General features: G+C 41.5%; 1 protein-coding gene across 4 annotated transcripts; it reads right to left on the bottom strand.

Moving 5' to 3' along the window:
• Positions 1-95,897: 95,897 nt before the first annotated feature.
• Positions 95,898-245,595, bottom strand: LOC109646353 (ephrin type-B receptor 1-B). Of its 4 annotated transcripts, none has more exons than XM_069511283.1 (18): positions 245,339-245,595; positions 200,084-200,148; positions 185,542-186,223; positions 159,642-159,797; positions 152,490-152,825; positions 138,381-138,505; positions 131,006-131,059; positions 130,461-130,623; positions 127,942-128,050; positions 126,966-127,030; positions 121,090-121,278; positions 119,761-120,008; positions 118,570-118,785; positions 105,908-106,057; positions 102,756-102,949; positions 100,884-101,039; positions 98,622-100,100; positions 95,898-96,351 (listed from the first exon to the last, which is right to left on the bottom strand). In XM_069511283.1, exons 1-17 carry the CDS (start codon positions 245,412-245,414, stop codon positions 99,992-99,994), a joined length of 3,093 nt encoding a protein of 1,030 aa, XP_069367384.1. In that variant the 5' UTR covers positions 245,415-245,595; the 3' UTR covers positions 95,898-96,351; positions 98,622-99,991. The 4 variants fall into 4 exon arrangements, with proteins under 4 accessions (XP_069367384.1, XP_069367386.1, XP_069367385.1 ...); XM_069511285.1 differs by having other exon boundaries at positions 121,090-121,212; XM_069511284.1 differs by lacking the exon at positions 131,006-131,059.
• Positions 245,596-262,585: the final 16,990 nt, after the last annotated feature.

The following is a 262,585-nucleotide window of genomic DNA, read 5'->3' as shown; positions in this document are numbered from 1 at the left end:
AAGTGTTATTACTTGATGTCACAGCAAATCTTTAAAAATACATTGGAACATAATTTTATCTAATTAACACATCGAAATTGAACTGGGTATGTATGAACTACATGTGTGAACTCCACAATGTGCTCGTCTACAGAAGGAATACATGCACAACCTCATCGGTTTGATTATACTGTGCATAAACTGGGTGTGAACAGGATCCTGGTGTTGCTACCCTTAAAGCAACTGAAGTTTTACTTTGTCACGTTTCTCTCTCTCTCTCTCTCTCTCTCTCCAAAAGGATTTTCATCAATAAACCCAAAGGCACAGAATTTTCAGAGGACAAATGGTGGCAACACCCAAACACGGCTCAGTCATATTCGACAAACCTCCTCTACAGTCAGGCTCTACAGGCTGGGAGGCTTACTGATAGGAGGACAGGAGGAGGATTGGGGCTGATAAGATGAGTCCAGCATGCACTGCCATAATCACCTGCTCTGCATATCTAAGAGAGCTCATTCCCAGGGGCTTAGTCTTCTGCTGAAGCCACGTTCTGTGTGTATGAGACTAATTTGCAGTCATAATAACTGCCACGGTCCCTTTTTTGTGTCCCACAGACTAGTAATTGAAGTGGAGTCAGTGCTCTGAATGCACTGTGAATTTGTGTAGTTCAGAATAGCTTAGCCTTAAACCCTGGCATCTTCAAACCAGCCATAACCTCTTTGTACAGCACAAAAGGTTCTTTAATTGTCTGATTTATCTGTCTGGCTTGTGCGCTGGAATCCACAGATTCTGTAAATAACCTGAAAATAAAAGCTGAGTCACTGAAGTTGCAAATTAAAAGGCTATCAATGCCAATCATCTTCCAGCAGTGAAAATAAGCCCCCATCATCTGCTGCCTTTTGTCTGCTGTCTGATATTTAAGTTATTTTGAATGATGAGGACATTTTTATCTCATAAACTAAATGTTGCCATAGATAAAAGTCAATACTTCCTGGAGAAAGACATGTCTGACTTTCATGGACATCTCTTTTGCCCTTTACTGAAACGTCAGGGACTGTCAGACCGGTTGTTGATTGATTTCATCTTCTTTTTTTTTTTTTTATCCAGTTTCAATTTTCAGATTCAGAAAAATTGAACTTTCTTTTTACTGCACATTTTAAAGAGGATCCCTGACACAAAGACAGATAATATCAGGCAAAATATTTTCTCAATCTCTGTGGCCACTTTATCACTAAACAGTATGAACATCAACACATTGGGTTTATCAGTGCTTGTCATCATTGGAAAAGACATTGACCAAGCACTATCTGTGCCACACAGAATGCTCCCATCATTTATGCACCAGCCTTCCTGCAGTACATTGTGTCATGATGTTGAATTGGTTCAATTGAATCCATCTGCTGTAACCATTGTTTGAGAACCAGGTAGGGGGCGCTCCATGGACAGCTGAATAGAGTTGTGACATAGGACTGGAGTGCAGCCTGCAATTTTCCCCCCTACAATGCTATAGCATGGTAGTGTGAGCCCTTTGTGGAAAAGCATTATGACGAGGACAATACAGCCTTGTAAAAAAGCCAAGAGGAATGACTGACAGGCACATTAGCACCTGGAGCCAGAGAAAATCTGCTCTTCACTATAAAAAGTAGTTTAGCTTGAGCCATTTTTGCAGATATATTGTGCAGACAGAATCATATTACAAAAGCAATGTTGTCCTTTGGGTCACTGAAACCTTAATATTAAAATTGTTTCCCCATGAACGTGTTTGTGCAAAGAAAAACATGATTGTACATGCAGATCAACACTATTATCAAACAGCGTTGATGATAGAACTTGGCCAAACTGGAGATGGTGAGGTTTTTTTGATTTTTAGTCCTGAAATGTGTTTAGTATCCATCTGCAGTATATTTAAATTACTATTTTGAACAGGAGGCTCTCCTCATAAGAATATTATTGTTTGTTCAAGCGCCTGGTGTGACCTGTTTGTGTTTACCTTATCATGATCTTTAAAAGCCATGTGAATAATGAGCCAGAAACAAAGGTGAGAACACATTTACATCATTACAGAAACAAAAAACCTCACAGACAAGTGGACCGATGTGTGAAAAATGATCCTGATCTTTACCTAAACTTGGTATATCACAAGTGTAGAATGTGATGAGGCAGAAGACAGAAGCCACCCTCCAGTACAAAAATAATGAATGTTCTGGATCATGTGAACAACAATCTCTTGCGGCCAGTTAGAGGCTGCCCTAGAGGGTTGAAGCCAAGTCTGCAATGTCTCCTCTCGTCGTCACCACCACAATATCAACTTTCTTTCTCCCTCTACTAAAATTGGATCTCCGTGTTTCTGGCCTCGACTCGGCACAAGATTGCGTACAGCTTGTCAGACACTAGGGGTGTTGTTCGTCTATTTAGACACGGTCGTAATATTTCCCTAATCATGTGATCATATTGCTCATTACTAATGCAATGCAAGTTGGATTTAGCATCGGGACAGTGTTGGCACAGGTGCTGATGTTTTGATTTTACCAGAACGGGTCATAATGACAAATATTGTTTCCGCTAGCTCACATAGAATCAAACCAGTTTAAGTTGCTATACATTAACTGATCTGCAAAACCAGAAACCGACCCATCAATATAATAAGTATTGTGAATGAATTGTCAGTATAGGTTTTTGTACCGACAATATTGATTTTTGCAGTACCCTGATTAATGTGTGAACCCATTGTCCACACATTTATGTCAGCCTCTGGACAAACTGTAAAAACTATGGCAGTGCCTCTACTTTTTAACTAGAGTTATCAAAGGGTCAAAGTAAAACTGGATTTCTGAATCTTTGGCTTTACTTTCTGACCATATATCTGCAAACTTTGTATTTAGCTCAGGGCTCTCAGAGTTGCCTGTGTAGCTGTGGTCACTCAAATCAAGATCTTTTCCTGACCTTAATAAACACATTTTATTTTGCTGTAACCTAAACAAAACTCAGCCATAACAATGTTTCAACTTTGTTGAGCACTGACAAACTTTATTGTTCTGGAAATGAAGGGATAAACTTGTTTTTGGGAGAACCTGGACTAAGTCGAGTTTGATCTAAGTGCTACATCAAGACGGTGGCAATGAATTACACATAAACCAAATCAAACACCATATTTTGACACAGTATGAAATGCTCAGGGCAATTATTTGATGCGCTTTGTTTTAACTGACTGCATTGTATTTCTTGTAGTTTTTACTCTGATGTCATCACACCAAAGAGAACTATTGTACGCCTATTATGCAATATGTGCAGTTTTTGAGGGTCTTTGATGTGATCACAGCATTTGGCACCGACACTAACGACCTGAGTATTATTGATATTGGAGTATTCAACTTTCTGAACACTCAATATTCCGCCAAAAAACATCACAGTCAATGCTGCATGAATACCTGTGTGTGTGTGTGTGTGTGTGTGTGTGTGTGTGTGTGTGTGTGTGTTTACCCAACTATATTGGGCTGTGTGCGTCTGTTTTCTTGCTCCTCTAAATACGTGTTTATACGTCCAAGAAATGTTTACTTCAGCCAGCGATATCCTCCAGAAGCTCGGTAATCTGAGCAGCACAAATACATAATGTAATGATGATAAGATTAGTTTGTAGCACTGTGTTTGCTGACTGGCTAAAGACAAGGAAAGGCGAGCATCTATACTGAGTAATGAAGTCCTACTATCAGCATCACAAGCACAGATACATTTTCTGCAGGGGGCTTTGTATATATATTACAAATTAAAGTGGAGACAACATCAAAAGTCGACCTTCTAGTGGATTATGATCTCTCTGTGACACTGGTACTAAACATCATTATTATGCCATGAGGGTTAAAGGTTTTATTGGTAATGCTGTGAGATTTATTTTGTGGAAATGCTTTATGCGGGGGATTCCATATGAATACAATAAAAGTTTATAAGCGGAACACTTAAACTGTCGTTATGCCTGGGATTCATTTAAACATGCAAATACACTTAAAGCACAAAGTGAATATTTCCAACAAGGTTGTAATTTGATGCGTTTTGTTTCCAACTAGTAAAATACATAATTCTGTTGTGTGTTAAGTTTTAATCTTTTGAATCACAAAACAAGTACCGCTCACACATGGTCAGTCTGTATTAAACTTTGAATGTAATCTCTTTATTAATCCATTTTTTCATTACCATTCTGCTTTGGTAAATGGAACAGCTCATCTCGATTTGTCTTCTTTGTTATTGTCACAGCGCTGCAGAAAATTGATATTTTAAATTCAAAAGCCTGTGCATCGTAACAGATGGCCCTTACCTGTTATTGATTATGCTTCAAGCAGGTTTGACATGGGCTCTTTGGAGAATTCTGCAATAGAATTAGAAACCAGGAGGAAGGGGATCAGTGTTTTAACAATGTGGTTGAGGTCTGCCATAACTGCTGCCTCCGACTGATAGAGGAGGCAAAGAGTGTTTCTGCAGTCAGAACAGGAGTCCTCAGATGTACAAGCAGTACAACAGTATTATTGCAAGTTTGGATGTATTCCCTCAGGACTTCTAATTATCGTCAGTATGTTCTTTGGGGATATTTTATGCAAGAGTGATTTAATATCGAATACGAATAAATAATAAATAACATAACCTCTAAAATGCAACTGCAAAGCACCGATTTTTCAGTTATTCTCCTTTAAGCTTGCACACAACACTATGCAGATTTTTATCACGTTTTGCAAACGCTGTGTGTCTAAGTCATTTCACAAACTGAAATGTAATTGCACACAGCAGCAAACACCGCAATCCTTCACACCTAAAACTCACAGGGTGTCTGTGTACACACACACACGCGCACACATAAGGGATGGTCACCTGCCCGCACTGGAAAAACAATGCTGTGATATTGGCATTCATAGAGGAGAAAGAAGCCAGAGGTCAGGTAGAGGACACACAAGAGCAGCCAGAGACACAGAAAGGAAATGAATTGTTAAAGTGCAAACAAGAGCAGTGAAATATTGTATGTGTTAATAATTGATGTTATGAATGAGCTTTCATGATCCCTTTTGAGCATTAATTTGAAATTAACAAACAACTTACACAAATATTTCATGAGAAAGTACTGCAGCACCAAAGCAGAACATATGATTGCCATATCATGGCAGGCGTTGTTAGCGGAGAGCAAACACTGTAATGTCGGGCTGCTTGTATTAGCATAATACAAACGCATAATAGAATACATCGATGCAAAAATAGTTCAATAGTTCAAAATCTCTACAACTATTCTCAGCTGTTTAAAGCTTTTTTTATTTAAATATATAGTTTTTAAGACTAACACTCTAGCAATCATGTTCTTTTCTATTCACATATAATGAATGCATTTCTGCAACTATCCATTAAATAATGCAATAGAGGAAGCATATTGCATTGTATCATTTAAAATAACTATATTCCAAATTACATTTCATTAAAACTATTTATACTAGAAAAACAACATTTTCAGATTATGTGTCGGTGCCTTCATCCGTCGATGCAAAGATATGAAATAATGCAGATTATATTAGTGAAACATGCACAGACTTCCAGATGAGTTTTCACATTTCCTGTTTGGTGACCCGAGGACTCAGCTGACATTTCACGGCTCAATGGGATTATTCAGTTGACTAAAATCTGCTGCTGAGGTATTAAAGGTGGCCTCCACCACACTGACCTTGCAGTGTTTGAACAACAATGAAACATTAACAGAAAAAATTCACTGTATAATCATATCACCGAACCCCTTTTTAAACAACACATTTTTACAATACATAAAATATTTCGGTTGTTCACTTCTGTAGGTTGTTTGCAGTTGAGCTTTAAAAGGTACAGTAAAATATAACATCACAAAGTCTTCTCTTTGTCAGGAGTTAACATATTTTACACACTGCACTTATGAATACTGAGCAGATAATGACCATTGACCACATATTTCACATAAAAAAAAATCCAAGTTCTATATATTTAGTTCCTTATAATACATTTTATGGTTAAACTGTAAAATATTATCTGTGTCATAAGGGTTTGAAAATGGCATCTTAGGAATTCTTTCCATTTAAAAAGAATAAATAAAGATTAATTGGCAAATGTATCAGAAATTATTATAGTCCCTAAAAAAAATCGATACCAGTCACACTCTAATACATGTAATATATTATATCTTCTTCCTGCAGGTGAAACTAAAGAACCTTTCGTGGTCTCTGTGACCGAGTCACTTTGTTGTTGATGCGGCTCAAGCATTGTTTACATCCTTAGAACTACAACATAGTGAGTTTGAAAAAAGACAGATTGAGCAGCACAAAACATTCAAAGTTGACATTCACATTGAGCAAAAAGTGACTAGTTTAATTGAATGAAAATGTAAAAATAATCAACAGGATTTCTCATATGCCACCATAGAGAGCAGTAAACTGAATCAGTTGTCTTCTTTTTTTCTTTCTTTCCCTTAGACGGTAACATTAGGCAGAATTACTAGAGATACGTGGCAGTGTTTTGAAGAGCTCTTATTATTCATTAAAAATATATTCTGTCTGCTTGTTCTGATAAGCTGCTTGCTCTTTCAGTTCTTTGCATACACAAACGTCCCCGATTTAGCAAACCATTCAGTTGACGCTGCTCTAAACATTCCTGTCTGCCCAGAATCAATGTCCTCCTCCATGAAAACAACAACTTAACAGCTGAGGTTGGCCTTGGATCGCCTGTCTCTTGCAGCTATTCCATTAAAATGCCTTTCATTTTGAATTTTAATGCCACAAAACCATTACCATTCAGTAATTTCAGCCTCGTCTCTCTGCAGCGAAAGCTTTCATGTGCTTTAACTTACTGACAGAAAGGCAAAAGTTTCGAAATCCAGTGTTTAGAGCTTCTCCAACAATCGAGCTTGTTAGCGGCAGAGCGTGAGGTTTAAATTGGCGTCTCGGAGGTGACAGGTGTGTGGTCCTGCATTGCTTGTATTTGTATTCATCTCACTTTATTCAAGAGGAGGTGTGCAGAGAGGGGAGCAGAGGGATAAAGACAGTCTAATCAATTAGGCTTTCAAGGTCCTTGCTCTGGTTCCCCCCGTCCTAATCAGATACAGATCTAATTCACTGCCAACACACCCCCCCCTCCACACACACACACACACACACACACACCGGGAGACCACCCTAATGAAGAGTGAGCTGCAGCCATGTCGAACCACCATAAAGCCAGTGGAGAGGTCCGCGTTTGTTTTTCCAAATTTCAGCTCTCGAACATCCTGCGCACAAAGATCCAACGTAGGAGATGCTCAGGTGCCACCTCCCCGTCTTCCTCGGTGGTGATGAAGTGTGTTGTTTTGGCAGCGATGTAAACCTGGACCCAATCCTCTCATGTAATGGTCTGACAGCTGTGACCTTCGTGGGAACCTGTCCAGTGGCGGAGCAGGTGGAAAGAAGCTGCACCGCTCGTATCAGCTCTCAGACAGACGGACAGCTCTTCAGGGAATGGGATAGAGATGAGATGAAATGTTCGGAGCGGAGGAGGGAGCCGCGCGGAGGCACTGCAATTTGTCTGGGTCTGAGTCAGGGTCGTGCAGGGTTAAGGGCAGAGTGTTTACTAACAGCACATGATGAGCATGCGCTGCTACCGGAGCGTTAAGTCACAGGGCAGCGTGAAAATAACCCAATGCTGAAAAACCTCTTCTGGCTCCTTTAGTTGAAGCACAAACTTTCTACTTTTTTCTACGTTTTTTCTTTGTACTGAGTCACTCACTGACTCTTATTAAAAAGCATCACATATGTCAGTCAACATCTGCTGATCAATCCATTACTTTAGCACATGAAAATCATTAAATTCACAATTTATAGCTGTGCAGAATTTGAGAGTAGCCTTGTTTTCCACTCATGCATGACCCTTCATTAGTTTTCCATAGTCCCCCGAAACGAAACCTGACTAGATGTCTGCAGCGCAAAGCAGAGGTGTGTTCTGGGGCCTGCAGCACCGTTCCTTTTACCATACTGTGAATGTAATTAAATCCAAGAGCTGCCAGTATTTACTGGCGAGGGGAGGCAGCGTCTCTCTGCTCCTCAAACAGCCCTCCATCTGTCTGATTGGATTTTGGTCCCGGGCAGTACCAGACATGACATGGGCACCGACGGAGACATCGTAGACTGCAGGTCCCCACCCCCACCCCCCCCACCCCAACACATGCTGTTTTTAATACAATACGACCTAGCCAGGGGGATTCAGCAGCAATTAAAAAAAGACTTTGTTTATGTATATAAATTGGATAAGTTACAATACCTCCAGGTTAGTAAGCACAATTAGTGTTTTCACTGTGATGACTTTTATCTTGACAGTGAAGTGCAGCTTTGACGGATAGCAGATGTATAGTGGACCATAAAAAGCTTAGTGTCAGTAAATGTGTGTATCTTTGTCCCTATCAATACTCTGCTTAGTGGGTTTAATGACTTAATGGTACAAAGATCCAATAGAAAAATTGCTGATGACATTTTCATTGATTCCCTTGACAATTTAATGCAAATTGGAAGGGTTATCTTGATAGAGGGAGGGCTGCATGTGTGTGAGGGGCAGTGATGTGGTGGAGTTACATGAGCTTGAGTCTGAGTCAAGTCTCAAGTCCCAGTTTCGGAAACCAAATCACCAAAGAAGATTTTTAGTCGTACCTGTGTCTGAGTCATCAAGTATGTCAATCCACATAGAGGCTGATACAGTGATAATATATCAGACCTCATCACTCTGTTTAATTACAGAACAAGAGAGGTCACTGTCTCCAACTTCTGAGCCTTAATGGTGTCACTGCTCGAGTCCAAGTCGAATCATCAATTTGAGTTTGATTCCCAGACCTCAACTCTAGTACAACAGCTTAACACTCACTGGGTGAGTTAATTTACTCACCGGGAGTTATTTAGTAAATTATTATTAGGGAGAATCATTTGCAACTTCTTAATTTACTGTCTTCACCAGTCTTTATCTAGACGTCAGCTGTAAATGAGTCCAGAAGTGTTTCTGATTGGTACAAAGTGACACTAAGAAGAAGAACTTTTTTCAAAAATGCAAAAAGTGTTTTCTTGTGGTTGGTTGAGTATAGGGCCGCAGCTCAATAAACAATAATATTATTGTTGTAGCACTTTTCAATAAAAATAATAATACAAATTAAAAAAGCTTTTTCATAAAGATGTGTCTTAAGAAAAGAGATAGAACAGGTAATCAATTCTTCTGTATTCTAATCTCTTGGCAGATTGTTCCAAAGTGTAGGGGCCTTCACGGTCCAGACTCTGTCTCCTGGTTTTCAGCAGAGACTTTGGAATGGCTGGCAACACTTTACCAGAGGATCTCACACTGCGTCCTGGCTCGTAGGGAAATACAAGGTCTGAAGCCTGCCAGGGAGAGGATGCTAAAACAGGGCTGATAGTGTTACATTGTGTGGATTGTGTTAGAAGCCGAGCGGCAGCATTCTGGACTGACTGTAGACGGTGGATTGATTTCTGAGTAAGGCCAGAATAAAGGGAGAGGAAATAAGGGCGGGAATGATTTTTCCAGGTCTGTATGTGAGATAAAAGACTTAAGATTGACTAAATGTTTCTTAAATGATAAAAACACGGTTGCACAACCTTCTTAATGTGGGTCCTCTAGCTGAGGACTTGATAAATGGTTCAACAAGGTTTGCCGTGATTTCATCCGCCCCGTCACTTGTGCGGGGCTTGCATTATGCTGGTCTGACGTCATCATCATCATTACGTGTTAATCATCTGTCCACACATACAAAGTGACTCCCTGTCAATCAGCCGACTGAACTCATTGTGAATGTTTTATTTTTTTCTGTTGATCTCATGTTAATTTCACCTCCTGCCCTGCACAGCATGAATTCCTTCTCTGCCCAATCTTGTGATAAATCAAGTGCAGCAGATAGTTCTATACATTTTCATTTCCCTTTTGACATATTTGTGCTTCTCTGAACAGGAATGCCTTTGAAATATTTATTGCATTTACCTCCATCTCACCTATACCTAAGCTATTTCATTATTTATTGCCTTAAAGGGGCCACAAACCATGTAAATGTTTCATTCTGATTTTGCCCTGCCACTTTACTCCTTCCCTCTGCCTGCTTTTTAACAATATGAAGATTTATCTACAAACAATATATATATCAAACGCAAAAATACAAATCGAGGTTTTGTTTTTCTTGCTAGAAGAATCAGAATTTGTTGTGTTTACATCCAAACAGTCATCGCTTTGCCAAGACATGAGCTTGATATTTGATGTATGTCTTTGATAGCATCATGTGGGATTACTGCTCTTTGCTGTATTTCAAAGGCACGGAAAAGCAGCGCCATTGTTCCATTTCCAGCTGATTAGACCCTGTTACCTCTTGTTCCTTGGACAGCTGTTATTTAGAGAGGACAAAGACCATCGAGGACGGCGTGTCCTGGTCATTAGCTCAGCATGGAAGCATTGGTCTTATTACTCTCCGGTTTCATCTGCAGCCCGAACAAGGGACTATGAGGAAGAAAACTGTGGAGAGGAAAAGGCAGAAGAGGCTGAAATGGACAGTTACCCCATGATTATGACAGTTAGGGCTTATTGTGTGTGGGAAAAGGTAGTGATTGAGGTGGGGGCAAGTCCTTGGAAGTCAGAGCCTGAGTGAGTGAGCGAAAACAATGACGGTTATGATGAGGGCTCCTCTGCTGAGCCAGGGGGGCCAGAGATGGAGCTGCATGGGGAGAGGGAAGAGGAGCCTCCTGTGGAGACTGATCAAATATGGGGTTCGGTGTAGTGATGCGGTGCACAGAAGGGACAGATAAAGACATAGCCCTTAAAGTCACAGGGGAAAAGGAGAGAAAGGAAAGAAAATGAACTTGTTAGGTATGTGTGTGGTGGACAGCGAAAGAAGCAAGTTGGGCTTAAAATGTAACCCTTCTATTTCCTCCTTTTTCCATTCCCTATATCCTCCTGTTCTTCCCCCCTTATATACACAGTCTCAATAATACAGAATTTTTTTTCCCTTTTTTCTTCCATTTTCTCTCTGTGCAGAGTCAGTCCTGGTAAAATCATTTTTTCCCCCAAGCAATTCACTGAGGTTGCCCCAGAGCGAATCTCAGAACATGGCCATTTAGCTGTTCTTTCAGAAGAATCCCTTTTCCTTCACACACATGCCAACAAACATCATTTTAATTCAGTGTAGAGTACACAATGTTCTTGACAGTTGGTTTATTAAAAGGTTGTATACGATTACTGCAGTCACAGCAGATCACAGAGCCTCAGCAGACCTCGGCCTCGCAGTTATTATTTATGATGTATGTTCTTGACTGTCATTTTCTGACTGTAATAACATAGCAGAATGTCATTTAAAGACTACATGATGGTTCAACCTTTAGAAGGCACGTCCTCAAGCCAACTTGCCATATGACTTACTTTCTTTTTCATTTTTTTAAACCCGTCTTTTGTTCATTTTGCCCTCTTGGGCCCATCTACCATACTTATTTTATTCTCTTATTCTCGTTCCCGATTTCTGCTGCCCGCAGCCGTTTCCTCACTCTTCTCTCACTCCATCTCCTCCCCGCGCCGACTCTTCACCAGCTCCCAGTACAGCCGAACGTCGGCATTCATCACATCATCCAGGAACAACTCAACAGCCACACTAACATGTTGTGTTAGAGAGTGAGATGCAGCCTCTATGTAATTTCCCCACTGCTGTAAATTGAAAAAAAAGAAAAGAAAGGGAGGCAGTGTGGAACTCCTCCGACAAGCTCCAATAAAAGATATCAAATCAGCATTTTCCGAATACACTTCCACGAGGTAATCACATACTTCTTGAACTTTCCTTTGCAGCCAGAAAAAATCTGATATCAAAGTTCCCCCTGTATGACAGAGTTAAATATAAGCTCAGGAGGGGAGTCAATGGAAATATTACATTAGAAGACTAATAATACATTATTGCTTTGGATTAAATATGTATCTCCCTTTATGTGATATCTCACTTTTATCTCTCTGTGGTGCTCGATCACCTCAGCACTGCAACATCTTGTGCTGTTTCTCATATGCAAGACAGCCACATGTATAAAGTGTGTGTGCGTGCGTGTGCGTGTGTGTGTGTGTGTGTGTGTGTGTGCTGGGACATGAACTGTGAAAATTCTCCACAATTAAATTTTCACAAAAACATTTTTTAAAACATAAAACTTTTTTCCCTCACTCAATAAAAGTACAAACATGTTTTGTAGTTAACTAAATGTTCTGTAGCTCTAGGCAGCGATCCAAACATATGACAATATTAACATGGAATCAGTTTATTATAAGCAAGAAGTAAATACTATTTAAATGTGTTTTGGATTGTGTTTTAATAACATCACAACGCTGATCATATTATTAATTGGATTCCCTTCACACTTTGTTTACTTGATTTAAAAAAAACAACAACATCCAAATCCCATATAAACTTCATCAGGTTTAACTTCATGTGTTCACTTTGTTTTGTTGTTGTGCTCAACAGATTCAAGTTGAAAGAAGCATCTGTCGTACAATCTTCTGTCTTGTTTTAACAGGATTTTATTCAGATTGGATGGTTTTGCCAAAATTAGATAATTGAAGCAATAGTTGGACACGTTTGGAAAAGTGTTTATTTGCTTTCTTGCTGAGAGTTAGATGAGAGGATCAATACCGCTCTCTTGTCTATACAGTAAATACAGCAGCAATCTGTTTGCTTAGCTCAGCATGAAAATGTTGTGTTAACTTTGGGTTTAACGTCTGTCACAAACCCAAATGAAAGGTATCAGAGGAACTAAACTTATTGTCATTTACACAATATGATGATGAATGATTTATTCATCTAAATAGCTTTGGATTGTGTATCATATTGGCTTCAAAAGTTAAAGAACTACTACATTATATAGTAGGCCATCTTCTGTCTTCACAGTGACAGCATGATGACATCATTCTTACCATGTCATCATTCATTATTTATCAGTATATATGTTTAAAGTCGTGCCTATGGTCCTATAGAATGCTGAGATACCTCAAAAAATGCATTGACATTATTTTCTGACTCCTGCTTGGTGAAAAACACAGACACACTCACTACTGCTTCTGGCTATGCCAGTGTGCATCGTTATAAATGGAAGTTATATTGACCAGAGTTGAGCTTTTATAGTTTCTAGAATGAAACAACATCTGTGATTTGAGAATTTCTATCATAAAAGCAAAGTAGAATTAAATTCTGAATTTTTACGGACACATAAAAGTATTAGGGCCTGAGGCCTGATGAGTGTGGCTCACAAAACGAGGGGAAAAGTTTGTGTCGTAGAAGAGTCAAGCAGGCATTAAATATTACATCAGCATGGACAATTTTATCTGTCGTCTTTCATCCAGCTGTTAAATCTGTTCTGCGTGCATGAGCGCGGGTCACAGAACAATAGCATGTGTCCGTGTAATATTTCTTTGAATAACCACATCAAAAGCACAGACTGAAATAAATGAACATGAAACCCATGTCACAGGTTGCATCATCAAAGTTGCTTTGCATCATGTGAGGGGTGAATTATCTCAGTTTAACCGTACCTCTCACTTAATTACCACAGATTTATCGCTTAATATGATAATATGACTTAATAAGCATTAAAGAGAAGTTGTCCACATAAATGTAGCATATGTCTTCTGGCAGCTACATGAATATGTGATAGGAAAAGGTTAGTAGCACCATGCAGGCAGCTCCTTTGATAATAAAACACAAAAAAATATGAAATAGAAACTGAAATGACCCCAGACCCTGTGTTTTCTTTAAGATTAAACTTGTTATATACATATAACACATCTTATTATATCCTCAGGGAGCCTCTTACCAACAGGTCTCAGGTCTTACTTCATTGAGTAATAAACAGTGAGTGTGACATGTATGCATATCAGACCTCATTAGGAAATCTGCTGGCTTTGTTTTTTTTTTACCCTTATTAAACATATCTAATAAGCATGGATGAAATGCCGCAGGCACTTCCTCAGGCTTTTCCCAGAGCAAATGCAAGCCTTGAATGTTTTGAAGCTTTGAGTCGTTCTTAGAAAAACACTAACCCCAGTACAATTTATTATATGGCTGCATTCATTATAAAAGCACTTAAACCAGCCATTAATCTTAAACATATACTCGAGTGTTTAACCATTTTTTAGTGGAGTGGAGCTGTATTGCGTTGTCAGGTTCCAGGTGCGCCTGTCTTTGTGGTCTCGTAAAATGAGAACAACTCCAATGCATTCTTAAGAATTCTTTTATTCCTTGTGTAATGAGCCGATACCCGGCGGGAAGCTGTTGTCTCCTGCTGTGTCTTGTTCTGTTCTGATAGTTTCCCTTTCAAACTCACCTCATCCGCCCCCTGCAAGCCGACAGGGCCAGGTTACTACTGTGCTTCAGAGTGTGCCCCCACACTAACTCTAATCTTTACACGTGACAAGCAAAGATCCCCTTTCAAAAGAGAAAACAAGGGTAGAGTATGATCATAGAATGTGAAATATGTCTGAAAATGGGCTCATGTTATGCTGATATAGCTCCCTCCTGAGGCGTTCAATTGACAACCCTCAGCAGGTGACCACCGATGAATCTTTCCACTGCACTGACATTCAGCCAACAGTGTGATAGAGGGAATCCTCAGATGGATATCGCTGCGCTGGAGCGACAATTGGAAAAGAGAAAGGCAGTGAACACTAACAAGGTATCCACCCAGGGTTCTTCTGAAGTGAACCACTGTGTCACACGTAAAAGAAATAAATCTTTTCTCTGAGTGATATCCTGCATATGTTGATAGCTGTGTGCATAACAGCTGAACCATCAAGGTTCAGAGCTCAGACTGTATTTAAAGATAGATAACGCGTCTCCACACCCTCCTAAAATGAAGCCAAAATATCCTGGATACAAACACTGCCATCTTACCTTGATAACGTCACTTGGAGCCAGAGTCTGTTCAGTATGAATCAGCGGATGGAGCTGCGGTGTGTACCTTCACTGGACTAATCGTGAGTCAGCCCTCAGCTGTCAATCATGATGTTTCACCCCATTGTTCATTATCTTTTCAGGTTGTCCATACGTCCGCCCGTTTTATCTCGCAGTTCCCCCGTGCCTCCCTCGCGTTTCTTCCCCTTTTTTTTCAGATTCATTATTTAATGACGCTGGCTTAGAGCCCAAAAGGGGAGGTGTTTAAAGATGTGATTCGGCCAGCCCAGTGTCGATTAAGAAACAAAACCAATGGGCAGATTTACCTGTTTTATAAGCCAACAAAAAAGACGACTGCGTCAGCCCACCGGGAAAGGGCCAGGTATGCCAGATGGCCAATCCAGCCCTGAATATGATATATTAGAACTGCCTGTAGGGAATTTCATTACATCTGGTACAATTGACTTGGACTCACTGATTAACTGATTAGATTTCAGTGGTCAAAGGTCAAGGTCATGGAGGCCTCTTGAATGTTATATTTCGAGACTACTTGAGGGAATTCCTTCAACTTTTGATCAAAATTCACTTGGACTCAAAGATAAAGTGATTATGTTTCAGTGGTCGAATGTCACAGTAACCTTTATATGAATCTGTCGTAAAGGTATGTAGAAATATGTACTCGACGGAAGCAGCCGCGGTGCAGTAATTCTAGTTATAGCATCAAATGACTAATTAAAACCAAACTTACCAGAAAAATTAACACTTGAACATAAAAATGAAAGAAACCATCTTTGAGAAAAAAATTACTTAACACATTCTTTGCTTTTTTTATTTTGGGCCATGTCCGATCCACTGATACGGGAAAGGCAGCATTTATGATCAATACTGCAGCCAGCCACCAGGGGTGCAATCGATACGCTTTTACTTCACTTTTTCATCATCATTGCATTCGTCTGTGGTTCATATGGAAACATTTTCTATTATTGTTGCCAGAAACAAGAAGGATGTAGAAAACACTGCTTTAACGGACAGAGTAATTACTTTAGTCTCTGTCCTAAATTTGAAAATAACACAATATTAACAGAAACAAATGAAAGTAGTCCAATAAAGACCAACTTTGGAAACCTGAGGCATGTTACTGAGGAGTCAATTTCATCTGGTGCTCTGGTGATGAATTGGTTAACAAACCTGAACTGATCCGGTCCCTAGTAAAGAACACAGCATTTTTCCCCCATGCTGGTGTTTAGATAGCGGCTGTAGTGGGAGTGATTAACAAAGGTGTATTAGTCTAATGAGTCCTCCTGCTAAACCTCATGAGAGAAATTAAGGCTGCCTGCTCTGAGGTATCCTCCAAGTTCATCTTCTTGTAGGTGGTGGGAGAGTTTATCGATTGTCTCCTGCTGGGTCTGTCAAGTCTCAGGAAGCCCAGCCGAGGAATAAGAGCGCAGCTCCAGTCCTCCTCAACACACGTACAAAGAAACAAGAAACAAAGGAACTGTGTTGTGCTTTGAGGAGACCAAACAGATTCATTCCAAGGGCAATTTGTCTTTTAATTACCTTGAAATACCACATTGACACAGGCACGGAATATTTATAGGATGAAACTAGGATGAACTACACTCAAACAAATAGCATTTATAAGCCAATTTAAATGTTATTGAGACTGTTGCTTTAAAACACATTCACATTTGATGCAGTTTTGTCCTTCTGTTGTATACATGTACACACAATGTGTATATAGTTTTATGGCCCTTCTGTGATTCATTGCATGGGGGATATCACTGTGCCGTTCTCTATAGTACATTTTCAAGAATGAAAAAATTAAAAAAATGATTTTGTTGAATTTTTATTTATACATGCATTTAGCATTTGCTAGACATATTTGCAGTGTTTTGTCTGAAACCAATGAGGTTGTGGAAAATCTAATCAGCTAGAAAAACTTTAAAACAAAATATGGGCCAAAACAAAGAAGAACCAAGCTAATATGTCACCTAATTGTTCATTAATTATATCATAAATCACCGTGACAATGACAGCTAGTCCCAATTACAAATGTCACGGTTGGCCTGGCCCTCCATCAAGCTTGATTGTCTCTGGAAACTACAGCGTATAGAAATCACCTTGTTTACTTAATCCCATAGCAAAAGGTCATAAGAAGAATATACATCCCAGTGCACAGTTTTATAGGTAAGATGAAAGAAATATATATATATAGTTCAAACGTAATTCTTAAAATATCAGTACTAATTAAGAGTGCAGAAGCTGAATTAAACCAACAAAGACAAACAAGAACCACAATTAGACAGCATGAAAGCTGTTGTTTGAATTTATTCTAATCAGAATAAAATACTGGAGTCACTGCTGTACATAGGTACCACATTCATACATCATCTTCCAAAAGAAATAATGGTTGAATAATTATCAGGTGTATTAAAGGCAAGGTTTGGTATTTTAGCTTTACTGCTTGTCTGCAGTTTATTTTTGATTACAGGGATTACAACTTTTCAATAAAGTGGTAATGTTTGCAAGTTATAATTTATCATTTTTAAACAGTATGGTAACAATAAGTAAAACTTATAATCTAAATTGCAAACATGCATGTGAATGAATGATACAATTATAATTTGAGGCACAAAAGGTTTTCTGTAGTTGTAACTGGGGCTCAGTGAAAACAACACTCGCCACCTTTTTAGCATTTTCGATCAAAACATGCGGATCAGGCTGCTTTTGGCTCATTTGAATGAACTTTAACATAATCAGAATATTGTTGAAACAATTTATTCTTAACTTTATTCTTGACTTAAACACACAGATCCTTTCTTTCATAATGCATGCACTGTTTTAAAGCAGATGAGATTCAGGTGTTATGGTGCCACAGGGCAGCGGGTTGTCCTCTCAACCTGTTGGCCCCTGAACCCTCCAGGGAATCACCCATAAGGACTTGGCCCTGCTGCAACTCCTCATCTGTGGTTTTATTATATTTTTTTTCCCTTTTTCCTTCTGCCCTGTACATTTGTATTCTGGTTGTGTCCAAATGCCGGCAGTGACAGCTATTTAGCATTATAGTTGAAAGCTTTTTAAAGGGCCTCTTCAAAGGAGCATGGGCTGGGTAACAGGGAATATAACAAATAGCAGATGGTGTTGAAACTCTATGTTCACAGCAGGGGGTGATGCAAATGCTCATTAATGCAGATAACAAGTAATTTGATGGCAGAACACATACTTTCTGCATCGTGTTATTCTGTGCACTGTGAACTGCACAAGACAGGATTCATATGAGTGTGTGATGGAAATAAGTCAATCATTATGGATGTAGAGGAGGGAGGTCTCCTAACCTGAAAGGTTATTATCTGTTGTGTTCTCCAAAGAGATAAAACAAGGATGGATTGTGAATAACTATCAGAGTGTAAACACACAAATCAATTTATTAGCAGGAGTAATTGATGGGGCTTCTGCACTTGACCAGTATCTCATGCTAATTTCCGTAGCTACTGTTGTGCCTTACATAGTCAGTCATGCAGCAAATCCCAGAAGGATTTAAATACTCAGGTGTAAATTGTTGAATATTAACACTGGACCGTGGCACCACGTTCAAACTCAATCAAAGCATAAAGGTGCAGTGTGTAGAATTTAGTGACATCTAGAGGTGAAGTTTTCACGTTGCAGCTGGATACTCCTCATCTCACCCTCCCCTTCCCAACATGAAAGAGAACCTGTGGTGAACTGCAATTATCATGAAATCTCAAAAGGTTTTAGTTTGTCCAGTATTAGACGACAGTAAGAAACATGGCGGCCTCCACAGAGAGGACCCCCCCCTCCATGTAAATATAAAGTTTTAGATATAAACAGCCCATTCTATGGTAAAGAAAACAACAATTCATATAATTTAGATGAAACACTCCAGTGAAAACATCACTAGATTATTTTATATTCAATTTCTGCCAAAAATCACTTTCACCTGAATCTTACACATTGAACCTTTAATGCAGTGCAAGATGTAGCTGCTTACAGATTCAGTATATTACAGACCACTCAGGAGAAGTAGCCTCTAATGAATAATGTCTTTCCATCTAACAGGAAAATACCAATCATCTCTGGGTCTTAAAAGTGTGAACAGTTTGATTTGGTGGCCAACAATTGAATGAAAGATGAGAGGTGCATTTATTAGTTTTAGAAAAACTGAGGATTTGAGAGTAAACTTCTTCGGGATTGTTTGTGGGGAGCAATTTATCCGATGTCCATATTGAGGTCAGTTTTAACACTCCTACTGCCTCACCCTGCTCCTCTGATATCCAATCAATAAATAATCTGCGAGTGGATCTGCTCGACCAATTCCCATCTATCACTCACTGATCTCCCTTTGTATCATCCCATGAATTTATAGGCCACTGACTGCATGCTTAACTAGACAGGCGCAGTGAAATTTCCTCACACGTCCCTGTGTGCTCTCGTTGACATGGCATGTGTTTCGTATCCATATCGTACATAGATATGATTTTAACCTGATCACATATTCACTTGTTATTAATATGCGTGGCTCTGATAAAAATCGAATTGCTGCAGCTCATGTCACATCCTCCTGTCATTCATGCAGGTCCACCAAAACAACACACGACAAAAAAACCGATTGAAGTAGAAGAACAGAAGAACGTTTTCATGCGGGAGGCTGCATTGTTTGCTTTTCAAACTATCTTCATACACAGGGATCCTGAATAACATGAGGACTATAGAGAGGATTCCTTTGTATGTTTACTGGCTAATGGCTGCTAACTGAGCTGCTGCTGGATAGTAGGGTGGGATTATTATTTCTGCCGGGCTTTCAGACTTATTACCTTGTTTGGTTCAGACCTTGAGACCTGTAGGTTTAGTCTGAACAAAATCAACGGGTGAAATGGTAAAAGATGAAAGATGCCTCGGACCAAGGTTAGTACCAATTCATGAATTTCAAAACAAATTATGATTTGCAATGTGAAAATACTTTTTTGGATAGTTGGAGACTTTCAGACCAATTGCAAATATTTGAGAGAAAAAAATTCCAAAAGCGGCTCGCTGAATACTCTTCACCCTAATGTTTGAACGATGAGGATGTTCATTTTGCTTTGAGTAATACCATAATAAAATTACAGGGGCAACGATATTAAAGAAATTATTTTTTTAATTTTCTCCACTCAAATTTTCTATCCACCTAAAAAAGTTTGTCAATACGAACACCAAATTGACACGTAAACGTCAGCCACTCTGTGTTCACTGTCTATGTGCTGCTTCATAGTTTTGGCACAAAAACAAACACACACACACAGCGAACTTTTCCTCATTGTCTTTGGAATCTCTCCTTGTTCTGCATCACCCACTTGACCTTATCTCTGTTTTTGCCAAATGGACAAAGCAACAGCACACTCATGCATCCTGTCACCAAGTGCCACATGTAATTGGAGCGTTAGACTCATCGCCTGAGTTGATCTTATGTGGTTTACTGTGTTCTTTGCTTGTTTGTCTCTCTCACTTTGGTATAACTTTTTTGATTTTTTTCTTAGTTATCTCTTGCTCTCCCTCTTCTCTTTTTAAAGCAATTCACCCTGTCCTCTCTTATTGTGCTTACTCCCTTGTCTAATCCCTCTCTTTCTCTTTCTCTCTCTGATCTGCTCTCTACACAGATCCCTGTCACTAGGCAGTGGGAGCTACAGACACAGGCAGGATTCAGAGGTCATTTTACAAGTGTAGCTGCTAATTAACCAAAATGGAATGAATCATTTCAAAGGGAGATGGTGTGGACACACAGTCCAGCTGCTCATTTCATCTTGTTGTGTTTTTTTCCCTCTTGCCCAGTGTTGCTTCTCTTTCAAAAGTACTCCAAAAACACTTGATCGCTTCTATTTCCATGGAAAGAGACACCTCTCCCTGCCTGGATTAGCATGTTCCAACGAGTGAACGCCACTTGGACAAATCCATTCAATTTTCTCGTTCTAGAGATGACATTTAATTTCACATGTACAGCTTTATTCACTATGCTCATAGACTTTAATGTGATGGAGTCAATGCTGCCAACTCCCCACATGTCGAGTAGCACTGAGAGCAAGTATGGATCCCTATACTACCGCTTGTGTGTTAATAAATCCACCCATTGTGTCAGAGCACAGCTCTAATTACAGTCTTTACCATCACTTTGTTTTCCAAATGACATGTTGTTATGAGGAACATACGTTATATTAAAACGAGAATACATAAAGAGAGAAAGTCTATTTATTCAGAAGCGGTGCTGTACTTACAGCTACTCATTTTACTGCTGTACCTTTCAAAAGAAAATATTAGTTCTTACAGGGCTGCTTTGATATCAATTACATGTATATTATGAGCTTTTAGGATTTGATGTACTGTTAGGGTTTGAAGTATGCGTCCATCCCATTGAGGACCTGAGGCCCCTCATTTCCTCTCAGTTGGTTGTTGTAATTTGTTCAAAGTTTACATGCTGCATACTTTTAAACATAATAATGTTTATCTAGACTGCCACAACATTTGTACATAATGGTATTTCCTTCAATTTATTCAGTAGCTCTCTGTGTGTAAATTTGTTATTTTAAATTGTTTTACCTTGATGTTTTTTTTCATTGCATTTCATATTTTTGTACCTCTTTGTTTTTATCTTTATATTTCTGACCAACTTGGCATCTTACTGGATTTCAGCTTCATTGTCGGGGACAATTGCACACTCTCTTTAATCTTGAATCTCTTGAGCAACTGAGGTGTGAACAGCTCATCTCTTTCCAACTGGTCAGTGTTACGCTAATTTAGCATTTAGTTGTGTATCAGCACTCTGGCCCTTTTGTCATCCCGGAAAGTGACAGAAATTGCTGGACATAGCAGCCGATACTCCAGCGTCGGAAATGTATGAGTGGAGTTTGGTCTCTGAAGCTATCGGACCACACCTCAAGTATTTCGGGTAGTGTATAGTCCTACTGGCAGCTTCAGGGTCGTGGACTTGGGTGTGACTCCAGTTCACCAGTCTATCACACAGCCAACAATTTTATATAGAAACACAAACTCAGAGATTAGAATCAACAAACTGTGTTGAAATATAGGAAGATCAAACAGGTTAAGACAGACACGTAAATTACTACTATACTTTCTCAAGTTCAATAGATTAAAAGTATTTTCGCTATATAAGGTAATGAAATTTCCTTCCTATAGCTAAAACTCTTACTTTTGACCAGTAGGGCCTTTGTTATACAGACACAAACTACAATATTCAACTGAAATCCTAATCAATAATTCAAGCATGCAAGCAGCTATCCTCAGAATTGCAAGTGTGTGTGTGTGTGTGTGTGTGTGTGTGTGTGTGTGTGTGTGTGTGTGTAGAAGAATAGAAATAGTGAAAGCAGAGGTATCTGGTTGCAGGTGATGATATTACAGTCTAGATTGATGTCGTAGTTCTGCCTCTGCAAAGGAATCAATGACACGGCTGCTGGTACGAATCAAGCTCACAGCTGTCAGGAGAGGGAAGCGCAGCTCGGCGTAGACTTGAGACGGGTGGACGGATTGTTCTCAACAAAATTAAAAAACAGCAGGATGGTCGGTATATTGGAAATGTTTATTTATGTGTGTGGGAGAGGGTAGAGAAAAAGAAAAAGGCACAGAGAGGAAAGCTTTTATGAGTTTCTGGGAGATGTGGGGGAGGAATGGGGAACGGTTGCAACACAACAAATCCCAAAGACATTTTAAATTTGTTCGCCATTCATTTTAGTGAAACACTGGGGAGAAACGTTTCAATTTCACATCATCTGACAAAAATAAAACCGGTCAGCCAGCTGGTTGGAGTATGGCTCTTGTTTGATTTCCTCCTCCCATCATTTTCACTCTACATGATCCAGTACACTGGATTTCATCAACACCGATTCTTCACACTCAGACAGAAATCAGTATGAAATATACATTTCAAATAACCGATGACTGTAGATTTGAGGCTGAGCTAACTCCCCTCACACACCTGCTCATGCCTTCACCCGACCAGTGGCCTCAAAATGGGCGGAGGTCAAGGTTAGCGGCATCAGGGAATAAAACAAAGAACGTGTCTGTTGTTATTCCGAGGAATCTGTCTCTATTTGCCCCTGCGATAGGCCACATTTCATTAGCCCCATCAGCAAGGTAATTCAAAGGAAAATATGAAGGATGAATCACAGTGCGTGAGAAGCCTGGTAATATGAGCACAATGCTGACATGTCTAGCCTTGCTAGAGGGGGGGCTAATGAAGAAAATGAGACATTGTCAAGTTTAGATCTTTTGCATCACACTGTGAAATATTCAGACTAAACTTTTAAAAGGCATCGTTAAGCTAAGGCACTGTTGCCACCAAAAATAATTAGACCTTGATATTTCAATCACATAACGCTAAACAAGCTGATGGTCAGAGCTGTGACTGCAGTGGAGGTCTGAATGTGAGCGCGTTCCTGTGAAACTTGTTGGTAGTGTATTAGCTCAGCCAAGGTATTAGTCACCATTCAGTGATATTTGATAGTAAACCTCCTCACATCTAAGATATTAGTTTGGCTTTAAAGAAACCAATCCACCGTTACACGTATCAGTGTTGGCTCTAGAATTAAAATAGTCATGATTGCTCTTGTGCAAACGTCACCTCATACATTGATCTAAGCAGCTGCAGAGATAATGTTGATGGGTGCAAACATATAGTTAAAAGTCATTATAAAAGCTTGAACTAGGGTTTTAAAATACTGTGATGGTGCTGCTTAATTTTAGCTGTGATTCACCAACATGATGGATAGCATGTGTTCTTCTCCCAGGTTTGATCAAATTGGATACACATACTAGAATAAGACAGGGGGAATCACTGGTTCATGACTGCAAAATAATGTGCCAAATGTCTCTGTGGTTCCTATGTCACAGAGGAGGGGGCTCCACCAGGCAGATGCTGCAGGAGAAGCTGCTAAATCATCAAATTATTACAAATGTAGATAAAATGTGAAAACAATGGGGGCCGTGATGAAAGGCAGGTGGAGTCAATTAGTGGGAATAAGGCTTTTTTTTCTAGGCTCAATTAAAGGATACTTAAAGTGGAATTAGACAAGTTTTTGTTTTAACTTATCATAATGAAGTAAATGTTGATTGCACACTGTAATGGTTTTTAGAATAATGGCAGCATCGACATTCAGATTCCTGGAAGCCTCAGTTTCACAATACAATTCTGTCCGCCACCTGTGACAATATTTCCCAGAATAAATTAAGGCTCCATTTAGGGGACAACTGACAACTGACTGCCAATATGAAACCAAAACAGACAGAGGATAACACTCTTTCTGGCCCCAGTGGCTATTGGTAATTTTCCCTGGGTGGAACAACAGGTGTAACTGTGGACCTCAGGTAAACTTTTACTCGATGGATAGAGATGCACAACCTGTTGAGATGGCTGGTAAAGACTTTATGGATATTTCTGATCATTCACTGGCCTGCTGATAAGGCAGCCATTTGAGATTTGTTCCTGCTGTCACTTGTGGAGAGAGCCCCCGCACTTGAGGGGTACAAAATTGTTATGCAGTGATATTCAGTGGGTATTGCTTCCACTAGCTTGGCAAATAACAGAACCTTCCTACTCAATACAATTAGGTTGTTATAATAACATTGAAAATGGGAGCAGCACCATAAGAACAGTCTTTTGCTCCCTGTTATTTAATCAAATGACTGCGTCTATCTGTAGACATTTTTTAAAGGAATAAAAAGAGGAGAGCTGTACTCTAGGTCTGAGTGTAAAAATTAAATTTCTGCAAACAGTGATCAGATAAATCCTAGGGAAAGTCACACAGGAAGGGTAGACATGGGAGTGATATCCGCTGAAGGTAACTATCACTTTATGCTGACGAAGACCAAAAAGCTTTGGGATGAGCAAGAGATGAGCAGACATGCAGCATAATGTGCAATTCTGTGGGGAGGAAGACTAATCATTGCTTCAACTTGTGGTCTAGCACCATCTCAATTGCAGTGCATTATATTAAATGATAGAAGCGTTAAGTTTGAGTGAAGGACACTCAACTTTCTGGTGGTACTTATATGATATTATATTGCTTTTGTGGATCAGGGGAGGGGCGTGTTCGGACATTAGCATTCTACTGGTCTGATGCACAATACTATCATGAAGATTAAATATTTTTATCTGAGAATAAATAATAATGATTAATGTTAATACATAATGTTGGATTACAATTTCTTATTTAATGACCTATTTTAAATGTTTGTGTTAGCCCAATGCTACTGCAATAATGATAATAATAATCATAGTTATTTTTAGAAAATACAAAGCATTCAAATACTGATTTTGATGCAGATTATAATGACAATGTCAAAAGCTTCAAAGCCCTTCTACAAAGGTTTAATAATCTTTGTCAAATGAAGGAGCTTTAAATTAAATTCATTTGTGAAAAAAATGTAACTGTGTCTGATCCACAGCTGGTTGCACAATTCCCCATCAAGGGAGATATTGACATCAGGCAGCATATAAAAAACTCCATGTTTATAACCTTTGCAATTAGGCATGATTTGTGATTGCTTTAAGTTCCTAAACTCAAGCAAGTAGTGACAGAATGATGCTTTCCTCAGTCAAATGCTAATCCTCAACTCAGAGGGTATGGAAGCACAGCGTAGAAATGCAATCTGGTAATAGAAAATGAAGTCTTTGATATCGATCCCCATGGGCAGCATCAGCTTGGATTCTGCAATGAGGTTGTGCGAATCCAAACAGAAGGCTCCTACTGCAGGGTCAGAGCTACACAGGGAAAACGACACATGCGGAATACATTTGAAAAACACTGTGCTTTGATATTCAGATCAGCCAGTGCTCGGTTGGGAAGAGTCTTCGTATTATCATCCAAGGGAGACCAACTATAGAAATGCATGTTGACATCAGAGCTGCATATACTAACAGCTCTGATGTCATGTATTGATGGTGTAGTTACATGTCTTTCCAATGACACGTATGAAGAAAGTATTTGTAAAATAAAAGTAAAACAAAGCAGGTTTCAAAAATGTCTCATTATATGCAGCCATTGCGAGTGTGGCACCTTTTTGGCAACATTTCCACAATAAAGGGATTAATGAGCTTGGATCACAAAGAAAAGAAAAGGAAAAACATAATGATATCTTTTCCGTGCCCTGAATGAGGAACCTTACTTGGCAATCAATTGATTAAACCAGATAAAACACTTTGGATTCAACCTTTAATTATATTACTTCCTGTCCCATCTCAAGATTTAATCATTGTACAAAATTAATTTCTCTAAAGAAGCAGGAATATTGTAACCTAAGGTTATATGGGTTCAGCCCTCTGTCTCATTACCGGATAAAACACCAGTGGTTTTAATTATTAATAATTAACCTTATGAAATTTGATTTATGCAATTGTTCCTCTTTCTTTTCCTTCATCTTTCTCATTAACATATCTCTTCTTTCTATTATATTTGTTGCCTTCGTTTATCCTATAGTATTTAAGTTACTCATTACACCTTATCAAGAGCAGTTAATCTAATCATCGAATACAAGTTTTGGAAACGATACATACTGTCCAACACAGCTACATAATCTGATCTGTGTGGTGTCCTCCTCAGTGATGTCAGCTCATATCAGCTCACATCAGTCATATCAGTTCCCTCCTCTCATGTTCCCAGTCTAATTTCTATTTTCCAACCCAACTGCCCTCCACTTGAAAAGCTGATGTCGAAGATGTTCTTTCGTCTTCTTAGAATCTCATTAGAATCCCCTTTAGCCATCGCGATCCCGCGGCCGCCATCAGTGATGAGTCCGTGTCATCTGCCATACCAGCAAAGACGAGGATTTCACGGACAGCTCCTTTTATATATACACATCTGAACGTGCACTTAGGGGCATGCACGGCACAGGACAGAACACATGCTCATAAATCAAACGGTGAATTCACTTGACTGAATACTTTTCTGCATTCAAGTGTTCACTTCCATGCATGTACATGCACACACACGTATGTACACACTCTGAGGATTGTCTCTCCCCACACGCGGACTATCGAGTGTGCCGAATTTTTTAAGCAAAGTGATCAGGCCTCCAGGGCTCATCAGATGGCTTAGTGCCTCTTCATACACCCTCAGCTGCTGTGGCCGGCCCGGGTTTGTGATTGCCTTGACAGCTCCATTAAAAAAGAGAAGGTGATTACATTCTGCTCCATTCCCATAGCATGCATGACTAACCAGGCTCAGCAGTCGGTGGGAGGAACCCACTCGAGCTTCGTTCCATTGAGTTTATGTCACTTTCAATACAAAGCTCTCATGTTAGGATGGCTCTACCTCTCACCACTGTCCTATGAAGTGAGGCCGTTAACCAATGGATTCATGTTTACATGCACAGAGAGGAACCGGGTCAGTTGGAGAAACTAAACAAAACAATTCAATGCAGTGAAATGCTCATAGTCAGTATCTGACCATCACAATAATTTAGTTTAACTTATTAATGTACATCGCTTTTAATGCATTGTAGCAATGATTGCTCTTAGTTATTTTAAACAACAGTGCTAGAACGAACCAGACTTATAGTTTGCTAGGGCTGGGCAATTAACCCAAAATGCATCAGTGCCAATTATTACTTTACAAGTTTGTGTGTGTGTGTGTGTGTGTGTGTGTGTGTGCTCTATTGATGATCAGTTGATGAGGATGTTCACTTTTTTTCATCAACATCAACAAGTCTTCCCCTGCAGAACCTTCTACATGTTTATGTGGCGGCATTATAAGCTGACATTCACAACCATTCACTCATAAGGTCAATTCAGACTTTTTCAATTAACTTAACAATCTGCATATCTTTGTACTGCGGGAGGATGCCGGAGTACACAGAGAATACCCATGCAAACCAGAATTGGAACCAGGGACATATGAAAATTGTGCCATCCATATAACATATTTATTCCTCTTTATTTATTTTTTTATTATTAGATGATTAGATTGCATCTTCTAAACAATAAAAATTCTATATAGTTTGCATTCAAGTCCACAGTGGAGGAAGCTGTTGAGTAAGTAAAATGTAAGAGTGTATGTATGTGAGAAAGAGAACTGGGAGCACTTGCTGTGATAATATGAAAAGCAGGGCAACAGAAGTTATATAAACAGAAATATTCAACAAATTCTTTACTCTAATTATAACTGCCAACATAATCAGCTACAACATCCAGTTCAGCACAGCTGGTAGAAACACAAGAACTTGGAAATGTGTTTGAACTGTATAAAGAACACACAAATCTTGAGACTTTTTTTTAGTTTCTTTTAAGTTTCTTTTTGCTTTTTACTTTTAATCTCATTTAGATTTAAGTTTATTTGTCTTAGTGACTGATATAGGTGCCCCCTTGTCAGGAAATATCTTAGAAACAGTCTTGTCATACCTTAGAAGAATTTAGAAACAGAGCTTGTTCTGGGCTTCAGTCTCTAACCCTGACTGAATTCAGGTTTCTCATTAACGTGTATATGAAATTAGGTTATTGGCTGAAACTCTCTCTCTCTCTCATGAGTACCCAGTTATTTCATAGGACAGGTTGGAAAATGCAAATGTACATAAAAGTAAAAGTCAATAAGTGAATATGAACATGCTGTGTGGTAAATGTGAAATCAACTGCGAAATAAAACCAATTTTATTTACAGACTCACTTTGAGTGGGGAGCGCTGGCTCCATTGGTGGACTTGCTGAGAACACTGTACACAAGGGGAATTATTAATATAACATCAAAATTGATCCAACATTCCGAGTTCAACTCTGCTATATTTGAGGCAAATTGGTTCGGAGGGCTATTTATTCTAATCTGAGTCGTTAATGCGCAGTGTCAACATCAGGATTAAACCCAAACCAGACAGATGGAAATCTCCTTAGCCCCCCCGAAATGCAAAGCGTGCAGTCTAAACACTGTCACTCTATGGCATCTACATTTAGATATAATGTCTTTGAAGCTGAATGTGGAATGGTGCTGTTAATTTGCTTGTCGGAGTCTATCAGGGATCTTTTCCTTGTAAACATCAGAGACGTTTAATAATACACTTTCCATTGACTATTCACTTCCATTACAGACAGGACGTTTCTGACCTTCTTGTTTTCCCATCTTTCTCTCCTATCTGGAACAATAGGATGCATGAATGTGCATGAAGAGCTGACGGGGGTGTTTGTGTCGCACCTTTCTCTGGTGCTTGGAAGGGAATAGATGCAGAATCTTTGTGCACAGCGACAGAGCGGTGCACGTGGCGGGGTGGGCAGTCACAAACCATTATGCAGGACATCAAAAACAGTTCAAAGCAGCTAAGTGTGGTTGTCTTTCCATCACCAAGGTCAGAAATACTTAATATTCAGAGAGTGCGGCAAAGAACAAAGTGGCTGCATATACATTAAATAAGTGGTGTGTGGAGGGGGATAGGGACATGATATACTGAACAGAAGAAACTGTGGAAGTTAAAAATAAAAAACTTCTTTGCAAAGGATGATGTTATGATATGCAAAGCTGTTGACTGCAGTTTAGAGCCATTAGAAACAGTGAGATCCATAAAAAATCTACTTACAGTTAACATCTTGTATGCACCAAGAGCTTGTAGGTAAAATAGTCAACAATATCTGTAGTATGTTATCTTTCTTATTTTTATTCTGTTCCAATGTATTTTGTAAAGCACCTTCTGACCTGGTCTAGAAACCTGCTACGTATATCACACCTGAATCATTCGTCTCCTCACGGTTTCTGTATATTCACCAACATATTTTGAAATATTTGTGAGCTCTCTTTCTCACCACATGTTAGCGCTACCACTGCCATATGAGTATGTGGTGTATGGGACGTCTCTGTTTGTGGCTCTTGTAGTTTTTGAGATTTTCATCCATCATTTTCCACCATATTTTGTCATGTTTATTTCTCTCTCCTCAAAAAAAACAATAAAATACACACACACCAAAAAAAACGAATAGAAGAAAAGAATAATGAATTAATAATGCTGCGATTGCTTGCTTTGTATCTTCACGAAGTCAATCAATGACAATGCTTTTAATTAGTCATTGATTCATTTAGTGATCAAATAATCACATTTGAGATCTGGCTTTTCGAACTCGATTAATATTTTTATACACGTAAAATTTGAATCAGATGAAAGTGACAACTCGTAAAAAAGCCAAAGTGAAATGGTGCATTTTTTAATAACACAACTTTAAGATAATAGAGATACCCATTACCCAGTAAAGGGAAATGATAAATGGACTGTAATCCATTATAATATAAATATGGGTTTTTGGTGCACTTTTGACTTGCCCTTACATCGTCCATAGAATAACTCCGTCTATAACTCAAACCTTTTGGAGGCAATTACACGGCTGCTCTAATCTCATCAGTCAGGGAGACGGTCAGAAAGACAGCTGCTGGAGTGTTTAATTCTTATCTTGTGTGCTCGCTCCCTTTTCCTCCTCTGTCTCTCTCTCTCTCTCATCCCCTCTCCTCCATCTTCCTCAGGTTGGGTGGCTGGCACGTTTAGAGACAGCAAGTTCTTGGCTCCATTCCACACTGGCTCTCCCTCTTATAGCAGACTTCTTGTTCTGACATTAGTCCGTCCTTCTGTTTTTGCTCTCCACTTCGCACAAACACCATTGGTTGGTCAATTCAAGTCTTCAGCTCCGTGACTGCAACAGGACAAGCAGCAAAACAAGTGAGTTCGATGCAAATCCACATCATAAAATCAATACTTGCTCATCTCCATATTGAAAGCTCTGACTGCTGTTGTACAGCATTTGTCCTCTATCTCTGTTCCCCACTGAACCAAACAATGAAACCTCTTAATATCACCAGAACATCCGAACAAACAGGAAACTATGCACTTGCTGCAATTTGCAAGTGTTGCCCAAAACCGTTGCTCCTCAAATACAAACAAAGCTACAATCCACTTTCAGCTTCACCTTTGTGTACCGAACAAGGTTTATTTCCGTGGCTGTTTTCTCTGTCCGAATGACAGTTCCTTGGCAGTGCACTGTCCGGCCTCTGTGTCTGTCAGCCATGTTTATTTTGGGTGACAGATGCAATCTTCTGCAGTATCAGCTGACAGGTCAATCTATATCTCATTAGTCTTTCCCAACAATATCTTCTTGGCTGGGATTCACACGGTATGGTGATACATTCCGTCAGAGTGATATCATGTGAGGTAATAGAGCTTCCCTCGACTACAATATAGCTGCAAAAATAGCAAATCTATTTTTTAGCCTCGAATTCAATTCACTTATATATATTTAAATCGATTTCACAATCTTATAAATTTACTCGTCATTTTCATCTCATCCTTTACCCCAACAATCCCTCCTGCCCCACACCCCTCTTCTGCTATTATTCGCTCTTTTCCACAGAAGCGCTACGGCAGGCTTTGCTCGTTTGATTTACTTTCTATTAGGGGATTAAAAATCAATTATGCAGGAAGCCATGCGTAGGCGTGATTATAGCTGCACATGACGGCGCCATTCATCACAGGACCACTCATCTCTGCAGCCGTTAGTTACACAACACACACCAGGAGAACCTCCTTTTACTGTGAACTCTGCCCTCATCTTTTGCACATTACAAATGCTCCACCATATATACAAAGATGAATGATTCGGCCACTTCTGTAGTATAAAGTCCTTTGTGCAGCATGGCAACAAAAACAAGGAACCCCAAAAAACACTATGTATTATAATATCCACTGTACAATTCACCAAACAGACTAATTTATGATGAGTATTCATGAACATCCATTTCAGATGAATGAAGCCAACTATGACAATTACAGACTAATTTACTGCGAATAGAGAAACACAATAACTCATTTGACAAGGCAAATATAAAAATATAAAAAGCCCTCAATAATAATTTTTGATTGATTGATCAGTGATTGTGACCACAGAATAGATGCAAATAAATAAATCATACACCCTTCTATCAAAGGTCTGACCTAACTTTGGAGGACAGACAGATGGGACTTAACTTCACTCCATGGTAGACAACACCCTCTCGTCCTTCTCCTTCTATCATGCACTGACAGCTGCCCAGCATCTTCTGCCTCGTCTCTAGGTGCAACACAGGCACAGAACTTTTTTAGCCATTATCAAACTTCTTCTTGTTCAAATGGATCTTGCCCCAGTGACTTGAGTGAGAACCAGCAATAAGCCTCTATGTCCTCCTCTGTGTTTTCTACAGTATTCTATACGGGCTGACATATTTGCTGGGCTGGATGTATCTCAGGATATCCCATGTAAATAATGTAATGGATATCAAATTTTAACCAAAAGAGTATATATTATTTTATTCGTCTCCTATCTTTATTTTTTTGTCAAATGCATATGCACATGCTTTGCCTATAGGCTTAAATTGAGCTTAATGTGTATTTGTATTGCGTAATTTATTCATGTTTGTGTTTGCATAATGCAGCAGCTAGTAATACTACTACTTATGCTGCTGCACCTACATAATCTACAACTGTACAGCCCCTTTTAATGTTCTACTAAATTATGAACATAATACATGCCATGGGACAAATGACCATAGCAAATATTTTAAACCAGAACATCAAGACTTTCAGGGTATTTTGTTCAGTTTTCTTAATGTATGCCCACCCAACATGTTGTACTTAAATACAGATACAAATTAACATTATTTAAGTCGGTGGCACTCAAGTCAAGAAGTCGATATGGAGAAAAAAACCCTGCTCTTTTCGGGAGCTCTGGAGATTCTGCAGGGGGGAGTAAACCCAACCTTGATAAATACATGAAATTCCAGCTACAGCAACAATAACAGTGAATTTAAAATGAGCGTGTTAAGTGGTAGAGAAGGGAAAGTGACAGGTCAAAATGGCTGCATGGTGCACCAGCATTGTTGTCTGGACGTCACCGTCCAGCTGGTTGTCAAACAGCTGATGAACGAGCCACTGATCGTGAAGCATGAAAGAAGCAGCAGATGCCAGTTAATTCAAGTGTGGTTTAGACTGTTACAGACAATATTTGCAATATTAAATTATGTGAAATTACCCACAAACAAACCTTTAAAACTTCAGTTTTGCGTCGTTGAATATTTGCAGAAGATGCGTCGAGTCACTGGCCAAGATTTTCACATCAACAACAATCGTACCTACAGTCACATTGTCTTCAGTTTCTCATGTGAGGCACGTGCACAAACACATGCACACCTGCAATCACCAACCTTTTCATGCCTGCCAGAGTCCAGACTTCTGGAGAATAGCACGTCTGTTTACTCTGAAAGGTTCAAAGATAATTTACCTGGATTAGAGAAGCCATCTGTGCCTGCCATCCCAGATTGCTTTGGGGGTGTCTCAATAAATACTGAGCAGGCTGCGTGGCAGGCAGCAGTGGGAAGGTGGTGAGAGGTTTGCTCTAAAGCAGGACTTAATGCCCCTTTTTACATCAGTTACCAGTTGGCATGGTGGTGACTCTCCATGACCTCTCTTCATCACTGTTCTCCTAAAACTAGGTCTGTGTTTGGCCCTCAGCACAAAGCAAATGGCAGAAGACGTAGTGCATACAAATACGCCTGGGTTGTGTATTGAAAGATTTTTTTTTGTTTTCTTCCATTCAAAGCCAAACATGGAGCTAAGTCAAAGTTGTGGAGCATTTATTTGCTTTCCATTGTTTTGGTTTCTCTCCAGCACATTGAATTTCAAATGAAACAATAACTCGGAGGTTAAAGTGCTGACTTACAGCTTTGACTCAGGTCGAGGTTGTTCACATCCATATTATTTGAACAGCGGGGGAGCTATGTGGGGGGGAAAAAAAAGGCTACAATCTCTGCACAGTTCATCGAATATCAATGTAAACACTGTCAAATTACAGCTAAAGGTCAGCACTTTAACATCAGAGGTTCTTTTTTTATTCCGAACCCACTGTGGAGGATTCACAACCCAAACAACAGCAAAATGTGTCAACACACTGATTTTTTGCTCTGATTATTATTTGTTCTTTGATTCTAATCAAGTGTGGGACAAAATCTTTACCTATATGGACAGGATTGTCAAAACTGATGTAATGAGGCTGCCATGCAGACCGAAGCCCGTAGAGCCAACTGTATAGGCTTCATTGATGCGTCAAGATTGCTTTAACCTGTTGTTAGTTCCACTTAGAGCCAGTCAGCAAACACAGTAAATCTACCACTTAACATTCTTATCTAGAGATGTGAAGGTGATAGCTGGACTCTTTTGTAGACAATATAATGCTACATTACAAACTTTAATGTAAAACTTTTATGCAATGGCTGATTTGAAGTAAGCAGTAGATGCAGCTAGTGGGAAAGTAAAGAACAAAAAAAACAACGAAGAAGAGGAAGCTTCAAACCTGCCTAAGGTGAAGGTATTGATTTTTAAAAAGGCTGCATCTAGTGGTGTCTTGAAACATGCTGAGATGCAGAAACACCTCCCATCCCTTTCTCTGAGACTCACAACCCCCAGCACATTTCCCTCTTGTAGCCAACCCCCCATACACCCTCCTACCAACACCCACACACACACATGTTTCATAGAGACCTATTCAGATGCCAAGTTAGTTGCACAGTCATTAGATTCTGTGAGGGAGTATGAAGAAGTTATCACTAAATTATGTGAGAAGGCTGCACATGCCCGGGGATACACCCAAGGCTGGCGCAGATAGAGGTCCCACTGAAACGTCAAGTGTAATATAAGTGGTCAAACTACATTACACTGTCAATGCAATTCAGGAGTGGATGCTCACCCATATTCGGTTTTGTCTCTTTCGATCGTCTTTTCTGAAAGTGAACCGGGAGACTAGAGGTGGCAACTGAGTAAAAACATTCAGGAAATAAATGGTTGCTGCTGTCATCACTATGATTGGAGGGAGGAAGTCTGGACCTTGAGCGGCCGTATCAGGATTATTTCCTGACTGCTGCAAACAAGAAAATAAAACAGCCATTTTGAGATGTGAAAAATTTATAGAGTGAATATGAAGATGCAGGACGTAACAGCTCCGCAAAAGTGAAGTCAAAGCATCTGAACTGCCCCCTGTGGGCTGGCTACTGCATAGTTCATAAACCCTGCCTCCTCCATATAAGTGGATGGGACACGACTAAAAGGTCAAAGTACACATTATTACGTTTTTAGAATGTTTTCTTATAGATGGTTTCTGTCATTTTTTGTATGACGCTGATGTATTTCAAATGCTGTGTGTTAAAGTTTGGTTTAATTAGCTATTTAATGCCATTGAAACAGGGTGAAATTGGTCAAGCATTTTTATTTGATACCATGGCTCATCCATACCTTAATTGCTGCTATGCATATAGCTCCAAATTACAGTTCCTCTTTGGCACAAGATTGCAGCGTTCACTTCTAGGATATTTTACGTTAATGTTTTGATAGTGGGAGCAAGTTAAGATGTGTAAATCATCTTTATGTGGAAAAATTACAATCTTAAAAGCAAGTACATACCATACGTATGTGTCACACTTGGACACACTGCCTACACAAAAGTTATGACACAGCACATGTGGTGAGGTTGTAAAGAAAGCAGCTCATGCATCTGTGCCACTGATAAACCTGTATTCACATGGAGGGAGCCAGGAGATCTGTATTTTGCTGATGCTGCGTATATCCAAAGATGCACACTTCCCTCAGTGTTACAAAAGCGGTGCATGTACTCAAACTTTTTATCTCTATAAACAGATTCTGCAGGTGAATATGTAGAATCTGTAGGCGGAGGGCAACAATTTTGGGCCAGAATCTTCTGGTTTCTAGTTTGACCAATGACATTTGAACAGGCTTTGGTTGGCTGCAGGTAAACAGTAAATGTGGAGAGCAGATGAAGCAGAACACATTGATTGAAATGAATCAGCCATTTTTTTATTTTTAAGAAGTTCGAGATTAGCCAAAATATTGCCTGGACCTAAAATACCTTCAAAAAGTGAAGGTGTTTTTTGTGGAGAATCCTTCGACTTGTGTGACAAAATAAACTAGTTTGATGGCAAAGAGAAGATGGTGTCTTGGCCTGGATATACCCTGTCTGCACCGGAAGCTCCAAATTTCTTCCGCTGTCCCTGAACCAGAAATTGTGTTCAGATGAAAGCCAATGGGCTCCAAGATAGACAGACTCTTAATATGTGACAGATCCCACACACAAACAAAACAGCTTGTGTTGTTCTCTCTCTCTGCATAAAGGCTAAGTGAAATCAATATCGCTGTAATGGGCAACACAAAATAAAAGTTAGACTTCCTCCCTGCTGCCATCAGTAAAGAGAAGAATGCAATGTCATTAGGTTGTGTGAGCACTTAAGAGACTAATATCCTGTTGTGACATTACACTCTGCTGCTACTACAGGATATAATTTTCACTCAGCAGTCCAGAGTCCTGTAGAAAGCCATTATGCTGTGCTAATGTTTCACAAATAGTCGCCTTTTGGTGTGAAACCAAAAAAAAGTTAAGAACGAGAGCGTTGCAGCTGCTCCGCTCGAGTGTGATGATGAAATACACTTTATTCTACATCAAATGCCTTGAAACCTATTTCTTTTTTTTAACAGCAGAGCTGAGCTAGAAGAAAGCTATTGTCAGACCTTTCTGTCAGGGAGGTGCTGAAAGATTTGAATGATTCATGAATCGATTTGCCTTGTGTGAATGTGAGCGCTTATAGGAATGAAGCGTTTCTCTCCAAAGTGAGGCTGGGGGGGGGGGGCTGCTGCTGTTGTACAGCACTTGTCTGATGCTGATTCCATGGCTGGGAGGCTGTAGTTTCACCTCTCACATCGCCACACAGATGCCATTACCTGAAGCATTTAGAGAGGGGGGGAAAGGAGGTCAGGTGCAGTCTGGCTTCACTGAGGACACACATCTTTCTCTCTCTTTCTCTCTGTGTTGCTGTCCCACACACAGATTTCACAGTATCGTCATGGTTGCAGGCTCCTCTGACATGTTTTCATCATCACAACACTCATTGAATCTTCCAATGAGAACCAGAAAACTATGAGCCCTTTTTGGAGTCACATTACTGAACACACAAGCTGAAAACACACCCTTGCACAGGATGTAGTTTCTCAGCCTCTCAGTCTCACTAAACACTTTTCACTTCACTCAGTTCTCTCTCTCTCTGTGTGCCACACACAGATTCTGACAGCTCAGGCAGATAGTGAGAGGGAAGAGAATAGATTACACATTTCCTGAGAAGAGGCAGCCAACATTATTTGTTATAATTCAGCTCTAATTTCAATATTTGCAGACCCTCACAGAGATATATATATGTGCTGTCTGAAACAGCATCCATCTTGACCGAGACCTGGTCGGCCTCAACTGTGCCGGTGTCACATGATCGATGTTTTCCCTGGCCTCCCGACATCTTCTGGGGTCACATGGGCCTCTGTCAAGCTTGGTTAATTTTGCACTCTCAGCTTGGCTGCTATTAGCATATGAATATCCTCATAGCCGTACATATTCTACAGCCATGCAAAGGGATTTCAAAAAGTGGTCCTTTATAGGGGGAATTTGAAAAGACCGGAGAGGACGAGGAGGAGGAAGGAGTGGATGGGGGCTTGGCAGGATGTTTTCACAGCTGTCATGGTGATGAATTGGGCTCCTATGATTAATCTGTATTTAAATGTAACACTACCATCGCCAGTCGGATACACCCAGGCCATTTTCAGTGGGACGCGTCCATCCAACAGCAAAACATGTTGATTATGCTGAACAGCACTGAAAGAAGCGAAGTCAACACTCGCCGCATTATCAGCTCCGTTAGACGAGAGACAGCCCATACGCGAGGAGCTGTCTAAAAAATAGAAATCAGTAATCTTTACGAATTTTTTACTTTCAAAAGCGTCCATCAAGATGTGTGAAGTCTAACTCCGGTGAACCTCGACTTCATAATCCCATCGCTGTATTGATATGGAGAGTGGCTGAATGGGCGGCTATAAAAGTTTCCTCATCCATTGACTCCATGAGGACAAACTCTCCTCCCCTCTCCATTGTGTGTCTACATGCCGGCTTTTAAGAGCCAACATAGCGTTAAAGTGAGAGTTGGGCTCCCACCCCTGCCATTTATTTCCCACACGACCTTGCACAGATGCAAAAGGCGGCTGCGACGAACAGCTGCCCGCTAAGGGCGACGGATTTATGTTGGCCAAATCAAACCTCTAAAACTCAGACAGCTGACCCGGGCGGCAAAGAGAAATAAAAATCACAATGTGCATATTATTGGTCTTCTGAGGCGCTCGTCCTCCCGCGTCCAGCTCACACCGGCTTCAGCTGTCATTAGTGTTCATAATAAAAGCTTTCCCATATGCTTCTGTCCACAGTTGTTATGATTGGGACATAACATGTTATGACTGCACATTTCCAAACAGTGTTACAGGTCAAGTGAGGGACATCCTTGGTAAAGAGTGCTAAAGGGAACGAGATGCCAGTGAGCCAGAGGGCTGTGGTCACAGATGCTGACAGGAATCAAACCTGATCTGATATTAAGTGTGCTTGGCAGGCTGAAGTGACAGAAAGCGTATGCTCACTACGCTTTCTCTCTTTCTTTTCATCAGGTAAGAGAAAAAAAGAACCCCAAAGCAGCTCTTACACAAGGGTGAAGTCTTTAAAGTCATGCCTGCCACAGTGCCACACATTTTACAGGAATACTTTCACATTTGTGAAATGTGCTTATTTTCCTTCATACTAACAGATAGATGAGATGATTGATCCCAGTCTCACATCTGTCATGGAACTTCAGAGCGTCTGGTAATGATCACTTTGGAAAAAAAGACTTAAGAAGGGGCAAACAGTTGGAATGGCTCTGTCCAAAGGTAGGGCAGCATTGAGAAGAAGGTTACCGGTTAGAACCCCAGATCTTTGTTGGTTCTCTCGGAGTCCACAGTCTCTATAAACAGATACTGCATGTGGATATGCAGAATCTGAAGGCAAGGAACAACGCTTTGTTTGCCCGCAGGAAAACAGTCCAAGTGGAGGGCACAAGAGGTGGAGCACATTGATGGAAATGAATCTGCTATTGGTTATTTCATTCAAATGCCCCAGATAGCTTTAGTAGAGATTGGCTAAAATATCATCAAGACCCAAAAAACCTACAAAAACGATTCCTGAGTTTGTGTGGAGAAATATTTGGTTTCTGTGATGAAATAAACTAGTCGGAGTAGTTTCGGCTCAGCTATCTGCTCTATACCAGACGCCCCACAATATTGGCAGTTGCATGTCAGATTTATTTGTTGTCAGGCGATAGCTTAGATTGCTTAATTGGAGATTCTACGTTGACCCTAGGTATATAGTCTGGCAACCATAGGATGTACCCCACCTCTTGCTCAATGTCAACTGGGATTGGCTGCGGTATCGATGAGGGATGTCCAAAGATAACAAACTCACTAATTAATACATTTTATTTTGCTTGTTTAATCCGTACAAACAAACTAGAGCTATGTTTTTATCTTGGCCATGTCAGCAAATATTTTTTTTTTATCTTCAAAGAATATTGTACCAAACATATTCATCCTTTGCCCTCAAGGCAGTATCCTACTAATATCTGCCTGTCCCTTCAACCCCAATAGACAGTATTGTCTCTACTCTGATGCCAAACTAATCCACAGGCTGTTTTAATTGGCATTGTTTATCTTTGCTCTGGATGTTCTTCTAACAATTCCTTATTGCCAACAGCCATGAAAACCATCTGCTCTAGAGAGATCCTGAACTGCTGTGGCATTCTCTTTTATCACCCCAGGGATATTTAAATGTCGAAGAAATCACTGCTGTTTACTGTATTTGTGAAATGAGACGGTCAGAACCAGCTTTGAATTTATGCCCATGAATTTACTGTAAGATTTAATTTAAAGAGCCATGTAAAGGTGCCTGATTGAAGGGTCCGTGGAGATGGTCTTAGTTCCTCTTGGCTGAGCTGATCGGAAAGAGGGAGATAAGAACGCCAGGGCTGACTGTGATTAATGGGTTGGTGTGGCTGCCCGTCAGATGCAAACCAGCAGACACTGTGTAAATTATGCTTAAAATATAAAGCTGTCTGAAAGCACTTTGTGCATTTCCGCTCGGGGCCATGTGTTTTACTGTGTATTCATGACATCAGAACAGAGAGACAGGAAATAATTTGACAAATATATGGAGTTTCTTTTTGTAAAAGCAGGAGTGGATGGGACACATTTTGATAGTAAAGCTACAGAGCTCATATAATGTGTCTCAAAGAAAGAAAAAAAAAAAAGCAATCTGATATAAATTCACATCACCCCACAAATGCCAACATTTTCTGACCTTGCCTTTTATTCCGCATGCTAATTTATACAAATGTAAGCGTTTTCTTTCTCCTTCATGCCGTATAACTGGAGTTTGTTAGCTTTTTCTAGGTGGATGTGGGTCCTGCCTTGAAATACACCCCCTCCCCCTCTATTTGCCCCTTGGGAGTAAAGACTATGTGCAGATATAGAGAAGAGAATGGGGGGGGGGGGGTGTCATAAGAAACAGAAATTAAAACTTTGCAGCGCTTCACTGCCTCTTCACTTAAATTAAAGACATTCATGCATTTTGTAAGGAGAGGGATCATTTTAATGAAAACATCCAGTGTGGCAAATGTCTTAGTAATGTTCTAGTGATACATGATTGGAGATGGGCTGGGTAAAGAAAAAAGACGTAATGTATTTTGAAGGATAAACGGAGAGGGTAAACATAGCCGAGGTAAATAGTTTAAATATGTGGCTCCCTCATCAAAACTAATGCCCTGCTGTGTAAATTTGACAGGCTTTGTTCGTAATTGAGTCGCGCATGAGGATGACAAACTGTGTTTTGCTGTAAGAGGATGGTTCGAGGACAATTCTGTTTCAGGAGAAAATGGAATTTCAATCCAAGTGTACCAACCAAAAGTGAATGAATGAAGAGAATAGGTTAAAATAATCAGACTTAATTTCAGCAAGTAATACTGAATTCAATTATTCTGTCCACTTTCCTCAGTGCGGTAATAAGAAGCATCTGAAATCCCTGCAGAATATGTATTGGCTGTGTTTCTAACACCTAGAGGTTAATGACATGAAGAGCTGTGTGTTGACTGTATTCTTGATGAGTTAATGCTCTTACAATAACCCCTTCAGGCTTATGGTACAGTTCCTGGAATGTCCAATGCAAAACACCATGTGACTCCTATATAATAATGAGCAGAAACAATGGATCAATGAATAGTCACATTTGTTTTCAAGCAGGATATTTCAATTTTTTTCACTTTACACTTCTGATATCATTCCAACTTGCTGCTTTCTCATCTGATGGATTTTTCATCAATGCACAAAAATACCAAACCAGGAAGACCTATTTAGTTCACCCAAAAATAAAGATTTGCTCATTATATACTCACCACTATGGAGAGGTGGGTGAAGTGATTGAGTCCATATAACACTTTTAGAGTTTCAGTGTTAAACAGCGTTGCAGCCAAATCCAATACAATTGAAGTAACTGGGGACCACTTCTTCAAGCGTATAAAAACAAGAGAAAAGAAACATAAAATGCCTCCATACTGCTCCTGTGGTGTCATCCAAGGGTCCGCTAGCCCTGCCATTCAAATTCCACTTGAAATGGTGTCATTTACAACATGTTTTTAACCTAAAAGTGTTTCTGTGAACTATCGCTTTAAGGTGAACAGAATCTATTCTATTAAAAAATCTTGCCTACATATGTATTATTATTATATTCTCTAGTATAGTATAGCATAGAAGTCTGGACTAAAAAGATTCAGGCATTCATTCTTGAAATATTTGCAGCATGGAAGAGCAGAGGCAGCAGATAAGATGCTCCTGCTCTGCCTTTGTGTCAGGCAGTGTCAGGCTGACTATGACACGTTGGACCAGGCAGCAGCAGATGGCAGTGACAGGTCTGCATTGGTCCGAAGCCACAGAGCAAAAAAAAAAAAGAAAGTCAACTAAACACATGGCCATGTGGTTACAGGAGACAGGAACGACTGTGTAGAAAGCTAATGATGGGCAGCTCATGATACTCACTACTGTGAGCAGCAACACATTTCCTGACAGTATGAGCAGTTTGACCAATGCAAACATCAACTCATATATCCCATCAAATGTATGCTACTTATGAAATTACCCTTTTCACTGGAAATTACTAATCTATTTGAAGAAAATAATCATTCTATTGTTGACAAGGAGCCTAAAACAATCCTATAAGTGACTTTCATTGACAGGATTTTAAGATGCCGTCATGGTTAGGAGAATTTTGTAAACATTGGTTTGGGAACATATTGGTTATTTGCAGATGATGTGGTTCTCTTGCCTTCATCAGACCGTGACCCCCAGCATGCACGGGGGTGGTTTGAGGCCGAGTAGGAAGCGGTCAAGATGAGAGTAAGCACTTTCAATTCTGAGGCCATGGCTCTCTGCTGGAAAACGGTGGATTCCTACAGGATGGGCTTTCGTTGTTGCCCCAAGTGAAGGAGATCTAGGGGTCCTGGTCTTATTTAGAAGTGAGTGGGTGGAGGATGGAACGGTAGATGGTGGATTGGTGCAGCATTACTGTTGAAGTGAAGAGAGAGCTGAGCCTGAAGGCAAAGCGTACATTTTTTTCAGTTGATCTACGTTCCAACCCTCAGCTATGGTCATGAGCTTTTTGGGTAGTGATAAAATTACAATTTATTATTGGCCAATAATGGCCAGTAATTTCTTTCTCACCTTGGTTTTCTTGCACCCTGTCCTGAAGTTGTTAGCATGAGTGGGAGGTTGGAACACTAGCATAATACTGTAGAATTTAGCTCAGTAATTGTTTTTTTCTATTTTTTCTGCAGCACATATCAGACATAAATTTAAAAAAAAGTTAATTGCTGTGGATGTCTTGCTTCCAAATATCCAAAACAACATTCAATCAGCATTCTTTACTTGAGATGAGCCAAAATAAGCACCCGCGGGTCCACGCTACCATTAGCATACTGCTTCATAAGGCTGAGGATTATTGCAGGAGGTTCCCAAGAGAAATATCATCTTAACATCTTCACCTTGAGTGGATTTTTCCTGTTCCTGTAGCAACAATTTCAAATATACAGGATTTTACAAAACAGGCAATTTTACATCAAGCGACATTAAAGGATGTGTGTACATATGTTTTTTTTGTGTAGGACAATAACTGAATTTGTTCCAAGCTGTATAGGACTTACACTTTCTCACTGATTGGGGAGCTGTTTTTTATGGTGAATGTTTACTAAATTACCATTAAAAACATTTATTAACTTAGTACTAACAAGGCAATTATTTTTGAAAGATTCTCCTACACTCACTCAAGCCTGAAAATCTTTTGCTGTTCTGATAACAAGACTTGTTTGATCCTGACCGAATGCGTTTGTTAAACAAATGCATTGCATCCGAAAAGCCAAACATGATTAACTTACAGTATATTTATACTGTTCTAGGAGGGATAATGTTCATTTCAACTATTTTCCTGAAATCATACAGTGTAGAAAACTAGGAGGATGCTGCACTTATTATGGAGTTAATGACTATGTTTACGGTCTGGTCAGACACTGCTGTGTAATTTCAATCAGCCAAACTCCCCCCTTACACAAAGCGCAGCTCATTACCACGCACCTCTGTGGGCACCCTGTTTTGTTCCCTTGATTCAAGGGTCTCAGCTCCAATTAATATCTTAGAAGGCTGACATTTCAAACAAGGCTCCATCCTCTCTTGTTTGGAGCACATCGCCTCATTTAATGAAGGTTTGAAAATAGAATTGCTGGTGTGGTAAACTAGAGGTGTTTTCTTTTCCCTTTGTTAAAAATGTTGGCATATTCTGTGTATTCAGGAAGTCTAATGATTATGGTAAAGTAATTTTTTAGAGTCAAGTTATACATAATGAAATTTACAATGTTCTTCGAAAGACCATTCATTGAGCGATATTGTGTGTGTGTGTGTATTTTTTAAGAGATAGAAATATTTTTCTCATTACTGAAATAAAAAAAGTGGACATAGGTTAATAGAAAATATAATAGCTTGTCTTTTGAACCCTGAGATACATTTAAAAATGTAGAGACAAGAAGAGAATATGTGAAAATGAAAAAAATAACAGCCGAGGATCGTTTGAGCCGTCAGTCCACAAAACCTTTCTCTTTCCTGAGGTAAGGTGGATTTCAAGCTTGCTGCCATCTCCTCTCTCTTTCCTCAAGCTGACAACGCCGCTCTAGAGATGTCACGCTGGGTCACGCGTGTGACGTCTTTCTGCCTCCCCCCTCGTGCAAGGCCCAACAGGTCGTTAAGCATTTTCGACAGGGCTCTTGTGTTGCCTTGCAACAGAGCACAAGGGCGCTTAGGGATGTCATCTCCTCAAAGCTAATTGCTGTGCCCTTCTCTTAACGAAACAAGCTCAGGAAATAAATAACAAATGTGCCCCTCGGTATGCTCATTAGCTAACTGCAAATTCGCTGTTCCACAACTTTTCTTCCTCTCGCCATCTCACTCAATCTCACTCAGCTCCCACTCACTACTCCAAACCCACCTACCACATGCACATCCACCATTCTACTTCATTTAACGTCTACTCCATTTTTCTTGTGTCACGTTCTGTCTTTCCCCTCTGCCAGCAGAGATCAACCTAATGAGGACGTTAAAGAGTCTGTCTGTGATCCCTTTGAAGAATTCAGAACCGGTTAAAAACAAAAACAGCTCCATTCCGTAGAAAATGAAAGAACTTGTTATCGTTCTTGGCATTGAAGTCACTGATGTCACTGAAATTTGACATACTCTTTATGCAGAGTTCAGTAATGGGTGGAGATGCCATGAATTGTAAGAGCACAGATGTTTTCTTTTCCCAGAATTGCAATTAATGGGGTTGTTGTTGACAGCCACCTATTAACTGTTTTTCACCTGTCCTTGTAAATAGTATGAACTTTATTAGCATGTATTTCCTCCTTAAGATGGGAAGGGATGGGAAATTCCTGATTCAATTGTTACATGTCTTTATTGACCATGTATCAGACTAATGGAAAAACCCAGCATTAAATTATAATTTCCTTTTTCTCATTTACCACAATTATAATTCAGCCCCTCTCCTGTGTGTAAATGTGACAGGAAACAAAGAAATTACTTTTGTGTTTTGGTCTTGGGCTTTTATTTGTTGAATTTACCTTTTTAAGATGCGTCAGCTCTTTCTCTGAAATACTGATTTCTTGATGAATAATTGCGTTTGGTCAGAACATGCATTCTGGTAAAGTAGATGGAGCTATCCCATCTACTACCTTGTGCTACTGAGAGATTTTCAAATACATTTCCATATGAAAGGGTTAGTTCTGTTCTTATTTGTACTGATCTGTCATTTCTGAAGATAAGCAGGCCACTGTAACATCCCCCAGCAAAGATTTATAAGTTATTGCTGAATGGACATAAATGTGGAATGGAAAACCTCAGGGCACAATCATGCTATGGATTTGAAACAGAACAAACTCTATGATGATGGTGAGTTGCAGATTGGACTTAATATTTTGAGTTGTCAGCAGGAGATGGAAGTCATGTCGTTGTGTTTGTTAAAATATAAATACATAACATTTTAAAAAGCAGCTTGTTGTCCTGGTACTGACTGAATATCCCTCTGAATCACATCCATGGCTATCATTCATCCATCCGTGACTAGATTTTATACCTAAAGGAGAAGTTGAACTGATTGATTTTGAAAATCGGGTATCGGTGGAGTAAAGCCTGGCTTACTGAGCTTACTTTTAAGGCGAGGGGATATGTGGTCACACAGCTCACAGCTAATGTCTGCGTAACCCCACAAATAATCAGATATGTTGTTATCAAAACTTGAGTTTCCAGGCATTTTTATGAAGAAAATGTTTTACTTCCACAACATAAATGCAAGACGTTCACTTCAAATGCAACTGTCCTTGGCTGAGCACAAGCCATTGGTTGCAGGGACATGTTATTTCTCCATTAGAGAGACGTAGCTATCATTAAATCACAGGGCTCATAAGTGTAACCTGATAAAAACAAATACCACAATGTCACCTTTCTCACAGTTATCTCTAACCTGCTTATGGATCTGTCTTGTTGTAAACCACTTCAGATGCATCCTTGTAGCACTGGTAAATTTAGCAAATGAAAATGTCACTGTGCACACACCATCACAAATAGGTTAAAAGAAGATAAGAGAGAATTACTAAAAGCACAAGCAAGTCCCAGCGGAGCTTCTGCTCATGTACAAAGGAGCGTGTCTCTCTTAAACCCAAATCCTGTGGGGGAATGGGATAATGTAAATATGTCACTGCATACCAAAGCACAGAAGCACACATGCCTACCTACAGTGCTCATAGGAGTGCATGCATGCACACACCCAGCTTTCCAATGGGTCTGCGTTTGGCTAAAAAATAACTGGCAGTCAAACATGAATCCCCATTTGTCCCTAATGACTAACTGTTAAAACACAACCTCAGAGTACAATTGAGCAAAGTATTGATTGCTTAAAAGAGAAAATGTCTATAGAATTAATTCTCTTGTTTGGACCTTGTCACTAAAGCCTGAGTAATACCCTATTTAGCCATACAGCATGTAACCTGCAGAGCCCATGACAATGAGCAATGTTCTCCATGATATAGATGTGGATGTTAATTAGTCACATTGCAGAACTTCACGTCAGATGTGGACTGGGATCAATAGAAAACCTGTATCAGCTTAGTGCACGTGGTGCGCCTGAGCAGCTATTTTTTAACATAATGGCTGTGCCTCAGGTAATGGTAGAGAGCCAGAGCTTCTTCCAAATTAATTTTCATTTCTGAGCTCAACTTAAACCTAATCAGGTTTCTCCAGAGTGCCGTGCTTTGCTTTTATAAATTTCCCTCTATACCACATACACACACACACAGTTAGTAACTGCATTTATTTCCCAGCATGCAACCCAAGCTGTAATTCTAGCCCCCCCCCGCCCCCGGGAATAGAGGTGGGGTTGCAAGATGATTTTGGCTGATTGGCCACACCCTGTGTTGCAGAATCACACATCAAACTGGCCCGAAACGACCGTACAAACAGCTCCCGTACAACAACTGATAGGTCAGAATTGGATCATTTGATCCAAATAAAATGTGTTGTTTTAGCACTCATGCATGAGGTGCATGCTCTCAAATGATTTCTGAGAGACATATTCTAGAGTGAACACTCATAGTCCAACAACACAGAAAACTGCAGAAGCCTATAAAACCTTTCATGCATATGTACCGGGTGAGCAGCGTTCACAGAAATCAGAAAGGTGCCATCTTGAAACGCTGTATTCAGTTTCCCTCAATACATCCATAGCTGTTACACACCAAGCCACAGCCAATCACTGGTGCCATTGGGCCGTGTACAGCCAACCATGTGTGTGGTTCTGGCAGTGTGTCCAGCACTGTTCACTTGGCCTTCTGACAGCCGTCCAGCTGATTCAGCATGTTGACTTGTGTTCAGAGGTACAGTATGCTGTTCTGCCCTGGGGGATATTGTCATTCGTTATTTTTCACCCACTAGCAAAAGACTTAGGACTGGGAAAAGCAAATCAAGCCAAACAAAAATTGCTATGCAGTCATTTAGCTGGTCAAGTCACAGTCTGAAACACCAGAAAACCATTGTAAATAAAATGTAATCTTCTTTGAATGAAACATAGGTTAACAATTTTATGTTTTCCCAGTTTTTCCATTAAATCTATCTAATGTAGAGATGTTAAACATTGAGTGTGATCCTGAATATGGGAGGAAGATTGACTCTGGTCTTTGCAGTTGGTGCAAATGACTTTAGTCTGTCAGGATGACACGTCTCAATGTGCAATTTTCTCTAGCATCTTAATCTAGAACACAAATGCTATTTCTCATAGTAAATTGGCATTATTCTGTTAGGGAGGAACTATTACTATTAAATTGAAATATTATATTAAAGGTGTCATGAAAATGTATGAGGTGTAACTTGATGGTGACTGACACATCACATGAGGCTGTAGATAATGATACTGGGGGAACAGCTTTAAGGCAGCTCTCTATTGTCACCTGGCCACCAATGTATTGCACTTTCCTGATAACCTTCAGGTCCTTCTCAGAACTCAATCTTGTACTTATAGAACTACATCCTCTTCGTATAACATCCCTGATTCCGGAGGAGTGTAATGACAGTAGGACCCTCACATTTTGCTCCTAGTGAAGGTGGAAGTCTCGTGGAGAATTGTCTGCTGTCAGACAATATATTTGAGTTTGATAAGAGAGAAGAGGAGGGAAATACAAGGTAATGAAAATAGCTTGTTTCCCTGAAGTGTTTGGCTGCAGTTAGACCTGCTACTGCATCAAATTGACCCAAACAATATTTCTGTGATATTAAGTTGCTCTGGAAAAAATGTTATTTTCAAAAAGTTCATTACACTGACGCAAACTAAGGAAATGCACTTTCTCCGTGTGATAAATTGAAATGGGTCAATTTGTCTTGCATAGACATCACGCCTTTATTGCTAAATCTCGGCAGACCAGTTTCCTTACCAGTAGATACACCCACATGAGAAAAATACGAGACCATGGAAATACCCAATGCCTTTTAATAATTTAAAACTGTGAATTTTCTGCTATTGTTCTTTAAGTGATGTGCAACATTGCCTGGGACTCATTTACAGTCAGGGCTACTGAGACCACTCCATGCATTTTGAAATACTTTTGTTGCCAGGCTCAGTGCATGGAAACGGAGAGTGGGTTGAATTGTCGGGCTGGAGCCACACTAAGAAGAGCCACTGTGCAGTGAAAAACCGCAGACCAATGTCTCCCATTGGAATTGCTTTTCTGTCTACGTTGAGACAGCCACAGTCTGTATCTTGTATCTAAAGGCATCAATGACAACATCTCTACTCTATCTGTGACTGCGTTTGGGCGTTTGACACAAAACTCTGGAGAAATAGCCGAGAGCCCTGATCCCCCAACAATCACTCTGACACTAATGAAATCAATTCTTCAAAGAAATGTGATTAAAGCTTTAAGTTTGAATTCCTCTACAATTCCACGTTGAATTTATTAGAATTAAGAGTTATTGAAGGATGATTGTACTGTAGCTAAAATTGAATGTTTTATTTCCCACACAAGAACACTACACGTCCTTGTATTCCTCTTATAAAAACAAAATTGAAATGGAAGAACTCTTGCCCCTGGGGGAAAAAGTTATTTCAAAAACACTCATATTATTTTTCAGAAACTTAAAACACATGTCCAGCAGGTGGGGGAAAAAATGTGGGTTCATATTGTGACCCTGGCTGTTTTTTAAAAACCAGCGAGGACAATGGCATCCTGTGCCCACCCCGATATTTATGCACATATTCATAAACTCAGGCCACCAGAGCTACCTGTCAAAATCAGGAACCAATCTGCGAGAGTGATTAGTTATGCCTGACTGAGTTTGCTGAACATTCTCCATCTGCATGCTTTAGCAATATATGGAATAAGCGGAGTTGGTAATAAGGCTGGAGACTGACAAGGTTAAGCTGATGCAGATGCAAAATAAACAGCCGGGTATGGATAGAGGTCAAGAAGGTCATGCAGGATGATAAAGTGGGCAAAGATGGAAAAATAAAGCGTAAAATATACCGCGCACATCAACTCTGAGCTGAAGCCCACATATTTTAAGCTCCGTAGGTTTATTTGTTAAAAAGAACTGTGACAGCACTGGACTGTGGCAGCAGCTGTGGTGATGAGACCATATGTTCTCTGCAATCTAAGTGTTTAGAGGATGAGTACATTTACACAACATCAAGTTTGAAAAGGCCAAGCAGATGTACAGCGCTGGGGGCTATGGAGATATTTTAAAAACCAAAGCAACACCTGTTAAACTCTGGGTGTAACGTGGGGGCAGTGATTTGAATAGAGAAGTGCAAGGTTACTTTCTGTGACATTGTCATATTGAGGAAAAAGTAGTACAGATCTGATACAGAACTGCTGAAAATTTGTCACTGGAAATTTTTTGCTGAAAAGTCGCCGTCCATCCATCCATCCATTCATCCATTCATCCATCCATTCATCCATCCATCCATCCATTCATCCATTCTTTCATTCATTCACTATATAAAAAGCTTATCCTTTTAGTGAAAGTAGGGAAGCTGGAGTCATTCCCAACTGACAATGTGCGAAAGGTGGCGTTCAACCTTGACAGGTTACTAGCAAGTTGCCAGACATTGAAATTGCAGTGACTGGTTGGTTGTAAATTTCTGCTCATTTTCTCATTTTGAGTAGATAGTCCCTTGAAATTGATTTGATTTATTCAAACTCACAATCTTATATACATTTTACATTTAAAGTTACATGAAATACATGTATGTAATTTAAATAAGATAAGATAAAAATGTATTGATCCCACACTGGGGAAATTCTTTGTTTCAGCAGCAGACAAGTCAGAATTCGGTAAACTAGAGAAAGTTGTGGATAAAAATATTTTAAAAAGTCAGCAGAATAAAAAAAAAAAAATATTTAACAGAATAACAGAATATGTACATAATATACAACTTTCACTGCAAAATTGTTGTTTAGAAAAAACAATTTTAGTAAAGTGCAGAAGAATGTAAAAGCATAGAATGACAGGCAAAAACAAACATGTGAATAGTATTATACGATATTATACATTTAACATTATGTATGCTGTTGTAGAGTCTGACAGCGGTGGAAATAAAGGACCTGCGGAGGCAGTGGGTGCAACATTCTGCTCCTGAAAGAGCTGCTCAAGATAACATACAGTGATACAGATTTTAACATAAGTTTATCTTAGGAGGAGGATACTGATCATTTACATCTGTTTTGGCCCTTTTTCTTCAAGTCATCAAACTGCAGCTTATTCAAGTTTATGCCACTTTACTCCTCCAATATTAAAGGCCAGTGTATGGCATCCCAGACAAGAAACATCTAAAACATCCATAAATAATTGGAGTTCATCAGCAGCACATACGTTCTGTCATTGAGATTATTATTTAACATCTGTACTTTGCTCAGTGGTTGAACCTTTATAAGTTAATCAAAAAGTATGAAATAAGGTTTAACTTATTTTAATTCTAACCATAAGATTAATGGAAAAACTGGCTGTAGGAGCTTGAACCTTATCATTGGAGTGTGTTATATCAATTCTGCTTCGTGACCTTCTCTCTTTAGCCGCTATTAGCCCTGGTCTTTAAACATTTTTGAAGTTATGAATTTCTTATCTCCTCCAATGCTTCTGCAGCCACATTCATGGAGGGAAAACCAAAGTATTCTTTCTCTCTAAGCTGGAGGAGCAGAAGCGTGAGGGAGCTACCTTCTCCACGGATGTCAGTCAGAATGCTGTCTACAAGAAATGACACATGAGTTGGCCACATACTGTTCCTGCTTGCTGGGATGAAGGCACATGTCTAAAACCCCTCGCACCTTAATGTGATTTGCTTTAGAGTGCAACAAGCTTTTACAGCGCACAGGGAATTATATTAGGATTATGGTGTCCAGGGATGTGGGCTTCTTAGACCCCAGACTGCGAGGAAAACCATGTCAGCTGTCAGTCAGAATAACTGAGGCGAAGATATTGTATACACGGTGTCCAAAGCTGTGACAGTGGCTCAAGTTCTTTTTTTGGTTCAATCCGTCTTAAGAGGGGATTCTTTCACAAAAGCTTCAATGTCTTAAATGCTTTGACTGCCACGTACAGTTTATCAAGGAGTCAAAGGATTACATGCATTTGAAAGTACAAAGACAAGCTTGATGTTTGATAAGCTCTATTTTATTTCAGGATAACACAGGCACTGAAAGTATACCACCCAGAAATGTTAGTCGGTATAAAAAAAACAGGTTTTCTACAAATGCAAATACATCTTGTAAATACGTTCGACTTTATTTACAGTAAGCTCATCAGGACTGCAGCACACACAAGCCTTGGTCTGATGAAACTAATTGGGTTAAAGCAAAATGTAAGTGTATTTTCTCTTGCTGAGTTGACAAAACTGACTGTGCAGCGCTGGAAATGTCAATAATTAAACACTGGCATGGCAAAACCTTATTCGCTCACAGCATGCATCTTCACTCTATTTGATCTTCAAGGCCGCTGCGGTCTGGCATCATCAGTCTTTAATGTGGGTTCAGGATGGATTCCTGGGACTGAATCCCACCCTCTTAAGTCTTTCCGTCTTCCCAGTTTACTGGGGTCGGGCCCGGCAGGAGGCTGAGATCTGCCTTTTACGTATAGCCTCTTACAGTGCCCCCTCACTGAACGTATTTCTCCCACTGTGCAGAGACACCTCAGAGCTTTAACCATATACAAACACACCCATGGACAAGAAGTGGGTTTAGTTATTACCTGTGTGTACACACATACAATATGGTCTCATGCACTCATGACACTTGTGCGCATATATTTCAAACAGGTTCTTATCCTACAAAATAAAACATTGTAATGTTTAATACCAGTTAAGAAGGGGTAGGAAACCTGTTCTCTCTCTATCAATTCATCCGAAGGCAAGATACGGCATCTGATGTCAGATGGTAATGATGACAATGCTTTTTGCAGCTGGCATTCTGGTTTGGGTCAGATTTAAGTGGAACAGAGTCTTTTTTGTTGTTGTGGAAAACAATCTGCTCAAACAAATCCTCACTTTTGGTAAAACCATGAATTGCAAAGAGACCGTAATTCCTCATATGAATTGAAGTCTTCAGAGATTCCACATAAAATGCAAACAATGTGGAAATTAATGTAAACAAAAACATCGGTTGTGCTTGTCCTTGGCCTAATGAAACAAAAATAGAGGATGACAGAAAACAGGGTGTTAATGTGGGGCCTGTGTATCACTGCTTGTGTGTTTGCACCAATAATGTGCAGCTGTTTGGAGCAGAACAAGTGATTTAGCGCAGTAGAGGCAGGCATGTACAACTAGACATGCTTAACCACCTCAACCGTGCCAACTGTGTAATCATGTGGAAAGTCATTCCAAATGTAGCTTCATTCGAAAACTGTGCACAGTAGCAGGTCATTAAATAAAATCAAAACTAATCAATAATTCCACTGCGTCTGACCTAGCCAGCTGTCTCACATGAAGATAATGCTTTTTGCCTTTAAATGATGGCTCATTCTGGGAGGGAGAGTAGGAGAGCAGTGGGATTTGGATGAGAGATGTGCTCCGTGCCTTTTCTTTGTTTCCCTGGTTTGCTTTTTTGAGTCTGTTAATCCCCTGGCAAACACTGATGAGACTGCAACTCCCTGGGAGTGCTAACAGCACATCAATATCACATTCAGTCCAGCTGCATCCACTAAACACACCACACACAACTCGGACACAAACATGTATGCTCTGTATCACTCTCAACACACATACATTACATTTACTGCACCCTTTCTAGACTATGTACCAAGGTTGCAGTGAATGACTCTTGACAAGATGTTTTAGCCAACTATCAACCTGTATCAAGCGCCTTCATTTCTTAAATCCTTGAAAAAATGTAGAGCAATTATATGATTATTTGGACAGGAATTGCATTTTCAATCAGGGTATATTAGAGCAAGGAAACAGCACAGCTTTCCCACGGCTTCAGTCAATGGATTGGGTCTGGTCTCTACTCTTGATAACCTCCCTTGTAAAAGAAAAAAGAAATCATAAAAAAAATGCCACAACAGCAGTGAATTATTTCTTTGATAAAAAAAGAACTACAATAAAATAGTAGACAAACATGTCCTTTGGGGTCTTCCTCTTGGGCTGTATGCCTGTCAGGTCTTGGTCAGGTTTAACAAAAGACACACGTAGCTATTACGTGTCCTCGCTTACAGTCCCCCTTTGAAACTGAAATTGAAAAAAAAAAAAAAAGTTTTGTTAAAAGACCACATAATGCTGTGGAGTTCCACAGGGTTTTGTGATTGAGCCAATACTTTTCACCCAATATATGTTACCATTAGGTGATATAATAATTCGGGCTGGTTCATGTAAGCATTAAACCTTACCTTAGTTATTCTTCTATAGGCCTAGACTGATGTGGGAACTTCCATGATGCATTGAACACCTCTCACTTCTCTAGTTTGTTATTTTCTTCTCTGTCCTCATTCTGCGGGTTTTTTGCAGTTAAAAGAAACCGGTAACTCTCACTGTTGAAAATTGCTTGCTCATTGTTGGAACTGTTCAGTTTTTCTTTGTAATACTGCGAGGACTCGATCTGGCTCTGCAAAGTGCCTTGAGATAATGTATTTAGTGATTTGGCCCTATACAAATAAAATTGAAATTAAATGAATTCTCCGCTCAACCGTGGCTTGACTCCTCACTGTTACTGTCATAAAAGCCTTGCATTATTTATTCATGGCAGACCCAAAATATGAGCTAAAATTGTCCAGAAAAGCATTTTCTAATGGCTGCTCTATCATTCAAGAACAGACTGAACGCTTAGTCTGAAAGGAAGGTGACAAGTGTTTATTCTTTAGCCTCGGTACAAAGAGCATATTTGTTACACTTTGGATTGCATATTCAATGCAGTACCTTTCTGAGGTTCCACTAAGTGCACATCAGGAAGTGTTAACTACAAAAACATGCCATACCGCAACATGACATCCCTCAACACAGTTCAGTTTATGCACTTCAAAGTATTGGTTGTTTTGGTAGATCGTTCAGAGTAAAAGTAAAGACAATGTAGAAAAACATCACCAATTTTATATCAACTTTGATTGATACAGCTTTTACTACGGGTAAAAAATATACAAAGTTAAGAATAATGCATATTATTCTGTGGCATCAGACACTGGGTGCCTCTTAACAATAGTTGCTGTATATGGTTTCTCCATAAAATGTTTAACCTGTCATTTGCCTTCTTAAAATGTGTGTTTGTTACATGACAGGGAGCAAAAGCTGTGAATGCAAAATTGTCTTTTTGTTATTCCACCCTGCCAGGAGGTCAGGAAGAATTAAAAACATACAAAAGTGCAGTGGCAACCTTCCAGAATAACTATCAAATTAATTTCATTGCATACGGTCTGTAAATCTTTTTTTCTCTTTCTGAATGTTTGTAAATTATGGAAACCTCAGTCAAGGTCAGGTCAAGTGGAAATTGATTTATTGTATCTAAAATCTAATCATACCAGTCCCTAACTAATCTGCTTCTGTTTGCATCTGATGCCAAAATGTATGTATGTCTGCATAGTCAGTATATACATACAAAAGAAAAATGGATTTAGTAATCAATTTCTTTTCCATTTTTTAGGCAGACAAACTTCAAACCAGCCCAAAGCAGCAGCAATGAATTATGGCAGTAAGAGTAAAGACCAAATCATCAGTTTTAGCAAATGTAGAGGGATTCAAATTGGGAGGAAGACCTTAAAATGTGTGATATACTTTTCAAGGAGAGACCAGTCACCCTCTGCCAATGATCAGTTATTGTCTTTCCACTGAACATTTAATGGAAATAATAAAATAATGTTTTATACTTCTGATTTATATATTTTATACTTCAATACAACCCAGTTAACTTAATCTAAACTTGTTGGAGTTATTTCTTATGCGTATAATGTCAAGAGACTATTTTCAAAGAATAATGTTATGACTATTGATACATTATTAGTTAGAACTGTAGCCCATCAAGTACAATTTATTATTATAATGATATTAACCCTTTAATTACAATTTGACAGGATCACGGTCAGTGATTTATTGGGAATGATATACTGGACCATAGTAAATATTCCCACCAACTCCCTCTCACCTTCCCACCCCCCATGATAGCAGGCAAGTCTCCAAGGAAACCAATATTCCGATATTATCTTGATTAAGACATTAGTCTGAATAATAATCATGTAAACTACCTTTATTGATAACTTCAACCCCAATAAGGTCATACTCCAAATAAGCACTAATCAAACTAAGAGTGTTATGTAGACATGTATTACTTCTTAATCACGATATTATGTCTTTGAGTTTTTGCAGCATTTTCGTTTTTGCAGAATCAGAGGTATAATATGAAACTGGCAGCTTTTAAGCCAAAAGGTGCCGACATGCTGATTATTCCCAAAGAAGATAAAACGATTCAAATGTATTATTTGGCCATATTCTGCTACTACTAAATAACAAATTGTGCTCAGACAAAATAAACTCCAATCCAATCAATTTGATTACTCTGTGTGGTAGCATATGTTAGAGAAATGATTCTCTGTTCAGTAGTCTACTCCTTATCAACACCTCCCTCTGGTTCACTCTGTGCTTTGTCTCGCTTTTCCACCCTTATTTTCTACGGATAACAATTGAGAGCAGATTGCTTTTTGGTGCTGGCCTAATTGGGATGACATGGCTCATCAACACCTCGGCTGATCTAACCATGTCTCTTTGGCCTGAGTGGGAATAAGACTCTGAACAATTGAGAGAGAAAATCTTTACTAATTCTAGGGACTTATTGCTTGCTAAGAGGGACAGCCAGGTTGTATTGTTTTTCTCTGTCTTTAATGGACCCCCCCTCAAATGCATGAACCTTGTGTTGGATGTTACAATACCTCCCCACCCATTGTAAGAAATCCAAAAACTATATACTCATGTCTGATGTGCAGTAATTTAGTTTATTTGTTGTGCTGCTTATGGTTTCATCCATCTGTCCATTTTCTATAGCACTCATCTATTCCAGGGTCGCGGAGGGTTGAAGTCTATCACCACATGTGTTTAGAGATAGGCAGCTGCAACCTGGCCTCCAAGCTGGATGCTATTCCATTACAGAGATAATTCATATGGACAGAAAAACACATTCACAGCCTCAGGTAATTTGAGTTCACCTACCCTGTGTGTCTTTGTACACTGAAAAGCTCCTGCTGGCTCAGCCTCAGACCCAGGACCTTCTTGCTGTGAGGTGATCATGCTTCTCACTGAACCACTTTGGTTTCTCTTAAGTCCTTTAACATCTTCCTCACACTTTTCTGAGGCCGCTTTGTGTGGTCAAAGCCGATGTGGTGATTTTACTTAACTTGTTGCACCTATTTTAGTTGCCATATTGATTCGTAAGTGTTGTACAAGTGTTGCGCATGAACTTAATGCATTGCACTGCTTTTTGTTTGGTTGCTCCATTTTATTATGTGTGAACATTTTGCACAGCTGCAAGCATCAATAGAGGGCAGCTCCTCTGCTGATACAATTACTCTCAAATAAATACCCCAAATTCCAGTGCATGAAAAATTCATTGACGCTTGACGGTGGTCGGATCCACGGTTCATCCAGTCCACATGTCGAAGAGACCTTGGGCAAGATACTCGACCCTAATTGCCCCTAATGATGTGTCATCAGCATGCCAGAGTGTGTGTCTTACAGAAGCGATCTATGTATAGAACAAGCAATGTATTTTGAGTGGTCTTTGAGACAAGAAAGTGCTTTATAAAAGCAGTCCATTTACTATTCATGGCTGTAATTATGAGACCGTTTTAGCCAGCATCAGACTGACGGGCTGTGTATCAGATAGAACTCCAACTCAGGTTATCAAGATCTCTGTGTGAGTGTTTTGCCTAGAGGGAGGCTGATGATAAAACAGAGATGTGTGGTGGTATCTCAGACAGAGGGTGGTTAGTTGTATATGGCTCCTAGGTACACACACACAGAGTTAATCAATATCTGACCTATTGCTTTGACAGGAAGAGGATGGAAGGTAGAAAGGGAAGAGGGAGAAAGGTAAAGGTGGAGCCGGAGCTAGAGACAAGGAAAGAAGTCCTCTGGGACTGGTTTATAGAGGCACCTCAGCTGTTTTCCAGCTTTACTTCAAACAGAACCCCTGAACACTCTCATCGCGCAGCAGTAAAGGTTATTTGAAACCCAGTGGTACCTGGATGCTGGATCTGTTTTTAGTCTATGGCCCAAAGGCTAGATAAGAAACATTTTTCTCTTTGGTGTTTGGGAAAATAAAGGCATGACCAACACAATGCATATAGAAAACATGATGACAAAGCACACATTTTAAGTTTAAATTTAAGTAACATCTTGGATCTTGGAACGAGAAAAAGTGACACTAGTGGATATCTCATTAGAACAAGAAAAGCTAGAAGAAACTTTGAGACGGCTTTGTGAATAAACAGTCAGAATGCCCAGGTGAATTATTCAGTCCGCTTGTTTTCTTCACCACTTTGATTAAATAGGTTTCCCCATTCCTACTTACTTCTTTGTGTTTGTTTTTCACCTGCTGCTTAGTTTTTCCTCTCCGTAATAGTGAGTGGGTGGTTTTATCATAGAAACAGGACTTGGAGTCGACAGCCACCCTTGCTGTTCTGTGGCGCTGTAGTTAAGACTTGTACACACTGCGGAATGCTGCAGACTTTTCTCCTGTCGCACGAACGCACATGCAGTTCAATTCACACTGCAATTGTCAGTCTGGCATTCCATGTATGTGTTTTTCCTGCTGGTAATTCTACTGCTTGCCAACCACTATAAAAATAAAAGTAGTAGAAGTAGCATGAGCATTGGGGGGAATAAATGGCAACCTGTATCTAGAGTGTGTAGAGTTGTTGCACAGTCCGCACAGCCAGACATGAGCAGATGATTATAGTTTTACATATAGACACTTGGATAAGGAGCTAACTGATAAACAACCTAGTAATATTCAAACTTTACTTCTAAGACACAGGGTTGCAAACAGACAGACAATGCCAGAAGTGTGGCTAAAAACTGAGAAAAATGCACACCACACATTGGCTGACATTCGTTTTGTGGATAAATACCGAAGGAAATTGATCACATTAAGATAAGCCTAAAGAGAAACGAGTTGGTCTGTTTTTAACGGCCCTTCTCCAGTCTATGATTAAATGATTGCATGGTCCTTGACCTTGACTCATTTGTAGACAGCTCAAGTTCTGGGAAATAAATGATCAGACTGAGGAAAACACTATAGTGGAGTCACACCTGGTTCAATAACTAAGTAGAGTGGATAGCACTCAAGAGTGAATGACGCAGCATTGCAGGGCGGTGGAGAGGCTTCTCTCTTCTTTGTATATGCTGCTGTCTCCTACCCAGCTTCAAAGCCTGCTTTGAAGTCCCTAGGTGCAGATCTCTTCGTTCTCAGGGAGATATCTCTACCTCTCTTTACTCCCTTTTGTTAACTAATGCACACCGATGAAAATGGGGTTGAGGCTGAGAGAATGCCAAGGGGAGATCAAAGCATGAGGGGCACAGGAGCTGTACAGTTAACTGCTCTGCCAGTCTTTGACTGAATGGATAATAGGAGGGGGGCTCTCTCATTCTGTTGGCATCTTAGATACAATTTACAAAAACACCACATGTAATTAAAGCAGTGTTGAACCTGCAAAACACGTCATTATGAATCAAAATTAAAGTAGTATATCCATGATTTTACAGGTTCCATGATATTCAGGATTATTTGGGACATATTCAGTTTCTGTGTCTCTTTGAAGATGACACTAGTAGTAGCAGGTCAGATATTTAGGCATTTATATAATCTAGTTTCTGTCAGAATTCGTAAACTTGAGTTGAATTAAATTACACCAATGACCTTTACATGTTTACTTAATATTTAATTAAGTGAATTTGTCACAGAGGTCTTTTTAACGATAGCTACAGTTCTTTTGTTGCTGAAAATCTCAGGACAGTACTCCAGACAGACGCATCACTGTAATTCCAAACTCACAAATGAAAGCAGCAAGATAATGGTGTTACAGCAGAATGTGTGGCAGGCGGTGCCATAATAAATAAATAAAAGAATGAAAGAAAGAAAAAACATGGGTTTGCTTGCACTGACCAGCTGCTTCATCAGACCCTGTAGTGGCTTCAGATCAGTCTATGCTTCAGATACAGTGGTAACTTCTGCCTCAGGCTCTGCACTATTTCACAGTGTAGACAGCAGGATGATTGGCAGGTGTTAGAGGGTGAGCCTGTCCAAAGAACACGGAGGGCAGAACTAATCATGCATGTTGAAGTCTCATGTTGAATAATTGCATATTATGGAAGGTGTTTGAATATGGATGATGTAGCTGTCTCCATACAAACACTACACAGCTATATGGGTTGTTATTCACCTTATTTATATTCATGTTTTCTGTCACTTCTTATTTTTTTTTAGCTCAACTGATTTTTCAATAACGATTATTGGGTTGAATAACGCAGCTGCACCTTTGATTAACCCTTCTCCATCAGAACCTACATTCAACTAATAGATTTTATTATCAGTGGGATGCTAATAAGTTAGCAATTTAGCATCAGGTTTATTAAAGTGTCCCAGTGACGAACGCACACGTTCATATCGGTGAAGCAAATAAAGTTGAGTTTATGCAACAAATAAATAAACAGTTCCAACCTCTTATGAATCCACTGTACACCAGCTCCTGAAGCATCAAAAGAAAATATTGCTCAATTTAAAGGTAATGACTGCTTCCGCTCAACCCGGCACCCGGCGACTGGGCACAGCGCCCGTGCTCTAATAATAATAATGCACTGCTTTATGAAACACCCCTCACACAAATATGTGTGTGAGTGTGTGACTAGCTGAGCACAGAACATTAATAACTTGGGTTCTAACTAAGAGGGTGACTGCCTGTGAAATATAGGCATAAAGTGCAAAGTTTAAGTATAAATCACCATTTCAATCTTCTGTTGGAGTGTGATGGATACATGATAAAAGCCACAGTGAGCTTATAAAGAGGAGGTGGAGGCTGTTTGGGGAGCTAACAGGTCATTTGGGACAGCTAGCATGGACACACTTACTGGAGGAAAAAAAAAAAGATGACCGGCTTGGGCTCTGCAAGATTTTGTAGAAAAAAAGTCAAAGATGCTTAACCACACACCTGGCTGTTTAAAGCCAGGGTTGGTGATCCTAAAAACTCGAGCAAGAGCAGGCTACAATTTAAAATGATGCAACCAACACATTTCATTAGGTCCAGATGAGATTATTGGTCGTGTTTACTACAATCCTGCCACAGCCACAGATACCGACTTTTTTTCTTTTTTTAAATTATTGTAGGCTATCTGAACGTAAAGAGGATTTCAACAAATAAGATAAAAAGTGTTTTTAGAAACATCGTACCAACCTTACCTTTAAGGTTTTGTGAAATTAATGAGATATTAATGAGATATTCGTACATGTAGAAACTGTACTATTATGTAAACTGAATGTTCACATATATTCTTTATTGATTTCATCGTGTCTTGGTATCCAACTAAATTTCAAATGTAAGCTTTTTAAGACAAAGAGCACAGACTTTTCCACAGCAGGATGAAGCATAAGGCACCGTGTGGAGTCACAGCATGGAAATGTATTTTAAGGGAGTTTTTGCAGAGGCAGGAAGAAAAAGCACCATCCACTTGAATGACATATATAAACATTGAAAGCCTGATCTCACATAAGTAGCCTTTTAAAGGTAGACGTCCCTACCAGAAACAAATCATTCTCCTTTTTTTTCTCTCTCCATCCTTTATTCAGCCCTTAAGTATATGATAATGAGTTGCAATCAAGGATACATACTTGTGTTTTGCTCAGTGAGGGTAAGGAGCGAACACCACACACCTACACGCTATAAAAAAATATTTGGTAATTCCAGGTACAGAGGCAGTGTAGTTTACAATGTGTTGACCAGCAGTTAACTGGCTGAAGAGCATTTTATGAAGCTTTAGTGTTTTTGCAAAGTAATCCAGCTGTATGAGCCCCTATAACCACAGGGGGTGCTACTGACTAATTGAAGTGTGTAGCCAGTAGTAAAGAGTGCAACGATAAAAGCCCTAATCTCTGCTATAATCCTCAAATACCTTTGGAAGATACATTGTATGTGGGTGAATATTCAGAGATAAAGCACCGTGGGAATATTTAATAGGGGAGCAAATTCTGATCCCAAGAGATTTGACATGTTTGTCAACGACTGAGTCTTTGGATCTATAAAAAAACGTTTTTAAGATTACCATATTACAAGTCTAAGCTGTTAATTTTGAGGTGATTGGTTAGTTGGTTAGTTCTGGAATCATCCTCCACAATCAATGCCATAACAGCCTCTTCTGAAGGCACACAAGCTTCTTTCAGACATGCACTGAACTCCAGATAATCTCCTGAAATTGTCCGGAGGGGCTGTATGGTAGAAACGCAAATGTCGGAGGCAATTGCTGCAGACAGTCTCGGGAGTTTTCCTGCCATGCTCTGCCGACAAAGACAAAGACCTCGAGATTCGAGAGCTTTTGGTGATAGAGGTCGGTGTCGATGTGCTGTAAACAAAACCACGTTCTCTATGCTGTGCCACCCTAGCTTGAACACTGAGATTTTCTGGTTGTGGACACTTTTCACTGCAGAATCTCCTGCTGCATTGTTCATGTGTGATACACTGGTGAAAGTCCGGACCCCACTGTGTGTACATTTTCCAGAGCTTAGGTCTGAAAACAACTAGCGAGGCTCACATATTTCTTTTCATCCTTGTTTCTCAGAGTCTGGCCTCTCAGACGTCCACCTCATCTCTGCGCTCTCTTTCTGAATCCACCTCCGCTTCCCTTTGATTTCTCATCTTATTATTTCCTCCACTTTCGCCCCTTTTCACACACTCATGAATTTCTCACCGTGCTAAACCCCTCTCTGCCATGCTGCTCTTGATTGTGTATTTGCTGTCTCGCCCCGCATTCTCCATTTTCTCCTTTCTTCATTTGAGCTACGCCATTCATCGTCTGCCTTTACGAATGACGGCTGAGAAAGAGGTAGATGAGACGATGGTGAGGAAGTGTTTTCATATTGAAGGAAGGGTAAGAGAGGTGGGCGTCGTGAACTGGAGATCTAGAGGGCCAGCTGCCAACAGATTAATCCCTCGCTGTGCTTGAGCAGTGGAGCGTTTGGCAAACCAGTCCCCGTACACACTGCAGAGAGATGCGTGTGTGTGTGTCTCTCCGTTTAAACATATGCCCTTGCACGTGCATGTAGATCAGGACGGAGGATGGAGTGCTGAGCTGGGTGGTGGGTTGCACCCTTTCAGATGGATAGAGCCTGAGCAGCAAAAGCAGAAAACTAATCCAGCATAGCAAAACAGAAGAGGCACAGGAAACAAATTGTATTAGCACCACGGCAAAACCTCTCAACATCGTTTAACGCTCCATAGAGCATCCAGACCACAGCCGTCCTTGCTATCCAGCCAATTACTCAAATATCCTACCAGTGTAAATGAGGTCATAAATTGTCCTTTGTGCAACATGTCTATATATGCTTGTTTGTGTGTGTATGTTTGGATTGAATTTTGTAGTCAGGGTGATCTTTCTATGTGAAATAAAACTATACGCACTGATCATCAATCAAAAACCCCTAAAGTGTAGTCTCACGTTAAATGTTTGTACGGTGAAATATAAATGTTTGATGAATCTGAGACCTTCTGACCCCCGCCTCTTGACAGACGCCGCTATTTGTGCTAAGGGCTTTTGTCAAATGTGCAAAATTTGAAAACATATCCATCAAAATATTGGTTGTCCATTCGCCTCACAGCGGTGGGGCATCAAATAAAGCTTGCAAGCTCTTAGAATTTCTTATCAGGTTATTTTCTCAAAGCCCTCGAGCTCAGCATGGGGGTAATCTTGCAAATATAAAGTCTTTGTTGGACTGTCCTAACACTCTGTTTTCCCACTGAGGCGCTCAGAGAGAATAAAGAACAGAATGGATTAAGAGGTGCATTTCGTCGCTGATAATGACAGTAACATTTTAACAGGTGCTGTTACACAGACTCCTATAAGGTGTGATCAAATAAATATTTCCACAGCACTTTGTGGTCATTAATCGTTAAAGTCAGCAAATAGCAATTAGTTAATGTTGATTAATGTTTAATGAGTGTATCAATAAATGATCATCATGCGAGAATACTCCTTGGAGGAAAAAAATAAAATGGAATAGTAGAAATCTCGGAATGGCCAGTTGACTGTGAATGCATTTGTGTGGGTGTGTGTCAATATAAATACACAATTTAATGGATTGTTGACTGTATTTCCTGTAGATAAGAAGAGACAGAGGGGAGCACAGCGGTAAGCACCTGTCACTACAAGAAAGTCCTGGTTTGAATCCTGGTTCACTCTCGGTCTTTCTTTGTGGAATGTGCATGTTCTCCGTGTGTCTGGGTACTCCAGCTTCCTCCCACAGTCCTAAAACATGCAGATTGAGGTTAGGTTGATCGGAGACTAAATTGACCGTGGGTGTGAATGTGAGTAGGAATGGTTGTTTGTGTATGTTGGCTCTGTGATAAGCTGGCAACCTCTCACCCAATGTCTGCTGGGATTGGCTCAAGACCAATAGGAGGGAGTAGAGATCAGCAATAGATGGACTCATTCAGATCTAACAGACACATTGTGCAGGATCCGGTTTTACTGCCGTGTTAAAGTTTGTCCTCTGTAGATGAAACATCATCTTTGATTCTCACAGCCACCTGATTTTCAACACTCTTTCCTTTACTGCTAAGTCAGGGAAATTGGCTCTTGGTGCCTTGTGAATGGTGAAGATGTAGCTCAGACTCGTGTCTAACACAGAGATTGTTCCCATTTCTCTTTTATTGCAAAGCTTGGTATTTACAGCATTTACAATATGATATTTCTAGTCACAAGCAGCCAGGAGCGGTGGAAAATGTACACTCCTATAGGTTTCATTAAATGTTGTCACAAAGCCGCAGTTAAACTGTTAAATTGCAATGACTCATATGGCTGCTTTCCATGCAAGGGCTCAAGCTATTTATCAGAGATTTTTGGTTCTCTAAAAGGATGGTGGATAGATGTGCATATAGCATTGTTTAAAAAAGAGGGAATTTACATATAAATTGGGAAGTGGAGGTAAGCGAGAAGGGTGAAAACAGGCAAGGGGGGGCGGCACTGACAATACAAGGTTGTTGTGCTATGAACAAGGCTGGCATTTGTGATCTCAACGCATGTTTGTAAAAGTGTTTTTTTTTTTTCCTCCGTGGCTCAAACCTCCATAATACAGTGGCTGGGCTTCCCGGAGCCCTTTCACAGTCTCTTTATGCGTCTCTGCGGAGAGGAGGAGAATAAATCACATGGAGACAATAGGTAGCAACAGACATGCTGATATGTCCTCACCTCAAACCCTTGGAGATTAACCAGGTTCCCTTGAAACCAAATCATGAGCCTATAAACAGCCTTTTTTATACACATGTGAATGCAAATAATCTTAGTCTCAAACATGCTGTTATTAGTGTTTGTAGACAGCATTGTTTTATCTATGTATTCCCAACCGTCTCTGTCAGTATTCACCTCGATTCTTATCAGTACACCTACAGCGTTCAAAGAGAAGTTAAGCCAAATGTTAGTTTCTATCTGATTTACTATCTTATTGGCATTTTAATGTGACTCTTCCACTGTGTACACAGCTGAAGGTTTGGGAAATAGACTGAAATGAGAGTAAATGCCACATTGACTGTGTAAATAAATTATTCTGTCACAGGGTTGCCTCTTTTTTATTACTGGGTTGACTCTGCTTTCCAAGCGCTGTCACTGAATATAGCCTCCCTCTGTTTTCAGCTGAGGAATGAAACCACAAACAGAGACATCATTCAAATTTGAACCAGTAATGCACATTAAATGGGTGTGAAGACCCTTTGGGTTGCATAGAGTTTAAACAGTGCACATGCACATAGAAACAGCACCACAGACCTAATCAGCAGTGTTAGATACAGATATTATGTAAGGTTAATTTGTAACACAATATTGTTCCTTTCTTATTAAAAACATGTTACAGTTGTTATGTGGGTGACATAATTAACAGTCACAGTCATACATCTTCAAGTCTTTAGCCTGGTTTACTTATGTGTGTGATCAACACAGAGCCTATGCATGTTGCCTTTGCCAGCAGTTTTCATAGTCTGAGACTCTGAGCCTCCTTCTCAGACAAAGCTTGGAAAAAGGTGCCTCTATGCCTTTTGAGTTAACTTCCTTAGTTTCACTCTATTACCGGGTCCCTGTGATTATGTTTTTCGATCCAATAGTTGAGCATAAATAGATAATTTCAGACAAAAGGTCCAATATTTATTATCTGTGTCTGGGAAATGTGGGGAAACAGTGCAATTCCCCCAAACCTACCTTATGTCTGAAATATCGTTAACCAAATCACACACTTTTAGGTTATTCTACATGATCTCCATTTGAAACTACTACTTCTAAACTAAACAAACAGATTATTGCTTTGTATTCACTGAGCCTCCCTGAAACTTGTTTGCATTGTGAGCATTTAGACTTGTACGCTGGTGTGTCTTTGACATTCTGCACTTAAACCTCCAGTTGGCTGTTGGTTTTCTATTCCACTGTGTGTGTACTTCAAACAACAGCATCTGAAAGTGAGGAGGTCATGTTGGACTTGGAACCTATACATTTCAAACATTCACTTTCTCTCACATTACTGCAACACAGAACAGAGAGAAGATGTTAGAGGAGATGTTGCATATGACTGCTTGTCTGGACACTGGGACATGGGCGAGACATGCTACCAAAGTATTTCTGTCTGCGTTGCTGCAACATGTTGCTCTAGTTTGAGGGCTGGACCCATCAGGCCATGGTGTAGGCTATTATGGCAATAATTCAGCACAGAATTATGAATTGGCCTTCCGATAGAAACGGAGCCCACATACACATTCTAATGATGTTTGTGTTTCAGTTGTCAACCTGAGGCCTTAAAGACTCTGCAGAGAAAAAAAAAACCCAAACAGATTGAACCCTGTTGTCCACTGTAAGAGTCCGTGCCCTTGTTTTCTTGTGTTGGTTTCCTGTGCTGGACACCAGTTCCATTATGGCTGTCATATTAACGTTCACCTTCAGTCGACAAGTTCCAAGTGGCTGATTTCAGTGAACAAATCAGGATGCAATGTTGGGACGTCTGGGCACAACCCTGCCAAAAAGCATCAATGCAGTTTGAGAGCCAAACAAATAAAAGGTGTCTCCTTATTAGTGGCATATTAACAGAATTGATTTTTTTCAGAAATAAAAGGTCAGTATAAATGACTTGTGAGCTGCTAGCTTGGCTATTTGTTAGCCCTCTATCTACAATTTAACAAATTACTGCTCCTGTGCATCTCAGTGGACAGAGCAGATTGGAAAGCAAGGAAGCTTCTTCTAAAATGTCATTCCATAATGTCAAACCATGGATTATATGTCTCAAAAAATACCTGGTGTTCCTTGTATTGCTCTGCTATTGTCTGATAAATTGGTTTCTTTTGATATGAAGATTTGACTGTTTTTGTTGCCTCCTCCTTACAATCTTCCTCCCCGCAGTGGGAAGCTGGCACCCACTCAGCAGTAGGTGCTGGCACACTTATCCTTGCTTCAGCTGTAGTTATTGATATAGTGTGGGGTTGATAGAAAAGGCAGGGCTGTTTTCTTAGGTCAGATGCCAACACAAATGAAAGACACAACTGTCTGTGCTAGTTGTGTCCCCTTTACAGCACTTGGATGAATTTGATTGATGGTGGCAACGCTGTTAAAATATAATTTAAATTGTGCAATGATATCGAAGCAACAGGTTATTGTGCAATTACTGAATTATCTTTTGCATGATGCAAATGATGGGTGTGCAAGAGTGTCAAGCTCCTGTAAGCCATGCGACTGAGCTTATTCTTCATGCCATGCACCCAGCTCCCCTTTCTCTATGGTAAGCAAGTGGTAATGAGTATAGCAGGGGGTGATGGCGAGGGAGTAAATGAGAGAGCTGGTTGTGTACGGGAGTGTTTTGCATGCTTTCACCTTTGATTTACCTATAATTACCATTGGATTTACCTTCAATGACTCAGTCGCTAAGCCAATCTCTTAAATTGGATTTCTGCATAAAGTAGCTTTCCCCGCAGATTGGTGTCCCTCACAGCGGCCTTATTACAATTTTATTCCCCCTCTCCACCTGCCAGGCCACCTCACCCCCCACCACTACCACTGTCGCTGATAGATTAGCATATCAGGCCGATCATAGAGCAAAAGAAAAAAATAAAAAGACAATAAAAAAAACCCGAAAAGTTTCTGGGTTGACAGGTCTCACTTTGACTAATTTAATGTGGTCGCCATGGCAACACAGCATCACCTCCTTCCAACGGTGCCTGGGCCGCAGCTATGGGACTTGGCTGATGATGACTCCATCCCTCACTGAAATGATGGTGATGAGACTGCTGCTCTCTGCCTCAGTACATGAACACAGGCCACAGGAAGGAAGATGGAGGACAGAGAGCTAGGAGGGCTGCAAGGAGGAAGGAGGGGAGGTGGATATCACTCCGCTGGGACAAGCTCCGAGGTGTTGTGCCAAAGCCTGGCAACAGTTCTGCAGAAAACAAGCAATTAATAGGGCAATTATCCATCATGCACCAGAACATTTACATTCACATTTGTGCGCTTTATTATCTCTTACTGCTATGGAGGAAAATAGGGTATTGCAGTTGGTTGGAACTGGGAATAAATTTCATTCTGAGCAGTAATATGTGGTGGCTGAGAATTGGCCTTAAGGGTTCCTCATCCCTCGCCCTGCGTCTGCCACACTTCTGCTGTCAGACATAAAGACTTTTGGTCTCATTTTATATCAGCAATATTTTCACTCTGCACATATGAACCAGTTCTTTTTTTTTGCATATATGCCAAACAATCTGTGTTTTGCCACTAATGCTTTAAAGCAGGCACACTCAGCATGTGTTTGCAGCTACATATGTCCCCTCTCTGTAATTGAAGATGATGAAGAGGCTGACCATGTGTAGGGATATTGCTCACAGGCCACTATATTTTAGTAATTGATTATGTCCTTTGTGGAGCATAACTATCTCTAAGCATTTGACTTAATTGCACCCAGAGAGAATAGAGCTGTTTATGTTGCTGCTCTTAATATTTTGACTGGCAATTATGGTAACAACAATGACAAATCCTTTGCCAGTTGTCTGTAAATGTAACTTACATCACCACAAACAGCCTCAACTTGTCAACATAGTGGAGAATAAACAAATTCATGTGTCCGTAAACCGATTATTTACCCGCTCTGGTAGTTCTCAGAGCTGTCCACAAGCTATTCTGCACAGCAAGCAGGTATGATGTGAGGTAGAGGAGATGTGAAGGAATGTTATGCCACATCTGGATATGCCCTTCCCAGGAGGACCCTTCTCTCCTCCAGCTCTGTAACCTTTGACCCGAGGAGTCTAATTAGCCAGCTCTTATACTTTTATGTAGAAAAGCAGGGGAAATGCAGAGCCACGAATATGCAGATCAGGAATGTACCCTGGGCGGCTTTAACCACAGTCAGGTCTGAGTCAAGGTCTTTCACACAGTCATGAATTGAAGCTCATGTCGTCAGCAATGTTTCAGTGCACTGACTTCTCAAAGTACTGTCGGAGAAACATATTAGGATTTAAGTTATTAGTTTTAGAAAGGTGTTTCTTGTTGCATTTTGTGGACACGGATTATTTTAAACTTACTTCTCAGGGTTGTTATTTCCGTAAGAAAATTGGATATTTACATATACCTTATGCATTTATCTCTGGTATGGCATGGGCATGGTGATGGCAAATGTTTTTGGGAACCAATCACAATTTACAAGAGTCAAAATCTTTAAAAACAACGAAATCAAGGGCTGCATCCTTAAGAAGCTGTATTTGAAGTCCAGTGGCATCACAGTGGTGAGACCAGACTGTGTAGAAAACTCCTTCAAACGTGGCCATGAAATGTGTTTATCCATAATTGAGCAATGAAGGAAGGTCGTCAGTAGAGATTTTCTTAAAAACGTGTATTTAATGTTTTGTTTTTTTTTTTATGACAGATTTCTTTATTGAGAATTAAGATTCAGGTTTAATATTGTCAACATATTGAGAGATTTAGATATATTTTTCTTGTATTATATTATATAACAGATTTAAATAATCACAGTTCTTGAATAACTTTGTCCCTCAAGTCATTATAAAACAACATATCTCTGTTTCTTTGAGACTGAAAACCTTTTCTCAATGTTGAATTCCTATTCTTCAAAAGTTTCCACACATTTTCATTGTTTTTGAATTAATACTTTTTTCCTTTGAGATCATCAGACAGTCGATCATCCTATTGCAAATCATTAATCCCACAGTCAAATGCAGCTTGTTTGCTGAAATACAGTTAAAACATTCGCGTGGGTAACTGTTGTATTTTTTAATCTATTTTTAGTCATTTTTATTTATTATTTTTTAGTTTTATTTATTATTTTTTCGTTTTATTTATTCATTTTAGAGTTAACTGTTGAGCCCCAGTAATCAAGTGGTAACTTAAAATGATTTTTTGCTGCTTTATTAGTAAATATTAGATCTAAATGTGTCCAAGAGTTGTAAATGTTTTCTTTTATATGAAGATATTTTATATCTCGATGTCTATAACAAGTCAAATAACTGTTCACTTTTTAAATCAATACTTCTGATGATGATGATGTCTCCACCACAAAATCTTCACAGTCATCACTTCCTGTCCCACAGGATCCACGTGATTGGACGTTTCAAATGTTTTAGAAAACCAATAGCAATATAGCATATTGTTTACTAGATGAAGTGCAGTCCATTGAGAGGGAGCTAGATACAGATAATCACACGTCACTCCACGCATCATAGATGAATCAACTTTGGACTTGGTTAGCTCTGCAACTTTTATAGCGTATGTTAGTGTAGAGTTGTGTAACTATCGGTATTTGTGTATGGGTTTCAGAAAATTAAGAAACTTAGTGAGTGTTGTAAACTGCAGTAATCAGCCAATATTTGTTCAAAATCCATAACTTCCAAATCCATATTTAGTTGTGCCAGTGTATTTAGATAAACAAACTGAAGCCAGACTCAACAAAAACACCACTACACACAATGTGCCAATCCTGTAGTCCTCATCGAGCTGCTGAGCCTGCCACAGAAATGTAGCCTCCTTGTGTCTGAATGCCTGCATGATTACAGATCTATGTACATATTTATAGATTTGTTGACAGAATTATAGATCTATGTACACATTAATAGATTTGTTGACACAATTATAGATCTATGTACACATTAATATATTTGTTGACACAATTATAGATCTATGTACACATTTATAGATTTGTTGACACAATTATAGATCTATGTACACATTTATAGATTTGTTGACACAATTATAGATCTATGTATTAATTTACAAATGTGTGTACACAATTGCACACATTTGAAAAGGTGTGTAGTCTCATAACAGTCTTATACACATTGACAAACCTGATTATGCACTCACAAATTAATTTACAGTTACACAACTCTTCAATCACATTTGTAAACAGTTTTGTAACAGTTATGGCCCCGTACCAGAGCAACAGGTCCCAGATTGAGTTAGACGTCCCCACAGGAGCAGAGGCATCGTGATCAGGAAACGATGAATCTTTCGATACAGATCTATTTACAGTGTCACAGCTCATCTGTAGCACAGAGCAGATGACTAGATTACCTGAGAGCCCAGCAGGCTGTTGTGGAAACATTTGGCACAAGTATTCACGGGACACTTACCAAGATGATGCCCCAGCTTTTACCCCGTCTGGTCTGGGGTAGTAACCAGAGTGTTAATTGCTCCGGACAAGCAGATGTGCACAGGTAGTATAAACAGTGAATTACAGGAAGAAGCAGACACATACACTGAAAGGGCCTCTGTTACCCACCAACTAAAAATCTCATAAGGTTGTAAATGTGCTTCTAGAGACTATCAAAGCTCCACTAGACTCTTCCCAAAAGAGACACAGGGGAGTCAGACTTGAGCTTTTCAGAGCTGGTTAACGCTGACAGTCCATGCTACACTGAGTGTTGGTCAGTCTGTGTCCCCACAACCAGTTCATAACACACTGTGTAGTTTCCATAATAATGTGAATACAACACTATATCAGGATTTGCAATTTGTTCAGATATAAATCAGTTGTAGGAAGGTTTGCAGTTCCAATCCCAGTTTGGCGAGGGTCCTTCATGTTGGAGTTTCCCCCTGTGTCTGCATAGGTTTCCTTCGAGTACTCTGGCTTCCTCCCAGTCCAAAAACATGCAGATTGGGGTTTGGTTAATTCTCTAAATTGGCCATAGCTGTGGATGTGACTGTGAATGGTTGTTTGTCTCTGTATGTTGGCCCTTTAATACGCTGGCAACCTGTCCAGGATGTAACCCAACTGTCAGCTTGGTTTGGCTCTAGCTTTCCCTGCAACCCTCAAAGTGTAACTGGTATAGATAATGGATGGATGGATGGATGGATATATCAGTTGTGATGCTGGACTATCTTTATATATACTGGACGCCATTTGGTTAATTGCTTTAAACATTTTTCTCATGAGCTTTTAAAAATATTGTTTTTTGTTGTGTGCTCCATTATACACGACATCTAAAAATTCTGATTTGTGAAGCTTTAGCGAAAAATGTGATTGATTGATTGACTTCACAAGAATCCTGTATGGCTGTTAAATGGTTTGTTAACGCTTCATTGTTGTCTTTAGGAATGCTAAAAATATAAGTTTTACACATTTTGCCAATGTTTGGGGGGGAGGGGGGGCGTAAACAGTAAAATGCCCCCCACTGTGATGGTAATATGATCATAATAGAAAATGAAGAGAAAAATGAAACATGAGCACGAGGGGATCTCAGGAGACAGAATATGAAGCAATAATGGCACGGCATTGATTGACATGTCCCTGTTGTTTTTAATCATAATAGTATGCTTTCAAGTTAGGCATGGAAATGACTTCATGATCGTATAATGACAGCTCAATAGCTGTCAGGGTTCTGTGTAGAGGATAACATCTTTATTGTTTTCTAGCATTGTATGCTGACAGAGCCTTGACTTGCGATGAGAAAAACTTTCTGTCTGGGTGTTTGATGTGTAATTAATGGTCATGGTTATTCAAATTCGCTGTGGCTTTTTGTTTCACCCAGCACCTTAATTGTATCTGATACCAAACATATTTTCTCTCTTTTAAACTAGGCACCCTTTAATCTCCATTTTTATGCAATAGCAATTAATTTCAGATGGAATAGATATCACATTGCAGACCATTGGTGCAGGAACAAAACTTTTGTTTTTGTGAACTGACAAATAAAAAAACCCTCACACAGGCTTTTAACAAGTCTTATAAGTCTGGCAGTGTAATCCAAGGGACTGCTCTTTGATCAAGTCCTATTCACACATATCAAAAAGGAGCTCCATATTTAATACAATGCTCCAGGTACACAGGCTGTGAATTTGCATATTACCTTTGCTGACAACCAATTACAGAGAGACACTATTTGTTGTTCCTTTTCATTGCGTGGTCTAGTTTTTTTGAGACTATCAGCCAAAGTGAGACTGCATATTCATTAGTGATGTGTGTAGGTGGACTCAGGCTTATTAAACAAGTAGTACCATTAAAGAGTGTATTGAATGCCCTGACTCTGTTGCCAGTACCTGGAGCCTCCTCAGTCCGTAATTACTGGGAGTGTTTTGATTAGAACACCACAGGGAAATGAAAGACTTCTTTTCTGCATTACACAGAACAGACACCCATATGGATCTTAACCAGATTCAAATAAAATGTGAAGGAGAAAGGAAGCTACCATGCATCTCAAGCAATCATTTATTTTTGAATAACTGCATGGTGCCACATCAGGGGATAGCATTTCTGCTTTCACATCTATATAGCCAAAAAGAAAAAAGATAGCGTACAGCAGCAACAGTGATTGAAGTTTCACAATCAAAGTATCCCAATTACAAACTTATAGTGAACATTTTCGTCTTTGACTCGGTTATTCTTGTGGTTAAAATACGTCCCTCCATTGACTTCTTGACCCCCTTGTTCAGGGTCATTAACCTTGACGCTTCAAGTCCCATCCCAATCGACGGAGGTACATAAGGATAAAATATTGACAATGCTAAGGACTATTGGCTCATTAAGGACCTAGCCTTGCTAATAAGTCTGAAAGAGTTCAATGCAATATTAATGCATAAGGATTTCTCACTGCCACCATTTCCAGAGACCATTCAGCAAGGCCTTCTAATTATTAATGGGCCAAATTACAAGAAAGACTTCATTACATTTCCTAGTAAATGAAGAATTCATGAAAGCTTGCGGAGTGCGGTGCATGCTAATGAAAAACTGTAATAAAGACTCTTTAATATGTGTAGCATCTATTTGTGTGTCATCTGCTCCCACTTCCAGCTTAAGTGTTAGTGTGACTGTTTAAGACTCTGTTTGTTTGTCAGAGTGAAATGTTCAAGCTCAGAAGTTACAATTATTATGGTATTTATTCAAAAGTTAATTGAATTGGACGGGCGGGTTTTGTTTCATTTAAAGATTATGAAGCTGTTTTTGTTGATATGGGAAAATAAATCAACCAGGGAGGAAGTTGTTAAGATTTGTTTATGCTGCCAATTAATCTCAAAAGCAGGAATGTTGATAATTACATGGTAATCACATAACTACATTAATTAAAATGACTTATAGAATTACTCATCAGTTTATGTAAGTACTTTGTTGTTGTAGTTCAGGACAGTAAAACACAATATTATGCATTTAAGGCTACATGTTGTGTGTCTTTGTGTGTCTTTGTGTGTGTGTGTGTGTGTGTCCACCGAAGGGATTTACACTCAAGTGCAACATCCAATCTGTAAATAAAGATGTAGGCCAGTATGACCCCCAATAGTGAAGCAAAGCATCTCAACTGCCCCCCTGTGGCTGGCTTCATTTAACATCATAAACTCTATCACCTCCGTGTTAGTGGATGAGACTGGTACCAATCAAATTTGAATCGATGTGGTACCAGGAATTTGGTATAGGTACCCAACTGTACTTTTTTGGGGGTCATTTGCTCTCTCTGTAATACCAGCAATTGTGATTTCACTTCCTGGGATAAAACATGTATTGAAAAAAAGTTCCATTAAGTGGAGGTATGAACCTGAAAGTTGTTTGCAATCAGCCAGTTATCCAAGAGAAGAAGAAAATCCCAATCAAATGCACTAGTATAAATGCAACTTGATGAGACATGGACCAAACTGAAAAATCATAGCAGGCTACACATCAATGTAGTTTTTCTCAAATATGGTTTCTGTCATTTTAATTGGTTTTTATCACATTGATGTGTGTTCTGGTGCTCATGTTTATTACTTGTGATATCATAGAAACAAGATGATATTTCACAATTGACAGCTGAGACTGATTCACAATTGGTCAAACATAGTTAATGGTGGGATCCGTCGATAGCTACTCTGGCTCCATTATTTGGAGCCAGAGTCTAATCATTTTTGGACGGTGGGAGGAAGCAGAGACGCGTCGTCAGTCTTTATAAAACAGTCAATGAGTAACGGAGGGGTGGTGGATGAGCACTGTTGTGAAAGTGGCTAAAAATCAATGATTGCAGGTTTAATTGCACTTCAGTTGCCAGAATAAACAGTAAATTAGTATAAAGTAAAAGTAATGCTGCCATGTTGCATTGGAGGAAAAAACAATATCCAAGTGGTTTTAGTGATCCCCCCCAATTTTTTTTCTAATATCAATTGGTTACATATCAACAAAGAATTGATTGAACTTAGTTGGATTCTTTGTGATTAATATGAAATGTACCTCACTCAGACTCAAGGAATAAATGAAATGATGCCCGTTTTTCTCTGATGTCTAACCTGTCCAATGTGAATTGCTGGCGCTGCAGCTCAGCCTTTATCAAAGGCTCACAGTCAGACACTCTGAAGGGACCTGTATTGTTTTGTTCTGCTGCAGAACATGTTTGTTAAGCCACCTTAATTAAAAAGCTTGACAGTACTGCACAAACAGAGAGCTCTCCGGATTCAATTTAAAACAAAATTCTCTCTGCACTTAATGGCGACTTGTCAGGGAAATATGGCAGATGTTGACAGGGCGCTACTTATCACGCAAGGAAAATGAAATGCAAGAAATTATGAGCTCAAATGAAGACGACAGAGCAGAGAGAGGGAGCAGTGATCAGGCGTGAGAGTCTTTCCAAACACTCCAAAAATGGAAACATCCGTCCTTCATTATTATCTGGAGTGTGAGTGTGAGCACACTGACCCTCACATATGTGACCGTGTTGGAACAGCACTCTGTTATTTATTTCCTTTTCACTTCCGGCTCCCTCCCCACCCTCCCCCTGTCTCATTCACCTTAACTCATCCTTTTGTCGTGGCTTTGTTCTTGCCCACTACACTCCCACCTTGAATTGTGAGTCTCTCACTCAGGCACAACGTGGCATCAACAGTCTCTTCCTTTCGGCTCCATTTCCACTTCCTTTTTTTCCCCCCAACGTTGATGAATGGTAAGGAAAGAATCTACGGTCTGACAGTTAGACAAGGCCAGGTGATGCCGTAATGACTGAGCCCACATCCTCCACAGCAACACGAGACACTGAAGTTCCTCCGAGAGGCTTCGCCACACATACTGAATAATAAAGGAACGGACTAACACGCACACCCACAAGCTGTAGCCACACATGCGTCTGGTGTAAATGCCGTTACTATTGACTCTCACAATTTCAAAAGGCTTTATGATGACTGAGCAATTCACATGGGCAGTTAACTTCAGCTGCTAAATCACCACTATGAAGCTGTTACCCCACCAGGACACCACATTTTAGTGGCTTCCACAAAAGCTGCTATTAGCCGAGTTGTCCCTCAGAAAAGTGGTTGTTCTGCTGAGGACTGTAACAGCGACAGTGATGACCTCACATGCTGGGGCTGCATGTGCCACAATGTGTGGACCTCAACTAGCTGACCCCCTTAGAGCTTCAGGGGGACAATTAATTTTTTACCAATTGTCAATACTTTTTCTGCTTTGCTTTCCTCTCCGGTCAACATTTGTCGTCCCTAACCTGTGCCTTCACTGTCCTTTACCCAGTTATTTCTGTATTTTCTCTTCAACCTATATTGGGTGTAAGTATACAATTTAAGTTTCCTTTATCCAAAGCAAGAAAAGACTGAACTCTGCCCTAGTTCAAATTTGGGGCATTCTAGAAGTGGGTATTATGGATACACTTACTCAGTATGAGGCCATCATCATTGGGATGCTGCATTATTATAAGGAGGTTATGTTTTCGCCTTGGTTTGTTTGTTTGTTTGTCTCTTAGTTACGCAAATACTTCACTGATTACCACCACACTTGCTGAAAGGATGTGGTTTGGTTCCGAACCCATTACATTTAATTTTAGGATTTGGATCAAGGGGTGGATTGCAAGTGTTTCAAAAATTTTGTTGATTTCTCAGAGATTAATTCATCTTGATGGACAAAAAATCAGACTGATAATAATGAGTGTGCAATCTGGTGCAAATCCAAAGACTAGTGAACTTAAATGTGTTTTCATAAGGGGACTGTTGCGCCTTTGTAGAGCTATGAGCTGTCTGAGTGCTATTGTAGTTATCTGGTAATTAAAACACATCACTTTATATCCCATCTCTGCAAGGTGCTCTTAAGAGGTTTACATGTATTACTTATAACACAATGTTATTCATATCCATGTTTCCATGTGTGCTGACTCTCTATAGTCTGTTTAATGTTAGACGGCAGCCTCTCCACACGCCTTGCAGCTCTTTTCTCTCGTCCAGGAGTTAAGGGCATGATATGGCTTGCTTACTGAACATATGCTGTGTTGATCAGTGTCTTCGTATTTTCACAGTTGTTGATCTGATGTACAAGAGTACTCTGTCTGAAAAGCATGGTGTACATTTTGAGTGTTGTGTCCAGATATTGCAAATAAACTGAGTGCTCAGAGTGGCTCTTTTCTGGTAGTTTTAACCATGTGGAACAAGGACTGTTGCAAAAGGTTTTCTCAGAAAATGATAAATTATAATAAATTAAAATAATAAATTAAAAGCAAATCTGAAAGCACAGAAAGTTTTTCTGTGGTCAAGAATGTTCTTATAAACAACAGGGGAAACCTGTGCATAAACATGTATATATTTGTCTGTAAATGTATATATAATGACTATATAATTCAATTAAATATGCACAGGAAATCTGAGCACCAATGATGAAAAACAGACATCATTATTGCACACAGGCACATTTACATTGCTGCAGGCTGTGTTTCTCTCTGCTTTCCAGTTTTAAAAACAAAAAATGTGATTACAGCTGTTCCAAAATAACTAACGCCAATACACAAAGCTATATACCCCATAAGAGAATTGATGCCAGTTCTGTTCTTCAATAGCGCGTTAGGCACATGTCTGTTTGAGGAAACAGTATAACTATCATAAGTTTGTGTCCCGGAAAATGTTTTCCTTACTTTAATTATGCTGTCACTGTCGAAGAAATGTTGTGTCGCTACAGTAGAAGCAGGTGGTCAAGGCACAAGTGTGCATGTTAAGAGAACACTCCGAGCTGTCAAGACTTGCAATTCCATCCTCCTCTCTGTCCTTTCAGAGAATTACTGAGAGTAATAATGTTAATATAGTCTTCAGCTCTCACTGCTGAATCTCTATGTCCTGTTACAAGGCGAGATTTACATGTCAGTTAATGGGATTATAATGCACAGATCAGGAGAACAGTTTAAAGCTGGTGCTGCGGGCACCGTGTGTACGGCTGGTCAGGATTTACCGGCACAGAATCCCAGAAAAAGATTGTTTCATGTTTTATATGGTACAGTGTCATAAAGGAAATCCAGTCCAAGCTCTATTCCTGGGGCTTTTTGTGCGTTTTCCTTTGCATGTTATGTAATTCTGCTAATGTGAATTGATTCATTTACATATCCTGCTATGTTGTGATGCCAAATATTACACTTTAGTTGGTGATGCAATTATCTCGCAATTAAATCAATTTAACTGGTCAAATAAACCATGAAGGGTCGATTTTGGCACGTTTTGCGTTCAGCCTTGTTTCGTTTGTACACTTGTCAGATGTATTAAAAATAGGTATTTGGTAGCTTGTCATGTTGACGGGCATTGAACCCAGGACTTACCGACAGCGCCTGACAATGGTGCCATTTCAGAGTTTTCAATTATACATTATTTTGCCTCTGTAGTGGAAGCGAGCCTCGTTTGAACGACACATTGAGAACTCCACCTGGCAGCAAAATGAGAAAGCCAACATGATTTGCATTCCGTGGCAGGGCTGTTAACTTGTCATCAGCAACACTTGACAATTGAATGAAAATAAACATCTACAACCTGAACTCTGTGGAGTTAAAATCCAATTTAAGTTTGGAGTCTGAAGGGGTTTTTGAAACATCCATTATTGCCTTGTTCTTGGTTTTCTTTTTTTTTTTCTTTCTCACATCCAGAGTATGATTCACAGTTAATTTATAATTCACTGTCACCCTGCACTGTTACAAACACCATCTCCAGATACTCCTGTCATGGCTGTTAGGTGTTTGACAACATGATGATGCTGAAATCAGTGAGAAGTAGCTGGAGGAGAAACGTGTGTGTGTGTGTGTGTGTGTGTGTGTGTGTGTGTGTATATGTGTGTGTGTGTGTGTGTGTGTGTGTGTGTGTTTGTGTGTGTTTGTGTGTGTGTGTGCGTGTTAAAGGTCAAACTAAATAGGACTGCCACTGTCTCTGGATTTGATGCCATTTTGATTTTCTCAAAGTGCAGAATCTATTTCAGTTCTTGATGATTATGCTTCATCTGATGAATACCAATGTTGTGTAAAGCACGTCTCAGAATGTATCCTGGAAACATTTCTTTAATACTTAAAAAATGAGCGACAGGGCGGCATGGTGGTGCAGTGGATATTGTTTCCTAAGGCAAGAGGGTTGTTGGTTTTTACCGTGTTTACCTGGGCCTCTGTTTGGTCTCCCCACCTGCATTAGTTTTCTCCTCCCACAGTCCAAAGACTTGCCTGTTAGGTTAATTACTCAGTCTAGGTTTGAATCAACGTGTGAGTTTTATTTCAGAGCTGCTCATATAAGCTTTGTTTTATTCTAATCGGGCAGACGCAGAGATGTGTATAAACGATGATGTAGATGCAGAACTGCTTGCTGATTGGGTCCTTTGTGTCATAACATCCACTCCATTATTTGAGCAACCTACAATAATTCCTGTGTCCACAGCCACATGCTTAGCTTCCTGTTTACACCGGCACGCGATACGGAATCCAGATTGCTCATGGTTTTTTTCAAAATTTTGATTGGGCCAGATAAAAAAAAAAACACATTTCCAACCCACAAAATATTAACCAAGTAATATTTTCTTTAGGAAAGCTGAAATTAGTAACACACAATAATGTTTCTCAGCCCAATAATAATTGAGCAAGAATCATAATAGTAATGATTAAAAAAAATAAATCTACACCACTTACAAGGGCATTGTTATTCTGCCTGATAAAAAAATGCAATCCCAAACATCTATGCATGGTTTGTCAGTAGCAGCTGCTTCAACTAAGTACAGACATCAACTTTAATTATCACTTTGAGCACAGACGGGGCAGGAACTCAGAATGTGTTGACAAAATTACCTGCAGTGTATGTGGTGACAAGACATCAGTTTGATATCTAGACAGCTGTTATAGCTAGCGTTAGCTCCCCCAGCAGGGACACACTGACAAAAGTAGCATCCACACATTGTTCAGTGGACGACCTAGGCCTCACACCTCATATCCAGAGACAATGTCAAACAAACCTAAACTGAGAATTCAGATCAGGCTGCAGAAAAAAACTGCAGCGTCATTGTGGGGAGAATTATCAAAAGTTTTCTGAGCCGACATCTGCAGACTACGAAAGGAACAAAGAACATCTGTTGAGTTCTTTTATCAAGACTTTTTGCATATTAATAGTCAGCTTTTGAAGCCATTTCTTAAACGTCACCTGAGGACAGAGTAATGAAAGGGACAGAGCTTTTGATAAGCAGTTTTGTTGTCAACAACACATTGATCTCTGCTCATCATTCAGCAGAGTTGAAAGTTATAAGTTACATTTACTCGTGTTGCTGTAACCAAGTTGTCGAGATTAGTTTTCATCAGTGTTTGTTAGTTAGCAGCATTTCACAAAAACTACTGGATTACCATTTAACCTGGTGGAAGGATATGATGTGGTTCAGGGAAGAGCCAGCTACATTTTCAGATCCAGGACTTTATTGTTTCAGTTTCTTTAACGTTGCGAGAAGGTTTTAGAAAACAAATATTTTCACCTATTTTCTGTCAATAATTAATGGATATTGAGGAACATCTTACATTCAGGAAACTGTGATTGTAATTTGTTGTTTAATTGCTGCTTGACTGAATTTAAGGGGATTTGTTGGGTCTTGGCAAAGGGTGGGCTCAACTGAGTAAAAAAAGTAAAAATCATGATACAGCCCAAAAAAAGGTCATGTAATGAAGACATGATTAATCCTTTGGAAACACAATAAATGAAAAGAGCCAATATCTGATGGTGATTCTGCAGCATCGTGGTCTGTGGTGGCTTCAGGACAGATTTCTCTGCTCATATAGAGTTTTCAGGAGCTCCCTCTTGTGCTCTCAGGTCAGAGTCTGCATATAAATATTTACATTCAATGAACGAGCAAAGGCCTGAGATCCAGAGCAGATTGTAGTGAGGACGTTGTAGTGTGATTCAGGCTGGTGTGTGCAACAAATCACTGTTGTATAAGTCAAATCAAATCACTGTTATTTATATAGCGCATTTAAAAATCAGCAGGAGTCGACAAAGTGCTTTAAACTTTCACTGTAGGGACGAGAGTCTCAACCACGTCTGCACTTCCCAACAATGCAGCGATTTGTCTTTGTTTGTCAGCTGCTGCGGAGTTTATGTTGGTTATACATCTCCGCATTTTTTACTTCTTTATTCCACTGTTAATTCTGTAAGTGGTGGGCTATTTGATTTATGTAGCTTAATATAGCGACCATAGCAATATTACACACCCACAGTGGTGTCCAGGTGTTTCTGTTATTTTATCCACCCCATTTATATCAATGAGGCTTGGTGAAATAATAGAAACACCACACTGTGTAATGCAATACAGCTCAGCAGCACCCTGCATCCTCCAGATGATCATACGGTTGAATCAACAAGTCACAAAAACAATTTTAATAAAAACTGACTGTTATAACCTTCATGACGGAGGATTTATTGCAGAGCTGTTGGATTAGAATGATTTAGTTTTAGTGTGTTGTACCTAATAATGTGGCAACTGGAGTGTATGTTTGTAATTATCATTATTGTATGCACAGGCTAGAATTTATTGGTTGCTTTCAGTGCAGTTCTCATTTGAGTACGGCGTGTAAGTATTGGAATACCAATGCAAGTATCCCTGATGGCATAAAGATGTTATTTGATTTAATAGTTTTCAGATCCAGCCAGATGATATTTTATTAGTCCTGTGAAAATATGCCGTGGATTAGATAATAACCATCTGTAAAACACAGACAACACTGGTAAATAAACATTGATAAAAGTAAGTAATAGATAAGTACATATACAATACAAACACAAGGAAATATTTAATTGAAGTAATTGAAATTGAGCGGACTGGTTTTCCATCAGAGACATCACTTCACTCCTCCCATTCCACCATTAGAAAGGAAGTAAACATTTTAATTCACTTAGTTTTCCACCGAAATGGTTCAGGTTTGGTTTTTGCACTTATTTCTGCACTACGTTTTGCAACCAAGAATAAAGTGGTAGGCATCTGGAAAAAGCTGGTTACCCGTCCTCCATCTTTTTTACAGTCTCTGGTAGTACCGGTTGAAAACAATCATCTGAGCCACCATTTTGCTGCTGTTATATACTTTCACTGCACTGTTGATGATACAACATTTATTCCAATGGTTGTGGTTACACAGGCTCATTTCCAGTCCGCTCAAGAGCCGGAGCTACTTTGGTGGAAACATTATAACTTTCTCCATTTATCTGAGTTCATTTTTTAGAGTCAAGTTTCTTTTAAGTACTTTTACTTGAACACAATTTTCCACAAGCCCCTGCCATCCAAACAGACAGATAGCATGGGGGATGGGAGTGTGTGTAATGGGCACTGGATTTAACAAGAGCATCAGCAGGTTGGATTGGCTGCAGGACTTTGCTTTTGTGTAAAGTTCACTAACTTTTCAGAGCTCCTCACTTTCACAGTCAGGATTTCGGAGTACAGCTCGTTTACTCTGGGGGTGCGACTGATATAGAAGTAAACAACACATTCTTATTCACAAACACACATCTGTAGAGATGCACAGACAGGCCCTGCCCCCCACTGTGTACCTGCGTAGCTCAGATGTTGGCTACAAACATTCTGAGAAGCAGCCTGTGATCTATACATAGAAGTAAGGCAAACGGCAAAGGCTAACTTTGATGGAACAATTTTTTTTTTTATTTCTTGCAGGCATACACACACAAACACACACAGACAAAAAATAAAAACAGCATTGTGTTGAGAAGGTAGAGTCAGATTGAAGATAAATGTCAGACTGACAAATCAGCATTTAGAGTTAGGGGTTATATTTTCCTCCATGTTTATTGTAAAAAAAACAGAACAGACATACAGCTATACTGTATATGCAAAATATACCCCAGGCTTAAAAAAACAAAACAATACAATACCTATGTCTGCATATAAATACATGTATATATTAACAGTGCACATGTGTGTTTCCATTACATGTGTTGGCATCAAGTCAGCTTTGTGTTTCTCACTGTTGACAGCTCCTATCAGTTTGCACATCTGTAACTCGCATGACTTCAAGGGTGAAGGGCTTCACAGCATGTCACTGCCTAAGTCAGTAAGTTCATAGGTCAAAAGTTTATATTTCATTTTCAAACTTAAATTCTACATATTTGTTACTTCTGCCCAGGAGGTTACAATGACACCTGGGTGGGGGATGTAGAATCAGTCAGGTGGTGTTGATCCAGATCTGCACTTTCAACATTTTCATTAATTTCTCTGGGAATATTTTATGGATCTTGATGAGAAAAACCTGGTTTAGGGGACTGTTATTTATAAGTGTGTGCTATTCGGTGCAAATCCAAATAAATATCCAGATCTAGTGAATTTAAATGTGCTTTCATCGTTTGAATAATAAGATAATAAAGCAGCTGACGTGAGAGAAAACATTCTGAAAATCTTTGTGTACAATATGTACAATATGTACTAGTATAACTTTGCACCAATATACTCTACATTTCTGTGCAACACGTGAACATTGGTGTTGGTTTTCTTTAGATTGATTCATTTAATATCAATAGCTTAATGCAATTATCCATCGACTCACTTGATCATATTTTGATGATTATGACTTGATGCACTCTTTATTTAACAATAGTAAGAAACCAGTAGTTAAAACAAAAAACTACAGAATCTTTTCAGTTATTCTAAAGAATCTAATTCAGCAGCAAACATTCCTGCATTATTCTGGGTGCATCCTGTTGAAGAATGTTTTCTGCACAGTCTCTACGCACCTGAATCTTACTGCAGTGTATTACAGGAGTCGCGCACAGATAAAGAAACACTTGAAGAACACACACATACACACCGAGATGATAACACACCTGCTGTTATCATCAGAGTGTGCATGATGGTTACAGGACGAGCACAAACATATTTGCCCATCTCATTCATCTTGTGCAGTCATATCTTTACGGCCGGGCTCCGCAGACACACACATATCTGCCTATCCAGGGAACAGATGCGAGAGATCTGTTGAGCTTTGCTGTGCTATTATCTCTCCTTCTCCATCCTGCTCCCCTCCTGCACATATCCTGGATTTATTCTCTCCTCATGTTTGGAGCTTTTTCTCGGTTATTCCCTCACTTTAAGGTCCCAGTCTGTTATCTACTCGTCATTACTCCACCATTCTCTACATCCATTTTAGACAGGTCATTACATTAACTAAAGTATTCCGTCCTGTCCATCATCTCTCCATTGGTTTTTTGTCTCTTTTGTAATATTCCTTTCATTATTGTTCTGGTTTTATTTCCTATACAGAGGTCTTTTCCCTCCTTTCTTCCCTCCCCTCCTTTCCTCCTATCCTATTGGTCTTATTTTGTTCTAGGAAATCCAGTCAGCCTGGCCCATCTGCATGATTATGCACAGCACCGCCGATTGGTTCCAGAGAAATCTTTCTCGTGGAACATGATGTCCTGAATTGAAATAGCGCCCAGAGTAAAGAAATAACTCACATTTCCTCTCCAATTTTAAAGTTGCAAACTGTATATCCACTCGTTTCAAGTCTGATAAGACTCCCAATTCAGTCCTTAAGTGATTATATTATTATTTTCCCCATATTATGGATCACAGTTGACAACTCCATCTTTTATTTTAAGGCTTTGGGGATCAAATTCCTCATTATATCAGATATGATTTGACAAGGTAATGTGATGTATCTGCTATCAGGTGACAATTTCATTAACTAGTTTCTTTTTTCCTGATACCTGGATTATCACAGTCTATACTCTGGGAAGCTACACACATTTCTTCTTCATATAAAATTGATTGAGCTGCTTTCTGTAATATTTCAAAAATTCTATCTAGTTCATTAATCTTTTATGCTGGTGAAGGTGATAAAGGTGACATAGTCTGAAGTTGAAATGGAATTGAAGAGTTGTGTGAAGATAAGTTTGCAATTCTTTTAGGTTGCTTTAAAACATATCTGTCTCTCCTATGAAAGTTGGGGTTTGTAATTCTGGAAAAGAGAGCAGGGGCAGGGTTCACACAGGTCGGCTAGTGACAGACGCTGGTACGCCAGCCAATCATTTTATTCAATTGTAATGATTGGTCCAGTTTAAAATGGAGAAATGTTCCAGAAACAACTTACCAGCCAACCTTTAAGTGCAAAAAAACAGATTGTGTATATTTGCTGTTATAAGTGGATTGCTTGTGGCCATATGAACATGACTTGCTTTTTACCTGAACAGAACTCTCTCCATTGAAAAGGTGTTTGAGATATAGACTCTAATAATCACAGTTTTACCTCTTACTTCAAAGTGAACTGCAGAAATCCAACTTGATAATGTATATATATATATATATTCTGTTACAAAGAAAAGTCCAGATGTTGCCTAGATTATGAAGATCTATGTCCAAGTCAGCAAACCCAAAAAGAGGTGATATATGGAATATGTGAATGCTCTGTAGAACAGCAATCCATACTCACTACTGTGGCTATCCAAAGTGAAACTGAGGTACAGACAACTCTACTAGCATGGGTGAAAACTGATGAAAGACTTCTGTGTGCAGCTTCAAGACTGCACCTTTTAGAAGACAGAGCAGTCAAGAGCAGACAGACCAACCTGAGTGCAGCAGGGACTGAATACAGATAAATAGTTATTTTTATGTGCAAGGCTATAACAGCGAGTTTCTGAATGTGCCTAAGGCAAAAACAGAACGTTCCGATTACGAGCATATAGCGTGTGCACCCTCAGCTGCACACATGATTCAAAACAAAGCTTCATATTAAAGTAAAACACACACACAGACACACACTATACACAGACATACATAGCCCTAATTCAGCCTCACGTCTGCCATGTGAAGTAATTGTTCTGACTGAGAGAAATCTTGTGTCTGAGCAGCGGCATGGATTGCAGATTGCCATAAGTTGCTTTCTCAGAGGACCTGAGCAAGCGAGGCTCCGGCTTATCTGTTCCTGATGAAAGATTCTGCTGCATAGACTCACAATTAGGACAGGCTTGTACAGAGAGAGGAACATGTATGCACAAAAACGAAAAAAGTTGCCCATGTACGTACATTTTAAAGCCCTTTTTCGTCTTTTATTTTGGTGAATAATCGTATTTGTCTGTTTTCAATGACACAGACAATGTCTTAAGATAGTCTTGGTCGTCTCATCCTCAACATTGCCCAGTCAGGCGTACCTCGGATTGTCTGTTTGATGTCCAACACTCTGCAAGATTAAAAACAATCAACAACAGCAGCCGCCACAACAACAGCTCCAGCATATGGCTATTAAACCTAAAAGGCATTCATGCATCAAAAGGGGAACTAGATTTCTATCATTATTATCAGCACTATGTGGCTGCTTCAGGGGCTCATTTTAGCAAATATCATTTTTTCCTGAAGACAACAGATTGGGCCATGTGATGGGTTGAGATTGGAATGAGCAAATATGCTAATGGAGTGACAGAAAAGCAATGCAGCTCAATTCATAGCTAAACAAACATAGAAAATAAGTATCGCTAATGGTTTGCAATGTTGCAGAACAAAACAGAGATAAGGTTGAGTCCAAGTCTGAGAAAACTGTCAAGTCAGTCGACACCCACTGTGTCATGTTCAGCAAATTATCCTGGTAATATAGAGCTCGGCAAATGCACAAGATTAAAGTGTCCCATTCCGACTGTATCTGAGGGCAGGTCGCTACTCTGCCAAACAATGCAGCCTCTTATAATTTATGAGTCTGGGATTCTGCTGTGTGTGTTTCGGTTTCCTTGTAGTGTAATATTAAACCTATTGGGTTCCTAGTCTATAGGCTAGACCAAACTCTAACCTAATCCTGGCTACCAAGTCTCCATGTTGGCATTAGAAACAGTGCTCTTGGAAATATGTATATAAGAGCAGCCAAAACGGAGTTTTATCATCTGGACATTTGAAAATGCAGCTGGTCTTATTTTTAAACTCCAGGGCAGTGTCTTAGTCTGAACGGGCAGAAAAAGAAATATGTGAAAACAATGATGTAGACAATCACAGCAAATTGCTGATTGGTTTTTTTACATCACAACATGGGCTTCACGGATCCAGGCTCCTATCATATGACCCACTTCTTGAAGAAAACAACTGGCATTAGCCTCGGCTACCAGTGTAGAACGCAACTGAGATTATTTATTTTAAGTGTTGCTGATCATGTTGTCTTTGCTGACAGCTGTTGCACAGTTAAACTCAGCATTTTACAATGACATGGCTGTTAACATGCCTAGGAGATGCAGATATTATTCAAGCAATACCTGTGAACACCAGGGCGCCCACATTGCTTCATGTTTACACCAGTACACGCATGTGCTGTGTACGTTAGTATGGACTGGGATTAGAACTGATACAGAGCCAATGCGCTTCTTTGGACAGAGATCATAGTTTGAGAACGCTGGATGTAGCTTGAAATACTAATGATCAGACTAAGAGAGGTATTCATAATGATAGTCACCAAACCACCTCTGCAATGTTTCCTGCAGGATATACTATCCCATATTGTGGCCTTTATAGAAGCCCACATCACCCTGGTGTAATAAGTGACATGCCAGAGGTCAGCCCTTGAGTTATGATTACAGTGACCGCAGGGGAGTATAGGGTGTAGGATTTAGGGTGCAAGGCATGTCTCATTCACCCTTCAGCTGTCACAGATCCCCCTCCTGTGGCCAGGCCTCCGCTGACTGACAGGTGGAAGTAATGACTGCAGTTCAGAGGTCATGAGTCAACATAAGCACACAGGCCAAGCGCAGCTGCATGCAACCTTTGATATACAGACCTTGCCTCCCACAGGACTCCTGTCAGTTAGTGAAAACTCTGCAGATGTCGTGCCTGCGAACCAAAGAATTAATAAGAACTGATTTTCTCTCCTGAAAAGAGATTCATATTTCTTTTATATGATTTTTCAGAGACTTTATTCACTACCTTTAATGAGAGCAAAATTATTTTCATTCCCTTTATTTAAAAAAAAATCACTTGCACATGATGAATTAGAATTTTCTCATGCCATATATCAACCAGCATGTGCTGTTCACCTGTGCCACAGAAGAACAGAGCGGGCCTCTTGGTAACAAGATGGCGGGAGGACGTGTTGCTGGGAGTGCTGCTCATTATGGCACGATGCATTCCAGAGGGGGAGAGATCAGCCTGGAGGCCCTCTGCAGCTGACAGCAGCTGAATTCCCAGCTTTATGAGGATAGTCTTGATAGTGTTGGTGGTAGTGGAGGAGACGGTAAGTGGAGAGGACAGTAGAAAGGAAGGCAGAGTTGGGAATCGGATGGAGACGTCCGGAGGGACTCAGTTATCATTTGGAATTCCTCCTATCCTTTCATCACTTTGGATAATGCCTCACATGTGGGTGAGGGGGAGTAGGGTGGTATCAAGAGGACGGGCTCTGTGTTGGGAAGAGGAGGGATCTTGTACTAGCTATAGACACAATCTTTGAATTGTATTGAAGTGTGAAGGCACCATCCCCCTCTTCGCTCCCTGAGCTTGTTCCTCCAGCCTTTTTGATCTTTGCCTTGTGACAAACACTCGTACCACGAGGATCTGATTTGGGACCAATTAAAGCTTTCACTCTTGATGACGGAATCTGTGAATGCACATAATGCATGTCAGTCAAGTAATGACTAGAATAAAAATCAATAATAATGGACACAGATGGGAATAAGAGCTTCATTTAAAACAACATATGACAATTTTCATGCAGTTTGATTAATTGTTACAGGACATCTATCTGAAGAACAAGCTAAAAAGTAGAGATGTTCTGATACAATTTTCCCTGTGCACCAGTACATTTAAAATAATAACACCATATTTAAACAATTGTATACTACAAACCCTATGTAGACGTGATGATTGCTATCATTGTTGTATGGCCTGGCTCAGGTTAAACTCTCTGAAAAACAAATACATAGGGACGAGTATGAGCTTCTTTTACTCTAATTTGACATTCATAACTAAAAGAAAAATATCACGGATAAATATATGAAGAATACACAAACCACACCTCGAAACTAAAGTCTTGCATACGATACATGACTCGATATTACTTGTTGGATGTTCCAGAGTGAGATTTAATTCTGATTTATGCTTCACTGGCGGAAAAATCTCTTCCTCTAACAGTACCTTGCACTGGCAGTACAGCACAAACTGCTGTTTTAGGGCGGTGAAGAAGTGATTTCATATAAAAACAGTTTCATACAGGTGAAACTAAATGACTAAAAACTACATTGAATTTGTGGTATCAGATTTGTATAACAAGGAATTTTTGGCAGTATCGGAGGCATTTCCAATGCTGTTATTAGAACATTTCAACTAAGAATGCACGGTTTCTATACTTACTATCTCTAGTGTGAGAATTAGTGGGTAAAATACTGGACAGAAGAGCCAGCGTTATGACAATAGAAAAAAAACCCATCCATTTCTACATTTTTCCGTCACTATAATCCGTCCTGTTTCTTTGGCATGAGTCTATAGGAAGGTGAAAGGCCTCTGTGAGCATGTCAGAGAGAGACAGAAGGGGCAACTGAGAGAGGACATTCAGATGGCTGCCTGTCTATAGCAATTACATGAACCAAGACTGTGTGTCTGTTTTGGCTGTTAGTGTGCACTGAGGCTGTTGTGTCCCCTCTCCACTGTCTTTAACAACCGATCGACTCTCCCCTGAGAGCCACTTACTCTGTCCTCCAGCCTCTTCAGTTACAGCTCACCCACACAACCACGCTCCCATCAGAGGAGACGCCACCTGGGCACACAAACACACCCACGCACGAGCAACTGAAACACACATGGAAATACTCAAAAAAATTTGACACATTTAATTGCATCCAAGAACTAACGCATGTAGTACTCTATGACCCTTACAAGGTCAAAAACATCATCTCTGGGTTGTGCTGCGGTGAGAATTATTTTTTTCATACTACCTCTTCACAATAATCATAGCAAGCAGCAGATTCTAGTGGCATTTGTTGAAGTGAAGTGTCTGCAATGTTTTACAACATCCTCCAGTCCCTTTCTTCTCTGTTGGCGGATAACGCTGTTATGTGGAATGAGGTATCCACCTGTCGGAGCCATTATTCAACTGTCAGAGGATATTGATACAGTTTTTTTAGACTATTATTATCTTCTGCATTATAATACTTTTCATTGATATTTGAAAGCTGAGAAATGACATGAAATCAGGAAAAAGTACCAAAGAGAAGGACCTGCATAAAATGTCCCCAGCCGAATGTATAACACAGTTAGCGCCCACGACACAGGTCATCTGGAAACCCAAGTTTTTGCAGTGTTGTTAACAAGACTGTTGCTGCCAATAAAATCACACTGTCTGACAAGAGATCTTTTCTTTGACAGAGCCACCTGAGAATCTCAGCTGAAGCCCCAATGCCTCTGGTAAGAACATTTGTGTTTAACTGAAGCAGTTCTTTCTTTATTGGGTGTGTTTTTTTAGCCAATCAGAAGAAGGGACTGAAAGTATAAATTTTATACGTCCCTTAGTCAGTTTGCCCCCAACAGTGAGTCATAAAGCTGAATGCATTGTATATTCCCTTTGGAGCTCTGCAAAAGCCGTTTAACAGTGTCACATAAAGTATGACTGTGCAGCGTATCCCCCTTCACCAAGTATAAATACCATAATACCAAGTGAAGTGCATCTGTAGAACGTACTGTAGCTCTCAGTGCTTTAAGCATCCGTTAAGATGTTGGTTAAGAGCAGTAATGGCTGCCATTAACCAATATTTCACTGCTCTACATAATTCTGCTTCACATGCATCACTTCTGTGCAGTACTCATACTCTGACAAGTCATTGTAAGACTAGAGAAAAAGTGATGTCCTGTATTTTATGACATCCTGAGCGTGGTTCAAATGAATCCTCTGTACTGTATCCGTACTGTGTAGGAGGGGTGGCGGTAAATTCTATCGGTCCTCCTTGAAACAAAAGGCTGAAGGCGACCTTGGAGGGAAATTTACATATCTTTAGCCCAACACCCTCATTAGAGAGAAGTCAGCATTGTCTGTTATCATCTTCCCTCTTGTGTCACCCTGCGAGGGCAGTCAAGTAAAGGGCATTGTCGAATTTCCCGAGCAAGCAAGACACGGTTTACCGGCTGCACTTACCCAGAGCAAAGACATTAGAGGGTCTTTTAATAATACAACAATGTAGAAGGGTTTTCTTTCTCCATTTTGAGCGTCAGATGTGATAAAACACGGTGACACGTCTCTTTACACATCATGGAAGGAGATGAGGAAAGGGAAAGCTTGTAGCTTCTGGCATGGCACGCTGTGTGCACAGCTATATGGCTAAAAACATAGAGGGATGTCAGCAGTTCACGTGTACTTTGGCAGCCAAGGTTATGCGTTATGAAGTTGATATTAGAGAGAAGGGAGCAATGAGTGGGAAGTGTATGACCTTCATCACTCACTATTCATTCCGTCTCCTCTTCTAGTCTGTATCCCTCTGTTCTGCAAGCCATGAAGCCAAGGAGTCCTTTTGTGTGAACTCTCTAATTAGGAAGACCTTGATGTGCGGATCTCGTCCATTGTTCCTCTTCATTTTGGTGGGAAAATATTTCATTGATTTTTGCAGCAATCGAAGGCGGGTGGAGCTGAGAGGGGCTCTGTGTGGGATTAGGCTCTGCGGGGGGTTTCTGGGATGGGCAGGGAGCTTGTGAGACAGAGCATTTGTGTGTATGTTTTTATTTGTGTGTGTGTGTGTGTGTGTAAGCGAGTAAAAGGGGGTAATGTCTCTCCGCATAACTCCTAGCCCCCTCGTGCCCTGTGAAAGAACCAATTACGGCTGTGATCCTCGAGCAATCATAACTCACCTCTACCTCCAGCACCCATTGTTCAGTCCGTACCTGCTGCACGACTACAGATTGTCCTTCTCCACATATCGTTGTGATAAATGTAGCTCATTTACAAACATCTGGATTTGGCAAGAACTTTGTTTATGTTCTCCCAAGCACAACTATGATGAAAGATGGCCTTATTCTCATAATCAAACAAAATCAAGCACTTGTCAGATGTTCTTTTGGGGTCTTTTGGATACTAAACTGCAGACCGTCCCCGGCCGACTGCTGTTGTTTGCCCAGTGGAGTTTATACAGCAATCACCTGTTTCTGTCTCTTTCTCCCCCACTCTCTTTCTCCTGTCACTCCAGACTGTCTCTAAATTACGCTTTACCCCTGCAGGTGCCAAAATCTCTCTGAAATGATTATTCCTACCACACAGAAGATTGCTTTTGGTAATTATATGTATCATAATTAAATTTGATGAACTCCTCCGAGACATTAAATCTCATTTGACCCAGGTGCTGGATTTCTCTTCGTATACACAAAAGGAGAAATGTCTTCTTCTAGTAAGAGAGATACAGTTTGAATCTAGCAGCTGACATCTTGATTAAGCAGAGCAGCATTTCCACATTTAGCAAATTCAGTGAAGTCCATCAATAACTTAATTACCGAACAAGTGAAATGCAAATTCGCCGTCATTATGGTGGAATGAACTGAGCGGGATTGGCTGTGTTGTTACACAAAGGCCGAATTTAGCTTTCAAAGCAAGAAGAAGAAGCTGCACAGCGAGAGCACACGTGGCCGAGTAGAGAGTTTAAGGAGGCAGAATATGGTCTTTTACTCATTTTTTCATTATCTGCCTCCCTAGGAAGCTGGGCAATACACACACAAGACCAAGCTTCAAAGATTAGACGTCTCTGATTCAGATCTTTACCCTCTAGGAGATTCAGCTTCACTCCTTATTTCTTCTATTGGCTCGTATCCCTGTAAGAATAGCATCCTTGAATTTGGCCTCAGACGGCCTTCTTCATGGGTTAAAAGAGGTTTCAACACAGGGTAATTTCCTTTACTTACAACCATCTATTGCATGTCCATCTATACTGAAAGAAGAAACCTCCTCCTTCTGATTCACAAGATATCAACCCAATTTAACACCTATAAGGGTTGTAAGGGATTCTTGACAGGCCTCAGTACCCTGCCACCATTATCAAAAGGAACAAGTGAGCCAGCATCCCTTTCCCTGTTGTTGTGGTCTTAGCCTTCCTGTGCACACTGATGTACTCACATACATTTGTTGACAAGCTGACGAATAAAAAAACGGCAACCTCAAAAACCATGTCTACTGACAAGGTGATTTTACACAAATATGACGCTATCACAGCAAGTAAGAAGTCGACGGGGTAATTCATGTCCTAGGTATAAAATCTACCTAATTTTGCTTTAAATATTCTATGCAATGGAGCATTTTCCCCTCTTATTTGTGACTGATCTTTATGCTACATTTAAAGATCAGGAAAGAACACCTGTCTCCACAGAGCTTGTGAACCATTTTCAGACTTGGGTCTCCTGGAGCAGTTTGTGCTCTGGGCTTTTCCTAGGCCTTCAAGATCACTGCAAGGCCGCAGACAGCTTACTGAGGCCCTGCAGCCAGCAAGAGCCGAGATTAGATTTAGGCCTTAGACAATCTCACAGGAGGAATCACTGGATATTGACATGACTCCAGTCATTACATTTCCTCAGTGTTTTGCAAAATAAATATTTAAAAAAATGCTCACACGTACACACAGGTATGGTGAGGACACACAGAGAGCTTGGATAAAGATTTGAGAAATACCCTCTCGGTTTTTATGGCTCCTCTCTCCCGCTGCCAGGACTCTCTCTATGTCTGTGCCATCATCTTTGTGCCATGGTTGCAAGTTCATTATTTTTCCTCCACTGCCCTTCACTCAGTATTCCCTCCAAGTTTTCCACTCACACACTCTGATCTTCCACGCTAGATGTATTGCTTTTTCTCCAACTCTTTCCCCCGCGCTCTGCAGGAGTTCCCTGCTGTGCACCAATCCCTTCCTCACAGGTGATTGCTCAGGGAATATTGATTAAGGTGAAGATTTGCTGCTGAGAAGTCACTTTTCCAACTTCCTGTGACTTTAATGTGAAATAAAATGAGCAGACTCCTCCGTCAGCGATAAACACCCTGTTACACTTGAAGCGTACTTTTAAGAAAAAGCTTTCTGCACTCGCCCGTGTCTTCACGTCTTTGGCTTTCTGTCAGTCTCATTTTGTCTGTCAAATGCAGTTTCTCTCACCCTCAAATCAGCTTTCACTCCAGTGTAATGTAGAACTCATTGTCAGGAGGGCAGCATCCCTCTAATAGCTCTGATTAAAGTGACAAACAGGCCCAATTAAGATAGAGGTGCAGGGAAAGGATACTTTAAAGAGCATCACCATCTCAATGGTCATTACGTCTGTTTAACTATTAGCAGAACGCCACAATTAAACCATCCACGTGACCTTGAAGTGACTCCTGAGCAATAAGACCTCTCCCTGCCATTGTTATTGTGAGGATGTCAGTCAGAGGCACAAATCAAACTTTTGTTGTTGCAGTTTTGAACCAAAGATGCTGATAGTAAAGGAATGTATCTACAAGTTACCATGGCATTAATAGTGAACTGGTTTAGTTTCTTTCTTTGCAGTCTCTAGCCTCTACCAGTCATGTCTGGGCCCTTCTTGCTGAAATGCACATTGGGAGTTGTAATTAACTTCTGCCCATGCACATTTCTTTTTGTACACAGGCTGGACTGTCAGTTTTTGACAGCACAAGCTGAAAATAAAAAAAACAACAAATATTTTAAGAAGCACTTCCCAATCTTTTGTACTGATGCTTCAAACCGAGACAGTTTCACACCAATAGAAGAGCTTTTATGGTTGAGTCACATGAAATTATCTTTGGGATAATTAATCAAATTAATGAGACTTTTCCTTCTGGAACCAGAAGCTTTCGACCAGCGAGGGCAGTGAAATGTTCCTTTTCACTCTGGTGTTAATTTACTTTTAATCCAAAGTCCACGTATTCATCGACATCATGCCAAAAGTTTTCTATGGGACACTCTCACAACTTCCTGAGTACCATCATTTCTTACACCCTCATAAAAAAGCCTGAAGTGACCTGAAACAGTTTTATTTAGCATCCTCAACACACAAAAAGACAGAAGATTGACTTTTTTATGAATCACGTCCCTACAGAGTGCAGTCTCCCAGCTAACACGAAGCTGGATATTATCAATCAATTAGAACTAATAAATGCTGTGTGTTGGATACATCCCCATATCTCTTGACTCACCTCATTAACCATATCATTACTGTGCAACACACTTCTCAGTGTCTGAAGTGCTCTAAAAGTCCCTGGCAAACCTAATTTACGAGGCTGGTGTATTTGCACTGTATGTGTGTGTTTGTGTGTGTGAAAGTGTGTTGGAGACCCAGATAAGAGTGTTGATGGAAGGATAATTTCCTCTAGTTTGTCAAAATATTGTCACTTTTCCTGGAGAGTCATTTTTTGCATTCGCATGTAATCCGAGTGACGGCTCATTTATTAGTGGCTGATGGGCTTTAACACGTGCCACCAGGCAGCCAAGACCGGCACTGACAAAAAGCTGTTTCTCTCCTTAGACAATATGAAACCAAGCATTGGGTGTCACATTTGTGCGCAGCACTGACAGCAGTGTTACTGGATAATAACCCTTCCTCTCTGCTTCTCGTGACTCATCATTAATGAAAAACGGAATGATCACCCATGGAGTCAAACACACCATGAAGTGACTTTACTTGTTTTCCAAGGCCTTTATTGAGTGCATTTTTAGTACAATAGTTCTCAGAAAGTTACAGCTTACAAACTCTTGACACATGTCACAATTTACAAGTGGTAGCTATACAAAAACAAAAAATAAAAGAAACGTTCACACATTTAAACAATGTACCTGTGCACACATATATGTCTGTACACACTAATGCGCTTGCTACACACACACACACACACAATCACACTCTCTCTCACAGACATACACAAATAAACAAACTATGAAGCGTGCAGTCATATTCAGTTCCACCATTTTGTACCATAGGGAGGTTGTGACTGGTTCTCTGGAAGAGTACTGGGCTTCCTCTTTGTCGGCTGGCAACAGCAATTCTTCTGGGTGCGCAGTGTGTGTTTTTGTGTGTGAGTGTGCGAATATGAAGTGTTGTGTGTGTGCTGTTTAATATGTGTGTAAGTCTGAAACAGAAGAAAAAAGACAGAATGCAAGTTTAGTTTTTCAGGACGTCATGTCAGATCATTTTCAGGTGAACGCAGCTTCGGCTTGTCCGACCTATAAATGACAGGCGTGAAATCGGCTACTAAAAGGATCGTTGGTCACTTCTCAGACAGTTACAGCACCATGAAACATTTAACAAGCTCTGTTCTTATGCTTTGTATCAGTGTGTGATGAATGGCCTCCATACGAGACAGCTTTTCAGAGCGGGAATGGCGAACCGCCCCTCCATTCATCACGCTGGAGTGTCATTACAGTCAGATATTTAGATAGACAAACAGAGCAAATGGGGAAAAACTGAATTACACTGTTGCGTAATGAATGCGTTCTATCATCTCATTCACAGGCTCTTGGGTTGAAAAGCAAATACACAAGACTGAGTTGAATGGAGGACTAATGCATTTAAATTGAATCACTGGCTTCGGTGAAAAGGATTTATGCCAATCTCGAGGAGCATGAGATTATATTAAGGAATACTAAAGTAAATCAATAACTTGGATGATTGAAAAGAAAAGCCAATTGATTTTACCAATGAGACAATCCAGTTGCTTCATTACAGTATTTTCAATTAGCAAACTAAAAATTTACTTTTATATAATGAAAGAGATGATGCCTTATAAATCACATCGTGAAAGGAAAATGGCTGATTGACATTGATGAACTAACTTTCATCAGCCTTGTCTTCTATCTGCTACACTCTCCTGGAAACGGACACATCCCCTTCTCCCACTTTCTTTTCAGTGAGCATCAGGCTAGAAACCAGACACGAGAATAACATAATCAAGGGTTCCTCTGTGTGTGTTTCTGTCTCATCAGTCTCTCTCCCCATGAATGATCAGATGCCTGTCAGATGGGGGGTCCCAGCAGATGTTTGACCCCCGCCTGGGCCCACCAGAGCATGGAGCCAGCCATTTCTCAGGCCGGCCCTGGCCCAAACCAAGGCCAGCTCTGGCCCAGGACAGCTTGGTTACACCCAGGATAAATGAGCTGGGGATCTGCCAGCCAGCTGGAGTAGCCGGGAGAGAGGGCAGGACGGGACAGACAGAGGAGGAGGAGGATGACTTGAGGGTGGTGAGTATACTTAATAATCTGCTAATGGGCCTGCCATCAATTTCTAAATTTGGATGCAAGGTGGCTAGAGCTGTCGTCACTCATGTCTTTTCGAATATGGCCAAAAGGGATTACAGCAGGGTCACAGCTACAGCAAAGAATTGATGCAACAATAGCTCATGATAATTGTCTATGAGCTAAGAGACTTCCTAGGAGACTTCCTCTGACATACAGCCACGGTTGGATGTCAGAGGAGTATTGCCACAGGAACATTTAGGTCAGTTTGCTCTCAAATGTAACATTATTTAATGAAAGCTTGACATCACTTGATTTATTAGACATAACAACAATGGCTCTTTGCTTTCTAAAAGCCTCAGACTGAACCGGCTGACTTTTGGCGAGAGGTGGGGTGCACCATGGACAGATCACCAGCATATAGCAGGGCCAACATACTGAGACTAACAACCATTCACACTAACACCTTCGGTCAATTTAGCATATCCGATCGAGCAAACCCCTATATACATGTCTTTGGACCCACACAAACACAGGGAGACTGCAAACTCCACTCATAGAGAACCTGCCAAGCTGGCATTGTAACTGGGAATCTTCTTGGTGTGAAGCAATAGTGCTAACCATCGCACCAATGTTACGTGTGATTCTTTCCTTTGTGAGGACTTCTCACTAAGGATATACTTCCAAACACCAATTTCTGCAGGATTATATATGCATGAAATCTTCTGGGACACCACTTCAGTTTACACTCAACCTGCCCAGCCATACGGCAGCAGCAGCAGCATATAGAGTGGGTGCATTGATATACTCAGCAGTTTAGCAGCACCAGTCTATTGGAGGCTAGACTGTGAGCAGAGTGACCATGTGGGCTGTTTTAAGTCCGTGTGTTCACCAGGATGGCATCGCGCATCTGTTGGCAAACCTCAGCCCAGATGTTCATGTTCATTGAGTAGAGAAGCGATGCAGATTTTCTCCAATTTCCCCTGCCTTGATTAGCTGCTCGCCCACGCATTTCAACCTAGCACCAGATCTTGCTATGGCCAAGACATTTGCAGTGCTCGTGAGAAAGACTAACTGGATTTGCCTGAAATAAAATCCACCACTTACAGAGCGATTTCTTTTATGGTATGTATAGTGTTTTTTTCCTGTGTGATCAGCAGGTACTTACCATAGATTTGAACCAGTCAGTTCTTGGAGTTTCCTTTCCCTCTGGATGGTGCTGAACACTCCCAACACAAACAACAACAGATCAAAAAGAAAACAAAACATAAACCATATCTGTACAAGTAAGTGCTCACCAGCAAGAAACAGCATGTGTACACCCACATTTAACATGATCTCCAATAAACGCATATTTTGTCAATTATTTAAACGCCTACAGCAATTTTCATATAGATCTACAATACCAATTATTCACCCATGATTCCGTTCAGTTAAGATTCAGTCAGGATTGTCCTCGTCCCCCTGGAACAGGGAGACACACAAGCCAGTATCCGTTATTCAGTCGTCCGGAGGGGAACCAGGGCACCATGGGAATCTACACATTTCATGTGTCTAATCATAACAATCTAATCAACAAACATGTCTTTGCCAAAAATGCAAGCAGAGAGTTCTGTACATACATATTCATATATATCACCTTCAATATGAAGGTTAATTATGAAAGATATAATCATATTTAGCAAGAGATAAACATATTTATATTCTCTGAATCTGGGTGGGGCTGGCTAAGAAGTCCTTTGGCAAGGCCTTCCACCCAGGACTCCACAGGTAGTGTTAAAGTTAAAATACAAGTGGACGGCATCTTGCTATAGTGATAAAAACAAACCAAAAAACAAACAGATCGTCCAAGACCGAAATATAACTAAGCTCTGCATTTTTCACCATTTCAGTTTTCAAATTTTCAAGTCTTTCTAACAAGCAAAAGATGATATGAAAGTTGACGATGGACCTCCTCTGTACATCCCTGTATTCTCCGCCCTCCTATTATTCCTACTGGTAATTGCTTTTTTCTTATTTCTGGCCAGGTCAAGGCATCTTCATTGCACACATTGACGACAGTATGGAAAAAAATCACATGTCACACGTTGTTTCAAAGTGTCTCACGCTTCTGTTTACAGTTTGAACATCTTTTAGTCCAGATAATATGGAAGTACAACAGCACTCAGTTCATCGTACAGTCTGAAATTGTGAGTGAGTCCCTGTGTTGATGTCTTGATTGTTGTTGTGTTATTTTGGTTCACAATGACATGAATGGCTGTTCGTAACCAAAGCAAGTGACATCTATCTTCCTGTCCGTGGACAAGAGGAACAGTATCAAGTCTGGACCCTGAACTCCTGGTGTGGATTGCATGAAGTGTGATAGCTGTTAACCATGTGGTAGTGTAGACCCTGGTCTCCTGTTGTCATGGTAGTGAATTAGATTAAGACAATAGTCTCGACTCTGGCGCGTTCCGATGGATCGGGGGTCATTCGAGGGCTGCCATTGTTGTTGGTCCTGCGAATGCTGCCCGTCCCGTGGCACGGCGCCCCCTGTAGTCATGCCATGGTGATGGGCGCCTGGCTCATCTGCACCCTCATGGACTGGATATTACTGAGGATCTTCTTCTGGTGGCCTGCCAGGGTCACTCCTATTCTCAGCAGATCCCTGTAGAGAGAAAGAAGCACAGAGACAGAAAATTGAAAAGCAGGAATAGATGAAGGGATTTCCATAATATTAAAGATGAACTACTTGAGTATGAAAGATTACACAAGATTCCTGGAATGTTTACACTCCTAACATCACTGTACTGTATAGAAATGCACAATTTCCAGATGGAAAGCTGAAATGAATGAAAACACAAATTGACAAAACAAATTCTCTCACTTGAGACAGGATTTAGTAATGCATGTTGCTTTGCATTGCAAAGAGACTGCATAAATGCCACCAAGCCCCAAGCATACCTTTTTAATAAAATATGTTAGAATGGTTTTACATTTTCGCACACATTTCTACTCCAAGCAACATTGTTAATTAAAATAAATGGAGAGCACTATTTGTGTCGATTGGTGCTACGAGTACATGGAGAACTGCTTTCATGACCCAACCTTTTAAAATACTCCACATAAGCAGCAGTGAATAAATATGCCCTCTTAAAACATTTATTTAAAGCCTTTAGATCCAGAGCCATATTTTTGGAAAACAGTTCATAGCACAGTTGGAAATATTGGCACCAACACCACTCTGTTATTTTCCATAATGATGAGTCATATTTTAATGCATTACCCATACAGGCACTACTTTGATGCTATCATTCAGAGACTTGAGTCGCTGGGCATATTCATGCCAAAAATAAATGCACTTGATGTCAGGTCATTTTATATAAGTGTGCCCATCAAGTGCCATATGGGTTTGGAAAATCTTCATTCGCACACAAGCGGGTGAACTCACTCTGAGGTCATTTGAGCCACCAGCTGCAGGGAGGTAAAGCCTGAGTTGAGGAAGTTGTCTCTGTACTGGCTCATCTTTATGGCGGTGAGCCAGTCCTCGACTGAGCTGAAGGTGTTGAAGTCAGGTATGGATCTGTCCAACAGTGGCTGAGAAGGCCTGCAGGGGAGGGAGAGAGAAAGACAGAGGGAGAGTGAGCCAGAGAAGAACGGGGGTAAGCTGAGATATAGTGCAGCTGCTTTGATGCAATATTAAAGAAAGGGGATTTTTAGAGGAGGGGAGTAACTGTGGTTATGGTGCTTGCTTGGGTGTTTGAGTGAGAGGATGCAAGATGGAGAGGGAGAAAGTGAGCATGTGTGTGTGTACAGTATGAAGCCTGGCTTTGGAAAGTATTCCAACCTGATCAATGGATCAATACAATTCTATTGATATTTAAACTTATATAGTCCTTTTTAAGAAATTACCTCTGGGTAAAATCCGGAGAATTGGCTACAGCTGTTTACCCAGAGTTTGTCTTTTACACTATAACAAGTTCACAACAGCATCAAATCGTATGTGTTATTCAGGTGAGAGATGGAGCAGCCGTGTGCAGCAGACAGAGGCAGGAAGTGACGTATTATCGTAGATCACGTGACATCATTGTCAGCTCTTGTCACCACAAACTCTCTACAAATCTTTGTCTGTGATTTAACGTGTACCTGCTTTTTCACCAGGACATTTTTTTTTGTGTCTGTCACATGTTAGAAGCGCCATCAAACCCCCCACTTGCTTGTGTTGACTCCAGCGGGGGATCCCCTGCTGTGCTCTCACATCAGATTCTCCTGGATTTCTACAGACTTTACTTACATCAAAAGGCCAGGAGGATAAAGTCCTAAAGTCCTTTGCATTCACACATGCACCTTCTCCGCAGAGTCCAGTGCATGTCTGAGAGCAGCTTATATATATAAATAAACTTACATGTGATAAAGAGAAGATATTCTCCTATATTATGGGTATAAACCTTCATTCCTTGGTCAGAAAGCCAAGTGCTGCAGCAAGCAAGAACAAAGACACCACTCATTACCTGGGCAATCCTATCCCTACAATGAAGCGTGCTGTGGTGATACTTCACAGTGTCAGATACTATGAAACTGGTAACAAAGAAACAGCAAACTGAGCTAAATACAGAGGGGACCGTGAAGAAAAAAAAACCTGCTCCATTTCACAAACTCAAACCCACATGAGTCCAGAAAGTTCCCTTAACAGCATGGCAGCCACCCAAAGAACACAGCCAAAACAAGTGGCTTCAGGACAAGTCTCTGAATGACCCTCAGTGGGCCTGGCCAAAGCCTGAAAATTGAATTGAAAAAATCTGTGAAGAAACCTGAAGCGTGCAGTCCACGTCCAATCTGGCCAAGCTTGAGAAGATCTTTGACCGAGGGTAAAAGAAATCGTCCAAAACAAGGTGTGGAAAAACTGGCATGAATGTGCCCAGTGAGATTCAAAACAAATCAATGGCAATTGTGCCTCAACAAAATAACGATAATGTTTCTGTAAGTTGTAATTTCTCCAAAAAACCAAGCGTGTTTATGCTCTTTCATTGTGGGATAAGAATAATTTATGTGAGACCACAAAATGTGGAAGAAGCCAATATTAGGATGAGGAAGGGAGAAAAATGTCATGTTTTGCAATCAGCAGTAAAACATTCATGATTATTTAATGAGAGGATGAAAAATCAAAGCGTGTAATACTGCCTGTAAATACTGTGTTTATATATATATATATATATATATATATATACACACATACAGATGAAAAGGATACTTGTGTGTACTTAATGTCCACTTCAGTGTGAATATGTAAGAAGTGTTGACAGGGTGTGATTTTTTTACTCACACTGCAGGGATGTTGGCCACAGCTTTGAGGCTGGTGGGGTTACGGATCATCTTGTCCAGGGTGCTGACGATGTCGGTGAAGCGGGGTCGCACATTGCGGTCCTTCTGCCAGCAGTCGAGCATCAGCTGGTGCAGGGCGCTGGGGCAGTCCATGGGCGGTGGCAGACGGTAGTCCTGCTCGATGGCATTAATCACCTAAGGGAGGAAGGGCGAAGTCATACAGTAATTACATCTAATAACTGTCACTGATAGTGTGTTTCTATGGGCGCGCTGGCTGTCGATGATTCAACTCATCAAAAATGAAATAAGAATCTGACTGGGTTTAGTGACATTTATCGATATTGAGTGCATCCACCTTGTAATCTGACACACTCAGCCGTGCCGCCCCCCCCCCCCCCCCGCCCCCCCCCCCCCCCCCCCCCCACACACACACACACACACACACACACACACTCACACTCTGTTGGTCACTCGACCGACAGCATTCAAGGTGATGTGCCCTTTTACTTGACTCCAGCCAATGACATGTCAGTCTTCGAGGAGGGAGCAAGGACAGAGTAGGACAGAGGGTGGGTCACTGAAGTAAAGTCACTAGCAGGTTGCATAGACCTACAGTCACACTGTAAAGTACAGCTACTCAATGCACCACTCACTACCACTAACACCTGTTTTACACATAGATACACATATCTATATATATATCTATATATATATATATAGATAAAGCGGAGTTATTTGACTTTACAGACTAGGGATTGCTTTATTACACACTGAATTAAACCAGCTTTTACCTACTGTATTTCCAAACTCTCTATAGATGCAAGCCTTCTTAAAAATGCATAGTCGTGAGATAAAGGTGAGGTGTGAATTCAAGTGTAAAAGATACTATCTTTAAAAATTAGAGGCTGCCCTATAGGTTGGCAACTCCACCCCAGAGTTGAATGCAACTCAGCAGAATCTTGACAAATGGTGCATAGCGAGGAGTGTGTGTGTTTGTGTTTTAAAATTGTGCATGTGTGCGTGGACTGAGCAGCCGGACACGCTGAGTGGTGCCAGTCCTCCTCCCTGCATTAGTCTCAACAGGCAGTGTATGCTGCTGGCCCACTGAGGCAACATCTGCTGGGTTGGACGCTCCTTGTGGAGTAGGGTCCATAGAGGCCTGATGGCTGGCTAGTTGTCTCACGAAGGGAGCTTAGGGAGAAACCTCATAATATGGGACTATATCCAATGGTTGTGTGTGTTTGTGTGAGTCTCTGTGTGTATATGTGCGTGTGGACCTTATCCAAACGGACATGGGGAACAAAGCAGAGCTCTCGGCAATCATTCATTGCTCTCAAAAGCCGGCCAGGAAGGAAAGGGGCTAGTGTGAGACTGCATTCAAAGTCAAAGTCAAGGACATCTTCAGTGATGATGCTATGAGATGGGGACTGATAAACAATGTGTGATTTATTGCAGCTTCCGCTCTTATGAGTTATCCATAAAGGGGGGGGGGGGGGGGCTTGTGTGGCGACTGGCAGCAGGTTCCTATAGTCAAAGCTTTTTATTATTTTTTACTAAAGTTTTATACGTTGTGTGGACCTAAGTCAGCCAGAATCTGAGTGAGTCGAGACAGAGAAGGCGATATTCAGAGTTTATTTTATATTTGTAATAATATTACAAGAGTCTGAATACTATATTTTCCCTCCCACATAAACCAAGAGATATTTATAAACTTGTCATCACAAGAAATTACTTAATGAGAACACCTTCCTTTATTCTGGCCCTGAATTACTCAGTTACATTAGAGATTTAGTTTTATCCATATAACTACTGGCTGCTCAGTGGTCACCTTATTTCACATGAACATCCAGCTGTGTGCAGCCTCACTCTTGTGTTGTGCTTAAAGCTGTGTTCAACATTAATATTCAGAAAACCAGACGCCACTTAAATGCACTAAATGGTTTTAGTTTGGATTCAATTTAACTGATAAAATGTTGGATTTTAAAAAAGTTAGTTGAGACAGGACTTTTTTCCTCTTTTGGATATTTACTATTGTTATTCAATAAGGCTTAAGTCATTACTCGACTAATCAATGGAATAATCAATAGATAGTCAATTACTAAAATAATTGATAGCCGCAATGCTAACGTGGATGGATTACATGGGACTCAGTGAATACAGGGATTCTTGCCTTTTCTACATCTTGTACATTATTGCCTGTCACAGGAGCCACTGACAAACACATTATCATTTTACTTGAAAGGGAGGAGCAACATCATGAGCCTGTGGTTGATCTTTTTGTATATTTGTGTAATTTGTGCTTTTTTTATTAGATGTGTTTAAACTAAAGATGTGGTCATCAGATTGAGAAAGACTCCTGGCCCTGAACTGACTTATCAAATATGCTGTTATTCAGCTGGTGGAGAAAAACCTGTTCTTTACATGTCTCCTCTGAGGTGGTGACTCTTTACTGAAGTTTTATTGAATATTATGTGATGTTCTGCCTGGTTGCTTGTAATGTTAATCTGACTGGTGTTCAGAAAGGCTTTGTTTATTTTATAATGCCAAGATCAGCCTCTGAGGAAAGTTTCTAGTAGTTACCCTCAGGGTTTCCATTATGAGGGCAAAAAAAAATATAGGATTTCCTTCCTTCATTTAATTGTTAAATGGCAGATCATTTACTGTGCTTATTTGACTTCTGCACTTTAGTGTCTTAGTACGTGCATTTTTCTATATTCTGGCTACAAACCAATTTCTAATTATGGCCAATAAAGATACTTTACTTTCTTTTTTCATCTTTGATTGTTTATCAAAGGGCTGAAACACGACTATAACCACATCCCTATAGGAACTGCTGTTCTATTAATGATGCGGTTGATTCTGATTCAGATGAGAAAAGTGATAAACCCCAACCCCCAAATGTTCATTTTTATGATCTTCCTGAAAGATCTAATGAAACGGGCACTTGAACTCCCGGGCAAAAAGCTACTTCATAAGTGGTGATGCCGTGCTGCATTTCTGAGTATAAATAAAAAGGTCAACACATTCCTAACAGTTACAACTTTCTCACTATCTCCATTTTCATAATTGATGAATCACTATAACTTCCACCCCAATATTGATTGAATCTCATTTAGAAAATACTGACAGCATTTTATTCTTTTGGACACTTACATCTTGGTTGGACATGTCCCAGTAAGGCCTCTCTCCAAACGACATCACTTCCCACATGACGATGCCGTAGCTCCACACGTCACTGGCTGAGGTGAACTTCCTGTAAGCAATGGCCTCTGGCGCCGTCCACCTCACTGGGATCTTCCCTCCCTATACAGAGAAAAGAGGCACAGAAGGTCAAATGGGAGAAATTCCTGAGATCTAAAACAGTTTATAGCCAAATTCCCTTTCACTGGTGCCACATTAAAGTTGGCTATTACCCACGACACTGCTGCAGAATGCCTTCCTCCTCCCGTCTAACCATTTAGCCCCTCATCCACCCAGCGAATCAATCCTCCAGCAGCAGAGACACACGCGCGATTCTGCCTCTGTCTCAGCAGCAGCTCCCAACAGTGTTCGCCCTTCACACGTCGACCAATATTACATTTAGTGTCTCCTCTCCCACAGCCCTGTTTGAATAAAGGAAGATAGGCCTGTGCTTCTGCTAGTACTTCGAGCGTGTCTGCCTGTAATTGGGCTACCTGGGCCTCAGGCATGCCACGCGCCCTGTTGATTGAAATTGACAGCTGCTTGTTTAAAATTCCACACACACTCGCACGCATTTATAGACACACTTGGGAACATATGCACAGGCATCAACATAGATGACTGCACGTGCACGCCTGTGCACACAAACAGATACGCATAAGAATTTCTGTTTGTGCCTCGCTATCCCCCATAGCACCACCCTGTTTATCTGAGTGGAGCTCGCCACCAGTTTAATAATGCCAATTAGCTGAACCTGAGCATTTGCAGATAAGCTGCTGTTGGAAACAGTCGCCAAACCTACACAGACCACCCTTTTCCCTGCTCCCATCTCGAGAGTGGGGGGGGGGGTTGAAAAAAAAAAAAAAAAAAGCATTAACAGAGAGAAACAAGTGATAAGTGAAGAGAATAAGATACAGAAAAATGCTTGTGTTTGGTGTTTCTATCCTGCAGGCTGATGTTGGCAATGCTGGACAAGAGTAATCATAAACAGCCTCACTCGTGTGCTTCCTGTGCGTGTGTGTACAGTAAGTAGGTTCCAGAGGTCAGTGCTGTGTGGCAGTGCAGAGGTGGAGAGGCTGAGCCCATTAATGAGCAGCCCTTCAGGGTTTGACCTTTGAGAGGCTGCTGACCCTGAAAAGAGATTTAACATCTGACCCTGGATGGAGACTGCTGTCAGGACACTCAAAGACGCAGAGGCAACACTCATCTCTTGTTGAGCGCAGCAGCCGGTGGAAGAAAAAAGACAGGGAGCGGTGGAGGAATTACACAGAGGTGGGACAGACGGAGAAAGTGAAAGAAATATGGGGAGGAAGAGATCAATAGTGGAATAAAGGCTATCTGCGCCCCAGTGACTTCAATGCCTCTCTCATATTTCAGACAAGTCCATATCTGAATCATCTATACTGAGACCCCAGGACACTTTATCTCATCCCTTCTTTTGTCTAAGAGCAATTGAGCTACACAGATACAAGCCAAATGTCTTCTCTATAAAAATATAAAAGGACAATCCACCTTTATCCGTCACTCTGTCAGGGGCGACGCTTCAGGTCAATTATTTAGTTTGGACTAACATACGGAAGATGAAAAATGAGGAAATAAATGCAGGACATCACAAGCAAAAACGCTGTTACAGCCTCTCTTTATCATCACTTGCTTACTCCCTTCTTTGCTCTGTGCATCTGGTCTCACGCCCCAGGACCCTGTTGGGATATGAACTGAGTGTCGCTGAAATGGCCCGGGCAAGATACAGGCTTCACAAGAAGCTCCCTGTGTGCCTGAGACAGATTTTAGTAATACATTTCCAAGACGGGAGTGTCAGAGGCAGCTATGCAAACCTTTAGTAATTACTGCTGTGGGCCAGTGATAACTCTGCCAAAATCCTGCTTTAATAACATGAAGTGCTGAACAGCTCATGCATAAAGGGAAGGAGGAAAAAACATAATAAAAAGCATTGGCCCCTTTTTTTTTTTTTGTCAGTAAAAAGAGCATTAATACCACGAGGAATGAATTGGGGTAGTAGAAGCCATGATGGGAATTAAAACAGACCTAATGTCAACACAAAGGCGCGAGTGCTTTGTGAAGCCTCGGAGCATGGGGAGTGCTGTTTGGATGTGGTATATTGCTGGCTACTGAAAAAGGAACAGGCTGTTTTCTGTTTGCCTTGAACTAAAATAATGCCCCCGAAACAGAATTCACACACTTCTATATTCCTGGACAGTTTACTGAGAATTTGTGTGGATGAACCGAGCTGAAGCACATGCAGCCACTGCAGCTGCAGAACCTTGAAAGGAGTAACCATGAATGACATCAAGTGATACTTCAGACAACTCTCCTCATTGCAAATAAAGTGGTTTACAGTGCCTTATTTTCCAGAGACACTGGATGGGTCTATTTTCTGCTTGAAAAGTGTTGTCACAATGATTGAAAATTGAGTGCTCATGAGAGCATGAAAACTTTAAATAAATGTGTCACGATAGCGAAAAATATATTTCCCCCTTTTTCCAATTGTGTTCAAGTCTCAAAACCTGCATGTATAAGAATCAGGCATATGCACATGATACAAGTGCACAGAACACTGAGTACGACAGACTTAACCCTTCCTACGTGCTCACTAATGCCTAATATGCTCGGTTACTTGTCACAGACTCTTGCGTCAGGGTTGTCAGGTCTGTTTTTTGGGCTAATGCTGCCGCAGGTGGAATTTTATGGGAGACTACTTGTAATGGAAATGTCACGAATAATTACAACGTTGTGATTGTAGATGGCTGTGGAAGCGTGAGTGGGAAGGATGGAGCAGCATGGTGTCGGAGGAGGATAGCGTTGACTCAATTGTTCTTCTGACATCTAATCTTGAACAGGTTTTAACCGCATCTGGTCTTTTAGCGGTTTGATCATTTCAAACGTCATGAACATCTCCTCCATGAAATTGACCTCAGCAGGTTGTGCTCTTGTTCACTGTAACTACTTTGCAACTAAGTGCATGCTAATTATAATGCTTGTACAAGTGGCTATGCTGGTTGACTGAGTATAAAGTGTGTATGGTTTGGAAGATGCATAGTTTGAATTCTGGTATAAGGCTGATTTTTATTGACTACAGTGTTTGTTGTGTCACACAGAGCTTGCACCCCCACCTGTTTGCATGACTGCATTATTGCACACGGAGCAGAAACCCTGGGAAGCTTTCCTGCTCACATCTCGTTTGCTGATTTGCACTCGTGTCACATGCACAGGCATTTTGTTTCTGAGTTTTAAGACTAATTAAATATCATATTTACCCCAGAAAGAAAAAATTGGAAAGTGTGAATAAAATCTGTCAAAAGATTCTGTGAGTAGTGAGATCACACACAGTGAAGATACGGATAGAGAGTGGAAACAAATCAGCACTCACACTTACAACATTGTGAGTGATGCTCATGTAAACACAATATATATATTTTGACCTTGTCTTTACACCTGAATCTGATTGGACAGCGACAGTCCAGTCACAAGTCCCATATATCACTATTTTTTCTTTGTGTTGCTTCCCATGTCATCCACATGGACAACACATCCACGACACCTTGAGGAGACACAGGTGTGTGGTGTTGTCTTCACTGTGTGTCGCCCAAATGAGGTTACGGTTTGTGACTGGTTCCACCTGGTTGTGACCGTCGCTGACAGGTTGTGACCAGGTTTGACAGCTGTAGCGGTACAGCTAGAGTGTGACTGCCACCCTGATGTGTTGGGTCTGTCAGGTTAAGAAGTAGCACGGTGAGATGACTGTGCCGCGGTGACAGCCAGGTCTAAGCGACTGGGGATAAACATGTGGCGGCCTGGTAATGTGTGTACTTAGTGGTGTCTGTTGTGGTCCCTTGGCTGAGAGATGACTATGTGTGTGTTTGTAGACACCGACACAAGTAGCAAGGATATGAAACATCTGTCTTTACAATGACTTGGTTAGCCCTCTGCCACTGGTTCTGTTCAGACCTGGTACTAACATACATCCTGAGAGATCAGATCATAAGCGGTCCACTCTGCATACATCTGTCCACATCTGGAAGGAAAATGTGTCCTGAATGGGTCTCCTGTGGTCACTTGTGATTGGATCACACTCCCCTGCTCTATATGCAAATAATCACGTTAGTTCTGTTCACAAGACCAAATATGTTGTTATCACCCAGTCTGTGTCCGAGAGAGAGAGAGAGCTGAATGAATCAATGCAAAGTGTGCAACTCTGATTTGAAGAAAGACTTTACAGATTTGAAAAAAATATATATAACTAATTTCATGATGGTCGGTTTTGATATTTGGAAATAAAAAAAATCTGCTTATAGTCAACTTAAAAATACATTTGATTCATTGTGACTTTATGTGGCAAAGGACAAATTTGACCACCTGAGTGATCGGATCTCAGGAAGTGTTTGGGCGACACTGACCCCATGTGATTACCAGGTGTGAATTGAGTCAATGAGCAATATACCTTCACTGACATGCTGCTGTAGGCTGAGCAAATCCACCTTTCAAGTACCATAATCACCAACTTAGTCTAGTCTAGTGTTTGGTCTTCAGCCTTTTCACTTCACAGAAGATATCTAGAGATGCCAAATAAACTTTCTCCTTCATCTGAAAGTCAAATATGTAACCTCCTCCAACTTCAGTAATCCATTTCCAAACAATGCACCCTCAAATGGACTTGAGCACATTTACTCAGGACGAAGAGAGTGCTCCATCAACATCCTTTTTATGAAATCCTGAGAGCAAGGGCTTGCCCTGGATGTCTGCCCGAAAAGAATGCGGAAGAGAGGAGGCGATGGAGGGAGAGGCCGAGAGAGGAAGAGTGACACAAAGAGATGAGGGAAAAAATAGATGAAGAGAGTAAAAAAAAAAAAAAGATGGTGGAGAAAAAGACACTGGTCTTTCACCGTAAATTAAAAGTCATGCTCAACTCAAAAGGAAGACTTTGTTTTGTTTAGTTTTCTATAGATTTAAAAACTGAACCGTATGGCCTTTTTGTTTTTTAGATTTGATTAACTTAGGGATTCCAAAGATAAACCCAAAATTGATCTTCCCACGCAGTATGGTTTCATTTTTTGAATTTACTTCGTGGGAAGATAACAGAGGGGAACAAAACATTTCTGTACACCCAGAATAGCCTCCCGCTCTACTGCTGGATAATCAAATCACGATCAAGATTTAAATATGTACACTTTATATTGCCATGACCCTTGTGTCTGCACCTTTATGATCCTGTTTCAAAAATAATGTCAGCTGCTGTTGGAGGTAAAATCCAAATGCAGCACGAAATAATTTTTTTTTAAATTATTCTAGTGATGGAGACCAGGAGGTTGAGGGTGTTGGTTTTAATATCACATCAGAATATATATAGTTTTTTAAAATTTTCATTAAAAGATATTACAAATTATCCTTCAATTTAAATATATGTGTCTTTCTCTTTTCCATTTGCAAAGTGGCCCAGGTGTAACTAGGCCCACCTATGGCCAGTTACTCTTTCTAATTTCTGTGACTTTGGTCATTCTGTGACAATTAGGTTATGGACAAATATTTTTCTTCACCACAGCTTTAAGCATTGTATTGTTTTGTCCTTACTCCATCAAATATCCCCTTTCCCAAACATCATTGGCCCTCAAGGAATCTGCACATCCAAATATCTACTGTATTTACTGGTAACATCAAATTCAACTTTAACCTGCTTCTCATGATTTCTCCAAAGAGAAAAAAATGTCGAACTAAATAAACCCAATTTGTCTTTTAATGCTGATGCTAATTTTGTTGCTAATGCTGCTAATAGGAAAGTAGTTGAAAATCTATTAAAAATGTTTTGAAGAAACCAAAACATCAGTACATATTTAAATTTATTTTTATATAATTAACACTTCCTTATCATAAGTAACTTCTGTGGTTAACCAACAAAGAAAGTCTTCATTTTGTGACACTGCAGTATATTATGTTTTTTTATTGAGATACAGTCTCACCAACAGAGAATTGTACACAAACAACTTCATTGTGAATCCTGCTTCGATGCAAATGCAGTCCAACGGCCACAGATGGCTAATCAATGCTCACCTTAAACTGCCTCTGGCAAACATGACAGAAGGTATAAATCAAGGTGGGGTCATGTGGGTGGAGGCTCTCTCTGATGCAGGGACCAAGTATGGATAATGTTCTTTCTTTTTTTCCAGAACCTGTAACATCCTCCATATCCATTTCAATTCCTGGATATTTTCTGCAGCATCATTTATCTTGAGACTGAGCAAATTAAAGTCAACCATATGAATAAATTAGCAAACATCTTAATTGGTTTCAAATTCAAAACTCTAATATATATTTAAAAACTGAAGGGTGAGTTGTGATGTTGAGGATTTTGCTGCAGTTTTGAATGAGTGTTAATGGGGTTAAATTCCCAGCAGCAGAATCTCCAGTTTGGTACTTAAATGGGAAGCGGACTGGGGATCATACTTGGTCAGTGCACTTGTGACTCACACTTAATTCAGGCTGTGGAAGTGAGGATCTGTGTAGGAGAGTTTGAACTTATGTAGATGCTCTACTAGTAAAAAGAAATCAAGATAAAAGAGAAAAGTTGTAAACAGCAGGATATTTCTTCTGCAGATCACTTACGAGTGATATAATTCAGATCCAGCCGTCAACGTTTGGAGATATCAGAGAAAACATTAACGTGATTTTCTGTTGTTTCAACACTAAAATACAAACACAAGACATTTATTTTGGATTGTCAGTAGTAGAAGTTGTTTTTGATCATCAGAAATAGCTTACAGTGAACCTAGTTGTTGAATTACTGCAGGAGACTGCATCAAAGAGAATCTGGTGGTTCTTCTCTTCACCAAGAAATGAAATATTTTGATATAACAAAGACTGAAGCAGGCAGCTATTATTATGGACGGGAAAGTGTGAAATTGCCATGTGATTTATTGTGAACTTTATGTTTATGTTTGACTATAACTGAAATCTCAGGGGGAAAAAAGGAAGGAAAGTCCATTTGTTTGTTTTTTGGCCAGGTTCACATGGACGCGTTCCCATTACACTTCTTGTTTACTCTGAGACCCTGTCCCCTTAACTCGCAGTGCAGTGCATAAATATTTCACAGCAAGTTCAACAGACAAGCCCAAAAAAGTACATGGGCCTGAAGCCAGAAAGAGAGGGGTGGAATGGGGGATGCAAATAGAAAACAGACAAATGACAGAAACAACAGTGCATTCGGCGTGGTGCGTGCACTGGAGCGGAGCTGAGAGAATGTCACTCAGGTCACTGGGATTTGACGGATGAGCTTTGTTACTGGCTCTGTGTGACCTCGCCTCCCCACCTCTCTCAGCCTCAGTGACACAAACAATCGAAAACACACACACACACACACAGGTAAAGACACCTAGGGGACATATGTGTGTTTATCCAGAACCCCAGCACACAAACACATACATCTCACCACATACATACAGGCCCACTCAGTCATAACGTACAGTACATATTGCGTGACATGCAAGGCAATGACAGCTTTTCCACATCGTCAGCTGAGGCACAAGCAGAAACTCTTGACCCATACCTGCCCTCGTCTCTAGGGCCCGGTTGGCATGATAGAAAGCTGTTATAGACTTGACACACACAAACATATCCACACACACACCCAACCCTCCCTATTGGCCACTTGCTCTCTAATTTTGGACACAAAATGCAGTGCATTGAACCACAGTGACCAGTGCCCAGATCTCTGACTTTCACTCACAGTAAAACATCTGACCCATCACGGCTGCAACAGTTTGACTCATCGTTCGTCACATCTACATTGAGCGTGACGTTCCAACGCGCATATGTGTTGCAGCGGGAAAAGCCTTGAAATGGAAAGAAGAGGACAGCAGCAGGAGACAAAGGGAAATATAGATGAATTGATGCATGGATGGGTGGCTCCTTAGATAGATGAAATGGTGAGTAAAAAGAGTGATATGGAAGTCCGCCAAGTGTTCCAAAATCAATCCTATCTTTTGTCAGGTCATCAGGATCGCTCACATCTTACCTAGCCTTGTCATGTGCCTTTGGGCTATTTCTCAAACTATGCAACCATGTGTATGTAATAAGTAAGTGACGCAAATACAAATACAAGAATGCTGGGTCAAAGACAAAACACGCTGTCATCATAGTATTTACGTTAATTAGTGGACATCACCTTGGAAGACCAGAGCAGTCAAAGCATTGTCCTGTGAGTCTAATTAATCTTGACTTTTGGTGAGCAGCCAACAGAGAGGGAGGACAGCCTCCTTCTGTCTGAAACCTCCACAACACTGCTCCAGAATGAACCCACATCCAGGGTTTACACAATTACCAGCGTGTCCCCCGACCATACATCCAGCATCACACCACAGGCACTGTAATTGGTGTGCCTTGAATTGAAGGGAAAAATTAGAAAAGCAGTAGAGGGAAAGAGGTGATTAAGTTGCTCGAGGAGGAGGTCGATGGTGATGTAAATCACTGCACGTCAGCGCAATTTAATTTCACTGATTCCCTCGGCCTTGTCTGCCACAACAGCCTTGCTCGCTGATTGGTTAGTGGCACAGCAGAAGAGGTCATGGAGTTAAGGGCACTGGCATAGCTTAATTACAGTATAGGATCCTGTACAGGACCCGAGGACCCCGACATACCTTCTTACACATGTCTGCTTGTTCCTAAAACTTCAAATGAGGACAAGTGACACGAAGGTTTGTGGTTACGTCAGCTAAATCTTTATGAACTGTGCTCTTATGTAAAGTCAAGGCTGATTACACATTTTTTGGTCCTCAGGCTGTGAGCTTCAGCACATTCAATTTGAAATAAAGTAATGTATTTAGGGTACATTAAAGTTTCAAGTCTCAGCTTTAATTTGAGTGGGTTTTTTCGTCAATGTAAAAAGAACTGCGGGAGATATAACTCTTCAAACACACTGTGCAAAGTTTTTAAGGGTTTCAAAAGTAATTTGACAGATACACATTACGTGAAACCAAATCTTTTGCAATTCTTTGCAGTCAGTGAATGCCTGAAGTTTTTCAAACACACACAGCAGACATTTTGTATCATCCCTGGTGATGCTCTCCCAGAGTTTAGCTGCAGCCACCCTCTGCTACAGCTTGTTACGGGGTCTCTCTCTCTTTAATCTGGTCCTCACTATATGGACTGCTGCTCAGCCAGACTGAGATCAAGTCAGCTGGTTGAGGATTTTCCAACTTCTCGCCTTGAATAGTTCTGGTGTTCTGCTAAATTCTGAAATTTCATCCAAGGAGATACATTTGACTGAATCTGAGCACACATGCTCATCTATACCTCTGAATTACTTATGTTATTTGTCAGCAGTGAACGTATCAATAAAAACCAGTATTACAGTTCCACTTGTATCTATAAATGCTTAAAACATGTGATGGCTTTAGAGGTTTTCCTTTTTCTTCGCTGTTTCCTTGGGGTTTATTTTTGTTACATCACTCCATGCACTTTCAGAACTGGTAGAGATCCAGACCTCTATCAGTTTCTTTGTGTGTCTTTGTGAAGTGCAGCCTGGCTTTTCTGCTTTTGAAGCTCAACAGGGGTTTACATATTGTGGTGAATCCTCTGTGGTCATGGTCCTGAAGTCTTCTCTTCATCGTTGGCAAAGATACCTGAATGCCAACTTCATGGAGAGCATTCTTCTTCATTCTTACTCATAATGGAATTTTCTTCTCCTCCTCGTCTACAAGGTTGTATGTCACCCTCATCATCATTTGTATTAACACTCAACTCTCAGTCAATCTGAGCCATGTGTGAGGGTTTTTTCTGAATGACCTAACACCAAAACAACACCCAGCTGCCCACGAAACATTTAATAGCCAAGTGTCCAATTACTATTTTGAACTGCTAGAGCCTGAAGAACAAAAAAAGTTTTACCATACAATTACTTCTGAACTTGACTGCTTCTTCGCTGACAACATTAACTTTTACTTACAAACTTGACTGGCATATCGATGGAATAAGCCCGGGGATGTGATGGGATATGAATGGAACGTCTCTCTTGATTTGGAAGGAATAAAAATAGCAATGGAACTGAAGATTTTATCTGGATGCTTATGATAATAAGGCAGCAGTGATGTGAAACACAGCCAAAGCTTTGACGTGATTGTTTTTAAATCTCTACCTGAAAAAAAGGCCCTTGAGTGTTTAACCATCAAAGAGGTTCAGACTTCAAACCTCACCTGCTCTATCAACTGTCCAGAAAATGCCCTGAAGGAGACTGTCTGTATTAAACAACATCAAAATGCTGAGTAGAATCTATAATCCTGTCCCCACCTTTTACACCCTGTATTATTAGCAAGCTCAGCGGCACAAACAACAGACGAGCTGCTCCTCTTTGTTGCCAAATAAAAACCTATTCAGCAAGGTTCCGCCGCAGGAGTCCAGCATACAAAGCAAGCTATTCCTGGGGAACAATTAGCTCTCAGCCAAACCAGTGTGAGGTCATATCTCCTCTGGTCCCTATGACACTTCCTGTTCACACCTGGGCTAGCATCTCCTGCCAATCGCTAGCCTCCCTGTAGGCTTACGCAGACTGTGCATGTGTGTTTGTGAATGAAACGTGTTTTGGCAGAGAGCAGTTTGCACCTGAGCTTTACCACAAAGGTTGAAATAGAGTTGATATAAAGTACATGGTTGTATTTTTTCTACCTATATTTAGATAAAGACAAATTATTTTAAGAACTTTCTTTTTCGTACCTGGGTCAGCACTGACTCACAGGCTGACTGTGAGCTTTTGATCTTCACTTTTGCATGTGTTGTAATATTTTTGAAGCTTATCCGAAAATAGGTCTTTTTATAGCATAATATATTCATAATGTATTCATATTTATTCATAGTATGTACAAAGCTTTCATCATGCTGTACATTCACTTTGGTATACAGGGTGAATCATGTCCAGGGCCCCTGAGGCGGTTTTAAGAACCAAGTGAATATATCTGTTTCTTGTCAAGACGGGCAGAGTAGATCGTGTGGAGCCACTGGGGGCAAACAAGACAGATTTAGTTCCAAGTCATTGTTTTGTCACAAGTGAGCAGCAGTAGTGTTTGTGGTAAACACAATGGATTGCAAAATAAAGTTTCCAACCTTGTTTCACTTTCTAGCTGGCAAAGTTACTGAGCTCTTAAATTAATGCTAGCGGAGCATTAACTTTGTAACTGCACAAGTATTATCCACTTTTGCCATTCTTTATAATTTTTTACAGCAGGTCGTTGTTTTCCCAGCTGGCGCTAAGTAATGTGACATTAGTTCTTTGTGGTTCTCTGCTACAACTTGATTGGGTGTTGATGTGGATCTGGGGAAAGTGTTGATGTGCTGAGACTGAACAATCTGAATGTCAGTTGATTGAGGAAATTAACTGACGCACTTTTAATTTATTTCTAATCTTTGGGCTTGGGGTAAGGTATCAAGTATTTTTAAGACAAAACGGTCAAAGAGTCTAAGGCTAAGCATGAGCCATTGGTGATTAGTTGGTGATCTGTCATTTGTAAAGGAGTTGCAAGTCTTTTTTTCACTTTTGAGTCAAAAGTTAAGTCTCCAGTCTGACTCAGGTCCAACTTGATGAGTATATGACTTAACTCCAAATCTCTGCCTCACAACTTGCAAATTAGGGCTATTGTATGTCTTTTTATATTTTAGGTTTATTGTAATTCCTGATTTAAAAAAAAAAAAAAACCTTTGGGCTCATTAAAAAAAGGAACAAAGTCTATGTCCTCTAAAGACCAGTTTTCTTGCAGAATACTTGACTGTCTTAAAAATGCAGGCAGCGACTCACAACACAACAGCAATAAAACAAGTTAATTTGCAGAAAAGTCTCAAAGCAGAGTCAATGAGGTGATACCAGACACATGCACGTTTCTGTGCACAACCACCCACACATAGGTAAACATGCATGTACACATCACTGTTTATGTGCGCACGTACACACACACTCACAAACACTCAAATAAAAACACTCACACACACTCAGGCATGCCGGGAGTCCTAATGACCTGCGCCGTGTGTTTGTGAGAGTGTAAAAGTGTGTTTTGAATTAGGAAGAGGAGAGGCAGAAGATGAACTAACGACAGCTGCTAATAATTACAGATCTGTAGTGTGGAGGAGTTAATGAGGAGCCAAAGCCTCCCATGATGCCCCAGTAATAATGAATGAGGAGTGAGAGAGAGAGAGGAGGGAGGGGGAGAGCTGTCAGTTTGAGAGGCCGCAATGCCCTTTGGTTTCTCTGCACTCTGGGCATGTCAACTAGAGAGGAGCCTTCCCAGAGGAGACTTGTCTCCACACTAATGAAGATGTGACAGACCTCCGGTGCGTGACTTGCAGAGTGTAAAGAAAGAGGAGGGAAGGAGAATGAGAGAGAAGATAGAGACAGCTCATAAAAAATGAAAGGCACTGAAAAGGTGAAGGGTTTCCAAGACCTTCAAAAAGAATGAGACTGTGTCAGAAAGAAGCAAAACTGATTAAAATGGTAGATGATGTTTTTAGAATGTTACAACTGCTGAAGAGGTCAATAAGAAAAATGATTGGACTTCACATAAATCACATGCAGATAAACACTTGGTGAATATAAGTTATAATGTTATTCATGGAACTGCAGCAAAATGATCTTTGCAAGTACTCACCAGAGAGCTGGTATAGCTGGGATCAGAGGTGTCATCCTGTAGGTAGCGTGACAGGCCAAAGTCGGAGACCTTACACACCAGGTTGCTGTTGACCAAAATGTTTCTAGCAGCCAGGTCCCGATGGACGTAGTTAATTTCTGAGAGGTACTTCATCCCTGCTGAGATCCCGCGCATCATTCCCACCAACTGGATCACGGTAAACTGACCATCATTTTGCTGTAGGACAGACAGGAACCCAAACGAAACAGTTAGCTAGATCTTATATTTTGTTTATAAGAAATATTTTTCAGCAAATGCCAACATAATAGCTTTTAATTAAAATTAACTAATAATGTTGGTTCATTACTGATTTATAGATGGTACGTTGACACAAAAACTCAAGGCTTCAAGGTTGTAAATCTCTATTAGTTATTATCAAGGTCAAAGAAATTGCACTTGTTCTTCCTCAATTCAAAATTGCAATTTTTAACTCGTAGTATTTGAACTCGTATAACTTGCAGTCTTTGCTTTCATGTCCAGAGGAATAGCATACTTGTATTAAATAGACCAAATGCATTAGCCTCCTGAGCCCATTATTGTTCACTGTATGTGTTAGAGCATTGTTCCGTTCAGGCATGAAGGCATCCATCTCTCCAACATCCACGTATGGTGCCTCTACCCCATGTGAATGCTCTGAAGAGTGAGCTTTGAAGACCCCGAAACACAATAACAAATAAGAGGGTGAAGGAGATCGATGGAAACACAAGTCGGATGTGGCGGTTAGCAAAGCCAACTTCAAAGAGCCCCTTTAAACCCACCCTAGATCAAAGTAGAACAGAACACCAATCCATGCGATTGAAGAAGGAAAAAAGCAAGTTGAATATTGATTGAGCTGTATGTCTGCTTGATCCTGACTTTAAAAGAAAAGGTGAAGAGTCCATTAATAATTACAGGCAGTAATAGAGAAATTAAAGCCTGATAGAGAAATCATGGTAATTGTCATGAAACATATACGCTGCTATGATGGATAGATTACGACGGCCTATTCCAATTTGTATTAGGGGAGATTCTATGCACAAACTCCTTTTCTGAGACTTTAATGATTAATTTCCGATTAGCATATTAGTCCCATAATGCAACATTTCTATTCAACCACTTGTGTCCAACTTTGTATGACATAGAACATGCATGTTTTCATGAAGAATTACTCACCCTGAGGAATGAGTCGAGAGCGCCATTCTCCATAAACTCTGTGACAATCATGACAGGACGGCTCTTTGTGACAACACCCTCCAGACGGATAATGTTGGGGTGGTCGAACTGGCCCATGATTGACGCCTCAGACAGGAAGTCCCGTCTTTGCTTTTCGACGTAACCCGCCTTCAGGGTCTTGATGGCGACATAGATTTCCCTTTTACCAGGCAGCTTCAAACGGCCCTTGTACACCTCCCCAAACTCACCTAAAAGGGAAGTAGAGGCAGGGTGCAGAGTGGTTGCTCTGTCAAAAAACAAGAGCTGGTCTATTTTTCATAATGAAACTGTGATCACACAAAAGCTTAGTAGAGTTGATTAGATCTAAATCTATTCATTTATCAAGCTTATTTGCATCTCGTGTCCCTGGGCAGAAATATTACCCAAAGAGCTATTATAGATCTTGATTTAGTCTATATCAAGCATGAGTGTTTTCCAATAGTGCTGTAGTGTTGCTCCTTCATGATATTTTTACCAGTGTTGGCTCCTCTGACTCACAATAGTCATCTGTCCTAAAAGCCTGCCAAGTGTGCAACTCAAAGAATAACAGACAAGCACTATCTGGTAAATATCTGGAAGTCTTTTGATTAATTATCACCACGTCGATGTCCTGCAGAGGCACCACACAGTGAAATCAACAAAAACGGAAACCTTTAATTAGTTAGTCCCCCTGCCTCCTTACCCCTGTCCTATCTCTGTCACTTCCTCACACCTAGCTTGCTGAGTAGGCCAGTCCACAGGAGCTGTTCCAGGCCCAGTCTCATTACCAGGACTATTTTAGCCTATGTATGAGCCAACTAATGTGGAATCAGCATGCCCTTCCTGATGTAAAAAAAATGGTGTGTTTGGTCCAGAGGATAAGAACACATTGGAAATACACAACTGAAGACAGAAAACAGCATCTATTTTACATGTAAAGTAAGTGAAAAGCGATGATGTAAGGGTAGAATATGTGAGAAAGCAACCCTAATAGGATCCAAAAACAGAGAAGCACTGGGAATAGGCTGCAATGCTCGAGTTCGTTGTAATGCCATTGAGTCCCGGGGTAGTTGGCCTATATGCTGCGAGTGCACTTGACAGGAGGCCTTCACATGTCTCACCCTAATGTGGCTGCCAAAGGAGATGGACTTTATGACCTTGAACAGATTCGGACGAAACCTGTTGCACACAAGCACTTAAGAGCTAATGCATGAAAATATAGCAATTGTAATTCTCATTCACATTGCACACACGCGCATGAGCACACACACACACACACAGATATTCTTCCTTTGCATCCATCCTACGTACCTGCACCAATAACTTCCTCAATCTTGACAGTGGACACGTCAATCTCCTTGGCAAATTCCCGCACAGCTTCATTGGGGTCTTCGTAGGTAAAGGGGTCGATGTAGATCTTCATCCCCGGAGAGCCTGAGAAGTGGGTCGGGCAGCCCAGTGGGGAGGGGCAGTTAGACATGTCGGCTCGCAAAGAGAGTTCTAGAACAACCAAAGTGCTAAATGAGCTTTCCAGAAGAAGAAACTGCTCTTTTTTTGTCTTCTGTCATGTAGTACTGTTGATTGAATGCAATTATGTCTGCTTGTATCATGAGACCCTTTTACAGAGATGGTCCTATATTGCCATTAAGAAACCCCTTGTTATGCCTCCTGTGCTTGTTTATAGTAAACTGAAGAAAGCCAGCATTATGTCACCCCAGTGTGTGATTTTAGAACGTAAGCCAGAGTTCTAAACCAGTGTACAACTGCGTCTGCATCCATGCTGATCTCCCTCTTACACAGACATAGATCTAGCTCTGTGACTACCTAACCCTAAACAGAATTAAGGCAGAACATCAATGCATCCTCAATCTTGTCTTTTTATCTTTTTATTCAGAATGGCAAGGCAGAATAAATCCGCCTTGAACAGGCTGTGTAAAAGAGTCTGTAGTGTGACACAACATTACTTACAATTACTACAAACAACTATCCCAACAGTTGTAAATGATGATAACTTACTCTATGGTCCTTCTCAGGTACATAAAGGAGCAATACTGTTATTTTAAATGAATAGTAATGCATACTGCATGCTTAAAATAGAATAGTTGGATGATTGTCGGACCAACATCATTTGCAAGTAGTGCAAACAACAAAATGAAGGTTTCTTATTCAGTACTTTTAATGGAGAAAATATGGACAGGCAGAGGGGGAAAGATGAAAGGATAGAAGGAGGGATGAGGGTATGTAGAGAGTAAATGTAGAAGGATTTTTTACCCTTTATCCCTTACCCCAGCAGTCTCTGCTCTTTGATTGTTGTAGAACCAATTTCCCCACAGCCTCTCCCTATAGGAGCTCATAAAGAGATAAAACCGCTGCGCTATCAACTAGCTTTTTATGCCGTTCTGCGATAGGTGAGCTCAGTTCACAGACTGGAGATGTCTGTAAACAGAGGACAAATTTTGTGTGTCGACAGACCGGGAGGGAGAGACCGCCGAAAAAACACTTGTAAACAAATTCAATACACAGTGCCACATGACAGACATTACAGCGAGTAAACAGACGTAAAATCATCATTTCTACACTGACACACAAGGGCAGCCCTCTTTCTCAGAGCTGTTTAGTCAAAGCCTTGGCAGCCATGATTGGAATAAACCCATCTCCATCAAGTCAATTTGTGCCTGCTCATTTGCATAAGCCACACAGAGCGGGGGAGGGGTCTCAGGAGACGGGAGGAGGATAAGGTCTGGTCTTGGAGGGATCAAGGTGCCTCACCTCGCTCTTGACTAAAAGCTGATTCTAGTTACCACACTAATTGTCTTGAACCCTGTATACGTGAATGTAATTGCTCATTAGAGATTCTGTACAGATTGGATTTGAGTTAATCCATTGGAGGGTTTACAGCTTTGCATTCCATAAAGTCATTCTGTTGACAAGTGTCACCATGCCGCTCGCTCAGCAGCACCACTGGCTGGGACTAAAAATCTCTGCGGGTAGTGTATACAGTGCAACAACAAAAATTTGACACTCAAAATCTTAAGCACATATGCACAGCACGCATCCATGTACATACTTGCATGAAGCCATTACTTTCTAATTCACTGTTCTGAGCCCACTTTCATGTATAATTTAAAATGCAAACCGTTTATCCCTCTCCCTCCCTCCGGCACAGACCTGGTTAACTGGACTCATCTTTTTATGGCCATCAGGTAAAAAATAGATTTCTCCTTTAATATTTCATTATTCCTTCATCTGAGTGTATGAAGCAAATATGACCAAATGTCAGTTCTATTTTTACTTGAAACAAAGCACAGCTGCTGCGATGACTCAAGGGCATTCAAGAAATGCAATAATTTCATACCTCTCTAAATTTGATGGTTGAATGAGCAAACTAAGTAATTTAGGGAATTTGGATTATAAATGTCAACAAAATCCCTAAGCTATAAAATCCTAATAACTCAAACTGTTAAGAATTTAGTTGACTGGCATTACAAAATATAGTTAACTTTACTGCACTTAACCATGTTATTGTCACATATGTCCAACATTTACCCTGCTATTAGTCTGCCCTGCTTGTGTACTGAATGCCCCTAATGTATCCACAAATCAACTGTGCAGCGGTAATTCTAACATTAATCCATTACTGGCAATGGGTTCAATCAAATTACTGGTCCTGCTACACAGAATTCACATATTGCCTAAAGACAAACAGCAGTTTGGAACACAGTGCCTTCATAAATGCTCATCTTTTTAAGTTAAAGGAACCCTTTCATATGTTGGACCTTCACCAAGGCAACATAATTACTTCTTTTTTATTTTGCCTGACACTATTTCTGATTTAGCAACTTCAGTTGATAGCAATTATATGTTTTATAGGCTTATCCACTTTGAGAAATTAACATAAGCAGTTGCAGGGCACTGTGCGCCTATAGCGACTACGTTCCCATTTCATGTCAGTCCAAGATGCACACTAATCTTTTCTGTGAATATAATGGGCTGAGTTTTCTTCCTAAACACAAACTAATTATCCACCGTCTGATGTAAGAAAAGCATTTGTCAGACGCACTGTGTGGCTTATTATATGGAAATCACAAAAGGGATCAAAAATTTATATGGGATTAACAGTCACATTGGTACAGACAGTGAAATGTTTGTGTGGGTTTAATCAGCCTTGTGGTTCCTTCACTTTGTGAAAGATAAAATTCTCATCAGCAATAAAGGGTATGACCTATAATACTTGATGAAGGGCAAAGATAAAACCTATAGACGATCATCAGTTCTGTTTATGTCTTAGTTAAGTCCTCAAATTCACATGTATGAATGAGTTGTGAAGTGGAAAGTAGAAAATATTACTTCATGTACACATATTTGGCATCTAACCATAACTATACCTTAAATGAGCCTTTTAATCTAATTCTAATTCAGTGTGAGCAGCAGATGCATAAGCACAAACAATAGCTGAAGCAACAAAGTGACAGAGTTCGAACAATGGAGATTGAAGATGTGGTGGGAGTGATATGCGGAGAAGCATTAGGGCATACAGTCAACATGCCACAAAAATGTTTCTCTATTAATCAGCTGATGTTTACAGGCTGTTGGTGTATGGGAAAGAGCGAAAGAGAATAGACACCCTGAGAAAAACTATATATTCTCAAATGCAATGAGGTGTGTATAACACGATGAGCACTGCTGATACTGGCAATAAAAAAAGCAGCACTTGATTTGTGGGAATAAAGTGTGTGTTCATGACAGTATATACTTCTTTAAAAAAACACATAAAACGATATGAATGTTTTTTTTTTTCTTGCTCTGGCAAATTTGAATTTAACAAAATGAATGTTAGTTCTAAAAATGCTTAAATTAAATATGAATAATATATTATACAAATATAAATAAGTGCAAAACTGTCAATGAAATATAAATAACAAAATTACATAACAAAAAGCTTTATTATCACTAAATAATTCAGTGCTTGACACAGTAAAAAGCTCTAATATCTGAAGTTGACGTGGGGTCATGCAAGCAGTCGCACAGGAAGCATCCTTTTGCTTTTAAATGTATTCATGCATTGATAGGGGCTCAATTAAGTCGTGTTCCTCGCTTTACATTTACTGCACGTCCCGATGTCAGAATCCTTTTGCGTGAAATACAGCTACAATTTTGAGTCCGGTAGGTTCCAGCCGTGTAAGATTTCGTTACCCAACCCTGTATCACTCGAATTATCACATGGTAAACAGGAAACCATTTTACAAATCTGAGGTTGGTCAATGATATTATCCCTCCTTACTCTACCTTTGTCATATTGCTATTGATGAAAGTTATTTTTGAGATTCTTATTCATTTTGTTTTATTGCCAGGCTCTTTTATCCATATTAAATATTAGATCTGACTTTCAGGGGCCCCACGACCATTTAGCAAGAACTACTGAATTTACAGTATGTGCAGCATCCTGTCACATTAGGTGGGCTGGAAACGATGAGACACCACCTCATGCGTGTGGCAACAGCTGGAACAATGAGCAGCTGGGTGAAAGCCAGTGGCACATTTTTTTGGAGATTCGTCCAAAACAATTGGCTGAGTGGCGCTTTTTTATTGTGGCGTTGAATACTGTAATTACCAAACTGTCAGTCAAATCTTGAGAGAATAGAAGACAACAATGCATCATGGGGTGGGGGATTGCTCCATCCACGAGTGTTTGCAGTGTGCACGTTGAAGAAATAAACCTATGAATAGGATCCCTTATCGAGTTTTATTTCCCCTTCATTTCAAATTATGTATCTGATGATTAGAGCAGCAAACGTCTCTGATGTTTTGTTTATTTTCACCACTTCTGTTAATTGCATTTTGTTTCTTCAAAAGATAGCCAGTGACAAAGCTGACTCTTCTGTCCGCAGTAGTTTTAATGAGCCCCCAGCTGCCACTGCTGAAGCTGTGACACAAAGTAACTGTGTTGAAACGCTCCGCTGTGTTCGCCTCGACAAAACTCTATCCCCTCGAGTGAGCCCCTTTTCAGACTGCTGGGTCGACAGAACATAGGGCTTTCATCTGAGGTACAAAACTTAGACACGCCCTTTTGTGTGTGTGTGTGTGTTTAGATTGTGTGTGTGTGAGTGTTGAGATTGTGTGTGTGTGAGTGTTGAGATTGTGTGTGTATGCAACCAGGTCCCTTCATGTCATCAGTCAGTAACAGGGGAGTGCTTAAAGCCCGACTCAATCACTGCTGTCGTAAAGCCCTGAGACATGACTGTCAGTCAGTGTCACAGTGTGAAGAAAGGGAAATGTCATTTACATACATTGACATCTGAGACCAGAAATAATTTCTCCTTTACCTCACCTCCTTTTCGTTAGTGTCATATATAGAAGTAAACGCATTACGCACATGTCACATATTCAAGTGTACATGATATAGCAGCTGCAAAGCACTGGACAAAAAAAGGTATGGAGTTGAAAATGTAAATAAAATATGTGAGAGCGCTCAGAAAGCTCATATCTCCACCTCAGCAGAACAACCTCTTAAATATTAACACTGTGGAAGTTTTTTTAACTTTACCTGGGGTGATAGATACTAATGCTGATGGGGGCTATTGTTTTTGGAGCATACCTAAATCCTGGCTGGGACTGGCGATTCGTAAAATAATTAATGGCCTCCGAATTTCTCATTGTAAATCATCGTACGTCCACAGTTACACTTAATAATAGAATAAAAGTACTTGACCTAATTTTTTAGGCTGGACATGACTAAGGATGTGTAATTCAAATCAGAAATGTTTGTTGAATATGAATATTTCACTATTCGTCCCTTTTTGTTTTAAACAAAGACTATCAAGCAAGGCTTTAATGAACTGCCAGATTTTTGAACTGTGGGACATTTAAGGTGACAGCAACATTCACTATGCTAACGACGGATCGAAACTGTGCAACAGCAACTAATTTTGTTATACCTAGAATTTATGCACGTATACAGACGATGTTAAAGAGACCCTCCCTCCCATTGTATGTCTCAAATATGTTTAAGTTTAGATAAAATGTGTTGTGTGAAAAATGTGTGAGCTTTACTGACACATTAAGTTGAAGAGTCATGTGTCAAAAAGAGACATTTGGACAAAAATCAACATTTGGAGCCAAAACATGGAGAAAAAAATCAAATCACCAGCATGAGCGAACATGAGCTCCAAGTATCAGGGTGGACTCACCTCTTCCTGTGCTGTAATGTTGCAGCTTGTCACTGTACACCGCTTCCTTGGTGTATGCCCTTTTCCTGAGGGAGCAATGAATATTGAGAGAAAAAGAGAGAGAGGGAGCTTGAAGTACAATAGGATGAGAGGAAGTGTAAACACAACCTTATTACTGTTCATGGTTCTCTGTATTGCCTGAAAATGACGTGGCTGAAAAGTGAATCAGTTGCAGAGGGGTTAGCAATGGTAAATTAAGTTTATGAAAATGAGCTGATTTTTAATTAGACCTTGATAGGATCTCTCTGCTTTTCATCTGTCTCCTCTGCCTCAGCATCAAAAGAGCCCGGCCCGTTTGATGAACACTTTACTTGCTCAAATTTGCACACAGCACTGCAGAAAATTTCTCTTTCATATATCTACACCGGAGCAAGGAGGGAATGTGACAATGTGACAAACTGCTGGCGACATTAAATTGCTTTCACTTAAGTAAATTAACAGGGCAAAGTAGTAATTGTTGAGTTCTCTATGGAATATGATATTCCATTTCAAATACGGCAACTTCGCTTTCCTTTCCATCAAATTGATTTCTATTAATACTCAAGAAGATGCGTGAGGAGCTCACATACGAAGCAAGAGTTTAACCAGGGGATTCAAAGTCACTTTAGTGTAACAGATTAGTTTTGATGCATTTTCCAGATATTTCAAAACAGATATCATATCCAATGTTTTATATGATTATCATTAATGATCAGATTTTGAATCTAAAATTGGTTCATGACATCATAACAGAAATGTTTCTTCATAGTGCTGCAGTCTGTCTTTGGAACAGGATGGGCTATAGTGGATACTAATGGTGTTGATGTTAATATGTCCATCCCATTTTTTTTCTACATGTTTATATTGTCATTACTATTCTACTCTTCAGGAGAAAAAGGTTTACATTTGCAGTCGTTTCTGCATGTATTAAGAGAGAGGGAAGGGGAAATGTGTTTACCTGCTGCACACGATGGAGATAGCAACAAGGGAAACGATGAAGACGACCCCTGCCGCAGCCGACCCCGCGATCAGAGGAAGCTGTTCCCTCAGCTCCGACTTGAAGTCATCTGTGTGACACAAAGGGAAAGATAGGCAGACAGACATTGAGTATGGCTTTGGTAAGGCTCAGGAACCACGACTGTGTTTATTACAGCTGCGTATGTGTGTGTGAGAGAGAGAGAGAGAGAGAGAGAGAGAGGAAGAAGAAGAGGCAGAAAAGAATGGTTGGACTGGGTGTGCTGATGGATAAAGGAAACATATAGATCTCTCTGCTGAGAGGTGGTGACTGAAATCCTGTGAGCCTTAGCAAGACTCGCTGACAGGTTGTGTTTGATAAACCAAGGAAAGAGACAGAGAAAGTGAGAGAGAGGCAAAAGGCTGATGGTAAGAAAGAGCAAGGGTTGTGGGGGGGTGGGGCTCTCAATCTCGTCTGACATACCTGTCAGAAATGAACAGACAAGAAAATGCACCTTGGAATGTTATTTCTTATGTGTTGAAGAAGAAGTCATCCACTGCCAATCACAGCTCAAACATGCTTTATGTACATAACCAGAGCAGGTTGCTGCAGGTTCAGCCTAAAACCACTACACGGCAGAATCCGTAGTTATGTTTGTGTGTCCCTGTCTTCCCACGACTTTGTAACCAGCAAACACTTTGGTTAAAGAAATGCACGATTTTGCAGGCTGCAGGCAAATCAGCTTCTAAATCCAATCTCCCGTGTAGAATGGGGCCCATATTGGATTAAAGTGATAAAGGGAGAACTAATGCATCTTCAGAGCAGTGGGATATATGAGGAAACTCAATGTGACAGAAATTTCTCACTCTTAACTTGCTTTTTCATCAAGTATGTTTCAAGCAAAGTGTGTGACTGATGTTCCAGTCACTCAAGTTTTCCAGACTGTCTCCCTCTTCTCTTTTGATGCATATTTGGTGCAAGAGGTCCAGATAAATCTTCCCCCATTCACCCACATGTGAGTGGTGATTTTTTTCGCTGACAGACAGAAATCTTACAACTACCTGTAAATAGGCTCCCATTACAATCAGTTAATCCTTAAAGCCTCAGCCTTTTAGAGGGCTGTGACATCAGTCATCTTGCCGACTGGTCCAATCTTCTCTGGTTTTTCATCACATCTGTCAATCAAGTCTGCACTTTGAGGGTTTGAGTGCGCAGAGCTGGCAGAGGGACACCTTGTGGAGGTGTATGAAAACGTGCTGACAGGAGGACAAAAGGGATTACATCTTTGGAGAAAAGACATGGTGGCGGCGGTGGGGGGGCGCACAGAGGCTTGGTGGCGCCTTCATGAGACCAGGAGAGTGGCAGGAGGTGGTGCGTGGGTGTGATTGTCAGCAGTTCCTTAGCATCTGCTGCTAATTGCCATGACGAATGTTGTGCTGTGGCGGCGCGCCAGCGGATGAACCGTAAACAGTGTTTGTGTGAGAGAGCGCGACTGAGGGAGCAATAATTTGAAGTCGTGAGGGGGAGCAAAGGGGCCGAGACTGCGCCTCTACATCTGTTATGCACAGGTACATAGCCACAATAATCACCTTCATCATCATTATTGTTATCCTTCACTTCTTGCCCTCCTTCAAGATCATCATCGTCTCGTTCATCGTCATGTTCATTAACGTAGCACAATGTGGAAATGTCACCGCTGCCGCTGGAGCATTGTGAACTATGGCCTCACATGCAAAGCGAGCTCATAGTCCAGAAAGTCACAATGAGGCAGCACTTTGGCAAATCTTTACAGGTCCAGTCAAATGTTTAATCCCTACAGACGGAATCATGCTGTGAATCATCCATCCACGCTGAATCACGCTTGCACTCGTTCCACTTCTCTGGCAATAACGAGAAGTGCTTCATGAGGAAGTGATATGCAGAGCCACCGTCGCCGGCCCTCTACACACTCACCTTGCACATACAGTACATTAATGAACATGGTTCCATAACCTTGCCAGTGTGACAGGTGTTGCGGCTCCTCTTCAGCCCCTTCCCTCTCTCCAACAATCTGAGCCCCACCCAATGGTAAAAAAAATTTTGCTCATCAACTACTAATCACAGCTATGCATTCTGGGATGGCGCTCCAGCAACAGAAGGGCCGGGTGAAAAACCAATTAGCTAAGCATTTTGGATCAAGCACAGTTAGTTGCACAAACAAAAGACACTCAGCATTCTACAAATTCAAAGCACACACACACATATACCCAAACCTGACCATGAAAGAAATTAATTTAGCTGTGGAAATGAAAGTGCAATCAAACATTACGCGCCCCTTCTGTCTCCCCTACTACTAATAATAATGCAATAACAAATACAAAGACAGACAAGAGTGATAGAAAGAGTTTGGATGCATTAGTATATATATATGTGTGTGTGTGTGTGTGTGTGTGTGTGTGTGTGTGTGTGAGAGAGAGTAAGCGAGACAGAGAAAGATAGAGAGAGTCGCAGAGAGCTGTTTCTCCTGGCTCGGCGAGACATACCATCTGTGAGGGTTTGGAAGCACATTTTGCTGCTGTATTTGCCAAAGCCGGCTACAGTCCGTGCCCGCACCTGTACCACGTAGACCGTACCCGGCCTGAGGCCCTCCACACGTGCGGTATTAGTTTGGCTCCGCAGGATGGTGGAGTTAATCTCTGCATGGTCCTGCAAAGAGCAACAAACACAGGATGCAGGTTAGAGTTGACTTACTAAGACGTTGTTGGGGCGGAAGTGTTAAATCACAGAAATTCTGCTAAAACGATAGTGAAACAAAAAAAGCTTGTGAAATATTGTACATCCAGGAATCCAGTATGGGTAATGTCAACCGAATTAGGAGGGAAGTAGTTTAGTGCCGTGTATTTTAGTTGTTGTAAAACAGTTGTTTGAAATGTAGTTTATTTCTGATGAATAACACTGACAGAGGACGGATGAGAGTAGATTGCAGAATAAATAAAGAACAGACAGGACAGTACAGTTAAAGGGTCAGTGTGTAGAATTTAGTGAAATCTGGTGGTGAAGTGTTATGTTGCAGGTAAACACCCCTCACCTCACCCTGCCCTTCCAAACACGAAACAGAACCTGGGGAAACCTTCATTTGCTCCTGATGAATGTAAATATAAAGATTTTTTATATAGAAAGGATCCATCGTATTGTAAATAAAACAATTTGTATCATTTAGATGATCACACACTAGTGAAAACATCACTAGGATCATTTTATATTCAATTTCAGCCATTCGATACCGTTCATCTAAATCTTACACACTGACCCTTTAAGGATTGTGAAATGCTTTTAAACATCATATTTAGTTTTAACCTCAATACAAAACATTGCACCATCATACACAGTGTAAAACACAGCGATCACACAAACAAACACTGTCTCCCATTCATTCAGAAACATGCATATACACAATATGGTAATTAAAGGCAATCACTTCTTGGAAATTACAAAGAGCCGCACTTCTGAGCAGTCATATCATTGCATATTTGTCTCTTCAGATGTGTTTTACGAGGCAGTTTAATTACTTGCAAGTATTTTGAACATTAAATCCTCTTGTTTTGTAGTAGGTCGATTTTTAAATATGACAAGGAAATGGAAAATAAAATCCCATCTCTGTTTGTTTTTATGTCATTGTCATTGAAACATTAGATTTTCACCCTCATAGAGGCCCATATGAATTATGAATATCTGCATCTGTTCATGTATGTATGAATGCACACATGTAGCCATCTTTTATTTAAAAGTATGATTTGGACCTTTGACCCTGCCCTCCACATCCTGTATCTCTGTCCCTCTCCAGGCTCTAGAGAGCCAGTCAGGCAGTTCTGCTGCAATGTAGTTTGGGGCATGCTGGAGGTATCTGCTATGGGGGATCAGTAATTACTTAGGCCTGTCACCTCCCTATAACCCAGAGTGAATATGACAGCCAGAAAATAAGACTGCACCTACACTACACCCACTGCTGCAGGCTGCTGATAGCTTGAAGCCGACATGCTGTAGAGAGGGAGAGGGCAGTTGAAAGGGAAGGGCCAAAATCCCCTGTGTCAGTGAAACTGTGTAAATAGAGGCAGTTATTAAGCTTGGTAAACATATTGTTTAATGCTGGACCACAGCTTATAGCACATAAAAAAATATGAGTTGCCAACAGTGTGGAGTGGAAAAGTAGATAGGCTCTGAGGAAGTGAGGTAAGGAGGAGGATGGAAGGACGATGGTAGGAAGCGATAAGAAACTCGAGGCAGAAGCAACCCACATCGAAATCATTATCCGATCTGATTGGTGTAATTGAATCATTCCAGTTGCTCCGTCACTGAGCACACGAGGTAAACACAGTTATGAAATCTACCCCCCTCCCATACGTAATGATGTGCGCAATCACATTAGCTCTTATTGGACACTCTGGGCTTGATGAAGACAAATGTCTGGGCTTGGGATGGGAGAGCGTCGCACCAACAGGGCTTCATTCTGTCTCAGAGAGGAAAGAGATGTTTTTAAATGGAATGTAATATATAGAGTTCAATCATTTTACGGTCCTTTGGTCCATCGGATCACGCAATCTTTCATTTCTCCAATTTGTAAAAATACTATAAAACTTCACATTTAAACTTTGGCTTGTGCCTTTGAAAGAGATGCTGAAGACATGGTGCCCCATGATAAACTGGGACCATTGTTCCCTATTCATCTGGTGTAAGACATGGATGAGTGCGCAAGGACTGCTTGGGGTCAGGATTTGCCTTCACCAGCTATCAGTCACTCTGCATTTCTCAGGAGTCAGGACCACACCCCCATCTGTTGAGTTTGAATGGAGGACAGGTGAGCAGACAGATGGCAAACCGCCAATGTGGGAGCATCCCTTGAGGGAGCACCAGCTAGGAATGGTCCTTTCACGCTGCCAGTCAAATAGGGATTATGTGAGAGACACACAGAAAAACACACACAGACCCACATCTGCCACTTAGAAATGAGCTGGCATTTGGCAGTGCAGCAAGTTAGGGGATAGCCAATAAAAGGCCAAGCCAGGAGGGACTTCCAGCCATGAGAGGTCCTCTCCTGCTGCCGGTCAAATGGGGATTAGGAGGACCACACCCTAACTTGCTAAATAAAGACGGAGATGCAGGTGGGAAGGCAGATGGTAGAACAGCCAATCAAAAGCCTTTGCCAGAGGTGACAGACAGGAGGCACTGTGGGGAGTTTAGCTGCTGCCTCATTCAGTAAAAATCACTGAAACAAACTTAGCATGAATGGTTGTCCTATAATAATGATGCTGTCTTATACAGATGCTTTTCATGTTCTGAAGGCTGGTGAGAAACACTCACATATTTTATATTTACATCAACAGGCAGCTTAATGAATCTCCTGTCTCTAAAAACTTTGCAGAATAATCTACAACATCCCTCTTTCTGCATAGATCTAGAACCACTTTGAAAACTGATACTGGACTTGGAACTATTTATTGGCCCACATTTTAAAGGACTGAGAACTAGACTTGCTACAGTAGCACTGGAGCTATTCAAATCATATTTTTGGATTGCTGGAAGTCCTATGCTTGTACTTACCTATTAAAATGCTACGTTATTTATTGTAATTGCCAATTTCCCAACAATTGTCATTGCGCTGCCAGCACACAGCAGAGCTCTTTCTTGAATTTCCTCTCTGCCACTTACTGCCATGTTCCTCCTTATTTCCCAAGGTTTTCTTTGAGTTAGCTTTTCAAGTCAACCCCCATCACTGTTGTCGGGCTGTGAAGGCCACAGATACATTAAATGCTATATTGCACTATAAAAATAAACTTAAATTGCCTTGATAGGTGCCTGTGTGTGTGTTTGCGTCTGCATGTGTGTTTCAAAAACTGCCAAGCACCCAAAACGGACAGCATGGCCACCTGGCACAAAGACAGCCATGTTGGGAGACCATGTGTCCTCTTCACAGGCTCACACACATGCGTGCATGCAAATAACAGACGCACACACAAAGGGGGGAAGAGTGTATGAGAGAGAACATTCTCACATTATGTTTGTAAAGTGGAAATGAAAGAAATAAATCCTTCCCATTAATGCTTATTATTAAAATGTACCGCCTAAGGTAAAAAAAAGGGGGGAGGAAATAGGCCGACCAGTTTAATGCTCACAGAGTGGATGGGTTTTTACCAAATGCAAATAATTACCATAAACTCATGAATTCTAATCTCACGATAAAGAAAATGTATGCTCATACAATGCTGATAAAATCTAATATTAAAGACCATTAAGTGTCTTAATTGTTTTTATGAATTTAGACACTACAATGATTTTTGTTACAAAAGATAATATTCTTTCTGTCGTGATTCTGCAAAGACACATGCTCAACTTTAGAGGTAAAGAGGTTAGGATTAAACTGAATAGTTTTTCTTTCTTTGCAGCCACCTCCCGTCACTCTGGCCCTGTTCAGACCTGGTATCATCAGAAGTGGACATCTCCACAGTGCAGGTGAGAACACATTCAATAATGCATTTGAGATCTGATCGCTCACAACACTTTCTGACATTGAAAACGGATCCATCTCGTTGGACTGGCTGAAAACAACAATTTGGTCTCAGCCAACAGAAATAAAGTATGTGTTTATTTACATACAGAGCGGGCAAGTGTGATCCGATAACAAGTGGCCACTGGAGACACATTCTAATGGCTGGTGTGAACAGACTTACTCAGAGCTGTCTCACTGTGATTGGATCACTCGAGACGGACGTTAATACCAGGTCTGAAAGGGGCCTTTGAATGTGTTCCGTTCTGAGAGAAGAAGAACAGAGTCTGAAGGTGGAAATGTGAATTCTCTTTCCGAGAGAACGAGGGCGAGCTAAACAAGTCATGATTTTCACAGGTTCCATTAAAAATCATTAAAAGTCTGCTCAACATCCATGTGTGTCTAGAGAAGTGTTGTGTTTGGCTCTGAACGCTGGCAGGCGGTGAAGAAAAGAATAATAAATACTTTCTCCCGGCGTCTCTTCTGAGGAATGCTAATTGTATGTAAAATACACGGGTGACTTCATGGTGCCAAAAATGCAGATGGTGCTGTGGTCATTCTGTTGGCGATTCTGTCAGTGTGCTGTAAACGTGTTTTTGCTCCTGAATTCCTCATTCCTCATCGCGGCTCAACGATGCTGCTGTCATCCAGAGTGGATACACCTGAACTGCTGCTGACACTTCCACACAAACACTGACTCAAACTCGCACACGCACATGCGCTCTCTGACACCAACACCCACAGAGCCATCAGTAACCAGAGCCAGTGGCTGCTCCGCTCGAGCCTTAATGGAGGGCCTGACCTCCGCTATGCTGAGTTATTTCCACCCTCCCCAAATTTTCAGCCATCCTGAGGAAAAGGGTCTGAGGAAAATGGAGAGAATGAGCGTGAGGTGTCCGACTTTTTCTCTGCAAGCCTTAAACTCATTTCATCTTGCTTCCCAATTTACAGGGTCCTGGGAGCACTTACTCTGTAATGAGAGGGTGGGTGAAGAAGGAAGAGAAGCTTGTTGAGGGAAAAGCCTTCAGCTCTCAGCTACAGCTTTCAGGTAGGATTTTCAAAATGCATTTCTTTTTCCATCATGTCAATATATATGAAGCATGATGGAAGATTGGGGTTTAATTTTTTGGATTTTAAAAAATCAAAACATATCTTCACAACGGTCTTGATTATAATGTCTACTAAGAGCATGGCATTACTAACATAGCAAAACATAAAGCATTTATTTGACCCACAGTATTTACTTGTAAAGATAAATTCTAATTAAATCTGTTTTAATTTTCTCTTTGGTTCATCTATAACCTTCTGTACATAGGTTTGTATTTGACAGTAGTGTAACCACAGTATAAACACTAGCAACAGATAATTATAATTAACATTGTGGATTATCACCCACCTTTAATTATATTTTATATAAATATAATATATTTTACTTATATTCAATAAAGGTCTTATTGGATCAAATGAGTAGTTTAAAGATCACTGTTTATATTGTTCTACCTTAACTTGCGTGATACGGTTGTGCAGCATAATGTCAGTACGTCTGCTGATCCCATAATGCATTCTGGTGGCGCAGCAGTTAAGGTCATATACCATGTAAGCACTGTGTCCCAACTTTGAAGCCATCTAGGGACCTTCAGCCAAAGTCATCTTGCACTCACTCCCTGTTTTATTCAACTGTGAACCGTCAAATACTGGCAACCGTGCCAAAAGATAAATATACAAAAATATAACAACAGTCTAAACAGAAAAACATTTTTGAAATGACTTACTTAAAAATTCAAGCTTGCCTCCAAGAATTAAATACGGGCAAAACATAGCATTATGACAAGATAGTGAAAGAAGATGACAGCTTGTGTTTTTGTCTTTGTGTGATCACCCTGAGGTTTTACTTAATTCAAAGTGTGACAATGGTGCGCTGCTGGAGAAGCGGCTGTTGTAAATGGGTATAGGAGGCATCCTGTGAGATGGAGTGTATAGAAAGACAGCTCTCTGCTGTGCTAAGGACGGGCTGACTGTGCCAGGAACGCTGAGACAATCAACTCCAGAACCATAATGGTGTGACTATGCTCAGATTAATTCAGGCATCAGTGAGATGCATATAAAAGAAGGCGAGTAAAGCTTTGACGTTTTTATAGAAAAAAAAGACAGAGTTCTATGATTGCATTATACTATATATGTTACCCACGGCACTGAGTGTGCATGGGAGTGTGTGACCGACATGGTGCCAGTCCCTCCTCCGTGAGCGTCTTTGATGATGAAAAAGCTGCATCATCACTTTACGGCAGCGTGGAGCTTTCAGATTTTCTGGACTTTTCATGGACTGAGGGGGAGCTGGCAGGACTGACCTAGATGGTACGCAGTTAAATTGCCTCCTTCTCCTTATGCTGCAACATACATTATGCACGTTTACCCAAGCCAGACTGTGCACACTGAAAACTTATGTGAACTTGTCACGATGCATAGTAAATTTTAACAGGTATGGAGATTTCACTCGAACTTTTCACTACATTATATCTGCCAAATTGAGGAAAAATGTTCTTGTCTTCTGGGAATGGGGACTAAATCATAAAATAAAGCTTTGGGCAGCAGCGGCTGGCTGAGGAAAAGTCTGTTTAGAGCCTCCTCAGATCCAAAATGGAATTTCAAAAAAAGACCACCAAAGTGGAAACTTCATCTCCCCAGCCCAGTGTGTCACAAAGCAATCACTCTGACTCCCCTTCTGTGTCTTACTCCTCGACAGATACACTGACAGGGGGGGGGCAGGAAGGTGCATCAACACCAAGGTAGACGGAGTTGCACACAACCTCCCTGTCTCCTGAATTATCCCCAGTGCAATTAACAATCTTGTCCTTGTTAATTCACTAATTTGTGATTACGCTGTGCTCATCTATTTGTGTGAGGACACGCTACATAAACATCAATAGGATTAGGTTTCATTGATATTCATGAGCTAATGGGAGGCTGCATAAGTGTTATTTACACGACACTAAGCTGTCTGGCAGATAAGGTTTCTCAGGGCCATGGCAATCGGATTCAATTTCATGACCTGTGCAATGCCAGAGGGGAAACAGCGAGCAACTGGATAACTTTCCAACCGCAAACATCATTTAAAAAACATGTTTGTTGTCCTCTCTATTAGAAAATGCTAAATGTGACAGCCTCTATTCTTAGGCAGGGTTGTGAATATCGATCCGGGAACCTTAGCCAGAATGAGTTTGTGTGAAATAAATAAGAGAAGAAGAAAAACATTTATAAAACTCTATTGATTTTTATCTTTCAGTTGGAACGCGTAGCATGGGCCGAGGTGTACCAAGTCTCACAAAAGTCTTAAGCTTAAGATGACACAGACCGAGGGGTAAAAAAAATGCGCATGACCAACCTTGCTATACCTATCGATCAGCTTTAGGAGGACAAACAAGGGCCCAAACAAAAAGCTAGAGTCCCCGATCTCTCGGTATCATTATGTCCAAGGCCTTGGGAAAGCCTACAGGTCAATACTGGAGCAGCATAGGCACTCAGGGGTAGGGATGGGGACTTAATAAAGCAGACTTATTGTGTGCGAGCAGACGGGTCGATGTGACTCCCCCCAGACGCAATGCATTTTCACAGCAGGACAGGTTGCTGCACTGTGCAGAGTGGGCCTGGAGCAGAGGTCAGCCCATTCACTTCAGCAGCAGCAGAAACCAAAGAACAGTGGGAGAGACAGACCGACCACGGTCAAAGAACATATTATCAGCCCAGGGGACTCAGATATCTGGTAGAGCCGAGAATTAGGGAGCTTCAAATAAAGTTTACTGTGCAAGTACATGTGTGGAGGTGACATACCTGAGCGACTGTGTGCCATTGTAGATCCACATACAAATTCTCATGTGCAAATATATACATAATATTTACACACACACACACACACTGAGCTTACCTTCTCATAGTAACGCAGTTCATAGTCCAGAATGATGCCATTAGGCTGCTCAGGTTGGGGCCATGACAGCGTGAAGCTGTTCATGGTGGAGCTGATCTGGTGCATGATCGGAACTATGGAGGGAGCTGTGGGGCACAGAAAGAGTAAAACAAAATAAATTAATCTGTAAAACAATAACTGTATCCAATAGGGTTCATACGTCAGCCACTCTGTTTTTATTTGGATATGCAACAAATTGCACACACTCATATATATCTGTCCCCTAAATATGCTATATTCTGTTCCATCAAGAGCCATGAAAGCTAATAAAAGCTTAATTCATAGAGTAAAATAATGGCATAAGTTACATAAGACATAAGTATGTATTTAAAAAGTTATATACTTTTATATAATCCCATGACGGCCCTCAAATCATCACTACTATCTGTCCGTACTCTGCACACAATCCAAGTTTACACAGTAGAACTGCCCCTTTCATGAGTACCCAGGTAGCCAGCTGAGTCAAGGCTGATTAGAGTCACAGTCTGCCATATTCTGGCACCACAGGACCAAATACAAGTCAGCTTTGGCCAAGATATGGCTACCAGATTTGGCTAAGATTTCAGGGTGTGGACTTGAGCCTGGCATAAGTCCGGCAACCAGTCGTGTTGGATGTAGTCTGGTGTGGCACTGATTAATTCTGGCAACCTAGGCAGAAAGCGGAAGTAAGTGTGGCACCCAAGGGGTTCATTGTATTCAGTTAAAACTGTTTCAAAGCAATTTTTGAATTATGAAAAAGTATTTTTTTCAGGACTGCCTGTTTTCACACACTGTCTCACAAAATCTAAAAACATGATTAGTTGCTAGACGAGTGGGGTCCTTTTTCTTGCTCAAAACAAGGGCTGATCCAGGAGGGGTGGGGGTGGTGGGGTGGCGATTGCCTATCATTTCAGTAGCCCCTTTTTCAGAAAAAATAAACTAATTGCTTAGAACATACTAGCAATAATTATGAGAATTTGTTAAGAATTTTTATTGTCTTAACTTTTCTTGAAGTAAAAATATATTCAGTGCTAAGTGGCTTTGCTCAAAGCTATAAAGCTAATTGTAAACAAGGAATGACTTAAATGTGCATATTACTGAATAAGGAACTGTACATGGATGTCGGACATATAATTGGCCCCTCTGTGCAAATTGTGGACCCTTCACTGGCTCAGAAGAAGAGCTTCTGTGATAATCAACGCTTAACAATGACTGTCATTGTTTTTTCCAACTTTCATTAAAACAGGATAGAAATCAACTAACTTTATTTACTGATGTTCTGTTGCTGCATTGTCTAACTAAATTTTCAGCAGTCATGTTAATAGCTTCACACACAGTGCAACAGAAATGTATTACTCAGAAAAGCACAGAGTGGGTTGCATGACATTGCTCTCGTACCGGGGCCAGATGAAAATTAGCTTTTGGAATATGTGTTGGAAAAACAGCTTAATAGAAGATGTTTATGTGATTTGCCTATCTACAAGTAACATGACAAAAATGCCCAAATGTATTAAAATATGTGGTCTAGCAGCAGGCAGCCAGCACGGGGAATTTTTTTACATAAATATTTTCACCTAATTTATCATGACATCCCACTTGGTACACTTCACTGCTGATGTCAGTGTCAATGATGTCATACTGAGCCAGGGAATTACTTAACTGCCAGCAGGATGAAGTTAGCTAGCAACCAATTAAACAGAAACTTCCTGGGCACAAGCAGACTAAGTTTGTGGATTTGCAATAAAATAACCACCCGATGTCTCTTACCACAAGTTAACTTCTCAAAGGTCGTGACAAAACATGCAAGAGTTCCCATGAACGACATGCCACATAACCCTTTGAAATCAAATTGATATAGTGTTGTGATTGTTTTGGCCCAGCTGCACAGTCTGTTTCATCTTTCTGCCCCAGTGCACCTGACTGCACACACACGGGCTGTCAATTAACCCAGATACTCTGCAGTCCCCTGTTCGTTCCATCATTTCTGTCCTCTGCACTGTCATCCCTCCATCAGCCCTGCTCCTCTTCACTCTCCACATGCCACTAAGAGATTGTGTTTTTGGACAGAAGGCAGACATCATCCAACATAAAACTCTGTGTGTGTGTGTGTGCGTGTGTGTGTGTGTGTGTGTGTGATTTGACATCTTTAAATGTCAGTTAGACGGGAGGATTAAATGAAGGTGTTGGTATCAACACACCTTATTTAATCGTGTAATCTTACTTAGGTTCTATAAAAACCTGCATCTAGCGCAGCAGCTCAAGGTCAAGGTAAACTTTATTATCCCACAAGGGGCAATTCATGTGGTGCTACAGGTCTCAGTTAATATACAGAGGCACACCATACATGCACACACCCACACACACATATCCTAAGCAATGGACCAACCAACAATATAAAAGAGAGTGCCTCCAGTAAGATATACAATCTGAAAGTGCAGTCAGAATATACCACATACAGCAGCATAATATACAATCTATATGTTCATCTCAACATTCCACATCCAATATTACATATAATATGTATCTCACAGTCAGTCTGATTGCTGTAGGAACAAATGACTTCTGTTGCCGATTTCTGCTGTTTGACCTGCTACTCCCTCTGAGTTTGAGGTGGAGATAAGGTCATCGACCCCAATGATCCCGCCTGGTGTCTTAATCATGCCCTGCAGTTTGGCTTGATCTTGAGAATGCTTATTTCCAATGGTGCAGACCAGGGCAAAAGACAGAATGCTCTGGAGTACAGCTTTGTAGAACATCTGGAGGATGCAATGGTCTACTCTAAAATGATTCAGTTTCCTGTGAAAGTACATCCTCATGACAACATGGTCAATTTCATCTCCCAAATATTTGTAAGTTGAGACCCGCTCAACTAATTCACCCTCTATCCCGGTGGAAGGAATCGTTGTCTTTTTTTCCCTAATATCTATGACAATCTCTTTCATTTTCTTAACATTGACTTAACATGTCCGAGCTCCACCGAATAAAACCCTGAGTTTCCTTCTCGAAACCCTCCACTGATGAATGGTTGAGTTATAACTGTACTTTTCATCTTTAATCTACACAGATTGAAGATAAAAATAGGTTTGAAACAAAATGAATTGAATGTAAGTGACCTATTACTTTTAGCTATCAACCTTAGCAGTTTCTCTCACTGTTGACATTCAGAAAATCCACAGCTATCTTGTCATTACTGTCTAATTATTTCAACACCCCAGACTTTCACTTTTCTCAGTGAGGAAAATGTAAATGTCCCTGCTGCTGATATTCACTTCACTATATTTGTTGTGTTAATATGTATAAACTTGGAAACACTGACAAGCTACTAAATGTCACAGACAGCGCCAGCTGGGCAGGACTGGTGGTTCAGGCCTCGTGTGAGCTCCAACTCAATGGCAGAAAATCGACACAGTTCAAATCATCGCACACTTATCTGGGAATCACTGGGATCCCTGACAATCAAGATTGAGGTGCTATAGCTACTGTAATCCTTTCAGTGGCCATGCTAAGCTAATCAGATTCTCGGCATGAATGAATGGGTTTTCTGCCAGAGTTTGGAGCAGTTTTAGTTATTGCACTTCAGAGATTTCTTTTTTGAAGGATTTTCCTCTGTACTTGACAGTTTGAAGTGACTGAGGCTCAGTCTTTCATGCACCAGTCAGGATTTAGCCACAGTTGAATCACAATCTGATTTCTTGTATTTCTTGCAGATTTTGAGTATTAAACTGTGATGAAACTTTAAATCTCATCATTTAGACATCTAAGCTCTTTAATGAGTAAGTTGATCCTCAGCATAAATATTTCAATCTATGATGAAATAGTTATAACTGAAAATGAAAATAAAAATAAAAAATGGCTTCTAATTGCTTTTGGGAACTAATCTACTGTATAATCACAAACCCTTCCAAGGTTCTAGGATGACATTTTAAGTTAAAGGATGGAAATTTTCTCAAATCAAACCAATTTGTGAACACACAAGCATGTTTGATTAAAAACTGATTCCATGGTGCCTCATACGAAGTTCAAAGGCTCGGCGCTTGATTACATTGCTGGAAAGAAATTCTCCACCCACATGTCTGCAGGCATAAATACAACCCCACACAAGCCCAAACTGTAGATTTTGCCTAATGGCCTCTTGGGTCTGGGCCTGTTCGCTGTTAAGCCCTAGTCATCGCTCCACCTGGTCTCCACTCACCATCTTTCTGAATGACTCCTCTATTCAGACGGCAGCAAATGGCACCCTCTCTCAGCTAAATGACACTTTAAAAAAAAAAAGACTCCTTAGCGGTTATTTCATTTATTTTTCCTTCTTTTCACACTTCACTCTTGCATAAGCACTACCCAGCCCCTGGAGTCCTGTGAGGAGAACAGCCCCTGACCTTGACATTACTTGAGTTGCTAAGAATGTTTTGTGGGAAAAAAGTTCTGCTGTTTTCATGAGGGTAAGTATTTTCAATTTGAGTGTCAGATAATTGCCCAAAATTAAAATGTAAACCAATGAAGGGGCTCTTTTAATCCTTTCAGTGTGAATGGGTGTTGTTCGGCCTCCATCCCTTGGCTCTCACGTCCTGCCCTCCCCTCCTCCTCCCCCTCTCTCATACACCAGACAGAGAGTGTGAGGGCTGAGCTTCACCTCGGTACACTTCAGGCTTTCTGCCTCTCAAGCTGGTTCACGCTCCACTGACCAGGGCTAGGGCTGCCTGGGCTGCATTATCAATTACCGGCCACAGGCACACACTGTTCCTGACAGACCCAAGGGAAAGGCACTCCACACAGAAATTCCTGCAATGGAAAAAAAGGGGCTGAGGAGGGGTGGTACTTCTACAGCCCCAGCAACCAAATCCTGCTCCCAGCCCAGTTCTTTTTTACCGTGGAGACTTTTTAAGCACTTTTTCAAGTGCTAAGTAACTAATGTTTTCAAGTGCACAAGTGTATACCCTGAGTTGAGACCTCTGAATCATAACCCGCAGTGCTATTTTTAGCAATTTTAAATGGGTCTGATGTTGTGCCAAAAATTGCCCCTTAACCCTAGAAACATCTGAGGCCATCAGAGCTTTGCAGGTGGGATTAAGTTTGCTAAAGCAGAACGTACATCACAATTTATTGTTAGGGAGGACTATGGTAAGAATTATTCATTGTTATCACCCTTTTAATCAATGTATTTAAAAAAAATATTTGTGATATTTTTGGATCAATAACTGAAAACAACCATGGGTTGGACATACAGGCAGAGTAACCCTTGTTATTTAAGCCGTTTTCATGAACTCCAGAGAGTCTGCCCTACAGGGTTGATTTTCTCTGGAGTTTGCCTTTCACATATGAACAATGCAACAATTGTCCAAAAAACAAACTACAACACAAATTCTCTCGACATGAAAAAGTAAAAAAGGTTTCCTGTCCCACTGGGATGGACGGTGACCATGTTTGTGAAAGGAGCAGCAGCAAAGAGCCATAAAGAGCATGCGCACATGTACATTATGTGTCTGTGTCCTCCGAGCCTATGTGTGAAGAGCCTGTCACAGACAATGTGCCGTGCCTGTATGAGGGTGAGGTTCAGCCCAATGAAGCACTGCCTGTCCCCTCCAACTGCATCCCCCACTGTCACCCTGGGACGATGATGCTGACAGTGATTGGTGACTGTGTCCTGCACTCCTCTCTCCTTCCGCCATCTCTCCCATCCCTTGCTCCTGTGCTCCACTTTTATCTGGCCCCACTTGCTGCCCCTGGCTTTTAATGCAGAGCTTGGCTCACCATTAATCAAAGTCAAAACCTCCTAGTGTCTGGCTGAGACAGAAAGAGAGAGGGGAGAGAAAGGGAAAAGAGAGATGGAGTAAGAAAAAGAGAATATGAAAGAACGTGATGAAAGAATGAAAAGCTTCTTTGCCTTGACATGGTTAATCTACGGTGGAATACAGATGAGTTGGAGCGTCATTTTACATGTCTGGCACAGACCTGAGTCTCTGTTTTCATTATTCTACCTCCAGTCGCCATATTTCACATGTTATGGTGAAGGGTTAGCATATCAAGTGTACTGCTCCACATATTGAAGGAATACTCCAGTTGTTTAGTGTTGTACTTTCATAAAGGTTGGGCTCACAAGAGACAGGTTTTAAATAGAATGACCCAAACTGATGCAGTGAAGAAATACCCAGACTTTCAGCCTTGTATGGGTCAAGCTCTAAAAAATGGCAGATCCTACATTTCCCCCATTATGCCACTCAATAGTGTGTGTTTCTTTGACCCTGCCTGTCATTTAAATGTCAACATATTTCAAAGTCCATGTCCATAATTCATAACACTGGGTTTCTGTTTGTTAAAATCAGACTCAGAGCTAAAATGACCCTGATTATGTCACAAGGGTAATTTTCTCAGACATGACAAAGCTCCCTCCAGAGTCACAGGATACAATAAACAACTGTGACAAGCTAACTTATGTGGAGCTGTAAAATCTGTGCTTTATCTGAGTTCACAGCTAGAAGGGGATGCTCTGCCTCAGTTACTCTTGGGGTGTTTTCACACCGGAAAGTTTGGACCATGGTCCAAACCAATGTTCATGTCTTCATGCTTCATTTTTCACTTTGCAATGTATGGAGCACACTAAAGACTTTGTATGAGATATGTACGCCCTGTCGTCATCACCTATGTGGGCTGTGTCCACGTATCTTGACGGGCGTTCGTCTGTCATCGGCGTGCTGTCAATTAAGCGATTGTTTTCCAACTTTTTTGATTAAAGCACAAAAGTAAAAAGTAGTCTTTCCATTGGAATGTGGACAGCTAATGACTTGGTTCACTTTATTGTGTTACTACCAGAAATCCTGTAAGCCGCTTCTTTTTCTTCTTATATTGTTTATTGCTGTTTCAACTTCCAGTAACTGATCCAAAAGTCTGTAATATCCCAGAAATGTATGCAAACAAACCAAACCGTGGTTCAGGTTGATCCAGACCGAGATCACACCATGGGTCAGACTAATTTTGGTCTGTTGGTCTGGACTAAAGCGCATTATATATATTGGCATGTTTGCAGCCACATTTAAATGCCAACTTGCTCTTTCTCTGCAGTGCTCTTCCAGTTTGTACTTTAAGCTGCTGACACACTATTAAACCATGGAGCCTCCTAATAGGGACTCAGTGTCAGTGATGAGGGGAACAGCCTATACTTATGTGTTGTGCCTCTGTCAAAGGCATAGGTCTGACTACAGCCCACCCTATTAGCAGGGGCTCACAGGGCCAAGCCACCCATGACTACATTGTCATGGGTCTCAAGCATCATAAAGAGGGATAAGTTCAGCACCGTGGATTTCGATTTCGAAGAGTCCTGGTTGGAATTATTTTCCTAATCACATATACATGGAGGACTCTGAATGAAGAACCTGTACACTGCAAGAACATATAATGCACAAATGCATATGTAGAAAAATCATGCTTACACCTACTGTCACTTAAAACACCACATGAAGACGTCATAACTGACGAAAGGGCTCAGTAGTAGTCAAACCCACTCTTTATGTTTTCGCCTGTAGCTATTACCTCACATTGGTTCAGGGACAGGATCCAACATTTATGAGAACAGACATCAAATGAAATAAAAATGGCACTCGGACAGAGCCCGAAGAACCGTCTAAGATGATGAAACTGTTGGACACCCTAGCTGGGATACATGAAGGCAGAACTGAGAGGAAAGAAGCAGGGAAAGCGTCAACCCCCCTGAAAACAAATGGAAAGGCTCTGTGGGCTGTAAACTGAAAAGACCTAATGAATAGTGCCTTGGATATCCTCCACAGACATGTTTGCCTAACATCTCGTCTGATTTTAGAACCCCACAGAGCGCAGATCTCTTTAATTCATCTGGTTGTTTGAATTCCAGTCAGCCCATTGGATCTTATCATATCTTGAATGCAACCCACTTGTTTGGAATTGCATGGAATGGCCAAGGATAGCGATGTTTGCATTTCTGTGGGAATAGCGCTCCAAACAGAGCAGCTAAGTGGAGGAGGATTGTTTGTACATATGCTTGGCAGGCTTTGGTCTGAGGGATTGCTGGCACATAATCTAGGTCAAGGAGGCTGTGCCAGGAAGATCACAGAACTGTTGAGCATCAGGCGTTAGTTGAAAGAGATAGCACCAGTCTTAAGATTTATGGACTTTTTTTTGTGATGCATTGTTCAACAAAGTACCACCCCAACACCACTCACAGTGGAAAGGAGTTGTAAAATGTGTAAAGGATGAAGAATACCCTCTTCATCTGAGGCAGTGGTGGGTGTAGGTTAAGTGTCCAGGATGGATTTCATAAGGAATCAGAGCTGCCATATCCAGTTTGTTCATTCATGACTACCAAACAAACGCAACTCTGTAGTTGTTTAGGATTGTAACAAATTGGCTAGAAGCAAAGAAAGTTTTTTCCCCTTGAATTAAACCATACAATTTCACAAAGACACATAAATTGGCTAATATGACGAAACTCAGGCCAGACATGAATGATGGCCTATAGGAGGCATTGTCAAGCCCTTGTGTGTCTGTATCTCTGTGTGTGTGTGTCTGTGTATCTTCTGGAGAGCACAGGCCGTGAATGAACTCCTAAATCACACTATTGATCAGTCCTTCCTCCCAGACACACGGTGGGATCGAGGGCAGTTAAATGGCCTCTGCGGTGGTTCACACTAAATCCCTTCAACTCTGTCCCCACCTCCATTATTCCCTCCTCATCCGTGCTTTTCCTCCTCTCACCTTTGTCTTCTCATGGCCAATTTACACCATAAGCTGTCACAACTACTGCTGCCCCATAGGTGGCCCATTGGTTTATCTTAATCTCCCAGCAGGCCAGTAAAAAAAGTCACGCCAAGTTGAAAAGGCAAGACTCCATTGAGGCGTGGTCCAAACTTTTTCCTTGCTTAGTAATCTGACTTTAAGGACCACTTCACTGACGTGTCCTCTCATTGGTTGACATTCTTCTAGTACTAGAGGAGTAATAATATAGCATTAGTCTTGTCAACAGTCTGCCTCTCATGGGAAAACTCAATTTATCCCTGTAAACCCCATACCTGATTATGTTGTTTCAAGCTGAGGAGCAGAAAGTAATACTGATGTTTGTATACCGCTTTTATCATTAATTTTTATGAGACAGAACTCTGAGTCTCTGAAAGTACAAAACAATAATACTTCAACTTTGGCTTTGACACCAGGAAAACTTCAAAAATGATCTTGCTTTAACTTGGTTGGAACTACGTCATCAGTTGCAGGTTAGAAATTGATTAAATGGTTCTTTAAACAGAGATGTACTGCATGTGATTATTGCTACATGCCTTCATTTTTACCTCTTTAACACTATATGTAGGAAAATTGAGGTGTTCTCTCACATTGCTGTATTTCAGATTAGTGCATTTACTCAGATGTCATGTTTCCATCATTGCTGATTGGAGGCTGATAAAAACCTGTGTCTACTCCAGAGTCATTTGAACCAGGAATAAATGCTGTTGTATAAATTGCCATTGCAGATAAGCTGTTGTTGGAGTAGTTAGTAGTGGAGAAGGGGTTTTACATGACAGTCACAGTTACGGCCACAGCTGTTGCTTGATCTTGTGACTATAATTAGATGCATATATAAATGCAACTGCAGTTTTTCCTTTGACTTCAGGAAGATTGTCCATGCATTTCATTTATGTAAATACTGGACGAAATAGAAAATAAAATTGCTAAGCATCCTATTACTCATTTCAAGCTATTTTTTAACAGCAAATAACAGAAATGAAATGAAAAACGGGTTCCATGTGAGCGGAGCAACATTTACTCTTAATTGTTCCACATTATTCTCACTATAATCTACAACACATTTAACAAAACAGAAAAAAGAGATGTGCTTGTTATGATGAATAAACTTACATATTTAAAAGGAATGTCATACTGTAATTTGTGCAATTACGCAATTCTCTGTTACCAGTCTTCCCAGTTCTAATTTAAAACAAAACTGCAATGAAAGTATCTGGTGGAAAATGTTCCACTTTCACATCCTGCATATCTGCACTCCCTGATGTGCACAAACATGTCCATGTGACATAAACAAAGAGATCTGTCTATTGTACTAGCAATCTTGGCTCTGGCATGGATAGGGCATTATGTGAAATTAGGGTTGTGTATTGTTCATCTGTTAAGTCCAAACAGTGCCAGCCTGTTCTTTTGTCTCACAGTTAAGGGCTTAACTTGTCATTCGGATGCAGAAACAATCACAAAAGTTTGAGCAGAATTTTGATTGTGCTGCACCTCTAATAGATCAGTCATTCAAGTTTTGCCTTTATGTGCGATTACCAGAAAAACAACGTATGCATTTTGATTATTATAGTTGTATACACCCGACCAGCGGCAATTATATTCTAATTCATCAACCTTTCACTACAGGTGCCTCGAACAAAAAACATCCACGTGCTCCTGTTCTTCAGGCAGAAACACCTTGGTGATGAAAGAGATCAGAGGCGAAGGGCCAGACTGTATACAAAGATGACATGACACCTTCTGGAAAGTGAAGCTTAAGCATCTTGATCATTCCCTGGTGCCTGGTTGCATTATATATATATATATATATATATATATATATATATATATATCAAATTCCACCTCCTCTATGTTAGTGAATCGGACACGAGCCAAACAAAAAGACAAAAAAGACAAAGTTTTACGCTGACATAAGTCCTAATTTTCTTCTGGTTGATTGACAGCTGAGACTGACTCGCAATCGGTCAAGCACTTGCATGGATAGGACCTCGCTTCTGCAGCTACATCCATCAATTGCTAATGCACACGCTCTGGATCCAAATGTGCAAGATGGTGGCGTTTGTATACGCGGATGTTTTAGCTTAATTTCTGGACATTGTTTCGTCCATCTGTCAATCTCAGATAACCACTCTTAACAGTTGTGATGAGCAGAAAAGCATCTCAGTACACAACACATCAAACATTGAAGCCTTACAAATAAAAATAGAGGCCTACATTTTAAAGACAGACTCTACTTTTAGATTTTGTGGTGCATTATTAACAATAATCCTGTCTCGATACTTCTGTCTCTTCAGTGCCATGCCAATGAAGCCCCCTGTCGAAACTGGGAACAGTGCAATTATCTGGCTACAAAGGGCCACATAGGGCTGGACATAGGCCTGGCAGATTACTGGCAGACACCTCATTACTGCAGCTGACTCCAACAATGGGCCTGAGTATTGCTTCTTCTACATCTATCTGTCAAGTGTGCTATTAGCCTGTCAAATGGGGATAGTCAGCACCATTAGGCCACCCTGATAATCAGGCCTATTTACTCCCTCATTTTACTCTCCTTCACTGTCATAGTCACGCACTCTGGTCAAAAACAGGCACCTGCTTTCTCTTTCTCATCCCGTACCTGCTCTCATTTCTCCCCTTTCACTCATTCTCAGACAAAGACAAGTTCAGACAGTCATCACATCCCTCTCAGAGAATCAAAAATGGTATCTCATCCACCAACTACACCAAATTTAATTTCAAAAATGTTCTCACGTACAAAAGAGATCGGAATGAAGCAATTTCTGTTTCAACGATCTTGGAGATAAAAGCAAAGAAAGTCAGTTCTGTGGAGTGGGAATATACATCAGTAACCCATTTATCTCAAGTCAATTTATTTGACATTAGATATTTCATCATTCGATCAAAAGTATTTGCCAACACAAGTTCTCACTGTAAGTGTCAGAAACCCACGACGCAGAAAATCATGGCGCATGGCCCGAGCTGACAACCTGGTGTTTTTTTCCTCATGGGAACCTCACCAGAATGAACTCAACCGACAATCTCTTGTCTTTCACCACAGTGTAACTCCACTTGAAGCCTGTTATTAGGTCCCAAAAGCTCACAATGCCATTTTCACAGCCCACCTCATCCACAGTAACACAGAAAAATGAAGAGAGCCTCATTTAAATTTTTCACTTGGTCAATACTTGTCCCTTGATAGGTGCTTCTGTGCACAAGTCCAAGACCTGCGAGAGCATGAAAAACGCTGCTGCAAAGAGGACCGGCAAAGACAATATCCTCGACCTGTCATTTCCATTGGCTGGGCTCAAATCCCATCACAGGCTCAGTTAGAGGATGAGCAGACACAAGCACACACGCCAGAGACAGACAGGGAGAAAGAGAGAGAAAGAAAAAAGAGGATGAAGGTCATTTTCATTGACTGCATGAGCTCAGATCCATCACAGGCAAAAAACAAGAGAATGCACACACACGCATGCACACAAACACAATCATGCAGAGATAGACAAGGAGACAGAGGACAGAGAATGAGAGAGTAGGAGTGAAGAATATTTCAACTTGGCCTGAAAACAGCAGCTGTTAGTGCATCTATCTTGGGCTGGGTCTCCTCCAGTCTGACATTAAATTAATGAACAGTGAATAGTGTTGAACTTGGATAGCTGTTAGACAGCGCTAAAGCTAAAACCCGTAGATCAACATGTCTACGTCTGTTCTCTGTGGACAGTATAAAACAGAGATGGTGAGTTTTGGAAAAATACACTATAATGCTCGGTGTAACTCCAGTATGAGACAAGGAAAGATTAAATACAATTAAAGCGAAGCTACGTCACTTTTTCCGGCCTCTGCAGCCACAAGTGGTAATGAATTCATTTGGGCAGTCCAAGCGGTTAAGTGGTTTTCATGTACAGAAAACAAAGCAAATCAATCGCTTAAGCAGCGCTCCAACTGTGTAGTCCCCCTGGCTGAATTAAAAACACAGCTAAGTATATCCCTCATGAACCCCGGCTTTTCCAAACACAACATAACAACAAACACTTTCCGTTTCTTAAACTTGCTGGGCCGGATTCCCGTACTTTTATTCGAAAAAAGATTACTTGTACTCGCTCACCAAGGGTACATTTGGGGCGTGGAGTGGGACTGACAGAGGCACAATTCTCCCTGTTATGAGTTAGTTTACCAACAAAAATGATTTTGAAGCTTTAAAAAAAAGGAAAACATATTGCATATTGTTGCTATGAATCTTTTATATCTCTTTTTGTTCTACCAAAGAGGAGTGTGTCAGTAGCCATGAGGTAGCCTGAGGTAGTTTGACTGGGATGAATGTTTTCAAAATCTGTTAAAAAACATCTGTTTGAACAGCTAGTTAGGTAACATATCAAATTCTGTTATGTCGGCTCCCCCTTTAAGATTTTATCCGGATCTTTTACTTTATTTGGCATTATTTATATTTATGTATCTTTGTTTTATTTATTTGTCTTCCTAACATTTGCTTTTATGTCTTTGTCTATGAAACGACTAGCATCTGTGAAAGGTGGTATTTAAACAAACTTTGATTTTGTTGGCCTCCTATGAATCTGAGGATTTAAAGGCAGGTTTTGAGTGAGATGCTGCCTTTCATGAGGTGAGAAGCACTGACTTGCCATGCGGCATAGCTTTAAGAACAAAGTCTTGTTAAACAAACACCACATTAAAAAACAAAGACGTGTAGACTGAGAACCTCTGGATGTGAACCTTAAAAAGAAAACAGGTTTCATAAATGACTCATGATGTTTGTTGAGGGATGATTACCTTCACCAATGTTAAAAGACATGAATCTGTGGAATGCCCATAGAGACTTCCAAAATGGGGGCATTCCAATCACATGATTTGTAAATAAACTACAAAGAAAGGAGAGATGGTACAGTATGCTTCTTGTCCTGCTGCAAAAATGAAGCATCCTGCATGTTGGTACTGAGTTTGAACTCCTCCATCGTGTTTTAAAAAACAAAAGTCATTCCTCACTTGAAAGAGAACATGTTTGTATATGTAGAATTCCACTATACCATCTGGCCTTGCACTGCAAATGCTAAGTCTTAGCGGCAATCAGCTATGCCATAATGTAAAACATTCAAATAATGGTCTTTTGAATTGAAATTATACACATTTATACAATAATAGTAGGATTTGCTCTTTCAGAAATATATAAAGAAATAAGATGAAGGGAGATTGGAACTAGCTGGCTTACAGAGGAAAGATCTATGGTGAGTTACATGATGATGATCATCACACTGCAAATGGATCAGTGTAGACGTCATCATCATTATCACATCACACCATGCTGCATCAGCCACTTACCAGCCTGATTGGTGGTGATGTCTATGGAGACATGCTGTGCGGGATACGGGCTCTTATTACTAACTCCGTTGACAGCCTGTATCTCAAAGCTGTAGAGTGTGTGAGCCCACAGGTTGCTTATGAACACCCTGGTCTCGGTCAGACCCAGCTGCCGTGGGACAAAGTCCACGTTGTCGTCGCAGTGGGAGCAGGAGCGCCGGTCGGCCCGGCACTTCTTGCACACTATGTTGTAGACGACGTCGCCGCGGCCGCCCGTCTCCCTGGGGCTATGCCACTCTAGGATCACAGAGGTTTCATTCACAATGGAGATCACATTCCTCGGGCTGGATGGGACACCTGTAAATGTACAAGAAAAGACTTGACGAGAACCGTTCTTCAAATTAGCTTCACACCAGATCATTACCTTTTCAGTAAAATGTCTACAGAATAAAAGCATGGTCTTCATTCTATTGCGGCAATACTTGGTATCAAGAGGAATTACACAGCTTTTACTCAGAAAAGTTGTGAACTTGGGGTGTGAAGACCTTTGAAAACGACGTTTACAACAGGTACTTCACTAGTTTAGTCAACTTACAACCTGTAATAAATGTAAGCGTTGTTGTCCAAGAGCGAGTTTGACATTTTTTCCTCCATCCTCAGCAGAATTTGAATGCTAATTTATTCCATTCATCCCCACAGAGATCATACAGCGAAACGTCTGTGTCTATCAAACATTGGCTTTTTAGCAAAATGCAGTGTTGCTCGGAGAGTTCTTATCCGAGTGGCTCTGGAGATTCACGCTCCCATTCACTCCCTCATAGCCTGCAGCTGGAGCAGAAACTCAAAGGCAATCTTCACAGAGAAATGAAGAAATGACAAAACTATTGTTTTGCTCGAGTGGAGGCAAAATGTTGGGCGGCAGAGAAAGTGGCGTGTTAAAATCTCGGTGTAGAAATTTGCTTAGGTGAGACTCTGTGTCCCTCCGCAGCTCCTTCTTCTCAAATACCAGAGACTGCAGATAAAGCAGAAACTTGCCAAAGCCCTTAGTCAGTGCTGCTTAGGTTGAGTGAAGCTGCCCTGCAGAGCTGATCTGGTACCAATTTATGCTCCATAAAGCCTGACCTTTATCATTAAAAGAGAATTTGAACTGACTCATTTCTAGATCCATGACTGCTTCGAAACTAAAAAAAATATTCAGCTCTGCAGACCCTTTGAGGGATTACTCAGCTCTCTTACATACTGCGCTTACTTTCCTCCTTTCCTTTCTTTCGAACCATGAGAAAAATATGACAAGCGAGGAATACGTATAGATATTTAAGCATATTATGATGCAGCATTCGAGTTTCCCTATTTATATCTTGTATAGTCCAGATAGCTATTCCCGTCAACACAGGCACAATTAATCATTGTTGCTGCAACGCTATGTAGGATAGCCCTGGGGAGCTGGGACAAACAGCAGAGCACACATGGGTGAGGGAACGGCGCTGTTACTGCTGCGACCTCAGCTCTGCACCTCAACAGCGCAGGGGTCAGTGACAGGAAGGGCGTGACCTCGGTAGTGTGATTATTATGATCTGGCTGTGAGGACAGGCAGTGCTGCAAATACATGGTCGACTGGTGTGTAATTAATTAATTTGATCATTTACATTAATGCATATTTGCAGACAGAATTTGGTCCAGCAAAAACTTGGACATGAGGGAATCTGCAGCACTCTAGACTTTTCCCTTGGGGAAAGCACAATAAGCACCTCATATGTTATGTATACCAGTTGTGTCCAGTGTATCATTAATCACCTGCATGCACTTGTCCCCAAACTGAAAAGCAGTGCACATATACTCATGTGGAAAATACATGTGGCACAAACTTGCATGCCTGAACATCTACGTCCGTGTATCTGCGTCTGCACTGTCTATATTAATGTATTTGTACAACGGTGGGGTAGAAAGAAAAAAAAAGTCCTGGTTGAGGTGTGAAAGGAGCGTCATCCCAATTACATCCAGGCTACATGTGTGCAGGGACAGCCTGAGAAATCAAATGTGACTGCCACTTAACCAGTGATTTGCAGACTATTACTGCAGCCTGTGGCTGTTGTAATTTGCCATAGAATTTAATTTGTTGAGAACATTACTTACAGGCTCTCAGCTTGCGGTCATTTAGCAATGCCAATCAGATTTGGTTGTGCTTACATACAGTACATTTTCTTTCACTTAGGTTAAAGGGTGAATCAGCCCCTGTACCCTCTCTGACATGTATAACAACACACTAAGGGCTCTATTTTAATGGTGCAATGGATTTTCTGATTGATTTTATTTGATTCACACTATAATTCATCAGGGTATCACAATAAATTCAGTGCTCAGGTTTAGGGAAGAAAAGGGAGTGACATGTATGCGCTACTTATATCCCATTTTTCAGTTATATATCATAAAGATAAGAAATTATACAATGATTATACTATTAAAAACTACAAAAATTCAAGTGCTGGTCTTGAATTAGAATTTTTTAGCCATTGGTAAGACAGTCTTTCACAACAACCACTTTAAGTGCCATGTCAGTGAGGACATCAAATGTCTTCAGTATGGGCAAGTGCATCGTGCAAAAATAAACCTCTGTTCCAAGTGAATCACAAAATGTTTAGACTGAACTGCTGTAATTCCTTTTTATCAGAATGTCAGAGTCATTCTTGGAAAGCCTCCAGCTGATCAGTAATTCTATAAGAAAAAGAAACTTGAAAAAGAGTTCACTGTGTATTACTACCATATCCTCCTCTGCATTGGCTCTGTGTCGAAGCAGAGGATTCAAAATGTTTTTCCTTACATATAAAGCCAGTAATGACCAAGTGTCTGGAAGAAGGAAATCAATATTGTTGTGCAGGGAGCACAGAACAGCGAGGCACAAATACACAGAAGGCAAACATGCAGACAGAGGAATTGACTCTGGAAGTAGAACTTGTGGAAATAGTCCAGGTCATGTGGTCTTGTTTTACAAGTGTGGTAATGCACATTTAATACATTGCAACACGTATTCATTATTAACATCAACTATTTTGCATACAACGTGCATGGGCATGTGTATCTCTTCATGTATGTGTTTGTGTATGCATTTTTATGTATGGCTTTGTGTGTTTGTATGTCTGTTTAAGTATGTGTATGTGCATTTGAGTGTGTGTGAGTGTGTGTATTAGTATCAGCATGTGCATGTGTATGATTTTTTGTATATGTGCATGTGTTTGTATGTATGCATGTGTATGTGTTTTATATGCATGTGCATGTATGTTTGAATGTGTGTGTGTGCAGGTGTTTGTATGTGTGAATGTGTGTGTGCATGTGTATGGGTATGTGCATGTATCTTTAACTCTTCCTGACAAGTAAAAATTACAGTTTGCTAAACACATAATAATTATCTCCAGAACTAAGATAAACAGAACCATGACACTCTCCATGTCTTTCATGCACATACTGTGTGTTCCAAAATTTGAGACCCCGTTCCACTTCACTTGAATAGGAAAGTGTTCAGACTTGTACATGTATGGTGAGATAATCAAAGAGACTCTCTACTGCTATTGCTGTGGATATACACACTAGTATGTGTAGATGTGATGGTACAGAGAGGGCTTTACGGTGCCATCTTGGTTGTAAAACACCACCGTGCAGTTTTCTCCCTGGGTTGCTAGTATTAAGAGTGCCCCAGTGCCCCAAAATAAACACTTCTGCACACAGTTTACTCATCCCCCCTTTGCACGGGCTGAAGCCAACACTTCTCCTCTTTCAAAATGTTTGTTTTTATGATGTGAAACGGGCCTTGAGGGACCAACAGAAGGTCCCTGAGTGGAGATACTGATCACAGCCAGAGGAGCTGGTAGAAGGGAAAGAAAGAAGGGTTGTGTGGGCTGGTGTGACATGAAATGTTACAAGGACTAATACTGTCTGGCTAGGAGACTGAGGGAGTCATAGATTGATACTGTGAATGGGTGTCTGCAGTGCAGCTTGGGAGATGCATCCACAATGACTTGTTCGAAAGGATGTGGAAGCTCTTCTTGAACGGACTAAAGAATAATAATTCCCACATTATTCAACTATTATATCCAAACATGACTCTGCATTTATTAAGCTTGAGATGTGGCATAGACCAGAGTCACTTATAGCATGTGTGCACGCATGTATGCAGGAGAACATTATGTCCTCCAAGCCAGTGCAGCGATTGGAGTTGTTCCATTTACTACTGAGAGGAAACTGGCTGCCGAGCTCTGGGAAGCACCCCTCAGACTGACTCCCCAACAGAGTTGAAGTAGGAAAAAAAAAAATCACAAGAGAGAGAAGAACAGAATATTTATGCACTTTGATGCCTCACTCCTCTTTCCCTTTGAAAACAGAACAAGGAGAAATGGGAGGCAGTGCATAGGCAAGCAAAAAGGAAAGGAAAAAATAAATAAATGGGATGATGAGGCGAATGGAAAAATAGATAACCCCTGTCTTGATGGGCTTTGTTTGTGTTATGAAGCCAAGTGTCTGACACAGCTCAAGGAGGTTTTCAGGAGGCAACATTGATTATTGAGTGTGAGCCACAAAATTCACAAGCCAACATGGTACAAATCTGGAATGTCAGAACCATCCGATTTCCTTCTCATCCCATATTTATATTGATTCAGTTACATTCCAAAGATTTTCCTCATGAACTGGTTGGAACTGGCAACGTGCATCATTTACAACATTGTGTTGTGCCTTTCTCTGCAATCCCTGTTTCCTTTTGAGACAAAAATATCAAATGTACAGTTACTTGCCCTCCTATTGTCCAAATTGGATTTTTTTTACACATATTTCTGATGTTAGTCCTTCTTTCCCATCACTCCCTTCCTTTATCCACTGTTCCTCTCACCAGGGAGCTCCATCGCTAGATCCCTTCTTCCCTACAGAGCAATCAGTGCTGGTTTCACTGCCCGACTCCCCTCGGTCTCTATTGAACTTGTCATTCGCCTCCTCTGACTCAAACACTGAGCGAAAACTACTGGCCCAGCATGTCGGAGCTGGCAGACTACCCCCTCCCCGCAGCACCGTTCTCACATGTAAGCATTCATTCTTTTTCACATATGTGCACCCTTTTGAGATTTGGAAGTTTGTCAGACTGGAGGCTGGAGGCTGGAGCCTGGAGATGGGACCACGAGGGGATGCGGTGCAACGCAAAGCCACTGTCCCAGAGCCCACTATGCTGGGCAGAGGAGTGGACTTCACGCTGAGAGACAGAACACTTGGTGTTCCTCCCCTCAGGCATGAGCTGGAATCAGCACAAGGGTGGAAGGGTGGTTTGAAGTACATCCTTGGCATATCCCAGAGGGAAAGGGGTGGGGGGTTTCTATAGTGTGAAGCCCCCTGCTGACACAGCCAGCCGCTGGACAATCCATCAGCAAGCTAATCAGACTGATCTGGAGCAGAGAGAGCCCGGCGCCTCGGAAGCTGTCGTGAAGAGTTCAAGCCACAGCTTCTGCTGCTGCAGATTGGCCTGATTTGAGCTACTCGTGCACTGCTCTTATCAGGACCTGCAGTATTAAAGAGATTCTTTCAAGGATGATCTCACTGCCCCCTCCTGCTGAGATCTAGGACACCCTGAGCATCGAGCTCAGTCGTCACTATATGCTAGAACCTTCGGAGAGGAGGCTTTGAATTTGCTGTTGCTAATTAATTGTGAATTCATACCGAGGACAGACTGAAATTGGTTTAAGAAGTTAATATTAAAAGGGGCAGAGGAAAACAACATTCTCAGTAGGATATTTTGAATCAAGCTGTGTATAAAAAGTACTTTCAAAGAAGTGGGATATAGTTTCTTGTAATGAATATTTCATTTTGTTGTGCACTGCATAATTGTGATTGTAATAGTGAGACATTTTTATTTTCTTCTCTCTTTTACTTGTGATCTTTAACGTAACTAAGCATCAAGAATAGATTATCATGCAAAAACCTAAAGAAATAAACAGTTTAGCCTAAATGTTAAGATATACAGATGAGTGGAGGGATACATAAGATGAGAGAAGAAACTGGGTGTGATGCACATTGGGAACAAGAACAGAGCAGAGAAGATGAGACTAGAGAAGAAGAGGCATACATTGATTGAAGACAGAAGAAAAGTAACATGGGCTACATTTGGAAACTGAACAAAGACCAGAGGGATCTGTTAAAAAAGCTCCACTAGGGAGGTGTTGTGGGGATTGCTTGGGGAAATTTTGAGGCCTCAAGGTACAGGCAGATGATAAACTTGATTGAGTGTGGAGAAAACCCAAGGTGAGAGTGGGGTGTCATCCACTGAGGATGTCCACAGCCTGAAGGTGCGGATGGCTGCACTTGGAAAGCGTTCAAACGGTCAGACGTTTAGCCACGCTGCATTCAGGTTCCTCTGCAGCTTTGAGGCACTCATTCGCAGCTAAGATCCGATTCGCAAAGGCGCAAGGTTTTAAGCTTATTCCTGAGGCCAATTAGTCTAGTAAATGGAGGCTGAATGCAGACATAACCATGGCAATAATGCTTCGGGGTCTGGGGTTGTGAGGGGAACAAACCATTAAGACACTCCCCTGTGACGGTGAAGGAAGATAGATAAACAAACGTTCTGATGGCGCTCTCCTTCTGTGGAACTGGGTGTCAGCGGGGATGACAGGAAGGCTTAGCTTATTGCTTTTACATCATATTAAGAAAACTATGACGCTGCAAGAGGCCTTATTGGATCTCCAGTGGATAACGGCAGGGCAGTGTGGAAGCCTTGCAGCATCTGCCTTAAGTAATTAGGACTTCAGGGGATGATAGCTGACATAAAGAAAAACGGTGTAGAAAGAGGGAGAGGGTGATGACTTGGTGGGGCAGAAAGTAAGCTCATTGGCTCAGGAATGGAGATGTCATTATTGGGAACACTGCGATGTAATAATCATGACCAGGCCAAGGAGACGACAAGATGCTACTGCATTTAAATGACCCTATGAAAGAGCCACAGTAGATCTATACTAGACTTAGTCATGGACATATAGTGGATTATATGCATGAGCATTACATATTAATATTGATTTCAAATATACATTTCAACTAAAACGGATAATGAACACATGGATATGACTGTTGCGTGTGCTTGTACTTCAGAAATGTAAGCATGTGACTGTTAATGTCTGTGTGGGATGTCATATGCAATATACTCACTTGTGCAGGGTTCATTCGGCTGGTCGGCGTCCCCGCGGTAGTAGCCGTTGCGGCACACACAGATGGTGGCAGCCTCAGCTGATGAGCGGCTGTTAGAGGGACACTGTAGACACAGACCAGGACCCTGGGCTGACTTGAAGGTACCCGGCGGGCAGGCTGTGAGAACAGGAAATCAATGTCAGGAAAAGAGTAAAAAAAAAAAGAAAAGAAGATCTTGAGCTAAGGACCTAGATTAATGTCTGCTAGAATTCTGAGAGGCGACTGGAAGACGGACAATAGTTTGACAAAAAAGAAAGAAAATGATGAAAAAAATGAGAACAATAGAATGCAAGTTCTAGTCAAAGGCTGAAGCAAAGAGAAATGTTTCAAGTTTCTTTTAAAGACATTCACTGAACTAGCAGCAAAAAATAAGTGCTTTACACTTAGAAGATCCCAAGAAAGACATCAGCTTGGAAAGACAATGAGATCTGAGAGCCTTTGTGATAAGGGTCAATTGTGGTGTCAATGTGGCGTAAACAAAAACTTCTGATTTCCGCAGCAGATTTAGATGTTATATCCTGTCTCCTGCACATTCTAACCATATGCCACCTCTCACCAAGTCCAGAAAATGTCCAGACCCAATTGTTTGCACATTCTCAGGAGTTTGTGTCTAAAACAGCTTTTATTGCTTTCCCAGGATGCACAGAACATATACGCCTGAGTAGCGGTAGTTCCCACTGTGTTCAGGTTAGTCTATGGTTCAGGTTAGTCTATGGTTCAGGTACATATTTTAACAGAAGACTTGAAGCAGCATGAAGCAACACATCATTCTGTCATTGCCAGCACTTTGTGGAGATTTGTGTAATGTGTCTAACTTTTAAAGGCTGTGGTGGAGGACAAATATCATTGTGGCTGATATCACTGCATCTACATCCAGACAACCAAATCCATTTACCCTCATATCCACAAAGTATACAAAGCTGAGAGATTTTTTTGCACTTGTGTGGAAGGATTTACCGACTATAATAACAGTGATAAATGCTTGCTAAAATATTTCAACAGCCTCACTGATGGGGGAAGAAACTGTGGTGTTGCTGCATGAGACAGAGGAAGAGGGGTCATAAATTTAATGGGACATCATACAGTTGCTCCAGCTGTGCCTGTTTGCCTGAGTAAAGGATTGTAAAGGTTTGACTGTGGCTGAAAAATGGGGATGTGGGGTATATACACCTCCCTCACAGACTTAACTGTGACAGTATTATTTCAATCAAAGGTTTTAGAGACGGTCCGTAGACAGACTCAATCAGCAGAAAACAATGATGATTCACTGGAAGTGTTTGAAATGCAAGAAGCAAAACTGATTCAATCAGTATTAAATTTGCCTACTGCAAAATGGTTGTGTTGTATCTGACTAAGAGCCCTGATCTCCAATATTTATGGAGAGCTCCGTAAATGGAGGACTATTTAAAACAATAATGACCAAAGAGTCCCATTGCTCTAGCTGCGAGGTCAAACAGCTCAGAATGTAGCACACTGACTATTTGTGAAAAACCTATAGACCTCTGTAGCAATTAAAAAAATGATGCTTCATTAAAAAAAATACACAGAGATGCTGAGTTTGGAAGCCAGAGTCTCTTTTACTGAGCTGTAAAAAAAACAAAGGCAGGTTCATGTTTTTATGACCATACCTATACCGTTCAGGCAGCCTCTCAGGATGGCAGTTTGTGAGGGAGAGATAGATCAAGAAAAAGCAAAGGAAGACATCAGGTGAAGGAGAAAGAGGAGGCATCACACACACACACACACACACACACACACACACACACACACACACACACAACCAACCCGCTGCTCCCAACAGAGTCTGCTCTCCCATCTCCATCCACGTGGCCAACAGACACACCAGAGGCTAACTGACTGACCTCACGTCTAGTCACACTGCACTGTTCACACATGGCAAGACATACAACCAAAAACACAGCCGCACCATAACAGCTATAAAACAGCTTATAAGACGACTGCATGATCTGTGAGGCGGGATCGCAGCCGTAGTGCACTGGGATATACCTGTGAGCCAAACACATTGCTATGCTGCAGATGCTCCAGAGCTGTGCTGAAACTACAGATGCCTGTATGGAAGAACATAAAAGAGTTCTAGAGATTTTGTAGGAGGGGACGATGAAGGTAATAATGTTGCTATAGGGCAGAGTGTGTGTGAGGGAGCAGAATTCTGCCACCTCTCCTGACTTGTAATACGCAGGTTTCATGTGTGAAAAGATCAAACTCCTTTTAATACAAGAACATTGAGACTCTTAAAACTTCTCCCCGGCCATATGGGGGAGCACGAACCAGCTGCAGAGCCATTTTATAAAGCAATAACTTCCGAAGATATCAGAGATTACAAGACAATAAAACGCAGATCTGAAATTCATTTTCCGCTGGAGAGGGGAAGAGAACTTATGTGTCATCATCTCTTCTGCGTAAAACTCTTAACATCAGCGTGCGCACGTGGCCATCTCACTCAATCACTCATAGCCCTTCCTCTTAAGGTAAGGGATCCCAATAAGTTGTTCAGTGTGTGTTTAATGGGGTGTGAGCTGAATGTGTGCAGTGGGTTCTGCCCTCAGGTTGTGTGTTTACAGACGGTAACAGGCCTGGACACTCATATGCGAATTGAGGAGGAGAGACACGGAGGCTGTGCTGACTCAGCTCGGCTGACGTACTGCTGCAGACGGGCCTCGAGGCAAACTTATGAACAGAACAATGCATATCACACACTCGCTCACACAAATATACCCAGTCTGCAATGCTGAGGAATGCTCTTGTGTTGGCATGAGCGCTATCCCCACCTCTGGAATACATTTACTGAACTGATTTACACAGAGACACATGTAACCACTGCTGACCCCATTAAAGGAGATGGGGCTCCCATATTTTCTGCCACTTGACTAGCGTATGTTCTGAAGGCGAGATAATTTACGGCCTCTCCTTGGACAACTGAAGATGCTGCGATCAGCATTATGGGAGGGGGAGATAAGTGACAGTCAGGCAAAAACAAACAGGCGGCAACTCACACGCACATAAACCCTTCACACATGGCACAGGATGAATCTCTGTCTAGATTGCACTGCCTACCTTGGTGTTGTTTTTCTAATGGACACATTATGTGTGGATGAATCCTAGCATTAAACTCATTAATTAGCTGCTCACTGTTTTGCCTCACAGAGCAAATGCTAGGCAGGAGGACACAGATCTAGTGAAGTGAGGGCAAGCGAATTAGAAAGCAATGCGAACAATGTTTGCAAACCCTCAGAGGTCTCGTTCTAAGAGCCGGCAGAAGTGGGCCGAGCAGCGTTATGCCTCATTGAATTTGGAACCGAGCCCAAAGTCTTTCCTCCTGATTTGTGAATATTTAGATTGGAGGAGGCCAAGAGTTCCTGTCCCACAGAGAGGGGGGGGGCACGTACACCCATCACTCATCAAATGTGTTGGTTTTCAGGGGCGGGAGGGGAGAGAAAATTAGATCAACAAGCAATTAGTCTCCCCCCAGTGGGAGAATAACCCACAACTGAACAGGCTGCATGCAGAAACAAAACATTCCAGCCTCTCAAGTGGTCTCCGCTGGTTTCTCTCTGTGCATTGTTCTCCCTTTTCCTCACCCCTTCTCAGCCCTCATATCTTTTTTTGGTTTGTCCCACTGGCAGTAAATTCCTCACCCTTCCTCTCCCACCTTTCCTCCCCCCCTTGTTGCGTTCCTGCCTTGACTGATGTGTTTGAATCCTTGTTAAGGTTGCCTGTCCGTCTCTCTCCTTCCCTCTGTATCTCACTCTGCGGTGAGATGACAGAGGTAAGGCAGCTGTGGATCATTGCGCCGCCACTCATCAGTCTATCAGTGATGACCTCATGTCACAGCACGTCGAACCGCGAGAGATGAGACGATGATCTCTTCGCGGTCAGTCATTCTCCTAGCAGAGGTTCTTCCTCTTTAATTACTGATAAGACAACAATGTCAATCTGATTGTAGCTCATCAACAAGCATCATGATCAACTTTGTATAAAACATGTTTACAAATTCTCAAGTCTCAATTGGCCAGGATGATGATGAAGATTAGCGATTAGCTTATAAAAAAGGATCATGTGCAGAGCTGGGTGTTTGTGCTCAGGGGTTAGACTGAGCTATGTGCTTGCTGAGCGTATGATATAGTCCACACTGCAGGCAATGCATCATACATGGAAGCACACTGGGACTGTGCTTAGAATGTGCAGTTGTAAAATATATAAAGTCCATAAAAAATCTGCGGAAACAGGATATGTTGGATTTATGGACATATAGTGAAACAAGAATTATATTAACTTGTCTTGCACGCATCGACAGGTGTTTGCAAGAAAAAAAAAAAGAAAAGGAAATGTACATTTAGGAATTGCAGGAAGCCAAAGCAAAGGATAATGACCAAGATAGGTTTGGAAATGGTTTTCCTACTCAACCGCAATCAAAGTCACAGTACACTAAGCCCTCCCCTGGCTTTCCCTTTGGCATCACTCCGAAGTATGCATGAGGTTTTAAACCAGCAGAAATGGCTTGGCAGCAAATTGTGAGAAATGCAATCAAACATACGCAGCAGTTCATGTGGAAAGGTACTCAAGCTTATGTGATAAATCTGAGATTTAAAGGAAAGGGTTCCGTTCTGTAATATGAGATATTTCTCTCCTAAAAATCAAACTCCAATATTGAGTGTTAGCACTAAAGTTGAGCACACCAAAGCTATTAATTGAGTTAAGATGTTTTCTTTGTTAAAAAGAGATATTTTCATGATGAAATCCAGACAGGCAAATATCTTTGCCTGTCTGAGCTGTGCAGAAAAGGGTGCGTGACTCACAGAAGGGCACAAGTTGTAAGTAAGTGCCAGTGACCCATAAGTACAACTCGCGGCCCCCCAATACACCCTTAACCCCGTCCCTCATCCATCACATGGGATGGATCACAGTCTTTAAAGGCTTTAGAGTCATGCATACACCCACTCACTCACACACACTCATACAGATAGGCTTAAGAGTGGGTCAAGACCCCAGTTGACCCTTATTTCTCTAAGTTGTTGCTCAGTCACTCAGAAAGACAGCTCTCTCGCCCTCAGACCGCAGGAGGCAGCACACACACGCTGACTGTTTGCCTGTATAGATTTGTTTAAGTGATAAATCTAACAATATCAATCAGGTGGTAAAATGAATATGTTTGTTTGACAGAGGGGACACAGAACGTGGCCGGACAGCCAACATTAAAACAAAAAGGCAATCAGTGCTGCGTGCCTATTGGTATTCACCATTGCTCTTCTGTCATTGTTCATTTTCCAGCCACAATCCGCGTAATGAGCTGCTTTTCCAGCCCAGGTGTTCCATTTCTCCACAAGGTCATGGCGAAACACAATACAATTATTTGAGACAGAGGCACGAGTCGAAACAAAGGCTTGTCAGAAATATCAGAAAATGCCCCCAGGATATTAAAAGTCAGGGTAAACTGCCTTTTAGGGTTCTGATTTATTCATTCAGAGAAATAGACTCAAGAACAATTTAGCATATTTCTCATAAAGTGCCAACATACATGGGCGAAGAGCAACGGCATATTTCAGTCCAAGATCTTGGACTCCAGCTTGAAGGTACCCAAGGTTCACGCTTGTGACATCTCTCAGCAAGTGCGGTCAGTGCACGTCCACTACCGCCTGTCGTCACCTTCTAATCGCAGAGAGAAAGAATGTAAGGATGAATAAAAGAAGGCCACAGGGGGTTTCTCAGGAATAAAGAGAAAGTAGACAGTGTGCAGAGCTTTAAGCATATACCTAGTCTGCTTTTGTTAAGACCTGCAGCTCTAAAGAGTTCCTCCCACAGAACACTCCCCCCGATCATTAATCATCTGTCCATTCAGACCCTGTCAGAACCTCTATGCCACACTGAAAAAATCCACTGCCACCCACAAATTCATATATACTACTGCTCTAAACTTTCTGCAAAACCACTCTGACCTCTCAGCTAACTAATACATCAATATCCAAATCTGCCGAAACCTCAGTGAACAATAATTAAACCCCCACAAAGAAAGCTCACACATCCTCCACCAGTTAGGCTCTGTAGCTCCACATACTGCCATGTTGTGGTGTAGGCTGCACACAGCAAGTTAAAGCAGAAAAAATGAGAAGAAATAGACAGATGTGCGTGAGAGAAAACAAAAAACCTCTGCGGAATAATTTCACACCCTGTCATGTTATCTGTGATGACAGAATTTAACAGCTACATGCATGAGGACATGTTAAACCATGTCTAACTGGATTCAGCAGAGGGCAGAGCAGCAGCAAATACCTACATGAGACAGTGTCCAGTGTGTGTGTGTGTGTGTGTGATTTCTGTAACAAAGTCTGATTCACATATGGATGTGAAATCCACCAGTCTGACTGCTAAAGCTAATGAACAGGGCAGGTACGTTTGACGATGAATAAAGGAGGACACATTATATTGAAATTAAGGTGTGTGTGTGAGCCTTAACAAACCGGCGAACAATTTAGCAGACAGCCCACGCCCCTGGGCAGGCTGTTACCATGGTAACCTCACAGCCAGTATTTTTTTTGGCCCACACTTTCCCTTTGAACAGCCGGCCAATGACAGACCAGCCGACTGGGAAATCTGGCTCACTGGAAGCGCATGCACGAATCGTGCGCGTCCGTGTAAGTGCATGTGCATGCATTTTCTCTGTGCCTGCTTAATACGAACATGATACAAATCAAAAGAGCTATATAATCTTTTAGCTCCACACAGACTTATTATAACTGAATATTGGGTTGGCAGTCGGCCACTCTGTATCGCGCCTGGCACATTGTTTCAGGTCAATTTTATTTCCAGTGAGGCGCAGCTTTGTGCCAAGGCACTGGGCACATCTTTCACATGTAGGAGTGGTCAGAGAGGAGTGGGGGAAAAGATAGAGAAGACGAGGAGGTATTGGTATTCCAGGAAAACTCCACTGTGCCAATCTATCCCTGGCTGGCAAGTTAGTAGAGAAAACTGCCCTCTGAAACATATCGGCGCTCAGCAGGTAGTAACATGTGCTTGCACCACAATCTACACTGTAATCAGAAGCTAACTGGGGACGACAAGGCTCATTGCCCACTGCCAGCTAACACAGAAGAAAAAACAAGGAGTGGCACGAAAGACAGAGATGCCTGATGAAGGGGATAAATCTGTCAGGGAAGTTATGTGTCAGTGTTTGATTGGATAATGATTAATGCAGCATTGATGTGGTCTGACTCAAATAGCAAACTGAAATCTCAAAAGCCATTTACAAGTCCAATTTAAACACATTAAAATGATGGTGTAAGGGTATCAACAAACTTTATTGTCAAATTAAATCCCATTTGTCTCATTTGCTCTCAGAGAAAACGCCTATTAAGATGTCCATGTTTTATTACCAGAAATCAGTCGTCTTGTGTTGAATTGACTTTGGATCGTGACGTGCAAAGACGGTTGATCACAATGAGGCAGTAAAATCAGCAGTTTCAGGCCCTGTCAATTACCTTGCAGTTCTGTCATATGGTGAATAAAGTATATGTCCCAAGATAAATAGCTTTCTCTTTTTACCACTCCAACTCGTGAGAGACCATTAGCTTCCTCTGTCTCAGCACTTGTCTCTTTTAAAAAGGATCTAGCTCATTAACTTCATGGCTGGATCAATTAATCTATAGCAGTTAGCTGAAGATGCCCGCACTTGCTGTTTTTTTTTCCTCTTTTGCTGTTTCCCTGTCCAACTACAGTATGTCTATAATATTTACAACCTTCAAAAACACGGTTGGGAGATGTCTACTAAACTGGCATATGGCAATGTAAGGCGCAAGAGTGTGTGTACGGGGGGGTCTCAATCACAAAAAGCTTTGCATACGCAGAAATATACCTTTGCCTAATGTAAAGAAATACACTGAACTGCTCTTCCTGAATTCAATTCCACTTGAACTTTTTTCGGCTGGTCTTGTCAGTTGGTAACATGTGGACCCTTTGTCTATCGCAGTGTTGTCCAATAAATTCAAATAGGCTCAGGTGTCATATTAGGTTCTTTGTTTTGGATAATTTTTCACAAAGTGCATAATAGAAAATGAAATTGGCTGTGAACAAAGACCCGTGCGGTGGCTCCAAGCTAAGAGGTTGCAGCCATAGTTACAGCTTAGTTATACAGTAAGTACAGAAATACAGCACAGACTGTGTCATTACAGACAGCAACAAGAATAAATGCATACATTATATATCACAGGTATATGGCTTTATTGTCAATTTAACAGAGAGCCTGACAGCAGATATACCTGTAATACTGACTGAATGAATGAGAGTCACTTTCAGGTGTTATATTGGAGCAACGATGACTTTGACAGATTTGGTTTCTTAACCAGCCAAGATCTGCCCCATTCACAGATTCTTTACACTGGCTGCTTCATTTATTCTTAAGAGAGGAGGAAAAAAATGACACACTTTGTTCATTCATTAATCTTACAGGTATATATATAACTAACATACCCTCAGGAATCCTATTTGTCCTATTTTACAACTCAGAAGCAGTGAACTCTAAAGTCTAGTGGTTGCTGCACAGAAGTTGTATTCAAGGAAACAGTCTGCTTGTAGCCAAAATATCACCTGAAGAGACAGTGAGTCAACCGGGTCGGTCTGAATCACATTTGTTTATGTTGCACAGAAAATGTTTCTTTGATGGAAGATAAGACACCTGCATCACTTGGAATATATTTCCTACAACAAATTCCATAAATATCTGTATGTCTGTATTTGGCATGCATATCTCGCAAAACATTGAATTTATGTGTATTGATAAAGGCCCAAGTAAGTGCACTGTTGGTGTGATTTGGACGAGTGATATGTTCAATATTAATAAACTTATAAGAGGCGGCTGGGACTCATCGGCTTAAGGTGACGTTGCTGATCATGCGCGTTCATGGCAATGACAACTGATTCTTCAGTCTGTGTACGGAGTCTTCACACAACATTGATTGAACAGTTGAACAGCTCTTTGTGCTGCAGCTTCAGGGTTCTGTGGAATGAGTCCTGCAGCTGGTCTTTACTTGCTGCAGCTCAATTACTGCATCACCACACCAAGCAAACATCCCATTCCAAACAGGCAGGTTCAGAACGGACAATACACTAGTGTATGAAAATATGAGCATCGGTCTGCTAGGGTGGAGGACTTGTCACCACACCTTTATGTGGTTATGGTGTTGAGGGGAGGATGGGCCTTTACACTCACATTTTTTGAGATGATTGGTGAGAAGAGGCCGCATTCGGCTGTGTGATGTTTGCCAGAACATTTTGGTGTAAACATTGTGTTATGTGCACTCAATTAGGAATCAAATTAGGGCATGGTAAACAGTGAAGGGACCTTTGTTTTGCGGATGTTTTATCAGTCTGCTGCGCTGCCACGCTCAGATGTGCATAATAACTCATCCCCCCCCTTTCAAAGGCCTCTACACTTATTAGCCGAGCCTCACCTCGGAGCCATAGGATGAGGAATTTTTGGAAAGCATGGGCATTTGAAGCTATTCTTTAGCCGAGCTAGAGTAATTCTCAAAGTTCAGTGTTAAATGGACTTGTGAGGAAATGTGCTGTGCCTTTGAGATCAGGGCTTTTCAGTTAGATTAGCTGAGGTACTTACCACTGCATATGCAGCAGATTTCCAGTTTTCCTTTATAAAAATGTATATCTGCATGTAGAAATTCAAAATGTAATGTTTTAAATCCCTACATTAATTTACTAGTAGTGTTAAACAATTTGCCAAGTGCTTATTGTTTAGTCTTTTATTTGCTAATGCTGAGATAAATGAATAGATCATTGTGCTTGTATAACTCAGCATATTCGATAACCATTAATTGTAAACAATTTGTCATACAGTCACAGGTGTTATCTTATTTTAAAAAGTCAACAACCATGTGTCAATGCCGAAAATTATATTCCAAGTGATGTCAGGTGTCTTATCTTCCATCACAGAAACAGTTTCTCGGCAACATAAACACAGGTGATTCAGACCAACCCGGTAGACTCACTGTCTCTTCAGGTGATATTTTGGTGACAGATTTGTGGCTACCAGCAGATTCCTTTGGATACAACTTCTGTGCAGCAACAACTAGACTTTAGAGTTCACTGCTTCTGAGTTGTAAAATAGGACAAATAAGATTCCTGAGGGTATGTTAGTTATATATACCTGTAAGATAAATGAAGGACCAAAGTGTGTCATTCAGTGTGAATGAATGAAGTAGCCGGTGTAAAGAATCTGTGAATGGGGCAGATCTTGGCTGGTTCAGGGACCAAATCTGTCAAAGTCCTCGTTGCTCCAATATAACACCTGAAAGTGACTCTTGTGACATTGTTGCATAAAACTGTAAGTTTATATTCAGTCAGTATTACAGGTTTATTGCTTTAGTGAAAACTTTTGAGATATTTACTCAACTGGGGTCATTTTATTCATAAGTTGCATGTTGCTGTTTCAAAGGTTTGTTAAGACATCAACATGATGTTTAGACCTGGGTTAAAAAATTTTCAAAATAAAGCTATAAAAAAAAAAAAATGAGATTAGCACCCGCGACACATTTGAATTAGCAGGTAGATGGCAAAGAGGTAGGATAACAGAAGGAGGCCCGAAGTTAGCAGTGGAGAGGGCCTGGAGGGGGATGTTGATAAAGGAAAGGAGAGGAGGAAAAACATGTCTGGTTTTTTCGATATTCAACAGCGAGCTTCGAGGTTACCCGTGAGCTGTGGAATGCATCACTGCTGACAGGACAAGAGGTGGATAGGTGAGGTTGGAGAGCAGAGGAGTGGAGGGGGGTCATCAGGAGCAGCACTGCACCCTGGGATGGCAGTGGCATCAAGTATCTCGAAAAACCGCCATCTATATACCAATACAATTATGCATTCACCAGCAGAGATGCTCCTCCAGCTGTACAAGCATATCCGCTGTTCATTGCCCCTGCTGCAATTATGCCTAATGGGAAGTAATGATAAAACACTCGGCATCAAAAGAGAAAGCAGAAATTACAGTATGTGTGCAGCGTGGGAGAGGAAAAGTGACCCAGATCAGGGAGGTAGAATGTGAGAAAGACAGATACAGAAAAGTGGGTGCAAACAAAGTGAGAAAGCACTCAAGGGTGCATCTTGTCACTCAAATTGTTGGTGGCAGAGTCAGAGAATATGTGTCGCTGTGCAAAGCAGCCATTTCTCATTGCATACAATGACGACCAGGCTATTATTTCTAAGGTTGACAATAGACAACAGGATGCTGTTTAGACACAATATGCATCCGTGTTTCCCCACAGAGACAGCTCCATTCATGGTTGTGGATGGTTGCGCTTTTATATGAACAAAAACAACTATTCTGTTGACATCAGGCCAGAAAAACACAACAGATGAATAACGAGCATGGGAATATATTTTTGCTTGCACAGATACAAACAGATGTGTTCATCAAGTGCCGTGTTGCATTGTGTGAAGAAACACAAGTGGACTTCATTTGATGGCACACAATGTACCTGCAGCCCTGATACTCTCTGAAGGTATATACCGGCCTGACTGCACATCTATATTCATGCCGTATTCACATCTGCATGAACTCTACTCAGCCTTATCAGGAAACTGTATCCTGTTCCAGACAAAGAGACATCTCACCGGGATGATGTGCGGGATGGTGAACTGTAGCCCCCACCCCACCTGTCTAAATATGGACAGCACTGACCTTTATCGGCCAACCTTAGTCAATATGCCCTGAGCTATGAAACTGGAAAACATATGTGTTTAGTTTCATGTGATCGTGTGTATTTGTGCCTGAAGGGGAAGCATGTGGGACCTGCTGCATGCACTTCCCCACACGTTGCCAAATGGATAGAGACCAGTAGTCCTTCGTTCACATGATGGACAGTGATGGACAAGTGTTGATGGATGACCAAGATATTGCTCTTCATTGGAAAAAAACCCCACCATAGTTGACAGTTGAAGGTGTAGATCTATTTACAGTGAGAATTTTAACATCGCATTATACTGACAGTCTGTGGTTTTCAAAATCCTGTTAATTAAACTTATATCAATAAATGAGGCCTAGGTGAGAATACAGCATCAAATAAATTCTGCATACATGAATATAATATTTGAAAATAGCCCCTGATCACCACCACCAAAAGTATCAAGGAACAAATATAAATGAATATATGTGATATTTAATATATATAATCAAAAACATATATAGAAATATATATAAATTGATTTGTTCATACATTTATTTAAAATGTATTTAACTAATAATATTCATAATAATAATTTACAGATGAAGTCCAATTTAGAGAAACCTATCAACATAAGCAGTGAAGGAGCTTCTTGCTGCCCTGGGTCCTTAGTAAAGTAAGAACAAAGAACGTGCTCATGGTCCCGAATTTTGTGAAAGATGTGAAGTGAGAAAGAAACACTATGCAACCACCCAGGAAACAGGATCAACCGTATAAATGGCAGAAAGCCATTAATAAGAGGGTATAAATAAACAAGGCACAGTGGCAGTGTTTGTATGTGGATGAGAGTTTGAACATGTTCTGTATGTACGAAGAGGGAGACAAGTTTCATTTCATCATCGAACTGTAAAAAAATCACTTTGAGGAACAAAGTGTACAACTATGACAACATGATTTTTCTCATTTAGGTTTCATTGGGTTGTAAACTATCCAAGCAGAACAGCACATCATATTCACACTGTGGGACAGCTGCTGTAAAGACATCCGCTTTTATAAATGTTGAATACTACATCTACTGATACACTGCAGTCAGTGATGAATGTGGTCACATTTATGGTTGTGCGTGTTTCCATTCCGCACAACAGGAAATTACATCAAGCGATATACATACCACCTAACCTGTAATTGCATAGTAACATGTTGCACCGATGAATACACTCACTGATGTATACACAAGGCAGCACATAAATGGAAAAACAGGGTCAAATAAGCTCTGATGTCACATATGCATGAATTCACATATACAAATGCAAAACAGCGAAAAGTCGTCGTGTGTTCTCACATGTCAGTGTTCACGCACACAGTCTTGTAGTCACTGCTGTGTGCATATACTTTGCATGGGAATGATCATCAAGGGCCCTTTTAAACTCTGCACGCTTATACATATGTATATGAAAATACTCCCATTTCGCATAAGGTTCTCGTAAACACCTCCTGTGACACATGGCGATGAAAAGTGTAGGAACCCTTTGGTGCACTCAAATGCACTGGTCAACACACACACACACACACACACACACACACACACACACACACACACACACACACACACACACACACACACTTTTAAAAACACACCTTCCCTGAGGAGGACATATTGGATTAGGAGTGATTTTTTTTTCTTGGCACTGTCTCAAAGGTGCTAGATTAAATGTCATACCCACTTTACTACAGAGGGCTCAAAAATAAATCATACTATCCATATACACACACATGAAGAAATTTACACCACAAGCTCACACACCCACCTGCGTACAGTACACACACACACACACACACATACAATACAGAGAAATGCTCACTCTGGGAGATATATAACATGCTGGCACACCCAAACACTAAAGCACCTGTACGGTCCGGCGAGTCTGCTCTTTGTATTTCAATCACTGAATCAATGGTTCTAAATTGATTGTAGCTGAGCAGGGGCCAGAGATGTTCCCCGTGGCTCGCTGCCCTGGCCTTCTATTGATTAGATCTGAGAGAGCCAATTGCTTTCACACTGGATTAAGGTGTTCCGGGGCAGTGAGCAGGGAGAGAGAGGGAGAGAGAAACAGAAAGAGAGATAGAGAAAAAAACAAAAAAGAGAGAGAGATTAAAAGGAATGGGTTTTTGCAAGCCAGACAAACACACCAACAAATCACCACGATCAGGGCGACAACGTAGCTAATTAGATAACAACCAATTTCTGGGAGAGGGCGATGTGAGCACAACAACATATTTGTGTGTCATTTATAAGGGCACACACACACACACACACGAAACACACACACACACACATATACACACGACACACACCTCTACATTACAATGCTTCACATCAGAAAGCACGAATACAGATCAAGGGTGTAATCTCATTTGACCCTGGAGCTAAGTAGCCCATGGCAACACCATTGCACTTCAAAGCTTCACTCTCAGTTTGTTAGACATTCTTGCTCCAAAGTATTAATCACTGTAACCCAGAGGAATCAAACCAAACTTCACAAACAGCTGGCTCCATACAATCTGTTCTGACCCGGATCAAATGATGAATAAACTGTAAGAGGGGGATAAATCATCTTTTTACAAAGCAGCTCTTCTCCTCTCCCAGCTGTCCATTCATCTTCCTTTTTGTCACGTTCATATTCCACTGGGGGCAGTGTTAAGCAGGATGTCCACTCAACACCCCATTATACTCTTCCTCTCCATACAACAATTAGCTGCTCCTGCAAGGGGTCCTGTACGGACGAATGGGCAGGGAGGAGTGGTGGCGATGGAGGCCGCCATCCTCAGCCAAAGTTGAGTCCTTTTGTCTGGCCAAGGTTCCATTTCAAATAATATCCACAAAGGAGACGCTTCCAATCCAGATTAAGCGCTTATGAAAATGAAGAACTGCGAGCACTGAGATGAGGCCGAGCATAGGAAACGTGGACCCAGGTCACGAGAGCCAATAAAAGGGCCCCTCCCTCTGAGCCCTCACGGAGGCATTTCTCGGGGGGCAGCGGCCCTATTCACATGGCATTAGGGAGGTAAAAGCACCACATTGACTGCGCGAGTCAGGAAACCTCAATATACATTTGGTTAATACCTCTATTGTTGCGCTCTCTCTGTGACTGCTCTTCTAGCAGAACATGAGAAAAGGAGGACAGAGGTAGAGAGGTAATTAAAGAGGCAGAAAAGATGAGATTGAGAGGAAAAACAAGAGAGGGAGGGAAGAGGATTTGCTGGCCTATTCATGCCAGGGTGGGTGTGAAGCACACAGAGACATACACACATACGTGCACGCACACATGCACGCACACATGCACGCACACATGCACGCACACATGCACGCACACATGCACACACAATGAGATCCTTATAAAAAGGCTGTGCACTCTGTTTGTGGGAGCCTGAGCTGACACTTGGCTGACACAATAAACCTGAGTCAAGAAACCTGCAAAAGCCAAAACTCATAATGACAGGACGACCACTGCAGCCAGTGATATAAAGGTCAGTTTATGGGGATGTAGGAGAGGAAGATAGGTGAAAAAGAAAGATGGATAGAGAGGCAGAGAGATAGTGAAATTGACTGAGTGTATGAGCATGTGTGCCTTTGTGTCACTATCACTCCGCGTTTGGTTCTTTCCCCAAAGGGTCTTATTATGCTTCACGCTGGCTCCGACACAAAGGCAGCGTGTCTGTATCTCGGCCCATCCAGCTCCCCCAGAGAACATTCTCTGCACAGCAAATCCATTTGTTTGTCAGCTTCTGCCTCTATTCGGACTCAGACTAATCAGATATCATTCTTTTTGAGAAGCATACCACTGTGCAGTCTGGTCTGGCTACACAGTTACACAAGATAACATCTCTGCTCTTTCAGAGGACTTTTTTTGTATTTGTAAGCACTGCGCATAGACATCATAAAACCCTGTCAGAGGGTAAGTTATAAAGGTATCGCTCAGTGCATCACATTTAATCAAATTTTCTTTCTAATAATAAAATCATTACTTCTATAAAATAAGATTTAGAGGGTGAATAAACTTTCTCTGGGGTGTTGTCCAAGTTGTCGCCTCATTAAAATGGTTGAGGTTTATTAAAATGTTGTTAACTGTAAAATCGGCCTTGGGGATGAACGTCAATCAACTAAAAGCAACATAACATCCTGTTTTTAAAGCAGCCATCTAATCCATAGCAACATAGCAGCATATGAGCTGTGAGAACTGTGGGTCAATTACATATCTTGACCCATAAAATCAATGATATCTATTGCTTTTGACGAGAGAGACATGTATCACATGGTAAACAACTTCTTCTGCACAATGAAGTGGGGGCATAATCCATATCCAGTGACAGCAGTGTGTAGATCACGCGATAGCCTAATTTCTAGGGTGAATGATTCTAGTCCAGTCTAGTTCTCTAAAAACAAAGACGTGCACCAAACGTATCACTTCTGTCAACACTGATACACTCATCAGATTTCAAGTGATGTTCGAGTTAGCGCTGACGTCATTCAAGCTACTGCAACAATGTGCAAAGGTTACCTCTTTTAGCACTAAACATGCATTTTAGCAGCATCTGATCTAATGAGTGAAGACTGAAAAGTCAAGATTGCTCAGATGTATAAAATAACAGGATTGTTTTTTTTTTTTTACATTTACCGTGCCCATCATGCATTTCCTTTTTGTTTTAGCAATTCCCCATCAAAATATGAGTCACTGCAGTTCTGCAGACGACAATAAATGCAATCAATCCAACCTCCAAAGAATAGATACCTGCAACACGTAGACAGCACTCAGCCTATTGACACAGAAGCTGTTCCCGCTCGGCAAACACAGGGTAAGGATGACGGGTGTGTGATGACGTTTTATTACAAACCGAGCCGAAAGAAAGACCCTCTGAGAGGTTCGCAGACTTCATTAGACTCCATAAAACCGCACACACTTTGAAGAGTCCATTAACGTTGGTTTGACCCCGCCGAAGAGGATGTGCTCTCTCCTCTTCTCAACTGCACACACACAGAGAGACGAAGAGGGACACACACATGCATATGATGCGTCACACAGACATAGCTAGTCTGCTCATGCTAATTTGGGTGTGAGAATTAAAGCTGCAGCCCCCCCAGCAAGTGTGGGAACTTCGTAAACAAATGCAGCACAAAGCCCAAAGTGTTCAAAGACAGGATTACCGAGTCACTCTCTTTCTCTTTTTTTCCTCTCTCTCTCCTTTTTTTATCACTGCCCCCTCATCACACACGCCTAGACACACACACACTCCTGCTCTCCCCCGTCTTGCTTTCAAGATACAATATTCACACAGTCTCCTCCAGTGGGCGTTTTTTGTAAGACAGCCACGGAAGGGGGTCCGTGGCATGAGGAGAGACAGCAAAGCCGAGATCGATAATTTGTCACAGAGATGTGTCTCTCAGAATCGGGGATTCCTCGGCTCTTCCCGTCCGTCACTCTGGAAAAAGAAGACGTTTCCTCTGGTTTCTGCAGAACCACATGCCCTGACCCTGAAAAGTACAGGCTGGGTTAACTGTCAACGAAAACGTGCAATTACACGCAGACAATGACACACTGCAACGCACCATTATGGGAGTCGTCTAATTGCCGGATAATTGCATATTGTGAAGGTTTTGAGGTTGTGTTTGGTGCGACCTGCCCTGTTATAGGGAGCCTAGTTGGTTTAGGATAATGTCTGGTGTCATCACATTGATTACACACATATAATTCTTCACGTCTGCTTAATAGGGGAGCACAGAAGATGAAAGTAATGTACTGTACACTTCAAAAGCAGAGAAATTATGACATGTTACTAGGTCATGAAATATGCAAAGTTCAACGTGTGCAATATTTATCCAAAGATTTTAAGCTTTGCTTTGATATTAAGTCCCAGTACTGACAGGATCAGCACAAAGCATAGAAGATATATACACTTGGCTTTTAGGTCTTGCTTATTGTGAACATAATCCCATCATGCTGACTTTGTGCTGAGTAGTTTTGATCAGTCAATCTACCAGAACTGTAATCTGTGCTTCCTAAGCTATTAAAAACACAAAATCCTGGAAACATCCTCTGAGCAAAAAGTAGAATTTTGTCCTGGTATGGTAACACTAAAAGGACTACTTATCCAAAATGCAACAAACATTTTTCCTTTTTCATACACCTACATTGAAAGTTTTGGTTTTATTTATCCAAGTTTGGAGATAAATTACAGCTGTCGCTCATTTGTGGTGCTTATCATTATCAACAGCATCTTCTCCTTTTTTAAATTCATTCATTTCTCTTACATGACCAATCATCCACCTCCGTGTCAATACTTTTCATTTCCTCTATCAAGGGGGTTATGTTTTATTAAGTGTTTGCGTTTGCAACATTTCCAGAAGAAACTCAGAGAGTTATTCATGGATCTGGACAGAAAAAAAATCGGTGTTTGCCATTTGGTGCAGTATGATTGAATTTAAAGGGCTTTGGCAGAGGTGTGTGCTGTTCTGAATGCCATTCGACAGTTTCAGTTACTTTCTACTGGAGAAATCATCTCTCTGAGGAAGGAAAAGGAGGAAGAGGTCCAACAGGTCAATTTCTCAAAACTGGTCAAATAAAACCAACAAGATCTGTAATCCTGCATGACGAGATATCACCAGCGGTAATAGAAGAACTATGCTTGCACCTACATTCTTCCCGGTTCCTCTGTTGGCTTGCTGTCACTGCATGTAGAATAAACAAAGGTATATTGGCCCTACTATAATTACAATTCAATTCTAATTAATTTGTAAATCCACAAGTTCCCCAGCCTAACCTTGACTAGTCCATATCTATCACCCTGCCGTTGATAACCTCCAGGAGGGGACGAGACAATTTCCTAGAATTGAAATGTGTCGCTCGGCTGTCAAACCCGACAGGCCGGGCTGTTTTATTAGCTGAACAGTGAATACTGATGGACACTGATGACTGGAGAGGGAGAATCAACAAATGACGAGCGGTGGAGAGCGGGGAATATTTGTACTCTGTGAAACGGGGGGGGGGGGGGGGGGGGGGCGCTCTGTGGAGAGGCTCACCATGTCTCCTCATTACTGCCTGATGGAGCATATACTCCAGAGAAGGGGGAGAAGTGAGAAGGGGTGAGCGGTGGAGGCATAAAAGTACATGGAGAGTGACAACGCTTTGTGCTGTCAAGACTTCACTAAACTTTTTTAACTTTTGGTCTCTTCTGCAGAAATAGACACTTTTCCACAGCACTATGGTTGATTTCTTTGTTATGATCTTAAAGGTGCAATTATAATTCAAAAGCATAAAGTGAGAAATTTGATTGATGGAGGTCACAGCCAGGGGTGAGAGGGTGAAGTGGAGGCTCCCACAGTGCTGGGCTTTTGTGTTTTTGCCAGCGAGGGTGAAATAGGCAAATTAGGCAGAGCCCCAGCCATCTGGTGAACATTAGGGTGCCTTTGTCTCCCTGTGTGTCCCCCTGGCCTCAGCACCCAGTGTCCATCAAGGAGAGGAGAGGGAGAGGGAAAGAGGAGAATAGAGGGAATGAGAAGACCGGGGATGAGAGGAGAGGAAAGGACAGGGGCAGGAAAAGAGAAGACTGGAGAGGAAAGGAAAGGAAATGAGAGGGACAGAGAAGACAGGAGACGAAAGTAAAGGAAAAGAGAAGGCAGGAAAGGAGAGGAGAGGAAAGGAGAAGACTGGAGATGAGAGTAGAGGACAGTAAAGGAAAGGAGAGGAGAGAAAAGAATAGGAGAGAATAGGTTAAGACATAAGAGGAAAGGAAAGGAAATGACAGGAGAGCAAAGGAGGGGATAAGCAGGAGACAAGAGGACTGCACAAGAAAGGAGAGGAGTGGAGTAGTGGACATATATGAGGAGTGAAAACTGAAGTAGAGGAAGAGAGCTGAAGAAGAATTGAAGGAGGACTGGAAGAGATATCGGGTCAAAGGGAGCCTTCTTGAAAAGTTCCTGTGCAGCAACCAAGTGAAAGACCAAGTGAGAGATGACAAAGGAAGGCTGAGTAAGAAAAAAAAAAATCCCAGTGACCATGGCTTGAAAGGGAGTGAAGGTTAGAGAACCAAACAAAAAAAAAAAAAAAAAAGGCAACTGAAAGGAAAGAGAGGGAGAGTGAAAAATAATAGGAGCAGGAGTATGTGTCATCCATGGGGGATAAGACGAGGTGTGTGTGCTGGGTATTTCTATTATGTGTGAACAAAATCTCTGAATTCCACTCACATCATTAGGGGCTGACTCTGTCGTTGCGGCGAGAGCAGTGTATCTGTGTTTGGGGTCATTACAGGCACTCTGTTTGGACCCTAAATTCAAAGAGTCTTTGTTTGGGTCACACTCTTTCACCACTGCTCTCTGCCATCCCCCTATTCAGTCTATTGAGACCCATGGAAACAAGAAGTCTTTCAGCCTCTGCTCTTTCTTATAGCTTATATAGTCTCTTCCTCCCACCTCTCCATGTTTTTTGTCTCCTGCACACTGGTCCGCACTTGCCATAGGACTAATAGGAACAGGAAGAGTCAGACCTTTACTTAATTAGGCTTCAAGGTGACTTAGTGGATGGTGGTGTGTGTATGGGGTGTGTGAGTTCGAGACTACACATGAATGGTCCACTGCAAATTAAGTAAACCCTGTGGAACGGCGGTAGACAAGGCCAAACAGGCTGGAATTGGCTGTAATAGCTCACCAGGCTTGTGTGGGTGCTGTCTGCCAGATCCTTTATACTCAGATGAGACATATAAAGAAGTTATCAAACCCTTGTCGCAGCAGAGAACTGTAAAAACCAAAAGTTCAGAGTAAACATTCACCAAAGCCAAACTTTAAATGCTTCGAACAAATGAATACGTCCAAAGAGTTTAACTGCTTGTTTCTGAATTTTACGTTATTTCATTTAGAATCTCTAATCTCTCCGAGTAATAAAGCAGCTGGTTGCTGTCCGCGACAATGGAGTCTGTATGGGTATATATTGAGGTTTATGAGGTTCAAGGCTAGAGTTAATAATGTGACAAATGTGCTCGGAACACCACATTTAACATTTTTTAAAATGCACACATGGAAGAACTAACAGTATTTCAAAGTGTGCCAGACAAATGTGTGTTTGTGTGTGTGTGTGTGTGTGAGAGAGAGAGAGAGCGGGCGCGTGTGCTCGTGCCCCATGATGGCAGCCATTAGACAGGAGTAAGGCAGCCATGATGAATCGGCACTTAGCTCAGGGAAGCGCACTTGCTCAATGGGCTGTGAATCTCCCGCTGCCACTGTCAGCCTGCAGAATGTTAAATAAAGTTATTTGAATATTTGTAATATTAATGTACCAGCGTGTCAAAAGCCCACTGGTGCCTAACAGAGAGAGGAAATATGAGATTTGTGCTGCAGTGTGGGTCTATAGGACTGTGGTGGGGAGGAATTATAACTGAATAAAAGCATAATCATGGATAGTGTAGTGAGTTAGAGACAGATGGATGGACAGAGAATAAAAAGCCATATTATATCATGGATCATGATTGAGGCTGTTACGCTTTTCATTGCCCCTTTTTCATTCAAATACATTTCACACGTTAGAAACAATTCTTCTTCTATTACAATGTTTCTACTCTGCTCTCTCCCGGAACCCACAGACTCAGAGGAGCTATGTGCTTTGGATGGGAATGAGATCAATGTATGTGAAACACTGTGCACAAATATTTTTGGTGCATGATGAAATCGTAGCGGGTCAGCAGACATCATCTGAGTTAACAGTCAATCAGTGTGGCCCAGGATGCACAGTTAACGTGGCCGTATGCGTCTGCTGGCCACCTCCGAATGAGTGATCGAACCTTAAAAGCGTTCTCGATAACTTCATTCATTTACCTGGATATTAACATGATCCGATCACAAGTGGTCAGTGCTAAGGACAAAAAAAGTCAAATGTGTCCTGACATATGATTCCCTACATTTATTTCGCTTGTGTTTTTACGCCTTGGGTTGATTTATTTTCAGCCACAATATCAACACCGACTGGGTAAATAGGAACATTTTACTACATAGTAGAGGTGTTCAAAGATCACTGATTGTTTCTGCCCATCCTGACCCCGCTCACTCTCTCATGGACTAACACACACAAACAATGTCATCTGATACATCTGTAAACACTGGGTAAAAAACACATTCTTTGAACACACAAAAAATAAACGTGTGTTTGCACATAGAGCCGTGAAGTGGGGTCCGATCACAAGAAATACATTCATAATTTTTACTCAAAGCTGTCCAGCTCTGACAGGTCTAAAGAATCTCAAGATCTCAGGTGAAACACTAAGTTGTTAATGCCAGGTATGAACAGAGGAGATTTGGGTTTGGTTAAATAATTATGAAAACAAGACAAAATACATTAGAGGGCCTCATCAGAGAGCTTCAGCTTCATAGACGCCAGGTAGGAGAGAATTTATCAGCTCAAAGAAAATCTTATTCCTCATAGGAAAACGTGTTCACAGTCAATTGAAGACAAAAGAATCGTGAGTATTGAATTGCTCTTCATGGAGTGTCATTTAGTGACTGTTTACTCTGAAGCAATTTAAGCCACATCATCCACTTTAAGAGTTTGAATAATTAGTGTACCGGGGAGTTTTAATCTTTATATATGGAAATACAAGGAACATTAAAATGCTCAATGATTAAAAACAGAAACAGAGATGGATGTGAAGTAAATCTAATCAGGGTTTCGCTAAAACTACCACGCTCTTTCTTTAGACACTTAAGCTGAGCAGGACACACACACAAGATAAGCTTTGCGTTGGTGGAGGTAGTGGGGTGCTATTTGTGTCTCCGCTCGATTTAACAGGGAGGTGATAAAATATTTAGCAGATTGCTTACATAGCCAAGGGGGGAGAAAGAGAAGGAGCGAAAGAGGGAGAGAGACGGGAAGAGAGAAAGAGAGAGAGAGTGAGAAGGGGATACCCAAATGGCTTGTGTGGGAGCTGGGGAGCTGGTAATGAGGATGGCATGCTGGCATCATCGTTACAGTGCATAGCTCTACATGGTCTCTCTGCCCAACTAACAGCAGGCCGCGTGCACGCACACTTACACGCACACACACACACAGCTACATGTCACTAATTAAAACATATAGATTAGAGAGGTTGCAATCAGGTACGGTAGATTCGCTCACACATACACATGCACGCAAACACACACTGACAACACGCAGACAAGCAGGTTTAAACACACACACACACAAGCACACTCAGGTGCAATTAAGCTTATTTTCCCTGTCATATTAAATGACTTGCAAATTAAACAAGTAAAAAGTGATTAATGTGTCACCTCAAAACATTTATCATCCCTCACAACATTTGCTTTTCACTGTGCATAGATAAACATATTCACAACCACGCATTTGACGAACACAGTTCTCTGACTGGCACCCAGGAATTGCATGTTACATTCCATAGTTATTTCCCACCATAAAGTGGGAATTTATGCATTTCTCTTTCTCATTGGTTACAAAGCTAGTTATGGCTTTAACTGTATATATATATGTATAATGTGTAATTCTGTTTTTATTCAGTAGTCATTTGCTTTTACTCAATTTTTTCCTATATATTCTCTATATTCTAACACAAGTGTAACACAACATCGGCTTGTTTACAACAGCTCAAAACAGAAGTTACATATCAGTGGCTCAGGCACAGAGGGGCAGCTGCGGCTCAGGAGATGGAGCAGGTCATCCACTAATTAGAGAGACAGTGGTTCAATTCTTGCCTCCAATCCATGTGTCTAAGAGTCATTGAGCAGGAGAGTGAAGCCCAAATTGTCCCCATCGATGTGTGTGTGTGTGTGTGTGTGTGTGTGTGTGTGTGTGTGTGTGTGTGTGCTGGACAAGCGCTGTACGAGTGTGTGTGTGTCTGTGTGTGTGTGTGTGAATGTGACCTGTGGTGTCACATTAACTCTCACACAACTATATAAATGTAGTCCATTTCCAAGTGTGCTTTTAAGCACTGCAGAGCTTATCCTTACCAATATTCTACCTTTCCCTCTCATGTCGCTCTCAATGAGGGGAATTATTTCAGCATGAAACTGCGTTTTCTTTGTGTTCCTGCTTGTGTTACTTCATCTCTAATGGGCAATTACTTCAGAACCGATGCTGAGGCCGTGTTATTGCACCAACCCCCCAATTGATTGGATGCCCATAGTACTCAGCCTCCACAAGCACTTTAAGGTTAGATTCCCCCTGTTTAAACATTGGATTACAAGCCCATGAAAAGAGACTGCAGCGGAAAATAAAAGGTTGAGAATGCTCTTATTGGAGGGGCCTCTCTGAGGAGATGAGAGGCGAACAGATTCCATACGAGTCTCCAGAGAGTAAGCTAGTTATGAGAGATAAAAATGGCAACATCATCTGTTGCTCTCCTTCTGTCTGAATCTATTTTTCTCTTTCTCTATTCTTGCATTCTTGTTGTCAGGTGTGTGTGTGTGTACGTCCTGAGGCTTAAGGTCAACCTACACACCTCACAGGTTTATACAACTTTCTCCTCCAGCTACACGCTAAAAGCTCCCCCCACCAACAGACTGATTTTTTGATTCCTTCCATAACCCTACATTTCCACAGGGTGTCATTTAAGGTCTAAAGGAAGCTACATACGATGAAGTGACTCAGAAATGTTTGTTCTAAGGGTATCTATATTAAACATCTTAAAGAAAATAACTTAGTGGTTTAATTACATTAAAGTTCTTGACACATTGAATGAATGCATTTTTTTCATGCCATAACAGAACAAAGACATTTAATAAAAGATTAGCATGTAAAACACTACCTTTGAATAAATAGGATTAAAGGCACTTAAATTGATCAGCTGGTTTCTTGAGTAATATGTTAAAAGCATAAAGGTAACTACTGTGTCAGAAGCACACTTTATATTTCTGGCCTCGTCGAATCAGTTCGAACTCGACTGATTTTCTGTTGTGCTCAGCTTTTGTTCCGTTGGAAAGTAAGAATAACGACTCACAGCATGCAAACAGAAGTTTGATTGTTACAAGTCATTAGTTTGGTCATAATGAACTGAAGACTTCTTTTTTTGCGTAAAGGTGCATATTCATGTACGACACCTGAGTTAAAATATGTAAATTAAATGTATCTCCCACTGAAAAAAAAGATAATAATCATAAAAAAACAAGTTATGCAAAATGAAATGACCTGTGAACAATCTAAAACACACTTCTGATGAGATGGCACAAAATATCTGAGAGGAAAACTTTGAGTGAGGCAGCCAACCCTTGCTTTGTCGTTTACATTTGAAAGTCATTCCACCCCCGCCAAGGACTTAATGTGTGTGTGTGTGTGTTTGTGTGGTTGCACTTTGCGTAGGGTATAGAGCGATGCAAGGAGGATACAGTAGACACAGTCACACATAGTATGCTTTGTAGATATGTGGCACTCTCATATCTGTTTATTGATCAGAGCAGATGTGCGTCAATCAATCTTATCTGGGCTCCACACACTCTCCCGCTAACCTCCAGAAGCGGGCCAACCAATACTGCTCCACACTCTGAGCCCCGGGCGGCTCACATTATCAATCAGACACCTTGAGGAAATTTTCTTTGTGTGTGTGTGTGTGTGTGTGTGTGCGTGCATGCCAGTGTGTGTAAAATTGTGAGTGTGTCAGAATAGCAGGGTGCCGAGCATGAAGGTGCATTAGAGGACGGACAAAAAGAGAAAGTGACAGCCTGAACAGAAAACCCAGATTAACCTCTTCTTTAAATGCCTGTTATTACGTATTCTTCAGAACTTAAGTCTTCCCACACATCACACTGAGGCAGAATCAAACCTCTCACCATCTGTAAACTGTGCCGCTCAGAAGCCTGGCATTCACTGCAGCTTTAGAATCAATGCTAATGCGCCTTTTGAGGATGCAGGAGGTGGATGTGATCAAGGCAGGAATACTGAACGTCATGCTCAGCAAAACGCATGAAACGCAGTCGATTCAGCCTTTCCAACGATGTGGAAAATCTGAGATCCAAGACTAAAATAGAACAAATTCATGTCGCCTGTCTGTAATGAAGTGACTTATTCTATTATAAGCAGTCCATTTCAGAAGAGAGTGATGGATGAAAAGAAAGTTGGGTGCTTGCAACTAGCAGAGGTAACACTCAAGCAACTATTGGAGGCGTATGAATGTGTAAAATTCTACTCATTACTCACCTCGACACACGTTGCCATTGTCAGGTTCGAATCCAGCCTTGCATGTGCAGCTGCCAATAGGAACCATCCACTCTCCGTCCCCGTTGCAGTAGAGCTTTATAGGAACATCTACTTCCTCTGAGTTGGGGATGCAGATTCCTCTTGCTATGACCAGGGAGGTGCTTTCAGCCCCTGTCATTGTCTCTGGGAAGATTGCAAAGTTCTGGACGACACTCGGGCACTTCTTATAAAAGACTCGGACGGATAGCAGGGACATGCACGCGCCGTAGTCCTGAAACGCCAGGTAGAAGCCATTTTTAGACAGTGGACCGAAACTCCGCACCTCCGTGTTGACTTTCATCAGGCGCCCACCAAAGTCCACTTGTGAGAAGCTTTCGTCTGCGGCGATCGTGTCCACCTTGAGATAAGGCGCCTCCATCCAGAAGGCGGTGCCTTTGGTGGCGATGACGGCGTCTGTCTCGTAGTAGTAGAGATTAAATGTCTCCTTGCAGGAGCCGGGGACATTGGGGATGGAGCTGCAGTCGCGGACAGTGAATCGAATTTCCACATAGATGCGCTGAGCTCCACGCCGATCAATGAAGGTGGTGAGGAGCCAGTTGTTTTGACTGGGCTCGAAGACATTACACACCTGGTAGGTCCTGATGGTGTTGAGGTTCTCATCATAGCCACTCACCTCCTCCCACTACAGACAGACATAGAGAGAGAGGGGGGGAGTGCACACAGTTGATTAGTAATCATCAGTGACAAGGCTGTGGTCGTTTCTCATTTTGTGATAGAGAATGCTAATATTGGCTGAGCGTCAGAGATTTTGTACACATATCAGTAATCTCCCTAAGGCACCAAATGTGAGTCTTCTTCCTGGATTAGCAGAGGGAATCAGCCTGTCAAGCTGCAGGGTTTATTTGTGCATGGAGGATGCACAAACATCCTTTCTCTGAATCATAAATAATGTTTTAAGCACAGCAACAAGACAAACACATCTTTGCTCTCTTGTTCTCGAAATAAACTCAACAGCTGTAGAATGTGTACTACCACTGCAATCTACAAAGTCAGTAATTACTTGGGATGTGCTGCTTTTTGCAACCTATGGGGATGGGCACTGAGCTGACGCTTATAAAATATGGTGTTTAACAAATTCAAGATTCTACACTAATTAATTTCAATCAGACAGATGGTGACCACTTCATGGCAGCTATGAGCTTGCCTGATGGAAACAATGTAAAGTGTCTTTTTTCTTTTTCGCTGGTGTGATCCGCACATTTTCTTCGATTGGAGGCCCCGAGAGGTTTTACCTCAGTGCGGCAGATCCTGATGAAAAACTGAGAATCAGGAAGAGGGATGACTGAAATGAAAAGCTGGTCTAGGCGCATGTATTTGAGATTCCAAATGTTAGGGACAGACAATCTGCTGATATTGTGAGACATTTTCTGCACAGACGCGTTCACAACAGCAACAAATCCTCTGCATTGTTTAGGCGAGAGGTGGAGCAGCTGGGTGCAACAGACAGAGTTTTATGGACTTTATACTACAGGGTCAGATGGTGCATCACACCTGGACATTTGTGTTCACACATACACCACTTCCAGATGAAAATTCAGAGGATTTGCAGAGTCCAGTGAATGTCTGAAGCAGTGTAGGTATAATTCTAGTCTAACTTTAATTTCGAAGGATGTTGTTGATAAGGGCACACAGCAGCAGAGTGGACACAAAATCATTCAGTCACAACAGTCACATAAAAACCCCACTGAAATAAATCTATTGAATAGAGAGGGTGATTTGAATCCGTTTTTGTTTTTCACACACACACACACACACACACACAAACACCACAAGTGATCCAAACAGCTTCAGGCAAAGAGAAGCTAATGAGGTCTGTAGTGTTGTGAGTGGGCCTCAAGTCAGTTCATGTTTCTTTTGTGCAAATATCTCCTGGTGCTTCCTCCTTCCGCTGACCTTTAATGCCCCGGGTGCTCAATCAGGCCTAATGGAGAGGAGAAGACACCACCTCTCCACACACAGGCCCCAACAACCGGTCAAGAGATGGTCAAAAGATTCCGAATCCTTATCAGATGCATGGGTCCATGAAATGATTTGAGATGAGATTTGAAGGTTTGGGGGTCAAAGATGCACATAAACGGTGCACATGATGAAATGATCTGGCCCAGGGAGTACACCTGGAGAAAAAACACAGGAGGGTTTGTTTCGGCCAGGAGCGAGGAGGAGGAGGTGGAGGGAGAAGACACGTGGAGAACAGTGACACTACTGACATGATAAACGAGTTTACAGAAATCTGAGGTGCAAATTAAAGCCTTTTTTCACCGCTGCTCCCTCGGTGCCCACTCTGCTCTGCTCCTCTCCCCCTCTCCTCTCTATCCCTCCCGCTCTCCTCTCCCGTCTCTGCTCTGTAATGACCATTCATCAGCATTACAGGAACCTGTCCCTTTCAGCACTGCCTGTTCATTAATACAGCCAGCCCTAGGCTCCTCTGCACCCGTCTGCTCCAGTCTAGGAGGGGGTCCTCTCCGCCCCTCGTCTAGCCAAATGACCACCATCTTTCAAGCCGGAGAGAGGCCCGAGGCGTCTCCGATAATGCCCATCTAAAATCTGTCCAGAAATTCATTGGCTCATACAATAATGAAGTGTGGTTTTTTTTTTATTATTTTCTCCTCGGTAGATTTTCTGTGTCACCATTGTGTCAAAAATGAAGAAAACTATTTCAGGTGCATCAGTTACTTAGCAGAAATCACATTTTGAGACACGATGTCCTTTTATCCTTTCACTAGCTTTGTAATCATCTGCAGTTGATGTCTGCGTGGTTGTGTGTGTGCGCACTCCGATAACATGTTGTTTATAATTTGATGGTTTACCGACCGCATATTGATTTGCTGGCTGTTGTTTCACTGCAGAAGTCCTCGAGGCTATGTGACACATTTCTGCTTCTGTGGGACCAAAACATTTTATTACACTGTTCCTCAGCATCTTTATCATTAGCCCTGCAGTACACATGATGCATGCATGTTAGCAGTACAGGTTCTTCAGTCAGCACTCAGTCTAGGCTTCCTATTCCTTTTCCTTTGCTCTCTTACAGACCTTTTAGAACATTTAAATCAAATCCATCCCCTGCACTCTGACATCTCTCTGACCTCGCCAGAGTGGAGAGAAAAGGGAAGGCATCATCACCTGTCACCTCACTGATAATGGAATTCCCTAGTCCTTGCATCCATTTTCTTTTCAAGGATTTGTGTATAAAGCAACACTGTTAGTCCTGCGCTGTTTATATTTAGTCCATGTATTATGGACCAGAGCGCATATATGCATTCCTGGCATGTATCATTCATATGAGCTGAAGGTGAACAAGGTGCGGGGGAGGGCGAGTGTGATTATCTTATGTTCCTAAGTGCTTTTTCCTCTTTTGTACTATGTGTCACCACATGTGTTTCCTGCTATAGATCTCACATACGTTCAAAAGATAAGATAATGCAGTTTATGTGGCAGTCAGTTAACAAAACACAGCAGCAATTTAAGGACTTTTCAGTCATCATCACCTTGGCTGCGTCTACCTATAAATGTATTAGTTTGTAGATGGGTGAGTGTCCAACAGTCTGACCTATCCAAAAATAAATTTCAAACTGCAAACTACCCAGACTATGGGTCTGTTTAATGCAGACCAAGACCAGCACAAAAGTTTTGTTCGTTGATCCAGATCATGATCCGAGGAACTGTTCACACCTGTTATTTTGGTTCGGACTAAACTAAAAAGTCTGCAGATTACGACCAAGCAAAGTAGTTGTGAAAACCCCACTGCACACATTCTTGCATCATTATTTATATTTTATTCATACAAATATCACTGAACACAAACATTCTTGTTGATGAGATACTAGACAAATATTTAGTGCCCCTTTACACAACACTTATTTTAATTCAGCCCCATGTACCTGTTGACTCCACTCTAAAAGCTTTGCTTTACCAATAATATAGGAGCCACTCTTCCCCTTCCCCTGATTATCAAGTGTGGCCATTGCGTGTGTCATTATGGCGGCTCTGTTTTATGGGAAGTAGCGAGGAGATGGAAAAGCTATGGATTCACAGCGCGCTTAATGTTTGTGTTAATGACCAGTCGCAGCTAACTGAGCTCGAAAAGAGAGGGTAGAGGAAACGAAAGAGACAGTTTGAAGGATGAAAGAAAAAAAACAGGAGAGGAATCAAGGAGACGGGGAGGCGGTAATAAATTCAGGCTGATGCACCCTTTCCCACATCCTCAGTTCACGGCCATCAGCCATCAATACAGTGCCCTCATAAAGGCCATTCATCACATTGATCTCCTGCCATTACCTTCAAAGGCTAAAATAACACAGAGCAGCTCAGATGGTCAGAGCCTCGCTCTGGAGGACGACAGTGTCTAACAGCGGAGCCAAGAGCAAGCCAGTCAGGGAGCTAAGGGGACTAACCTATCAGAAGATGGATGTATCACCTGTGGACATTAACAGGAGAAATGGACTGGACTAATGAGTCATTTGGAGCAGGCGCGGTGGGAACCGGACAAGAGCCACCATATGCACACTGCAGGTTTCCAGTCAGGCTTGATGCTGACATGACAAAACCAATGGAGAATAGGTCTGGTATCAAAATAGTACGAAAGGTCATATCGACCGTTGTCCACCAGAGGAACCCTCTTTTTTCAGGAAAGTTTTAAGAGGTCATGGGGTTTATAACTGTAGACTTACTTGTTTTGCCCCTGGGGTTTGTACATTCCAATGGCCGAGCACCTATCTCTTCTATCAGACTATGGTCAAACATGAGCCTCAAAACTGCTGCAAATTGTCCACAGCAGTAATGCACATAAAAATCAGCAGAGGCTGTCAGTTGAATTGATATTAGAAATAGAAATGAGAATTCCTTGAAATGCTTATCATCATTTAAACAAGGTTATTCAGTAGACTGTAGAGCTTTTGTAATGAGGAGTAAGATAGTGTACAAATGGTCCTCAAGAGAGCCAGTATGACAGGATTCGATTTGTTATTTTTTTTCTGTTCCAAAGACCATATATATATATATATATATATATATATATATATATATATATACAGTATATATATACATACTCTGTGTTGTCCAGAAAAGCTGTTGTGTCCTTATGGGCTCTGTGAGATGTAATTACTTGATTTTTTTTTTTTAGAAATACATAAAGACGTGTCTCGACTACTTTTGGCTCATCATTTAACCTTGGCCTGTTCACACAAGAAGGATACTTGAATAGAGAAGCATTTTTTGGGGTCCAATATCTGCTGACTAAACCTCGGTGGAGTCGATGCCATGGTCAAATCCATCAGCCCCACTTAATACAGCTACAGTACATGCTCAGACATACTGAGCACAGACGCATGACGAGCAACTCGGAGCATTTCAACATCTAAAGCTCCTCATCTTAGAAAGGTCTCAAGAAATAACATTGGAAATAACGAATGAGCACCTGATAAGTGTTTCCTGAAAAGCCATCAAAACTCCAACTGCTCAATCTGACATTGAGTTTTTACAGTGTGACCAAAGAGAAGAGATGTATTTAATAATAACAGGAATGGCCAAACTGTACTGCTCCACTGTCAGTGTTCCCCTTAAGTTTGCTCCTTTCTGTTCTTGAGCCCGTTTCATTGAAACACTCGACTTTGACTTTACCCTGTAACAAAGAACACTTAGTAGAAGTTGCTTCCTTTTTTATGTGTTTCCCCAAAAGATTCTGGGGCTATATTGTGTTTATACAGTATTTCCACTGATGGAATGGCGAAGGTGTTGTGTTTGCATTTGTAAACCCAAGAGGAATAGCTGGCATATTTGTGGGCACTTTTTACCTAAGAGCTGTCTTTTCATCTATCACTGCAGGACTGAAACATGTGGGTGGAGGCAAAGCAGGAGATTGCTTTTCATACTACAGGCTTGGGATGGGCATTTCAGTAATGATCCTATTTGTTATTCATGACAACACAACGTTGTACTGAGGCAGCGAAAGTGTACCTTCAATGAATCCAATTTTTAAAAACAATTATTGCATGAATAAGTTAGCATTTAATGAAGAAAAGGGAGAACAGAAGAAAAAGGAATGGCACGAGCACAGGTGAAATTTACATTGACAGATCTGTAAAGGCCAAGGTCTCAGAAGGACGGTGGATTATGGCTGGACATGAAAAGCTGAGATAGGGATAGAACTCTATATTCCCAAGCTGAAAAGTGCTCTTCTCATTTTGCAAAGCTCACTCCCGACTATCATCGCAAGCCAGAGAGCTTTTCTTTTCTGCCCAAAGGCTGTTTTAAATCCCACTGACTTAATGAGGATATTTGCCTTTCAACCTTTACAACTGTTCATGGAAGTCAACACAATGGATATGTTCATGTAAGGCAACAGTTGGTTTGATGACTGCAGCCACATTAACTAACATTCCCACACAGGCTTCCAGACACATGCTCATATAGTCTATTGCAAATTCACATATTATGAATGCTATGCCTCATCTCCCACCACACACACACACACACAAACACAATCAGACTGCAGCCTCTAAAATATGCGGTGGCATGATTGCTATTATCATTTCTGATCAGCTGTGTTATTGAATGAGGGCTGCTGTCAGGCCAGTTGCAATAAGAATGATTATTTTTCAGGGCATCTGAGGCCTAGTTCCGCCTGGCTGGATGTGATGGATGGGGAGGAAATGGTGATGTCTGAAACACTCCCAATGCCGCCAGATCCCAGCCACTCTATAATTACAGTCACACAGTTTGGCTGAGCCCAGATAGAACTCTGTCCGTCTGCGTCACTCAGTGAAGATCTGCTCCAAGGCCACGCCCACGCCCCAGTCAATGCATTTATTACACAGCGGTGTTAAACAAGTGAGTTCACAGATGATGCCATGTATTAACAAAACTCTCCAAGGCTTTAGTGGGGGGATTTGTTTTGTTACTGGTGGTATTCATTCCACACTTCTATTTATACAATGTGAGAAATACACTGTGTTGGCACATTATTTGCAATTTGGTCTCATTACTTGCTCCCAAGCGGCCTCCGTCTCAGATCCTGAATGTGATGCACATAATTGTGTTAAGTGAACAATCCACCCCGGCATTTTCCTCTCCCACTCCTCCATCTAACTTTTCTGATATTATATATTAACACTTACATTTTTAATTACATGCTGCATGGTTGCTGCTATAGTAAACAATGTAGGCGTTACCAAATTCAACTTCTACTGTTAAGGTCTCAGGCATCAGGTGGAACATGAGCGCAGTAAAGGTTTTGTGTCCCAGATAATAACATGTATAAAATAAAATCTAAATATTTTAATTACAGGCAATTTAGCCAACAACTACATTAAAAAAACATGCTAATAACTCCTTGTAGCACTAGAGAGTGGCGGGAGAGTAGCAGAGAAAATAATAATAATGAAGGGCTAAGAAATATTTGTTTAAATGTCTGTATTATAAGTGTTCATTTTTTAAAATATTTTCTTTCTACACAATTGCAATACTTTTATTTATTGAGGATTATTAACTTACATCAGTTTAAGTTGTACAGACGATTATTTATTTATTTCAAACCAAGCATCTGAAGATGCTTCCAGACATGACATCACAGTAGGTAAAAATGCAAATAGGTACTGGAGGCACATTTTTATTGCAGAGCTCAAAGTTGGTTAATAAATTGAGCATAATTCCCAAAAGAACAGTGGGTGGTGCAGCAGTGACAGCAAGTTTTTTGTTTGTGATATGAAAACAGAGACAAGTAAATAATACAGGCATCAATGTTCTCAATAAAAATGAATATGTATTGGATTACTTCTAAATATATTTGTATATTTACCAATGAAAAAATTATCACGATCTGTAATCCTCATATTCTAGGAATTAATTTTACTTTCTAAGTTTCATCGACGAGAACATTTTCAAGTGTAGCAGTGAATCTATAAATGCCAGTAGTCTCCAATTAATGCCAAAATAAAAGGAAATAGTTGGAAGGGAGAGAAGAACATGAAAAGCTTAAAAGTGGAAGATGAAGAAGAACGAGAGAGGGAGAGAGAAATCTGCAAAAGGAGGAAGACAGAACATAACGAGTGAGCGCTTAAATTATTTAGAGGGTATGAGAGGTATAAAAATGATGAACAGAAATGGGATGTGATAGGAAGGGGGTAAAGGGAGTGAGAGAAACTCAAAAAGGCAGTGAAAGCTGTCACCCTGCAGGCCCCCTGGCCCCCTATGGCCCAAGGCAAGGCCATTTAGGGACAAACTTACTAAGAGTGTGTCAAGAGGGGACAGGAGGATGGCAGGGTATCAAAGCTTCTGGATGTGAAGGGCCCCCCTGTCTGTCGCAGTGTATGTGTGCACATGTGTGAGTGTGTGTGTGTTTGAAAGTATAAAAACTCTGCAAACCATGACACATGACAGCCCCATCCTCCAGACTCAGAGTCAGTGAGAGGGATGCAGAGGGTGATGTGGGGTTGCTGGCAAAGACCAAGCGAAAAGAAAAAGAGTTCTGAGCTCTTGGGACGGATAAGCGGGAGTAAAGAAAAGCAGGAAAAAAAGACAGCGAGAAGGTCAGTGTGGGTAAAAAAGATGGAGGGCAAGAACAGGGGGATTTACTGCTGTTTCTGGCAGCTCTGTATAGGACTGCTGAAAGAGCAGGTAGTGCAGATACTGACTGGGATAGACACACACTAACTCCCACACACAGAAGTCAGACAGCCTCCAGCCACTCCTTCCACTCTTCCAAATCCATAACAAATTAAAGATAGACTCGTTTTTTTCGATATATTTTTCTCCCTAGCTTTCTTATTTTGTTCTTTTATTTATTCTGTGAGGAAAAAAGATGTCCATAGTTCCTAATACATCCAAGAGAATTCTTACATGTGAAATATCAGGGGGGGAATCCACAGGAAGGAAATCAATTATTGAAGTAGCCACGTTTTATTTCAAAAGGGAAAATAGAAAGCGGAGAAAAGGTAAAAAAAAAAAAAAAAAAGGGAATAGTCTGAGGAAGTGGCACACAGTTTCAAACCAGCCTGATTTAGCTTGTGACCTCATCCTTTCATTGTTGCACAAACACTAAAATATTCTGCTCCGTCTGTAACTACACTACAAGTAGCTGCTGCTTTTTCGGCCACGTCTCCCTGAACTTACGAAGGTAAAATGAATGTTACCTTTCAAAGAAGAAATGTGTGGAGCTAAAATACGATATGGAAGCGGTTCAACATCAACAAAGAAATCAGTCTAACAAAATAACTTTGACACACAAACACAGAGTAACACACGGTAACTCAAACAGAAAGCCAGTTTTGATCTAAGTGATTCCTTGTCTCACCATCCTGGTCGTCATGCTGAGCAGCGATTTCTGAGCTCAAAGCGAATTCAGCTGTGTGGATACACAACTAAATCACACTCGGTAACCAGGGAGGTAAAATAAAACAGGTCTCCCACTGACAAGACAACGTCTGATGTGCATGTATGTGCATGTATTTGCACAAATGTGTTTGTTTAAATACATGTATATTTATAGAAACAGATATTAATACATGGACTTGCAGTTTTTATAGGGAGTGTTATGTGTGAATGTGAAACAATTTCCCACCATTTTTGTATGTGTGTGTGTGTTTGCGTGCATGTATAGAGGCACTCTTCTCACCTGGCTGTTGAAGCGCAGCCAGCATGACTCACTGTCTGCTTTTTTTTTTTCTCTCTTCTTTCCATTTCGACTGAGGCTCTGCAGGTTCAGAGTTCACCTCCATCCATCTCTCTCTCTTCGTCACTCCTCACTCTGCCTGGTCTTTTTTTCCTCTCCGTCTCCCTCTGCCTCTTGTTATTTACATTCAATCAACCCCCTTTCTCCTATCTAGCTTTTGCTCTTTCTCATCTTCCTCAATATACCATTTCCTCCTGTGCTCCCCTGCCCACGCTGAATCGCTGCATGCCGCTCTGTCTGTAGGGTATGAATAATTGAGACGTATTGAGTGTGGTCAGCATATGGTGAGATGGCCGTTGTGGATCTATCTGCTGCTCTTTAGGAAACGCTGAGTGTATCCTGACACCTGTCCAGTCCTGTCCCACAGGAGCTTTGCACAGCGGGAGGGGGAAGCGAGGCAGGGGCGCTGCCCAAAACGTCTCCCCTCTAACTGCACCTGCAGTTGCACACGCTCACATATAACGCAGGTGTAGATATGCAACAGTACGCTCTCAGGAATTTATGCCTGCGCACACACAAGTCAACACGCGGAAATACAAACGAGTGTAAATACAAACACACGTCAGGGTGCCATCCGTTCTGTCTCCATCCCGTCTTGTGCACCTGCAAACCAAAGAGATTTATCGCAAGTCTGCTCTTTATCTTTCTGCTTCTTATCCTCCACACCCATCTCTCTCTCTCTCTCTCTCTTTCACTTGGCCCACTCTTGATCCCTCCCTGTCCCTAGACTGCCCCTTTTTCCTCGCTTGACAGCACCCACAGCCTCTGTCAGCACAGCCGCCGCCACCCAGCTGACCCCGTAAGCCCCCCCCCCCCCCCACCCCCTCGGGCACCCCTCCCCCAAAGGCTCTCACCTTAAAGCCTGAACTGTGTCTGTGACCTCCGGGGGTCACATGAGTTAACCCAAGCTCTCCTCCACACGCACATCCACAGCTCAATGTTTCTGGGTTACACAGCTTTTTTTTTTGCCCCATTCACACTCAATTGATCTCTTACCCTTTCTCACTCCAGTTTCTCCTAATCCCTCCCCCCTTCTTGATACTACCCCCTCATTTTTTTCCTTCTGGTTCCCCTTGTACCTAAATTATTCAAGAACAATTAAAACGAAGAAACTCATGTTCCTTTTCTCTAATGGCTCAGAATTCCTTCCACTACAAACCTTTGTCAGTCCTGAAATTAAAGCCAACCTTCAAAATTGTTTTAATGTTTAGATTGTGATTAAGTTATTTACAGAGGTATTTCTATTATTTTGTCCTAAATAATCAAAATCTATTTATTGTGCGTACCTCCACTTATTTCACACACGACATTGATTTCTGCTCCTTAAACATGTTTTCCGACAAAACTGTAAAGTGCTCTATTTCTGAATGTTACAATGATGAGTGTTGCAGATCCGACAAACAACGGACAGAGGTGAAAACATAACCTCCTCGGCTGAGGTAATAAACACAAACATCTCTGCATAATGTTATACAGTTCAACAGCTGCACATATTTTATCTTCCAAAATGATCATTCAGCTGAGTCAACACCTCTCCTAAAACACTTTCAATAAAACTTGTAGATTATAACCTTCATGAAGTTAGAGGATTTACTGCAAGGATACTGCATTAGACTTCATTAATTTTAGAGAGGTGTATCTGATAAACTGCCAACTGAGTGTATAGAGGGGCATTCGGGCCAAACACTGATTCCTCCTGCATGTAGAATAGCACAACATAGGCTTCACAGTAGCTATAAGCATTTTAATTTAGTGTTTGTATCCAGCCAATTCTATTTCATGACCCTTTCCTCACCTCGTAAAAATCTTCCCTCCACAAACATCACCTTTCTTACTGTTTCTTAGTGTCTATGTTTACATGATGCAAGTGGGGAATCAAGATCTTTTTCTAGTTTTTCTTCATTTGAATCTTTTTAAGTTAATTGAAATCTTATTTAAAGTCGAACCCTGGATTTAATTGATTTGATACACGGACGAGCAGATCTTACTCCATTGTACTTCATTAATGCCACTGTGTGAATTTGCAATTTATGTTTATTTTTATTTTCTACATACATGTTGCCATGAAATAGCTTTTCCGCCAGTATAGAGGTGTTGACTGATTTCCTTTGACCTGGCAAAGATAAAGTGGTTGCATGAGTGTGTGGGTGTGTGGGGGGATGGGGGATAGAGAATGAGAGAGAAAAGAAAACAAGGGGACTGACTTAAAGAGATGGAGGTGAGGCAGAATCAGAGGAAAGTGAAGATGTTTGTGTTTAAAGTCCACAGAGACAAAGAAGGAATATAAAGAAAAAAACTTGTACATGTTTTCCGTACACATCTGTTTGCCCTCTGAGCTCTCAGTCTCTCTGGCAGATGCTGACACTGAGCGTGCATTTGCATAGCACCGCATTATACATTCATGTGGGCTAACCCTGATGTGTCCTCATGTTTACACCACTGGAACTAATGACACTGCTACTGCAATCCTTCAAAATTAACCCTTCAGGTCAGCCAAATACAAACACACTCACACACAGAATCCACTTCTTATGAACTCTTGAAGGAGTTACTGAAGGACATTAATGAGGTGTAACTCTGGGACAACGCTGGCGTGTGTGTTCCTCCCCTCGTGTTTTGTGTGTTCAATTCACACTTACCTCTTTTCACTCCTTTCAGGCTGCACTCATAGTTATGGATTATTTTAAATTTCAACTTCAGCTCTTGTAACCGAGTGTTCATTTATGTAAGACATGGAAATACTCAGCTCATGTCTGAGTGTATTGAGTATTTATTAAATCCTTGGTTTCCAAATCAGCTGCATTACACACAAACAAAGTGATGCACCTGCAGCCGTCAGAGATGAGTGTTGTACAGGTTTGATATAATTCAATATTTAGCTCCACACAAGAGAAATCCATTTAAAAAAACTGCTGGATTGAGTGTGTATAGGCGATAACGTGCAGGTGGGAGAGTGTGTGCGAGTGCGAAATCCAACAAAATCATGCTGCATCTCTGACACTCCAGCAGCAAGGTCAAGACAGCTGCGTAGCAGGGTAAGTTCCACCAGTGAGTGGTATGAGTGTATTCTTCCTACAGCGGGTCTCCCCCGGCATGAACTGTTACAACAGGAGCGGCTTAAAAAACGATGCTCAACACAGACGAGAGGCTCTGTGTGCCTGGAGGCTTGCTGAACTCAACAAGCTTGGATGGAAATAGCACAGTCGATGTCTCTACTCAGTAGGTCTTACTGGATGTTTCCGTTTGACAGAGAGAAACAAAACAAAATCTCCAGAATAGAAAAAAAACAACTAAAAAAGTAGTGAAGTAAAATGTGTTTGCTTTTCTTTTCTGTCAAACTGATCATTACAAGGCAAATATACAATGAATTAGCAATAAGGTAACAAGGCATCCTCACAATTAGTTAAAATGAAAATATATAAATATGCAAGATATATATTTTTTTTCCTATTGCTCATTTTGGCTGCAACATAATAAGTCAGTGTTTTTTTCAGTGAAGACAGACTTTATGCAAAGATTGTATCTAATTATATTAGATGCACTTCAGTCATCATCGTAGAAAACGTAGTTTTGTTTGCTAAAAAGTAAAAATACACAAACACACAATGCTATACACACATTGGCGTGTATAGAATAGAACAATCTTCAAATCCGCATGAGTTCCCACATTTTTTTTGACTGATTTGAATGTGTTCAAGAGGTCTGGAATATCATAGTTATTATCTATCTATTTACATAATATACAGTTTCTCCAACTATGGAACAATTATTTTGTGATTTTCAGGGTTTTGTAGTGCAAATAAGATTGGGACATTTTCCAGGTATTTTTACCAGAGCGTTGGCTGGTACAGTTTCAGAAAATGTCCGGAGCATCTGACTGTGACATTTTTATTGGACCTGGACTTTAGTGCATATCTAAAAGCAGCGTGCATGTGTGAACTCTATGGGAGTTTGTTTTGTTCTCAGTTCCAGAATTGTTACTCCATTGTAAACACTCCAGGTTCTGAGTTTTTTCAGTCGATACTCCTTCAAATAAAGTGAGCTGCCACATTCTCCAATGTTTGAATAGAGCTAACGCTCTGTTCAAGGGCAGTAAAAGCTCCCTTTACACACGTGTGTAAAATGCCTCATAAAGACCTAAAGACCCAGAAAATACAGGAAACAGTCATCGTCTCTTCAGCCAGATCCAGGTTATCAGTGTTGGACTATGGAGCTTTCTATTGAATTATTGAATTACAGCACTGAGAACAAGGTCTTAAAAGTCTCTTTAGGACCATTAACGTAATTGGGCAATCATACCTCTGATACTGTGGGGAAAAAGGAAAAAAATATGATGATGACTTGGCACTTTGTTCCATTTCCACTGCTTTCATGTGCATGTAGCTAACGAAAAGTTGAAAATACTTCTCTTGAAATGAAGAAGCCTTGAGCGTTTCCACCCTCTTAGCTCCTCCTCCCCTGTTTCATCCTAATACATCCACTCACCTGCATAAATGTGTCATTACAGTATTATTATGGTTATGGTATCCCCTAGCCCACATTTTCAGGGACTTAGGTACAGTGTTCTGGGGCTTACATGAACCCATTATGTCATTAAGTCATTATGTACTGGGACAGAGAGAAAATAATACTCATAATAGGAGCTACATTGGGCAGTACTTTATTCTATATACTCCCAAACCTTCCTTCCTGTCTATTTATCTGTGCGACTGTCTTTGCCAGCACCATATTTCATGTTACATGTTACACACCAGAGAGAGTTTTAAGACAAACTTGTGAATCAGTTTTTCAGCTGATTGCGTTGCCATGCCGACTTACCCCAGAATTAGGATACGCTGTCCAGCCCAGTTCAGCTGTGGCCACCCGAGTGTCCATCACGGTCTCTGCAGCAAAGAGAAAAGGAAAAGAGATAGAGAAAAGGGAAGACAGTGGTTAGCCACAGAAAAAAAGCTATTTTGAGTATCACTCCACAGAGCTGAAATGCATTCAAGCCCCAGTGATCACTTGACACTATCACCGATGAGCAGAAAAGAGATGAACCCTTCACAGCGTTTCATCCGTCTCCGCTCGACTTCTGTTAAGACAAGAGACGTGGAAACAAAGCCTCGGCATTGGAAGGAATGTACGAGTGCTTCTGTTAGATGCTGTGTCCTCTCCATGTGAGCGTGGAACTACAGTATGTGCATCCTGCCTTTTCATCGTGTGCGTGCATGACATGAAAAACATTGAGCGAGTTTGCATGTGGTTGTGTGTGAGCACTGAACTGTGTCACATTGTTTACCCAAAAGAAAGTGGCTGTAGAAATGCAGCAGGAAGCCTCCAAGTGCAGTTGTTTACTACAAAGGGACCTTCCCTTCAAACTACTATCATAGAGGTTATCTGTACTTATTGTCTCTGTTCATCTCAACCTACATTTATAAAAAGACATACAGTCTCTAAGTGTAAGTAAGAAGGGCAAACTTGTCTGCATTCATTGTTTATAAAAAGCTGTTTTCAGACATAAACTCCTGAAAACGTTCAGATGGTGAAGAGGTTCTGAAGAGGTCAGGCATGTTCACAACAACAGGAAGATCTCGATCAGATGAGGGTTGGTGTCTGGGCAGAGAAAGCAGGAGGCAGGACAGTCTCTTTCTCTTTCCATGTTTAGCATCTTAGTCACTGTCCTCTATTTACATGAGACGTCTTTCTGAGATATTTCTGAGATACTTTTTTTTTTTCTTCTTAGTTTTGGGTCCATTGCATGTTAGAAACCTCATTGAGGTGCCCACTCTCTTGCTGAATCCTCCGCATAATATCCCACTGTATTCTTACATGGGCTCATTTGTACATTCTCTGAAAGTTTTTACTTGGGTGCTGGCAGGAAAAACTCCGGAGAATGACAGAGCCTCTGATTTGGATATTTCCATTCTCACATATAGTTCAATGCATGACTGAAAGTAACTATGTGATACATAGGTTATAAACAAAAATGAGACAAGAAAGGGAATTCTACCATTGGGTGGACAAGATTAGAATTCATCTACCTCACACGGACTTCTATTAAACTCACTGTCATGTCTGGCACCATGTGAAATATAAGAACATAAAGATTACCCATTCTATCTTGCTCGCTCTCTCCTCTTACTAATCCTCAGTGACACACTGTAGACAAATAGGTCTGGCAGCTCACCCAAGAAGTTTGTCATCCCTGTTTTGATTAATATCTGCCTGGTTGGCACTTTGAAATCTGGAAACTTGATAAAGCTCCAGGAAAGACGAGAGAAGTATGGCAGTTATCACCAACCACTGCTCTCTCCTGCTTCTCCCTCCCTCTCACAGGGAGATTTATAGAGTGATGAAGTGGGTGACATGTTGGCCTTAGCAGTGTAATGATAGATTCATAATTTCACTTGTAACAGACAGTTTATTCTCTGGCCCAAACCTTCGATCTTACCGTGAGAGAACTGGGACATATTTCGTTTTCTGATGCCGCCCTGACACAACCTGTGCTCGGTTGTGTTTAATGTGGCCAGACTAGATAAAAAGCTGGGAGACATGATGAGTGGATGGTGTGTCTGGGTGATGATGTGTAGCAGATAAGAAAAGGTGCATGGGGAATTATCAGAGGAACTGCAGCTGCTGTGTCTACGGCTTGGACAGTATCCACTATCAAAGCAAACTGTTGGCAAGCAACACCCTCATGTGTTGTTGATGTGGGAGAAATCTCACTCTGATGAAGTGCAAAGACGCAACACTGCCTTCATTGAAGAAAAGGAGTCCTCAGCATCCGTCTTTTACCTGCTCCACACAGTTAGTACACACATGCAGCTTTCTGTTATTTGGAGTCTCTCTGACCCCACAGTGATTTAGAAATCATATAAACTGATGAAGCACTGAAAGCCCGTCATCTGCAGGTCAACTGGTGTTGGTCAAATTAAGTGGCATTCCATGGAAGATGCGGACGTCACCTTGGAAAGTAAAAACTGTGATTTATACATCATGTCTTCCCTCCTGCATGCTCTACCTGGGCGGTACCCCTCATCTGAGTGTTTCAGACGTTTTCCTGTTGCAGTTAACACTGTTGGAGACAATCACCTGCTGCATTCTTCACATGTGAAAGGCCACCCATTTATCCAGACATTTTTCAGAGCACATGTCTGAAAACAGCTATTATATTATATACACGCACACATGTTAAGACAAACACATGCACATTCTCTTCCACCACCACCAGGCAGCTCAAAGAGCAACTTTCTGTGTACACCTACAATGACAGCCTTGTTCACACTCGGCTTCCATCAGAGTATTTCAATTTCCCTAAGATCAGCCGTGCCTTGTCTCGTTTCCAGCCAGCCAGCTCGAGCCCGCCTGCCTCCCTGCCTGTGCGACTTGCTGTCAGCTGGGGAGATAGGAGCATGAAACAGCCCTTAGCGCCAGCCAGCGTCGTGGGGACTGCCAACCCTTTCTCAGGGGAAATCACAAAAGCTTTAGTCAAATCACACAGGCACTTGGTGGGCCATTTTCCATTTCCTTCTAAAAAAGGAGAGGAGACGGGGGGAGGAGGCGCAAGACGGTGAAAGTAGGAGGTAAAAAAAAGGTCAAAGGCCCATGGGAGGGTTTGGTGAGCTGTGTCATGTGACCTAATGGCTACCATTAGCAAAATACTAGAGTAGCAGATGAGTAAATGGAGAGTGGTAAGTGGTTTTTAGGAAATAGGGCGGGGCTCACACAGCCTTAATGCCACGGCTCAAACACCTGTCCACCATCACGGGCTCTTGGAAATTGTCCCTTGTGTGTGTGTGTGTGTGTGTGTGTGTGTGTGTGTGTGTGTGTGTTTTAAATGGTACTGGAACTATTCATCCATTTCCATAAACGGATTTGAAGAGTTTCATTTCAATAGAAGCTACCCACATTAATTAGAAAAGCCAACTCTTTCAAAATTACAAGAGCCATATTTTGTATTTCTGCTGGGAGTCATCCTGTGACCTAAGCTTACAAAACAATTTGTTTTCAAGGGATTTTTCATCTTCCTTTTCTTTTCAAATGGCTGCTCATCCATTTTATATAAGAATACATTTAATTAATGCTAACTTAATGTGTATGAATTCTGATATCAGATATTTCTCTCGGATTGACGGATTCATATAAACAATAATTTCCTTGGACCAAAAAAGATGCTTGAAACGTAAGTTTTAATTTGTCGGTGCTAAGACACTTATTTCCTCTGATTAGTCTGTGGGTTCCAGTAGTTTAATGGAGGTTCACTCCTCAGCTCAGATCATAAAACCCACATAAAAACAATTAGTCCTCCTTCTCCCCAGCCCCCTGATTTTATAGCTGTTATATGTGGACACATACCCTGTTAGCCTCTCTCTGTTTTTTTACCAAGTCATTTGGAAGACAAAGGTAAGACAGCAGCTAGCTGTAGTCCCTTGTGATTGGGGGGGGGGGGCTGAGTGTTTTCTTCTGCATTCATATTCCGCTATGTCAGCTCCACCTGCAAGCTCCAGTAAATTAAACACACTGTCAGGTTCACAAACAGTTCAGTCTGTGGGAAAGTTATTAACACAGAGAGCTTAATGTTGACTATGTAACCATGGCTCATACATCTTTTGGAAAACAATAGCTTGTAGCTGTCGGGCTAGCCCGCCTTAAATGGATTCAAAGAGCCGCAAAAGGCCGGAGGATGTATCATGACTACATCACACAATATTTGTTAATGTAAATCATACAGAGGATGAGGGTTAGGTCATTGTTAATGGCTCCACTTGAGGTGATACACAACCATGGTACTAGTCAAAACCGGGAAGTCGTGAGCCAAGCAGAGGCCCAGCTGAGGGACTACGGCTTCCAATCCCAGAAAGCACAGAGCCTTCTCATTAGCAGCAAATGATAGATCAATACCAAATGCTAGGCTGTTTCCACAGATAGAGAGCGGGGGAGGGAGAGAAATGAAGGAGCGAGAGAGACTGCATTAAACATTGATGGGGCCCTGCGTTACAGATCGATAAGGCAGGGCCCTCTTCACACAATTACACGTCAGCAAGCAGTTGCATGATACATCAAATGCACACGCATGATCACGTATTGCGAGCACCAAAGAATTTCTTTAAAAAGAGAGTTCAGAGAAGAAATGGATTACCTATTGTATCCACCTTCTTTGAGCCTTTACGTATGACTTTAATTCTGCAGTTTGAAAGTCAGAGTGGCAACATGACTGTGAAATTGACCCCCTTTGTGGCCATGTCTGTATGATTGTATGGCTGCTGGTCGATAGAACATGTGCTGAAGCACCTCTCTGAAGCTCCCCGGCTCCTCAGTCAATACGGCTGACAATTCTCCGCATATTCTTCCCTCCCCATCCCACAACACATCTTTCCAATTTAACCCTCCCTCGTCTATATGCCCTCCTGTTCAAGGATGCTCGTGCACTTTGTAATTCAATGAGACAATCATGTCCAGATGCTGAATGCTGGGCTGAGAGGGTCTCCATCTTTGTGATTGTGGCAACACAAGGAAACAAGATCTGAGGGCATTGAAACGCCATTATTTAAGAGGGGTTTATCTTTTCTCAGGAATGAAATCAAGATGGGAGGTCGAAGAGAGAGAGAGATTGAAGGAAAAGATGGAGAGGAAGAGAGAGAGAGAGAGAGAAGGAGACGAAAAAACCAAGAGGAGAAATCAGCGGGATTGAAATGAGCACTTAACAGTGATGAAGCCCCATGGTAGCCCGCTGAGCCTGGCATCTTAAAACAGGGCTGAAAACAAAGTAACAAACAAACAAGAGTGAAAGCTGCTGTGCTTCCCAAACTAATCAGCTGTCCACTTGGGGGATTTATTAATAAAAAAGGAAAATTTTTGACAGATTATTTTCTGAATAAATTGTGCAGAAGTTTCTCAATCAGGTAGAGGCAGTTCACTCACCGCACCCTGGGAAATCACAAACAAAAAGCTTGTTTATTGGACTGGAAGGTTGGAGCGACACAAGTCCAGCATGGTCGAGAGCACTGAGTTGATCTGAAAACTGTGACGTGTGTTTATGGCACACGACTGCTTCATGGTTAAGAAGAAACGTAGTGAGGCAAGATCTTTGATTGAGTCACCGTGTTCAACACAGAAGACAATCCTCGTGAACACAGATGTGAGATTTATCTAATATGTGCCACATTAAAGCTGTGTCACTCATACTGAAGCGTTTCTTGCTTTAAATAGAAGATACAGAAGACTCAAAGGAAAAACATCAAAAGAAATATGTCGCTGCTATGTTCCCCCGAAGACAGGAATGACAATGTAGCTGATTTGAAAATTGAACAGAAAATAATCTGCTGTCCTCTGAGACATGCGTGTGGAGTGATGGGACACAAAGAGTCCCAGATCGCCAGGCTTGAATTCCCTGAATCTGGCTGAGAGAAAATAACAATTTTCGGCATGAAAGACTAGCAGTTCAGAATCAGGAACAAAAAGAGAAAGATGAAGCTTATTTTGCTCTCAACAAAACACCCACGAACACATGGCTTTGCAATGGAAATAGCCATTTGCGTGTTTACTGTTTTTATTTATCTTGAGAAAAATGTGCAATATCCTTTTTTTTCTTTCTTTGTATTGTATTTGTCTGCGATGGGAATGGATTTGATCGGCATTCAGTCATGTAATGTGTTTGAAATGTGGCATCTTGGTAATTGCACTCATTTCGCATTATTTTTATTTTGGCAGTCTATATGCGCATAAATACCCTGGAACATTTACATACTTTTATCTTCTTACATCTTTGGATCAATGTGCAACATTGATTTTTTTTCTTTGTGTCATATTTGTCTGCAATGTGAATGATTCAATCTGCATTAAGTCCCAGGTCAAGTGACTCGGCAGTAGTGGGTATTTATTGGCTCCGGCTCTGATCAGTGGTGATAAAAATGTGACAGCTAATTTGGCACACAGCGAGGCATCTATTTTTGGCATGTCTGTGACATCATTCATAAAGCATCAGTCGAATACAAACAGAAAAACCTCCACTGGCAATGGGACTAAGGTCAATAGCACTTTTTTAAGTGGGTTTACCCTGCGTATACCTGCTAATTCTGAGGTAAAAGTGTTATAAGAGAGATGAGAAGAGGTGCAGAGGAATGGAGATGCAGGAGCCAAAGTGAGATTAGCTACAGATGTTAAAAAGAATGCCTCACAAGAGAGGGAAATTAATATACATGCAGTATCTGCAGAACCTGATGAAATCATCCTATCATCACTGCAAGGTGACATTCTCTTGGCCTCACACATCTGCATCAAACTTAAGATTCAACCTTGCCGCACTTGGTTTGCAGCCACACTCACTTTCCCCAAAATTACAGGTTTGCAATCCAGTTGTTGTGGAGGGAAACCAGGGAAACATAGCCGGCCCTGCTGAGGCTCACCCACACTCTACTGACAACACACTCATACATCTAATCATATCCTAGTGGTCAGTCGCTCAAAAAGCAACAAGCGTAACGCAGAAACAGCACATTTATACCCCCCCCCCCCCCACACACACACACACTTCACACCTCTCCATCTATCCTTCTCCCTCTTTTTCTTTTGCTCTCTCTCGTTCTTCCTCTCTCTATCCTTCCTTCCCCTGGTCAGGGGGGAGAGGTTGGGCACATCATTTGCATTCATTAACATTACATTAGCAGACAGAGTGATCTTTAGAAACCAGGCTGCCGGAGAGTGTCATCTTTAATTCATCATAACCCCACCACCCTACCACCCTCGCTCTCTCTTTACCTTCACCTCCTTCTCCACCTTCCTTCCTCTCCCACTCATCGGTCTCTCCTCACTCTCATCCCCCTTCTCCCCCGACTCCCAGCGAATCCTTTCTCCACCTTTTCTCTGCGTGTATCCTCGCTCTCCATTTACCACTGTCTTTCATCTGTCCTCACTTTACGACATCTCTTTTTTTATCATCTCACTTCCATCTCTTCCGATTATTTTTCTTTCCCTCCAATTAATGACAGGGGGCACCTCTAATTCTAACTATTACCAGAGACAGATGGGAAGAATCTAACCAAGAATTAGTCCCATCCACTTTCAGTCTAAACAAATACAATTATAAACAACAAATTATAGACAAAATAATCTAGTGGAACACAGTGTTCACCACTCTGACAAAGTATACGCCATTTCACATGCTTATTTTTTGTATCTATACTTCTGACACATACAGAGCAGAAACACGATCTCCCTCCATGTAGATTTTTTGGAACACGATTCTGGAAGTGATGACATAACTTTGGGATTTTCTGCAGTTACTGCTTTTAATGGATTCTAGCAGGGACCAATCAGAAGCCATAATTTCTTTGGCTGTCCCTCTCTCCCCTGTGGTCAGGATAAAGCTCATCACCATCCTTTAGAAAATACACAGCACGGCATGGTGTACTCATATATAGACATGAATTATGATATTTACAGTCACTGAAGTGCAGCTCCTGACCACATATGCGCCAGCTGTTCAAGAATTTTACCCCACTTTTACTTTCAGCACACAGATCTACGTATCTTGTAGATGTGTTTTGTTTGTTAAAAATCTCCTTTTAGTGGGAAAGGTTCGTAATGAAGAAAAATGTGTATTTTCCTGTGTCTATGTTGCATTACTATGCAATGTAAATGCTTACATAGATACATTACAGACTGCAGAACACGTAGGGCAGAGAAAATCAATTCTAGACCATGTTGTGCCGCACAGTAATGAGCCCAGGATATACCAAGGTTTGCTGTAGCAGCAGTGACCAAGCAATAATCCAGATGGAAGCAGCGCTAGCCTGCCACAACCATCACAATACTCATTACTGCTGATATTACCTCAGCTGGCCTGTCTGCTTTTAAGAAACCTGGCAATTTGCTGCAGTAAAATGAGGTAATTACACCTCTTATCAGACTCCTCAACTCAGAAAACAGAATTTAGAGAAAGAGGCAGAGAGAGGGAGACTACTCCCCAATGGCTGTGGTACGACCATTCGGACACACCCACCCACTGTCACTAATTCTCTTTGCAACTCCTGTTCCTACCTGTCCTCTCCTTTCATTCCAATAAAAACATTCAAAGCAGAAATACGATCACTTTAATGACACAACTTAAGAATCCCTCTATCAATGCCCCTCAGGAAAAGTAAGGAGAAGCAGACTTAAACCATGAGCGCCAGAGGAATATCACTTTACAGCACGATAACTGTGCCAAGAAACGCTCTCCTGCTTCTTATATGAAGAATAGGAAAATGACGTGTTGAGTACCAAACTATGTTTATGTTGGAGGAGAAGCACGGAGAAAATGCCAGAGTAATTTAACCTTTTTCCCATAAGGCCAGTGGCTTCACAATGAAAGTCTATCCACTATAGCTTTGACATTTCTAAACTTTACACATGCAAGTTGGAAGTTACTCCGGACTTGCCTTATCATCACTTCTACCAACTAAAGACACAAGTAGACTCATGGAGAGGAACCGTGTCCGGGTCACACTGGGATTGTGTGACATTTAGAAATATAAACTACAGCTAATGGGCTAAGGATTGTCATTAGCAAGGTCATGTATGTGTGGTGTGTGTGGGAGCATTTGCTTCCTGCTGGAGCGTGAGGAGGGAAAGAATCACAAATTTAAGAGGGAAAAAAAGAATGAATCAATACAGTTAATGTCAAATATGTGCACAGTGTCTCTGATGGCATCTCCGTGCGACTCGCCTGATTGCATTTTATAGCAACTGGGGGTTAGGAGGGCAACGAAACAGCTAGAACTCACTGTCCTCTTCTGTCTCGCACTTGAACTGAGATAACCATCCCCGTAATATGTGAGGCCTGTGTGGAAGGCAGAGCGAGGGATAGAGAGATAAAGAAATGGAGAAAGTAGAGAAAAAGATAGGCTGCAGTTCATGTGAAGGGAGAGAGATACTAAATTCGATATCGGAGGAGTAATCGGGAAGACACTGCGATCAAGAGGGCATCATGTGGCAGCGCCCTGTGTTATCTAATCCAGAAATGAATCTAACCTTAGCAGAACACAGGAGTTACATCATTTCTTGGAAACCACCTGATCCCCGTTTCTGTCCTGCCCCCCGAACGTGCAGAGACACACACTGCTCTTTTGAGGCAATTGCAATATTCATGAACACTAAAACATACAACTGTCTCACAGACGTGGACCTCACCTCACAGCGGGAAATGGAAGTGCATGAAGAAAGCCATATGTACATGCAAAGGAAGACACGATACAATATATGCATGCTCACAACACTCATTCAACACGGCAGAGCCCAGCTGCTCCTCCTATCAAAAAGCACGCACATATAAACTCGATAAGCTCTACGGGCTGGACAGAAGCGTCGGAAGCCAAGGATGAGAAATATCCACACAAAAGTTGATGCTTCCCACATTTTGATTACCTTCCTTACCTTTCGGGCACAGGTCTGGTCTGAATAAGGCCCCATTACCTGGGAGGTCATTGAAATAGGTGTGTGGACATTTCTTGTTCCTGACTCACAACATTGCGTGGCAAAAGTGGCAAACCTCTCCTTAGAAGAAGAATGAAGAAAATGAATACAGCTTGCACTCTAATCCCCAAAAGAATAATGTAATACCCCACCTGTGTCACTGGTAGTTTTTCCCCGAGAATAAGGCAATGTACCACTGAAAAGTAATAAAGAAGACCGTGTTCAAGGGGGAGAGGCGAACACCAGCCAGCTATATCCAATCTCATTAAACGCTGTTGTTAACCATGTTTGGATGCACCACAAAATTGACTCGTGCCTGCTGAATAATTCCCCACATTGGCGGAGAGGAAGAAAGACACGAGAGTGCGGCAGAGAGTCAGAGGGAGAGATAGAGCCTTGAGGTGTTCTCCCTCTGTCTCATCTGCGGCAGTTAAAGGACGACCTTCAACCACCTTGAACCCATTGGAGCTGAATTTCAATAAAAGTCAAATTATCACCTGCGCCCATGGGGCTTGGGAGAGGCACTAAGTCTGGATTGACTGTGCATGTAAGACGATTTAACAGTCATATGGAGGTGTGATTGAGTCAATCATATGACGCGCTTCAAGGGAGTCTGAGCAGTGAGCGGCGGTTACTTTGCCCTATTGGGAGAGGGCGCCACTGGGATGGATCACTGATTGTTTTGCGTGAGTGTAAATGTGTGTGTGTGTTTGCCAAGTGCTTGCATGTGCATGCGAAAGCACATATGCCGACATGTGGGTGGGAAAGTGTTATTCAATTTAGCTGTGTTCTCCCTTGACCGACGCGAGTGAGATCCAGGTAATTGATGCCTCAGTTCGGTATTCCCCTGCTGTGTGCTCCTCACCACAGGGACGGTGCTGGCTAAGCCGGTGTGAATGAGAGGAAACGCTCGGTGTGATCTCACTCCCTTAACCGTGAGTGAGGTATCCCTCGGGGATCTCGTTAGTGCAGCTCCAAAAGATGCAAACACACTCAGCTTTGCTATCACACATACAAATGCGGCAAACACGTTCCCAAGAGTATGGCTAAACCATTGGCAATGGCAATTGTAGACATGCTCAGGTGGAGATTGCCTCTTATTTTGCCCTTTCTACCTTCCTATCTATGTGAAGACAGAATCCATTGGCCTCTCCACTGGCTCCAAGCAAACACAATGCTTTCCATTAAAGGCAAACACTAAATCCAACCTCTTGCAGCATATGCTCATATGCCTGGGGAAGTCTATATAGTTTTGAAGATGGGCTTTGTTTTTCCTCAAGGGTTTTTCTGAAGTGTGCATTCAGCAGTAGGGGAATAAGAGATAGAAAATAGTCCGAGGGCTAAAAGAAAAACTTTCAGCAGAGGATTCTGACCTCAACACTACGCTGACAGAGGCCGGTGAGTCTCCCCAATGAGAATCTGTAACAAGGAAGAAGGAGAGAGAGAGAGAGGAACAGAGAGATAATTTTTACCTCCCGGGAGTAAGAGTGAAATAGACCTTTGTGAGCATCTTTGGCTGGAGGACCCTCATCATGAAGTGGGAAACAGTTTACTCTTTTCAGTACTTTTTTACAGTTAGAGGAAGGGAAAACATAAAAAGAGGAAAAGGCCAATTTGTTTAGCTCCCAGGAGAAATTTGATGTTCCTCCATTTGATGCTGTAGTTTTTATTTCCACCATCAACCTGCCCACTCTTTTCTTTTGTTTCCCATTTCTCAATTAGTTATTTGTTTGCTTCCTGCACCCCTCTCTCACTCTCTCCTCCACTCTTCTCTCTCTCCGAGCCTCTCTGAATGTGACGCTGCAGCTCAGTGAGACACAGAACTCCTCTGGGACGACAAATGTCATTTCACAGACATTACAATGTCTGTTTTGCCACAGGGAGGCTGCGGGTAATGTTGATCTCGTGCCACTCGCCCACACAGATACACGCTTAAATACATACACGCATTATATCTGACCTCATCTGATTTGGCTTAAGGGATGCGCGGCTGCTTGAGCTCTGGCCCAGAACAGAATGCAGCCCCAAATGTCACAGCTGTCCAGTGACACTGGTGGTGAGCGCAAACATCAGCCACTCCCCTGGCTCTCACTCCTCTCTAAACAGTAGCTGCGTGACATCTTTTAACGGCAACGTCCACCGACACCACAAACATTTATCTTTCTTTAAATTGATCCTGTCATTTTGGATCTTTCGATGGCTAGAAGACACAACATGGGCGGATCAGAGTACGAGCCTCTACATTCACTGAGACAGCCTTTGGTTACCCTCTCTGTTGAAGATCTGCCTGCCAGTGAAATGAAAAGAGTTCCCAGGCAACGCTTTTTCTCTGCAGCCCCGCCAAATGAGGCTGTTTGATGGTGTGATGCGAGCAGCGCTCCAGGAGTCAAAGTGCGACACGCCGCTTGCTGCACTACAACAGTAGAGCTAAAGAGCCCGAGACGCCTTGTTAAGTATGTAGTGCCACCCACCCACTTCAAGCTGCTCTTTTTACTTCGCACGTAAGATGCAGCGGCAGCAAATACTCGCTCGCTGCTCACTTTGCACACTCAAAAATACGCACACATTCACATTGCCCATGCATTTAAGTACAGGACACACAAGCAGCTTAGGTGTAAAAGCTGCTCCGTGCTGTTCAATTATTTGTGTGCCACCGGTTAAGAATGCAGGTGTCTGTCCAGTGTGAGAGTGCAGACGTGCATCTGCTGGTCGTGTAAATAACTCTGATGCAACACGAGTGGTTTGCAGGTGTTTGGAGAGCACAGCAACCCTTCAGGACCTACTATATTTTAGATGAAATGGCAGCAGTGTTTGTGTTGGAGGGAGTAAGTGCACCTTTGGGTGAGTTGTGTGTGTGTGTGTTGGAGAAAGTGAGTATAATACTTAGCATTTGTTGGACGCTGCTCAGAGGGCATGGGCTGGATTTGCAGTACTTCTGTGCACCGAAATCTTTGAGAGAATTATAGTTATATGATAAAAAAGACAGGTACAGTGTCAAGCTGGTGCAAGCATCCATCCATCCTGTGGTTTTTTCTCCCTCTAGCCTCACTTTGAGTCCTCGTTTGAATTAGGAACTGGAGAAAAAAAGTATCTGAATGCACAAGCAGCAATGTATTGATCCAGAGAGGCAATGATGACTGCAGGTGTTCCAGTCATCTCTGCCATCGACCTGCATTGTGTTGGAGGAGCTGTACGTCAGAGACAGGCCAATAGAGAAAGAGCCCTGGGAGGTTTCATTACAAATGTTAAGTAGAGCAGAAAAGGCTCTGTGTAATTCCCGAGAATATTAACACTCAGCCCGTGGGACTCAACGATTCTGTGGTGCGAGATCTGAGCAAAGCGTTCCACTTCAATCAGAGACAAACACAGAAAAGGGGACATACATTCCTTGATTTCTCATCTCTTACGCACACACACACACACGCATTACATAAATTCAACCATCATTATGATGACGATGACAATAACTCAAGCCTATAACAGGGCTATGCTAATGTAAATTTTCTTCATATTGAGTGACGTAAAAGAACAACATTAATCTAGTTTCTAAAAAAGACACGCGCACTGAATTCAATTTTAAATTCAAACACAACATCACAGATGCATAAATAAATAAATAATGAAAATAATCTTTATTTTTTACTAGCTCAGAGTAACAGTTCTAATGCATCAGAACAATATCAGACTGCAATAGATGTTGTTTGGAGGGAAACTCACCAGACACATCTACAGAGCTGATGGAAAAACAAAACGAACCATTGGTCACAAGCTCAGAGCAGTGTAGAGATAAGATACAACACAAAGCACTGTATGACGGTGGTGAAAATTTCACACGCTATTATGAAAGGCAATTTTCCAAATGTTTGCCAGTGTACACAGTAGATTTTATAAAATGCTTTTACTCAGGCTTAAGTGCAAGCTGAGCAAATTTGACTACCACTTCATGATGTGTTGGTTATCCACGGTTGTGCAGTTATTAATGTAGCTGGGTGTTGGAATGACTCCCAGGGAGTTTTCACACACTGTACTACTCCTCTTCCCCCTCCTCTCCTCCCTCTCCAGGGGTGCTGTTAGCCTGTGTGTCCCCCGACAGCTCGCTCCACATAATGAAGCTGACAGACCAAAACAAACACAGGTTCAGAACAGAGGCAAAAAAAAAACACGGCAACTAGAGCAAGAGGAGCAAGGCAGGCAACTCGCTGTAGCTGTTTTTAGAAATGCACCGAAGTCCGGATAATCTCCAGCAAATCTCCAGAGTTTCTCCTGCCAGCCCCATACTAAAAACTCTCGATGTACAAATGAGCCCAAGCGGGTGCATTGGTGGTGTTTGTAACATGCAAAGGATGCAAAACTGAAAAAACGGGATTAGTACATTATGTCCTGCGTCCTCTGTGCTGTGCCACCCCTCACCTCAACGGTTTTCTGATATATTTTTCAGTTGTGATCATAGAATCTCCAACTGCCTTCTTAATATGTGAGAGGCAAACTCCGGATTAAGTCCAGACCCCATTGTCCAGGCATTTTCCGGAGTTCATGTCTGATAACGGCCAGCTACTGCTGTGGCTGCTTGTTGAGTAGCTTGAAGTCATAACACTTTATATTTATTCTTTGCTCTTTTGTATCCACATCCTGTTTTTTAATCTCCTCCTTGCTTTCTTTCTGCTCCACGCAGAAGCAGGTGGTCATGGCCTCTGTAAAGCCGTAGGGTGATAATTGATGGCAGGATAATGCACTGTGCTATCTCCTCTTTCTTCATTCCTCCTTTCCTTCTTGCTGTCCCTTGCTTCCGTGCACCCCCTCCCTCTCTCTATCTCACTCTCTCCCCAGGTGTGCTGGTGGCTGGGGCTAAATGATGAACAGAGCCACAGTGTCTGCTGTCTCTAATGGGGACATTATGCAGGAGGATGGGAGAAGTGCTCACATGGTCTCGTAAATCACACACTCCTGTAGAGACTCACTGCAAGGCCTCGCTGCTCCACTAACCCTGCAATAGATACTAACTTATAAATGGGGGAAAATACTAGCACACACTTTTACACACACACACACACACATATAGACATATGCAAACACAGATTAAACATTTGCATATAAAGACACACGATTACAGATACACTCACACAAATGTACATGTGCACAGTCCATTTAACTGACCCCCAGCGCGTAGTCAACATTTGCCGTGTACCCACCGGGACACAATTCACTTACATCTGTCCAGTGACGGCACCTCTGCCAACAGGACAGTGTGCTACACCAGCGCTTGTGTCAATATGATTGAAGTTTGACAGAGCAGTTAAAGCATTATTAGTGCTCCCTGTCACAGCCCAGCACACACAGAGGCCCGCCAGTGGCACAGGTGAGGTAAACACAGCCCCCATTTAGCATATTACCCATCAGTCAACACGGCAGGCGAAGGAGATAAAGAAATGCACACCCACTGCGAGTGGGAAAACAAGCACTCCAGTCTGCTTCTTCTCAAAAGGAGGCCTCTATGAAGGTATTTTGGCAGGTGTGTGCTCAAGCAACCCACACACACACAGACAGTCATACCCGCGCAGAAGAATAACACGCAGAGAGCCGCGCTTCTCTGCACACACACACAGGTTGATGACAGAGGAGGCATTATCCGAAGTGAAATATCTCCAGGAGATGCGTCACGTAGTTAATTGACTGTGATGAGCCGGTGCCAGCATGCCTTGATGCTTCCTTTTTTTCTTCTCTTTTTTATCCCTCAATTTCCACTTTATCTGCACAAAGATAATACGGAGAAATCCACGAAATTGGGCATTTCTCTCTGTGTGATTTATAAGCCACAAATCCTCAAAAATATACCCGACTGCTGATGCATGGCTTATTGCTATTACAAATATGCTAATCTGGAAAATCCGACTTGAGGAATTTGATTTATAATCTGTTGCTTTCACTTCACAATAACACAGTCCATTTGACACCTGCAATCCTGGAAGCGGAAGAGAATGTCAACTTTCGCTGCCAAGACCATTTAGGGTAAAAAAAATAACGGCTCCAGTTAGAGGAGAAGTAATAACTGATGACAGTGAGCACACTCTTAACAATGGTGCAGCTTTAACTGTGAACTTGTTGCTAAAAGGCAGGGGGCCATGATGTGGCAACAGGGGCTTAGCCAACAGAGCTGTTTGGACTAGAAACAGACAGCTGGCTCAGCGGTGGGAGACCCGTTTAAACGCTCTCTCCTCAGGAGGAACCGAGTTGACCTTCAGTCAAATGCAGACATGCACATCTATAAACACAAACACACAAACTAACGTGAATATGGTCTGTCTTCTTAAGTAACTGGCAGGCTGCACTGACCTTTCTGTTGCATTTTTGCTTTTCATTGTGCCGCAGACATCAGGGATATAAAAGAAAACAAATGGAGGTAGGTTAAATAAACCAATAGGGTGAGACAGGCTGACAGAGCAATTGATACAGCGGACAAAAGGAATACGGCATGCACACTCTCCCCTACATGTTTTCACGGTCTGCCGTTATTTGTCTTAGGTTTTTTGAAAAGGCATGAAACAACCTTTATCCAGTCTAATTCCCCCCTGAAGATAATGGATTGTGAGCACAAAACATCCTCCTCAAACCTCATCATCTGCCCCTTCCTTGCATCCCATCATCGACAGACGAGCACACACAGAAGCACAGACAGACGCTGACACACACACACACACACACAGATTTCTGTCAACACTCCCTGAGGCAGCAGCGTTAATTCTTCCCAGCCTATTCTCAGTCACACATGGCTGAGGAGGCAGTCGCCAGTGGAGCCTCACTGCTAGATTAACCTGTGCTCTCGCCACAGATCTGTTTTTCAGTGCGACCGCGGCAGACAGACAGTGTCCATGGTTGGCAGATCGTAAGTCATTGTCAGAGCACTGTCAGCGCTGCGGCCTGCGTTAGTGGCTTTTGAAGGGAGGAACCGTTCACGTGCATGGGCAGGGTGCCAGCCAAGAGAAAAACAGGCCTACTGCCGAACACACAGCACTTAACCTGACCTCTCCCCTCAGGATGTGGGGAAAGGGTGCAGGAGTGTGTGGCCATGTGTGTGTTTTCACTCTGCTCGAGCAGGTGCATATTTTGGCTGGTGCTAAATCCCAATGCAAGAGAAAGAAAAACAATACTGGCGCTTTCTTCTCTTTTCTCTCAGTTTCTCACTGGTGCACAATGTGCGATCCTGTTTTCCCTGTCCCCCCTGTGGTCTGTGTTTTACATTTACTAGAGGAAAAGGTCACATGTCATCGTAAATGTAATGAGCATGTTTTGGAGAAATATAGCCGCTGGCTCTCAGGCTGCACAGTGAAAACATGGGAAGGGGTTAATTTTTAAAGACAGAATTTGGCTTTTGTTAACCAGTTTCTATTCTTTGTGCATCATGCTTGTTACACGCACATGCATTTCAGTAGAATTGTATGTGGCGCTTTAGTTAGGATGTGCGGTTTAGGTGATGGATTGCACCATATGCGCAGCAGTAGAATAAAAGCATAAAGAGTCAGTTAGCTGTGAAGTATTTGTTAAAGCTGCAAGATCAATACTAAACTCCTTCCACAGTTATCAATAGAATACACTTACAGCACTCACTGACTGGTGCACATTCTCACTTACAGCACGCACTTAAATCAAGACCATTATTTAGCATTTAAATAGCTCTGACTTGAATAAACCATATTTCAACCTAACAGACAAGAGCAGGCTTTATAAAGAGGGAGAGAAAGATGGTGCGAGGGAACATGTGTGATAAAGAGACACCATGACAGATCTGCTACACTCCTTTGCTGCAACTCTGACAAGACATTCCCCTTTACATGGCACCAAGTTCATCTGAGCTGCTGCAGCAACAGGCACAATGGGCAACTAATTTCCTGAATACGAAGAATGGTCAGGGGTCTGTGAACGTAACAGTTCCACCTGCCAAAACATGGGTTTAAATGACTTATAATACAGCAGAGGGGAGAGAGGGAGGATGAAGGGGTGGAGGGATGGAGCATGAACAGCCGCCGGCAGCTTTGTACCTCATTGTGTGGCTTGAATAACATCGAAAAGGCAAGATAGCGCCAAACAAAAGCGGAACAGGAAAAGGCCATTGGAGAGTACCTTTTCAAAAGCCTTGCATCTCTCTCTCGTTCTCCCCCGCCCCCTCTACCCAGGTGAGTCTTTCTTGCTCCGCTGCTAACCAAGTGAAAAAGCATTTCCTGCCAATGAGGCTCTCAGGTGGATAATGTGCTCTTTAGAGGAACCATATTCTCAACCAGGAGGCAGGCAGAGGTGCTGCAAAGCCTGAACCACTTCGAAAAATTGAGCCGGCAGGATGTGGACTCGTAGGGCTGACGGAAAAGAGGGCTGCATAGAGAAAAAAGCGATTCGGGTTTTAATGAAGCGCTGATGAATGAGTCTCAGACCGCAGCAGTAACTCAAAGCCTGGGAGGAGACACAAGCCTGGCAGGGTAGAGAGCTGCACTCTGCTGGTTCACAACGGGGCCACAGTACCCTTACACTTCTGAGCTAGACTCCATTGGCATGACACGTTGTTAAAGTTTGGTTTGTTGTTAAGGACATATCTTTTAGTGGTTTGGACAGGCCACTGTGTGGGTCTAAGCAGATACTGTATGTGCAAGCATAGGTGGGGGAGTGTATTAGTATATTGAATGTGTATGTAAAACCCAGTCATGCAGCCAAAAAACACATTAAATGCTCAGATTGATACGTCAAACTCAGTGGACGGGATCATATAAAACCCTGAGCCCCATCTAAACAAGACCACGAGCCTGTTCCACATTAGAGAGAATATAGAAAAATCAAAGCACATTATGTTTATTACGCTTTTTGAGTTATAGCCTCTATCATTGTCTTTCCAATAAAAATATAACGGTATTGCTCTTAGTCTTATACAGCCGGTGATGATGTCGTTTATTTGATGTGAACAGCTGACTGTAGAGGAGATGCTCTCGAGCTTGCGATTTTGAAATATTTAACATTTTACCACGTATCCAAAGCAAAGTCGTGTGAAATTGTGGCAGATTTGAATAACATGACAGAGCTAACAGGAGGAAATTCATCTCGTCAAATGCGTCCCATAAAAACTGTAAACTCATCAGCCGAATAAGCTTCTGTAATGAAGTACGACATAAAATACAAAGAAAATTGCCTCTCTTCTTTTATTTGCGGTGCATTTTTGAAAAGTAAATTAATGTACTGTGTGTTGTTCCCATTTCAGTGAAAATACGGCGTACAGCTACATAAAATGTCTCACTGAGGAACTTTGAGTGTCGCCCGGCTGTCGACTGGCTTTCTGCATTATTGCCCATTGGTTTGATTAAACTGCTTTTCTGTCTACCATCACAGTATTGCCACTTGTAATGCATAATTATGCTCATCTGCCTCACTGCCCCCACGATATCAACTAACTGCCATGCAGATTAACCGGTGGCTGGCTGTGGCACAATGTACACAATATGGCCAGCCAGGGAGCCCTCTAGAAAGAAGTAACGTGAATTGATTTCAACAGCAATTGGCTCCAAAAGCTCTGTGTAGCTCACGTGCCAAGAAGAGGTCAAAAGAAATAAGACAGTCATAAGACATAAACACATCTGGTGTTGAAAATAGTTTGAGTCAAAATGATGTTTTCTACTTTCATCCCAGACTGTGAGCAACATGTTTTCTATGATTTTTTATTATATTTAATGATGCTTTGAGTCCCCCCCACAGCTGCAGGTACCGACATGCATGAGCACACACACAGTAACATAGTTATACACTCAAAACACTCACTCGCATGAAACTTTCCACTTTTAATCATAGGCAACCATATGCCTCCTTTCTGTGGATCCCCTGCGGCCTCACTCCCAGCCAGGCAGCAGCAGCTTATGGGGAGGGGGGGTTCCACCTGTGCCGCTTCCAAATCCAGCAACGTAAATCAGCTGTTGGGCTGAAAAACCCCTCCACTTGGTTTCACAATGGCCTCAAGCCAGAGCTGAGAGCCCTGCTCAGAACAGAGAAGCGCTGGTGGTGGGGAAAGAAAAAAAAAAAAGCACTGAGGACAATCTCATGAATACTTATGCCTCAGTAATTAAACTTTTCTGACTGCACTGTGGTCGCCTCTTCCCCCTACTGTTTTACTTGTCGTTCTGCCCCTTGCAGCTTTGCAAAGTAACACACTTCCCATCCTGTCTCTAAAAGGACAGACTGGCAAGCAGACGGATGGTAGATAGCACACAGGCTATCAGGGATTCCAAGACAATCCTAAACACCTTTACTGTGCAGCACCTGTGCCAGCAGCAATGCACATCTGCCTTGCATCTGCTCATTACAGGTGATTAGCGAGATGATATGGTGTATTCTCTGCTGTCTAAATGCTACCCTGCAGTAAAACTACCTGGTGTCTCTCTCTACATCATAAGCACCACAGCAGATACCATAAACATACCCTTTGGAGATAAGCAGAGCTTAAAGACAAAATAAGTGTTGAATTCATGATCCCCATCTGTCCTGTTGCTCTGGAACGATAAAAAAGCAAACATATCGTCTTCCTGTTGCTTCTTTACGCCCGGCCTTGTATGCACAACTCTGAGGTGGGCTTACAAAATAACCTGTCAGACATTACACCTACATCACAGCAAGGATGACCCAACAGGCAAACACATGCAACACTGACTCAAGAATTGGCCCACATAGTCATGGAAAAAATACCAGAAATCAGCTCCTAGCTTCAAGAGCAAACACAAAATGCACTAAGCTTCAAAACTTTTATCTCTTTTACCACCAGTGCAATTGGTGGAATGACAACTTGGCAGAGACAGTTACATGTTCACTTTCCTGAGAGGTTTCTGTTGTTTTTGTCATTTTGTCTTCCTCTGTAGGGATGTCAGCACAGCCACAAAGGGGCCGTGCAGTGCATCCATCTTTTGGACTGTTTGGTTAAGTGACAGGGACACGAAAGACGAAGCAAGTGTGACGAATATCCAACCATTCAAATGTCAAATTAAGAGCAATTAAATTGCTTTCAGGGCAAAGTGTGGACAAGGACGAGAAAAGCAAACTCGTATCAGTATTCCTGAAACAACTTGTGTGTCTGTGCTTGAGTGTGTGTGTGTGTGTGTGTGTGTGTGTGTGTGTGTGTGTGTGTGTGTGTGTGTGTGTGTGTGTGTGAGCTTTAAGGACAGCGAGAATAAACCCATTAACATAACCATTTACAACAACAACAACAACAACACAGAGCACAGAGCTGATATATGAACTCATAGGACTCCAAATTGAGAGTCACAGACAACCAATGGTGGGTAATTTGCAATTAATATCAGTTATTGAAGCAATTAACTTTGTTTTGTTGTGGAAAGGAAACCATTTAGACGCTCATGTGTGCAAGGCCACACACAAACACACACACACAACAACGCAATCTCACATACTCAGACACAAACACACAAACCTTCTCTCTCTCACAGACATAACACACACACACTGAAGTGTGGGCGCAGCTACATCTCACGGTGGATATTTTTTCTCAGCTTCAAACACCAGAGTATAACTAAGTAATCTAAAATAGAATCCTAAAACCAGCATCATGTTTGTCCAGTGAAAACTACTCATTCTAATTAATATTTAACTGTGTTTAAAGGCATCCAACAAATGAGTGTTGTCTCGTTTCCTCAGTGCGCCAGATGGTGGTCGTCTCACTCCTTTGTTAACACATTTTCCCTTTGTGTTATTTCCGTGTCTTCCATACCTCAGTAGATGAGGCCTGGGACACAAAGCTAGGCTAAAAGCAGCCGCCCTCAATTTTCCACCATGGCCACTCATCACTCAGATAACTGGCTTGCAGCCTTTCATGCAGTGATGCAAAATTGTGCCCATTTTTTTTGCAGCACAGACATGGGAGGGCCTTCTATCACAACAATGCCACACCAGTAAGTTTCAAATAATTACTTGGGCGAGACAAGAGAGGAGCAGATCTTTAAAAGCCTGAAGTTATGCAGATAAGCATGTATGTCACGATGGGCTGAGACAGCACCATTTATGCTGCATTTTTCACATTGTGTCGACTGATACAAACCTTTTATCTTGATATAATTTTTGGCAATGTCTTTCAGTCCTAAATATAGGTATTTATTACTGGTGTCAACCATGTATACTTGCAGTTGGTTGTTGAACCCTCATCCCATTTGGTTTTGTCAAGAAAATTGGTATGTTATTACTGGCTGGATGAATGGAGGTCAAAGAGAACAGCAGACAGAGATAGAGAAAAAGATAGAGCATCAAAACATTGGCTGATAATGTAATTACTTTGAAATGATCACTGTCTAATGAACCAAAATGTTGCTTTCATCTCCTAGTGGGGGAGATCCTCTCCCGTGGGTGTTGAGTAGAAACACTTGTTGCAGGAACCATCCCTATAGATGTGAGCAGCTTGTGCAGTGCTGCATTACAGACAGGAGGGCAATTTTACTTATGACTCTCATCATGTTTGTTTGATGGCAAACTCGCTCAGTGAAAGAACATTTCCAACAGTTAGCAATTGTACAGGCATAGATCAGAGAACAGAACAGGGCATTTGTTCAAATTTGGCTTTTACAGGGATAGTTTGACCTTTTTAGGTCTCTGGCAGAGAGGATTGATGCCACTCTCATATCTCTTAAATATGAGGCCATTAAGCTTTGCTTCTGACAAAGATTGGAAATGGGAGGAAACAGCTCAACTGTCTAAATGAAACATAATCTGCCTGCGAGAGCCAAGCTAACTGTTTCCTCCTGGGTCCAGTGCTAAGCTAAGCGAACCAAACCCGCTGCTGGTTGTATTTAATACCTTATTATTTTCATGTTTCATTTAATTCTCTACCAGAAAGCAAATAAATATTATGCCCCGCATTGTTAAGGTAGGAGTGTCTCCCTTTTGATATTGAAAAGACACATCAAAATTCAAATAAATCCTATCACAGCTTTTTGACAATTTCTTTAGCCATCCCAATCCTGCACAGGCTTCCCTTAGATTGTGTCTCCAAAAAGTTTGGGGAGTTTAAAAAGGTAAGAGGACAGCACCTAATCTGCAGATCAATAAGAGGATTTAGCCTCATACAAAGAGACTGCTCATCTGCATTCACCACAGCAGCCGGGGAAGAATCCTGCAGCAGTTCCGGAATACTATCTCCCGCTCCCTGTGTACTTTTCCGGCCCTGCCTTTTCTCCATGTTCACCTTTCGTCTGTTAATCCCCGTCTTTCATGCCAACAGGAATGGGCGGATTAGAGCTGGGAATGGATTCACCCCCCCCCCCCCCCAACACACACACAAACACACACACACACACACACACACACACACACACACACACTGCTACAATTGTCTTTGTGCATGTGTGTGTATGCAGTGTGTGCTGGCCACTATGAGACTTCCATGTAGGTGTGGAACGCGTGTGGGTGGCACAGTATAATTTACTGTGAACAGTCCATTACCATACTTCCTCTAATCCTCTTTAAATGACCCAGTCTTCTGGAGAGTTGGTCAGCGCGCATGCACACGCACACACACACGCACACACGCGGTCCAGAGTCTTCTTAACATCTTTGGTGCAGGTCTGTTTTAGGCACAGTCTAAATGGAGTTAGTTTTTATTCCTGTTTACTCTCTCCTGCCATTCTTAGGCTCCCTTAATTTGTGGGTATAGCTAAATCAGACCAGTCACAAACACAAGCTGCAGTCTTACTCTTGCTGAGTCTCTTGCTGGCAGCATCTAATGGTATTAGAAGGTCCAATCTGTCCAATACATTTAGGGCTGATGTCTCTGCATTCCTCCTCGGTGCAGATGGCTTGAGATATGGATTCATTTTCAGACCTCTCGCTGAGCCAAGAACAGTGCAAGAGGAGGCTGACCCTCTCTCTCAGGTCACTTTTGCATGCTCGATCGCCCACGGATGCAAACACACATTTACTCTGGGGTTGCTATTTCTATCAGCCATTAGCAGTTATATTAACACTTTAAAATGGCCACATAACATTTTGAGACCTGGCTGCTTTCAGTTGACTTTGGTGAATGATGGGTGCTCTTAAGGCACTTATCTCTATCTGTAGACACAGACCCTGACACAAAGTGCACAAGCTCATGCACACACCCAAGCGCCATTCTGCCTTTAGCTGCACAGACACATCAATAACAAAAAGATAAACAAGGTTATAATGCACTTCAAAACATCCAGAATAAAAACATCTGATGGTAGAAATTCGGGCCAAGCCACGAAACACCAACTCCACAGAAACAGCAACAAGAGCTGGACTATGCAGGTTTCCATTGCAACCAAAGGCAACACTTGATTATTTCTGCTAATTAAACTGCTCTGTGAAATCATCTGCTGCAGTCTCAGACGGTCGCCTTTCCGTGATCTATAGCATGAGTGCCACGGATCCTCAATGACAGAGAAGTGGGAAAGCTCATTCTGCATAGCCCCAAATGATGGTTTTGCATTATGTGTCAAGCCAATGCAAGATGGAGCAACATTTAATTAACATTTCTAATTGTGCCTCGAAGGCTGCCTCGATTTAGTGGTGGCTTCATCTGCGGCTGATTATGTTGCAATGATGAGGTTAATGGTGCTGGATATTTGGCTGCTGTAGGGTGAGCGTGAGGATGCTGTGGGGTCTGCGTTGCCCCTGGCAACCCCATATTCGGAGATGTGAATGAATAGGCGCCCATGTAAAAGTGCGTGTATGTCCACATTAAAACCTGTGTATGTGACCTTGACACAGCTAGATGCTTTATGCTGTGAATCCATGCTTGACTTAATCACTTTATTCAATGAAAGCTACTTATCTATTGCTGTCCATGTCCTCAGTGCCATAGTATTCAAAACACGATTATATATTCTTGAGAAAAAACATTCTACCAAAGTAGATCATGTAAGTTCCAGACCAGTTAGTGGATCTGTGTGTTTCGCCCAGACAGTCTGTTGGATAAAATCTGACACCAAGTTCTTCAGCCACTCATTTGGAGCAAATTCAGGTAAAGCCTTCAACATAGAGAATCGTGGGTCGTGCATGCACACACACTCGGAAAGGCACATTTCAACCCGCCACACTCAGCCCATATTATTCTGCCTCACTGATCTCACTTGACTCTCTGCCAGCATGACTGTAAAAGTCAACCCTCTCTCTTCTGTCTACACTCCTGTCCTGACTTCCCCTTCCTGGCTCCATCCTTCTCCTCTCCCCTCTTCAGTTCCAGTTCTTCTTTCTATTGCAAAATAAACACTTTATCTCTGAAACAGACGAGGGACCTAAACAGGCCCTCGGTTTATTTTGAACAAACAGCCCGCAACATGGCAAAGCATTCATTAAGCCAAAGCACCGAGCAGCCGCTAACAGTGGCCGTCCAGCAGAGAACATAGAATTGGTAAAGCAGAGATAACAGCTGTGAGATAACAAAGACAAACCTACTAACACAGAAAGAGTCAGAGAGGCACCCAGAGATCTGAAAGCCATTAACTCTGGTGCTGGCTAGGAGGAATGGGGTCTGTGATGGCCTATTTCTGTAGGCTCCATATCTCATCAGGGGCTCTCACCCCAGACTTCATGTTGTGTGATTTATTTGGCCTCAAAGTCCTTTTTTTTTTTCTTCGAATCAAAGTGTGTGCATGTGTAAGCCCAGTTGTGCAAGCCCGCCTCATCTATGTGTTCCATCACCCATAGGCCTCGAGCACAGTTGTCACGGAGAAGGGACACAGGTGCTCTGCTGGCTCCCTAGATACTTGTGATGTCATTATGGAACAGGAAAAGGAAATGGTTTTGCTCTAAACTTCCCCCTATCATGCACGAATATTTCATCTTGCCCACAACATTGTTACGACTCAAAACTTTACTTCAGCAAATTTCTGGGTCGCCACTCTATGACCTGCTATTGAGTCTGTTTCACAATGGTCCATTCAGTCCAGCTGGTGTCCACTCCACAGCCAAAGACTCTGGCTGCAGTTTGGAGCAGTGACTTTTTTTTCTGGCAGGTACTCTCGCCCCAAAGTACAATGCTGACGAATGAACACAGATGATGGTGCCCAGTGATGTGCAGGAAAGGACGACTCTGTCTCATCCACATTTGTGCTAAATGTCAGTGGAAGTTGACATTTAAATGACTTGACTACATCAAAATGGGCTATTTGGTACTTAAAGTTAAATTAAAAAGACTCATGTGCCATAGCAATGTATAATTATCCATGCAATTTTTTTTATGAGAAGAAAAATTCAGATTTTTATTTAGGTCATTCTCTTTTGATGACCTCTCTTACTATACACGCAAATGGAAATGAAGAGCAGGCACTTGGCAGGACAGGAAACATGGGGTTAATAGCCGTCTGTCCTCGGTTCTCAACTCTGAGACAGGAAATGAGCTTCTGTGTCCACCAATCACTTTAGATAATGGGGAGATTTATTAGAATGAGGCTGCTGCTGCCGTGCCAACCCTAATTATTTTTTTCTGTGTGGGTGTGTGTGTGTGTGTGTGTGTGAGTGTGAGAGAGAGAAAGAGAGAAGAAGATGATGATGAAGAAGAAGAGTGTGAATAACAGAGAGCGAGAGAACGTAGATTTGTGTGTGTGAACATGTATCCAAATTGATATACTCCCACGCAGGTTTAGTCCCCTACATTTGTTTTGGTGAAAGCAGCAGGTTCCGGCCTGACTCGTACTCCCCTGCTTGTGAGACAATGTAAAACATGTGGGCTTGGCAAACCAAGAGACCTATAGATCAGACGGCCAGGCCCAGCCAGATGGCCCCAGCCAAGCAGCCCTCCTCTTTTGTCAACCTCACCGCTAATTGGGTTGTTTACATTGGGCTGCATGTGCAAGTTTGAGGAGCTTCCTAAATGAGAAGAGAGATTCTGCTAAACCTTGTAAGAAGTAAGAAGAGTGAAAGATGAATGCATCTCCAGGCAAATGAGACCGGAACTCTGTTAACTTGCAAGTCGGCTTTAAAACCAGCATGGTGAGATAAATCCCTCAGTTTCCAAGTTACATTCAAAGATTCTCTGGTTTTATTCTGCACTGTAACACACCACTACTCCTCTGCTTGAGCATAATGAACATGCGGCTTTAGAAAAAATAATCAAACCCAACTGAGTGTGGCTGAATGAAATTCTGTATTTATACACCAGGGATGAAGAGGTTTATCAAGATGAGCAGCAAGAAGTCCCTCACACACCCTCCGAGTCCCCGCAGACCCTGCTACCTTTGTAATAGCTACTCAGTGAGAATGACATCGCCTCATCTCCTCTCTTCTAAATCACTGCCCTCAATTTCTCCATGGTTGATCAGCTCTTTTCTCCTATCAATCTTAACTTCCAAACCACTTATTTCTTACCCCTCCATTTTACACCTAAATGTTCTGATTCTCTCTTGGTTTCTCAATTACTTAACCCCCTCTCCCCCGTCTTTTCCCCGGTCTGCACCTCTCTATTTCATTCATTTTCATTCTATCAGCTATCATTGGCTGTGCCTTGAACTGCAGCACTGTGATGGCGATCAGCAGGGGAACATGTTGAGGTTTTACTAAATGTTTAACATGCAGGTAGAACCAGCCCAGACGAGCACCGTGCTTGTTTTATTTGCAATAATGGCTTTCTCTTAACAAATACAGTATCTGTCACCAGAGGCAAGCGATGTCTGTTACTGTGCGTGTGAGGAAAATGTGTACATGTCAAACATGACTTGTGGCTAGAGATACTTTAACCCACTCATCATAGATCATCTTATCATGTGTGTGTGCGTGTGTGCATGTGTGTGTGTGTCTCAGTGAGTGATTGTTTTTTGATACTGTTCTACCCCTCACAATACATCTTCTGTAATGGCTGGGTGACTGGGCAAGCCCCCTTGTAGTTGGTGGGGTTGCGTAAATCAGTGGTGATTTGGCCGTCTGCCACAGATGTGTCAGCCCCCCCCCCCGGTCCAGTGAGGATCCAACAAATGACATTCCATGTCAGTCACATCACACTCTATAGATCTTCCAGATAGCTACAGTGTCCTCCTGCCTTTTTAAGACAATCGCCCCCCCCCCCCCCCGACTTGTGGTGGAGCCCCCCTGCAGGTCCCCACCATGGTTTTGCCGCAATACAATGTCATCTCTCTCCCGTTGGCCCCTCAAATTGTCCTGTCAGAGTATTTCCACCGGATCAAAAGCCCAGATGGCTGCATCCAGCGGGAGTTGGGAGGGAAAGCATCCAGTATAAAGACTGGAATGGAATCAGATGACATGGTCTTGTGGTGCAAGAACATAGGGATAGATCTTTGTTCATTCATGTGCAGCTCTAAAAAAATGGGTCTGGAAATAAGAAGGAAAAACACGAGACGTGGACATTGAGCGAATACCCTTGTTTTCCCCTAAGCAATACCTTCTGTTTTCATGTCCCAGTTGTTTTTGAGAGTGAAGCAGGAGCACTGGTTCCGTTTCTGTGCATGTTCGCCATCATATCTTCTTTCTTTGTGCAGTGACAAATGCAGAGGAGCGACTGTGCAAAAAGTGCAATGACAAAATGTTGTACATGTTCATGCTGCTGTTCTCTTCCTGCTTCTGCACAATAGGACAAGCAGATTGATGCTACAGCGGTGGAGCACTATTTCGCTAGCATGTCAGGTCACTCGCTGCTCTTTGTGCAACAGGAGGGAGCGAAAGAATAACATGGCTCCCTCTTTGTCTTTGTCCTTGTCTACCTTGTCCTCTTCTCTGCTTCCTGCCTCTCTTCCTCTGACCGTGGGCTATTCTTCCTCCTCAAGTTACAAAATTATGCAAAGAGCGACCCATCATCCTCACTTACTGTGAGGATACTCCAGCGTTTTAGTCCCGCACAACCAACTGCATGATGGCCGAGCAGCTGAAGTCGGTGAAACATGAGAGACTGCGAGAGCGCTCCATTTCAAGCTTCACAGTAAAACACTGGAGGCTGAGTTGCTGTAGAAATGTATTAGTATCACTGATATCACCACTGCTACAGCTATTTGATTTGGAGAGACCTTATTTCCAAAAGCAAGAAAATGTATACTTTGTTGTTGGAGGATCTTTGAACATCAAGGGAATCAAATGCTGTGGTATTAGAAACGCAAATGAACAAACACACACATGCACGCAAGCGCAACGCACACACCAACACTGGGGACAGAACATCTGTGATCAGCATTAGTTAGACAGATCTGCTTGAATTAGCATGAAAATCCAACCAGCAGACAATGATAAAGAAGAGTTTCTAACAGACATCTAGAGAGAGAGAAAGAGAGAGAAAAGGGCAACAGAGATTGGGATTAGTTTTATAGTTTAACTCCCCGATGCACTGTCTCAGTTTTGTAATTTACTTACAAGGTTAAGGGAGCACACTTGACAATGTGCATGTAGTTAGAGGGATGTGAGGGATATTAGAGTGACAGGATGGAGAAGAGATGGCGCTCAGGCAAAATGGGGAGGGGAGGAAAAATGAGCGAAGCAGACAGGAGAACTCATTAACTTCTCTTTAATATCGTCACATGGGGACACAATACACACTAGTGCCACACATACAACCTTCAGATTACCACACAGATAGTTTTCAAAATCATTTGACTTGAAAAAACCTTCTTTTGTGATGGACTGTCTCTAACAAACTTCTAAAGTTACTACAAGTCAAAGTGCTGACAGTAGCCCTGCACGTTTTTATTCTGTGAATAAATAACTGGAGCGCTGACACTGAATGTAAATATTTTGTAGCCTCAACACAACTTAATACCATAAAGAAACCCAATATCTTAAAAGCAACAGCACAGGAAATTCTGCAAAAATGAAGCACAGGCAAAACCTTTTTTTTTATTGCTTCTCTATACGCAAACTATCCTCCAAGACTAAAAAGGGAACAGCATTTCCATGATAAACACTGAAAGTGGCGCCGGGCCCTGGTTCCAGATTTGCTTTTGTTGTTTGTGGGATAAGTTAACTCTGACTTGGAGGCACAGGATCGGGACTAGCACAGTGTCGATACTATAGGGAACGAAGGCAGGGATTATTGCGGGTTCTATATCTGCACATCCATGCCTTCCCCAGGGGCCAGGCAGCAAGGCTAATTTAAGAAGCGTGGGCCCTGTCGTCAGCACGCACACTCACAGACACAGAAGTGGGCAAATTTATCTGAAAAACATGTGCATTCACTTCCCCACACAAAGCTAATTCCAAAGTATGAGCAACTGTCAACTGTCTGTAAGTACCAAGCCAGTCAACATGTTATACAACCTGGCACTCTAATGGCTGAGAGAGAGAGAGGGATAAAAGGAGGGAGGATTATTGATTGAGGCTGATAACAACACATCAGAATCTGGATTTATTGCTAGGCAGGTTTACATGTACAAGGAACTTGCTCTGGTGAGTTTTTTGCAAGTATAAATATAATATAAGTAGGAAAACAAAATTGTATATTAAATATAATATAATATATTGAAAGAAAACTGAAAATGAATTGAGTCTACTTCAAATGGACCACACTAATCCAGGCAGTGTGTGAATACATGACCCTTTGTGCCACGTGTGTTAATCACATGAGAAAAAAAAAAGCTTGTACACACAATGTGATAACAGCGATCTTGGAGGTTCTCACTGTGCGAGATAAGTTGAATTACTTGTTTGTGTTGCAACACGCAGATCCCTGGGCAGACTTGAATCAAGGGACCTGTTCAGACCTGGTTTTAGAATCTGTCCTGAGAGATCAGATCACAAGTGAACAGCTTTAAGTTTGCCTGTTCACACCAGATATAAAAATATGCCCTGAATGTGTCTGCTGTCATCAGATGTCACTTTCCAGCTCTTTATGCAAATAATCACATACGTCATTTCTGTTTGTGAAGACCAAATTATGTTGTTGCTACCCAGCCTGAGTATACACTGTTTGTCTCGGTGTGTCAGAGGAGCAGGTCAGAGATCAACTGAGTGGGCATTCCTTCAGGACGCATGTGCATTCTCAAAGCCAGAAAAATGTGGCCACATGTGACCCTGACCACCTGCGAATGGGGTTTGAGAGATTGGTTCTCAGGACGCATTCAACACACATTTTTGGGTGGGTTCAGACCACGTGTGATTGGATCCCTCAGAGCGGATGTTATTTCCAGATCTGAGGTTTATGGTCGCTGGATTTAACTCTTCACTTTTGTATTTAGGACAACTCATTATTACAAGAGCATGATGATTAATGTCATCATGCAAATCATAACCAAGGTGTTCACATCACCATAGAAAAGAAAATCAACTAAACACAAAAATAATCATGTCAAAATGTCAGTGAGACAACAGATGAGGAATTCTTTTCTTTATGTTCTTGCAGTCAAATGATGACATCTAGACGCTCAGTGATCATGAGGGGTTTCAAAGCATGGGCATGCAACAACCAGTCTCCAGGGGCGACTGGAGTCTGTCCTATCAGAGACACAGATTACCCGCTGCCTCAGTGTGCTGCCGACCATTTTGTGTCACATCAGTCTCTCACTATGGAGATCAAAGGGACTTTTAAACTGTGATCAGATAACTGACAAACATGATGCAATCCGTGCCACCTACGGAATCCATATGCCAGCAGACGTGCAATCCAACATCCCAGTAACTGTGTGTGGGAATTAGTTTTCCCAAGATGCTGCATGACATTCTTCAAGCAGATTTCCATCTGATCATCACTGTATGCATGATCGCTCATTCACTCATATGATACAACTTAAGGGTGTTCTGTTGAAAAGCATTTGCATTTTAGAATACATTAGCATACCCAAAGGGAAATGTGGTAACATTGATTACAAGTAACTGCATGCATTTAGAGGCTGCTGTGCCTCTGATCACACACAATATGCCACAGCTATACCCTGCCCATCCCCCTTTGCGATGCATATACACGTGCACACACTCACAAACACACTTTCTCAGTGAGAGAGTCCTGTTCCCTGCTGTGTAGCAGGTGCCTTGATATGATTTCCCCTTCCCTTGTGCATGCTGATACACATGCATGCACACAGACACACACATGCATGCACGCACACACACAGACTTGCATGTCTTCAAAGACAGAGCTGTGAACCAAAGGTGACAGGTCTCTGGTTCCATGCCATCCTCAGCAAATGTAGCGCTAATTGCCATTCCCCCACTGTTAGAGAGCAGCATGACTTCAACATGGGGTCCATATGGACCCCATGTTGAAGTCATTTCTTTCCTGCTAAAATATCTTTGGAAGAAGGAACAACCAAGTGAGACTCACTGTGAGAAATACACCTGAACAAAATTCAGTTTATATTCCTGTGCATGCAGCTCAAGCTTATGAACTTGCATTTGGCAGCTGGACACAGGCACATGTAGAAGCTGGCATTGTAAGTATGACAGCTGATTAGAGAGATGAGAGATTTGAGTGTCACACCTCTAATGATCTCTTCATCTGATTGACAGGCTAGGCAAGGCTCCAATTCACACATCCAGCACATCACAGATTGTCATGTACATACAGAAAAGAGGGTCAGCATGTCCGACACACCCCACACAGACACACCGCACAGAAACACAGACACACTGAATGTAAAAAAAATCTTACATAAATCCCTTCTGTGACTTTCAGAATATTCCGCTATTATGTTGGTCCTAGCAGGGCCATTTCCTCCCCCAGTTTGGCTGTCATCAGGGGCATTGTACTGTATTGTCTGAGAGCGAGCCTAAATGGGCCCCCTTCAGGGTTTTCTTTCAGGTACTTTCATGGAAGAATGGAGAGGATATTCATATCACATTTCAGATTTTTTTCTATCACTGAGCCAACACAGGGTTTGGACAGATACACACACACAAACACACACCGCCACTTCCTTCTCTGACCCAAACGAGCAAGTCAAGCGCATTCCTGCTCCCAGCAATTTCCTCCATCTTCTCCCAACAGACAGGATCCCATTACAAGCACCAGGTTGTTATCTCTCACAGAGGTAGCAGCAAACATAATGATACATGTTGCAAAGGGAGTGGCCCCCAAATTTACAAAGGACATCTACAGATCTCGGAGACAAATGCACAACACAAAAGTCATCGAGCTTCAATCTACGGCATCAGTTTCCAAAAATGTCCTTGCGAAAAGATATTTGATTAACCCGCCCTGCTGAACAAAGGCACACTGACATAAGGAACCTGGATGCTGCAGAAAGCTCCTTTAATTGCAGCCTCACAGATCCATCCTGTGATTATTGGCAATTATCTGTCAATTAGCAATTTGCTGATGTCACCACGATGTGAAAGGCAAAGCAATCAGGAGCGGTTAGTGTAGTAATGGTTGTCCATATTAATGGGCCGATCTAGTGTTCAGCGCACAGCACAGGACCCTGTGTATTTGTGTGTGTGTGTTTGTGCGTGTGTGTGTGTGTGTGGGTGTGTTTAGTCCAGTAACTAATCTCCAGTGTAACTTTAGCAATCACAGCGGAGCAGAGCTGTCAACACTGTTTCATGTCTACACCGCTCAGTGGTTTCGGAGGCTCACAAATAGGATACATATGCCACTCAAAATGACCTTGACTGGAACTTACTTAACCTTTCCTACAGTAGCCCCCATACCACCCGTAGCAATAGTGAGGGGCCTCATCTCTCTGTGTCGTGTTAAATGTGGAAGGTATGTTCATGTAATATAAGGGAAATTTTAAAAATCATCTGTACGTAGGAAAGCTGTGGACACAATAGATCCCCAAAAAAATACAATATCGAACGAGTTGAAAAGCTACGAATATATTTAAAATGCATTAAAAACAGTGGGTATATAATACTCTGTGTACTATCATGTTATTCAAACTGTAAATGTCCTTGAAGTGATCTGTAGTTATTCTTGCTTACTTTGACATTGCTCCACACTGCACAAACCCTTTGTTTACCCTGTTAAATACTTACCAAAACACAAAGAGACACATAGGAGATGACAAATCATCGTCGTCTCCACCGAATGCAACCAATCCATCAGACGCACGCTCGCCTCTCAAATAAACAGAGGACGCCCGCGACATCTGTCATTCCCTACCCATGCTGTGATCCATGATATGATTGCAACGCTCATACATCCTGGACGATTTACAATCAATCTTGCGAGCCAAGGCAACAGACAGACAGAGTCACACCGAGAGTCAGGAGAAGAGAGAGAGAGAGAGAGAAAGAGAGGCTTCTTGTTTGCTTTTTTGTCTCTTCTGGTTTTTTTAAGCAGCACTATGACCATCCATCATGCTTTTCCTTTTAGAGGCTGCCACATGATGTTTATCAAAGGACAATGATTTTCAAAGCATTACCTGCGCCTCAAATTGATTGAAAACATGTGCAGAACCGCAAATCGCTCCCCACACTTCCTACACATTTTCAACTGTCAATAAGAGCGGAGGGAAGGTGTTCTCTTTCAGCCAATCATTGACAGGTGTCTGAGAGCCCTTTTAGAGCCGGCTGAGGGATTCTTTTATTTTTTATACACGCTTGAATCTGCTCTCACAAACATACACACACTCACAGACTCGCCCAGTGACCTTGTCAAGAGTTATAACCATCACAGGAAGAGAGTGTTACACATCTGTGTCTCTCTGTTCAACCTTGGGTTAGGGAGGTTAACATATCAAGGAGCTTTCCCAAAAGAAATGTACGGTTGATTGTGGGATTGTTTGCAAAGCATAAATATGTCTGGCAACCAGGCGGGTGGTTAGGATTTTAATGGAACCTGTTCATTTAGTTACGAAAGGAAAATCATGAGCTTTTGCTCCAGACACATTAGAAATGCATTGTATTTATTTACTGTGCGTGTTCTTGAACCAGCACAGTATCAATACTTCACCTATCAATACTTGAATGCAAACACATGCATGTATGCACAGGCAAGCGTAAACACAGGGAGACATGAACATTTGTAACGATTTCATTAGATGGTCTTAGAAAAAAAAGAGATGTTTGAACATAAACAAGCGTGAGAAGCCAAATTGCAGCGGCTTAACACACTCACACACAACTTTCAAAAAATACAGCTAGAGAGGAGTCGTTTCATCATCGCCCGAACCTGTTGTAGTGTTGTCTGAGGAGGGAAAGAGTAAATCCTTCGAATAGAGAACAAGAGCCTGAGAGTCACTACAACAAATACCTGCATGATGATGTTTTCTGTAATACACACACAGTATTGACATTAACACAGGCTGGAACATGATATACTCTCATGGTTGGGAGGAACTGAGTGATGTAATCCATTCAAAGGCAAGATATGATATCCTTTCACAGGGAAAATGAGCAGCAAGTTCACTCCCGGCTAGCTGTATCGTTCACTGAATGTCTGACTCATTTTCTCTCTCCGTCTTTACTGTTGCCATCAATATAAAGGCATTAAATGCCTGACAAAATAATTTCCACAACGTGATAAACTACAAATTAGTCTTATAAAGATACTTCTAAAATATCCACAGTTAAGGATTTCAACAAACTATTTTTGACATAGACCCAGAGAATTTTCTTAAATTCTTAATTTCTGTTTACACAGTTTGTCACAGTTAAAAACAACAGCCAGAGGCGGCAGCATCGACCTGCAAATGCAGAGACCTGATGAGTTGTAAGCCTGATCACAAATAGCATATTAAATTATACACGTTAGCCACACTTTACTATGGCTGTGTAATTTTCCGATTAAACCATTAACCAACAATGTGTGACGGACAACAGGGACATCATGATGCAGGACAGGTGTCGGAGTGGCTGCTCAATTGAAAGTCATTATTTTATGTTAAATACAACCGTTAATTGAAGGAATATAAAATATATATACTATGCAAATCCAAATCATAACGATCCTGAATACTACACTGCACACTCACAGATTAGCTTGCAGAGTTGAGCTCAGAGTAAGGTCAGAAATTCCTCAAACTCAAAAGAACCCGGTACAGACAAGTACTCCTGATCATTTGAGAGAGTTTTAAGTATCCTAACATCCACATTGACACTGTACATGCACTCGTTACACATTTCCTGTCTAGTTAGGCCTTTACAAATCATTCATCATTTACCCAGCCTGTCAGAAAGATTCAAGGCTGCATTTAGAGAGAATTTATGACGAGAGAGGTCAGCACTGGATATCATACATTAATAATCTCACGTCACTTATACGATGCATCTTTCGCTATTAAGAGAGTTTCCTCTGAAACTGATGTGACATAGTTGTAAAACACAGCCGCACAATTGCATTCAGCTCAGCCTAACGGGAACATTTGTCACCTTGACATATCATCTGCTGAGTGCGGCGCGACCGCACCGAAAAATTTGTGCAACTGAACGAGCTCATCTGTTGATTCACGTCCGCATTCCCCACTCCCGCCTCAGTTCAAACCACCTCACCGAATGCCAGATGTGCGTGTGCAGTAACTGTATATTCCAGCCGCTCATTTCCCCGGCACTCAGAAATGGGCTGACTCCGCCCAGACATCAGTGTCAATCTGATGAGTGGGTGTCTAACAGTGTGTGAAGCTCACATCAAAGACGTGCTGCTTTAAATGCCCAGCCTTGGGAGGAAGCAGGGAGGGGAGAGACTTCACAGGAATAAGGGATGAGAAGGGAGGGAACAATTGGAGAGGGGCATGAATTTTATACTGTTCAGTGAGCCCCATTACAGAACGGGGCTGGGCTGGGGGTGTATGTCTGCGACTGCTACGCTAACAAGTTGAATCAAGACATCCCTCATAGATTTACCAGCAACATTAACACAAAAGCTAACACTTAACGGCAAGCAAACACACTGGTGTGAGTCCCTGCAACAAACAATCCTCTACACATTGTTCATTTTCGCCGACAATTTTCATAAAGAGGCATAAATCCCATTCCCCACAGACATTCAGGGAGATGCATGCAGGCATATACACACGCTTAAGGGCTCCGTGTGCTTAAGGGTTAGCAGCCAGAACCACCAGCCACCTCATTAGCACAAATAAGATTGCAGGCAGATACGGGCCCATCGTCCTCTCCCCCCTATGCCTCTTTGTCCCTCTTCACCTCTGTTCTCATGCACAAATTAGTCCTAATCCTTGTCCTCTAACTTGCCCCCAACCAAAAAAAAAGCTAATGGATTGGCGGAGGACGGACACAGAGGAGGAAAAAAATCTCCATAGTTGTTTTCAGACATGAACTCAGACAATTGGGTCTGGATATTATCCAGATTTTCAGATCACAGCAGGAGATTTTCCAGGTCAGATGCGTTAATAACAGACGTATACATTTTATCCAAAGCAACTTCCAATTAGCGCATTCAACATCTATGAGCGGCCATTAGGGGTTCAGCATCTTGCCAAGAACACTTCTGCATGGTTGGAGGACGACCACTCAGCCACAGCTCCCCCCTCATCACCAAAAGCTCTCAAATTTCAGCTTCTTCTACGTTTGTGGCGCCTCTTCATTTTTCTATCTGTCCTTAGAAACATCATCGCACCTCACTTACTGCGAATGTTTCCTGACAATACCCTGCTGTATTCTCACATGAGCTCACTCTTTTATGAGGGGGCAGGAAGGAAAAACTCATGAGATTGTCCAGAGCAACTGACTCACATTTGCGTTCTCACCCGATCAGGAGTTCAGTAAATGTCTAAAGGCAGCTTACATAGAAAATTTCCTCTTCTGCTTAAAAAGTACATGTTCAATATTTTTGGGGAGTTATGACTCCAGGATGTTTGGTTGTGATGTGACCTCAGGATGCATCACATTAACATAAGCACTTATGGCCTATGCTGTTATCACTATTCATGGAGGAGAGGGGAGGTCAGTGGGTCAACATGGGGCAGGATCTGTCCGCTCTGCCATCCAAACAAAACATTAATATAATAAATATGCAAATAGGAAATATAATCACTAATCACTAATATTGAATATTAAATACCAGAACATAATGTGCACAGTCTGACTCTTGTTTTTTCTCTTTGCTGGTATTCACAGGACAGAACTGAAAAGCCAAACAAAACACCTTTGACCTTGGCTCTTTGCAGAAAATGCCTCATTCACCTTGTCTGTTTTCTAGTTGTACTCCAGCCATCCAGGCAGCTGCTGTTACATCGAGACGCTTTCCACTAATTTCCTATTACCCTTTGTGCTTTAAATCAATAGTTAATTACATCCAAAAAAACACAGTCTCTTCTCATCCAGCTAGAGAAGTGGACATTACAGGGCAGGCATATATTTTTCTGGCAGACGAGTTCGGTGTTACGCTGGCGAAAACTGTCCTCCCACCACTTGCTACTTATCGGCCCATCAGTGTTCCTCTCAGGAGCCGGCGTTCCATTTTGCACTGTGCGGGCACTTAGTTTCTCTCCGGCACACAATTTTCATTTCTCAGGCTGACGCAGACACGCGCACAGTGGGCACAAATATTCATGCACAATTTCTCTCCATCTGCACCTCTCTTGCCAAGAACCCGGTGTTTAATAAGAGATTACATTTATGGTGAGGAGAAGGGCAGGCAAATGGTGAAATATGTCCACATGTCCTGAACCTGGGAGAGGCACTGGCACTTATTCATTAATAATGGGACAGACCCCAGGCCCGAGCCCTTAGCTCGCCATCGCTACTCATTTCCTTTCCACACATCAAAGCTGTGTGTGTTTGTGTGTGTGTGTGACCTTGCACATACACATCTGTGCCTGTGTGTGAGAGTGTGTGTACACGTCAGTCCCTATGAGAAACTGCCTGTGGAGGAGCCGGTTTTTATTTAATCAGAAGTAGAGCAGCTTCCACCACCGTTCGTAATTTCAGCCCTATTAACGTGCTGCCTTTAATTCCTCTGAGCGCTGGAAACATAATGTACATCCTCTGGGCGGCTGAATCACAAAAAATTGCCACAAAGTTGTGTTTTCTTTTTCTCCTGTACAGTAGCGACTTCATATCATGTACTAATAAGGGATTTGCTAAATAAACATGGAGATATGTAGTGTTAGTTTGAAGGGTGCAGCTATCAAGTGTGCAAAGTGAGCTGCACTGATGTACTTATCAGTTTGATTGTAGACTTTAAAAAGTTTCCCACGCACTGAAAGTCACAAAAGCACTATATACCTGCCTCCTCCCACTCCCCTAGTCGGCCTCTGATCTGCCAGCCTCCCCGCTAGCAGCCCTTAAGTCTGAGCCGTAGGGCTTAAAAGTCAAATTAAATCATTCTGGGCCCGACTCAAAAGCAGATCTCATTATAACAATCATAAATGAACCTCTTTGTTACAAAAAGCTTACACCCCCAATAGTCTCTTTACCCCCTTCCTGTTCCTCACTGTGGTGCGTCTATTACGTCTTCAGAAGGACAGGCTCATATATCACTTTTTCCTTGAAGAAAACCATATAACGCTTCACAAATGCATCTGTTTTTAACTAGAAAGAAGGTTAGGGAAGGAAGAGGCAGGTGAGGGAGGGGAGGGAAGGAGGGAGAGAGGCAGAGAGACCCAATTATTCCCAGACAGTACTATTATATTATATACATTATAGCAAGCTAGAGACCAATACCAGCCAATAAAAAGCTGACCCAAATATATTCTTCAGGCTCCAATTAGAATTTCTTGGAAAAATATAGCGATAGCAGGGAGGAATGAATGGACCAGCCTGAGCTGACGTATGGAGGGTCTAGGTGGACTGAGCTAAAGAGGCCATGGGGTCGAGGTGGAGAAATAATGAATACGAGGGCTGTAAGCACAGAGGTCCCAGAAGCCAGGCTGCATGAACGGTGTGAAATAAGACTTGATAATCAATGCTTCCTCTTCTCGCCTCTACACCCAACAAATATCTAAGAGGCTCCACTTTCTTCTTCCTGAACAACTGTCACCCAATCTCTAGGACAGGTGATAATAGAGGGGAAAAGGCCTGAGAATCAGAAAAAGAATGAGCAAAGACACATTTCTCACACCACCATCTTTAAGTGGTGGGAAAGCTGTGCCCAATCACTTGCCATTTTCCACTAGGTGTGGCCTGGAGGGTTATCTCAAAGTTTGAACTCTTGTGCACGTCAAGCCTCGTCTGTGGGTGTGTGTATCCGTGTCCATTGTGTCTTTGCCATTTGCTGGCTATACCAGCAAACAGATGACTCACACAGTTTGTGGTTGAACTGTGTCACGAGCGCCACAACTTTCACTCGGGCGCTCTAATGTGTTTCGTATGTTGCTGATGCATCGGGGTCTGCTTCTCCCGGAGATCGAGCGGATAAGACCTCAGCCCTCATCCCACAGAAACCCACCTGCTTTGATAAGGGCCGAGCAAGAGGCAAAAACAGATGGAACCTGACGCTACCAATCTCCACAGCAAAATCTCTGGACACAGGAATGTATCCAAGACTCAGGAGGATGCACGGTGAAGAACAGAAAATAGAAAAAGAAAACACTCAAGTTTGGAATGGAATGGAACCGGATACACAAATAAAAAAACACACATTGTATACTGCATGCCGCTGTAATGCTTTCAATCTCTAAGTCAATAACATTCATTCTCATACTGAGATGTACACAAAAATGTGCACATGCATACAAGCCCCCAACCTGCCTCCACCATCTGGCCTTCCCAAAGCTCAGATGTCCCTGGGTAAGGTGAGCTGCGAGGGGGGACAGTGTGTGTTTGTGTGTGTGTGTGTGAGAGAGAGAGAGAGAAAGAGAGAGTGAGACAGAGAGAGAAAGAAGCTAGTGATCATATTATGAAAGAGAAGTTATGCAGTATACAGTCCACTGCAGTATGTGAAAAACCATGTTGTGAAGAACAGTGCATGGCCCACAGAGTCTAACCACACTGGCTGCATACAAGCACAACACTTTCAGAGGAAAAGCAGCAGAACACATTTACAGCACCACAGGTACATGAGCTGCAGGCAGGGCTTTGCACTAGGGGTCGTCATAGCTGACTAGGCTGTGTAAGCACACCTTAACACCAAGGAGTCTTTTCACTGTGGGCAAAATAAAGCCTCCATTATAGGCGGAGGCAGTGTCTGCTACCCCTGCCAGCCATAATGGCTATGGCAGTCTGCTGACGACACAGGCATCCAAACGTACAATACACAGAACGGTGGTACAAAACTAGTGGAAAATTGAATTCTACTTCAGGTGGTCCCAGGTCAGCAGTGGTGCCCGTAGACAAAATACACTTGTACACTCATGTGAGCACTCGCACTCAATCCTTCACGTCTTTTCAGCCCCTGCCGCCCAGAACCCTTGTGCCAATGTTGCTCCTATATTTTCATTCGTCTCTTTTCCAACCATTTCAAATGAGAGAGCAGAGGAAAGGAGCAATTTTGCATTTACATCCATTAGAGACTCAACAGGACTTTTTTTACAGGCTGTCTCCTCTGCACAGCTGGTGGCACACGCACGCCCCCAACTCACACATCAGGCAGCACAGAGATCTTAACTCGGTACTAGGTTTGCAGCGGTAGTCAGTGTGAGTTGTGCTTCAAGGTTTCAGACAGACATCAAACTGATTTGGATCCCTTTTTGTATATCTGCAATAGTGCCCAAATTCAAATTAAAAATTGCAAATACTTCTTGTAAATACTTGGATGTAAAATACAATTGTATACAGCTGGAAGTGTCAGCTGTGTGTGGCACAGTTACATCACAGACTTGTGGAGTCTTACCACATGACAAGAGGATTGTTGAAGTGGATGATTTGGTGTCAAAACAAAAGGCGAAAGCCCTTTTTCTGCAATATTGTGGATTTAGAATGAATGCCAGACTGGAACTTAATAAAATTATTGAGGCAATCTGCAAACTTTCTCTGACGGAGGTGACAGCATCTGGAGGTATCACTTCTAAGTGCACCACACGAGTGAGGCAGCCAGCAGCAAAATCTAATGTTAACAATCACGGTGAGCATCCTGCAGATCTTTGGCTGACACGTCTTTTCCTGTAAAATGTTCGTTGTATCAGTCACACCAGTTTGTTTCTAGACTACACTATAGCCTCCAGAAGCCAGTCCACCTCACTACTTTTGGTGTCAGACTTTTAAGCCCCGAAAACAACATTTCACAATCATTTGAGCCTGATCAGAAATACTGGACGAACTTGTAAATGCATGGCCCTTTTTTTGCTTGTGAACAATTTTTGCCCGATTGGTATAATTGGTCTATAATCAATCTAATTGTATAGCCCATATTTAGAAATCACAATTTGTCTCATTGGGCTTAACAATGTAAAACATCCTCATCAAGAGTTAGGAAAACTAAACCACCAAAATACCCTATTAACGGGGGAAAAACAAAGGTACCTCAAAGAGAGCCACATGTGAAGGATCAGAAGTGCAATAGATTTAGCTTGTAACTTAAATCATCAACAAAATAACAATATTTACAACACTGATTAGAAGAAACTGTATATAAGCACGGCCCACTGAGTGATCCTTTGTCCAGTTAGATGCAAAAAGAATCCGTTAATATCAAGCAGAGAACGATCAGGACTGTACATCCTACGAGATCAAACACTTGTCTCAAGGTTAAGTCTCATGAGGCCTTTGCAAATCATGACTAATGCAGCATGAGAGAATAATAATAATAATATACGCTGACTTCTCTCAGCACCGAGGTCATAGCAGTGCATGGGTCGGCTATCCCACAATGCCTTGGGAGATGAGTCAATGTCCTGCTCAAGAACACTTACGCAAAGCAGTCAGCTGCTGAAGCGACTGGAACTTGCTTTGTCCTCCAAACTTTCTTCTTCTTCATCCTTTTCTTCTACGTCAGCACTGGTTCTGATCTCTGACTATTATCTGTTGCTTAAAATATCATCAGTATTGTTTATTCAAGCTACCGTGTTCCAGCCACCCGCTCCCTGACTGGCTGCTGCTGCTGTTTCACCTCGGGTTGTGGCACGTCTCAGGCATCTGTACTGTGTGCCAGACGAGCGCCACAGCCCAGTGTTCGTTTACGTCCACAGCCTTGTTCAATCGCGGGCTACTCATTTGTAAAACACGCATACTGTATCTTTTCAGAAACGCTGACCTCCCTCCTTCTGTTTGCCTCATCTTTTCATCTCCCGCGGTCTCCATCTATCTTTCAACCTCTGTTTCATCCCTCCGCTCGTCCTCCTCCTCCCGCCCTCCCTTCCTCCACCACCCGGTTCCAGGCCGTTAAATGAGCGGGCTTATCTAAGCCTAATTGGTTTAAGGGCAAACAGAAATAAGCAATGGCTCTGTAAGTAGGGGGAGAATTACTGCTGCTGTTGGCAAGAACCATCGGCACACCACCGAGAAATAGAGAGAGCATGAAGAAGTGAGGAGGGAGAGATGAGGGGAGGGATGGAGAGATTAGTGAAGAGAATTATGGAAGACAGAGTGGGATGGAGAAATAAGGTGGGGGGGGGGGATAGAAGTCAGAGAAAAGGTGAAGATGATGGGGAGAAATGCAGAGGGAAGACAAATGAGGGTGAAACAGAGCGCTGCACATGCTTCGTTTTCTAATGGCATGCAAATCCCAGTCTTTGCTCTCCCCTTCGTTTTGGCCCTTTGCTTCGGGCCTGACTGCCCCTCCACCCCTCCGCCTCTCCGCCCCCCTTCAATAACTCGCCAGTGAATTAATACCTGTTTGCAGATATCATGTCTTCGTGTGTGGGGGGTTGCACGCGTGTGCCTGCGTGCATGTGTGTGCTGGGTAGCTTAGACTTTTATATCCAGCAAATTCAAGGTTCCATAATCAAATTCACACCATTTTGGTCCTTCATCACACCATCCTGAGACACACAAGCTGTACACCGTAACACACAAACACACAACACATCACACTCAAGCCTCAACTCTCAAACTCTTTCTTTTTGTCCAACTATCCGTCCATTTGTTCATGCTCGCTGCCTTGTGATTCTCTTTCCCAAGTTCATCAGCTCAGTACTGTGTTTACTGTGAGTGTATATGCACGTTCAGGGAGGTCAAATAAATAATTCAATTCTTCACAGACTCCGGTCCATATGGTCAGGACTAGTCTTTCCTCTAAAGATACAAACACAGACCAATTCACACACAGATCACCGACAGTTTATAAAGATTTGGACATGTAATCACATTAAGGGTGACGGGAGAGGCAGGGATGAAGTTTGATCCCCTTCTCCCTTTCACACACACACACGCACACACGACAAATAAAATGAAAGAGCAACAGATTGGAGTTCAAATCACTGCAGATTTTAACCTGCCCATGGGACAGCCTCCTTTCAATTAGTGACCCAAACAAGGAAATCACTTTCATCCTCGTTACCGAGGTAACCCTTGGGCCAACTCCCTGCCCATCTGTTTCTTTCTCATCCCATTTTTTTTTAAGTAGACACCCCACATCCCTCTCCTAGCAGGGGAAATTTCATTCCCCAGTCTCCTCCTCCACTCATCTCTCCGAATTGACATTTCTGCTGTCATATCACATTGGGTAAACATTTGAACCTGAAAATATCCAATCCTTGCAGAGGTAGCAATTTGGGCCTGGGCTTGGTTATCCATAGCTGCATGTGCGGAAATCTGATGAGCACAAACAAGAAAACCGCCACCGAATTACAGAGGCACAGCCTGGAGCTGGGAAGAGTCCAGGAGCCGAGTTGTAAATGATTAAAGAGAAAAAGCTGCATGTGAGAAAACTAATTTTATTTGTGCTTCTAATCTATGTGTTTGTGCTTTTTACAGACAGACGGGGGGGGAAGCTGGTGTACTACGTGTGTAATTTTATTGGAGGGGATGAGCGACTGTACAATAACATGAGAGAAGACACTATGTATCCATGATGCTGCGGATATCCATCCAGCAGCTTATGTCTGAGGTTATAGAGTCCAGTGTTTGGTCCCTGGGGGCCCACAGCGGAAATGAAAAACATGTTTAACCGAGGAGATATTAGCTGCTAGTGGCACTGCCGCTTGTCCAGATGAGTGTGTGGGAGAAAGAGAGGAGGAAGTGGGACAGATACAGCAGAGAAAGACAAAGGGATAAAAAAGGGGATGGGATGGATGAGGAGGAGGAAAAATAGAGATATTCTAAAAAAAAAAGGTGGTCTTTTTTTTTAAGTTGCTGATTCTAATAGTTAAAATTATATATTCACCCCAGAACACATCCAGGTGACAGAGAGACTTCCAGTCACAATCTAAGAGAGTTTGTCCTGCAATTGAAAATGCCAGAGAGTGAGGCTCAGGGGGCTTATGTGATAATATTATTTCAAATGTGCAATTTAATGAAAAAAAACCTGACCGGAATCCTTTGACAGGCACTTATAATTACGCATTTACCTCTGGGGAAAACGTAATTGTTCATAAGATAACAGCAATCTAAAATAGTTTATATAGGTGGCACTACTGTTGTTTAAAAGGAGGAGTGCTACACAGCGGGGGAACGAGGTATTGAAGCCCATACATGACCCGTAATAAAGTACTGTGCGCATTTAAAAGCGCGTTTCAACATCAGAGAATCACGCTTCACGTGGACAAGCACCAACATCAGTGGCACGCAGCGGAGCGGGAGGACTGCCGCGCCGGAGAGAAAAGGGATAACCACGGTGATCCACGCTGATCCGCGTGTGCCACATCCCCGCATCCCAGTGCCAGAGGCTCAAGCAGTTGCCCCCACGCACAAACATTACCAAGCATCTCCAAGGTGCAGACTGGACAGAAGAACTCCCGCATCATCTCACACATCAAGTATAATCCCAGTTTGTTTCTTTTTTATCTTATTTACCTTCCATCGCGGAGGACGTGATGACCAGCGCGCATAAAAGCGCACACAAATCCACTGTCACGGCGGAGAAGGGCATAGTCTCCAACAGCGTGTCCCCCCCAAAAAAATAGCCAAGACGCACGGCGCGCGTCAAAAAACCAGGATCCCTCGGTGTGTCAGCGCGGTACTCCAGCAGATAGCCTGTGTTGTGAGTCACATTTCAAGCCGTAGTAAACACTGTGTGACAATCAGAGGAGCAGAGTGTGGGGGGGACTGACTGAGGGGGGGGGGACCCAGCATCGCCTGCTCACAGCCCCCATTAGAGCGCCGGGGCCAATCATCGACCGGCGGCAGAAACTCACCAACCAATCCACAGCCCCGCCGCTCCGCCCAGCACGCATTGTCAAAACACAAAACTTTTCCTTGACCTATTTGAAGCGGCGTCCGCTGCACTGAAGGGAAATAGCGCCACCAGCCGGGATACCTTGGGTACTGCTCCCCATGTGGTAGACCTCTGAGAGCCAAGCCTCAACCCGCCCGGGAGACGATATAAACGGCTTTGTTCAGTGCCCGTGGTTCAAACATAATGCTGCTGCTCTGTCATGTCCCATATGGCAATTCTCACTTCCCCTGGTGGAGAGTGTGTCCTTAATCATCTCCACTTAGGCTATTACATGTTTCATTTATGAAAATCACAAGAATGTTTTAGCCCAATTAAGATTAAAAGCTATTTGTCCCACTATTTCAATTTATTTTCATTATTAAGCAAGTTGGACATTTGCATTCACACGTGACTGTCTTCATCAGTGCATGTCTGAAAGCAGCTGAACTGTCAAATCGAGAAGCTCCCGACTTTCTCTGGAGTTTCTCCACCCTGCCCCCTTGTAAAAACTCCCAGTAATGTCCAAGTGATCTCATGAGAGAATACAGCAGGATTTCCTCTGCAGGATTCACCGCAGCCGAGTGGGATGACGTTTCTAAAACGCGACTAATACAAAACTTCAAAAACTAAAAAGGATGAAATGGTGCAGTGCATGTTGAAGACACAGACAGACATCAAGAGCGCTTTTGTTGATAAGGTCCAACGCTGCTGTCAATGTAAACAGAAACCTGCTCTCCACATTGGAGTATACATACGTAACGTCCTGCCTCTGCATGCAGCTCCACCCTTTACTTTAACACTAATAGATTTCTGTGTTGTTACGAATGCGTCTGAGCAGAAAATCACCTGCTATGTTCTTCATATGTGAAACTCTGGAGAGACTCCGGACCCCAGTTCACTGTCAGTTTCCAGAGTTAATGTCTGAAAACTGCATAAGTGTGTCAATGCTCCACCCTCCCTCCAACCCATGTGGATACCATCCATTTTTTAAAAATGTCCCTAGCAGCCTTAAACATGGTCTGGCGCCCTCACCCTTTCATTATGCTCACACAATTACAATGCAGATGTTCTTTAATGGCACTGGCAAATTCTAACCACACCTCCTAATGATATTAAACAGGCATTGCACATCAGCTCCAACCCTTTGCCCCTGTCGCCCCTTTTGTCTGTGCGTGTGCTGCAACAGATGGCGCACACAATGGGCTTTTCCCCCCAGGGACACAGAGAACCAGGCTTTGCCTCAGCAGAGGAAGAGGGCAGTTGCTGCCCTGTAGCCCAGAACCACACCTGCGTTGGGCTAGATATGTCCCTAAGTCCCTGGAGCGCTGGACTGGGATGGGGTTGTTAATCTCCAGCCTGAGTGGGGCTGGTTTTACCCGGGGCCACTGGATGGCCTAATACTTCAGCGCTGTCTCTCCTCAGCACACTGGCCCAGATACTTTTTACCTGCTTTACTTTTTATGGACCTAATGAATGGAATGAAAAGTAGGCTTTTCAAAATACTGTGTAGCTTATGAAATTAATTCCTGTATCTTCTTGCTGTTTGTTTAGACCCTAAAGAGGCCACTTGTCACTTTTTAATATGTGCAGCTTTTTCCCCCAGCAAGCCTGAACAGTTTTAACTACATCTATCTTTTCCTCCCCTTTGTGATTCAACTCCTAACCTTTACAAAGACAAAAATCAAACACATCGTAAATGAAATGTGACTCGCTTAATAAATGGTTGTTCCTCGTGTAGCAAAGGCCAGGAGATGAACTGGGGCAGACGCAGAGCTGCAGGAGCATCAGGCAGCGGTGGCTAACTTGGGAAAGAAGTTGATGAGAGCATTTGTCATTTTTAATGGTGTGGCGAGGAGTGGCGCTCTGGTGTGACACGGCACAGCGCAGCGTGGCCTCTGGTGCTGGCTGGTTTGTAGGCCTCTCATAGACACCTGGTCTGATTTGTCACTCGGCTCAGTCATCATCACCTATGACTCCACAGGTCATCTCCAAATACAGGAGCGGCACAGAGCAATCTGTCCCTGTTTGCTGTCCACACCCTGGGGGGGAAGGAAGGAAGGAAGAGTATGAGGGGGAGGTAGGAACAATGCTACTGCTGCTGCTGCTGCTGCTGTAGCACATCCTGCCTCACAATGCACCCACAGACAAATGCATGCATACAATAACACAAATGTGCGGTCGTGCACCCACACAGCACTCCGATAGTGTTCCACACAAAGCCACACAAGCACTTGCCTACTTTAGCTCAAGAGCTTCAGCCCAATACCAATACTGAGCCCAAACACATTGTGGAGAGCCCCTCATTCTCTCTGTGGCCTGATTTCTTTCTGCGTGGTTAAGCCAGCAGGAGCAGCCTCCCAGTTCTATTATCCTTCCTGCATTCCACCATTTCTCCACTTCAGATTCAGAGCAACATAAAAACTCTTCAAGTGGGGGTATTCTCCAGCTTGTGTTTGATTAAGTGTTTTTTATCTTTTATTCTCATTCTGTGAGCTCATCGTGAAAGGAATTGCGCTTTTGACCTGTAAACATCCAGCCGGCGTCTGCCTCGCCATGACCAATGTGCCATGACCTTTACATTTCTCCTCTCTGTCTCCTGTTTCCTGATTTCTGTTTGTTTGCTGGGAAAAAAATCCCAGTTCTGTTTTTCAGCCAGGAAATACAAAATGGTGTGTGTGGCTCATTCTGGACACTAAAAACAACACCAAGAACAATAGAGGGGGTCTGCAGCACACATGGTTGATGTTTTCTGATGAAAAAGCAAAGTGCAGCATTCACTGAGACCCACATTCATTATTTAGATTTGTGTTGGTGGAGTGCATATGAGCGGTATGGTTGGTGACAAGCAGGCATATACATTAGAAAGAGCTGGATGATTATAATGATACAGAACGAGAACGGCAGAAACAGATGGATAAAGAGAAAAAGACAGAGAGCATGGAAGCTGGGAAGGTTTGCCAGGTGATGAATATGAATGCATGAAAATGAAATGACTAAGTCAACATGGAGACAGTGTGGGGACCCAGGTGACAGAGGAGTGCAGTGCTACACCCACCCTGGGGGGATAGACTGGTTATTAGGCTGGGCTCTAGCTTCATCCATCTTCACGAGTCTGAGCACCGGCCATTGACAATATGAGCACAGAACCGGGGCTGAATACAGATGTGCTGTGGACCAGTGTTCCCCACACAGAGGGTCAGGGCTCACGAGTGGGTCCCAGTAGCAGTCACACTTTCTGGGTCACAACTCAAGAGGCCTGATGGAAAACAGGCTCATTGAGAGGGGATGCATGGGGTTGGTTAGGTTTGCTTCAGAGAGTATTTATTTCGAGCCGGGTTGGAAAGTTGGAAATACTTTTTGTTGTATGTGTTGAAATCCTCTATATGTTTCAACAACCATCAATAACTAAAGTTGTAATAAACACAACCAATCATTTAGTTCGGACCAAATGAAATAATTCGCTGGCAAACCCGTCTGTCTCCGACCGACCTGCCTGCCTGCTCGTGCTCTCACTGCGTATGACCGGAGTATTCACAAGCCGGAGAGACACTACTCCAGTAAAGCAGAGATGATAGTTTGAAGTTATGGCGAGTGAGTCTCTGAAATGATGACTGCTAGCAGTCGTCATCCAGTTTGTGTTCATGTGGCCGAAGCCGTAGACAGAGGGCCAATGTTCAGGCCAAACATTTTAGTTGAGTACAAACAAACTGATTTTCCTCAGTGGACCAAAGATGTAAATGTGGTGGAAAAAAAGGCCTGTTGCATTTAACTAGACTTCAGAAAAAGTTTGAAGGTTCGTGTTGGCAAGAACTGACACAAGAAATAAGACAAGTTTTAAGAGGAGAACGAGTGTGTGACAGTAGGTCAGACAGGGAGCCAGGGCAGAGCTAAATACGGCACTCTCATTAATTTGCCAATGATGCCAGGACTGATGGTGTCATGTGCACACAGACACTTCAGAGACACTCATTGCACTTGTGTGTCACAGAGCAACAAAAAGAGGTATAGGTGGAAACAGACACACACAGAGGTGAAAATACCTGTGTGCTAGACTCAAGAAATGTTTATATTTTTATGCGGGAAAGTGAGGGGGAGAAGAGGGATTACACTCCATTTCTCCTGGCAGAGATGCAGTGGGAGCGTTATTTGTTTTAAGTATCACCGTTTGATTAATAAGTCGTGAGCTCGCATTCATTCTTTTCAAGACTCAAGCTCTTTAGTTACCATTAATCATAGAAACACAATGAGGGGATTCTGCGCGGCGCGGAATGTGTAAGAGCTTCATTATGGCGTGCGTTTTTTGTCAAGTGTGTGACTGCACAGTGTGTGTGTGTGAGAGAGAGACAAAGATTGACTGTAGCTTCATGTGCAAGAGGCTGTGGTTCCTGCGTGTGTTTACTCCTCTGTGTGTATGTGTATGCACATTTAAACGTGCATGTGCGGTGTGACTGACTGCAACACAAGAAAGATGGATAATAAATTGCTACATCCCCCAGCTCAGTCACTCCATGCTCTGTCAGCTGCCATAGGGTTTTCTGTTGCAGACAATGTTCTAGCAGCAACATCCCTTTCCATCTCTCAAAAGGTGTCACCAGGCCCCCAGAAAAGCACAAACACACAAAACCACACACCAACCCTGTAATAATTCACTGATTAATTGTTTTTCTCAATGGTTTTGTTGATTAGGACGTATTCATTTTCTTGTGATTAGGGATGTCTAATCACTGATGAGGTTAATGGGGTTCTCACCTTCTTTGTTTGCAGCATCGAAGAAAGTTTACATGCCCTTTAAATTATGCACCAACCTCTCTGCTGCATTCTGCAGAGATGGCGCCTTGACAACAACAACATTTGACACATGGTAAATTGTTTTTTTCTGTCCCTCAACATGTTATGGGTGCGTCGAGCGGAGCGGCTCATAAAGTGGTTTTCTGGCTACAAAAGCAACATTTAGGAGGTGGACTTGTTAATGAGGAAAAACAAAACTAGCCTGACAGCTCATCACTTTATGTCAGCTGCCTCCCAGCGAGAGCCTATCCCGCTCGTTCTTGTCGGGTTGTTTGTTTCACTGAGACACCATCAAAATGCTTCCCTCCATCCTCTCCGACCTGTCTTCCTCTCCCCCCACTGACCTGTGACAGATAGTTCAGTGAAATCTATCAACCTCAGTGAGGGTCCAGTCCTTCATAGAGCCACATACGAACAGAGGGTGTGCACACACACACACACACACACACACACACACACACACACACACACACACAGACAGACACAGACAGACGAGCACACATCCCCGTGTCCGTCACGCTAAATGGGATAAACATCTGGCAATGGAGAGAGAGCAAAAAACGGAGGTCAAATTAATCTGCCCCTCTGTCTGCTATACACTGATCCCCTGTCATGGACTGACCTCTGCAACACCCAGCAAATGATACTGCTCTGCTGCATTTGAATACAAAAGGTGCAGCACTTCAGGAACACAGTGCATGAGAGTATATGTTCTGACAGACTCACTGATGGACTGAAATGGCCAAACCAGGTATGGATGGTTGGCACACGTGTCACCGTAACATAGACAGAATTCTATCGTCATTCATTTGAAACTGAAAAGTCCAGATATCCTCTAAAAATCCATCATTCGTTTAAAAAAAGCTTTTAATTCCAGTCATTTGTTATAAATTCATATTTTTATTTTACTGAGACACACAGTCACTGAGGTGCTAACTATTCTTTTCATTGAACAGTAAGCCTTCTCTTGGTGGCACAGCAGGTTGTGGCATTTGAACGAATTACTTAATTCAAGTTAAACTGTACATTATTAATTCCAATTCAGTTTTCAATGTAATCACTCACGTGTTCCAACTTAAACTCATATAAATGGTTGAAATCCAGTTTCTACTGACAAATTTCTGCCCAAATTCCTGCGAGGATAAGCTTCTCTCACACCCTGCCCAAAGTGGAGCCAAGGCCAAAGCAATTGCATATCACCAACTCACAACATGCATCACGTCAAAGCACATTTTAAAGTCGAGACCTTGCAACATTATAGAGAAACTCAAAATGGGGAGAGGAACATTTGTGTAACTATTGTATTTAAGCTCTGTCAAACTGGTTGTTATAATGAAAGTAATGATCGTGATACTTTTAGATACAATTAAGTTATTGATGAAAGCAGCACCAGGCAATAGCAGTGAGGATATATAAATGCTGCTGCTAATAATACGAATCTATGTGACACAGCAGCCATTTTTCGACCTAAAGCAGTATTTTGCTGTTATTAATCGGGCAAAATAAATACAGAGTAATATACACCCACAATGTGAGTGCACTCCTGCTGTTAAATACACAGATTTCCACTTGCGTGCCTTCCCTTTGCTGCCAAGGCCACGTTGTGACCCAACACAAAAGGATTTATCCTCTGTTGGATTTGTGTACAACTGTGTTCAGAGATTTATTCTAATTTTTTAATCTGGATAGTTAATAGAGGGAAAATACATTGGGTCCTTCATCGTGTACAAATCCACATTAATCCACTCATTATACTTTTCAGCTATCCTGTGATTGTCAGCCTTTGAGTGGCTGACAATTAGAGGACAAGTTGACAGCTGAATTACAAAGCCAGCTCCACCGCGCAGCATTATTAGATGTTATTGTAATCCCTTGTGTATTGTCCTGGATAAATGATGAAACCTTTATCACAAAGGAAGCACATATATATTGTTTCCTGTAGCGATTAGATTTCAGTTCATTTGAACTGAAGGGTATATATAGCATGAAAAAGCCACAGCCAGAAGTGGACGAAAGTATGTAGACAGGAGCATATACTTAAACGGCACATGGCTTTTGGAACGCTGGGTGAGCAGAGGTGGGCGTTTATTACTAGAATATAGTTTTTTTTGGACAACACAGTTGATTTGCTGTCATATGCAGATGTACAATATCCAGTGCAAAAGATTGTTATAAAACACATTTGTTGTATACAACTGTAACTTTTAAAAGCAGTATTAAAAACACTGTGTGCTGATTTATACACACAGACCTTGACACATGTAAACCGGTTAGCAGTCAACAAATCCTCGATGGAAACCAAATACGTTTTGTGTCATTCTTAGAAAAGGTCAGGACCCTATGACAAAAACACTGCTGGTGAAAAATGTACTTTTTACTTAATATTTTTGTTTTCAATAATTGCAGCAGTGATTGTTGAAATGTTAGAGTCAGAGTTTAGCTGTAACATTTTCATCCCCCTCCTCTTCTCTGGCTCTTTAAAAATATATGTGTTCATCCCATTGTCTTCTCTTCCTCTTGTCTTTGCTCTTTGCATCTTTTGAATTTTGTTTTCATGCTTGTTATGAATCTTCTTCTCCTCCATTATATTGGTTACAATCTTCTGAAATGATGAAATACAAAAAGCTCATTCTCGAGCATTCTGAAACAAGATGACTGGTATTCTGAGGTTAAGGGTCAGCTGAAGAATTGTGTACCTGAAGCTGTTTATTCTTGGAGGACAGGAGGCTGATCTGCTTGTTTGTCTTTCTCCTCCTACTTGAGCCCATTGTTTCTTCCACTGAGCAACTTCTTCTCATTTTCCACCTTCTGCACTTTCCTCCTCCAGCTTTCTTCCTCCCTGAGCCAGCTCCTGTTGCAGGCTCGCCTCCAGAGCGTCACACCTGCTCCTCCACTGCTCTTCCATAGCCTTTGGCTCTTTATTCTGAGCGAGTAAAAACTGTATTTGTATGCTTTCTTGCAAGCTTGGCCTTTCTGGGAGCTCATCTTTTTGTCTTTGCTCCTCCAGGAGCTGGCTCAAACTATCTTCCAGCAGGTTAACTTGCTCCTTTAGAGCCTTGTTTTCCTCTTTGAGAGACTTCATCTCAGGGTTTGTATAGTGAAGGGTGACTCAGAGGCCTTGTACAAATTGGTTTTGAGGGGGCTGGTCAGTGTGATGCCGCACAGCAAAGGTCAGCCTGTGCAGCCTTGGTGTTGCCGTAGAGGGAAGCACTAAACTGCATGAAAATAGACACGTACATGTTTTTCATGGAAACTTGTATAATTATTTATTTGAATCTCTACCTTACGTCTGAGGAGAGGAATCTTTGGAACGCTGCTGAAAAGTAAATGGACTGTATTTATATAGCTCCTTTCTACTCCTAACAACCTGTCAGAATGCTCTACATTACAAGTCACACTCACACACACACTCATTCAGCACTTAAATATATAGCGCCTCTCGATCATAAGTCCCACTCACACACACTGTCACCACAGTCAGCGGCTGTTTGGGGCTCAGTGTGTTGCTGAAGGACATGTTGACATGTAGAAAGTGCGTCAACAGAGAGCACCATGTAACATACAATCAGCAACTCAAATTCACTTATGAAAAACTGACTCGTTTTCTTATTTCATATCAGTTGAAATCACAAGCTTGGCAGAGGTAATCCCATTAATAAAACTAGTTTTTTCTTTGTCACTCTCGCCAACTGGTTGCTTAAAGTGGGAAGTATTATTATTATTGAATTTATTTTTTCTTGCTTTTCTCATTGCAACCAAATGAGAGAAATGCTACCACATTTATTTTTCAGTTTCACTTGAGTGTGTTTGGGGTTAACACTTGTTTATTACTTTCTTTTGGTGAAACCTGAGGATGCAGTTTGCTTTAAGGCTTTTAATCTGGTTTTATATCTGCTTATTTTGATTATTCAGCTGTAGTGTAATCTGTTTTTGCATTTTGAGAGAAAGACGACAGACAGTTTTCTTCTTTTAACTTTTCTATTTGTATTTTGGTCAAAACAAACAAACCTGCTGCAGGTGAATGTTACCTTACAGCTAAGTGAAGATACTGAATTGCAACAAAGGAAGCAACGGTACTTGAAGCTGCTTTTCAGTTTCAGTGTTGGGAAACTTTCTGGTGTCTCTAGGAGAATCATGCAATTCTGCCCCAACATTACAGGGATACTTTTTAATACCAGTGGATGTTGTTCTGCAGTTCAAGCAGAGGCTCCTACATCCAAAAGCTTCAGTGTGTCTGCTGCTATAAGTCACAGTCATTTCATTATCTGGGACTGATTCAATTTAATTAAAGTTCTGTCTGTTTTACTTTGCGATTCCACGCAGTCTTTTCTTATTGATTGCTCTGCCAGCTGAGTGTTTTTTTGTGATTGCATTGGGGCTTCATGAATTTGTTGTTGTGATTTTCTATTTCATTTTTCAATTTGTGATTTTATTCTGTATCACAAGGTCAAACTGGACCTAAGTTATATACTATGTGCAAAATGCAAGCACAGCCACAAACGGACCCCCTCTCTGTACACGACTCACAGACTCACACACGGGACAAGATGTGATGATGACTGTGGCAGAACAAAAGAACAAACAGATTCAGAAAAGATGCAGAAGCCATCAATAAATGTCATGACTGCTGCGCTCGGAGCTTTTTGCTCGGAGGATTCTTAGTGTAAAATTCTACTTGGCTGTTGGGTAACAGTGTACTTGGACATTTATTATTTATATAATGACCTAATTTAACATGCACACATCCACACAACAGTTACACAGTCAGCATGCATGCAAACAAACAATAGCGCTGAGTTAACACTATGACCTTCCCATATTAAAATTGACCTTTGAAAGCAATCTTTTCTCCCAGCATGCATCATCAGATCAATAAACACTGCTGCCAGGTGATGCTTGGAGCATTATCGGCCCTGTTGCAGGCTCAGTGATATGGAACGCACACACGCACGCACACACACACGCACACACACACACGCACACACATATATGCGATGAAGCCCGTGTCAAATGCTAAATGTCAGAACCATGAGCTGCACACAAAACCTGTGTCGTACCCGTAATTATCATCATAAGACACACTTTAAAAACACACCATCCCTCAGCATCGACGTGTTGACCATTGCTAATTGTTAATCAGTGTTTTGTCTTATGTGTCTAACAGCAATGAGCACAAGTGAGAAAAGCAATTAACAGTTCCCAGTCCCATCTCCCTCACACCAACATTTTCCTCTTTCTTTTTTCTCATCCTGTCCTCTCGTTGATTTGCTCTACCACATAAATGCAGGTGGCTCAGACATGTCTTTATGTTCTAGGTTCAACCACCTTATCCCATCAGAAGCAGACCCCATTACCACCAGGTTTCCTAGTCAATGATTTCTCATTTAGAGCACATTCCCCAGATCCTCAGCTTATTGAGGGCTTGATGGATAACCTGTCGAATATGCACAACTCGTGTGTGTATGTGTGTGTGTGTGCATGTGTGTGGTTAAAGGGGAATTCCACTCCTGTCTTGCACATTGAGATCCAGGCACTAGTTATGGGAAGTACTACTCAACCTGTGAAAACAGAGTTGCATAATGCCTCCTATGGCTCTGGAGGACCGTGACCTTAATGCCATGCTGTCTGATTTTTACTTGAATATTCAAAATGGTTATGTTTATATTTTTTGGCTCGTTGGTCTAGGGTTATTTTTTCCTCAATAGAAAAAGGTCACATACCAAATACTGTGTGTGTGTGTGTGTGTGTGTGTGTGTGTGTGTGTTTGTGTGTGTGTGTGTTTGTGTGTTTGTACTTATATCCTTGTGAGGATGATTTTCATTATTTCAAAGAAGTGTTTAAGGGTTAAGACTGGATTCTGGGGTTAGGATTCGAGTTTGATTTAGTTTAGGGTCAGACATTTAGCTATGATCATTTTGATAAGGGGCTAAGGAATGTAATATTCACTTTTACTACTGTCACATTACTTCATGTATATGTATAACTTTTACCTTCTACAAAGTGATTTTTGTACAATCTTTATGTAAGATAATAATTAAAGTATTAATACAATTAATTCTTCCCTTAAAGACACATGACAGCTGGAAGGATAAACTAGTTTGGGTCGGGGACTCTGACTAGTTTCTCTTTTTCCTAAAAAGTATAAATCTTTCCCTGTAAAAGCATCTTTAATTAAGCTGTAGTAGTGTGTTTAAAGTAATCTACCTTCTCAATGTTTCATTTTAATCCACATACATTTAATAATCTCACCATGCATGCGGAGCAGTGTAAACATTACATAAAACTATAACGCTTCTTTCTAAGAAATCTCCACTGTGTAGGATTTCTGGGAAATGTAGTTTTCCTGTGATCAGTGGTTCTTCTTGGTCTGGAGTCTGCTGGCACATCTTTAATTTCCTTTTCTGTGCATATATCTGCATTTTGCAAACAGTAATCTATGACAGATACTGAATATAACTACTGTAGAACAGATTTTTGAAGCAGTAAGTGACTCAAAAATATGCACTCTCGTGTTGACAAACACCAAATCAAGCTCATTTAGTTTCCGCCAGATTTTAAAAGCATATTAGTCAAGCATGATTTGAGGTTACATGTAAAATATGTAATGTACCAGTATTCTGCAGTATTACTAGTAAGAGGGAATTGTTTAATGGTCACCATAAAGATAGCAAGATGAATATCAATTTCCAAATTTACTGTGATACAGTATCTCGTGTTCTGCAGGGACCACATAAATCCCAGTGATTACACAATCATTCTTTAGTGTCGACCACAATCTTTGTGGTATCTCATTCTGGTCTGGACGTTCACCTCGGGCTTAACGGGTTTAATAAAAACCATCATCCTCTTCCTTTGTCCTCCCAGCCAGACAGAGTTCTGCAGCCCTGTCCTCTCTCCAGAGCTGTCACGTCCAACTGAACTCCAGGAGCAATATGACAACTGAGAAGGTCAGGGGGCCAGAGGTTATTATGGATCGATTCAGGTCATGGAAGATGGGCAAAGTCCCGCGGGTCGCTCAAATGTCAGCTTGGTTCGAGGAGTGTGATTAGGAATCAGTCCAAGCTGCCGGAAAAGTGTGTTGACACTGTAGCATTTGTGTTAATGGCTGTACATATTTGTGTTGCTTTTTTTTTTTGCTTGTGCACACAGCATGAGACTAGCTCGCCTGTTGGTTAAAGTACTTCTGCAGAACTGAGTGAAAACACATCCTGCAGTGCTACATAACACTTGATTTACTGTTGTGCTCAGCCATGTGGTGGGGCCACAGCGCACCCTGGTGATAAAGATATGCAACTGCAGTTAAATGTGGCTGGTTTAAATGTTGAAGCTGATCAGTTTATTATGAAGGTGACCTTTTGAGTCGGCTGCAGGAAGAGATGATGGCTGTGTTGCCACCTTTTGACCCTTCGTCCAACTTGCAAACGTCTTTCAATGAGACATCTATTGATACATCTTTAACATGGAATGCAAATAATTGCTGTGTCATCCGTATTTCCTCACTCAGCGTAATAGAAAGTATATTTTCTCTTTTCAATTTGTGGATTCTATTTACCTTAGAGTTTGTTTTTTTTAATTAGTTATTCAGATATGCTTAGGGTGTGAAAGGTCCTGGATTCAAATCCCGGTTGAGACCTTTCACCCTTCTTGCTGTCAATGGTTTATTCAGCTAAACTCAAATCAACAAATCAACAAACAGTACCCAAAGGTTGACTGTCAGTAGTCACACTGTATAAAAACACGGGATGAAAATCTCTAAGCATACATCCTGTAGTGGCTAAATATTACTTAATATGGAGTTTGGAATATGGAGACAACACAACACATATTTTATAGAAAGTCTCACAAGGACAGTTTACTCAGATAGTTACTTTAGAAATCATTCATTTGTGGATTGTTAGTCTGGGGTATGATTCTCGTTTCAGGTGTGAGAGGTCCTGGGTTCAAATCCCGGACTGACCCTTGTCCACATCATCGTCAAACTATCTTTCTGACGATGGGCTGTCCAAGTGGTGATAAAGTGATAAAAATCAAGAAACTGTAGGCCACACACTGGATATCTATAAAAGGAAGTTGAGAAGTCAAAATCTCCATCAAAGTAGTCACACTGTTCAGAAACATAGAATGGAAAGGAACTGGAGATTTCAAGTCGAGCTTAGTACGGAGAAATGAAGCAGGAAACAATGATTGTTAATTTTTGAAAATGTAATAAATGAATTACAGGCCAAGCTGCCTGTTGTGTTCTTGAATACTCATAAACACTGTCTATTGAGATGTTCCATTGAGCAAAGTATTTTCCGGCTCAGGATCTGGTGGAGGGATATGATTCACGCTTCGGGTGCGAGAGGTCCATTCTCTCTGAGTCAAACTCAGCTTTTCTTTTATTGAGCTGATACTGTTTGTTGCCTCAACTTAACCATAAAGATTAACAGACATTCCCCAAAGAGGTTTAGAAGTCCAAAGCTCAATCAAAGTAGTCCCGCTCTGCAGTAACATGGAAAGGCAAATGTCCCGGAGGAGCTCTTGACCACATTATCTTAAATGTTAGTTCAACTACACTCTACAGATGAACAAACTCTCCCCAATGCTTTGCTCTGTGATGTTGAGGAATTACAAAGGTCACAGAATAATATAGAGTCAAAGTAATGTTTTGCAGTTAAGGTCTAAGCCTCATATGGATTAAAACCACTGAACACATTGAAGTTGAACTTAAATTGTTTGTTTATCACTTTTTCTTTCCGACTCTCAAAGGGTTGAACTGCTCTTGAACTGTCATTATCAATTTTCATCATAATGTGGTTAAACCAGCTTCCAACAGAGTGTAGTAAATATCCAGGACCACTGCCCCACTCAACCACCACATAAAACTGTTGAGCATGCACTGACACTAGTGGTCTACAGATGGTCTGGTGCCCAGGACTATATTCTCTAAACTGTTTGAATATTCAAATGTTCATGTCAGGTCAGTTCCAGCTAACACTGAGGAAAAGAAAGTTCAATACATCTCAATATGTGAGGTAAAGACGAAGATATGTGTCATGTCTTTGACATATATTGTAACTATGGTGATTCAAAACTGAGCTGAACTTGAAATGTAACCAAACTATAATCATTGTTTTATAAACCTTTTCTGTATCAGATTTAATACCCACACTGCATTGCTGCATCACTGTCAACTACACACAGACACGTCTACATTGCTGTAGATATCTTCCACCACTAGAGGTTGACAGACACAGGACTTGTGAACATGTGGAAACATGTGAAAATCATATGAAATATGTGGCACATATATTCCTTCACGTATGAAACATGTGGTTTCATGTGTGAAGCCCACAAGTAAACTCTCATGTGAAACCTGTGGGATTGCATATCAACACTTGACAATCCCAATGTAATCACATGCAGTCCCATTGGTTTTACATGGAAACCTACATGGGCGTCACAGTTACACAGCTGTTTCCTCCCACCTTGCGTTTCTACCCCATTTCTCTCCTCTCACCTTAACCGGTCAAGACATGGGTCCACACTGAGTCCGGTTCTACTCAAGGTTCTCTTCGCTAACTGTTGGGTTTCTCTATAATATTTTAAGGGCGTGACCTTACTATGTGAAGTTGTGCTGATCTAAAGCCGTTCACAGAGATGACAGTTTGCTTTGCACACATGCACAACACAGTGGGAGGTTCTCTGCACAGCAAAAAAATCTTCTGCATTACTCAGGTGGAGCAGGCAGAGGCAGGAAGTGACGTATTAACTCTGCTGCGGAGATCACGTGATTTTGTTTGCAGTACATTGACGCTGTTGTCCTCTCTTATCTCCATGGCATCTCTTGAAATCCTCGTCAGTGTCTTCTATATGTTTTCATTTTGTTTGTTTATCAACCCCCCCACTCACTGCTGTGCGCTCACTTCGGATTCTGCAGACTTTCTCTTAGCTTTATACATGGGAGCCAGGTGGAGAATGTTAGCAGGTAATCCCGGATCACATGCACCTCCTCAGAGAAAGTGCTGAGTATCTCTGGAACTCAGTGCATGTCTGAAAGCTGCTGAACAAGGCCACTGCGACTAGACTTTTCTCAACAAATGCATCAAACCAACTGACATTAAGGTTGTGCCTTACATTCAGAGTAAGCAAACTGATCTCTCAGAGCTGAGGGCGATTATGTTTTCTTCAGTGTTTGTTTTTTTTGAGTCGGCAGCATTAAACAGACACTACTGGATGGATTAGCGAAAACTGGTTGAGAGGAGCAGTGTGGGTCAGGGAAGATTACATTACATTTGTTGCAGATCCGGATCAGTGGGTGGATCCAGGATTATTACCTTTTGACCAATTTCTCTGGGAATAATCTTCTGAGTACCCTTCTAGTTGTGTTATATTATTGTCAAGCAGTATTTGTCAGAAATTGCAGAGGTTGTCGCCTGTGCCTTTAAAGACCCAGTCACACTCATCCAGTCTTGAGCCTTTTTAGTTTTTTTCCTTCTAAAATGTAATGGAACCCTTTCCCCACTGGGTGGCAGTATGTGCATACAACCAGAGGTGGGTCTGCCTCTGTGAGAGCTTCTGGTTATTTGATCCATCTCACATTCAGTCTTTTGACAGAGGCAAATATGTGAAGTCCTTGATCTTGAATCTAAGTACTAATGTAAAATTATATAACAACTCAGACAGCTCGATATCAGTGAGCGAGGCAGAGAGCGTCAGAGAGAGGCAGAGAGGGAGCAGAAGTCTGAAGTTCAGGCACAGTGCAAATGAAAAGAGAGAATATCTAATAAGCCAAACGTCGAAAGAGACTCACCTCACATTTGCAGCCTTGTAGGGAGATTTAGACGGAGAGCAGACTGCCTCTTGGTATCTTTTGGCTGAACTTGCAGACTTGACACCAGTGTTAAAAATTACAGGTGATCTCTTGCTCTTTGAGTTTTTTGACATGAAAACCTGCATGCATTCTTCTGCTAATCCAAATTCAAATAGAAGGGATAAAGAAGCTGAGACAATAGGATAACTGCTCAAAATAGCGTATTTATTTCACCAAACATTCACTGGCTGTACCTTAGGTTTAAAAGATTCGGTAGGTTTACCGTGGCACCTGCTGCTGAGGAGTGACTAATACGGAAATCCAATTTTCTCCATTTCTCCAGAGATTGCATTTCTTTGAACTTATTCAGCTTCCCTGTAAATTGCCCTCATGTTGAGGTGAAAATGCAATTTAAAATTTTCATGTAGTACGTCATTCATTTCTGAGAATAATATATTTTAATGGGCTCCATGAGATATGAAGTGCACAATACTTGCAGCATGTTATCATAAGAGCCTGAAAGTAAAAGCAGTTGTGTTTTGAGCACAGCAGTTTTCTTTTTTCTTCTTTCTTTATTGACAAGTGTTTTGCACTGTTGAGTTGATGTTTCACATACGGAGACCATTTAAGGTTGTGAGCCAGTCGCTCATAAAAGTGCTGTGAAGCAAAGGGCAAGCTGAAAGCCAAAAGACTGAGAATAACTTGTGTATGTGCTGTTATGTGTGCCGAGAGCAGGGGAGAGAGTGAAAAGCTTCAGACGCAATCGATACCTGTGAATGTGTCAACCCGGTATGTGCAGAAAGACCACTGATGCTTTCAGAGAATTAAATGAATTCACCTAAAAGACAAATGTCTCTAACTGAGTGCTGATGTATTAATTATGATTATTTTTAAGAAGCACTCTGATTTGGAGGATTTATTTGCAGTGAGGTGCAGATTGCTATCACCCCTCAGTGGACTTCAGGTAATGTAAAGATGTGGAAGGCCCTTTCTAAACCAGTGTTTGATTTCTCCATTCTGGGTTACTGTGGAAATTATTTTCACAATTTGGATGTAAATGTGAAAAGCTCATTTGAAACTGACAAAAACAACCGATTGTCACTCAGTAGAGCACAAAGACCAAACAGCCCCCTTAAATTCAGTCAAGCTGTATCATATTTATCACTCTCATAGATATCAGTTCGCTCAATCTGCATGATATTATTCAATATGGTCCATAAATTATTCCCTAGAAAAATTATGAAAATGCTGAAAAACACCCAATCTTGCAACATTAACAAAAGTGAAAAAAAATATCCTGGAAGTT

The sequence above is a fragment of the Paralichthys olivaceus genome, chromosome 16, assembly GCF_024713975.1.
Source record: "Paralichthys olivaceus isolate ysfri-2021 chromosome 16, ASM2471397v2, whole genome shotgun sequence".
NCBI classification, from domain to species: Eukaryota; Metazoa; Chordata; class Actinopteri; order Pleuronectiformes; family Paralichthyidae; genus Paralichthys; species Paralichthys olivaceus.
This window is presented reverse-complemented; position numbering and strand designations above follow the sequence as displayed.

Excerpts from the sequence above, each read along its gene's own strand:
- LOC109646353 (XM_069511283.1), bottom strand. The coding sequence starts at position 245,414 with ATGCCCTTCTCCGCCGTGACAGTGGATTTGTGTGCGCTTTTATGCGCG. Across the intron at positions 186,224-200,083 it reads CAGCGTATCCTAATTCTGGG|TGGGAGGAGGTGAGTGGCTA; the intron begins GTAAGTCGGCAT and ends GTCTGTCTGTAG. Across the intron at positions 152,826-159,641 it reads GCCGAATGAACCCTGCACAA|GTGTCCCATCCAGCCCGAGG; the intron begins GTGAGTATATTG and ends GTACATTTACAG.